The sequence below is a fragment of the Misgurnus anguillicaudatus genome, chromosome 3, assembly GCF_027580225.2.
Source record: "Misgurnus anguillicaudatus chromosome 3, ASM2758022v2, whole genome shotgun sequence".
NCBI lineage: Eukaryota > Metazoa > Chordata > Actinopteri > Cypriniformes > Cobitidae > Misgurnus > Misgurnus anguillicaudatus.
Window position 1 is genome coordinate 3,460,476 of NC_073339.2, and position 234,772 is coordinate 3,695,247.

The following is a 234,772-nucleotide window of genomic DNA, read 5'->3' on the forward strand; positions in this document are numbered from 1 at the left end:
GTAAAACGACATTTTATTGAGATCCGAATTAGTCTCAACTGCAGATGACTGTCAACTTAGACTCAGAATGTTCAGAATTGTCCCAGAAATCATCAATCAGAATCTTCTGGATTGTCCCATATGACGCATTTCATGAGGACTTTGAACTTAAATTGCGCATGCTCGCTTAGTCTACGAGTCCATAGGGTGTCCCATCTGTCATTTTTACGCTCTAAAGTGTGCTCATCAGCGCCCCCTTTGCACCCTTGATGCGGTCTTTGGTTGACCCTGCACTGCTGCAGGCTTCACGCACTTTACCAACCCAGAAGACCTTGTGAAAGAGCAATCAGATCAATCAGACGATGGATGGGAGGAGTTCACACTGACGGGCAACTTCTCTTCCTATTTCCGGCGTGACACTCAAGTCTGTCCCAAAATACGACTCCAGTGCGCCCTCATGGACTCGCGTCAAGGATCCCAAAGATCTGCGCTACATGATGTCATGAAAGTGTGGACTCTTAGGAAGTCCACAAGTCTGGAGTGTGGTATTTGGGACAGGACCTTGTTCTAACAATAGACCTGGAGGCGTTGCAAATATGGCGGCAGAGTGATGCGACTTCCTTAGAAGGACTTTGATATAGTCTATTTCAATGAAGTCACAAAGAGGAGTTCCTAATTCTGGTTGTCCTAATAACAACTACAAACGAGTAAGCGTCCTCTCAGTAAATGATGGACGACGTGAATTCCACTGCTTAACTCTCATTGAAAGTCGCCTATCATAAAAATAAATAAATTAATAGAAGTCGCTTGTCGATTGCATAAAGTTAAACTGTTCTCAACTTTGTCACGTGGCTGTACACGGTGACTTCTTGTCGGAAATGGTTATTGTTGCATGGATGTTGCCAAGCTTCCATTGAAATGAACGAGATGGTGTGGCTCTACTGTTGCTGGCGGCGTGTAAGTCTGCACACATTTACACCAGACCACAAACTTGTTTTGAGTTACTGGGTTGGAATAATGAGTTTGTGGCAGGTCTAGACACTATTATATTATAAATGTTATCTTTTATAGTATATCTGTAAATAATTTGCCCTTATGGAGAGAATGCTTTAAAAATATTACAATACTGGTATTTTAATAAGCCACCCATGAGCATCCTACAGTATGCAAACTAAAGATATTGTAAAGAAATCTAATGAAAGCAGAATCTTTTGAGTTATGCCCATCCTCTTATCATCGCAGGAAATAAAAACAATTTAAAAACAATGAAAATAGAAAGACCCATGTGTGTATGTGTAGGAACCCCTGTGATCTTTCCTTTTAAATACCCCAATTACTGACTGATTTATGCTTCTATTCTTATCGTTCAACACACTGAGCTACATAAACAAATCCCAACATATTCCCATTTCCCTTGTGTTTGCCCAGCGCTTTGTCAATGTTTATACTTACTGTGTTAAATTGATGATAAACAGTTTGCTTGGCCTGTGGCTTCACATAATCATGCAGATGTGTGTATGAGCACACAATTCATATGAACATGATAACATTGTTATGAACAAAGATTTTTAAATCATGCATTGTTTCATTGAAGGTCACAGAAATTAATAAATGTTGCGTATTGACATTGATTCAGAGGTTTTCATTGACAGTAATGTCTGATTATTGCTCAGTGTTAGAGAATTGCATTTGCAGCGCGAAAAGTCATGGGTTTCAATCAAGGGAACATGCATATTGATTATAAATGTATACATTAATGTTTTGGATATTTGAATGGAATGAACAGTCTTTTAGTAATAAGTTGTGTTTTTGAAGGAATACATTGAGTGGATTTATTTTACTGAAGAACAATGAATTCTTGGATTGCATATAAAACATGTAATGTTGCCTTATCTGATAGAACGTATCTTAGAAAACAACACAGTTTTCTACATTTTGCAGTGGGAGCTCACAAATGATGCTTTTGTAGGCAGCACCAGAGGTGGGTAGAGTACCCAAAATCTGTACTCAAGTAAAAGTACAAGTACTTATACAAAAATGTACTCAAGTAAAAGTAAAAGTAACAATCTAATTATTTACTTGAGTAAGAGTAAAAAAGTATTAGATGAAAAAACTAATCAAGTAGTTAGTTACTCGTTACTTCCGATCTGATTGAAAAGAAGCGTAAAATCCCTGAATTTCAGACTACTTGGAGGGCTTTCACAAACCTCTCTTTAAAAGTCTCATTGTTCTGCTTATATACTACTTATAAACCTAGGTTAAAGTAAAGCAGTCTATGTCAGTCCTCCAACATCACATAACGTGTCATTAAAAAAAATCTTAAACACACACTGACTGTTTTCTGACAGTTAACTGTGTATTTATTTTCAAGTTCACAACAAAATTTGGCTGCATCTGCCTTTAAACAAGCTTACAGTAAGAAAAAAAGAATGTGTGTGTCTGTTTGTTATCATGTTTTTATATGAATAGGTTATTTTCATTGCCATTAATGTGCAATTAATGAACATAAGGAGCTTGATAAAATGCTTATTTTAGAATTTCAAATGGAACTTATCTGTTTTTGCAAATCAACTCTACATTTATTATAATATATAAAACATGTTTCTTTAAAAACATACTTTATTCTTTTATTTTTATAAGTATATACTGTAGATTCTTTAGGAAGGAATTAAATAAAATACAATCCAGTTTTTATTCGTATGTATTTTCTACATTTAAGTAAGGTGTCCGGTTATGTGTAGGGGAGAACAGGCGAAAAGTACCATTTTTCAGAATTTTTTTTTTTTTTAAGTTTTTTAAATTTTTAAAGATAATGTTTCAGACAGAGATATATTTTTGCTGTGGTCAGTAACTCACAAGTGTGGTCTATCAATACCAGGTGGAATTTTGAACAAATGTAAAATGACTAGTATTATTTCACTTTGAACATAAGTGGTGAATTGTTACTTTTTTTAACCCAACAAAACAATGTAGATTTTCGTGTTACACTTGTTTTTATTAACTATACATGACTATGACCTCTTTAATATGTAACTGCAAACATATTTTGTAATTTATCTTTGTAAAAAATAATGAAATTATATTTTCATTTTAAATTTCAGTTTTATCAAATGTTTCAAAAGCAACCAACAGTACAAACTTAAATTCAACAGTTTAAACAATATGAAAATTAAATTAAATAAAATTAGAATAATATAAATGGTACAAAAGTAAGTGTTACTTTCGTCCCGACAGGATCTCCTCACATTTAAACCCGATTTACTTTTATTTTGAAAAACTCTTGAGAAGTCAAACTTCAGGATGTGTTAGAGCACTAAATAACCTGAAGATTGATGAAACGAGAAACACAACGCGTTATAAGAAAACAATGACCGCTTTTGGAATTTACTTATGGTTGAAAACACCTTTCTGGATCTACACCCGGAAAATGGTGAGTAAATAACGCGATATTTGTCAGCTCTGTCAAGGGTTGCAAAGATGCTGTCATAGTTTGGGATGCAAATGTTATCAGTCCTCTTAGAAAATCGCTTTGTTACTTTCGTCCAGCGTTACTTTTGCCCCGGTTCTCCCGTATTATTAATGCAAGACTTAACATGCTGTTCAATTTGTTTAGTTTTATGAGGAAATGATATGGAAATGTGCAGATGTGAACGTGTGTTGTTTGTAAGGTTAGAGTAATTTTCATTGCTTGCACAAGAGCGCATATGACAAAAACAGTGCGTGAAATAATATTATAATAAGGCACTGCAGAAAGTGACACCTACCGCCGTGTTGTTTCATGTTGGAGCTTGAATTCCTGTATGCTGAGATGTCAGTTCGTTTTGGTGCACAAAGCATACATTGCATTATGAAACTATTCTTTTTGACCTTTTGTAGTGTAAACATAGACCAAACTTGAGGCCACGCGTGATCTGCCTCCGATAGCTTGCATAGGTCATCCTCCGCTTCAGTCATCTCCTTTCATCTACGCGCGCTAAAGGGTGAAACGTAGCCACCCCTCGCAACGCACGCTGCCTCTCTAACGTCTCGCGAGACTTTCGAAACAAGCCATATAAACTTAATAACAATAAAATATATTCATTAATTATTACCATTTGAAAGTAGCGTAGTAACGCCACCGAATGTAGCGAAGTAAAAGTACAGTTTTTTCATTAGAAATCTACTTGAGTAAGAGTAAAAAGTACCCATCCTTAAATTTACTCTAAAAGTACTAGTTACCCAAAAAATTACTCAAGTAAATGTAACGAAGTAAATGTAATTCGTTACTACCCACCTCTGGGCAGCACACAAGGTTTTGGAGCAGAACCTCTCTCTCTTTTTTTTCTCAGCTTCCTTCTCTTCTCCTCTGAGCTGAGATAAGAGAAGCTTTAGTGTTTATTTGCTCTCAGTGGACGTGTAATGACTGTGATTTAGAGTCATTCACACGCACACTTCATGAGAAAGAGACAAGACTTGAACAGGATGAGAAAGTAAAGACAGATAGATACAGGAGGATGAACTACTTTAACAATCTCTCTTTTTAAACAATTTCAGCAATAAATGCAATGTTGCATTACTTGACAAGAAGCTCTGCACTCACAATACATTTACAGCACTGTGGTGTCCATTAAGAAAATATATGTCAACCAAAGAAAAGAATAAAAAGTAGGAAATAACACTGATATTCAATTCTATTTAATGTTGTCAATGCACTTAAATCAATGCAGTATAGGAGCAACCACAAAATAAGGCCTTTCTGTTTGCTGGTGTGTAATCCTTATATTTTTAAGAGATATACTAACTTTTATTTTGAAATATTCTCCATGTCTTATAATAACTCATTTTGTGTTGCATGGAATATGTAGTAGGAATAATATGTGGGAAGTAATGATTTTAATTTATTAAATTTTTACTTCTTAAAGATTTGATCCATAGAGCTGAAAAGATTTTGCCCATCTGAATCACTGAGTTTAAATTGTAAATACATATATGTGTTATTGATTTAACCACTGACAACCTTTTGTATTACGGTTTATGTACATGTACTGAATATAACTTCAATGTGTCCTTTACACAAAGACTGAAGAATACTAACTTCCAAGTGCATTTTAATACAATTCAGACCTGATGTTTTAAAGATTTTGTTTCAAGGTACGTCAAGAAGATGAAGTGTAAAATAAACACAATTTTGATTTATGTAGTCTAACTTTTTGCCTGGTTATTACGAGACATTAATTCATGAATATTTGAAAATATTTCCCCCCATGGCAGCTCTTGACATTATGGATATATTGCTGCATTTGTGCCATGAGCTTTAACATGATTTATATGTGAGTGTAGGACTGGCTGTCGAGAGCACCACTGCCATTCTTTTTTTATTGTTTTATTCACTGTACGATATTTGGATATATTCATTTATGAAATTGTCATTCAATAATAATTGTTAATCAATTATCTGTTGGTCTGGATTTGCAATACATTCGCCTCCTCCAATTGCATCTTTATGCATTAACAAAAGAAAAATGCACAATGATGATGATACCACCAGAATGCTGTCTTCAATCCCATAACCCACCTTGGTCCTGAAATATTCTTTGAAATATGTTTGCATAAATGTATTTTCACCAATATATTTTTTGTATATTTAACTATATATATATATTTTTTGGGCCGATACCGATTTAAACAGACAACTTCTGGCCTATGCCGATACCGATATTAAACACTTGTATACAATAGGGGAGAGCGGGGTATGTTGTCACACTTTTCACACTGTCTAACATTTACTGAGCACCATACATCAAAATGGTATAAATCTCATACCAAATGAAAGAAGGAAGTCTTGGGCACATATGTTGTATTCATAACATCTTTATATCTTATCTCATTACAGAGTTGTAGACTGTTGAATAGTGACTGTGCACTTGTGACAATTTGCCCCATCGGAGGGTAAGTTGTCACACTAGGGCGGGTAAGTTGTCACACTAGATTATCTAAAAATAAGAACACAACTACTTAATTGTGAATATTGATTTTAATTTTTAAACTCAAACCAAACTGGAAATATAAACATCCGTGCCTGGAAAATCTGGAAAAACAATTATTTCAATCCAAATAATGCACATTTCAATTAAGTGGCAAGACCACTTTACTTTGAACTTTGGTTCAAATGTTCTATGGCTTTCACATAAAACCAGATAACTGAATGGAACGCTGCAGATAACTTGCTTAACTTAACATGTTTAACCTCTGAACAAAACAGATGCCCTGTATGACTAATAGGACTCATCTCCAGAATCACAATTCTGACACACATAAATTGCCTGGCCTGAGGTGCAAGCATCATGGGCCCAATTGTTGCATTTTACACATTTTACCCAGGTCTCCTTTGGACGACTCTTTGAAAATGGCTCTACACAGACGAGGCAGAAGCACTCTTCATCATCTGATGATGACTCTTGCATGATTTTTCTTCTTTTAGCTGCATTGTTTTTCATAGGTCCAGATTTCTGCTTCCCTTTCTTTTGAAACAGCTTTTTGCTAGATTGAGGCTTATTCTTTTCTATATCATGTTTTCTGAGCATGTTCGATGTGTTTGTTTGTACAGGGGCAAGTTGTCAGATGTGACGACTTGCCCCAAAGTCATTGAGACAACTTGCCCCATACTTACTTGTGTGCTAATGTTGTCTAAATCTCAAGTTTAGCTCATCATATCACTTTAGCTAAAGTATCAAAAGACACTTTACGGTCTCCTCTATTTTGTGCAAAATAATCATTTTAAACATTCACACCTAACAAAGTTGTATTGCATAAAATGTAAAGTGATTTTTTTTACTTTTTAAGCAGAAAAATAAGAAAATTGTGCTAACCTCAGATTACAGTGATCTTGACCACATGTGAACAGGAAGTTCACTATAGAAGAAGAAGTCACATAAAGTGGCTATTTGATTTTTGAGATAGAGCCTCTAGTGTTGGAGTTATTAACAGTGTGACAACTTACCCGTGTGACAACTTACCCCGCTCTCCCCTACTATACAGTTGGTCTATTAGCTAGTTTATTTCTGCATCAAATTATTTTTACTAAACATGGATTGCATCTAATTAACATTCAACTGACCAACATAATAAGAGAGGCACAAATTAAGCTAAAACAAATATAACAAGACAACATGACAACCTTCAAAGGTGGTTTTTGATATTCAGCATTTCTTTTATAAACAACATTAACTCATTTTTTTTTTTTTACATATAATGGATTTCTTTAATAAACATAAATAATGCCAGTGCTATTGCTTTAAACAGAGTATAAATATTGCTACTTCAAAAAAGTTGGACTTCTTTTCCCCCACTAAAGTGCAGTCTGTTTCTTTTATTGTCCAAGACATTTGAGCCAGCTCAACAAAGGTTTTCTGTCGGTGCTTAAGTATAGTGCACACCAGAACATTAAATCATTTTAATTGAACAACAGACATGCAACTCATTGCAGTTAATTAATAAACAATCGGTATCGGCCTTTCTCGTGCTATTGCCGATATGCGATGGTTTCAAATATATAAAAATCGGCCGATAAATATCGGTGCATCACTAATATATATATATTAAAAATAAATATATTTTGAAGCATTTATATTCACATGCATTAGAAGATGTTTCAAAAAAGAGTCCAACCAAAACAAATACTGATCCCCATAATTTAGACAGGTTTGATAAAATGATTGAGTTAAGTGAAGTCTTGGTACACCTGCTGACCTTCTCAGAGGAGTCTTATTTACTTCTCTTCTGTGTTTAATGTAATTCTTTGTGTAGTGTTTTTTTCTGTGTTTATTGCATTCCAGTGTATGAGTTAAATAGAGCTAATGACCTCATTTTCTGAGCTGATACTTCAGATGTTCCTTTGGAGAAAAGAATCCACAGTCGTGCTGGCTGTTTAATAGGAGAGGGTGGAGTTTCTGGATGGCGTGTGTATTTGTGTGTGTGTGTTTGTTTGTTTGTGCTCTGTGAATGAGCTGTAAAATATTAATGAGTGCATTTTCTCTCTTGATTAAAGTATTATTTTCTCATTTCACCCTCATAACTGCACCTCACTTATCTTAGTAACACACACACACACATGCACCCACATCTTGTTTTTCTATTATGGTTTGGACTTTCCAATGGCTTATAATTAGCTCATAACTTTATAAATGTGTTAACTCCAGGCCAAAGTTTAATTTTATTGGGGCTTCAGCAGATGAGAATCACCTAAGGGCATATTTATTTGTTAGGTAGCGGTCACTGCTTTCAGCAAAACTATCTTATAATAAATATTTTGCATAACCCATTAACTTGTTCTGTTCTTCAACACCCTCTCTGAGGAGCGAGGCTGAAGGGTCGTATACAGTAGTGTGTTATAGTGGGGAAAAGTTGTGAAGCATATGAACAAAAATAAAATCAGTGACCTGACGTAAGCCCGAAAGAAAGAAGACACTTGTCTATTTTGCTAAATCTACATTTTTAAACTGATATTTGTAAAACATTTGGTTTCAAAATTCCAGTATTTAAAAACGCGTAAAGATTTGATGAAATGAGGCAGTATGTGTGAAAAGATGAAAAGATGGATTGCTGTCTTTGTGAATTTAATAGCTCTTGACTGCTTAATAAAGATTTAATGATTAATGATGCTATTAGAATGAATATAAAGGGTGTTGTGTACAAACGGGAAAAATAAAGAAAGTTAAATATGTGACAAATCTCCTGTCTCTGCCTGTCTGTCAAAACATAAAAGTGTATTTGAAACATCGTACACTCAAGTATATACAAAATAATTATTTTGATATTTGTTTTAATGTTTATCCGTAATTCACGTACATATGGCAACAAATGCTTACAAGGCTAAAACTCTCTGCGTGAGTCCAATGTGGCATTGTTACCCAATGCTAGTTATTATAGTTCATAAAGTTTTAATTATGGATATTTTTCTTACAAAATCGCATTGATTACCCGCAGAAGACCTTTATTAACCCGTTGGAGTCATGTGGAATACTTTTGTGAATGAAGGATACCCTTTCTTGGGGTTAAAAGTCAGAAGTGGTTCCCTGATCCCTGTTTTCTATCTTTATAATGTAATGTAATGTTAAATAATAATTTGCTGTAGTTATGCAGCTTTTTGCCAGTAACTTACTGTAGATTTTGGTTCCCAGAATCATTTGCATGGGGCTGTTATTGCACTGCAAAATCCGGAGATGGTGATAGAGAGTATAAAGTCACAAATTGTAGCTTTTAACTCTCTCCAGAGTTACTTTTTTAACACTCTGGGGAGTGGACCTATATAAACACTGAGCAGTGTTAATTTAACTCCCGGGATTTTGCAGTGTAGTTTTATTCTGAAAGGATAAAGACCTGTTACTGTTCATTTAACTTTGAACATTGTTAACTTTGAACTGTTGCCAGAACATAACAAGTTACTGGGAAACAGCTGCCACTGTATTTTTTTACATAACACATAACATCACATAATAAATACAATACAATACAATACAATATTATATATGATGAAGTGATCTCGGAAAAAAAGTATTGTATTCAAAATGATTATAGTAACTTTATAATAATAATAAAAATAATAATTAATAATATTAATACAATTACAATGTAAAAGTTAATTATTTATTTCTAGCAAATAAGGTATGATGCTACATGTTCTACTCCAGTAGCATAAATGGCTCTTCATATAGCTGATATTTAAGAAATAGGGTACAGTATTATATTGGGTGCTTTTGACATTTAAAAAGTTGACAAGCTTATTTTAAAGTCCCCGACAGATCCAAAATCGAAAATTATTGTTTTCACTGTATTGCAGTGTATCATGTAGCTGTCCATCAATGTAAATGATGCGCAAAATAGTTAAACCAAAAAGTGCATGATTAATAAAGTTATTGGCTTCTAAAGTAGGGAGTCGACTCTAAATCGCTGAAAAGATTTGTCATATAGTTTGAATATTCTGCATGTCTCTATTTACATAGATACAAACACTTTGCATAATAATGTCCGCCTACAGTCTTGCCCAGGAAAAATGAAAAATCTGACCGGCCCACAGCATGTTGCATTACTGTTTACGGTCTTGCTAGTGCCCAGTTAGCTTACATACTTGCTTAATGAGTGTAAAAATGTTAGTGTCTGGTGTCGTTTTTATAACTTGGACTAATGATGAATGATGCATATTGATGTTGGTGTTTAAACTCTTAATATACTGTCAGAGAGTCATGTTAGCAAGCGGCTGACGCATGTTACACTATGGATTGCATTAAATTGCACCTGACTGGCACTTTAATGTGCTTCTTTACAGTTTTTTATATTATACACTGGTTTATACAGTATGATTGATGCTTCTGTCATATACATAGCAAGGTCTGGTGTTGATTTGAAAGTTTATTTTGGTGTAGGTTTTTTGTGTGCCACCCTCCATCTGTCCCCTACTGCGTCCACTGGTCACAGCACACCTTAGTTAATATCACAATGAAGTTAATTTAATTTACTTCTGTAGACTGTACACAATCTTTTAATCCTCTTAGAGTGAACACAGAAATTAAAACACAGCACACAGCATGATTGACACTTGTTTCATTTTTTTCTTCTCAATCCTGCTGGCAGTAATTTAACACACCGACACCCTTTCCGCACCGCCCGTCACCTCAGGGATATTGTACACCCACGCAGCACTGAAATATCTGTGTGCTCAGCTAACATAACTAAGTTTTTTAACATTATGTGAACATATTAAACAACCATTTTTTTAATGCTTTAAACGGGTCATAGTATGAGATTTTTTAAGATGTAAAATATACATCTGTCCCCAGAGTGCGTAAGTAAAGTTTTAGCTCAAAATACCCCACAGATAATTATTTATAGCATGTTAAAATTGCCATTTTGTAGGTCTGAGCAAAAGTGTGCCGTTTTGGGTGTGCCATTTAAAATGCAAATGAGCTGATGAAATGCAAACACTGATCACCATAATGGTGGTTGAAATTTTGCTGTCAATTTTTTTCTTTCTCTTTGCACTAAATGGCAGTGCTGTGGTTGGACAATGCAGATTAAGATGTGGTATTATTTTAATGGCCTTGCTACCTACCTCACAAAACAAAACACAAAACTTCTATTATTTTATTTATTTATTATTTTATTAACTGTTATAAAAACATTATTTCTGAACCTGTATGACTTTCTGTGTTTGTTAACATAGGATTGTGTAGTCCATCTGTTAGGACTTGAAATAATTGTGATACTGTTGAAATATGTCTATGTCTGTTCAACTGTGCAATAATTGCATGACTGATTTAACTTAGATATCGGTTCCCAGCATGCACTGCAGCATAAAAAAGTTTCACTGTTGACTGCATTTTTTTTCTTTTTAAGTTTTATGTGTCAGTAGCTTGTTATGTATCATATCTTTTTTTTAAACTCACTTTTAGTTTCAGTTTGCCTTCCCAGGATTTAAATGAAATGTTTCTTAAGTATTGTATTATTGCATTTTTCTTGGATGAGTGTTAAGAGATTGCAGTAGCCTACATAAGAGAGATCATGTAAAAACTACAGTAAAGTACACTGCTGCCCCCTGTATGCTTTGTTAAGCAACTGCAAGTTAATGTGTACCATGGTTAATTGGAAAATTACAGTAAGAAATTTTGTAGCCTAATGTTAATATACAAGATTCTCATGTCAAGATGACTTAAATCCTTTAAAAAAAATTAAGAGAGACAGAAAAATCTCTGCAGTAGTTCATGTTTGTTACCTGTATTATTCCACTCCAAACATCTGTGCACAAATAAATCATTTGCATACAGTTTAGGGAGACACACATTTCATGCAAATGTCAGTTTGGTGATGCGAGCTGATTGGCTGTACAGTCCTGTCGCACATGCTCAGTGCCTCATGAACTTTCTGAAGGCCCTTTTGATGCAAATGACATTCTGATCACACAAGTAAAGACTCCTTCAGTATTTGAGATTTTTTCCTTGGCTTTTGTGTGACATTGCATACATCTGTATGACTTGCTCTGTACGTTCAAAAAGCAAACAAAACTCAAATCTGGACGTTTTTTGAGATTGACTGGTGGAGTTATCATCTCATTTTAATAGGCAATGGGCTGTGGGTGCAGCAAAACAATATGTGAAAATTGCAATGAAAATTGCAATAGTGACTGCAGATGCCATTGTCATCAAACTATGCATTGGGGCCTGCCGGGGTTGTGTGAGATATGTGGACACTGCATGGACTGTTGTCCCGGATGCTGTGACATTGTGGAAATTCTTATACAATGTTGCACTGATAGGTGAGTGATTTCTTGCCAATAAATAAACAAGTAAATAAAATATGTTTTGAGCATAAACATAACACATATTTAATGTCAATACTGAATCTCTTTTTGTCTCAAGTGTTTAATCTGTACTAAATGAATGGGGAACATGGAAATGGAGAAACTGCAGTGGAGTCTGGACAAACATCATTATATAACTCAAAGGCAATAAGATCACAATGCTACATTATAACATTTCTACAGTAAACATCAAGGCATTCATTGGTGTCAGTGCAATAGATAAAATATAAGTTAAGGTAATGGTTGAGAATACTAAAAATATTTGTATTCATTGTTTTAAAATGTATGATAAATAATGGTAGGCACACAATTGACAATACCCGTTGACTTCCATTGTATTTGTTTTTCATACTATAAGTCACTGGATGCCATCAACTGTGTGCTTTTTATTTTAAACAGTGCAAAATGACTTAACCATAGACTTTCATTAGCAGTTCAGATTTGTGTTAATACAATAGTTTTGTTTTGTAAATAGATATGAATTTGTTATTTTTAATAACTCTATGTACCCTTTCTCACATGTGTGGTTTGTGCTATTTTAAATAATGTACATTTATTTCACTTTGCACATCTCATCATGTAAATACTGATCATTTATAATGAAATCATACTTTATTATGTATGTGAATTATTATTATTAATATTGTTATTTATAATAAAGGATAAGAAAGCACTGTTGGTTATAAATCCGACACTTTGACGTATACAGACACCATAAATGGCATGATGAGATGCAGTGAATTTGACTGCTCAGTAGCTCATGACACACGGCTTGATTTGAATTCTGTTCCAGCTGCTGACCTCGGTTCCTCACTTAACTTATCTGAAATCAGTTTACTAAACTAATTGTAGAACACTGAATTATGGCCCTGTCCCAAATGGCACACTACGTAATTGTGGACTTTCAGCCAAACGCTGCATCCAAATACCCACACTTGCGGTCTTTGCACTTGACCACTTGAATAACTTCCATGAGGTATTTCCTGTATTTGGCCCAAGTGTTCCAGTGGGCGTGTAGATCCCAAGCGTGCATGTTGATTTATTCACACAGATGGGACATACTTAGCAAGTGTAAAAATGTAAATCCAGGTAGTGGAAGCAATTTGCACCTAAACGTATTGTTTTTTATTTAGGCTGCTAGCTCCTTAAAATATAGATTTTCTTTAAATAAAATGAATATTTGCTGAACTTAAAGATTATTATCTTCGCTTATCTGAAACTTTCAGAAGCAGAATTCATTGCATGTGTAAAAATGACTTTATTTTGTGCATGCAGCTTTATTAAAGTTTATTGTTTATTCAGTAGTCCCAGAATAAATGACACCATTAATGTTGTTTCTAATTATGTGATAAAAGCAGTTGCAGGTGTTTTACAAAATAGTTTTTGTTTTACTACCGAAAAACTGTAATATCCATTTATTAAATTTTAAATTAAAAGTTTCTGCCACATCTCCCCAGGTTTGGGCAAGGGTCTCAAGAAAAACATGAATCATGTTTTTACTTCCAAAATTAAAATGATGGGATACTATTAGCCTTGAATACCTCGCTGAATGTTGGTATTAATCAATAAATTGTTGTCAGACATTATATTTAATATTCATGTATAGACCACCAATCTATAATTGATCAGTGATATAAATACATATATTAATTTTACAGGACTTTTAAGAGTGTCTTTATTTTAATGTAGAAGGCTCTAACTCTTAACTCAAGTGTTTGTTTAACTTTTTAAACAAATGTTTTTGTTAAATATTTTGGATTTTTAATGATAATAGAGAATGAACTTTATACAGAGAGGAATGAGGATATGCCATTTCACTTAATACTTCGTCTCCTCCGTCCTCACGTCTTGCTTGCATCCTAGCAGGGTGGAGCAGCTAAGGCGCGGAGAAAGGAAACGAGGATGCACATACTGTATAAGAATTGAGAAAGCACCCATAGCTTATGAGAAAACATGTGATGAGATCATGAGAAAGTCTAGAAAGGGAATCTGATTGGTTGTTGGTTCTCACATATGACTTTTGTCTGCAAAGCTATTAGAAATTTTACAGTTAAATCTTTGAGGCCTACACCTCTCATGTTACGGCATGGAAAACAATATTAGCCTTAGGCAGGGCTTGACATTAACTTTTTTGATCATCACCAGCCAAAGTGGCTAAACAAATATGTAAAATATTTATTAACAACAGCAATAAATACTGTCAAGTATTTTACGGTTAACTTTATGCAGATTATATATTTTTTAAGCTTGATCATGGTTTCTTTTAAAAATGATTTAAGACTTCATTTAAGGTGTTGTTTTATAGACAAATGTCAAGAGGGCATTACTGTTGTCCAAAAATACATTGATGTGCAAGTGTGAACCTCTCCCCATAAGGGTTTCCTTTGCCTTCGCACAAAACTGCACTCAACTTTGTTGATTCCTTTAAATGAGATGAATTTAAGGCAATTAATGTTCTCTGAAGGAACATTTATGCCATTTTACTGGATATTTGAGCCAGTTGTCATAATGTTTGAAAATGGTGGGATATAACATTCACAAAACCAAGAAACACTCTTAAAAAAAACGCAAAAATGTTTTTGTTGGCTTAGCATAATTGGGAACGTTGGCAACTTTCAAGGAACTTATTTCTGTTAGCTGGGAATGCACTTCTCCATTTACTTTTACTGTAAATTAGAATTATACCACAGGCTGAGCCTTTTTGTTTCATTTTTTATGACTTTCAATTCCAAATCCATGAACCTTTTAATATATGCATCTTAATGCAGATTAGGTTTAATCATTTATTAAATGAAGGTATAGTCAACATCACAGTACCCAAAACACTCCACTTACTGTATACAGTATGTATTTTGCTTTAATGTGCACTATGAATCCCAAATGCGTATAATTTTCTTTTTCTCAGATTACACAAAAATGGATAAATCTGCATTAAAGAAATTTACAATTAAAAGGTTTTTTGTGGTTTGTTATGTGTTGCAAACTCCGTCCAATAGCCTGTCCTAGCCTGACACGTTTTCTAATAACATGCCCCAATTTTGGAATTGATACACAAAGTGATTTAATTCAGATGTAGTGCTATATACAATCTTATTCTTTAAATCTTATAGGGTCAGTTTCCTGGACAGGTTTTAGGCGATCCAGGACTAAGCCTTAGTTATATTAGGACATTTTTCACACTACTGGAGTGCATCTTTAGACAAAACAATGGCACTGATATATGTTAAAATATGTCAGGGCTAGATGTTTTTTAAATGAAGGCAGTTCAACCATGCATTTATGTCTGGGACTAGGATAAGCCATGTCTGTGAAACTAGGCCATAGTGTTTAACAGGAAACAGTTGGTAGAGATGCACGAGTGAGTCATCTGTTAACTTGTGAAAAACAAGAAGCAGAAACACTGTTACCTCACAGCAAGAAGGTCCCTGGTTCGAGTAATAATTGAGTGAACAGGTATTCCCCCATGCACAGCTAAATCCACAGTGTTAACACAAATAACAATCATCCATTGAATCAATGTTAAAAACTGTTGATTTCTCAGTGTTTAATGCATTAATGCATTGAATCACTATCACATTTGCACCCTCCATTAATGTTGAAAAAAGATTTACATGTCAACATACCACCATTATGGTGATCAGTGTTTGCTTTAGCTGGGCTCTTAATTTGTCTTTTTAAAGTTAAGTTTTCATTCGCTGTTGAGAAATGTATGAGGACCAGGAAGAGAGATCTCTACACACTACACACTTCTCGATTTAAGTTTCTTGTCTGTCACTGATGTATCAAATGGTCCTGATGGGTTTCGCTACTAAGATCTTCCAAGGACACACTTCTGCTTCTTATACTGTAGCTCTCAGTAATTAACAGAAATCTCCTATTTATTGTAAACACTTCTCTGCCCAGTACCCACTCAATGTTTTCCCAGCACCTACAACATGAATTATGTCACCATGATTGTGATTCATGTGCCGATTTTTGATATCTGGCTGTGTGTTGAAAAAAAATTCCCCAATGTATAAAAAATGAGATTTATATACACCTAATTTTTTTTCATTCTTCATTTTGAAAATTTTTTATTCTTATAGAAAAAACTATAAACAAATAAAGCCTTTTTAATAAAAGACAAAATTAACAAAGGACTTTTCTTTTACATAAGCTATGAAAGCATTTTATTTCTAACTTTCTTTGCAAGATTGAGATGTTTTTACAAAGACAACAATTTGGAACAAAGTGTCAAACTGTCCAATTAGGAAGCGCTGATCACAATAATGGTGACCAAACATTTTCAATAAAACAAAATTATTTTAAAAAAATCTGACAAATGTAGACAGCTGACAGAAATAAGAAGTCTGTTTGGTAATAAGAGAGATTTAATGTCTTTTGAGTTGATTTTATCTAAGGCAGTGACTGGAAGTCAGTTGTAGTTCTTGTGTTTCTCTTTCCTTCGGTGATTCTGCTCATTATCAGGTGTCTTCAATAATCAAAAAATCATCACTTAAATGATCACTTAAGTACCCAAATGACTCTAACACTGCTTTAATGTTACTTTAACACACTGCAGGTGAAATCAATTAATTCAATTAACACAGCGTGATTGATGCGGACTCGAGTCGGACTCGGCTTGGACTCGACTACAACCCTGCTCAAAATGTGCCAAAAAGTTTAGCTAACTATTATTTTTGAGTTCATTCAACATCTATCATAGATTTAAGTTATCAGTAAATTTTTTTTAGTTTTTATAACTACACTAAAGTTAAAGAGTTTAAAATTTAACCCTCCTTATGATGTCATAAGGAGCTCTTATTATAACAATACCGCCCCCTTAATCTGCACTATCCAACCACAGCACCGCCGTTCAGCGCAAAGAGAAAGAGAGAGAAAAAAAATAATTGACAGCACAATTGAGTTTGAATTGCATCAAACCACCATCATTGCGATCAGTGCTTGCATTTCATCTGCTCAATTCCATTTTAAAGGACAAACCCAAAACGACACATTTTTTTTCTCATTTGAGAACAAAAATTAAATTATAGTTTGTTTACTTAAATATTTTGAGTACTCTGAACTTGTCAGGTTTTACAGCGTACTGTTAAATTGTAAAATGTAAGTATTTGAGTACAGGAAACATAAAAAAACAGGCAATCAATTGCCACAAAATATTTAATTAACATTACTACTATAATTTAAGTTACATAAAGTATATAATTTAATTTATATGAGACTTAAGCTTAGTGTAGATAAATACAAAATGTTGATTTGAATTGAAGTTGTCAGTACTCAAAACTATTTGCAAACTTAAAGGGCCCATGGAATCAAAATGTTAGCATTGTTCAAGCTGTTATTTTGTTTTATTCTGTAAACATAACAACTTGTTAATGTTTAATGTTAATTTAACTTTAAGCAAACTGTTGCCAGTAAATAACATAAATTTAAATCTACAAGAAGCTACTTGCAACCAGCTGCCAGTACTGCTGTAATTTCTACAGAATTTTTTTACATTGTTAAATTATTCTAGTTTTTAGACAAAAAGATAATTTGTGCATAAAACAAGCAAAAAATTCTGCCAATGGCAAATTAACAAAAAAATATTAATTTTTGTCTAAAATGAAACTTAAAATGCAACTTGATTTAAGAAATTTAAATATTTGTACTACAAACAAGACAAAAATAGAAAGTAAGAAAGTCTTTTTTTTTGCAGTGTAGATAAAATGTCAAAAGGAAATAGATCTCAAACAAAGGATTAAACAAAAGATAAAAAAATGGGCTGCTGAGCTCCGCTCAGAAAGAAAGTAAAACAGAAAGTATGAAAAGTGTTTAAAACCCTGAGTCTTGAGTCACATCTTGTGAGACTGACTGTGAAGAGACTTTGTGTCCATCATTCCAGTGAAACAAGTGCAAGAAGACGTGGCAGAAAAAACAAAGCCGGTGAGTGCATTACAATACATTGTCTACAAACTTTTTTTAAATGGCACAGTTTTGTTTTTGTTATTGAAGATATGTCAATTTATAATGAGGATTCAGTATAAATTCATGAATTTGTAGGATTAGGAAAAATTAAAAGTAGAGGAATGTGAAGTGAGAAAAAAACTTATTTGACACACCAAAAAAAAAAAAAAAAAAAACGGGAGGGCTTTATGTACTTTTTTTGGTGCAAATGTGTAATTCTGGAAGGATTCTTTTGTCCCAGAAAGGTATGAAGATTTTTTCGTACCTTTCTTCTGAGAGTGTAAAATATCATACAGACAGAGACTAAAGGAAAACCATAATTTTGATGCTGCTTTATTGGCATAATATTTATTTATGTACAAACATTTACAGCAGAGTAGAGATACATACAATAAAATAGTAATCCTGGAAAACAATGCACATAATTTTTGAAAATGGAAAAGAACTGAAACACTGAAAAGAACAGTATTAAATAATAATAATAATAATAATGATGATGATGAAAGTCAAACATAAGGCTAAAACAACATTTGGTCTAATCATAGTCAAAATCCATGAAACCAATCACATTGTAAACACTGACTTTGCTTACATGATGGAGTTATTTAGCCAAAACGACATGTTACCAAATTCAAGTTTACAAGTGTACAAGTTTACTATATCAGGTTTAAAGTTAAAATATAGATGGTAAAATGATGGCTGTTGCTTGGGTCAATTCTGAGACAAACAGACAAACTGTACTTATTTAATAAAAACCACATATTGCACACTGTAATTCATTGTCTGCTGTTCCTTATGCAACAGTGTGAAAAATTAAGATGTCAGGACTCGAAGGCCCCAGTGCTTCAGCTGGAACTTACGTTGATGACGATGAAGCAATGGCTCAGTTTGAATCCAACATCTTCTCAGCCAAAGTTAATGATGATATGAAAGCAGAAGTCAAAGGTCCCAGCGCTTCAGCTGGATTTCAAGCTGATAATGATAGAGCTTCAGTGATGGCTAAATTTGAAACTGCAAGCATGTCGTCCAAATTTCGTTTTCTGGAGGCAGAAGCCAAAGGTCCTGGAGCCTCGGTTGATGTTAAAGCAGGCAAGGATGGAGTTGGGGCCATGGCTCGAGGTCGGGTTGCCAGTGCAGAAGTCAAAGCCGGTCCCGTTGGTTTAAAGGTGGGATTTGGGGCTGATACTGGTGCATGTATTGGTAAGGATGGAGTGGAGGCAAAATTCCTGGGAACAGGATTCACAATTGGTCGAAAAAACAGCGTTTCTCTTTTTGGATTTGAAGTTTCATTGTCACTTTGGTAATCATAAGTGTCATAACACTTTTAATCATAAGGTATCAATCAACATTTGTATGTAACCTGTGTGAAAGCGTGAAAAAGGAAAAAACTAATAAAAAACTTAATTGTGAAATAAAAAGCTAATAAAAAAGCTTAAGTGATTTAACTTTTATAGGTGAATTAAAGTTTCTTTTAGCCAGCATGCTCCGAAAAAATCAGTTTGATGTTGTGTAAATTTTAAGATTTTGTCTTTATTTTAGTTTGTTATAAGTGTTTTTAAGTTAAATTGTTTGATTTGTTTGCTATTTGTATTATCTTTTAAACCTTTCAGATGTGATTTTGAGTACAGTTTGTTCACATTCATAATGCGTGAATGTTTTTTTTTTTTTGCAGTATTTGATTTTGTTTATGAAGCACTTTGAGCTCCATTCCATGTATGACAAGTGTTAAATAAATGTATTATTTTGTTTTAAATTTTCAACAACCAAATTTTTCTCATGCAAGACAAAATTTTAGCTAAAGAATTAACTCTCCTCACTAACAGTTTACTATAAAGTTTACTATGAGGTTTACAGCAGTAAAGTGTTTTTTTATCTTTGATGTATATATCCTGTAAGTTTAAAAACTAAACACTTCCTTGTTATTTCAAAAACTGCTGTTATTTAAACCAAGGTCAGACAACGACTCGTTTTGAAAATTGTGTATTGTACCTACAAAGTGTAAATTTTAACATGTTATAATAAATTATCTGTGGGGTATTTTGAGCTAAAACTCCACATATGTAGTCTGGAGACACCAAAGACTTATTTAACATCTTTAAAAAATCTCATAATAAAATAATTACAATATGCATTCCACACATGCACAGATGGGGGCAGTGTAACCTTTTTACATATGTAACACTGTTCCCGATAAAAGCAGTGGGCGCACTGGGCGGTTACTTCCAAATCTTCCATGTGGCACACTTTTTACATGCACTTCTCCGTTCTGCCTGCTGCTTTCAAACAACAAACTTTTTTCTTTTTTCAGATCTTGAATTGCACTCAGGTCAGTTAGTTTTATGATTTAAGCCCTAAAACCGAATTGCTTTGTATCTGCCAAAGTGGCTGTCATATCAAACTTTAACTTTAATCATTAAAATCCTCCCATCACCACCACAAGAGTATATAAAGCCTAAAGTGAAACTATTTGACAGACGTGGTTATTCTGTATCTTTCCTGCTGACTTTTGTCTATTAAACAAGTAAAATGAGTGCAAAAAGAGTTCATGAACATGGTAAGTCATGCTTTTAGTAGTGTTATAGTACTAAAATTTATTAAATGCTTGAAGTTTTTTTTTTTTTTTTTGAGTTTAATTATAAGAAACATGCATGCTGGTTTCTGTTTAACATTTTTATTTACACTGATTTTTAAAAAGTTGACTGTATAGGATAATTATTGGCATTTTTTTATTCAGGCCATGTCTTCCAATGTCTGTATACATATATGTCTTTTGTGATTGATCCTAATTTTTTAAAAGCATTGCATTAAAGTTGATTTGTCTTTTTTATAGATGAAGACCCTAATATAATTTTCACCAAACGCCTACGGGGAGGAAAACACCCAATAGATTTCAATGTTTCAAGTGACATAAATAGAAACTTATGCAGGAAAGAGACATGGGAATGTAAAATGGAAACCTCCAAAAAACCAAGTGTGCAACTTCTCTCAGCTAATATTGATTTGGTAGACACAATAAATATAATCGACACATTTGACAGAGCAAAAGACACCACAAAAGAGGGCAAATATGCTCGACGTGGAAAATATAAGTCAGGTGGTAAAGACGAACCAGGGAAGAGACTGCCTAAATCTGGTGTTTACGCAGAAGCAGGAGTTGGTCGAGCTCGTGCTGAACTCAGTGTATTAGAAGCAGAAGCCAAAGGACCAAACGTCACAGCCGGTGCCGAAGCAAATGCGACTGGAGTCGCCGCAATGGCTCGGGCTGAAGTTGCCAGTGCATCGGCCAAAGCCGGTCCAGTTGGTGTGAAGGTTGGACTTGGAGTCGATACGGGTGCATCTGTTGGTCTGAATGGTGTGGAGGTAAAAGTCCTGGGAACTGGAATCTCATTTGGTCCAAAAACCAGCGTTTCTCTTTTAGGTTCGGAAGTGTCGTGTTCAGTCATGTAGTCTTACAGATATTATCTTTGACTGTTTGCACGTAACACAGTTTACTGCAGCGACACTAAAACTTTAAAACGGAATTAAAAACAAGAAAAACCCTTAACCTAATTTTTCTGCTAATAAAGTATGATATCATTATACAGCAATCAAGCAATATGCCATAATTTAATGTTTTAGTTCTCTGCATGTTATAACTTTATATTTTAATTTTGTTGATACACTGTGTATTGCATCAGCTACATGGTTAAAATGACAATAAATCTTCTTGAACCTTGTTTGCTTCTGCACAATAAGGTGTGGGGCACTAACAAATCCAGCCCTATTCTCTCTGTATTCTGCTGTTGATCTACTAAAAATAGGATACGTTTAATAATAAAGAGTATGATTAAATATATAAAGTGTATGTCTAAGTCATTATATTATTCAACAGTACTGTTTTTTATAACAAGGGTTATTAAACCATAAAGTTATCAACATGCCACTGGGGGCATCATGATTACGAGCTTTATTCTTCCACTTTATCACACATATCTTTTCTTATGATAATATTATAAAATAATACAGTACATATAAAATATTTTTATATCAACATGAAATATATTTTAAATGTACGGTCCAACAGAAGATAAAAGATGGGCAGATGAGCTCCTCCTACCCCATCAAACAGAAAGTGAAAGTATTTCAAAGCACATGTCACATCTAGAGTCATCTTGTGAGATCGTGAAGAGACTCTGTCTCCATTAAAGCAGTGTTATGAATACAAGACGACGGAGGAGGACTGGTGAGTGCATTACAATAACTGACATTACAGATATTGAGGGAAAAAAATGTTTTTGGTGTTAACCACCTACACAGCAAACCCCCAGAGTTACATCAACTCTGCTGGGTGAACATATTGTCCCAATCTTACAGAGATTTAAAAAATAACTCTGAAGCAGAGTTAAAAGCTGCAATTAGTAATTTTATTCTCTCTATCACCATCTCTGTTTGAAACCTAAAATTGCATTTTACATCTTACTTGTAGAGTTATTTTCTTAACTTAGGTTTAGATGTTGGCTGTTTCATTTAGTCACTATCATTGTGATTAGTGTTTGTTTTAGTTTGACTTGACTCTTGACTCTTAGTTTTTATCTAACTGCTATAACGTAGTGTGTTTAAAACATGTTTGTTAGAGCAAAGAATATACAATAGTAAAGTTTTATAATGGCTAATATGTGAAGTCCAAACAATGTTATCTAGAAATTTGTTGTATTATGTTTGCCCACTTATCAGAAGTGTCATAACTGTTAATAATGTGATATTATAGTATGTGATCCAGCTTTATCAAAACAGTTTGTCATTCTGAACAACTTTGAAATATTGACACTTAAAATTAACCGCTGTATGAGGTAGACACACAAACATCAAGAATCAGAGTATGAATCACAATGATGGTGATATTATAAAGGTTCATGCTGCAATGCATGCTGGGTATCAATAAATTACAAATCTCATCCAGAACTCTCAGAAAGCACTGCGGCATGAATAAATAATGAACTTTTATACCATTTTCTTTGTCACCATTGTTGCAATTCATACTCTGATTTTTGATGATTGTGTGTACAATTTCCAATTTTTATGTGCACAGTCTTTCAAAATCCTTTAGAATGATAAAAACGCTATGAGTTCTGAACATTATACTGTAGTATCACACGATTAACAGAAAATGATGCTTCTGATGAGTGAGAAAACACTAAATTAATTAATTTGATTTTTAGATTATGTTTGACATTAGCCTACGTATACTATCACCATTGATTTGCATGACTTCTTTCTTTCTATGCCATAACAAACATGTCTTAAACACACACTAAATTACAGCAGCTATAAAAAAGTATCAAGGCAATGCTCAAGACTCATGTCCAACTAAAACAAACACTGATCACAATCATGGCGACTTTAAATGAAACAAAACCAACATAATAACTCTACAAGTAAGATGTAAAGTGCAATTTTAGGTTTCAAACAGAGATGGTGATAGAGAGAGTAAAATTACTGATTGCAGCTTTTAACTCTGCTTCAAAGTTACTTTTTAACTCTCTGTAAGATTGGGACACTATGTACACCCAGCAGGGGTTTTGTAGTTCTTTGTAAATGTTGTTTTATAATGAACATTTCAGAAGAAATTCCCAAATCACTAAATGTAATTGAAGAGAAAAAAACACAGCAAATTTAGTAAACCTATTATGGAGTCTAATCTCTGAAGTGCTGTCATGAACTGATATAAAGGATAAACCGTTATCTGCTCAAGGTCTCACCCTGTTTCAGTTTCATTTTGACGGGCACAATATTGGCACACTTGTACTAGCATTTACAGCAGAGCTACATATAACAAAAAAGTAATATTGGAAAACAATGAACACGGTACGAAAAATTGACAAAATATATGATGACATGTATAAGGTGAAAAGCATGGGGTTACATAATAATGATAAAAGCCAAACATAAATAGGGTACAATATTTACTATTAAGAAATTGATCGTTAATCTAAAAAAAAGTGAATTCATGCTCCTTTGTCTCATCTGCAGAATCTACTATTTCAGTCAAGCGTCCAAAAGTTGCAGTTTACGCAGATGGCCCCTATAAACGATCTATAAAATACATCAAACAAGGAAAAATAATTACCTATGAAGACCAAGGAGTGGGCCGTGCTGGTGTCAATGCTGGTGATTTGAAGGCTACAGCCAAAGGGCCCAATATTTCTCATGCTGTTGAAAAAGCTGAGGCCAGCATCAGAGAGAGAAAACAGGTTGATTTAACCAGCGTATCAGGCAGTGTTGGTGCTTTAAAAGTTAAGGCCCAAGGTCCCAACGCATCGCATGTTGTTGAATCAAATGTGTTTGGAGTCAGAGAGAAGATTCATGTTCAAGCTATTAATGTATCAGCCAATGTTGGTTCTTTCCGAGCCAAAGCCAACGGCCCAAGCTTCACATCTGCTGTTGAGGCAAATGATTATGCAGTTACAGGAATGGCTCATGCCGAATCGGTCAGCGTTTCAGCCAAATTTGCTCATGTGGAAGCAGAAGTCAAAGGTCCCAATGCTTCAGCTGCAGTTCAAGCTAATAATGATGGAGCTGCAGTGATGGCTCAGTTCGAATATGGAAGCGCATCAACCAAAGTTGGTGATGTTGAAGCAAAGGTCAAAGGTCCCAGGGCTTCGGCTGGTGCTAAATTAGGCAATGACGGAGTTGCGGTGATGGTTCGTTCTGAGGTATGCAGTGCAGAAGTCAAAGCCGGTTCAATTGGTGCAAAGTTGGCCATCGCAACCGATACTGGTGCATCTGTTGGTCAGAATGGAGTGGAGGCAAAATTCCTAGGAACTGGATTTACAATTGGTAAAAAAACCAGCATATCTGTTGGGGGTTGTGAACTCTCATGGTCAGTTTAAAGTCCCAATAATATTAAAACTGATAACTTATGTAATATTGCAGTATGTATTATAAAAAGTGTTTAAATTCATGGGTCCTCATAAACTTCAATCAAAACCTAAAAATGTACTTATGGCGAACCTTTTTTGAGGACGTCAATTAGATGGCCCTCCAACTGTCAGTCTGCTACCAGTTCCATTTCTGAATGAAACACCTACTTTCTATATCCAATCAAAACACAGTTGAAAACACAAGCCATGCCCACTATTTTTCCATGATACTCCATTTTACTTGAAATTACATATTGCCTAATTTTTCACATGGTATATGCGAGTGAAACGGCTTCTGAAATGAAATAAGGCAAGGCTGGATTTAAATTTGTCCATCGAGATGTGATTGGATCATTTGAAGTAAGGTCATGTTGCTAATCACAGCAATCTTCTCCCGGATCTGCCCACCTGCCATTTAATAGGATAATATTTCATAAAAATTACAGTTTTCATTTTATTTTCATGAACTTTGTTAGTAAAAATTATTAGTGCTTATATTTAGTTTATAAAGAAATCACTTTTTTATTTATAAGGCTTAACACAAGTCAAATGATTGAAATGATGAGTGAAATGTAATAATGGATTAAATAGTTTTATTTTGCTGTTTTGTGTTGCAGAAAGGTAGGCTATAAGTAATATGTATTTTTGTATTTAGAAACATTAATTTGAAAAAATAAAGCAAGTGCTCCAGGGTTGCCAGGGTGAAAGAGAAAGTGAAAAAAAAAAACGTATTTAGAACACAGGACATGTGTTACAATAGTTACAATAATGTTTTTATTCAGAACACGTTGCCAAAATTAAAAAACCTGAATTTAAAATAATTTAACGTGTTTATTATCAATTATTTATCCGTGCAAGTCATTCATTTTGTTTTGTATTTATGTATTTTTTATAATATAATATAATATAATATAATATAATACAATACAATACAATACAATGCAATGCAATGCAATGCAATACAATACAATACAATACAATACAATACAATATAATATAATTGTGATGAACGAGGCGCTCGGCTCGTCCTCCGATCACCACCAGAGGGAGCCATCTCCCAAGTTCTAATGCTCATTTCGGACTTAATTTCCCATGATTCCACATACCGGGGCTGATTACACTTCACCTGCATCCTATCATGAACCCTTTATACTCCACTTGGACATTCATTCACTGCAAAGTCTTGATTTGCCACGGCTGTCTTTACTGAGCAGGTTCCCTGTCTGTTTAAATCCTGGTTTGTGGCTTTGATCTGTTTGTCTATACGATTGTTTGCTGCCTGCCCTAATTTCCTGCCTGTTATACGACTATGAGTTTGCCTGTCCCTTGCATTGTGTTTGTTGGTAAAAATGACAATTGTTTTGCTTGATAAAACCCTTATGCCTCGTTTGGGATTGTTTAGAGCCCTTTGAAGAAGCATATGGCAATTTTAAATTGCATTCAAACTGTGAACTGTTGGGGTCCAATAGTTTATTAAAATGAGAAAAATCTTGGAATGTTTTGCTAAAAAATGAATAATTTCTTCTCGACTAAACAAAGAAAGACATCAACATTGTGGATGACATTGGAGTGAGTAAATTACCTGGATTTTTTTAATCGAGTAATCCTTTAACACACTAACAAGCTGATGAACTTTTTGACATTTCTTTCCCTCATTCTCAGCTGTGCAAGTTGAAATAAAATTAATATTCGATAAATTCATATGCAGGTGAACATATGATTAACATTATCAAAATTAAATGTCACAATAGAAAATAATGCCTTTTTATTTAAAAAGTGTTATACTGATCAGATCCTATCTGTGATATTTTTTGCTCCTTGTATAAAAGTGAAAATCAACCAAAATTATTATTTCAAGAGTTTAAATGTATAAAATGTATTTTAAGCATGAAATTATTTTGCCCTATAGGTCATATGAGGGTCCCATATCATCCCCCATATGGATCACATCCCACATCCCTATATGCCCACATAGTAAAACCCACATGGGACCCATATATATTGCCCATGTTGACCCCATGGAACCCATGCCTGGGCTATTGTGGCATAAGTTTCCCAGACAAATTATATGACTGCTTTGTTTTGGACAGGTTAACTATTGCGACATAAGCATATTTACTAGACAAAATATGAATATGATTTATATATTTTAAAATGATGCGATATTTAACTGGTAACCAGTATAAAGATGCTAAAATTTGGCTTATGAGAACAGTAAGCACTCCTGCTGCTATGATTAATACCGAGCTATCTCTCACCAAAAAACTCGGAGTTGTCGCAAACTGTTTCTAAACTTACCAAGTTTTGTTCCAAAACCAGACAGACTATAGCCCTGCTGGTTGACAGCGAGATTACTTCAACAGCAGCGCCTCCACACGAGAATCTCTGGATCGTCTCATCCTCTCCGTTGCCATGGGGATGACGTCATTATGCAGCACGATCGGCGGAAGGCGGGGCAGACGGGAACGCGCACTAGTCTTGGGCAGACAGTCAACCGGAGAGGCTGCGTGAACAGACAACCGAGAATTTCACTCTTATAACCGTATTTTCACCGTCTTGTTGCTCGACATCTGAAGTAAACATGCGCGAGATCGTGCACCTGCAGGCGGGACAGTGCGGGAATCAGATCGGAGCCAAGGTAAAAACATCAGGGCAAAAACAAAGCCCAGTTTTGTTATATGTTTGGCATATTGTTGTCCTTAGTAAAATGCACAAATGAATGCATAACGCACTTGTTTGTATTCTGCGCCGTTTCGTCGAAAAAAATAAAATAAAAATAAAGGATTGTGTCTATTTTTATCTGATTGCTGTCATTTGCATCGTTTTGTTTTTGTCGTCTGTCAATGACGAATGTATTTCATCTGAAACGGTTGGTTATGTCAATTGTCATATGAATTATTTAGTAATTATTTTATGGCGTCGTTATGTTGAAATAAATGAAATGCGTGCCTCGCGCTGGCTGGCAGAGAGGGGTGTGGCCGCCAGTCATCGATTCCCAGTTTGGATTTATCACTAAAAAAAATGGCAATATCGTTACGAAACAATCGAGTTAAATGCGTTTTTAAATAATAATATTTTGTCTCGTTTAATAAAAAACGAAATGTTTGTGTTTTTATGTTCATTCTTATCCTAGGCTACAATGCCCTTCTACATTGCTATTATTTGTTGGGTGGGGATGTCTGTCTTTCACGTCATTGTTTCTAGCAAACGCAGTGTGTAAAATAAAAATAAAAAAATGTGCCTGGTTTTTTATCTTAATCTATGCCTAAATGCCACTTGGTTGATAATGGAAAGCTTTAGCATCAGATACTGTATAAATGAGACACGCCTTTACTCGCAATGAAGGAAAATGACATCATGACTTCATGTCTCCTGTTTGTCTCTTTCTTTCAGTTTTGGGAGGTGATCAGTGATGAACACGGCATTGACCCGACAGGGAGCTATCATGGAGACAGCGATCTGCAGCTGGACCGCATCAGCGTTTACTACAATGAGGCATCAGGTATGCACATTAACATGGTTACCAAAAGGGATAATCATATGTTCTGATTCCTGGATTGAGTTATGACATTGCATAAATACACACCCCTCCTTTATGCTGCGTAAATACAGAATGCAAAGCATCGCATTACTTGCTCTAGATTACTCTCGTGATTTAACTTTGTGTTATGCGAATGTTTCACTTGAATTTAATATTTTCAACTTAAGTTAAGATTCACTTTTTGGGGCAATCGCGCCACTCGATTTGTGTCACTCGCATCGCTTAGCATGATTTGCGTCTTTGCATTGACTTTGTATGCGCAAATCGTTGAATTCGCATCTTGTGTGTATACCCAGTAGTCTGAATGTGTGTATTTAGATTCAGAATGTTGTAAATAATGCAAAAATTCCACATATTCAGAATTACACTACATTTGCTTCAAGAGAAATGCGATAAAGCAAGATACTTTATATTTGATCTCTGTTTTTTGTGTATGTCTGTGTTTTCAGGGGGAAAGTATGTACCAAGGGCCATCCTTGTGGATCTAGAACCCGGAACCATGGACTCTGTCCGCTCGGGTCCTTTTGGACAGATATTCAGACCTGACAATTTTGTTTTTGGTAAATATTTTTTTTTATACTTTATTTTTAAATAAACACGTGCAGTTTTCAAACACAATTTTAGCAGTTTAGTTTTAAATCTTTGTGTTTTAATGCATTATAATACCTGTGTCTCAGGTCAGAGCGGAGCTGGTAATAACTGGGCTAAAGGTCATTACACGGAGGGAGCAGAGCTGGTGGATTCGGTGCTGGATGTGGTCCGTAAAGAAGCGGAGAGCTGTGATTGCCTGCAGGGCTTCCAGCTCACACACTCCCTGGGTGGAGGAACGGGATCCGGCATGGGCACCCTCCTCATCAGCAAGATCCGCGAGGAGTACCCCGACCGGATCATGAACACTTTCAGCGTGGTGCCCTCACCCAAAGTGTCCGACACAGTGGTGGAGCCCTACAACGCCACGCTGTCCGTCCATCAGCTGGTGGAGAACACGGACGAGACGTACTGCATCGACAACGAAGCCCTGTACGACATCTGCTTCCGCACACTTAAACTCACCACCCCGACCTACGGTGACCTCAACCATCTCGTCTCCGCCACCATGAGCGGGGTCACCACCTGCCTGAGGTTTCCCGGCCAGCTGAACGCAGATCTCCGTAAACTGGCGGTCAACATGGTGCCCTTTCCCCGTCTCCATTTCTTCATGCCCGGTTTTGCCCCGCTCACCAGCAGGGGGAGCCAGCAGTACCGCTCTCTAACCGTGCCCGAGCTCACGCAGCAGATGTTCGATGCCAAGAACATGATGGCCGCATGCGACCCCCGTCACGGACGCTACCTGACCGTGGCCGCCGTGTTCCGTGGACGCATGTCCATGAAAGAGGTGGACGAACAAATGCTCAACGTTCAAAACAAAAACAGCAGCTATTTCGTAGAGTGGATCCCCAACAACGTGAAGACAGCCGTCTGCGACATTCCGCCTCGTGGACTCAAGATGTCCGCCACCTTCATCGGCAACAGCACGGCCATCCAGGAGCTGTTCAAGCGCATCTCCGAGCAGTTCACTGCCATGTTCCGTCGCAAAGCTTTCTTGCACTGGTACACCGGTGAGGGCATGGATGAGATGGAGTTCACAGAGGCTGAGAGCAACATGAACGACCTGGTGTCCGAGTACCAACAGTACCAGGATGCCACTGCCGAGGAGGGAGAGTTTGAGGAGGAGGGTGAAGAGGAGGCGGCCTGATCTCCACCCGTCATCTTTGACCTTCAGCTTCATCCATCTATTGAATCACATTCAAGGTTATCTCCATCTCCACCTTCTCACCTCCCTTTCTACAGCTTCAGTTGTGTTAAAACAGGGAACGTCCAGACAAACGTTTGCCTCGTTCTCACTTGTTCTGAAAGTTACATGCATTTGTTTTTACATCTGTCACATCCATATTCTCTCATTTCTCATCCTCATATAAAATGACTTTGTATTAACAGAATAAACATGACTTAAAATAATGCTCACAGCTGTGCATCTTGAGATTATTATACACTCTTAAAATAAATGTGCTACAAAAAAAAACATTTCTTTCTTGTGATCCATGACAATCAAAGAGTATCAAATTATTAACATAATTAAAAATATCCATTTGAATAAAGCAAAAAAATATCAAGTGTACCTAATTACATAATCACCCATAAGATCATAAAAACATTGTTGTGTTATTTGTGTACCAATGCTCCCTGAGTACGCAGTTGCGTAACTCACAAGGGGTCACCATCCCTGGGGCTCAAAAAAGAAAAACTTTCATTCTTTATATGTGTTTATCAAAATAAAAAATATACGGTGTTAAACAGTATTTCACCCGGCGCTGCGCAGATCGAACCACGTATAACATCAAAGTATCGCGAGACCAATTCGAACGCATGCTTTGCTGTCTGATCACGCGTTAATGAGGCGATCGATTTGCGCAGTGTCATTTAAAGTGGAACACACGTCACAGTTGATGGGCAGCTATGCCAGGAAAGAAACAGGCAGCGGGTTGGCTGGCTCAGAGGCGAAAAAGTCCAACATGAATCCCATGCATTACTTTCAGGTAAGTCAACAAACCTAAAAATCTTTATAGTTTTAGCTACTGACACACCACCAACATGTCATGCTTTAAATAGCAATGCAAGTCATATATTGTTAATTGCTTGCGTTTTGAAGCAGCGGTGATGTACCTGCTTAAGAGATTTGTTTACATCCGTCGTGTGGTGATTTTTAAGGTCTACCCTTCGAAGAACGTTCCTTGAAAGTCCTCAAAAACGTTTCTGGGTTGTCTGAACGTTAAATGAATGTTACACTGCCATTTTTAAACATTTATGACAATGTTTTATTGTTCACACAATGTTTTAAACAACTGTTTTCTATATTTACTTTTTGCTTATATAAATGATAGAGAAACATTGCATTTAACTTTTTTCTGAATGTTCAGTAAAAATATTGCTGTAGAAAACACAATTCACTTATTAGGTTTAGATGTTGATGTTTTGTTTCATTTTAAGTCACAAGTATGGTGATCAGTGTTTGTTTTAGTTTGACTCTTGACATTTTGCTTGCTAGTTTTTCCCTGGTTGCATGAACTTTGTGTATAAAACACATTTGTTATAGTAATGATAAGTTATTAATGATGTTACGTCTAACAGCTGAGATCTAATGCTTGCTTCAAACTCCTAAAGTCCTTGCATTGAACCACTGTTTCAAGGCTTGTACTGTTACGTCATTAGTCATGAGTGTATGTATGAGGCCACCCTTTTTGAACGTTGTCTGAACATTAAAACATGACATTGTCATTCCTTCAACATTCAGACAACCCAGACACGTTCTTAGAACGTCAAGAAAACTGCACACTTTTTATGTTGGCAGAACGTTTTTGGGGACGTTGTGAACTTTCAAGAAACGTTCTTAGAACTTTTTTCTGTTAGCTGGGTTAGCTTGAAGTAACATCATCTGCTAACTGAATCCTTGAGTGTTATTTCATTCAAAACAACTTTATTAAAAAGAGTATAACCATATAACTATTTTATGTAACTGTTTACTTCAAGGTGCAGTAATTCTCAGAAAAATGGTATACTTAAATTTGGATTTAAATGTCACATATTTTGATTTAATTTATTTGACAAAACGTGAAATAAACACATTTGTCAAGGATAACACAATAAAGTTGTGGTAATATGTTATTGTTAAAAATGTATTTTTTTTCCATTGTGGAGCTGTCTGATTGCGGTATTGATGTCATGAGGCGATTGGTTTGCGCAGTGGCAAAACTCTACAAACGTATTTTGTGGTGCTGAAGTAAAAGGACCACACATGCATTATTTTATTTTGATGTTTTTTATTTAATACATGGTCAATGCTGAATGTTGTTACAAAAGCTGCAGTGGCAAAGCTTTAGGAAATAGGCAGTGCCCTAAACACGGACACTATACCCACACTGCCCTGAGTTGGGCAATTAATGCCAACATGCAGTTCCTCCACTGAACACTAGAGGAACTAGAATGATCTCTCTCTCTCTCTCTCTCTCTCTCTCTCTCTCTCTCTCTCTCTCTCTCTCTCTCTCTCTCTCTCTCTCTCTCTCTCTCTCTCTCTCTCTCTCTCTCTCTCTCTCTCTCTCTCTCTCTCTCTCTCTCTCTCTCTCTCTCTCTCTCTCTCTCTCTGACTGCATTTAATCACAACAGTTTAAACAAGAATAAAAAGTAGATTACATGTGGTTGAACCTGTATATGTTCAGCACATTGATGTTAAATCCCTGTAGTGTTAAACTTAAAGCAACACTATGTAGTTTTTTTACCTTTAAATAATGTCTCTAAAATTATTTCAGTGATAGAACAACTTTTAACAGGACAAATTGTACTGTTGCTGCAACCTGAGCAACCTCCTAGCTGCTACAAATACACTCTGAAAGTGGCAGTGGAGGGTAGGAAACACAGCCCCGCCCCTCCCCCTACCTGCAGAAGAGTGTCTGATACCAGGCACTGTTGCGCTTTTCAACCACATGGGGGAGCTGTAAGTCATTTTTACATGGAAACTACATAGTGTTGCTTTAAGAGAAAGAGTTTGAACAGCTAGAATGAAGAATGAGTACAGAATAAAAACAGAAGACATCAGTAATGCACAGAGGAAGTTCATTCATTCCTGTGTTGTTTCTTGCACCTGTTTTATTTTAAACTAATGATAAAGTGAAAGTGTTTACATGTGACAGTTTGAAAATTAAGTTAAATCTATACAATTAATAAAAACGATGCAGGTTCTGGTGTGCACATTACTGATAGTTTAATATATTATTGTAAGTAGAGATGTTATATTGTGAAGGGTAGTGTAGAAATAGGCCACACGCGCACACACACACATGCACAGATCAGGAAGTGCCGTCTTGCTAGTTGGCGGAATTGGTTGCTTGATGTGAGGATGTGTGTGTGTAGTGTAGTGTGTGTTGGTGTGTGTTATTTAAAGATCTGATGACTCTGGTCAGCTGAAACTCTGAACATCACGGATGGACCTCGCCACACAAGTGCAACATGGGATCCAGGATAAAGTAAGATTCACGTTGTCTTCGTCTGCATTCTCTCTGATTCTCTATCTCTCTGTTTGTTCATTTTGTGGTCTCAAGTTTACTTCCTCTTCCTCGCTCTTATTATCGGATGTGAGACTTTTGTACCATATTACCATTTAATAATTATACAACTGTAGTTTATGAAGGTGCCAACACTTAAAAAAGCACTGATGTAGTACCACATGAGAACAGATTGTGAATTTTAAAGAACGACTCACAATTTTATTATGTAAAGAATATTTATTGTCCTATTGTACGGTTTTTAATCATTAACACGTAACATCTTTTTGAGTGGCACCGAATTACGTTACATCAAATATTAAAGCAGGTGCAACGATGGTGCTACGACAACTTTCAGACACATTTTTCTTATGGCTTCTATCCGGTGTCAGGGTTGTTTTAGGATGTATGATGTTCATGCAACAGTGCACCTAACACAATGCACATTTTGGATGTCTCTTATTTAGAAGAAGCATTAATTATAAAAAAAACTCTGACAACCACAAGTGTGCTTTACATTATTGCAACTTGGTTTGGTCTCATGCATTCTGATATGTTTTACATGTACAACAGCCTGCATGTGAGGACCAGAGAGCAGTTTATTTATAAAGTATGAGCATAATTCATATCATTTTAAAAGCTTAAGTTTAGATTTTCTTACTTACCAGCATTTAGTGGTGAGATTATGAATTGTAACCAACAGCTTAGTTCACAGCCCACCCCTCCCTTTTAAAATGCATAGAAAAGCTACGGTAGCCTCCACAGGACAAGCATATCGTTGCCCGAGACAACGTAGTTACAAACGTGCTCTATTAAACAGTTTGCGAAATGGTGATTTCCATATAATGAGACCCACGGTTAAACGTCTCATTCTAAGGTAATAAAAACAAGTTTACATAACATTTTTTATCCAAAGCGGATTCGGAAACAATAAAAGCGATGTGTCATAGGGAGGCATTAGTACAAAAAGGTGCTTATATTTAGCTCATTATGTAAGGTCGTTATACACCACCGATAATATAGTTATATATTGCATTTCTGTCAAGAGATCTTATTAAAATTACACAATGCACCTTTAAATTTCTCTTTTATACCACCAACACACACTGTAAACCTGAACAGTACAATGTACTCAATTGATATTTTATGTGGTTTTCAGTAAAGAGAAAGACTCAATTATGTTAAACATTCATTTATGTTGGAGATTTAGATGAGTTTGCTGTTTTTATTTTTGTGGTTATCATTGTTCAGAAGTGTAGTGCCTTTGCTTAGGCTGTAAGTCAGATGTGTTGCTTTATCATTTAAACAATAATTGTGTGGAGTCAATACCAACACTGAACTCAGTTTCTTCCCACTTACATACACATCGTGTGTTACTGTGACTTGTGCACAAAAAAATAAATTGTAAATCCTACTGAAGGTAAAACAGTGGTTTTAAGAATACTGTACTTAATAATTAAAAACAATGAGATATTAGTTTTTAGGTTGGGATTAATTGTAATTTATAAGTAGTATTTACTTAATTTTTTTTGGTTTACTTAAAAGTTTTGAGTACTCTGAACTTGTTGGGTTTTACAGTGTACTATTTAACCTTAAAATATTTAACCTCTTAAAGAAATTGTTTTTAAGTTCATGAACTTAAACATTAAATTTTTTGAGTTCTACTTACTAATTTGGTTTTACAGAGCACAATAAGATTAACTGTTTGTGTATTTAGACGTGCGACTTAAACTGAACTTGTACCTGGAAGTGCCAGCACAAAAGCTTCTAATCTGAAACGTATTCAACCACATCCTGCTGTATAAATAAAGCACATCTCTCTCATTTAAACTTTACAAGCTATTGAAAACTGATGTCTCATTAAATGTTGACTTGAGTGATGTTGTTATTGTCCTCAGAGATAACCCTGACAAAACCTTCTACTGGTTCTTTCAAGCCTCATCTCCAGTTGCACGAGATCAAGGTGGGTACATACCGACACACGCATGCCTACAGGTCTTTTCTCAGAATGACTTACTTCCTGTCATGTGACTGAAGCAGAAAAACCACACAGCTAATACTCTCATCAAATAGAGAAAGCAAGGGAACTACTGTAGTAGTTAGTGTGCTACAATCTCCTGACAGACTGAAGATAGTTAACACACGTACAGACTAAGAGTCGAGAGAAAGAGAGAGAGAGAGAGAAAGAGAGAGAAATGAGACGAACTCAGGTCTGAGGTCTGGATTTAGAAACCAGGCTGAATTTAACTGGTTAGAATTTGGCCTTCCTTTAACCACATCCTCTCTATGGTTCTGTGTTTGTGTTTTCTCTTTATCTGAATAGACCCTGATGTGTTGTTCCAGTTCCCAGAGGACTTCAGTGATGAGGTTGGTCCTCTAGACACAGTGTGTTCATACTAACAAATCAGACGTTTTTTAAGCATTGCTAATAACAAAATGTATTCCAAAAATTGTAAATAAATAATAGAAAGTGCATGTATATAGAAACATGTCCCAGATGCATTACTGCTGGAGTTGGATTATGTGTCATGCATGCATATATATATATATATATATATATATATATATATATATATATATATATATATATATATATATATATATATATATATATATATATATATATATATATATATATATATATATATATATATATATATATATATGCATGCATATATATATATATATATATATATATGCATGCATGCATGACACATAATCCAACTCCAGCATTAATGCATCTGGGACATGTTTCTGTTAATGAGTATTGCAAAGAAAAATAATTGAGTCTTCATGAAAATCCATCAAAATGCTGCTCTTCCCCTGATCTGAATTTTATTTTTATGACATTTTGTTAATGTTAACCAACAGCTAAATTGCTATTAATCATTTTAAGTGATCATGTAGCAATGTCTTGTTTGGGTCTCGCAAACAGTTAACACATTGATTTAATGCCAGTTCCAACGCTATCTCATGGCAATTTTTACGTATTGTATGAGGTGCCTAATTCGTATGAATTGGTACAACCACATTTGTACATTTTTGTACAATTTGCCTTTACCCCTTTGACGGTGCGGTTTCGTTATTGGTTTTTCTTTTACTTTTGTATGTTTTTGCATAATTAACTTTGTACGAATTCTTATGAATTAGCCAACTTGTAAACTATGTACGAATTTTCGTGAGATCAGGCTGCCAGTTTATGCAATAAAGTTTATAGCAATAATTGTGATTAATAAATTGAATTAAACTACCACTCAGTGTAAGATTTGTGTTACGGCTGCCCTAAACTATAACTATAAGTATTACCAAAATCATTTGTTTATGTTTGTGTAACGGTTAGTGCAGCAGTATGTGTAAGCTCTTTAGTCACACTAGTTTTTCTAATGCTAAAATATAATTGCAGCGGCTATTTCTACTAAGTGAAAATAGCGATATATTTTATTTACCATAATTGACTGTATCAGTATTTTCTTAGTGATATGCTATGTACAGTAGCTTAAAATAATGTATTCTTTTTACACCACGTAAAAGTAGCAGTTATTTGCATTAAATGTACTGGTAAATAGTAATTAGATGATACCTGTATTGTCAGATACTATTGGCACCTTAGTAATTTTGTACATTAACAGGATGCAGGATGACTTTCTCGATGTGTGCCGCGCTTTCAATAAAATCGATAAGAGGCGTTCCTAATTCTGTTTGTCATAAGCAAACGTGTACCATCCACTCCTGTAACTGACGAGAGACGAGAACGTCACCTCTGAGTTGATGTTAACTCTTTCCCTGCTAGCATTAAAAAAAGTTTAGAGCAAGCGTCAGCATTTTTTTATGATTTTCACAAAAGTTTAATGCCTTCCAGAAAATTTTCTTATTTAAATATATAAACAACATAAAATATATCAAATAAAAGAACAGACCCTCTGCTTAAAAAAAAAGAGTTTAATCCTACCTTTATTTGTTCTCTTTTTATCACCTCTCAGGATTCTTCAAAAATACCAATTTTTTTAGAGATAATTGCATTTTTGTAAAGGACTTTTTATAGAGATCAGATTCAGAGCGGTAATCAAAACATACGCAGAGTTTGAACTGTTTGACGTAAGTGGTTGCTTTCGGGTTTTATAAGTTTGGTTCATAATCTGGTGGATAGTAGCGGAAATACGGATGCCGGAAAAACTTGTCATTGGCTGGGAAGCATTTTCTCTTAATTGACGAGTTATCTCATCAATGGACGAGAAAAGGGTTTAAAAGAGTTTGCACAGAAAGAGATTAAATAATGGTTAGTGATATTTTTTTTGATGTTCTCATACAGGAATCTCTGCGGTCCTTGCCACGTTTCTGCTTTCCATATGACATAGAGAGGTGAAATTTATTCTTATTTACACATTCATATGTATATATATTTCTCAGGTGTTTTTATTAAAAGTGCTTTCAAGCTATACATTTTATCTATATATGTGTTGATGTGTCTATGAATCCAACCCATAACCTGCTTAAACAATGCACTACGAAGTGAGTTATAGAGACACCAACTCATTCACTCACTTTACGGTATTTGAATGAAAGTATGATTTATAAAATTGTATTTTAATGATCAATTTATTGATTGATTGACAGGGTGAAGGACACCATTGCCGTGCAGCACTTTACATTTGTCTTGACTGATCTGGAGGGATGTCAACGTTTTGGATTCTGCAGACTCACGTCCAGCTCCCAGACATGCTTGTGTATACTCAGGTCTAAACTCATCACTATTAATGCTATTTTTCACAAAGATAAAGATTCGACATATTCATTACGTCTAGACAGCAGATGACTCTGGGCCGGATCCATGCCAAAGTCAGCAGCTTCCGTGTAGATCTGGCCCGGAGTCGTCTGCTGTCTGAGAGGTCTCTCCTGAATCGATTCTGATATGTCCTTAAATGTTAAGCATTACCAACATCATCAGAACTTAGTTGAAACTCAATAAGTATAAACTTAAAAAGTGTTAGCATGTGCTCTTGAATGCATGATCTTTAAACACATAATTTGTCCACAACAGTTATTTGCCTTGGTTTGAAGTCTTTTACAAACTTCTGAATAACCTAGCAGACTACATGACTAAAGGACAGGTAAGATTTTGACTGATTTCTATATTTAAATCCTTTCCACACTGTTTATGTTGGCATCAAATACATTTGTTTACTACTCTGACAGACCAATGAGATGAAAGAACTTCTGACTCTACTCCACAACCACCCTGTACCGCCTGCTAATGGATCCATCACTTTGCAGATGGTAAGTGCTCATTGGCTGGTGGTAGTTCCATTTATGACATCACATGTAATGTCACAATCAAGTTCATGTGTTCTTTACTGAGGGAGGGAACATACAAATCAGAAGAGAGATGCCTGGCATCTGTGGACACACCCCTAATGGGGAGGAGTCAGAGGGGGTGAGTCCCTGACCAGAGTAAAACCATTTGACCGGACTAAACCTTCACTAAACCCCAAATACTAAACCGATACGTGTTAACCTAGTTTATGTCTTCATACTAAACACAATATTCATTAATGCAATGTTTATATTAAAACTAACCCTCAGTGGACCACAAACCAAACTAAAACACTAACATTAGTGAAAATTGACTTAGGTCTATGTGCTTGGACATCAAGTATTCACCAAGCACGGAATATTTTGTTCATCTAAGTCAATCATATTCCCTCAATTAAAGTCTTCTTTCATGTGCTTCAATATGCAGTCGCCAGTCCATATGTGCCACATTGTTTGGCTTCTATTCATTTTAATTCTAACTGTGGAACGTTGTTTCCTTCCACAAGATCCCATACTTCATTGCTCCAGATCCCAAAGCCCTGCCCTCTATTCCAGAGAGTGTGAGTCAATCCATCCACCCATCTATCTCTGTCTGTCTGTCTGTCTGTCTGTTTGTTTACTCATGTATCCATCCATCCAACTATCTATCCATTCATCCATCCATCTGTCTGTCTTTTTGTCCTGTCATCCACCCATCCATCTGTCTGCCAATCCGTCCAGCTATACGCCCATCCATTCATCCGTCTTTTTGTCCAATCATCCACCCATCTATTTGGGTGATTTTCACGAAAACTTGGTTTTAAAAATGTCAAGCATGAAAATGTAAAAATTGCTTAAATTTACTTTTTTTCCCACCAGACATTGAAAAACAAAGTCTGGAGTAAATGGGAACATTAATTTAAAAACGTTTTCTTATCATTTAACACTTTTTGTAACATAATTTAAAAAATTAGTCCTAAAAATGTCATTACCGCAACAGTCAGAAAACATCAACACTGACATATTTTTCAAAATGACATGACAAACCTGAAAGAACATAATTTGGAGATTCTGCACATGCATTTAAAATCAAATTATAATGCTTCTATTAATTAAATTAACATTTAATAAGCATCTGTTGCGGTAATGATAATCAAAATGTCGTGTAAGCATTCTGACAAGACAATATTTCAAATTAACTGTAAAAAAATGATCTTACCTGGTAGCCATCTTGAAGTAACTGGTCCATGTGCTTGGTCACTCAAAATCAAACTTTAATAAAATTCTGTATGTGTGCTTAAACTGTTCTCAAAAAGTGTTGCGGAGGATGAGAACATCAGGCATGGACACATCATTTTCCTAATTTTTCTTCATTATTATTATTATAATACATGAATATTCAGTAAATATTTTTTCTGTCATCTAAAGTAGTCTAGCAAAACATCCATTTATTTTTTTTCTTAATATTTTTTTGTTAATTTGATTACATTACAACATAACGCATGTTCAAACACAGCCGGACACATTGCGGTAATGAGAATTTCAGCAGAAAATGAGATAAAATTTACAATTATAAATTCTTATGTTGAAATCACACATTGTGCAAGGTAGAACACAGTATTGTGTTAATTCTGATGCTTTTTAATGTTACTATATTACACATTTTAAAGCTAAAATCATTAGTGCCGTGGTGTTTCAATGGTTTCATGAGAATCACCCATTTACCTATCCATCTATTCATCTATATGTTCATCCATCCGTCTGTCTGTTTGTTCACTCATCCATCCATCCGTCCGTCCATCCATCCATCCATCCATCCATCCGTCTGTCTTTTTCTTAATCGTCCACCCATCCATCCATCCATCCATCCATCCGTCTGTCTTTTTTTTAATCGTCCACCCATCCATCCATCCATCCATCCGTCTGTCTTTTTCTTAATCGTCCACCCATCCATCCGTCTGTCTTTTTTTAATCGTCCACCCATCCATCCATCCATCCATCCATCCGTCTGTCTTTTTTTAATCGTCCATCCATCCATCCGTCGGTCTTTTTTTTTAATCGTCCATCCATCCATCCATCTGTCTTTTTTTTAATCATCCATCCATCCGTCCGTCTGTCTTTTTTTATGGTCCACCCATCCATCCATTCATCCGTCTGTCTTCTTTTTAATCGTCCATCCATCCATCTGTCTGTCTTTTTTTTTAATCATCCACCCATCCATCCATCCATCCGTCCGTCTGTCTTTTTTTATGGTCCACCCATCCATCTGTTTGTCCAATTATCCACCTATTCATCTGTCTGTCTGTCAATCTGTCCAGTCATGCACCTATCCATCTCTGTCTGTCTTTTTGTTCACTCATGCATCCAGCCATCCATTTGTTTGCCTATTTGTCCAATCATCCATCTATCCATCCATCTGTCCATCCCTCCTATCAACTATCAACCCATAATATTATTATATTTTAATGTCGATTCCTTTTTTGTAATGTGTGCATGTTTCAGAGGAACCTGACTGAGCTGGTGGTTGCAGTGGACGTAGGAAATCTCCTGCAGCTCTACGCCAGCATGCTGTTTGAGAGACGCATCCTCATCTACTGCAGCAAACTCAGCACTGTGAGTTTTGTCAATTAAACCTCTAAAAAAGTGATTTGATTTCACCCAGAAAACAACCAACCAAAGCCTACCAGCGTTTACACTTGTCGACCATACAAAAATACATCATCAGCAACAGTTCACATCACATTGCATCACGCCGTTGAAGCATTTTTGCGTTTACTGTACTTGTTGTTTTTTATAATGCGTGGTCAGAACCTTACGCAACACTAAAGATGGACAATTCAAATTTGTGCAAAATTGATATTGTGTGTTTTTGTTCAGCTGACGGCCTGTGTACATGCGTGTAATGGGATGCTCTTCCCTATGTACTGGCAACACATCTTCATTCCTGTTCTTCCACCCCATCTGCTGGATTACTGCTGGTGAGAACACACACAATGCATTCACCATGAGCTCATCCTTTGTGAACACCTCTAAATGTGTCTCATGGTCATTACAATTCGTCCTCTTTGATCTCAACAGTGCTCCGATGCCGTACCTCATTGGAGTTCATTCCAGCCTGGCCGAGGTACTAAAACCCTCAGGATGCTTTTTCTCTTATGCAGAAACGTTATAACACAAATGTATTTATTATGGTCTGTTCTGTGTATGATAGAGAGTAAAGAGTCGAGCTTTGGAGGATGTAGTCATTCTAAATGTGGACACAAACACCTTAGAGTCGCCCTATCAGGACCTTAAAAAGATCCCTGCTGACGTGGTGAGACCGGCTTACATTTACATTCATGAATTTGGCTTTTACAGCACATCGTATATTTTTATCAGTATGTATTTTTGAACCCATGGTCTTTTGCGCTACTAATGCAATGCTTTACCACTGAGCTATAAAGGTTTACCATTTAATAGGAAATTCTGGATTTTAAAAAAATGGCTCCGCTTTGATTCATCAGTGTGAATTTGTAGTGAATTGGCCACGCCAGCACAGTATTGAAAGGTCACCCAAAAATGTCCTCTTGCTGTGCTAAACCTGAATGAGATTCTTTATTATGATGAACAGAAAATAAGATATTTTAATAAATGATGGTAGCTGCCGTAACCATTGATTTACATAGTAAGATAAACAAATACTATACTGTCAAATGTGTGCTTACCATCAATTATTAAAATATCTTCTTTTGTGAATAAAGAAAATCATATAGGTTTTGCACAACATGGAGCTAAATAAATTATGTCTGAATTTGAACTGAACTATGCCTTTAAAGGTGCAGTGTGTAAATTTTATCAGCATCTAGTGGTGAAGTTGCAAATTGCAACCAACGACTCAGTTCACTGCACAACCCTCGCTTTTAAAATGCATAAAGAAGCAACGATAGCCACCACCAGACAAACATTTCATCATCAGAGACAACTTAGTGAAAAAGTTTGTCCATTAAGGGCTTCTATAGAAACACCGTGGCACAAAATGGCGACCTCCATGTAAGGGGACCCTCGATGTATGGAGATAAAAATGTCTCATTCTAAGGTTATAAAAACATAACGGTTCATTATAAAAGGTCTTTATACACCACTGATAATATTGTTTAGTATATTATTTTTCATTTCTTTCAAGAGACCCTTCTAAAAATTACACACTGCACCTTTAAATTGGACAGGAAAATAAATTTACTTCATTGCAAGGCAACAGAATTCACTACAGTTTGAGAGAGAGAAAACTTAAAGTCTAAAAAAAATGTTTTGTACGGTTTCTATCACCTTTTTTGAAACGAAACTTTTCAACACACATGTAAAATTAATTGCATATTTTAAACAATAAAATTCAAATATAAATCTACATCTTTTACAGGAATTTCTTTGAATTTCATTTCAATAAAATTCCACTTCCACGATTTATACTTCTACATCCTGTTTGCTACCTCAATTCACGAACTGAATTCTCAATCCTTTTCTGAATGACACCAAACCACAAACCAATCTGCATTAAACGGGATATTCTTCAGGCTAACAAGTTGTTTTTGTGTATACTGTAGGTGGCAGGACTGAAGGTCAGGTTAAAGAAACAGGCTGCGTTGGTGGGTTCAGGGGTCTCTCGTTCTTTTCTCAGATCTCAAGCTCTGCTGTTCGGAGGCTACAGAGATGCTTTACAATATCCGGATGTGAGTAACACACATTACACAAAGAATCTTACCTTCATTTTCTAAAATGTCATGCTCACAAATAATGTCTCCTGTGTGACTTGAAGGAAGGGCCGGTGGTGTTCTGTAAGGAGATATTTCTCAATCACAAGTCTCAAAGTATGAAGGAGTTTTTGGAAAGCGCTGTACACCTGCAGTGTTTTAAAGAGGTATTGCAAACACACATAAGTTAAGATTTATTTGGTGCACTGCTACTAAACAAAGAACGTTTTCGGATATTAAATCGACAAGAAATTTCATCATTTACCCATCTTGCTGAACACAGAGGAAGCAATGTTTTTAACCAAACCGTTTGACTTCCATAGTAGTATTTTTTTCTCTTATGGAAGTCAATGGTGCTTTTGGTTCTTGGTACAGATTTCTTACTTTGTGTTCAGCAGAACAAAGACATTTATACGGGTTTGTAACAACATGAGGGTAAGTAAATGATGACAGGACTTTCATTTTTGGGTGAACTATCCCATTGAGATGAGTACATTTTGGATTAACTATACCTTTATTGTTCAAGTAGCTTGTAACTTGGCACACACTGAAGTAGTTTTCCCAGCATTGCTCTATACTATTACATAAATAAATATATAGAAAGACCATAAATGAAATAAAATCATATTGTCAGTTTATTGATGGACGGCTGGAAATGCTGAACCAGGAAAAAGAGCCCGATGATGTGTTCGAAGAAGAGATTCTGCATTGCGGAGCCTCGCAAGGTGATTCTTTACCTTTACTTTATGTGTGTGTAATAAAACATTTACATATTTCAGCGCTGTATCTAAATCATTAAATTATCCTTACGCCTGCAATCTTTCCCAGGTGGTTCTAAATTATATCGCCAATGGGTTGGAAATTTAAAGGTATGCTATATTCTGACAGTCATGATAAACTATAGCACAATACTTCTCTTTTTATTTACAGTATACAGTATGTTTACTGTTCACAGAATTGTTTAGTATATGACATACTGTAGATATTGTATCCCACAATGCAGTTCCCTACTTTTCTCATTAGGTGTGTTCAACTTTATGTGACACTACAGGCTGATCGGCATATGACACCGAGGCATTGTAAAAATGTATTCAAAAGCATACTGAGCACTAAAGAGCCGTTCACACTTTAACGATAACTATCATGTTAAGTATAACGATTTATATTAGCATTCACACCACTGGACGATAGCAATAACTTTATGCGAATTTGCTCAAGAGGCGCAGTACTTGCGCAAATCATTTACTTTCAATAGCATTAACTAATATTGCATATTTCCTTTCATAAAAGCATTTGTAATTGTTCACGTCATTAAATGTTATAGTGGTGTGAACTCTAATGTTCTCTATAATCTATAAAATGCTATATTTTTTATTATGTGAACAGCCCTTAAATCCCTTTGGTCATGGCGCTTCGATGTCATATCGGTCTGTGCGGTGCCATGTGGAGTCAAACATACATACCGTCTGATTTGACTGATGAAAGATATTTCTAACTCAGAATTTGATAAAAAAAAAAAGCTTAATAAAAAATTCCTATTTTCTACAACATCCGGACACAGTGCCCTTAATTTAACATGCAATGTGGGTAGAGGTCATGTGACAATAATGCATCACTGCATTCTGAACACAGCCTCTTTTGCTCTTCACAGAAAGGGGGTGGAGCCTTGATTGTGACATGCAAGTCTACAGCTAATAAAGCAGTGAGCATTTTTATTAATTTTATTGATTCGTAACATGGCGTTGAGCTATATTTAATATTACCTGAACGTTTTCTGTCGATTTCTTAAAGCGGATTTATTGATTTTTCTCTCTCGTTCAGACCAAATATCACAGCAAATTTGGACTGAGAAACCTTTTGTCGTCAAAGGTAAGTTTATATTATTATTATAATGTGGATGCAGATAATTCTGTATGTTATACACTATATTAATGTGTGTTTGTATTTGATCTCAGGAGCAAACTGAAAATCACATGCTGCAGAGGGGAGGGTCTGTTTGTGGACCGCATACGTATCGCCGCATCCAATCAGATTGCCTTCAGAACCGTCTACCAATCACACAGCACTTTGGAAGGGTGAGTGACATCTGCAAACGTACCCGAAACTGTTGTGATAAAGTCTTTATTGTAATATTGCAAAATTAAAGCTATTTGTGGACATGAATTAAAATCATACAATTCCTCCACCTAGTCAATCTGAGTACTTTTTAATATGATTTGTTACGTTTACATTTCCTTCGTTTTCAGTCTCGACCACGCCGACCCGCGCGCAAGCATACCAGCAATCAAAATGAGCGACAGATGCAGAACATCCACAGCACCTGTGACGACAAGTGAGAATAAAAATCAATCTCATGTATCACTACCATTACATACAACTTTTATTAAAGAGGACATGTCAATTGGGTCCCCAGTACTTCTATCAACCTAGAAAATGTGAAAAAGATCAACCTAGTAACTTAGTTTTGGTAAACCATTCTTTGCAAGCACATGAAAAAAAATAGGTAATTGAAATTTGGCACCCCCTGCGATGTCAAAAGGGGATCTTATTATAATAATACCGCCCCTTAATCTGCACTATCCAACCATGGCACTGCCGTTTAGTGCAGAGAAAAAGAGAGAGAAAACAATAATTGTCAGAACAATTGAGTTTCAATTTCAACAAACCAGCATTATGGCGATCAGTGTTTGCATTTTATCTGCTTAATTTGCATTTTAAAGGATACACCCCAAAACAGCAAATTTTTGCTCACACATACAAAGCGTCAATTTTAACATGTTATAATAAATTATCTGTTGGATATTTTGAGCTAAAACTTCACATATGTATTTTGGGGACACCAAAAAAATATTTTACATCTTAATAAAAGTCTCATAATATGACCCCTTTAAATGTGAAAATGTGTTTGCAGTACAACAGAGGAGCCTGAGCAGTGTTCTGGATCTAGTGAGTTACAAGACGACGATGATCTTTCGCTCATGGCTGACCCAGAAGAGATGGATCTGCTCGGAGAGATCTTCGACACTTTGAGCGCGCAGAGCTCCAGAGAACCGGGCTTACTGTACAGCACTCGCAGTCTGGACCTCTTCAGCTCAGATAGCACTGACTTCATCTCACGTGTAAGACCTGTGCGCCCTTTTACTCCATCTCACACACATTCTCATGCACACACTCTCACCGGTCCCATTTCTTTTTCAGAGGAGTCTGACCACACCCAGTCAGGAGAGTCTAAGTCCTTCTGTTGGAAACAGTGGAAGTCTCATGAGCTGGGAGGAGGAGCTAGAGGAGCGTCCGCACTATCAGAGGGAGGAGCCTGTTGTCCTGATTGACAGAGAGAATGAGCTTAATGAATCAGAGATGAGCTTCAAGGATTTAGGGGAAAGCCTGTGTTCAGATGTACAAAGTTTAGGAGATGCTGAACTGGATTGTAAAGAGGTGCTAGATGATCGCTGCTTGCCACAAGTAAATGGAACGATAGATGAATTTGAGGAAAGTTTAGATACTGGGACAACGACTGGAGAGAGGCCAGAAACAGAGACACAAGTAGACAATGAAGAACGAAGGACAAAAGAAGATGTTGAAGAAAATCAAAATGAGGGTACACCAATAAATGACTTGAGTTCTTCAGAGCACACAGAGGAGCCAATTCAAACAATTCAAGAACCTACTGATGGAGAAATAATTTCCCCCGTGTCTGTCAATATAGATGAGATCTCCGATAAAGCAGCAGATGAAGTAAAGCTTGACTCGTCATCTCATAGCGTGTCGCCCACCGTAGCTCAGCTCTCACAGGCCAAGCCCTTTAATGTTTCCAGTACTAGTTTCAGAGGTCAGGAAAAATCATGGAGGACTCCTCTCAGAAGTCACAACATCTACGCAGCATCCAGCAAGCCAGCAGTGGGCATCCAGACAGATGAACAAAGTTCAAAATACACTCCAAAGCAGTTGCCAGTTGAAGAGGAAGACAAGGTACCCATTAAAGTCTCAGAGCTGAAGAAGAGATTTGAACACATCAAGCCATCATAAAACAAGTGTATCGGTTAAATGTTGCTATAAAGAACTAAATGACTTTTATTGCATTGCAACTTCAAACTAAATGAATCCCATGCTTCCCCCAAATTACCTTTTTACTTTCATAATGTCAAACAAATGGCATTGGATATGACTCCATCATTCAGATATGATAATGCAATAGCAGAGTTTGCAGTGGTATGTTGAGGGCTCCGCCCTTCTTTAGTCACCATCAGCACCGATTGGCTGAAACTTCAGTGGCATTGATGACATCAGCCAAAATGTAAGGTGGAGTAAGTTATGATACATTACAGACATTTATTTCTTATGCACAATATGAACTGATGAATTGTGTACAGTAATGTCAGAGCAATTAATTTAGATTATATGTTTACAAGTAAATGCTACTGAACTCAAACGAATAAAATGCTTCCAACCCAATCTGACCAAATATCTGTAATCATTTATAAAAAGCTTATCAGACAGGGCAAAGACTGAAAACACCAAACAAACATTGACGCAACTAAATCATGAGACAAACCTCCAAATCATCCACAAAATCGAGGTCATTTACATAAAGATGCGTTTTAATGAATCATCCGTGATTACACATTGTTTTGATCAATATAATTTTAAATTAAGTCACAGAAAATTTGTTACAACAAAACAAATTGCAAAAATACAAAGTGCAAAATACAGTGTATACATTTCAGTGTAGTGTTTTAGTTATTTTTTTATATTTACAGTATTTACTAAGACAATTGTAAACGTATACAAGCTGCCATGTATGCAGTGCAGACTCCTTCAAAATCCACCTTAAGTAAGTAAATATGAACAAGTACATGTTAAGCAAACAAAAGTTAAACTTTTACCATATTTATCATATTAGTGTACATAATTTCGCCTTAACTTATAAATACATTTGCAAACAGTTTCAGGTATCTTAAGCGTGTTACCGAAGTCTCACATGAATTCATTTATCAATGGATTTGATCTTTTACAGTTTAAATATACAGTAGTCCTTCAACTCAGTCAAAAGTGTTGAATAAATACCAACCACCGCTTAAAATGTTCTCCAAAAAGACTCTGTGAAAGCATTATCTGAACCCTCACCTGCCAGGAAGACCTTCACAGACAAGCTACATATGATATGATGCTGAACCTGTGTGTCATCTTAACCTAAACCAGACCAGGTTTCAGATCTTGAACGCCATGATCTCACATTAGCATCGTTTCTGTGCTCATATCAGTCTTTCCTCTTTGGGCAGAGGGATGGCAAGTCTGGGTTTCTCCGGGCCGTGGTTTTTGGCTTGTTTTTGCTCCTCGGCACTGGGCTGGTAGCTCCCTTCCATCTGCCTCTTACGGATAACACACGAGAACAGAACCACAACCAGAACCAAAAGGACCGTCACCGCCAGAAGCGAACCCGATGCGCTCTCCAAAGACATGATGCTCTACAGTTACACATAAACAAGCATAGGCCTGTGAATGTCTGTGTGTTCTGAGGGCGTGTTTGTTAAACAGGACACAAGATGTGAGCAAACATGTATGCACGAAAAGTTGGAGTATCCGATTAAATGCGACTTCATCGATCTATGTGGTTCTGCGTGCTCCTCTTGTGCATTTTGGGGAACTTTAACCTAGCGGAAGGAAGGAAGGCGGAAGTCAGACATGCTAAACCTGCACACAGATGAGAAGATAAACTAAAAAGGCTTTAGTGTTTCGGCTGTGGACTAAGGGGGTTAATTATTAGTTTGGGAAAATACCACAGATAAAATGGTCTCTTCTATACAAAAGGGATCATTGTGACAAAACATTGTGTCTTTACAAAAAAGTACAGTAAAAATGCTATTCGAAACGAATATTTGAAAAGATGGATGATAGTTGATTTGATTTAGCTTCAATATTTGACATTGAACTGAATCGACATATAAACCGATTTGAGCTGAATATATTATTGTCAAAAAGGTGTGACCACTGGGTGCATAAACTGGGTTTCAACATTTAACTTATACTTAACCATGTATATTACAAAAAATACAGTTAAGCGAGGCTATACAAATTTTGATTCTCTTACAGAAGTGTAAAGTACTTAAGTATTTTTACTTAAAAAGGGTACTTGCGTTTTTAAGTATCTGTACTTTATGTATCTGTGTTTTTCTTTGGCAAACTTTTACTTATAACATAATATGGTACTTTTCACTCCACTACATTACATACATACAAATGTTTTTACTTAAACTATTATCTGAGTAAAAGTATTTAGGAACTAGATTTTTTATGTCAGAATGTAGTGGTTAAAAGACAGTTAATTAACTTTATTGTAAAGCTGCTTTGAAACAATCTGTATTGTATAATTAAAGATACTACTTTTTAAAGTACACTACAAGGAGAAGGGAGATTATTTGTTTTTCATCAAACTTATAAAACAACATACATTTTCTTGGCCAATAAATGAAACAAATCAACCCTGAACTTTAATTTGACACCCTTCAAAGATCTGCGTGCCTGTTTGACTGATTCCCAGACTTTTTCATCCCATGACCCACCTGAGACAGGTGTAATCCCAAAACCCACAAAAATATAATGGGCAATATTAATTTGTTCTCTTTACAGAGCAGAGTATTTTCTATTTTTCTTGTCATTGTATGTCTAAAATATAATGCCAACATATTTTAAGGTAAGATTAGATATCCAAACCACTGTCATTGTTAATCATCACCTGGACTGTTCTTGTGTAAGTTCACATAACACCCTGCAGTTTGAAGCCCTCTGCCCTGTACCATTTCAATAATACCATTGTACTAATATGGTAAGCATAGATTTGATGATTATCACCTCATATATATTCTTTTAACAATGGTTACTTCATTATTTACAACGCATTTGACTTGTTTAAATCCAGATAAAAGAGTCTTGTTATGATTCCCTTAAAGGCAGAGGTTGAAGAGAGCTCAGGTGAGACATTAAACCCAGGAATGCGGTTTGTGAAGCCGGTTTGGTGAGGTGATATATTTTCTTCAAACAAAGTTAAACCACCCAATTCAACTGTGAAATCGACTTACCTGAGAAACTGTGCTGAGATCCGCGGAAGAAACCGTTTTTATCATTTACAAACGTCCAAACATTTCTCAACCTCGCGGGTTCATGACGGCGGCTCTCGCACCCGAAGCCGGTAGCGCGTGAACTACCCATACCTGCTCCACTCGCCACGCTCACATGACACGCGCCAAAGAATGTCAACGCCCATTTTAAAGCATACATTTCTAAAGGCACCACAGGCGTTTACATGTGAACTTTTTCTTTGTGTGATTTTCTAATTATGGGGTTATGTACGCCTGCGTCACAGCGACGGACGGACGGCTTGCGTTTCTAGTTACAAGGGTTTAAAATCAAAGATATAAATGTTTATTTGATCTGGGAAATAATTTGTATATGTTTGGTGGATTCGTATGTTGGTTTACAGAACCTAAATGGATGCATTTTGTGAATTGTATTTATTTATTTATTTATTTTGATATAAATATATAATATAATAAATACAATTTGTCCACACTAAACAATATCAATAAAGGTTCATACACAGTTTCTTGTAAACAATATTATTATGTTCGAAAAGTGCTTAACTATTTTGCAAATATTAAATAAAGGCCATGGTATCATTAACTAACTAAAACTAACCGAACCTGTCTGTCAATCGAAATTAAATAAAAATATAGGTCTACATACTACTATATATACCATATATATATCTATATATACATTTCATTTATATATAGACATTTTTATTTATATAATTTAAAAAACATTTTTTACATATATGTATTTATATTTTGATATATTCTATATATACACATGTAAAAATACAAATAAAATTAACATTAAAATTAAAAATATAAAAATAAAAGCTAATTCACTATCAAACTATAATAAAAAGCAAAAAACTCCTCATGCAGTGATACTTTTTATGTAAGGTTGGGGAAGGTTGTCCTGTGTGTTTGTGTTATTGATTCTTTATTTGATGGTAATATTTGTTGATATAAAACAACACTGTCACTGTTTTGACTTAAGATGCAGACCAGTATTGTTTTTCTGTAAGGTTTGTTTGCAAAAACTACTTAAATGTCCTAATACTAACTAATGCCTAGTCCTGGATGAATCTAAACCTTGTCTGGGAAACTGCCCAGGAGGCCCAGTTTGCGTAACACAAGAACACCAAAGTTTCTCCAAGGTCTATTTAACTACCTTTTGTGCAACAGGATGTTAAAGGAGCTTCTAAAAACCTTTATTTTAACTATATTGCTTATAGCAAGCATATATAAGTACTGTGAGTTTTGTGTTTAACTGAGTTTTATTTACTTTAAGCTCATCTTGTATAAACCATTGGTACACTGAGACCCAGTTTGCGCAATAGCAGTGTGCGCCAAACCGAAAATGTTGAGCAAAACACATTTGCTGTGAGTGCTGGAAAATACATATAAATGAACATTTTCTGATCAATACTCTCCTGACCCCTAAAAGATAAACAGTGCTACTGCCAATATATCAAAGGTTGAATTTACACAACAGCTCATTTACGGGAAATCTGAAATGGACTTCAGTTAACTTGATACAAGTTTGTACAAAACTGCAACATCAAATCTGTATTTATACCTGCTGGTTCACCTAATACAAAATAGCTGATGTTTCCAATCAACATGTCCAAAACAGATTACGACATGGAAGCTGCATCCTGCAATAGGTGTTTCTATATTTTTTTTTCATTGAAATTTAGATATTTTGTTACATTCCCCTAATATAGTGATCGAGAGAAGTCACAAAAAAAAAAAGTTTATACAATATTGAGTTATCTAACAGACACATTACCGTTGCAGTATCATTGTATTTATTTAAATGAATCAAAGTGTACGAATATTACGCTGTCCTAAGTTTGGAAATTCCTGCCCTTTCTGTATGTGTTACCTAATCACTATGATGGTAAGAGGGCTATCAGACGGGGGTTGGGGGTGGTCTCTGATAAAAGTGAGGCTGAGTATAAATTACATGGTCTGCAGCTTACAGGCGCTTTATAGAAAAACAGACAAACAGACAGGATGAAGGTGCATCTGCTTTGTTTGACTGTCGTTCTTCTCTCCTCACCGCTCCTAACACTATGTGACCCACTGTGAGTATTTAAAACACTATTACCTTAAAGATTCACGTATTTCTGAGTATAACTAAACTTTTTTTCTATTTAGATTTGTCCTGTCGGCTCCTAATTTACTGAGGGTGGGTTCCTCAGAGAACGTGTTTGTGGAGGCTCAAGATTACGCTGGAGGCAACATAAATGTGAAGATCGTAGTGAAGAACCATCCACGCAAAAATCAGGACATCGTTTCTGAAACAGTGACCCTGACTGCGGACAACAACTACCAGCTCCTTACAAAAATAAAGGTGACACACTTTCATACTTGCTCATTATAAGCAAATGTGAAGAAGAAGTGTGATTCATTACAAATCTGTTTCATTTGAATGCAAATTTTAAATGAGAAATTAGCAAGAGGTCTCTGAAAAACATTTGCTGTTTATTATGTTTAGATACCTGATGATAAAAACCATTTCACCGACGATCCTCTGGAGAAGCAATATGTCTATCTACAAGCTCAATTTCCTACCAAAGTTTTGGAGAAAGTAGTCATGGTCTCATTTCAGTCTGGATATATATTTGTACAAACAGACAAACCCATCTACACACCGGGTAGCACAGGTAAGATCACAAGAGTATGAAAACATACAATCAATTTGCATCTCCTTCTCAAGTTGTAAGATGATTTTTATGTTTATAGTTAAATTTAAGATTCTCAAACTTTTTTTTTGCAGTTCAATACCGGATTTTCTCTCTGACTCCAAACCTGCTCACACTTAGTCAATCTGGAATCTCTGTGGATATCATGGTACACATTTAAATAACAATACACAGTAATGCCTTTTTGCACACACATCTACAAAGCGAACTTCTGAGATTTTTCATTGTGTTTTCATGAATCCACAAGAGATCACAGTCTCAACAGAGAAGGTATTTCCAGCGCAAGGGATGAAGTCCGGAAAATATCAAATCCCAGAGGTTGCCAGGTGTGTATTAAATCCTCTTCAGCTTAAGACAATGCTGTATCTAAATGTAGCTCCTCAATTTAACAGTAAACTGAAGCTGTAAACTACAGTAAATATGATCTCAGTTGTTAAATCAACTCTGTTCATGGTTTGTTGTCTTTTGTTTTGATATTATGACATCTGACGTGTTTATGTTTAAAGTTCTGGGATCTGGAAGGTGGTCACACGGTACGCAAACACTCCACAGAAGACGTTCACTGCAGACTTTGAAGTCAAAGAATATGGTGAGATATGACGCAACAAAACCAACATGTTGTGCAACTATGAGATAACAAAAATTGTGTTGATCTATTTGTCTCTGTGTGTTTTGGTTTATGTGCTTCCAACTTTTGAAGTCATTTTAAGCCCCAGGAAGCCGTTCTTCTATGTGGGTGATGAACGTTTAACAGTCGACATAACTGCAGAGTAAGATCGATTATTCTTACCTTGTATGGAAATTGAATTTTTACTCTGTGTAAATGTAAAGTGAAATATGCAAATTAATACTGTAATACGAGCAAAACCCCAAAAAAGTTGCCCTAACATTTCTACTTCTTTCCCAGCAAGCAATGGCCTTCATTTAACTGTCTAGGTTAACTGCACTGTAAAGGAAATTGCAGCATGAAGTTGCAAGCCAATTCCAGCTACTATTTTAAGTTTTGGCTTGTGAAAAGTTGACATAACTAATAAAATCAAGTTGAAAGTTAAGTTAAAATAACAAAAATGCTGCATATTTTTTACAGTGTATAGACCCGGCTTATAGTAACCTATGCTTCTACCCAACATAAACTGGAATTTGGTCGGGTTTTCCAAAATAACTTATGAGCTGTATGATATTCCTTCATGAATGCAAAGTCATCAGTGATTACAAAGTGTTTGGTTTCATTTATGTATTTAATTTATTTTTGGCCTTTGGATAAAATTTTCACTGACAGTCCATATGCCTAGATGTCTGGGGCTATAATATGTCTATTAGAAACGTCTTTTAAACCTAAGACTGTTTGATTGGTTGATATGGGAGCTTTTGAAGTAAAAGAGAAAAAACATTTATTAAAGCCTCCCAAAACTATAAAAAAATTGTATTTAGAGTTGCGGTTTCAATCTAGCCTTGCTTTTAAATATATTCTACAATATCATGTAAACTAATTGTGCATCATATAGTAGCATCCAATTTTGATTAATTTAAAATTGAATCTCAAAGGACTTTTCAAATGTATACAGTACAATGGGCAGGACTTTTCATGTAATATAGTTTGTCACTTGAGGAAAAGTTTAGGAACGATAATATCAATGTTTTTTTAGGTATCTCTTTGGGCAGAAGGTAGATGGACAAGCATTTGTGGTGTTTGGTGTGATGGACGAAGATATCAAAACAAGCATTGCTGCCTCTCTAAATAGAGTCCAGGTGAGCTTTATAGCCAAATGTGACCAAACATGATTTTCATGATTTAAACACATTTAAATTCAAATACATTATGCTGGAAAGACTGTCACCATGAATACATTTTCTTTGTCTCATATATAAATAGATAAGTGATGGAAAGTGTGAAGTAGTTCTGACCAGGGAGATGATCCTTAAGACCTTTCCAAACATGAATCAGCTGGTTGGAAAGTCAATCTTTGTTTCAGTCAGTGTTTTAACAGAGACCGGTAAGAATCGGCGCACACACTGTATATCTGTATGAACATGTGTATGTGTGTGCTGTAGATATAAAGATGGGTGATCGTGTGTGTTTCAGGCAGTGAAATGGTAGAAGCACACAGGAGGGGCATTCAGATTGTGACGTCACCATACACCATCCACTTCAAAAAGACACCTCAGTTCTTCAAACCTGGGATGCCTTTTGATGTCTCGGTACAAAACTAGACTAGAAAGATGATAAACTGAAGGAAGATGTCTTGATAAGCACTTGAACATTGATTATAAATGTGCTCTATAAATGATGTTACCAAGCTTTCAAGTTGTTGAAAGTGTTTTGTCTGGGTTTTTATGAAAGGTTTACGTGACAAATCCTGACCAGACACCTGCTGTAAATGTGCCAGTAGAGGTCAGTCCTGGAGGTGCTGACCCTAAAGACGAAGTGGTCAGAGGTCAAACAAAAGCCAATGGTATTGCAAAAGTCACCATCAATTCAAAGGGAGAATCTTCAACACTGCAGATCACTGTAAGATCTGACTATCATTACTGATCTAGTGCAGAGATTCAATTCATTCTAAAATTAAGTGAACATTGATTGAAAATAGGCATACATATATTCTTTTTATCTATTTATAATTTTCTAGGTAAAGACAATAGACCCAACATTACGACCTGAACAGCAGGCAGTGAAGACAATGACAGCTCAGGCCTATAAACCCCAAACCAACAACTACCTGCACGTTGGCATTGATGCTGCAGAGCTTGAAATTGATGATCAAATGAAAGTCAATCTGAACACAGGAAAAAGTCCAGGAGTCAAAGATCAAGATTACACATACATGGTAAGAGAAATAAGTTGTTATTTATGATGGTGCATAGTGTAACAAAAGTTTGTTTCAACTCTTCCAGTCACGTGGCAAATACGGCAACAAGCAAAAAGCCACAGCTGATTTTGATTTTTAAAAATAAGGATGCATCAGTAATTTCCCCAACTATATCAAACATGCCTTCTGCACTACTAGGACTTTACAACATAATAAAAAGCAAAACTATCGATATCGGCAAATGCCACTCTACGTAATCGAAAATCAATATTGACACAGCAATTTTGTATTAGTGCATCCAAAATTGTATTTTTATTCCAAGTTTTACTTTTACTGATCGTAGGTCAAATCCGAAACATCTCACTACAACCATCTTATGACGATTTATCTTGTGATCCCACATCCCCATCTTGACCTCAAAATAATAAATGGTCATCATCATCTTCGTTGCTATAATTAGATTGTTGGTCGCAAGACCACTGGACCCTTGTTTGAAAAGCAGACTAGCAAACAGTACTAGTGATAATTGTAAACAAATGATGAATGTTAAAAATGTATTGCTGAAACACAAAGACTGTGAACTATGTAGTACAAATTACACTGTTAAACAGTTTCTCCACACTTCTGTGTTCAGGATTATTTGGGTGGGGCTAAAAAAGTGGCTCGATGATGCACTGGAGCCACCAAGCATGCCCCGCCCCTAACACAATCGCAAGCATCCATTCAGGCTGTAGCGGTATTTGAGAGAGACCGGAGCTTTATGTGAGTGGGCGTGGTTTTAGCGTCAACAGCGGCCACGCCCCTAGCGTTTCAGAGCAGATAATCCTGCCTGTTTTTCCAACCGTATTTTATTTACGTCTTTTTAATCATTCAAATTTGTGTGGTTGAGTGGTTAATAATATATTTTTCTGTGGTGTGACAAACTGAGAACAAATTTAATATCGGACTTTTTCAGATTATCAGATTCATTTCTTGTAATAATTTAGACTAGATAAGCTAGGTATACGGTAATGTGGTGCTGTAGTTTTTTTTTTTATATACCATTCAATCTAGAAATCTGGGTCTCAATTCAATCTTCCTGAAAAGTTATTATAATATACCAGAATAATAGCTTCATGTTTAAGACTAAGGGCCCTATTTTAACTATCTAAGCGCATCGTCTAAAGCGTACAGCGCAACGTCTAAATGGCCGTGTCCGAATCCACTTTTGCTAGTTTAACGACGGGAAAAATGGTTTGTGCGCCGAGCACATGGTCGAAAAGGCTAGGTCCTTTTTTTTAATGAGTAAAAAGAGTCATCAAAAAATTATTTACAAGTATGTAAGAAAAGGTTTGTACTCTAAAAATACTTTATTTGTAACAAACAGGAGATAAAGAATTTACAAACGGCTCTCCGCACCTTTCAGCACTTGGACAGTGTCAGTTTTTTTAAGCATTACTTAAAAATGTTTCTCATCTCACCATATCCACATGTACAGAGTCATCATATACAATAAATCCGTGAGGTAGCATTTAAAAAAAAAAAAACATTTAAAAACAGATGCATTTGTTTAAAGCAAAGCATTTATTTACTTACCAGGCTGCAGGTGAAGCAGCTCTTTGTGCCTTTTAATGTCTCATAATCGGTCCAAGAGGCTCAATATAATCTTTTACATTCAATCCTTTAATCTTTCATATTTAAAAGCGTTTTTGTGCTGCTGCACATTTATGTATGTGATAAGCAAACCTGCGTTGTCGTTCCATTTATAGGCGCATATTACTAACGCGCTCTTTAAAAAACAAAAAACATATTGCGCCTATTTTTGTTGCCTCAAAATAGCAACGCGCCAACAATGCGCCTGAACACACCTCGTTTTTACATCAGAACGCTCATGGGCGCAAATGCATTGCTATTTAAACAACGTGGCGCTAAACGTGAAAATGCCCATTGCGCAGGGTGGAAACTAGCAAAAAAAACTGGCAAAAGACACTTGCGTCGCGCTTTGCACTGCATTGCGTCGGGTGTAAGATAGAGCCCTATATGTCTTGATACTAATCTGTCTCTTATTTTCAGATCACCAGTAAAGGGCAGATTGTGAAGGCAGGCAGGTTCAGGAGAAGAGGACAGTCTTTGGTGACTCTGTCTCTGCCTGTAACCAAAGACATGGTGCCGTCCTTTCGCTTTGTGGCTTATTACCATGTGGGTACAAATGAGGTGGTGTCTGATTCAGTCTGGGTTGATGTGAAGGACACGTGCATGGGAAAGGTAAAGTAAACCATAACAAAAAAATGACCAGGAATCATTTTATATTAATGCATTCACATACCTTTTTAAATGAAAAAAAAAAAATAGAGACATAAGTGTGCTTATTCTTGAGGTTTAGTGCCAAAAAAGTTGTTGGCCAATCTAACACAACGATCATTTTCCACATTCTTCATATTTAAGCACTTTTATCCCTTTTCTAAATTATTCTTATGTTCTGCCTTTTTGTCTCACATTCAACAGCTTGAACTTCAGGTAAAGAACAAAGCCAATCATTACAGCCCAGGTGATGAGTTCAGCTTGCAAGTAACTGGAGATCCTGGAGCTAAAGTTGGACTGGTGGTGGTTGACAAGGCTGTGCATGTGCTCAACAAGAACAGATTAACTCAGTCTAAGGTGATGAATCCGGCTACACCGTACAAACAGTGCATGAGTTTTACTGGCGTTAAAAGCTTTCTTAACCTGTCTGTTTGCTGTCTGTAGATCTGGGACATCATTGAGAAACATGACACTGGTTGTACAGCAGGCAGTGGTAGAGACAGTATGGGGGTTTTCTATGACGCTGGGTTGATGTTTGAGTCCAGCACTGCCGGAGGAACCAGCACCAGAACAAGTAATCTCAATTTCATTTTAAAACAAGTCCTTATAAAAACTGTATGTTATTGATTTTGTATGTTATTGTCCTCTAGTGCCTGAATGTCCTGTCAATTCAAGGAGAAGACGGAGATCTGAGAGTATTCTGCAGGTCACCACAACACTTGGTGAGGATCTTGATAATTTTGCATACAGATTTAAATCTGATTGTAATTTTTCCAGACAGGGTTTTCAGGATTTTCACAAAAGTTTAATACCTTACAGAAAATGTTCTTGTTTAAATATATGAACATACAATATATCAAATGAAAGAACAAACCCTCTGCCTTCAAAAAAAAAAAAAAAAACTTTCATTCTACCTTGATTATATATATATATATGGGTAGGTTTCTTTAAAAACACTAAATTTTGAGACTACCCAGCTAACAGAAAAAAGTTCTAAGAACGTTCCCTGAAAGTTTTTAACGTTCCAAAAAACGTTCTGCCAACGTTAAAAGTGTCCAGTTTTCTTGACGTTCTAAGAACGTTTTTGTGTTGTCTCAACGTTAGAGGAATGTTACATTTTACCATTTTTAAACGTTATGACAATGTCATGTTTTAATGTTTACAGTCACACAATGTTTAAAACAACAACTGTTTATTATATTGACTTCTTTGATTGTTATGTAAATGATAGAGAAACATTGCATTTTATTGTATTTGTTTTTTATATTTGTATTATTTTATTATATTTATTATATATTTGTTGTATATTGTATATCTATTGTGTGTGGGTTTGGATGTTGATGTTTTGTTTCATTTTGGGTCGCCATTGTTGTGATTGGTGTTCGTTTTAGTTGGGCTCTTGAGCCTTGTCTTTGGCTTGCTAGTTTTTCCCTGGTTGTGTTAACATTTTGTTAATACACCACATTTGTTGTGAACGTGTTGGGTTGGTGGTGTGGTTCTGTGGTGTGGTGGTTGGTACATGGTGGTAAAAAAACATTCCTAATTGATGAACCAATCAAAAGTTCATTTTCTGTCAACAATGCAAACGAGATCCAGCACTTTCAGAGCAGTTTGTCATTAAGGAGTTTAAGAAACTTTGGACAAAAAATATCTGCTGTATAATTGGGACGCACAAACATCAAGAATCAGACTATGAATCTCAACCATGGTGACAAAGAAAATTGGGAAAAAGAATCATTATTTATCCATGCTGCAGTGCATGCTGGGAGTCCTGAATGAGATTTGTAATTTGTTAATACCCAGCATGCATTGCAGCATGAAGTTTTTCATTTAATTGTCACCATGGTTGAGATTCACAGTCCGACTCTTGATGTTTGTACGTCCCAACCAAACAGCGGATATTTTTTGTCCAAAGTTTCCAAAACTCTTCAATGACAAACTGCTGTGAAAGTGCTGGATCTCATCCACATCACCGACAGAAAATAAACCCCCGATCAGTAAATTAATCAGGAATGACTTTTTACCACTATGTACCAACCACCACACCACAGAACCACACCACCAACTTAACATGTTCATAACAAATGTGGCGTATCAACAAGAAGTTAACACAACCAGGGAAAAAACTAGCAAGCAAAAGACAAGGCTCAAGAGCCCAACTAAAACGAACACTAATCACAATAATGGTGACTTAAAATGAAACAAAACATCAACATCTAAACTTACATATAATAGATATATAATATATAATAAATATATAATATATAATAAATATAATAAAATAATATAAATATAAAATATAAATATAATAAAATGCAATGTTTCTCTATCATTTACATAACAATCAAAGAAGTCAATATAATAAACAGTTGTTGTTTTAAACATTGTGTGAACATTAAAACATGACATTGTCATAACGTTTAAAAATGGTAAAATGTAACATTCCTCTAACGTTGAGACAACACAAAAACGTTCTTAGAACGTCAAGAAAACTGGACACTTTTAACGTTGGCAGAACGTTTTTGGGAACGTTAAAAACTTTCAGGGAACGTTCTTAGAAGTTTTTTCTGTTAGCTGGGTAGAGTGATTCTCAAAACATACACGCAGTTCTTACTCTTTCAAGTGAGGCATTGCTTCTGGATTGCATACGTTTTGGAAGAGCCCCACCTGATGGATAATCCGGATTGCCGGAAATATTCCCCTTTATGTACATTTATGCATTTGAAGTGCTAATGTTTTTTATCAGTACAGTACAGTGCGATCTCTGGGATTAAACCCACGACCTTATACACAATGGACTACCAACCGAGTTGTTGTACAGGAACACTTTTCATTGTTCTACTGTTGTGCTTTTAGCTAGTAAATACACTGGTGAGCATAAGAAGTGCTGTGTGGATGGAATGAAGGAAAATAAACTCGGCTACACCTGTGAACGACGATCCACATACATCATAGATGGACAAGAATGTGTTCAGGCTTTCCTGCACTGCTGCAACCAGATGAAATCCAGCAAAGAGAAAGCTGGAGATGAAGACTTGATTCTGGCTCGTAGTACGTATCCTAATGAATATTGTTAGCTGTTCCAAACTTTTTTGTCTCTAAGAAATTATTGTCTGAATTTAAGTGCACATATTATGCCTGTTTTTACAAGAAGTAATGTTAAAGCCGGTCCACATGGAGATGCTTTTAGCTGTATACAAAATTTTTTATAGAATATGCATTTTCTCCAGTTGGATTCAACGTTTTTGGAGCATGAATCCGCTATTTTATTGAAACTGTGTCTCATAGTGGACAAATCTAAAACCATCACCCTTGCGTCTACGTACAGCCAGTCCGTATATTTAAGCCCCTTTCTCTCACAGATTATGGAAAATACACCAAAAAAATATATAAGTTTGCTTATCGTCTGATATTTCTCTCTGGAAAACCCATGTGCATGCATTTATTTTCCAATCTGATCATGAACTTTATCCAAAAGTCACACACTGCCAACAGACATTGATGTCCAATTTTTTTTGCATAATAGGTGCCCTTTAATATGCCTAGATTATTTTATTTATTTTCCTAAATAATCCCTCATAATATTTTCATCTGTTAAAATAGGTGAAGATGATGATGACTATTATACATCATCTGATGAGATTGTGTCACGGACACAGTTCCCTGAGAGTTGGCTTTGGGAGGAAGTAACTCTCCCCGCTTGCCAAGACAAAAACTGGTAAGTGGAAGTCTTAAGCATGGTTCATATTCAACACGTGGAGCTTGTGGTACCTAATGACCCAAATGACAATCGTGGAGTGGACGGTCGTATGTTTTGAGTAATTTTTCACACGGCGCTGCATTTGAAAATGAACTACTAATGCCGTGGTCCCACTAGACCCCTGAGAAACCAGATATGACATCACTCAGCAATCCGTCTTTGCAAATTAATTGCTAAAATAGAGCTCATTGGAAGTGTACTGCTTTATCACCTGTTAGCAATGTTGAATAAAAGTGGACTGTGGGACACGTCTACTATTATTGATTCCTCCATCTTTCTGATAAGGTCACGTATATGACATGTCGATTTCCTATAAGTCCTCGTGTAATATAAATACCCAGGTCAGAGTTTGCCAGATTTGAACTTTAGAATGAGCGAAATGCGAATTTTTTTTACAGGAGTGTTTCCGGTTTGCCGCATGTGCATGAATAGAAGTCAATGGAACAAAAAGTCTATTGTGACCGTGGCATTAGGGGCAAGCATAGCAGGCACAAGTGTACAGGCATCACTATGACCCATTCCTGTGAAACAAAACATATCCAAAACTTTAATGTTACAACAAAATTAAAGGGACACTTCACCCATTTGCATTAAGCTTTGTATAGTTAGAACCCCAGACATGTTTTTGAATGGTCATGCATAATTTTCTCAGTTGCCGCTGAGACAGGAGAAATACAGATTTCGGTGTTGCACTTCCTTCTTTCAATGATGTAAAAATCATAATTTTGCATCATTGAAAGAAGGAAGTCCAATATCTTTGTTGAGGGAGTGAGACTACAAATACCCCTTTTCTCGGTCAAATAGGCACCAAATTCTAAATGTATGTTACATTTCACCTACAAATATAACACACTTTCAATAAAGATTAATGTTTCTACGGGTGAAATGCTCCTTTAAGAATTAATTTGCATATTTAACGGAGGCAAGCTAATGAATGACTGCTGTGCAGTAAGTAAACCTCACTCCACACCTCAAGAGGTGCTCTAGCAACAAACAATAAAGGTCATGACCTTTAGCGTCCCTGTTAGAGCGCCAGACTGTGTCGACTTATCATTGGTTCAGCGGGTTTACTCTGTGCTATTAATCTCTAAAATGAAAGAAAATCAGCAAATGTGTTGTGTAAGATTAACTTTAAAAATTACTTTAATTGGTAACGCCTAAAAATTTTAATTTTAACCACTTTAAAGTTACCATTAAACGAAAGTAACGATTTTCTTATTTTCCTGTGGTGATATCCAAGTAAAACGGCATATGAAATAAATAAAGGCAGGGCTGGACTTGAATTAGTCCAAGGAGAACAGATTTGATCGTTTGAAGTTGGGTCATGTTGCTATTTTCTAATCGCTGCGATCTTTTCCCGGTCCCTGCCCACCTGCCATACCATATGACTAGAAGTAAAGAGAGGTCATTTTGAGGAGGGGAGGAGGTTTTTGTTTTTGATTAAACTGTTTTGAAATATTGTGGTATTTTTACAATGACTTATCTGTGAGCAAAACATTTGTGTGCCCTAATAACTTTAAATTTTTTTTATTTTGACTAAGTTGAAAATGTTTAAATATTTGTTGTTACTAATTGAGGTATTTTTTTGTTATTTTCTTAAAGTTAGAACATTTTAGTTGAAAAAAACTGACACAACACTTTTTTAGGCGTTACCAATTGAAGTTTTTTTTTTAGTTGAACCCACAGTTCGGACTTCAAATTTTTATTTTCTCATATTCCAGTTTAACAACAACACTCACCAAAGGAAGAATCTATCTGAAAGAATCTATCACTACTTGGCAAATCTTAGGGGTCAGCCTGTCAGACACAAATGGTAAGTTGAAGATGCAGAAAATCTCGAATTTAGGATTTTCAAAGTTTTTGAGCTAAAATACCGCTTTTAACATTTTCATAATTTGTCTTTTTCCTTGAAGGTATCTGTGTGGCAGATCCTCAGGAGATGATAGTTTTTAAGAATTTTTTTATCGATCTCAAGATGCCGTACTCAGTCGTTCGCAATGAGCAACTGGAAATCAAAGCCATTATTCACAATTACACCCCACAGAAGACGAAGGTAAATCTGTCTGTAGTATTTGAAGAATTCAGATGCAAAACCCTCTCAAAGTGCCTTTTTTATCAGACTTTGTGTAGTTTCTATAATTAAATTTTAATTGCAATGAAAAGGTTTTGATAAAATGTCACTTTAGTCATTAGGGCCCAAAGGCCTACATCAGGGATGGGCAACTTCGGTCCAAAAGATTAGCTCCAACTTGCCTCAGCATACCTGCCTAAAGGTTTCTAGTATGCCAGTAAGACCTTAATTGGCTGCTTCAGGTCGGTTTTCATTTATGCTTTTTTTCATTTATACTTTTGCGTCGTCGTCCGCGTTGACGTGCAAACACACAGACCACTGGTAGGCAGTATCCACACGTGGAACCACAGTAGCAGCACGACCATCAATGAAGTTTGTGAGTTAACTTGGAAAGGTAACTCACAAACGAATAAGAAACAGCAATTTGTTTTGTAAGATTTCAGAAGACCAACAATAATGGAAATAAATAAACAGCGACTTTTGTTGCAGTTTGAGTAAAATCACTTAGTTTATGGTGAACCAATCACAGCGCTCGCTGTGTCACCCATTAGCTCCGCTGTACAGGAACTCCTCCTATGACATTCATGCAATTGAAACCAAACTTGGTCAACATTATGCCAAGACATTGGAGATACTAAATTGCGAACAGATTTTTTATATCTCGAATGCTGTTGCCATGGCAACGCATCAAACTTTCCTTTTATAACAGTCATTAACTCTGCCCAACAGGAAGTCGGACATTTTGGATGTAATGCTAATTTTTTGACATTTGCAGGCCCTGAACTCCTCCTAGGGGCTTCATGGGATTGCCACTAACATAATGTCAAGACATTGAAGATGATAAATTGTGAACAGATTTTTTTTATATCTAGAACAATGTCACCATCGCGAGACAAATCAGTGAAACAGGAAGTGTCTCATAACTTTTTAAAAACAATTCACTGGAGAAGATTTAGTGAACATTCGGTTTCTACCATTATCAAATTTTTGACATAGAAAGCATTTAGTGGCTTTTTGCATATGAGCTATAAATTCCCCTCCTTCCTTTTTCTTATTTGCCTTTTTTTGTAACTTGTCAACACGGTGTGTCTTCCGTTGCATTTTATTAGAATGACTTATACAGCAGGCTCTGTAAAAGATTTTGGTCTACATTCAGATATGTCTACTCTCTCATTCTCAATAGGTGCGCGTGGAGTTTATGGAGACAGAAAGCATTTGCAGTTCTGCTAGTAAGAAGCGTAAATACCGTCAAGTGGTTGAAGTCGACCGCTTTTCTACAAGATCTGTTCCATTTGTGATTATTCCAATGGAGCTGGGCAATCACCAGATTGAGGTGAAAGCTGCAGCATTTGATTCTGTCAACACTGATGGAGTGAGGAAGACCCTGAAGGTGGTGGTAAGTCTGATTGGAAAATCTGGACATTCTTCTGTTTTATCTGTTATTTTTTAATGTAATAATACATGTGGATCAGATTACTGGTTGATAACTTTTCCTTTCTCCTTCAGTCTGAGGGTGTATTAAAGGAGCTGATGGAGAAAAATGTGGAGCTTAGTCCTTCTAAGATAGGTAAAATTTAATTTAAATCACAGAAAGATTGTCTAATTTAATTTAGTCAAATAACGAAAATGCAGTGAATATCAGTACTGTACACACTGTAGGGTTGTAATGGTATACATGACGGCCCATACCATAACCATTTGAATGATTTCCATTATTCCAGAGGGAATCTTGGTAAAATCATGAACACATAATCAAAGTCTTTTTAAAGGGATAGTTCACTTGAAAATGAAAATTCTGTCATCGTTTACTCATCCTCATGTTGTTCTAAATCGGCTTGAATTGCTTTTTTCTGATGAACACAAAATAAGATATTTTGAGGTAAAAACACAGCAGTAAGTGACCATAGACTTCCATAGTAGGAATAAAAAAATATAATGGAATTTAATGATTAACGTCAACTGTGTGCTTACCATCATTTATATTTTCTTAGTCATTTATCACAATACTTCCAAAATATTTTTTTCCTACTATGGAAGTCTATGGTCACTTACAGCTGTGTGTTTACCATCATTTCTCAAAATATCTTCTTTTGTGTTCATAAAAAAAAGAAATTCATGCAGGTTTAGAACAACATGAGGATGAGTAATTGATGACAGAATTTTAATTTTAAAGTTAACTATCCCTTTAAGGAAGTTGTATCACTCTGATGCCATGTTTGCATACCGTTAACATGTACTAACACACACTTACACACACTTACACACCAAAGGAAATGTAAAACCGTGAATTGGATAATAAATGCTCTTTAACATTTGCTTTTTGAATGATAAAACTTTTTATATAACATATTTGATTAAACGGCTCATTACAATGCTTGATTCTGATTGGCTGCGACATTTGCAGGTTTGTTATTAACATACGGCTGCAAATAATTGACAGGTACAGTTTAATATTACACAAAAATGAAATTTTTTACTTGTATAACATTTATATTTACAAATGATTAAACCAAATATCGTGTTCGTGTTGTGTTATCCTAAAACCAAAAGTGAACAATTTTCTTCGTCAAAGGTCTGCATTCATTAAAATGAGAAAATAAAATATTTTAAATCAATATTTAATATTCCTTACCTTACTTATGAGGTAAATAGCCGTGTAATAAGTGAGATAATGTACAGGCAGCCATTGACGGGGCTTATTTCTGCGATAACAACCGGCTGCCTACACATATCCCTTACACAACATGTGTCAACACACATATTCCATTTTCTTGTTTCTCTTTGTAGCAGGTGGAGAACAACATGAAGTTATACGAACTGACGCACCACCTGACCGGGTTCCAGACACACCTGCTAGCACTCTCATCAGTGTTACTGGTAATGATCAAACGAAGTAAAATGAACATTTAGTGATTAGCTAGTGGATAAACTATTTGCTTCCGTTGTTTAAGTAAAGGGGCCATGAATTTGTAGATTTTATTGTCTGAGGTCTACATATAATGTTCGCTTGGTTTTTACATTAAAAAACATCAAAAGCAATAAGTAATACGCTATTTTGTAAGATGGATTAGTGGCTCTCTGGAGAAATGGTTCGTTTGAAGGGACGGGCCGCATGAAGACCTGGACGTAAACGCCCACTGCTATGATTGGACAGTTTCCGTCATTACATGTGGGGAAATGTTTTTAAAACATTAATGTGTAAAAATAGCAGCCGAACACATATAACTTTGAGCCACAAAAGATTCTTTAAAAAAACTTTAAACTCGACGTGACTAAATTACCGTATACAACACAGTAAGCGTGCATCGGAATCTAAACTGCAGCTGGTAAGTCCGTATCAATAACTTTGTATATTTCTATTGTGCTTGTGAGGTTTCTCTTACATACATGTAACGTTACATACCACAGATATATAATAAAAAAGCTTTGTTGAGTGTTGGACCATTTAAATGCAACTTGCCTAAAATACCGTATACAACACAGTAAGCGGGCATCAGAATCTAAATTGCGGCTGGTACAGTAAGTCCATCCTTATCACTAACTTTGTATATTTCTACCATTATATTACAGTTGTATTGTTAAGTGTTGCACTTTTATTAATCGTTTAATGTGTTTATTAACTTAAAAAAGTCAAACATACGTGTTTAGAAACAGATGTTGCAACAGGACATCTTCATTTTGGTAACATTTGGCAATCTTTAAAGACATGTTTACCGATTGTTGAGAAACTGCATGGTTTGCTTTGCCCCTGGCCCATATGTGTGTCATGCGAAGCTGTGGGCGGGCCTGAAAAAGTGGTCGTTGTATTTGGGTTTGGGGAGGTGTTTCAATTCTACTCTGACATCAGAGTAAAAAAACTGTTTTCAGTTTTGAAACTTGCAGGATGTTCATTTAAGTATGATGAACTCTTATATAACAAATTATCAAGTTAAAATTGATTGTTTGATTCACCGCTCCTTTAAGTAAAGAGGAAAGCCTACACATCTGACACATTCCCATTTCTTTAGGAAAAATTTTATACTGAATTAGCCTAATTAGCCTGCTTTTTAACCAATTCAGGTGAGGCGATCACTCAAACAGTCGAGCAGGCCATCGGTGGAGATTTCATGGGTCGACTTATTGTCCAGCCACATGGGTGTGGAGAGCAGACCATGATCTACATGACTCTTCCTCTCATTGCCACTCATTATCTGGACAGCACCAATCAGTGGCACACCGTCGGCATGGAGCGCCGTGATGAAGCCGTTAACCATATCAGAACAGGTTATCAGAATATAACCAATTAAAACAATCTGACTTTTTACATCTTTACTGTTTTGATGTAAATGCTGCAAAATAAATCACTTTGATGTTAAGGTTATCAGAGAGAGCTGAGTTACCGCAAAGCAGATGGGTCCTACGCTGCGTGGATAGAGAGACCCAGCAGCACATGGTAAAAATGACAGTTTAGAGAAATTTGGGTTTTATCTTAATGTGTTGTTTTCTGTATTGTGTGTTGAGCCTTGTGGGAACAGTTTTACTGCATACATAACACACTTTTTTTTTGTTAAAGGCTGACAGCATATGTTGCTAAAGTCTTTGCAATGGCCAATCACCTCATTGCTGTCGAAGAAAATGTGCTCTGCAGCGCTCTCAAGTGGTTGGTGCTCAACAAACAATTACCAGACGGGTCTTTCAAAGAGGATGCACCTACGGTTCATGGGGAGATGGTTGTAAGTTAAAGTTGACTTGGATATGTTGGGGACAAAACATTGTTACAGGCACAAAAGTTGAAAGAACGATAGTTTCCCCACGAGCGCTTCCAAGTTTTTTTATTAATCTTTTGATGTTTTTGTGGTTTGAATCAGGGTGATGTACGGGGCAAAGATGCAGAATCTTCTCTGACTGCGTTTGTTCTGATCGCCATGCAAGAGGGCAACGAAATCTGTGCCAAATCAGTCGGTGTACGTGCAGCTCTCATTTTTCAGAGTTGTCTTTTGTTTTGCAACTGTTTATGTTTCTCATCTCCTGATTTTAACGTCTTACGTTTCAATAGAGTCTTCATGACAGTATGAGAAAGGCGGTTGGGTTTTTGGAAAGTAAACTTCAAAAACTGAGTAATCCTTATGCTGTTGCAATGACGTCCTACGCCATGGCCAATGCAGAGAAACTCAACGATGATATGTTGATGAAGCATTCCACTAAACAGGAAGGTCAGTAAGCAGCTCCTGCAGAACATCAAGGTATACGTGTATATGTAATGGATATTAAACTGGTCATTATTGCTACATAACCCTAAAGTCACTGACTACGTTTACATGTATACCAACAATGCGATTTTTTCCAATAATCAGAGTAAGGATTAATCGCAGTAACATTAGGTTACATGACTCATAATAATTGCATTATGAAGGTGCATGTATCGATGGCAAAACGGTAGCATATATGCTTATATCGGCCGATAAAATTGCAAACCGATGAATCGTTCAGGCCCTAATTACTATAGTATACTGTAGTATGTAACATATGAGGGTGGTTTGCCAAACAGGGTTTAGATTAAGCCAGGACTAGGCCTTAGTTATATTAGATCATTAAAGTAGTTCTTGAAACATACTTACTAAAAACATTACTGGTGTGCATCATAAGACAAATATTGTCACTGATATATTTTAAGACATGTCAGTGCAACCTGTTTTCAGTTAAGACATCTCAAACATGCATATTAGTCTGGGACTTAACTTAAGCCCCTGTCCAGGAAACCATGGACAAATATGACATTAAAGGAGTCATAGCATGACAATTTTGCGTGACTTTTTTTTCATTTTGAGACCCCAGTGCTTCCATTAACCTCAAAAACATGAAAAAGAACAACCCAGTAACTTTGTTTTGGTAAAGTATTCTCTGCAACAGAGTTGGTGCCCGACCATAACTAACAGGGGGGGGGCACGCAGCTTCCAACGGGGGGCACGCAATCAGAAACAATAGCGTGCAAAAACAAGGCATAAAACATCAAATACAGTGCAAGCACATAGACTGTCAGCTCATTCCCGTATAAACTGCAGAAGATCACAAGCTAATCAGTATATTACCATAATCATGTCGCAATTGCTACGCTAACTTACCTTTAAAAAAAGCTGAAGGCGGCATGTGCGAACATTAAACTTCCTTAAAACAGTGTCCTATGGTTTGAAAATTCTGCCTCAACTTTGTTGGCCCTAATCTCTGAGTTTGAGCCAACCGGTGTTTGCATGAAGTCAGATGGAGCAGGCGGTGCTGGTTTGTTCCAAATGTTCTATTATCCATATTTTACAAGATCCATAAAATGCCGCAAAAAAACGTATCTAGTATCAAGTCACAATAATTTGCTAAAGACGTAATGACGCACGACAAGCTGCAATGCAACCAATCGGAGAAACTGGTCTATTTTAATTTATAAATATATCAACTATATTACATTAAAAGTCATGAAACATTAAATGTGTAATTTATTTTAATTATTCTTGATATATATATTTAATTGATAAAAAACTCTGTAGGGGCACAACAATCTCTTTAGGAGGGCACGGCCCATGAATGCCCCCTTTGACGCCGGCCCTGCTCTGGAAGCATGTGAAAAATAGGTCATTCAGATATTGCCTATTTTGTGACGTATAGGTTGCGAGTCTTATTACAATAATATCGACCCTTAATCTGCACTATCCAGCCACGGCACTGCCATTTAGTGAAGAGAGAGAGAGAGAGAGAGGGAGAGAGAGAGAGAGAGAGAGAGAGTGAGAGAGAGAAAATAATTGACAGCACAATTGAGTTTTAATTAAAAAAAAAACACCTGGCAATCAGTGTTTGCATTTCATCAGCTCATTTGCATTTTAATGGACACACTAAAAACGTGACAACCTACAAAGTAGCAATTTTAACATGCTATAATAAATTATCTGTGGGGTATTTTAGGCTAAAATTGCAAAAAATGGCAGAGCAAAATGATGCAGTTACCATTTATATGCATGTAATGGAAAAGTAATGTAACTAGTAGTGTAACTACTTAATGTTGGCTGTGAGTAATAATATTACTTTTGAAGAGAGTAACTAGTAGTGAGTTATATATAACATTTTTGAGTAACTAGCCCAACACTAGAAATGAGATTCAACATAATTCTGTAAATGTTTTGCCTTTAAAACAGCCGGAACTGCTTGGATTGTCCCGGGACAACATTATCATTCTCTAGAGGCCACGGCCTATGCTGTGCTCGCTCTCGTAAGAGCAAAACAATACGACAAAGCGGGAGAAGCTGTGCACTGGCTGGCGAGACAACAATCTCACTATGGTGGTTCTGGCACCACACAGGTAAACTAACAACTTTTTATTTAACATTAATATACATTTCTGTTTGTACAGTTCTGACACTACAGGCATAGTCCAGATTTTTTTTATGAATGCATTCTATCATTTGGGTTAATACTTCAAAGTACTATATCCTGCAGAAGATGTTAGTATTAAAACTAAAGCTGCTATTTTCAGATTTAAATTTAAATCATGAGTATAATTTCTCTCACCGTTCTGTTCTAGGCAACCATCATGGTATTCCAGGCAGTAGCTGAATATCGCACACAGGTAAAGAACGATCAAAACTTCAATCTGAACGTGGAGCTGAGTGTGGCAGGAAGACGCAAACCAGTCACATGGTCAATCAGTAAAGATAACGCACACGTCACACGTTCAGACAAGGTGAGAAGTCAGAAAAGAAGAATAAATCCAATAATTCAACAAATACGAAATTTTTGTTTACGCCTATTTGTGCATTATTGTTCGAGTTTTCCTGTTCACATTGTTGTTTTGATCAATATGTACTTACTTTAAATAAGCCACTTTTTCTACTGCACATAGTAATTGATTGGATTATTCTAATAAAACAATGGCAAACCAAACATGTGTTTACTCAACAGATTGACATAAATAAGAACTTCAATGTAACTGCTAAGGGAACTGGAACGGCGACTCTATCTGTGAGTTTACTGTGCATGAGAGCTTATACAGATTAACATTTACACGAGTTTGTGAACTGAGTGTTACTTTCGGTTTTTAGGTGCTTACCCTGTACTACGCCAAACCTGCTGAGAAGAATTCTGACTGCAAACACTTTGATCTAAGTGTTAAAATTGAACGAGAAAGTGTCGGTAAGATTTCTTTTTAAACTGACAATGTTAAACTGAAACCCTGATGTTTTGCATCTCAGTATTTAACAAAAAATATTTTCTATTTAGTGAACTATCCAGGGGCTGAAGAAAGTTACAAGCTTACTATGGAATTCTTGTAAGTCAACAGAATAGAGAATCACATTGAGAATCATTTATTTAATGTTCTGTATAGATCTGTATATAATACACCTGCTGATAAGACAAACATCTTTACAGCTACAAAAACGAATTAAGAGATGCCACCATGAGTATACTGGATGTGGGCTTACTGACAGGGTTTAAAGTGGATGAAAGAGATCTCACAGAGGTACACTGTCATGAACAACTAAAGCAGAGATTAAACTACTTTTTTCTAGAATCAAAACCTTATTAGATGTGTGCATTTGAAATGGTTTTGTACAGATTTTAAACAGGAGATAGATATGAGTGTTTAATTGTGTCACATACTGACGTTTTTCCACTTTCTTTCACAGAGTTGGCCACAGGGAAAGACCGATTTATTCAGAAATTTGAGATGGACAAAGAGCTCTCAGAGCGAGGGTCACTCATCCTCTACGTAGATAAGGTATATAATTGTTTGTGTTATCAGTATTTGTTTTTATGTTTTACACTGGAGATGCATCGATTGCTCTGTCATAAATTAAAATCAAATGGTTTTAATCCTGACACGCCATTGGCAACTAGAAACTGTGTTGAGAATAATCTAATGCTTGAATAAGCACAGTTTAGCCATTTAATGCATGAGTGTTTCCCCAGTCATTATTATCTCGGGTCTTTAGTGACCATATACACTTTTTTACCATAAATTGATAATAAAAAAATTACATTTTGGCATTTTTTCTAAAGTTAAATTGTTGATAAGACAGTGTGTTATGTCAAAATAACCATATAAAGTTGTCATAAACAATATTGTTATGTCATTTTTTAGGGATGCACCGATAACTCTTTATATTTGGGGGCCGATAACCGATATCTATAGGCTGATAAATATTCATATTATTTTCACAATGAAAAACTCGCAGACCGCGGACATCTTGTCTTTGCGCTAGACTAGCATACTCTTCTTAAGCCCACAACACGTGTCATCTTCATGCTATGTCACAGAAAGCACCAATCAAAACTCCACGTGGCCAGGAATGAGCAAGTGAAGTGGTTCAACAAACCAAAATAATCCATCATTTATCGGCTCTCATTTATCAGCCTAATTTTGCGATAAGACCGATAACCGATAATATTAAAAATAAGCAGTTATCGGCCAATAACGATATGTCGGCCAATATATTGTGCATCCCTATCATTTTTAATGCTTTTATTCTCTGCCTCAATAGGTCTCTCGAACAGACAGAGAAAAAATTGCCTTCAGAATGCATAAGATGAATAAAGTGGGTTTGCTTCAACCTGCTGCAGTCACGATATATGAATATTATTCACCAGACGCACGCTGTACAAAGTATTACCATCCTGAAAAGGAAGATGGCGCTCTTAGCAGATTATGTCTTGGAGATTTGTGCCAGTGTGCAGAAGGTAATTGGTTTCTAACTTTATGCAGAGACACACGTGCTATCCTAAAGCCAGAAACAACACAATGTTTACTGTGTACCGATACATCAGTCATAAAATGCCACCTCGTTTCCCCCATTTCCTACCCCATGACTGTATACATCTCAGTACTTCACTGTGACTGGGTGGACCATACTGATTATATTACAGCTTAGTTCTAACAAATGGTGTGTAATCATGAAGTAAAAGATGAAGTATGTCTATATAACTAAAAAATAGCATTGGAAATTCATTCTGCAGGAATCTTAAAAACGAAAACATTTTTGTAAATAAATAGGGAAAATTACTTTGTATATTTAGTATCTACACTTTTAGGATATTTGGAATGTCCTCTGTTAGTAAATATTAATTACAATGAACTGAACATGTTTGTGTATTACAATTCAACATCTCTTTACACAGAAAACTGCAGTTATCAGAATAAAAACAAGGTTAAAGAAGAGGATCGTTTGGAGAAGGCTTGTGAAGCTGGCATGGATTATGGTAAACACATTCAATTCTGTGTGCTCTTTGTTTTTCAGCTGTTGTGCAAATGCAGTAAAAAAATTTACTTTAACCATTTACATTTTTATACCTGGTGTAGATAATGATGTTATGATATATGTTTTAAAGTTTATAAGGTCACAGTGGTGGCTATGAATCTGGCGAAACACTCAGATGTCTATAAAATGAAAGTGGACCAGGTGTTAAAAGAAGGCACAGTTTATTATTTTGCTGTCCAAAGAAATGTGTATCTTCACTAAGCATGAAATGCATTGGAAAATGTGCCATTAAAGTTCCACAGTACATTTGTTTGCTAAGTACTTTACTGTCCTGCAGGCACTGATGAAGGCGTTGAAGGAAAGGTGAGAGACTTCCTGGCTCATCCCAATTGCAGGAAATCTTTGGGATTCCAAGTAGGCAAGTCATATCTCCTCATGGGCAAATCCACTGATCTGCCAAAGCTCGAGGCAAGGTAGGTGTCCACTGAATGTCTGTGTTTCTTTGTAAATATCAAGATTTGCTTGAGGTTTATGCAGGTAATATTATTAAAAGTTTCTTTTTGGAAATTGTAAATAATTAAGGCTGCACGATAAAAATATGAGGTAAAAAAAGCTAGTTAGTTAATCTAAACAGTTAATCTATTAGAAAAAAATCTATTAGAATAATAATGAAATATATTTCAAAAGCCAAAATGATATAAAAACATATATGTTTCACTTTCTTTCTTTCTTTGTCTCACCAATCTCTCTTCCATCTGCATTTACCTAAAACTTTGACTATACTAAATATTATTAAAATTTAAAATGTTATGTAATTGCAAACTACTATGATATGCACATTTGCGCTATTTTGTGTCATTTCGGTATATCTCGCAGCCCTGGAAATAATTATTGTGCTCTCACAATGTCACTTTGTGTTTGTTTTTGTGTTACTTTTGTTGTTTTTAGAATTCAGTACATCTTAGGTGAGCAGACCTGGATCGAGTACTGGCCCACAAGAACAGAGAGTCAAACAGATGAGTATAGAGAAAGATACGTGGGCATCTCTGTACTCGCCAATAAACTCTTTAAAGAAGGATGCAGTACATAATTATGTGTTGTGTTTGGGTTTTTTTTTGTTTTGAAAATTAAACTTGCAATTGCACTCTTACAGTATAAATGTTTAAAAATATTGTTTGTCAAAATACTTTGTTTAATTTCATCACTTTGTTTAAGATTCATTTAATAATAAAATGTTAATGTGTGGCTCTACTTAATTGCAGTGTGGTACACTTCATTGCTTTGCAAAAACATTCAGACTATTAATTTCAGATTTTTAAATTACAAAAATTGTAATTAATAATGACACATTGTTTATGTCAAAACATTGTCTAGATAAAAAACTTAAAAAATATATTTTTAATAAAATAATACTCAGAAGATAGATGTGTAAATAAAGGAAACTATTTTGCAACAAGCTTTTTATAAAATAAATTACATAAAATTATGTAAGCCAGAGAAATAAAGCAACAAAGCTAATTTTATTTTAAGTAAACAACAAGCTAAATATTGCAGCTATGAATTAACCAAATGTGACGTTACAGATGTCAACAGACGAATAAGATTACACATAGTGATGCGATAGCTCCACCCATTAAGACTGAAAGTTTGAAGGTTTTGACAGAATGACGCCCCATTCAGACAGAGAGCGACAAGCAGTAGCAGAGCGACGCAATCTCATTCATTTTAATGGAAGCGTGGCGACTTTCTGTGACACAAATAAAAGTGACTGCTGGTGACCATATGAGCGTTTCCAGTGACACGAGACAGTTAAAGCCTCGTTCAGACTCGTGTATCACCCATCTCTTTCAATGAGGCATTTCTAGATCTGGTTGTCATAAACAAAGCAGTATCATCCACTCCAGTAACTGATGAGAGAAGGATGATGTGAACTCCACTGCTTCACTCTCATTGGTATTCGCTCCCTATTATCGCTCATCATTTGCATAAATATAAACTTTTCTTATGCCTCATTCAGACAGCCACACAGTAAGTTTCCTGGTGTTAATTTAACAATGGTCATATGGGAATCACCGGCAGCGTGTTAAAAGTAACTCTGAAGCAGTGTTAAAGTTAATTAAATAATTAAGTGATAATTTGAGTGATGATTATTTGATTATTGAAGACATCTGATGATAATCAGCAGAATCACTGAAGTACAAAATAAAACGTGTGACTTCAGCCACTGCCTTAGATAAAAAAACTGAAAAATAATTAAATCTTTATTTTTACAAAACAGACTTACTTTATTTCTGTCATTTGTCTACTTTTTTTGAAAAATAACAGATATTTACACTCACCTAAAGGATTATTAGGAACACCTGGTCAAATTCTCATCAATGCAATTATCTAATCAACCAATCACATGGCAGTTGCTTCAGTGCATTTAGGGGTGTGGTCCTGGTCAAAACAATCTCCTGAACTCCAAACTGAATGTCAGATTGGGAAAGAAAGGTGATTTAAGCAATTTTTAGCATGGCAGGGTTGTTTGTGCCAGACGGGCCGGTCTGAGTATTTCACAATCTGCTCAGTTACTGGGATTTTCATGCACAACCATTTTTAGGGTTTACAAAGAATGGTGTGAAAAGGGAAAAACATCCAGTATGCGGCTGTCCTGTGGGTGAAAATGCCTTGTTGATGCTAGAGGACAGAGGCGAATGGGCAGACTGATTCAAGCTGATAGAAGAGCAACTTCTGAAATAACCACTCGTTACAACCGAGGTATGCAGCAAAGCATTTGTGAAGCAACAACACGCACAACCTTGAGGCGGATGGGCTACAACAGCAGAAGACCCCACCGGGTACCACTCATCTCCACTACAAATAGGAAAAGGAGGCTACAATTTGCACAAGCTCAGCAAAACTCGACAGTTGAAGACTGTAAAAATGTTGCATGGTCTGATGAGTCTTGATTTCTGTTGAGACATTCAGATGGTATAGTCAGAATTTGGTGTAAACAGAATGAGAACATGGATCCATCATGCCTTGTTACCAGTGTGCAGGTTGGTGGTGGTGGTGTATTGTTTGTGGGGGATGTTTTGTTGGCACGATTTTGGCCCCTTAGTGCAAATTGGGCATTGTTTAATTGCCAGGGCCTACCTGCGCATTGTTTCTGACCATGTCCGTCCCTTTATGACCACCATGTACCCATCCTCTGATGGCTACTTCCAGCAGGATAATGCACCATGTCACAAAGCTCGAATTATTTCTTCAACATGACCATGAGTTCACTTTAATAAAATGGCCCCCACAGTCAACAGATCTCACCCCAATAGGGCATCTTTGAGATGTTTTTTTTCCTCCTAGGACTTTTTGTCCCTCCCAGGCTAAAAAATAATAGACAAGCATGGTAAGCATTTATGCAGATAAAATATAAAATGTATCAAGCTGGTAAGTTTTGTAAAGAGAAAAGCAAAACAGAATTGTAAGCAAAATAGGTTTTTGGAATTTTAGAAAATACATGGGCAGAAGTTAAATGACTGAACTATAAGCAGGGGTCTAGCTGGGGAAAGCCAGGAGCTGTTCTGTTGTCAGTGGAACCCTTCTTGCCATTAACAGAACAAACTAATGTTATGTAGACCTTGTAATGTTTGACAGTCCCCTAATTCCACTAACTGGCTAGGTTTGTGTGTTACAGGTAAACAGACCTCATACACCTGTGGTGTCCTTGTATACAACAATTTAGCTTGGACCCCATATGCCTGTGAAAAGTCACATAATTTATGTGTACGTTGTGAAAGCCTGTATATTGTTTTGAAGCATGGTTTGTCATTTGTAGGTCAAATGAAAATTTTTCACATGACTTTCATGCTGATAAATGGCTATTAACAGTCAGTAAAAGTTTGATTTTGAGTTTGTTTGTGCCCCCCAAAAATATTTTAGCACCAGCCGCCACTGTCCCAGACTAAAATTCATGTTTGGGCTGCCACGATAAAATATTATTTATACTGTAGCAAGCTCAGTGAGTTTTGTGTTTGACTTTTATTTACTTAAAGCTCATCTTGTATATAGAAAGGTTGATACACTACGACCCAGTTTGCACAATAGCAGTTGGCGCCAAACCGTAAATGTTGAGCAAAACATTTGCTGTGGAGTGCTGGAAATTATACGGGATTTTTTTTTTTTTGATCACTTCTCTCTTGACCCTTTAAAGATAAACAGCGCTTACTGCCAATATATCAAAGGTTGAATTTACACAACAGCTCATTTACGGGAAATCTGAAATGGACAGATAAAAGTGAGGCTGAGTATAAATTACATGGTCTGCAGCTTACAGACGCTGTATAGAAAAACTGACAAACAGACAGGATGAAGGTGCATCTGCTTTGTTTGACTGTCGTTCTTTTCTCCTCACCGCTCCTAACACTATGTGACCCACTGTGAGTATTTAAAACAATATTACCTTAAAGATTCATGTATATCTGAGTATCTTTATTTAAAACAATTCAATTTTCTCTTCTAGATTTGTTCTGTCGGCTCCCAATTTACTGAGGGTGGGTTCCTCAGAGAACGTGTTTGTGGAGGCTCAAGATTACGCTGGAGGCAACATAAATGTGAAGATCGTAGTAAAGAACCATCCACTCAAAAATCTGGACATAGTTTCTGAAACAGTGACCCTGACTGCAGACAACAACTATCAGCTCCTTACAAAAATAAAGGTGACACACGTTGACATACTTGCTCATTATAAGCAAATGTGAAGAATCAGTGATTCATTAAAAATCTGTTTGCATTTGAATGCAAATTTAAAATGAGAAATTAGCAAGAGGTCTCTAAAAAACATTTGCTGTTTATTTTGTTTAGATACCTGATGATAAAAACCATTTCACCGACGATCCTCTGGAGAAGCAGTATGTGTATCTACAAGCTGAATTTCCTAACAAAGTTTTGGAGAAAGTAGTCATGGTCTCGTTTCAGTCTGGATATATATTTGTACAAACAGACAAACCCATCTACACACCGGGTAGCACAGGTACGATCACAAGAGTTTGAAAACATACAATCAATTTGCATCTCCTTCTCAAGTTGTAAGAGGATTTTTATGTTTATAGTTAAAATTAAGATTCTCAAACTTTTTTTGCAGTTCAATACCGGATTTTCTCTCTGACTCCAAACCTGCACCCACTTAGTCAATCTGGAATCTCAGTGGATATCATGGTAAACATTTTAATAACAACACACTGTTGCTTCAGGCACAAATACACTTATTCATCACATTTAACCCTCAAATGGTCCTCGTTTCCTACTGGCCCTTGGGGTCTATATGACCCCACAATTGAAAGCATAATTGTTAGAAAAATATAAATTTTTAATAATACAAATAATATATATTATATAAGAGCCATATGATATTGTACTGATAACGGCACAGTTACCGCTTCACCTTTCGTATCATTCCGCCACTTAGTGAATGGAGGTCCTAAACAGGCTCATCTCTGAATGGAAAAACACAGACGCCCTGTTTTTAAACACTCTCCGTGTGTCTCATTAGTTTACTAGCTCATAAATGTGAATCCCCAATCGGAAGTTATTATTCCGTCAAAGATCAGCGCTCTTGGATGTTACATTAAAGTTAATGGGAGTAATGTCTTGTCACATCGTGTGGACGATTAACACTTGGAAAGAGGACTATAGACACTCGTTTTTTTCTGGAGCTATATCTCTTATCAGAACGCGAAAACACCGTGGAACTGCAGGTAAGCCCCGCAGCTTTTAAATGTGGACATTGATCATTTACTTTATCGTGACGTGACTATTAAAACATGTTATGAGATATCACAACTGATATATTTAAAAGCAGCATGCAAAAACATCTCTCTGACACTTATAAAAAACCGTTTTATATAGTACTGACAAGAACAAAGTTTAATAATAATAATCGAGTGCTCGTATCGCGTTAAGAATAAATGAGAAAGCAATAGTAACGTTATACAAGTATAGTTTTATTAACTTTTACCTCGCGCCAAAACAATAACAACACAAAAGACACTAAATATGAATAAAAAACAAGTGATAGTTTGATCATGACACCAAATACTGCTGATTTGATCTCATTTTGACGATCATAAACAAACAAGGCCAACATGAGAGCCAGGGAATCCCTGTCAGAGATGTAGCCCAGAGAGGGCGGTGGTCAGCGGGGCGAGTGAACACTGACGTCCTCTCATGCTTTGGTTCTCATTCGTACAGAATCTCACTAAGCAAACGTTCAAACAGGCGCTATCTTTACTAATCGACTGCAGATTTAAATATAATACATATACATTCTCGACTGAACTAATCTTAAAACTACACTTTGTGACCAAGAAACGGTAATATAAAGAAACGGCTTTTCCGTCCATTGAGTTAATATGAGATTCAAAGCAGCCGAAAGTGTTACCTGTCATTCTGGCCGCCCTCAAATCCGTGGCAGAAGAAGTAGTTCTCAAATAAAGAGGCTTTTAAAATAACTCCGTTGTTGTTTTCTAGTTTTCGTTTTTCAAACGTGTGCCGTCGAACTGTTGTATAAAAGCAATATCGCTCTCGGAGTCGTGCGACACAGCTCTATATCATCACGGCCGTGACTGCCTCCGGCACGAGGCTGTAATCACAGCCGTGATGATATAGAGCTATATCACACTCCTACTCGAGCGATATTGCTTAAATATATTTAGCACGCACCGCCCCGGCGGCGGGCCCTAGGGGGCGTTTTTACGTGTTTTTGTACTTTGTTTAACATCAAATATTCAATCAACAATCATAAACTTTGCATTATTTGAAAGTTTAAACACTCTAAATTCATGTTCTGAGCTTATTTTTGCAATCAATACACTTGTGTGGAAAGGGTTAAATGAAATGCAGACGGAATGCATATAAAAATGGTTGTGGGTACTCACATATCATATGGTTCTGATAATTTCTGACAATTCCCAAAAACGTCAACGTACATTGCAAGGTAAGGGTTCACTCTTCAAAAAGCATCCCACGTTTTAATCCAAAACAACGAAAAATAGTGAAAAATCCAGCAATATCCTCCTTCGTTTACATCCGCGCGTCCGCTAAGTATGATCGATCATGTTTACTTTCTATCAAATATCGATTTTTATTAGTGAAAATCCATCTCTTCCTGCTTCGCTAGACTGTTCCGATAAATATCCCACCCTATTTTTCTGTTTTGTCCAATCAGAAAAGGTTTGACAACTCAAAATGTCATGCGAGCAATGATTTGCCTAGCTAGATGTCCTTCAGCCAATGTCCAGATGTCCAGCCAATGCATAGCCAGCAAAGCTTTGATTGGCATGGGTACTAACCAATCATGAAACGATTACAAGGATTCAACTTACGTCATTAAAGTGTACTTCTGCGCAAATCTACAGAAGCGCACTGAGAGAAATGCCCACGCCCCCTCCATGCGCGTTTGTTTGTTTGGGTAGCATAGCAGCCGGCTAGGCTCTCCGGAGCCGCTGAGAACCTCTCCAAAGGTTAGAAATATCATCTCCATCGTGGATCGTCGAAAGCAGATGACTTTTTTGTGTTGAGAGTGGTTTGGAGAAGTTGATAAAGAGCACGACCGCGGAGCAACAATGCAAGACTGGATATAAACAAACCGCGTCGTCGAGGAAAGATGGACCGGACTATGAGCTCAGCTGCGCTCGCTTGGAAAAAGTAAGTTTGGATTCTTTTGTTCATTATTTATTTAATGTTACATTTCTTGTTTCTTGTTAGCTGTTTTGATTATAAAGTAACATTGGAAATGACTAAGATACGAGTTTTACATGGTTTCATTTTTCTATGACATGTTATATAAATGCATCATATTTTTAGCTATATGAATCAAATGCACAGAATATACAAACTAAAAACTAGAAAATAAGATATGTGGTGGAAAATATTAGTATTACCAGCTGAGAAATATAGGTTATTTGGCAAACATAAGACATTTGTAATTATAAATAAATATATTCATGTAATGTGTGTGTGTGTGTGTGTGTGTGTGTGTGTGTGTGTGTGTGTGTGTGTGTGTGTGTGTATTATGTTCATGTATATTACATCATAGTTTCTCATACAAATAGTTGTATGTCTCTAACTTTTGACTCAAACTAAAATCCTCTCTTGCTTTGTGTGTGATGTGATGTGATGTAAAACAGGACTTCAGCTGACACAGGAGGACTGGAATCTGGAGTGCATTCATGAGCGACCACATTCAAAATAACAAGTATTTTGTTATAATGTGCAAATGTTTTTTTCTGAAATAGTTTTTTCTATGTGCTTTGGTGGGCAGAGAAGTTCTGAATTGATATACATCATGTAATATGTAGTCCTGACTCATTTTCTTTTGATAATCATGTCATTTTGTTATCATGTGTATATTTGGAGTTTCCAAGTGCACTTTTTCTGAAAGGACGCCTGGACTTTTTTGAAATAAAAGCTCACAGAAACAAAATTTTTTGGAGTATCATTCTCAAATTTGAATCACAGCATGGTCAGACATTCAGTTCACCTATATGGTGTCCCCAGGTGTCTCACATGACCATTTCATACCTTTTTTGCTAAGTGAATGTTATTTAAAGAAAAACGGAAGTCATTTAATGTATATTTTACCTTGTTTTACTCTGTTTCTTTACTACTCTGAGTTGTTATGACTATTAGGCAACAATATGTCAAGTGTCTAGTTTCAAACAAGACCAGAATTATGAATATAGACCATAGGGTTAAAAGCTGCAGATGTTTTAGTTTGGAGTTGTCGTTTTTCAGAAAATGCTCAAAAATAGAAGTGCTAGCTAACAGGATATATATATATATATATATATATAGATTTGTATGAAAAATCACTTAAATGATATATAAATCTAATTTAAATTGTTTCTGGATTTTGATCTTCAACCTTTGTTTAGAAATAAACCTACAGGAATCACCATTTAAGAAAGAAATAGCTTTCACCAGCAGAGGGCCATAGAAAGCTATTCATTTTACTGGATATGGCCAACTGCTCACATTACTACTTTAGTGATACATTTTGTGAATTCATGTATGAACATTAGAAAGTGCATTAAAAATAAATACTGTTTCAAATAGTAGAGTTTTGTAGTTTTCATGCATTTTGAAATTTCTGTTTTTTACAAAATGCCACAGAAATTTGACTGAATATATGTGTGTGTGTGTGTGTGTGTGTGTGTGTGTGTGTGTGTGTGTGTGTGTGTGTGTGTGTGTGTGTGTGTGTCTGTGTGTGTGTGTGTGTGTGTGTGTCTGTGTGTGTGTGTGTGTACATTTGCGTGCATTAGGACAAACCCCTTTATATCTTTTTTTTTTGCATTTGTGGCTGATTTTATTTGCCAAATTCTATACAAATGCTCTCTGTGGCAGTGTGTGTGTTTGTGTGAGCACGTGTCTTTTTACATTACATTTGTCCACAAGTACCAGGCTTTCATTTCTGAATGGAAATCTTTAGATTTATGCTGTAATTATTTTTTTTTTCATTTCCCATTCATTTTCAATTGGGGTCATATTGACCCCAAAGACCAGATGAATATTTTTTTACATACCTTAAGAGCAACCGAATCAAGCCCGGTTTTTTGTTTGTATGTATAGATAGATTATTTGGGAAAAGTCACAACATTTTATACCTCTGAGATGAAGGGAATAATTTTTATTAACAAATGAAATATCTGGGGAAATATACAACCCAAGGACCAATTAAGGGTTAATCACTCAGTACAGTACGTGCCTTTTTAAGCACACACATCCAAAAAGCTAATTTCTGAGAACTTTACTTGTGTTTTCAGAATCCACAAGACATCACAGTCTCAACAGAGAAGGTATTTCCAGCGCAAGGGATGAAGTCCGGAAAATATCAAATCCCAGAGGTTGCCAGGTGTGTATTAAATCCTCTTCAGCTCGAGGCAATGGCTGTATGTAAATGTAGCTTCTTAATTTATCACTAAACTGAAGCTGCAATCCAGTTCTGTTCATGGTGTGTTGTCATTTGTTTTAATATTATGACATCTAACTTGTTTATGTTTAAAGTCCTGGGATCTGGAAGGTGGTCACACGGTACGCAAACACTCCACAGAAGACGTTCACTGCAGACTTTGAAGTCAAAGAATATGGTAAGATATGACGCAACAAAACCAGTAAGTTGTGCAACCATGAGATAACAAAAAGTGTGTTGATTTATTTTCTCTGTGTGTTGTGTTGTTTGGTTTTGGTTTATGTGCTTCCAACTTTTGAAGTCACTTTAATCCCCCAAAAAGTGTTCTTCTATGTGGGTGATGACAGTCTAACAGTCGACATAACTGCAGAGTAAGATCAATTATTCTTACCTTGTATGGAAATTTAATTTTTACTTTGTGTAAACAAAAAGGGAAATATGCAAAATACGAAATCCTGTAATACGAGCAAAACCCCTAAAAATTTGGCCTGACATTCCTACTTCTTTCCCAACAAGCAATAGCCTTCATTTCACTGTCTAGGTTAACTTAAGAAAATTGCAGCATGAAGTTAAAACAACTTGGGTTTCAACCTACTATTTTGGCTAGGTTTTGGCTTGTGAAAAGTTGAAATAACTAATCAAATCTATTTGAAATTTAAGTTAAAGTAATATAAATTATATGCATATTTTTACAGTGTACAGACCCGGTTATGAGTAACTATACTTCTAGCCAACATAAACTTGAATTTGGTTGCTTTTTCCAAAATAACTTATGAGGTGTATGATATTCCTTCATGTATGCAAAGTGGTCAGCGATTACAAGGTGTTTGGTTTCATTTATGTATTTAATTTCATTTATTTTTGGGCTATGGATAAAATTTTCACTCAGAGTCCAAATGTTTTAGACTAGACGTCTGGGGCTATAAGATGTCTATTAGATGTCTTATAAAATAGTTTGATTGGTTGATATGGGAGCTTTTGTAGTAACAAAATGCAGAATTTTTTTTTAAGGCCCTCGCAAAACTAAAAATATTTTGTATTTAGAGTTGTGGTTTCAATCTAGCCTTGCTTTTAAATATTCTTTGAAATCATGTAAACTAATTGTGCATCATAAAGTACCATTTAATTTTGATTTAATTTCAAATTGAATCTCAAGGGACTTTTCAAATGTATACAGTACAACGGGCAGGACTTTTCATGTAATATAGTTTGTCACTTGAGGAAAAGCTTATGAACGATCATTAAGATATCAATGTGTTTAATTAGGTATCTGTTTGGGAAGAAGGTAGATGGACAAGCATTTGTGGTGTTTGGTGTGATGGACGGAGATATCAAAACAAGCATTGCTGCCTCTCTAAATAGAGTTCCGGTGAGCCAAATGTGACCAAACATGTTTTTTTCATGATTTAAAACACATTTAAATTACAATACATTATGTTGTATAAACTGTCATGCATACATTTTCTCTGTCTCATATATACATAGATAATAAATGGAAAGTGTGAAGTAGTTCTGACCAAGGAGATGATCCTTAAGACCTTTCCAAACATCAATCAGCTAGTTGGAAAGTCCATCTTTGTTTCAGTCAGTGTTTTAACAGAGACCGGTAAGAATCAACACACACACTGTATATCTGTATGAACATGTGTATGTGTGTGCTGTAGACATAAAGATGGGTGATCGTGTGTGTTTCAGGCAGTGAAATGGTAGAAGCACACAGGAGAGGCATTCAGATTGTGACGTCACCATACACCATCCACTTCAAGAGGACACCTCAGTTCTTCAAACCTGGGATGCCTTTTGATGTCTCGGTACAAAACTAGACTAGAAAGATGATAAACTGAAGAAATATGTCTTGATAAGTACTTGAACATTGATTATAAATGTGCTCTATAAATAATGTTACCAAGCTTTCAAGTTTTTGAAAGTGTTTTGTCTGGGTTTTTATGAAAGGTTTACGTGACAAATCCTGACCAGACACCTGCTGTAAATGTGCCAGTTGAGGTCAATCCTGGAGGGGTCAGAGGTCAAACAAAAGCCAATGGCATTGCAAAAGTCACAATCAATTCAAAGGGAGAATCTTCAACACTGGAGATAACTGTAAGATCTGATCATTGCTGATCTAGTGCAGAGATTCAATTCATTCTAAAATTGAGTGAAAAATTTATTGAAAATAGGCATGTATACATATATTCTTGTTATCTATTTATAATTTTCTAGGTAAAGACAATAGACCCAACATTACGACCTGAACAGCAGGCAGTGAAGACGATGACAGCTCAGGCCTATAAACCCCAAACCAACAACTACCTGCACGTTGGCATTGATGCTGCAGAGCTTGAAATTGATGATCAAATGAAAGTCAATCTGAACACTGGAAAAAGTCCAGGAGTCAAAGATCAAGATTACACATACATGGTAAGATAAATTAGTTATATATGATGGTGCATAGTTTAATAAACATTTATTTCAACTGTTCCAGTCACGTGGCAAATACGGCAACAAGCAAAAAGCCACAGCTGATTTTAAATAAAATAAGGATGCACGTTTGAGAGCAGAGAATCCTGCCTGTTTTTCCAATATTTTGATAACTTATTTTATTTACTTGGCGTCTTTTTAATCGTTCAAATTTGTGTGGTTGAGTGGTTAATAATTTATTTTTCTGTGGTGTGACAAACTGATAACAAATTTAATGTCAGACTTTATCAGATTATCAGATTCATTTCTTGTAATATTTTAGACTAGATAAGCTATGTATACCGTAATGTGCTGCTGCAGTTTTTTATTAAATATCCCAGCTAGCAGAAAAAAGTTCTAAGAACGTTCCCTGAAAGTTCCCAACGTTCCCAAAACAATCTGCAAACGTAAAAAGTGACCAGTTTTCTTGACGTTCTAGGAACGTTTCTGTGTTGTCCGAACGTTAGAGGAATGTTACATTCTACCATTTTTAAACGTTATGACAATGTCATGTTTTAATGTTCACACAATGTTTAAAACAACAGCTGTTTATTTTATTGACTTGTTTAATTGTTATGTAAATGATAGAGAAACATTGCATTTTATTATTTAATAAAACATTATTTCTGAATGTTCAGTAAACATATTGCTGTAGAAAACACAATTCACTTATTAGGTTTAGATGTTGATGTTTTGTTTCATTTATAGTCACCATTATTGTGATTGGTGTGTGTTTTAGTTGGACTCTTGACACTTGACTTTTTGCTTGCTAGTTATTTTCCTGGTTGTGTTAACTTTTTGTTAATACACCACATTTGTTATGAAAGTTAATAGTGTAATTCTGTGTTGCTTGGTATATAATGGTAAAGATCATCACCTAATTAATTTACAAATCAAAATTTACAAATTTTCTGTCAAAAATGTAAATGAGATCCAGTGCTTTCACAGCAGTTTGTCATTAAGGAGTTTAAGAAACTTTGGACAAAAAATATCCGCTATATAATTGGGACGCACAAACATCAAAAATCAGAGTATGACTATCAACCATGGTGACAATTAAATGAAAAACTTCATGCTGCAATGCATGCTGGGTATTAACAAATTACAAATCTCATTCAGGATTCCCAACATGCACTGCAGCATGGATAAATAAGGATTTTTTAACAATTTTATTTGTCACCATGGTTGAGATTCATACTCTGATTCTTGATGTTTGTGCGTCCCAATTATACAGCAGAATTTTTTTGTCCAAAGTTTCTAAAACTCCTTAATGACAAACTGATGTGAAAGCGCTAGATCTAATATACATTATTGACAGAAAATAAACTTTTGATTAGTAAATGAATTAGGTGATGATCTTTACCATTATGTACCAACAACCACAAAATTACACTATTAACTTTACATGTTCATAACAAATGTGGTGCATTAGCACAAAGTTAACATAACCAGGGAAAAAAATAGCAAGCAAAAGTCAAGGGTCATGAGTCCAACTAAAACAAACACTAATCACAATAATGGCGACTTTAAATGAAACAAAACATCTTCATCTAAACCTAATAAGTGAATTGTGTTTTCCACAGCAATATATTTACTGAACATTCAGAAATAATGTTTTATAAAATAATAAAATGCAATTTTTCTCTATCATTTACAGAAAAATTAAACAAGTCAATATAATAAACAGTTGTTGTTTTAAACATTGTGTGAACATTAAAACGTGACATTGTCATAACGTTTAAAAATGGTAAAATGTAACATTCCTCTAACTTTCAGACAACACAGAAACGTTCTTAGAATTTAAATAAAACTGGACACTTTTAACGTTGGCAGAATGTTTTTGGAAACCTTGGGAACTTTCAGGGAACGTTCTTAGAACTTTTTTCTGCTAGCTGGGATAGCATTTGATCTAGCTATGATCTAGACATTTGGGTCTCAATTAAATCTTTCTGAAAAGTTAACATATTATACCAGAAGAATAGCTTCATGTTTAAGACTGTATGTCTTGATACTAATCTTTCTCTTATTGTCAGATCACCAGTAAAGGGCAGATTGTGAATGCAGGCAGGTTTAAGAGATCAGGTCAATCTCTGGTGACTCTGTCTCTACCTGTAACCAAAGACATGGTGCCGTCCTTTCGCTTCGTGGCTTATTACCACGTGGGTACAAATGAGGTGGTGTCTGATTCAGTCTGGGTTGATGTGAAGGACACGTGCATGGGAAAGGTAAAGTAAACCATTACAAAGAAATGACCAGGAATCATTTTATATTAATGCATTCACATACCTTTCGATGAAAGAAAACCGGACAGAAGTGTGCGTCTTCTTGAGGTTTAGTGCATTTGTATGAACGAAAAAGTTGTTGGCCAATCTAACACAACAATTCATTTTCCGCATTCTTAATATTTGAGCTTTTTTCTGAATTATTCTTATGTTCTGCCTTTTTGTCTCTCATTCAACAGCTTGAACTTCAGGTAAAGAACAAGGCCAATCATTACAGCCCAGGTGATGAGTTTAGCTTGCAAATAACCGGAGACCCTGGAGCTAAAGTTGGACTGGTGGTGGTTGACAAGGCTGTGCATGTGCTCAACAAGAACAGATTAACTCAGTCTAAGGTGATGAATCCGGCTACACCGTACAAACAGTGCATGAGTATTTCTGGCGCTAAAAGCTTTCTTAACCGGTCTGTTTGCTGTCTGTAGATCTGGGACATCATTGAGAAACATGACACTGGTTGTACAGCAGGCAGTGGTAAAGACAGTATGGGGGTTTTCTATGATGCTGGTTTGATGTTTGAGTCCAACACTGCTGGAGGAACCAGCACCAGAACAAGTAATCTCTATTTCATTTTTTAAAACAAGTCCTTATAAAAACAGTTTGTTATTAATTTTGTATGTTATTGTCCTCTAGTGCCTGAATGTCCTGTCCCTTCAAGGAGAAGACGGAGATCTGAGAGTATTCTGCAGGTCACCACGACACTTGGTAAGATAGCTTGATAATTTTGCATACAGATTTAATCTGAAGTTAAAACATTTTGAGGGTTTTTTTCCAGACAGGGTTTAGATTAAACCAGGACTAGGCATTAGTTATATTAGAACATTTAAGTAGTTTTTAAAAACAAAACTTACAAAAAACAATACTGGTGTGCATTTTGAGACAAAACATTGGCATTAATATACAGCCATGGGAAAATCGAGGAAAGGACCACCGTATCTCGGCTGGGGAAAGGGCTAGAGACTCGTGGGTGGCTTGTTGGAAAGGCCTTCTTGGGTAGGATAAGGGACCCGAAGGGCAAACCCCTGGACTTAAGGTGCCTGAGCTAAGGCCAAGGAAAAATCCGTGAAGGGTTGGCCATATCTCGGCCCGGGAAAGGGCTAGAGACTCGCGGGTGGGCTCGTCGGATTAAGATTTTTTCGCTTCTTTGAAACCGACAACACATTAAGCCAGCAAAGAGTTTCAGACACCAGGAAGTTTCTGCTCACGTTCCCTGCTATTTGCAACCTCTCTATCAAGACTAAGACCTTGTTCACGCTGTCAGTCCAAATCTGATTTTGTTGCATGTCTGACAGACTCACTGTCCCCATTGTGTATCACAACTGTTTAGATCCGATCTGTGCGTCCTGTAGGGTTTTGCCATTTTCTGGATTATCTGCATTGTTTCTATGGCAATGACGTGAAATGCTTGATACTCAATTTTGAAAATCAGCTTCTGCTTTAGTTAAATTCGAGGTTTCACAACTTTGCATACTGAAATTAGATTGTTTTATAGTTTGATAATTAAATACAATTAAATACAAACTGTTGTAAAGCAGGATAAAACCTTGTATGTGGTTCATTCACTTCATGTTTTTAGAAATTAAAAGCTTAAACAAGAATCTTCCTGTTACTTTTACTTTTTAATACTAAAGTACAATTAAAATGTTGTACTTTTTTACTTTCTCAAGTATGATTCTGGCCAGATACTTTTACTTTTAATTGAGTAAAATTTAAACTCAGTGCTTGTACTTTCACTTGAGTAACATTTTTGAGTACTTTTTACACCTCTGCACACAATGCACTACCAACCGAGTTGTTGTACAGGAACACATCTCACTGTTCTACTGTTGTGCTTTCAGCTAGTAAATACACTGGTGAGCAGAAGAAGTGCTGTGTGGATGGAATGAAGGAAAATAAACTCGGCTACACCTGTGAACGACGATCCACGTACATCATAGATGGACAAGAATGTGTTCAGGCTTTCCTGCACTGCTGTAACCAGATGAAAACCAGCAAAGAGAAAGCTGGAGAGGAAGAGTTGATTCTGGCTCGTAGTACGTATCCTAACAAATATTGTTAGCTATTCCAAACTTTTTGTCTCTAAGAAATTATTGTCTGAATTTAAGTGCACATAATAAGCCTGTTTTTAGAAGATGAAATGTTAAAGCTGGTCCACACAGAGATGCTTTTAGCTGTATGCATAATTTTTTTTATAGAATCTCCATTTTCTCCAGACGGATTCAATGTTTTGGGAGCCTGAATCCCCTATTTTTTAAAACAGGGTCCCAGAGTGGATAAATCTAAAACCGACACCCTTGCGTCTTCGTGTGTACAGCTAGTCCATATATTTTAGCCCTTTCTCTCACAGATTATGGAAAATACACTGAGAAATTTAAAGTTTGTTTATCGTCTGCTATTTCTCTCTGGAGAAATCATGTGCATGCATTTATTTTCCGATCTGATCGTGAACTTTACCCAAAAGCCATGTGTGGTGCTTTATCAGTCACATTACCAAGAGAATCAAAACAGCATGTCTAATGAGACTGCTTTGGTTTATTGGGGTTTAAAAAAACCTAAAGGTTGGATTTTTTGTATTGTTGGGTTGCAGTATTCACACACTGCCAAAACACATTGATGTCCAAAAAATATTTTGCATAATAGGTGGCCTTTAATATGCTTAGATTATTTTATTTATTTACCTAAACACTCCCTCATATTATTTTAATCTGTTAACATAGGTGAAGATGATGATGACTATTATACATCATCTGATGAGATTGTGTCACGGACACAGTTCCCTGAGAGTTGGCTTTGGGAGGAAATAACACTCCCCGCTTGCAAAGACAAAAACTGGTAAGTGGGAGTCTAAGCATGGTACATAGTCGACATGTGGAGCCTGTGGTACCTAATAAGGGGCTTGCACTAGTGACCATGGAGGTGCAGGCAGCTCGGGAGGAGGCGCTGGAGGCGATGGCCCCCAAAAAATTCTTTGGGACAGAGTTTGTCAAATTTTAACTATTAAACGCAGCGAAATGCGAATTATTTTTTTACAGGAGCTTGCATTTCTGGTTTGCCACATTCACATGCACATGAATGGAAGTCAATGGAACAAAAAGTCTAGTGTGACCGTCGCATTAGGGGCAAGCGTAGCAGGCACAAGTGTACAGGCATCGCTATGACCCATCTCTGTGAAACAAAACATATCCAAAACTTTAATGTTACAACAAAATTAAGAATTAATTTGCATATGTAACGTATGCCAGCTTGTGAGTGAGAGCTGTGCAGTAAGTAAAACTCACTCCAGACCTCAAAAGGTGCTCTAGCAACCGACTATTGAGGTCATGACCTTTAGCATCCCTGTTAGAGCGCCATACTGTAGCCGTTTCTCAATGTCAAGGAAGGATCCTGAGAAGCCAGAATTTCGATGATGCCACTTCATCGACGTCTGTCGATGGACTGTTCCAATGTCGAGGATCCTCGGAATTTCAGCCATATCCCATATACAGGAAAGAATGCATATGTGTATAATTAGCGCTGAAATCACCTACAATCCTATGCGCGCAGCGCAGAAAGCACAACTTTCATTGACGCAATGACGTTCACTTGCTAGCCTGTTCCATTTACGTGTTCTTCGAATGCTTAAGAGGAGCCTCACCTAGCCTCTGAAGAAAGTGACTCGTAAGGATTAGTCCTGCCAAGGAAGTATCCTTGACATTGAGAAACGGCCTGTGTGGACTAATCATCGGCTCAGCAGGTTTACTCAGTACTATTCATCTCTATTTATCTCTACCTTAACTTGAACTTTAACATAAAGGAAAATCAGCAACTGTGTTGAATTTTTTAATTTAGTAACGCCTAAAATAAAGACGCCATTAAACCAAAGTAGCGATTGTCTTATTTTCCTGTGGCGATATCCAAGTGAAACGGCTTCTGAAATAAAAAAAAGGTAGGGCTGGACTTGAATTCCAAGGAGAACAGATTTGATTGTTTGAAGTTGGGTCATGTTGCTATTTGCTAAGCGCTGCAATCTTTTCCCGGACCCCGACCACCAGCCATACCATATGACCAGAAGTAAAGAGTGGTGCATTTTGTGTTTTTGATTCAAGTTATTAGGACACACAAATGACACACAATTGCTTACAGATAAGTAATTTGTAAAAAAAATACCACAATATTTCAAAACAGATTACAGTTTTTCATTTCAATTTCCTTGCGACTTTAAAGCAATATCATGTAAGTCTAGCTCTCTGGATCCCCTACAGTTGGGAAACAGTATTGTCTTCTACTACTTTCATAAAATCTGTCATGGTTACACCAGGGGATACACGTGCGAAACCCACAAACTCTGCATATATATCAGTATGTCATATAATTTAATATATAATATCATTATACAATATATAAACACTATATACAATATAATTTCCATGGGTTTTATTTTTCAAACGCCAAAAGATCATGTCAGCCAGCATTATTATAGTAGTCTATTGTCTACTGTTTCAATTTTTGTGTTGTAAATCAATGTTTGTGTGGTAGGTAATAGCCATATATCGTCAATATTATAATAACAAGCTACCATAGATGAATCTGCAAAGTTGAAAAATCGATTGGCATTATAGCCTGAGGCAAGACACTTTCACCAGAAAAATAAATAAACAAACATGACTATCAGCCTGCAGTCATCAGGCTAGTTAGCCTAAAATATTAATTTGTCCATCTAATAATGTATTATTTACTTGCAAGAATGTAGCCCCTACACGCCATTTAGACATAGGCTAGCTTTACTAGCTTTACTTGATTCATGAAGAGAAATGGAGGACCAGATAGCTTCCGTAACATAGTCAGACAGACAACAAATGACTTACTAGTCCAACAGGATGACGGCCAAGTCAGCATCGGTCGAGCAGCCCTCCGCCTCCTTTAGCTCATGCCAGCGAGCAAACGCTGTACCAATGTTTATCCTCGCCTTTAATTATGTCACTCTCCCTTTTTCTCTTCCTAGACTCCTCCAACAAAACCTTTGCCCTCTTGGGTTTCGTTGCTGCTTCAGCCATGATAAAAACATACTCCCGCGTGACAGCACAAACAAACGCTAGTTTAGGCTCTCACGTCCGAACTTGATGAAATGGGGGTGGGCGGAAGTGAGGTATGCCGTAAGATTTTGTAGTTCTGTTTGTGCTCGGGTTACTACCCGCACCCCGAAGTTCCATAGTGCCAGTAAAAGCGATACAAACCCCGTCAGGCTATTGCATACGTGTCATTCAACCTATTGTAAGTCAATGTACCATCACAAGGGTCTTGGAAATATATTATGAAGGTTGAAAAAATTGCATAGTGTTGCTTTAAGTTAAAAAATGTTTAAATATTTTAGTTGTTACTAATTGAAGTAATTTTGTTTTGTTATTTTCTTAAGGTGAGAAAATTTTAGTTGAAATAAGTTCAGATTTTAGGCGTTACCAATTGAAGTAATATTTTTAATTTGATCCAACAGTTCGAACTTTAAGTTGTTATTTTCTCATATTCCAGTTTAACAACAACACTCACCAAAGAAAGAATCTATCTGAAAGAATCTATCACTACTTGGCAAATCTTAGGGGTCAGCCTGTCAGACACAAATGGTAAGGTAAAGATGCAGAATATGCGCATTTATGAAGTTTTTGAGCTTAAAGTACTGCTTTTTAACATTTTCTGCATCCCACTGTCTTTTTCTTTAATTGGTATCTGTGTGGCAGATCTTCAGGAGATGATCGTTTTTAAGAATTTTTTTATTGACCTCAAGGTGCCGTACTCAGCCATTCGCAATGAGCAACTGGAAATCAAAGCCATTATTCACAATTACACCCCACAAAAGACGAAGGTAAATCTGTCTGTAGTATTTGAAGAATTCAGATGCAAAACCCTCTCAAAGTGCATTTTTTTATAATAGTTATGTTTAGTTTCTATACTTTCACTTTGATTGCAATGAAAATGTTTTATTAGTCAGTATTTGAAATGCGTTTTTTCATAAATGTCACTTTAGTCATTAGGGCCCAGAGCCCTACATCGTAGGTGCGAAGCCCTATTGTATTTCTTTTTATTTATTTTAACACTTTGGGCCATTTTGGGTCCCTGTCCCTTTAACATGTTAAAAAGTCTTGAAACTTGGCACAAACGTCAGAGTCATCAACCACTAGGACCGGGGCAAAGGCTGGCACATAGGCATGGCAAGGGGGTAATGACAAATGCAAAAACAATCTCTGTGCACAGATACGCACATATACACGGGTGTTGGCACATATATAGTTCTCATTGACCCGAACAACTTTCGCTGTGGCACCCATTAACTCTGCCGGACAGGAAGTCGGCCATTTTAGATTTTGTGGAAAGTGCATGCAGTGAACTTTTATATATTCCTCCTAAAGGATTCATGCAATTAACACAAGACATTGGAGATACTAAATTGCGAACAGATTTTTTTTATATCTCGAATGCTGTTACCATGGTAATGCATCAAACTTTAATTTTATATCTGGTATTTATAAAGCTCTTGGCATGCTTAGAATAACATGAAATTTGGCAAACACAAAATTCTTTTCAGCCGTTAAAGGTTCTCTAAGCGAATTATTATATAATTTTAATATAATTATATAATTATGATTTTTGAAATGTGTTTTCAAACAAACTGAGCGTAGTTAAATCCTCCCCCTCCCCCTCCCTTCCGTGCTTTCATGAACGCGCCCAAACCCAACCCCCAAAACCTTCTTGCCGTTTATTGGTTAGAACACTTTGTTATGGTTTCTGGTGTAGGTTTGGCCAGTTTGTTGTTATTGCAGTTTGTGAAGGCTGGGCTGTCTACAGAGATCGCGTTTTTTTACAGTTTGATCAGCGGAGATGTTTGCTGTAACAAAATATGTTTTATGGTCTAAAACGCGTGAATTCGCTTAGAGAACCTTTAAATGTAGGCAAAAGCTCAGACAAGGGTGTGGCAGGGGGCTTTCTAGCACCCCCTTTTATCTAAAATGTGGGGTTAGTTTTGCCTAAAATCTTGGGCCTGTATTCATAAAGAATCTTAATGCAAAAAGTAGCTCCTAGTGACACAATTCTAAGAAAATTCTTAGAAATGTGGGGGCGTTTACTCTTAAAATTAAAGAAAAAAGTAATTCAGAAAGCATCTTAACCCTTAAAAGAGTTCTTAAGGTCAAAATTGTTAGGAGCACGAAAGAGGACTTTTAAGATGCTTAAGAGTTTTTTTAGCAACCTGGAAAGGGGACAAAACACGAAGAGGGAGACAAAAAATGTTGCACACAATGCATGACAGTAAGTAATAACATGCAACACATTAGATTGTACAGGAATCATGTTTGTGACCGATCTTATTAGAGATATAATAATATAATATAGCGCCAGAAATAAAACGAATCACTACATTAACTACAGTAACTGATTCGGTAACTGAAAAAACGCAACTATGCGGCAGAGATGATTTAGGTCTGTTACAGACGTCTATAAGCAAAATAATCACACAAACTTACAGAATCATTGTGTCGCTGTTTATTTACTATCAAATAAGTATGAAATTAACAGCATGTACATAAAAATATATATTAATAAGTATATACTATATACTCAAATTGATGGTCAGGGCCAAACGGAATCCGCGCCCACAGATTTACGCGGAGAACTCTGTGGAATTCCACAGATTTTATGCCCGTGATTGACAAACTTACAGTTTGAGTTAAGCAGATCTTGTCTCTCGTCTATATGATGCGACAGTCAGCACTCAGCACATCATCATTTCAAATCCGTTAACAAGACGAATGCTCTTTTAATATAATGTTTACATTGGGTTGTAAAAATGCTGAAATGCGTGCTTAATTCATAATACAAACTTTTTTATTCTGCTATATAACACTATAAACATTAATATGTCATTTTATATACAAACTATCATTCTATCTTGACATGCACATTATCTGGTTCATGTTGGTCCAGTTTAATTCAGAGAACTCATTGGTTTGGTGTATTCATTTTCATTGTAAGCCTTAAAAAGTAATTATTTTAGATGCAATTTTGTAATATTTATAGCTTTAATTCTCTAATATCTTCTAAAAACATTTAAAATCATTCCGCAGATTTTTCCAAAAAATGGTGTTGATCCTATACCTAAAGCACTCTTTTTCTTCCTTCTTGGACAACCAACCAATCACAGTCTTCAAAGATTGTGTCACACGTAGCAACAGGGTCAACCCCGCCTCCTCACTAAGATAAAAGTTTTTGTCTTTTCCTTACTCAGAGTTGCTCTCAGATCAGTCCTGAATAGCTCTTAAGCTAAGAATCCTAGGTAAAAGCTTTTAAGCTAAATTAAGAGTTTTCTGAGAGGACTCTTAGAATCTTTATGAATATGGGCCTTGAACTTTTAAATACTCCTCCTAGGGGCTTCGTGGGATTTGCCACCAAACGTGATTAACATGATGTCAAGACATGATACACTGTGAACAGATTTTTGATATCCTGAACAATGTCACCATGCGAGGAAATAAATTTATGGCAAAATCAGTGAAACTGGAAGTGTCTCATACACTCTAAAAAATGATGTGTTGGATTTACTTAAAATATATATGCACCATTTTTGCATCACACTTTTTAAGTATTCCCAACTTTGATAGTTTTACTTAAAATTTACAAGAAAACCTGTGTTTTATTTACTTAAATTTTTAAGTAAAGAATGATGATGAACTCAAATATTTAAGTTCATATAACACATATTTTCTTGTTTATTTTAAGTAAAATTATTCCAAGTTGGGATTACTTAAAATATATATGCACCATTTTTGCATCACACTTTTTAAGTAAATCCAACACATATTTTAGAGTGAAGTTGGAGCAATTTAGTATTCACAGAAAGGTATACATAATTTAGTGTACACAGAAAGGTCTCCTGAACAAAGTCTTTGTCTGACTTAGCTCTTGCTTGAATCAGAGACCTTTTTGCTGTGAGGAAACTATAATGCGCGCTAACCCACTGTGTTGCCCTCTACACTGAGCACACACTTCTCAATCATGGTAACAATGAACAAACATATTTTTTTTCAAAATAACTCTAAATACAACATATAACTACATTAACAACATATCAACATAAATAAACCCAGCAAACATTAAAACAGTCATCTTTTTTAGTAAATATTAACCAAAGAAGTGAAAATGTCGCAATGCATGCTGGGAACTATTCAGACCATTGTTTTTTTTTAAATTGCTTGTTCAGATTACTCAATTTGGCAAGTTGGGTAAACAAATTGGACAAAAACTTAAAACTCCAGTCAACCAATGATATTTGTTAGGATGATTATGCTTATTTCATTCAGTGAACACAAATTAATGAACTGATGCCCTTCAACAAGAAAAACTTTGTTTTTTGTTAAAAGAACATTTTGAAGTTGGATTTTTTTACAGGGCATGTGCTTCACAAAATTGCTACGACAGATGTCATAATTTTTGGCTGGAAAGGCATCATGGGAAATCACGTGGCTCTATAGTTACTTACAAAGTTATGCTAGATTTACTTAATTTTGATGCAATTGTTATAGTAGTTAGCATTACTTATGTTTTTTCATTTTATTTTTGGATACATTTAAGTTCACCTGGTAACTTAAATTTTTGTGTTACACATACTAAATATGGTAAGTAAAGGTTGAAAAGTTATAAATACTAAGTTTTTTGTGTTTAATCCAATTACTTTCATAAGTTATGGTTGTTCAGCCAACGAATCGTTTTTTAGAGTGTATCTACTGCATACTCTTGAGTGATTTCAATCACATCTGAGACGTAGGTTTAGTTATGGGGTCTATTGATGTAGTTATCGTTAATCACAGATATAGGGCCACCAACTGGCAACAAACAACAGTGTGTCACTTAAAACAGACTTTAAAATAATCCACTTATATTTACCCACTTAATTGCACGTGCCCACCATGCATTATTTTCTAGGGCCACCATGTAGCATTCTCGACATGGTGAGAGGGCCCTGTGACTGCTGGTTGCAGCTACTGTATAGTTTCATTTGGTATTCCATCTTTTGCTGATAAAAGTGCATATAAGCTTTGTTGGCAAAACCTTCTAAAAGCAATTCACCGGATCGGATTTAGTGAACATTCGGTTTCTTTCATTATCTAATTTTTGACAGAGACAGCGTTATGTTGCTTTTCGCGTATGAGCTATTCATTTCTCTTCTTCCTTTTTCTTATTGCCATTTTCTTTGTAACTGTCAACTTGGTGTGTTTTCCGATTAATTTTATTAGAATGATTTATAAAGCAGACTCAGTTAAAGACTGCTAGTTTGCTCCATATTTTGATCTACATTCAGATATGTCTACTCTCTCATTCTTAATAGGTGCGCGTGGAGTTTATGGAGACAGAAAACGTTTGCAGTTCTGCTAGTAAGAAGCGTAAATACAGACAAGTGGTTGAAGTCGACCGCTTTTCTACAAGATCTGTTCCATTTGTGATTATTCCAATGGAGCTGGGCAATCACCAGATTGAGGTGAAAGCTGCAGCATATGATTCTGTCAACACTGATGGAGTGAGGAAGACCCTGAAGGTGGTGGTAAGTCTGATTTGGAATTCTGGGCATTTTAGCAAAGACATTTTTCTGTTTTATCTGTTATTTTTTAACATTATAATAAATACATGTGGATCAGAGGAACAAATGTTCAGATTACTGGTTGATAACTTTTCCTTTCTCCTTCAGTCTGAGGGTGTATTAATGCAGCTGATGGAGAAAAATGTGGAGCTTAGTCCTTCTAAGATAGGTAAAATTAAATTTAAATCACAGAAAGATTGTCTAATTTAATTTAGTCAAATAACGAAAATGTAGTAAATACACTGTAGGGTTGTAACGGTATGACAGCCCATACCATAACCATTTGAATGATTTCCATTATTCCAGAGGAAGTCTAGGTAGAATCGTGAAAACTGATTTTACAGTATAATCAAAGTTTAATCGCAGTAACACCCTCCCTCTCCCATTATGAGAGTGAGAAGGGGAGCGGACTTTTCAGGCGAGTCGAAGTACTCCCAAAAGTGCTACGCCATAAAATATAGTTCCTCTTTTAAATCCGCTTAGAAAAGCGCTACGTTTTATTTTGTACCACCAAACTTGCTCGTATAACTACTCGTCTTAAATAGGAAAAACGTTGATGCGTTTGGGCATTTCTAACTTTATCTCTAAATGGTACCATTGAATGAATGGGGCTAAGCTAAATGCTATCGAAGCGTCGCAGCGCGCTCCAGCGCTTACGTGCACGCACACAGATGATAGAGGGATGTATCAACAATTCTTAGTTAAGGTAATAACATATTTTAATATTGAAAATGAGTAGACTATTCCTTTAACACATTTAAAAGTATTTATTGAAAGCTGCTACATCACATATTATTTGCATAGCATTATCATAATATGCTGTATATTAATATATTGGGAGAAAGCTGTTATATGTGAAATCAGATAATGTGCACCCATTTACGGCCAAAATTGAATGATCCTCATTTCATAACGCATCTGCGGCGATTCGACTGTGAGATTGGTAGTTGAATCAGGCTTCTCTTATCGATGTATCGAATCTTCGACTATTCGGGGTCACCCCTTCTACAATCCATGTGTTTGTTGTACTCCAAGAAAAGAGATTTAAGTGGGAGACATTAACTCGCATCATTGTTTACTTTGTGATTTGTACCTTTTGCATACCGTTAACATGTACTAACACACACTTACACACCAAAGGAAATGTAAAATCGTAAATCGGATAATGCTTTTAAACATTTGCTTTTTGAATGATAAAACTTTGTATATAACATATTTAATTACACGGCTCATTACTGTGCTTGATTCTGATTGGCTGTGACATTTGCAGGTTCGTTATTTCCAGATAACAACCGCTTAAAACTAATAACACACAGCTGCAAATAATTTTGACAGGTACGGTTTAATATTACACAAAAATTAAATATAAATATGCCCTAATAACTTATATGACATTATATTTACGAATGATTAAACCTAATATTGTGTTTGTGTTATGTTATCTTAAAACCAAAATTAAAAACATTCATTAAAAATAAGCATTAAAAATAAGCAAATAAAATCAACCTGATCTCACAAATTTCAGTGGTATAGTCAGTGGTATAGTTATGGAATATTTTGCCACGGATCTCAGCATTTTTCTGTGACCGTATCACTGACTTTCTTTTTCTTACCATTGTTGCTTCGGTTTAGGGTGAGATTTACATAAAATGACATCCCTACCCAAATACAAGCGACAATGGTTTGAAAATAGAAAAAAAGCAGTTGAGTAACCAATCCGTGACAATGACACGGTAAAGAAAGTCCATGATACGGCCACGGAAAAATGAGGAGATAAATGAGCAAAATATTCCGTGACTATACCACGGAACTTTGTGAGGTCATGTTGAATTAAATATTTCAAATCAATATTTAATGTTCCTTACCTTACTTATAGCTGTTTATTAAGTGAGATAATATACAGGCACCCATTAACGGGGCTAATTTCTGCGATAACAACCGGCTGCCTATACATTATGTCTTATATAACATGTTTCAACACGCATATTCCATTTTCTTGTTACTCTTTGTAGCAGGTGGAGAACAACATGAAGTTATACGAACTGAAGCACCACCTGACCGGGTTCCAGACACACCTGCTAGCACTCTCATCAGTGTAACTGGTAACGAAGAAGCAAAGTAAAATTAACATTTAGTGATTAGCTAGTGGTTGTTTGCTTCCATTGTTTAAGTAATGATGAACACCTACACATCTGACACATTCCCCTTTCTTTGTGAAAAATGTTATATTGAATTGAATAATTAGCCTGCTTTTTAACCCATTCAGGTGAGGCGATCAGTCAAACAGTCGAGCAGGCCATAGGTGGAGATTTCATGGGTCGACTTATTGTTCAGCCAAGTGGGTGTGGAGAGCAGAACATGGTCGGCATGACTCTTCCTCTCATTGCCACTCATTATCTGGACAGGACCAATCAGTGGCACACCGTCGGCATGGAGCGCCGTGGTGAAGCCGTTAACCATATCAGAAAAGGTTATCAGAAAACAACCAATTAAAACAATCTGACACAATACACACGTGTACAGTATACTTTTCTAATCTTTAATGTTTTGATGTAAATAGTGACAAATGTGAATAACAAACAACATTTAAAATCACTTTGATGTTAAGGTTATCAGGGACAGCTGAGCTACCGCAAACCAGATGGGTCCTACGGTGCCTATATACACACACCCAGCAGCACATGGTAAAAATTACAGTTTAGAGAGATTTGGGTTTTACCTTAATGTGTTTTCTGTATTGTTTGTTGAGCCTTGTGGGAACCCAGACTGCAGACGACTCAGACTCTGGTACAGATCCAGTGCAGATCCGGCACAGAGTTGCTGACTTTTGTGCGGCCCGGAGTCATCTGCTGTCTGGGAATAGACAATACATTTTGAACTGAATTTAATTAAATATACAGTTCCCTTTCAGTCGGTCACTACGACGTCACGTCGTGACCGACGAATTGGGAGCTCGCTTAGAGAGACCAATCTGCTTCGAATACTACTAAAACGCCAATGAACTTGGCATTGAGATATTTGCATAATGCTGGCGCCGCCCCGCCAGGTGCGTATATAAGGCGCACGTGCAAATAGGGAAATCAGCTTTTTTCGCTTCGAAAGCCGGCTTTATCTGACTGAGAAGCTACTATCTGCTCTTCTGGGAACGGTTGCTGAAGTTGATTGACAAGCAGTACTAACACAGCGGACGCTCGCAGTATTCCACTGCTCTGCATATTTTTTGTTTTGAGTTTAGTGTGTGCGTTGCCTTTCCCTGTGCGCATCATCAGCTGAGCACCTAAAGAGTGATTTCCCTAAAAGAGTGATACGTGAGAGCTCTGTGTCTTTTTAAAGACAGCCACTCTCTCGTATATTCGGAGATCAGCGTCCTTTTCAGGATTGCTTTTCGTCCGTGCGATCTTGGATGTGAGAGGTATAAGGGTTCCAGTTACGGTCACGAGCGCTGTCTTCATGCTTGGGCATCAAGCACTCTGAGGCTGCGCTCGTGGAGAGTTTTTGTTCTCTCTGTGAGAGCATAACCCTCTTGGATTGCGGAGACGACTGACGTTTCTACGGGAATGCTGTCCGCATCTTTGCAGTGCTGACACCGCCATGGTGCGGCTGTCAAGCGCTCGCATGACGCTCTTCGCATCACTACGCTGAGGAGGACGGAGGATGCGTCCTCCACCTACCGGCCTTTCATCCTCAGCCGGTTGAGGTTCCGGTGGAGACGGCAGAGTCGTGTTCTACGATGTCTGCCGAATCCATCGGACCTCCTTCTGGTCCCGTTCACTTCTGCAGCATCAGAGGGGTGTCCAATTTTCCTCCGAAGTGGAGTCGTTCCGGAGATGGCGGCCATGCCCGCTCGAGCGGCGGTAACGGTAGAGTTGGAGGGGTTAACCCCTCTCCGCCCGAACCGTACCGCCCACGTGATTGGTATTTCGGAGCTGCTCGGGCCTCTCGGTCCTCTGCTCCTGTGCCTTTCTTCCCGACGGCACGAAGAGCTGACGTGATTTGCGGCCATCCGGCCGTTCAGCTTCAGCTTTCACCCCTCACCTCCCTCACCAATGGAGCCGCTAAGGGCAGGGACCCTTCAGTGGAGCGGGGGGTTGCGATGCAGCTGCGTTCCTGGAGGGACCACCCAACCCTTCCCTCCCGTGTTTGTAGATAGTCGTCCGGTTACGGGCGCTGTCCGTCAGGCATGCGGAGAGGCGGCTTCAGCCCTGCACGCCATAACGTTGCTACGGGTTCACCAAGGATTTACGAGGGAGGCCGCGACCTGCAGTCGTGCGATGTTCACGACAGTGGTTCAAGATCGCCACCTTTGGCTGTGTCTGGGTGACGGACGCAGGCGAGAACAACTTCTTGAATGCTCCTGTCTCACAGACCGGCCTCTTCGGCGAGGCCGTGGAGTCGTACAGCTCCGCTGCGCAGACTGAGGCGATCTCTGTGGTCATGCCCCGGCGAAGGAGAGCTGCCCTTGGTAAAAACCACCACGCCGGTTCCTCAGTCTGCCTCTCGCCGTCGGCGTCCTGCGGCAACCACCTCCGTTCCCCTCTTCGGACCCCATCTCGGCAGCGCGGGGGAACCGGTCGTCAGCAGCTCGCCCCGCCCGCTTAGCCGCTTCCCGTGAGATCGGGAGTTTAAGTGGCCAGTAAGCGGGCGACCTGGATTGGCAGAGGATCACTCTTCAGGAGACGGTGATTCGCTCCTTCCCCCGATAGAGGGTCGGGTGGAAAATTCTTGGTTTGCATATGTTCCACCGGCTGTTTAGCCGGTGCCCACTAACCACACACAGAGTGCATTCCTCTCCCCTCTTCAGGTCTCCAGAGGATCGAGAGAGCCGTGAGCGGGCACACACCAGCTCACCCTACCTCTCCTCTATCGCCAGCGGGTGTTCTGAGGAGTCCGAGCCCTCCACTCAGGAGACCGGACCACCAGCAAACCCGTCGGAGTCTGCGTCCTCAGCTGAGGAGACCGGACGACCGTTTCCCTCGGCGGGCTCAGGTCAGTGTCACACACACACATACTGTAGATGCTTATGCTGTCACGGCAGACGCACCGGCAGTCCCGCCTGTCCCGCCTCGCTGCCCCGCCGCGGGTACACCGGTAGTGTCGTTAATTCTCCTCGTACGGTGCCTGGGTGCTTGGCTTCAGTTCCCAGCCCGTTTCGTTGGGTTTTACGCACGATCCCCCTCGGTTACGAAATACAATTACCGGCACAACCCCGAAATTCTCGGGCTTTCGTTTCACTATAGTGAAAGTATCCGATGCACATGTACTGCGTGCATAAGTCGATGTCCTGCTGGCGAAGGATTATCGAGCCGGTCCCTCTTACCGAGATGATGATATGATGATAGGGTTTTTCCAGCCTTTATCTCATAGTACCCGAAATACGCGGTGGGTTACGATCGATTTGATTTACGCCCGGCTCTACGGAGGTGGTCTTTTTTGAATGATAACGCCGAGGCTCGTATTTCAATATTCAGATCGGTTGCAGCTTTAGACCTGTAAGACGTGTACTTTGTGTCCATCTCCCCTCGCCTTAGACCGTTTTTTCGCTCTGCGTCGTGGGGTGGGCATATTAATATTAAGTACACCATTCGAGCTGTCTCTCTCTCTCCGTGTCTCCATGAAAGTGTTAGTCACGGCATTAAAATATCAGAGAGAGAGCGTTGTTCGCATTCTGCTTTATTTACGTTGACTTATAATAGCCCGTTCTTGGCAGACGTGCGCGAACACAGAGAGTTAATGCTTCGGCATCTCGCTCGTTTAAGTCATCAGGTCGACTGGGAAAGAGCAACTTTGCCCCGTGCAGAGGATCCTTTTTCTCAGTATGGAATTAGACTCGATCAACTAATTGGCGTGTTTTACAAGAGCGCGCAACTAGTCAGTTCTGACTTGCCTCGGTTTAATTCGAGGGAAGTACGCGGTCCCTCTGATACAATTTCAGAAGCTCCTGGACATATGACAGCATGCTGCAGCCGTGACACTGTTCGAGCTGCGTCATATGAGACCGCTTCAGCGTTGGCTTTACGATCGAGTCTCGAGGAGAGCGTGGCGCACCGGCATACATTGTGTAAACACTACACCTGCGTGTCATTTAAATTTCCCCGTAGTAGACCCAGCATTTCTGATAGCAAGATATGCCTCTGAGGGGTCTCCTGGCATTCTGTAGCATGCGATGCCCTAAGCACGGGATGTTCAGCCACGTATGACGGGCCTGCAGTCTGGGGTGTGCATAGCACCCCAACTGCCGCGAGCGGTGCGCTGTATATCTGGGACTTGTACGCTCCGCTATGGAGATGCGAGGGAAGGATGTATTTGTCGACACCGATAACTTTGCGACTGTTGCGTTATTTACCGTTAAGGCGGTTTTTGCGCTCTCGTCACCTGTCGCATCTCGCTCGTCATCTCCTCCTTTGGAGTCAGAAGCATCTGAGGTCCCTTCGTGCCATTTACATCCCGGGATCGCTCAATACAGCGGTACGCGCTTCCGAGCTGCGCCCCCGGCGAATGGCGACTCCACCCCCAGACGGTCCAGCTAATTTGGAAGAAGTTCGGTTGTGCGTAGATAGATCTGTTTGCGTCGCCGGACGATACCCACTGTCGTCTATTTTATTCACTAACCGAGGGCAGCCTCGGCGTGGATGCGTTGGCACACAGCTGACCGCGGGGGGTGCGTAAATACGCATTCCTTCCAGTGAGCTTTATTGCGCAGACACTGTGCAAAGTCAGGCAGGACGAGGAGAGCCTTTTATTAATCGTCCGTACTGGACGACCAAGAATTGGTTTTCATAGTTAATGCTCCTCGCGACAGCCCTCCCTGGCGGATTCCCCTGAGGAAGGACTTTCTTTCTTAGGAAGGGGCACATTTGGCACTCGCGCCCCGACCTGTGGATATCCATGTACGGTCGTTGAGCGCGCGCAAGGTTTAGGTGATTTATCGCAAGCGGTATCTAACACCATCGACGCGGTTCGAGCACCGTCCACAGGACGGGCTTACGCGCTTAATGAAACCTTTTCGTCACCCGGTGCTCTTCGCAACGCGAGGACCCAGAGAATGCCCTTTAACATTATGCTTTTATATCTTTAACATGGGTTAGATGGTAGGCTGTCCCTCCGCCATTAAAATTGATATCGCCGCTATTTCTGCTCATCACTCACTTATCTACGGCAGATCAGTTGGCCAGCATGATTTAATTATTACATTTTAAAGAGGCGCTCGCAGGCTAAACCCCTCGCGCCCTCCCTCTTTTTTCCTGAGACCTGTCCATGGTGCTGAAGCCTTCAGGTCTCCGATTTAGCCTTTGCAGTTTGCGAGTCTGAAGTTTTTATCAATGAAAACTCTGACCCTGCTAGCATTGGCCTCCATGAAGAGAGTAGGAGATTTACATGCATTCTCTGTTGACGATTCGTGCCTTTAGTTTGGTCCTGCTGTCTCACTGAAGACCCAGACCAGGCTACGTGCCCAAAGTTCCCACCACTCCCTTAAGAGATAAGGTGGTGAGCTTGCAAGCGTTGCCTTTGGAGCAGGCAAACCCAACCGAGGCTTTGTTGTGCCCCGTACGCGCACTGCGATTCTACGTGGTCCGCACGCAAAGCTTCAGGACCTCAGACCAGCTCTTTGTTTGTTATGGTGGCCAGCAGAAAGGGAAAGCTGTCACTAAGCAGAGGATGTCTCATTGGAAAGTTGATACTATCGCCCTGGTTTATAATTTGCAGGGCATTCCTTGCCCCTTAATTTGAGAGCGCACTCCACTCGGAGTGTTGCCTCATCTTGGGCATTAGCTCGTGGTTCCTCGCTAACAGACATCTGTAGAGCTGCTGGTTGGGCGACACCTAATACGTTCATTAGATTTTACAATGTTCGTATCGAGCCTGTATCCTCTCGTGTTCTGTCCTCACCAGGGAGGACGCGGAGGGCAGACTCGCAAGTCGGCTTGCAGCCTCCGACTGAGGCTCCAAATTGAGTTTCAGTATGGAAGGCTAACAGAGCAAAAATGCGTAATGGTTTGATTTGCTCTCTCCACTGCCTTGACAGCCTTTGTTGCGGAGCATTGGCTGTCAGCCTTTCACTAGCTGTATTCTTACTAACCTACGTGTTTGGCCAGGGCCCCACATTGTGTCCCAACGGGTTCCTTTGTGAGTATTATTCCGTGGGGTTAATCCTACCAGCCCACGTTTCCCTTAGCAGAGCACTGCTTTGCTTACACAGCCACGGCTGTTATTTTTACCTCAACTACGGTTGACTTTCGCCCACCAATAGCCCTTAACGGGGCGGTGGCTTCCGCAGCGTCCCTATACCGCTCAGATAGGGCGCTTCCCAGTCGCTGGCACTACTGTGGGTTAAAGGAACATCTAGTGCCCGGCCTTCTGCCTTAAAACCTAATTCTCCTATCCTTAAGTGGAACCGGAGGGCTTTTTGCAGACACTGGAAGAGGTCAGCCCCTAGTGGCGTTTTAGTAGGGTTTCCCAATTCGTCGGTCACGACGTGACGTCGTAGTGACCGACTGAAAGGGAACGTCTCGGTTACGGATGTAACCCTCGTTCCCTGAAGGAGGGAACGGAGACGTCACGTCCCGTCGCCACAGGTGCTGCCACCTGCTGTTTAGGCCGGTCACCTTCCGGCTTTCTCAGCGAACAGAAGCTGATTTCCCTATTTGCACGTGCGCCTTATATACGCACCTGGCGGGGCGGCGCCAGCATTATGCAAATATCTCAATGCCAAGTTCATTGGCGTTTTAGTAGTATTCGAAGCAGATTGGTCTCTCTAAGCGAGCTCCCAATTCGTCGGTCACGACGTGACGTCTCCGTTCCCTCCTTCAGGGAACGAGGGTTACATCCGTAACCGAGACGTTTTCCTGTAATACATATTTAACAGTTTTTTTTTTTTTTTTTTTTTTTTTAAAGGCTTACAGCATATGTAGCTAAAGTCTTTGCAATGGCCAATCACCTCATTGCTGTAGAAGAAAATGTGCTCTGCAGCGCCCTCAAGTGGTTGGTGCTCAACAAACAATTACCAGACGGGTCTTTCAAAGAGGATGCACCTGCGCTTCAAGGGTCGATGGTTGTAAGTTAAAGTTTGCTTGGATATGTTCGGGACAAAACATAGTTACAGGCACAAAAATGTAAACAAAGATAGTTTTCCCATGAGTGCTTCCAAGTTTTATAGCACCCTGGTAATATTCTGATGTTTTGTGGTTTGAATCAGGGGGGTGTACGGGGCACAGATGCTGAATCTTCTCTGACTGCGTTTGTTCTGATCGCCATTCAGGAGGGCAACGAAATCTGTGCCAAATCAGTCGGTGTACGTGCAGTTCTCATTTTTCAGAGTTGTCTTTTGTTTTGCAACTGTTTATGTTTCTCATCTCCAGATTTTGATGTCTTACACACGTTTCTATAGAGTCTTCATGACAGTATGAGAAAGGCGGTTGGCTTTTTGGAAGGTAAACTTCAAAAACTGACCAATCCTTATGCTGTTGCTATGACGTCCTACGCCATGGCCAATGCAGAGAAACTGAACCATGATATCTTGATGAAGCATTCTACTAGACATGAAGGTCAGTAAGCAACTCCTGCAGAACATCAAGGTATACGTGTATATGTAAGTGTAACCCCTTTTCTCAAATTAGTGTAATTAATAACTAATTTAAGTATTGGTGAATGAGATCTGGGCTAGTATCAGAAGCTCTAGATACGACTACGGAGCCTAAAAGAGTCAAATGTTAGCAGAAAACAGACAACACAAAATAGGTAAATTTAAAATTGTATTATAAAATGTATTATAAAAATAAATAAATTATTTACAATCCCTGCCTACCTAAGCCGGCTTCCTGAGTGCACAGTGCACCATAAACTCAAAATAAATAACTCAATTGAGGAAAGAGTCCATGGAAGTTCTCAGTGTGTTTGTGTGTGTTCCTTGAAGTGTATATATATGTGTTCTCTTCACTACCCGGGTAGGTTTACGTGTTCTTATCTGTTTTTAAAATAGAGGCATATGATGATGATCATAGGTCCAAAGATGCCACAGCTGGCCACACCAGGCTCTTGGTCCGTTCAGTTCTGCGGTTGGCTCGCCACTGACCGCTAGGGTCAGAATCAGATCTATTCCTTTCTAAAAAACCAATCTATACATACAGTACAGAATGCATTAATCACAATTGCCTCATTTCTATTCAAATCTAATCAACTTTTCTCCATTCAAATGTCAACTCAAATATAACCAATTGTAAAGGATATAAATACTCTTATCATTATGCAAATGAATAGTTACACATCACACCACATAAGTCAGTTCCAATAAACAACAATTAATCAATCAATAACTTCCATCTCACAATACAAAAATAAATCATAGGATTTCTGAAATAGATATTGATGCTTGAAACTTTTAAATCTATTTGTGCATCAAAATAACATTTTAAATGTTACATTTTAACATATTTATTCTTTTTATCAGTTAAGATCTTCATATAAATATAAACATGTATATTGACAATTAAATGTACTAAATCACCCTTATAAAGACAAAACAAATACTCAATTAATCAAGTGACTTTTTTAAGTCAATAAAACAGTATTAAGGCACCTTTAACGGTGTACAGCATAACGGATCAAATCAACATGCATTTAAATGTAAACAATTAGCATGCAAGATTAACGATCTTTTATGGGCATCTTAAACAACATAAAACAATATGAATCTGTGTTTATATGGTATTAAACAACAAAAATCATGTTCACAACTCCGATTGGTTTTAAAAGAACTATATTTTGCGCTATAAAGGAGCTTGCGCAATCATCATAACACTCGTTTTAGTATTAACATCCTTACCGGAGGTATCTTGAAAAACTCAATATCAGCAGCTTAACTTTCTCTCTGTCTCACTGCTTTCAACCTAATAAATACACAATATTTCAATAAATGGTAAAAGAATTTTCTTTGAATTTCTATCCTTTAGAGGATATTATTCATACCAGATCTTGATACTTTCTAACAGCGTCTTCACCGGAGGAAAGTCATCAAGTGTTTGTTTTACTGGTATGTTGCCTGGCAACTTGCAGGCAGAGTGATTCCTTTGCGCCACTCGCAGACGATAAAGAGAATTGCACTCAGTAACCTTGTGTGGGTTACACTCTCCCCTCCTAAATTATGCACGTCCCTGTGCATAGCAATCTTTAAACAGTTATCATTGGGAGGGACAAGACAGGGGGATGAGCTGATGCATCAACTCTCACTTATGAGTTCGTCCCACACAGTGGTCAGCCCTTGAAAGAATGACTTCACCACTGTGACTAAGGGGTTTCCCAGTTCAGTGTATTCCAGCCGCCTAGGTGGCTGTCGATTTCTCAGGGACCTCCTGACTAGGTCATCAGTTACTACCTGTTCCTCCGTCCCCTTAATCTCATTTTCTCCTTCATTTTCAGGAACATTTGTCTCATCACATTCTGGCATGTCGGAAGGGACTGGAAGTTGTTTAGTGAAGTCATCATCCGAGCCTTTAACAAGGTTTCCACTGTCAGATAGGTTTGTCTCTCGTTCCACAGGTTCACTTCCAGGTAGGTCTTCTATATCCACAGGTAAGTTTTCAGGTAAGTTTTTTATTTTCACAGGTTTATTTCGTGGTAAGTGTTCTAATTCTCCAGATTCATTTCCAGGTAAGTTTTCTATTTCCACAGGTTCATTTCCAGGTAAGTTTGGATTCAGGGTTACTCGGTTGACTGGAGCAACATCAGGTAGGCTACTCTCATTAGCTGGGACATCATCAATCACCTTGTTGAGGTTTGTCGTCAGATTCTTATTAGAATGGCTTGAACCATGGTGTCTTGGAACACTTCGTGAGACAATATATCTGGTTACTTCTGGAATTGATTCTTTTAGGGACCAAGTAACAGGAGTGATTTCATCTTCATCTGACGACTGATCAACTTCTCTGGTGTCACTGTGAATGTTCTGGCGTGTTTTGCGACGCTCAAGTGGTTTAGGTTGTTCTTCTGGTGTTACATGGAGGAACCCACATGGGAGCAAGAGGTCTCGATGCAGTGTGCGCCAGGGGCCTTCTTCAGTCTCTGGCTTTACTATGTAAACGGGAAGGTCTCCAGCTTTCTTCACTACCACATGGACAGTAGACTCCCATTTATCTGCAAGCTTGTGCTTTCCACGAATGCGTACATTCCTGACAAGTACTCTGTCTCCAATGTCCAGAGCCGAAGGAGCAACACGCTTGTCAAACCTTGTTTTGTTTTTTTTAGCCACCTTGGCAGCACTCCTTGTAGCTATTTTGTAGCTCTCCTCGAGGCGGGATTTGAGGTGTTTTACATATTGGGAGTGTGACTTTTGTTGCTCTTCTTTGACAGGTAAGCCAAATGCAAGGTCGACTGGCAGGCGTGGCTGGCGTCCAAACATTAACTCATAGGGTGTGAACCCAGTCACTTCATTTCTGGTACAATTATACGCATGGACCAAAGGCTTTACAAAGTCCTTCCAGTGTGACTTATCCTGGTTTTCCAGAGTGCCAAGCATGTCCAACAGAGTGCGGTTAAAACGTTCCACCGGGTTGCCCCTTGGGTGGTACGGAGTTGTTCTAATTTTCTGTATGCCTGCAACTTCACACAGTTGTTTGATTAACCGTGACTCAAAATCAGATCCTTGGTCGCTATGCAGTTTCTCTGGAAAGCCATAATGAATGATGAAATTATCCCATAAGCACTTTGCAACTGTTTGAGCCTTTTGGTTTGGTGTTGGGATAGCCACTGCGTATTTTGTAAAATGATCTGTGATCACAAGAATGTCTTTTGTGTTGCTTTGGTCTGGTTCTATTGACAAGAAGTCCATGCAGACCAATTCAAGCGGTCTTGTTGTCCTGATGTTCACTAAAGGTGCTGCCCTCTGAGGTAAGGTTTTCCTGAGCACACACCTGTTACACATCTTAATTTTCTTCTCAATGTCAGAGGACATCTTGGTTCTTTGGGATGGTAGTATTGGCCATTTTTTTCCTTGGACTTTGAGTGCTTTCTTAGAGGTGGGTATCCAGATGTTAAGTCGTTCAAAGGTTTCATTATACTTGAATAGTCTTTTATGAACTTTCTATAGTAGCCACAAAATCCAAGAAAGGCTTTCAACTCTTTCAGATGCTGAGGGACTGGCCAGGTCTTTAGCGCTGCAATCTTTTCTGGGTCTGTCTCCACGCCATGCTCTGAGACCACATGGCCCAAGTACCGGACTGAAGACTGGAAGAATTGACACTTTTCCGGGGACAACTTGAGCCCATACTCCTTCAGGCGGTTTAGAACCTTGGTGAGTCTGGCCTCATGATCTTCTAAAGTTTTCGAGAAAACTATCAAGTCATCCAGGAAAACGACAACTTCCTTCAAATTCATGTCTCCCATGCATTTTTCCATCAGTCTCTGGAAGGTACTTGGGGCATTTGTCACCCCCTGGGGCATACGATTAAATTCCCAGAATCCAAGTGGGCATACAAAGGCGGTCTTTGGCCTGTCAGCCTCCTCGACTTCAATTTGATAGTAGCCAGATTTTAGATCGAGGACGCTGAACCACTTGGAACCAGAGAGTGCTGTAAAGGTGTCATCCATCCTTGGAAGTGCATAGGCATCTTTCACTGTCTGCAGGTTCAGTTTCCTGTAGTCTATACAGAGGCGTACTTGGCCATTCTTCTTCCTGACTACAACGATTGGAGAGGAGAATGGAGACTCACTTTCACGAATCACCCCAGCATCGAGAAGCTCTTGAAGGTGTTGACGAACAGCTTCTACGTCATGTGGGTGTATGGGTCGAGCTCTTAGTTTGAATGGTGTTTCATCGGACAGCTTGATATGATGCTTGACTTTGTCTGTCCTTCCAAAGTCTGTACCGTTCTGGGCAAAGACTTCAGGCATGCTATTTAATTTTTTAATGATTCTGTCTTTCCATTCTGGAGGGACTGGGGACTCACCAAAGTCAAAGGCTAGGTCAGCTGCTTTGGAGGGTTCTGGTTTAGCTGGATTGGTCACGCTCTGCTTATGAGATAAGATGACTTGGATAGCACTGAGTTCAGCAATCACACTCTTAGCTGGGATAATAATGTCATGTTCAGACTCATTTGAGATCACAACTGGTAATTTGCCTGGTAGATCAATGAGACATGGCTTTACTAGCAGCCCTCCAGGTAGAGAAGAGGATGAAGGGTACTCCATGATAACAGACCTCTCAGTATGGAACTCTTTAACTGATGCCACTCCCTCCAAAACAACTGTTCCTCCAGCTGGAATTAGTTTTCTGTCTCTGCCTTGCATTCTCACAAGCCCGATATTACTGTCATGACTTTGTTCTTGTCTCAGTTGAAGTATTTTCAGCACTGTTCTGTAGCCGTTTGGGACAGGGTGGTGACTTGCTGAACTTTTCTCTTTACACATGCCATACACTACATCGAGCGTGTTTGTACCAACAAGTATCTGGTAGCCTGAAGTGCCACTGTCTGGGACAACCAAGGCCAACGTTGGGACTTCATATTCAGCTCCAAGGAACTGTTTTGGGAAGGTGATTGTGACTGCGACATATCCAAGGTAGGGCACAGATTGACCATTGGCCCCTTCAACTTCCAGAAGGTTATACAGTGGTTCGATCTGTTGCTCATGTAGGTGTTCATTATGGAAAGACTTGGTAACTGTGGTTACTTGTGAGCCTGTGTCAAGGAGACAGGTGAACTGTTTGCCTTGGATGGTAACTTGGCCTGTGCTTTTCGTGCCTATAAGTTTTTTTGGAACTCTAAAGGGGTGTTTCCTAACATTAGATTGGTTCAGGGTAGCACTGAACTTGGGTTTGGGTTTGGTATCACTTTTATCTTTAGCAGGGCTTTGGTGAACTGCTTCAGCCTCAGTTTGCCCTGCAACTGAGACTCTATCTAAAAATCCCTATTGTCTGGTGAGTGCTCTTTAGCCTCCCAAAGGCGTCGTTTTTCTTTCAGTTTATCTCTCTTCTCATTGACAAGAGTGGGGTTTGGATCATTACTGCAAGCTGAGGAAATGTGACCGTCTTCGCCGCAGTTGAAACAATACCAAGGTCTCGGCTGGGTGCTTGTCTTTGAGCTGGTAGGTTTCCAGCTTGGTGCTCTGGGGTCAAATTTGGAAACTGGCCCACTTGATTGATACTCAGTGTTCCCCTTGGTCTTTGGGGCTTTCTTGGCTTTTTTAGACATCAGCGTGGTCAGTTGGCTCTGCAGAGATGCCACCTGCTGTTTAAGCTCTGTCAGTGGGTCAGACTCAGGCTGGAATGTTGCTTGTTGACTGCAGATGCATGCACTCTGGGAATTTGCCATAACCCGCTGTCGGTGTGAGCCAAGGTGCTTTTTCATACGTGTAGCTTTAGCTGCCTGCCTATCCTCCTCAGTGCGGATTAATAATAGGAGCTCTGAAAATGCTGGTGGATGACTTTTCTTTCCTTCGAGGTTGAGATCAGAGAGCAAAGGGTTGTCCCAACACCCACGACAAAACTGTTTTAGAATATGTCTATCTGCTTCTCCAGCAGCAGCTCCTCCTCTCTTAACCGCAAGGTTCAGGGCAGCTTGAAGGCGGCAGAGGTAAGTAGAAGCCTTTTCACCAGGATCCTGAAGAGTATTCATAAACTGAGCGAAAAGCTCCTCGCCGTCCTCAACGGTTCCAAAGGCTGCGTCCAGCAGTTGAAGGTAAGTTTCAGGAGTAGCTTCAGGGCTTAGTCTTTTGACAATATCCGCTGCAGGGGAGAGCAGACTTTCAAATATTTTTCGTGATTTCTGAAGATTAGACAAGGTGGGATCTTTTCTGAGAAGCTCAACATGTGAACGCCATGTGTCATAATCTGTCTCACTATTGGATCTGGGAAGCTTGCCTGAGAATGAACGAAGCTTGATGGGAAAGTGTGAATGTGTATTTAATTCATCTCTTCTCACAATGTGCTCAACAATGACCTTTTGAATTTCAGGTGGATTCAAGTCGCTCTCCACTATGGACAGACTTCGCTTCATATCAGCTGGTGGGCATGGATCAGCACCATTATGAATGAAACTTTCTCGAGAAGAATCAGGAAACAGCTGGGGGTGTGAGGGTTCAAATGCGTCAAGCGACGTGCTCAGCTGTTTGGCTCCAAACTCATTATCACCACTGCCATCAGTCTCGATTGTATCACTGATTTCTGACATCATGTCTTTCAGCACCTCTTCGAAGCCTCGTCCACTTAGTTTTGCTAACTTCTTTATTTCATCGAGGTAGGCTTTGGTAACACTGCAGCCAATTTTAGTTGTGTACACACTGGCCAGAGCTTGAACATAGTATTTTACATCTGGATTGTGCTTAAGTTCATGTGTGTAGGGCAGAAGGGGGGCTAAGGTTTCAATAGCAGCACCATCTTGATACTCAATAATCAGGTTTTTATAAAACTCTGAGTTAATGTCAGTAACTGGGACAAGTCTCATGGAGCCGTACTTCTTGAGGATGTCTACGATCTCCTCATCTTCTGGTGATTCAAGCAAACCACTCACTATTACTGCATTGGGGACTTTGATACCTGAGCTCGTAATAAACTCCATGTTTGGTAAAGAGTGATCTATAAATGTAACAAATAGCTTATAAATAAATAGTATTAAATAGTAAAATTAACACTTAAAAAAAACAAAATCTTGATTCACTGCTAACACGTAACTAGGCTCCTGGCTGGCTCGCCACTTGTAAACCCTTTTCTTAAATTAGTGTAATTAATAACTAATTTAAGTATTGGTGAATGAGATATGGGCTAGTATAAGAAGCTCTAGATACGAATACGGAGCCTCAAAGAGTCAAATGTTAGCAGAAAACAGACAACACAAAATAGGTAAATTTAAAAATGTATTATAAAATGTATTATAAAAAATAAATAAATTATTTACAATCCCTGCCTACCTAAGCCTGCTTCCTGAGTGCACAGTGCACCATAAACTCAAAATAAATAACTCAATTGAGGAAAGAGTCCATGGAAGTTCTCAGGGTGTTTGTGTGTGTTTCTTGAAGTATATATATGTGTTCTCTTCACTACCCGGGTAGGTTTACGTGTTCTTATCTGTATTTAAAATGGAGGCATATGATGATGATCATAGGTCCAAAGATGCCACAGCTGGCCACACCAGGCTCTTTGTCCGTTCAGTTCTGCGGTTGGCTCGCCACTGACCGCTAGGGTCAGAATCAGATCTATTCCTTTCTAAAAAAACCAATCTATACATACAGTACAGAATGAATTAATCACAATTGCCTCATTTCTATTCAAATCTAATCAACTTTTCTACATTCAAATGTCAAATCAAATATAACCAATTGTAAAGGATATAAATACTCTAATCATTATGCAAATGAATAGTTACACATCACACCACATAAGTCAGTTCCAATAAACAACAATTAATCAATCAATAACTTCCATCTCACAATACAAAAATAAATCATAGGATTTCTGAAATAGATATTGATGCTTGAAACTTTTAAATCTATTTGTGCATCAAAATAACATTTTAAATGTTACATTTTAACATATTTATTCTTTTTATCAGTTAAGATCTTCATATAAATATAAACATGTATATTGACAATTAAATGTACTAAATCACCCTTATAAAGACAAAACAAATACTCAATTAATCAAGTGACTTTTTTAAGTCAATAAAACAGTATTAAGGCACCTTTAACGGTGTACAGCATACACAGCAAAATCCCCGGTGTTAAATTAACACCGGCTCGGTGTTTATATGGGTACCACCAGCAGAGTGTTAAAAATAACACTGAAGCAGTGTTAGAGTTAATTAGATAATTAAGCAATCATTTGAGTGATTATTTGATTATTGAAGACACCTGTTGATAATGAGCCGAACTACATCTACAACTTTCAGTCACTGCCTTAGATAAAATCAACTGAAAAGACATCTCTCTTATTACAAACCAGACTGACTTTTGTCTACTTTGAAATTGTTTGGTCACCATTATGGTGATCTGTGGTTCCTTTAGTTGGGCACTTTGACTCTTATTTTCCTTTTGATGTTTTTGCAACAGTGTTTACTGAACACATTATTTGTTGTAAAGGTTGTTAAAGCAAAGTTTATAAAGTTTTTATAACAGAGATTGTAGATTTAAGTAAATTACACAATCAAAAAATTCAGTATTCACGGAAAATAAAATGTTGATCCATTATATATTCTCTATTGGTTTTAACTTAGAGCTTTTCAAATTTTATTGTTAAAAATACTTGACGGAAAGTTCATATTGTGCCTCACGGGCAGGTGTCATGAGTCACCCCATTGATCACAACAAGGGTGACATAATTTGTGTTGCAATGCATGATGGGATTCATGAGTTTTATACTATGGTGGATCCCAGCATGCTTTGCAGCATTGTGTTTGTCACCATGATTCCGATTAGTGGGGTGATTCATGATATCTGCACGTGAGGCAAAAAAGAATTTCCAGCAAGTATTTAACAATAAAATTTTAAAAGCTTGAAAATTTGGAAAGCTGTGTTACTGAAATCCAATAGAGAATAATATACATATGATCAACATCTAATTTTCTATGAACACTGAATTTTTTGAATGTGTGGGCAACTTGCTTAAATCTATAATCACCGTTACAAAAACTTTGTAAACTTTGCTTTAACAACCTTTGAAACAAATAATGTGTTTAATAAACACTGTTGCAAAGACCTCAAAGGCAGAAACAAGAGTCAACCCACCCAACTAAAGGAACCACTGATCACCATAATCGTGACCAAACAAAAGTCAGTCTGGTTTGTAATAAGAGTGATGTCTTTTCAGTTGATTTTATGTAAGGCAGTGACTGGAAGTTATAGTTGTAGTTCGGCTCATTATCACCAGGTGTCTTCAATAATCAAATAATCACTCAAATGATTGCTTGATTGTCTGATTGACTCTAGCACTGCTTCGGTGTTTCTTTTGACACCCTGCTGGTGGTACCCATATAAACACCGAGCTGGTGTTAATTTAACACCGGGGATTTTGCTGTGTAACGGATCAAATCAACATGCATTTAAATGTAAACAATTAGCATGCAAGATTAACGATCTTTTATGGGCATCTTAAACAACATAAAACAATATGAATCTGTGTTTATATGGTATTAAACAACAAAAATCATATTCACAACTCCGATTGGTTTTAAAAGAACGATATTTTGCGCTATAAAGGAGCTTGCGCAATCATCATAACACTCGTTTTCGTATTAACATCCTTACCGGAGGTATCTTGAAAAACTCAATATCAGCAGCTTAACTTTCTCTCTGTCTCACTGCTTTCAACCTAATAAATACACAATATTTCAATAAATGGTAAAATAATTTTCTTTTTCCTTTAGAGGATATTATTCATACCAGATCTTGATACTTTCTAACAGCGTCTTCACCGGAGGAAAGTCATCAAGTGTTTGTTTTACTGGTATGTTGCCTGGCAACTTGCAGGCAGAGTGATTCCTTTGCGCCACTCGCAGGCGATAAAGAGAATTGCACTCAGTAACCTTGTGTGGGTTACATAAGGGATATTAAATAGGTCTTTATTGCCACATAACCCAGAAGTCACTGACTGTGCTTACATGTACACCAAAAATGCGATTATTTCCAACAATCAGAGTAACAACTTAAGTCGCAGTAAGATGTTTACTGACTTGAGCTATTTACTCCTGTTTACATGCAGTTTTTATTTTTTTTATTTTACTTACATTAAATGACAAACATGTTCTGACAGTGCCTGAAAACAGTTTTTTATGCTGCGGATGCTCTTAACTTGTCAACTAAGAGAAAAAAGTTTTTTTCCGGCAATCCATATTTCCACTATTATCCACCAAATGTCACTCTTAGCCAACTTATGCAACCTGCACTGAAAAAAATAAAGGCTAGATTTACTTAAAAATATAGTGCATCATTTTGCATCCATTTAAGTTTCACATGGAATTTTAAGCAATTTATGTAATTATAGTTTGATCATCACTCTGAATCCGATTTCTATCAGAAGTCTTTCACAAAAACGCAATTGACTCTTTTTGCTCAAAATTTTGTATTTAAAAAAACCGTACCCTGCGTTATGCATTCAGGAAAAAATTCCTTATTGGTGGCAAAACGGAAGCATATATGCCGATATATCTGCGACAGACTCATATCGGCAAATCGAAAAATCGGTCGGCTCTAATTACTATAGTATACTGTAGTAATAAACATATAGGGGTAATTTTCCAGACAGGGTTTAGATTAAGCCACGACTATATATATATAGTTATATAGTTATATTGTTATATTATGTCATTAAAGTCGTTTTTGAAACATACCTTACCAAAAAACATTACTGGTGTGTAGACAAAATACTGATATAATTTAAGACATGTCAATCTAAGCTGTTTTTAGTTAAGACAGCTCAAACATGCATTTTAGTCTGGATCTTGACATCTGAAACAAATCATGAGTAATATATAAATTTTTTTGAGAAACTAGCCCAACACTGGACATGAGATGCAATACCAGCATTTATAGAGAATTGTATTCAACATAATTACATGTTTCCATTTTGTCTTTTAAACAGCCGGAACTGCTTGGATTGTCCCAGGACAACATCATCATTCTCTAGAGGCCACGGCCTATGCTGTGCTCGCTCTCGTAAAAGCAAAACAATACGACAAAGCGGGAGAAGCTGTGCACTGGCTGGCCAGACAAAAAACTGACTCCTATGGTTCTGGCACCACACAGGTAAACTAACAACTTCTTATTTAACAATAATATGCATTTCTACATACATAATACTTGTGTACATTCTGACACTACAGTCACTAATGGAAAGATTTTTGTAATGAATGCATTCTATCATTGGATTAAAACAACTGTATAAAATACTATATCCTGCAGGAGATGTTAGTATTAAAACTTTGCTATTTTCAAATTAAAATCATGAACAATAAGAATAAAATTTCCTTCACCGTTCTGTTCTAGGCAACCATCATGGTATTCCAGGCAGTAGCTGAATATCGCACACAAGTAAAGAACGAGCAAAACTTCAATTTGGACGTGGAGCTGAGTGTGGCAGGAAGACGCAAACCAGTCAGATGGTCATTCAGTAAAGATAATTCACACGTCACACGCTCAGACAAGGTGAGAAGTCGTTCTCATTGTTTCTGAAGAGAAGAATAAATCTGATAATTCAACACACAATATTTTTTTCACGCCTATTTGTGCTTTATTGTATGAGAGATTATGAGAGTTTTGCTATTTACATGGTTGTTTTGATATCTAGGTATTTTAAATAAACCACTTTTTACTGCACATAGTTATTGATTGGATTATTCTAATAAAACTATGGCAAACCAAACATGTGTTCACTCAACAGATTGACATAAATAAGAACTTCAATGTAACTGCTAAGGGAACTGGAACGGCGACTCTATCTGTGAGTTTATTGTGCATGAGAGCTTATACAGACTAAAATTTACACGAGTTTGTGAACTGACTGTTACTGTCGGTTTTTAGGTGCTTACCCTGTACTACGCCAAACCTGCTGAGAAGATTTCTGACTGCAAACACTTTGATCTAAGTGTTAAAATTGAACGAGAAAGTTTTGGTAGGATTTTTTTTAACTGACAATGTTAAACTGAAACCCTGATGTTTTACTTTATACTATGAATCTCAGTATTTAACAAAAGATATTTTCTATTTAGTGAACTATCCAGGGGCTGAAGAAAGTTACAAGCTTACTATGGAATTCTTGTAAGTTAACAGAATATAGAATAACATTGATTTATTTAATGTTCTGTATAGATCTTTATATAATACACCTGCTGATAAGACAAACATCTTTACAGCTACCAAAGTGAAACAAGAGATGCCACCATGAGTATACTGGATGTGGGCTTACTGACAGGGGTTAAAGTGGATGAAAGAGATCTCACAGAGGTACACTGTCATGAACAACTAAGAGTGTTTTCAGACCTGTAGATCAATCACTTTGTTTCGAAACCGGGGGTCAAATGGCTTCAATGCTGCAACTTCATCTTGGTTCGGTTCGCATTCACAAGGCAATATTTCCAGTTGGACAAGACTTTAATACATTTACATTTATGCATTTGGCAGACGCTTTTATCCAAAGCAACTTAAAGTGCATTACAAGCTATACATTTTTATCAGCATTTGTGTTCCCTGTGTTGAACCCGTGAATTGAAACGCAATGCTCTACCACTGAGCTATACAGGAACGCTATCAGGACACACAGATAGCAACTTTGCAGTATTATTGTGTGGCTTTTTGGTAACTGCGGTTATATTACTTAATTATTTTAATCAGAAGTCAAGACAACATTCTTACATGTACCTTACCAGATAGCAAGCAGCCATTGAAACAATGTTAAAAAATTGTTGATGTGTCAATGTTAATCCCATGGAATCAACATCATGTTTGCACCGTACATTAATATTACAAAAATATTGAAATTTCAACAAACTGCCATTATGGTGATCCGTGTTTGCTTTAGGTTGCTCCCTATCCGGGTATTGCGGAGAAGAGCATTTAGACGACATTTTATAAGGAACAGGTGCATTTTCAGTTTGAATGGTGCTGATGTGCGCACCAGAATTCATCACCAAAGAGCTGTTATGTATGTTCATGGTTATTAAAGCAATAAGAGCCTGTCTGTTAGGTCAGATTGCTTTCACACTGATCTTGAACCGCTCCAGAGTTCATTTTGGTGCGGATCCGAGCCCGATTGCTGTGTTCACACTTCGTTTATGCCTAAACCAACCGTACCAAGGGAGAAAACTCACCAGGTTCTGAAACAAAGGCTCAGGTCTGAAAACACCTAAAGCAGAGATTAAACTACTTTTTCTAGAATCAAAAGCTTATTAGATGTATGCATATAGAATGGTTGTATACAGATTTTAAACAGGAGATAAATATGAGTGTTAAATTGTGTCACATCCTGACATTTTTTCCCATTTTTTCCCCACAGTTGGCAACAGGGAAAGACCAATTCATTCAGAAATTTGAGATGGACAAAGAGCTCTCAGAGCGAGGGTCACTCATCCTCTACACGGATAAGGTTATGATTGTTTGTGTTATCAGTCAAAGGAAAACGTTAATTTTTTTTCATGTTTTATACGGAGATGCATTGATTGCTCTATCATAAATTAAAATCGAATGGTTTAATCCTGACACGCAATTGGCATCTGGAAACTGTGTCGACAAAAAGTCTAATGCTTGAAAAAGCACAGTTTAACTATTTAATGCATGAGTGTTTTTGCAGTCATTATTATCTCGGGTGTTTAGTTTACCATAAATTAATAATAAAAAAACAGATATTGTAAGACAGATTGAGAAAAAACTAAAAAACTGGAAGTCTAATTTAAGAAAATTAAACTAGGAGAGCGTAGTGAATGATGTCCTGGGTCACTACAGACCTGTTTTATGCATCTAAGGGTTAAAAGTGCCCCCAAATGTTTTGTGTTTAAAGAAATAATGAAGTGATTAAAGAAATATGCTACGATTTAACTTTTAGAAGTTTATATATATATATATATATACATACATACGTAATCTACATACACCGCGGGTCTCCTTACTTGGAAGTCACCGTCATGTATCTACGGTAACCCTAAATGGACAATCTGCTCTACAGAGCGCATATTTTTTTGGTTTGTTGCTTGTAAAAAAACGGCAATCGACCATTGTTGCAGTGCATACCAAGATACCAAGTTGAATTCATGATTACGATTGATTGTGACATGTTTAAATGTGTCAATCATGTTATGTGCATAATTGCATGTAACTACGTTTCAAATGTTTCTAAATCAAACACAATGTGTTATGTCAAACTAACCATATAAAGTTGTCACATACAATGTTATTATAAGTATTTTAAATGCTTTTATTGTCTGCCTCAATAGGTCTCTCGATCAGACAGAGAAAGAATTGTCTTCAGAATGCATAAGATGAATAAAGTGGGTTTGCTCCAACCTGCTGGAGTCACTATATATGAATATTATTCACCAGACGCACGCTGTACAAAGTATTACCATCCTGAAAAGGAAGATGGCGCTCTTAGCAGATTATGTCTTGGAGATTTGTGCCAGTGTGCAGAAGGTAATGGACTTTTAACTTTATGCAGAGACACGTGTGCTATCCTAAAGCCAGAAACAACACAATGTTTGGTTTACCGATACATCAGTCATACAGTGCCACGCCTCCACATTGCCCCCATTTCCAGTCCCATGACTGTCTAAACCATCTCAGTACTTCACTGTGACTTGGTGGACCATACTGATTATATTACAGCTTAGTTTTAATAAATGGTGTGTAAGCTCGAAGTAAAAAATAAAGTATGTCTATATAGTTAAAAATAGCATTGGAAATCCATTCTGCAGGAATCTTAAAAACGAAAACATTTTTGTAAATAAATAGGGAAAATTATTTTGCATATTTAGTATCTACACTTTTAGGATATTTGGAATGTCCTCTGTAAGTATATATTAATTACAATGAACTGAACATGTTTGTGTATGACAATTCAACATCTCTTTACACAGAGAACTGCAGTTATCAGAATAAAAACAAAGTTAAAGAAGAGGAACGTTTGGAGAAGGCTTGTGAAGCTGGCATGGATTATGGTAAACACATTCAATTCTGTGTGCTCATTGTTTTTCAGCTGTTGTGTAAATGCAGTAAAATTGTTTTACCAGAACCATTTACATTTCTACAGCTCTGGTGTATAGATAATGATGTTAATATATATGTTTTAAAGTTTATAAAGTCACAGTGGTGGCTATGAATCTGGCGAAACACTCAGACGTCTATAAAATGAAAGTGGACCAGGTGTTAAAAGAAGGCACAGTTTATTATTCTGCTGTCAAAAGAAATGTGTATCTTCACTAAGCATGAAATGCATTGGAAAATGTTCCATTAAAGTTCCACAGTACATTTGTTCGCTAAGTACTTTACCGTCCTGCAGGCACTGATGAAGGCGTTGAAGGAAAGGAGAGAGACTTCCTGGCTCATCCCAATTGCAGGAATTCTTTGGGATTCCAAGTAGGCAAGTCGTATCTTCTCATGGGCAAATCCACTGATCTGCCAAAGCTCGAGGCAAGGTAGGTGTCCACTGAATGTCTGTGTTTGTTTGTAAATATCAAGATTTGCTTGAGGTTTATGCAGGTAATATGAAATGGTTGTTTTTGGAAATAGTAAATAATTAGTGCAGCACAATGATGATAAAAATGTGATATGCGATAACTTGCTAAATGATGCGATGTACAATATGTGATACAATAATGCTTTAAGGTTAGAAAATTTGTTAGAATAATAATGAAATATATTTAAAAAGCCAACAGTAGATATAAATTCTTTCTTTGTCTCACCCATCTCTCTACAATCTGCATTGACCTAAAACTTTGACTTAACTAAATAATATTAAAGGTGTAGCGGAGGATTTTCTCGAATTTTAGAAAATAACAACCTTCTCCACTTTTTTAAATAATGCAATTGCGCAACATTCCTGATTGACAACAGTCTTGATGATCCACCCGGAGAAAGAAAATCCTCCGAAATACCTTTAATACTTAAAAACGTTATGTAATTGCAAACTATTACGATATGCACATTTGTGCTCTTTGGGTCTTTCGGTATATTTTTTTAAAATGGAAAAAACAAGAAAGCATAGTATATCTTACAGCAAGCATAGTATATCTTAAAGCAAAGTATATCTTACAGCTCTGGAAATAATTATTGTGCTTTGTACATGCGCACACGCTTACAATGTCACTTTGTGTTTGTCTTTGTGTTACTTTTGTTTTTTTTAGAATTCAGTACATCTTGGGTGAGCAGACCTGGATCGAGTACTGGCCCACAAGAGAAGAGAGTCAAACAGCAGAACATAGAGACAGATACCTGGGCATCTCTGTACTCGCCAATAAGCTCTTTAAAGAAGGATGCAGTACATAATTATGTATTTTTTTTTCATCCTGCAAAAGCATTCTTACAGGATAAATGTTAAAAAATATTGTTTGTCAAAATACTTTCTTTAATTTCATAATAAAGTTTAACTTAATAAATGTTAATGTGTCGCTCTACTTAATTGTAGTTTGATGCACACTTCATTGCTTTGCAAAAACATTTCAGATTTTTGAATTACAAAAATATTTTTATTCAGATAATGCTCAGAAGATAGATGTGCAAATAAAGGAAACTATTTTGCAACAAGCTTTAAAATAATTTAAAATAAATTATATAAAATTATGTAAGCCAGAGAAATAAAGCAACAAAGCTAATTTTATTTTAAGTAAACAACAAGCTAAATATTGCAGCTATGAATTAACCAAATGTGACGCTGCAGATGTCAACAGACCAATAAGATTACACATAGTGATGCGATAGCTCCACCCATTAAGACTGAAAGTTTGAAGGTTCTGACAGAATGACGCCCCATTCAGACAGAGAGCGACAAGCAGTAGCAGAGAGATACGATCTCATTCATTTTAATGAAAGCTTGGCTACTTTCTGCGACACAAATAAAAGTGACTGCTGGCGACCATATGAGCGTGTCCAGTGATGCGAGACAGTTAAAGTCTCGTTCAGACTCTTGTATCACCCATCTCTTTCAACGAGGCATTTCTAGATCTGGTTGTCAAAACAACGCACTATCATCCACTCCAGTAACTGATGAGAGAAGGATGATGTGAACTCCACTGCTTCGCTCTCATTGGTATTCGCTCCAGATTATCGCTCATCATTTGCATAGAGTTAAACGTTTCTTATGCCTCATTCAGACAGCCACACAGTAAATTTCCTGGTGTTAATTTAACAATGGCCATATGGGAACCACTGGCAGGGTGTTAAAAGCAACTCTGAAGCCGTGTTAAAGTTAATTAAATAATTAAGTGATAATTTGAGTGATGATTATTTGATTCTTGAAGACATCTGAGGATAATCAGCTGAATCACAGAAGTACAAAAAAACCTGTGACTTCCAGACACTGCCTTGGATAAAAATCAACTGAAAAATAATTAAATCTTTCTTTTTACAAAACAGACAGATTTTATTTCTGTCATTTGTCTATATTTGTTTAAAAAAAACAGATATTTATACTCACCTAAAGGATTATAGGAACACCTGTTAAATTTCTCATTAATGCAATTATCTAAGCAACCAATCACATGGCAGTTGTTTCAGTGCATTTAGGGGTGTGGTCCTGGGCAAGACAATCTCCTGAACTCCACACTGAATGTCAGAACGGGAAAGAAAGGTGATTTAAGCAATTTTTAGCATGGCAGGGTTGTTTGTGCAAAGACGTGCCGGTCTGAGTATTTCACAATCTGCTCAGTTACTGGGATTTTCATGCACAACCATTTTTAGGGTTTACAAAGAATGGTGTGAAAAGGGAAAAACATCCAGTATGCGGCTGTCCTGTGGGTGAAAATGCCTTGTTGATGCTAGAGGTCAGAGGAGAATGGGCCGACTGATTCAAGCTGATAAAAGAACAACTTTGACTGAAATAACCACTCGTTATAACCGAGGTATGCCGCAAAGCATTATTGAAGCAACAACACGCACAACCTTGAGGCGGATGGGCTACAACAGCAGAAGACCCCACAGGGTACCACTCATCTCCACTACAAATAAGAAAAGGAGGCTACAATTTGCACAAGCTCACCAAAACTGGACAGTTGAAGACTGTAACAATGTTGCCTGGTCTGATGAGTCTCGATTTCTGTTGAGACATTCAGATGGTAGAGTCAGAATTTGGCGTAAACAGAATGAGAACATGGATCCATCATGCCTTGTTACCACTGTGCAGGCTGGTGTTGGTGGTGTTATGGTGTGGGGGATGTTTTTTTGGCACACTTTAGGCCCCTTAGTGCCAATCTGCCATTGTTTAAATGCCACGGCCTACCTGAGCATTGTTTCTGACCATGTCCGTCCCTTTATGACCACCATGTACCCATCCTCTGATGGCTACTTCCAGCAGGACAATGCACCATGTCACAAAGCTCGAATTATTTCTTCAACATGACAATGAGTTCACTTTAATAAAACGGCCCCCATAGTCAACAGATCTCACCCCAATAGGGCATCTTTGAGATGTTTTTTTTCCTCCTAGGACTTTTTGTTCCTCCCAGGCTAAAAAAGTCAGGAGTTTTTTCTCCTAGGGTTTTTTTCAACCCCGGGAAGTCAGCCGACATTGGCTTAACTTAGCACTCTCTTGTATATGAGACATTATTAATACGCTTGAATGTAAAGCTTATTCAAAGCCGCTGTATTTTGCTACTTATATTGTTTGTCAATTTTTCTGTGTTTCCCCTGCTTCTATTAATGTAAAGCTGCTTTGAAGGCAAAAGGGGGTCAAACACAGTATCAGGAAGGTGTTCCTAATAATCCTTTAGGTGAGTGTAGATGTTAACATTTTATTGAAATTGTTTGATCACTATTATGATGATCAGTGCATTCTTGGGTGATTTTAGCTTTTGCGTCATTGTCCTGTTGGAGGACCCATGACCTGCGACTGAGACAGCTTTCTAACACTGGGCAGTATGTTAAGCTCCAGAATGCCTTGATTGTCTTGAGATTTAATTGTGCCATACGCAGACTCAAGGCACCCTGTGCCAGATGCAGCAAAATAGCCCCAAAACAGAACCAAGCCTCCTCCATGTTTCACTGTACACTGTATGGTGTTTTTTTTCTTTGGAAGCTTGATTTTTTTCATCTGTGAACATAGAGCTGATATGACTTGCCAAAAATCTCCAGTTTGACTCACTGTCCAAATGACATTCTTACAGAAGGATTGTGGCTTGTCAACATGAATTTTAGCAAATTACAGTCTGGTTGTTTTATATTTTTCTTTTAAAAGTCGAGTTCCATGGAGCCCACTTTTGCCCAAAAAGTGATGAATGATGCGACTAGAAACTGATGTACCTTCACCTTGGAGTTCAGCTTGTATCTCTTTAGCAGTTTTCCTTGGTGTTTTTTTTACCATTCGCACTATCATTCTGTTCAATCTGGAGTCAATTTTCATCTTGCAGTCGCGCCCAGGGAGGTTGGCTACAATTTCATGGACCTTAAACTTCTTAATACTTACAACTGTTTTCACGGGAACATTAATCTGCTTGGAGATTGTTTTGTAGCCTTTACCTTTACCATGCTTGTCTATTTTTTTCTTTCTGAGCTCCTTAGACAACTCTCGCCTTTGCTTTCTCTGGTCCATGTTCAGTACCAACAAATGTGTCCATGCCATTTTGGAATAATTAATCTCTTATTACAGCTGCTTTGCTTTATTCTATGACATACCAAAGGCATGCTATAAATTTCATCACTTTTTTCTGGAGAAATAAAGCATTATTTAATAATTAGGTGTAATGGTACCAACAAATTTGACCATGTCTGTATTTGAAACTGGCGCACATAAATAACATACACTGTCAAAAATAAAGGTACGAGGCTGTCACTGGGGCAGTACCCTTTAAAAAAAGTCCTAATATGTACCATTTAGGTACAAATATGTACCTTTAAAGGTACATTTTGGCAGTTCAAAGTACTAATATGCCCTCTTTGGGTACAAAGGTGTACCTTTTTGAAAGGGTACTGTCCCAGTGACAACTTTGGTACCTTTATTTCTGAGATACAGTGTAATGCAATACACAGTAACTGTCACTTAATAAAATGCATGTACTTCATTCTTCTGTTAAATAACAACAATGGAGACAGACAGTCATGTATATGGACAAAATGGTAAGATCAAGTTAGATTTTAATTAGCACCTAAAATATAAAAAATACTATGTTACTCGTTGCTCAATATTGTGAAGATTACTCTAAAATAATCATTCATAAAATAATTATCAAATTTTCCTGCTTCTAAAACATGAAGTTTGAGGACAAGTCAGGGTCATGGGCGGCCAAGGCTCATTGATGCACGTGGGCTGGCCCGTATGGTCCGATCCAACAAACAAAGGTTTTAATGGAGTCCATGCCTCGATGGGTCAGGGTTGTTTTGGTGACAAAATGGGACTTACACAATATTAGGCAGGTGGTCATAATATTATGTCTTATTGGTGTATGAAACCTTACTGAATAAATACTATGCTGGATTGTCAGAAATTGTCAATTGTTAATGGATGTAAATCTCAAGGCTTTAAAAGCAATAATTGATTTATTTCTTATTCAATTTCTTTTTAACTTTTCTCAGCTTCTGAGCAACACACAGCTATTTTGCTTCTAAATAAAAACGCTTAGATCACATGTGTGTGCAACTAGTGTTGTAGTGCTCAAGACTTGTCTTAAGACCATTTTTTGTCTCGTTTGTCTTTGGTCTCAATTTAGCTGGTCTCCACTACAACAATGGCTGTAACAGAAAATGTTAGTATGCTTTAATGATCAAAATGTATTTCACATTATTGTTTAACAGATATTAGCTACAGCATGTGGGCGAGACTGCACAGAGCTAAAGCAGGGCAAAAACTGCAGTGCAGCTATCGTTTAACTGACATAATATGTTTATGCAGATAAAATATAAAATGTATCAAGCTGGTAAGTTTTGTAAAGAGAAAAGCAAAACAGAATTGCAAGCAAAATAGGTTTTTGGAATTTTAGAAAGTACATGGGCAGAAGTTAAATGACTGAACTATAAGCAGGGGTCTAGCTGGGGAAAGCCAGGAGCTGTTCTGTTGTCAGTGGAACCCTTCTTGCCATTAACAGAGCAAACTCATGTTATGTTGTCACGGCCGGGGGCGGACCCGAATATGCTACTGGGCCGCGCCCCTCTTAACTCTCCCACCTCGAGGAGTTTCCCAAGACCACCCCAATGACCAGACAGACGAGTATACTATAATTAAAACAAACTTTATTAAATATTTAAAAGGGGAAAGGGGGAAGGGAAAAAGGGAACTTTAAAACTAATGGCTCTTCTTTGCCTCCAGGGCCACTCGGGGAAAAGACTGGGGGCCGGGGCTCTGACTCAACAACCCGTGGCGCGCTCCGCTTCTCCTGGAGGCAGAATCGAACACAGACAGACCAGGGCACACTCTCCACTGATGTCTGCAGCCCTGGGGGATCCTCGTTCCCACACAGGGCCTCACTGGTTCAGGTAGGTAGTTGCTGCAAGCATAGAACAGATTAGTCCACAGGTTGCGTTACTCACAGTGCCGGGGGATCCTCGTTCCCACACGGAACTCCGCTAGTTCAGGTAGGTGGTTGCTATAAGCACAGAACAGGTTATTACACAGGCTGCGTTACTCACAGTGCCGGGGGATCCTCGTTCCCACACGGAGCTCCACTGGTTCAGGTAGGTTGTTGCTATAAGCACAGAACAGATTATTCCACAGGTTGTGTTACTCACAGTGCCGGGGGATCCTCGTTCCCACACGGAGCTCCACTGGTTCAGGTAAGTTGTTGCTATAGCACAGAACAGATTATTCCACAGGTTGGGTTACTCACAGCGCCGGGGGATCCTCGTTCCCACACGGAGCTCCACTGGTTCAGGTAGGTTGTTGCTATAAGCACAGAACAGGTTATTGCACAGGCTGCGTTACTCACAGTGCCGGGGGATCCTCGTTCCCACACGGAGCTCCACTGGTTCGGGTAGGTTGTAGCTATAAGCACAGAACAGGTTATTGCACAGGCTGCGTTACTCACAGTGCCGGGGGATCCTCGTTCCCACACGGAGCTCCACTGATTCAGGTAGGTTGCTGCTATAAGCACAGAACAGGTTATTGCACAAGCTGCGTTACTCACAGTGCCGGGGGATCCTCGTTCCCACACGGAGCTCCACTGGTTCAGGTAGGTTGCTGCTATAAGCACAGAACAGATTATTCCACAGGTTGGGTTACTCACAGCGCCGGGGGATCCTCGTTCCCACACGGAGCTCCACTGGTTCAGGTAGGTTGTTGCTATAAGCACAGAACAGGTTATTGCACAGGCTGCGTTACTCACAGTGCCGGGGGATCCTCGTTCCCACACGGAGCTCCACTGGTTCAGGTAGGTTGCTGCTATAAGCACAGAACAGGTTATTGCACAGGCTGCGTTACTCACAGTGCCGGGGGATCCTCGCTCCCACACGGAGCTTCACTGGTTCAGGTAGGTAGTAGGCGAAGCTCTCGTTGTCACGCCCCGGGCGCAAAGCTTGATTTTCTCTCTCTCTCTATAGGATTCAGGCCGCAACAGATGTCACCATCTCGCGTCTCGTCGGAGGCTGGGCAGTTCGAACGCTATAAGCACAGCATACGCACAGCAAGTCAAGCGTAAACCCCATCAATCAGTGAAACTCACCCACAGCACTCTTATACCACGTCACGTGAATTCTTTAAATCGTCCTTGCCACCTGACCACGACGACCTCGAGAGATCGGTTGGGCAACAGCTGGATCCCAAGGGAGGGAGAGATGTGTGGTATTCACAAGCCCAGCGTGTCGGTTATCCCTTCCCTGGCTCACCTGCACTTCCTCTTTCCCACAGGGCCACTGGTTTACTGGCGGCCGGTGTTTCGTCCACGCTTCTGGTCAACCACGGCTCACCCACGCTTTCCTCTCCAGTGGGGCCAGGGACCTCACGAAACACAAGAACACACACCAGGGTAATCTTTCAAACAAGACATTTGCAGAGAAGTATCACAGCGGCTACTCACGCTTAGTTGCCAATAACCTCTGTTCACGGTGCTCTCGACGGCTCTGTGTCCACTCTTCCTTACATAAACTCCACGATACCCCTACGTTCGCTGACTGCCTCTCACTCTCTTCCCCAGGAGAGCGATCCGACCAGCGTGATCCGTCTGCAAAGCAGCAACACAACGTACACAACGTATGCCAACGACACCCCGTTTGATGTCTGCAAGGTGTTCTTATACCCTGACTCTTCTCCTTGTCAGCCTATTAACAACCGCTGTGTTAATTTGCCCCACCTGAGCGTGATCAGGCTTAATTTGACTTCGGGGAAACCCCGGAAATGAAATGTGGAAGCCGGGTTCCGCCCGTCGTCCAAATAAAATGTGGAAGCCGGGTTCCGCCCGTTGTTCATTTAGAACGTCACCTGTGACAATGTAGACCTTGTAATGTTTGACAGTCCCCTAATTCCACTAACGGCTAGGTTTGTGTGTTACATGGTAACAAGCCTCATAAATCGGTGGTGTCCTCGTATACAACAATTTAGCTTGGACCCCATATGCCTGTGAAAAGTCACATAATTTATATGTACGTTGTGAAAGCCTGTATATTGTTTTGAAGCATGGTTTGTCATTTATAGGTCAAATGAAAATTTTTCACATGACTTTCATGCTGATAAATGGCTATTAACAGTCAGTAAAAGTTTTATTTTGAGTTTGTTTGTGCCCCCCAAAAATATTTTAGCACCAGCCGCCACTGTCCCAGACTAAAATTCATGTTTGGGCTGCCACGATAAAACATTATTTATACTGTAGCAAGCTCAGTGAGTTTTGTGTTTGACTTTTATTTACTTAAAGCTCATCTTGTATATAGAAAGGTTGACACACTACGACCCAGTTTGCACAATAGCAGTTGGCGCCAAACCGTAAATGTTGAGCAAAACACATTTGCTGTGGAGTGCTGGAAATTATACGGGAACATTTTTTTTGATCACTTCTCTCTTGAACCTTTAAAGATAAGCAGCGCTACTGCCAATATATCAAAGGTTGAATTTACACAACAGTTCATTTAGGGGAAATCTGAAATGGACAGATAAAAGTGAGACTGAGTATAAATTACATGGGCTGCAGCTTACAGACGCTGTATAGAAAAACAGATAAACAGACATGATGAAGGTGCATCTGCTTTGTTTTACTGTCGTTCTTCTCTCCTCACCGCTCCTAACACTATGTGAACCACTGTGAGTATTTAAAACACTATTACCTTAAAGATTCATGTATATCTGAGTATCTGTGTTTAAAACAATTACATTTTCTCTTCTAGATTTGTTCTGTCGGCTCCCAATTTACTGAGGGTGGGTTCCTCAGAGAACGTGTTTGTGGAGGCTCAAGATTACGCTGGAGGCAACATAAATGTGAAGATCGTAGTGAAGAACCATCCACGCAAAAATCTGGACATCATTTCTGAAACAGTGACCCTGACTGCGGACAACAACTATCAGCTCCTTACAAAAATAAAGGTGACACACTTTCACATACTTGCTCATTATAAGCAAATGTGAAGAATCAGTGATTCATTACAAATCTGTTTGCAATGACACATCTCTGAAGTCTTTTGTTAAAAATTTGAATGCAAAATTTAAATGTGAAATTAGCAATGAGGACTCTATAAAACATGCTCTAAATGTACTGTTTATTATGTTTAGATACTTGATGAAAAAAAATTATTCACCGACGATCCTCTGGAGAAGCAGTATGTGTATCTACAAGCTCATTTTCCTTCCGAAGTTTTGGAGAAAGTAGTCATGGTCTCGTTTCAGTCTGGATATATATTTGTACAAACAGACAAACCCATCTACACACCGGGTAGCACAGGTAAGATCACAAGAGTTTGAAAACATACAATCAATTTGCATCTCCTTCTCAAGTTGTAAGAGGATTTTTATGTTTATAGTTAAATTTAAGATTCTCAAACTTTTTTGCAGTTCAATACCGGATTTTCTCTCTGACTCCAAACCTGCACCCACTTAGTCAATCTGGAATCTCAGTGGACATCATGGTACACATTTAAATAACAACACACTGTTTTTGTGATGAAGTTAATTAGATAATGAAGAGATGAATGCAGTGATGATTGACCATTAATGATAAACACCTGCTGTTAATAAACAGAATCACTAAAGAAAGATGAACAAGAAGAGAATAAAGACAAAATACCAGCAGAACAACAACAACTACAAAAAATAAATCAACATTTCTTGGTGGAGCTAATGAAGACAGCAAAATCCCCAGTGTTAAATTAATGCTGCTCAGGGTTTATTTAGGTCAACACAAATTAAATATTGTTTATTTATTTTTTGTAGTTGTTGTGGTTCTGCTGGCGTTTTGTCTTTGTTCGCTTCTTGTTCGTCTTTCTTTGGTGGTTCTGTTTGTTGGCAGCAGGTGTTTGTCATTGGTGGTCAATCATCACTTCATTCATCTCTTCATTATCTATTTAACTTCATCACTTCTTCAACCCAACCACACCCATGTTTGGCTTTGGTTTATGCTGCCTTCACGTGCTATGGAAAAGATGATATTTTCCATTTGTGAACTGGTATTTACCAGTGTGTTGTGTTCAAGTGCTTTTGTTGTCGTACTGTATCACGTGAGTAAATTGCCTGATCGCTCATTACTAGGAGGCTCCTATTGACTGCTAGCTAGCATCTGCTAGCTGGTGGTTAACAGCAGACCATGACGGTATTTTTAAAAGTGACACTGAGTGTTAAAGCATTATATTACAATTGTCAATGACACAACATTGTATAGGCTACAAAAACTATGCACTAACATCAGCAAAAAACGTTTAGTAGTGTACAATGCTTATCATTCACGACTCTTCCGTTGCTCTTCGCCATTTTTAAAAGGTCAAAGGTAATCTCATCTCGGCAACTCGGGCATCAAAATATTTTACGAGTTGGCCAGTGGAAAATACCACATGAGGGGTGTTCATGTGCATTTTCCAAGTGGGATTTTGGTATTTACCATAATTACAATAGCACGTGAAGGCAGCATAAGTCCACATTGGTTTTAGTACCTACAGAAGGTTCATGTGGGCTAAGTCAGATGGGGCCAGCATGGAACCCGGGGGCAAGACCAACTTGGGGCCCATATTGCAAGCCCATATGGGGCCTACATTGGCTCCACCAAGCAATGTTTGCTGGGAATACACTTATTCATCACATTTAATCACTCATCATTTCTATTACAGTAATGCCCTTTTTAAGCACAGACATCTAAAAAGCTCATTTCTGACTTATTTCATTGTGTTTTCAGAATCCACAAGAACTCACAGTCTCAACAAAGAAGGTATTTCCAGCGCAAGGGATGAATTCCGAAGAATATCAAATCCCAGAGGTTGCCAGGTGTGTATTAAATCCTCTTCAGCTCAAGACAATGGCTGTATGCAGTGCTTTAAGTGGGCCGGAACGCCCCGGTACTCAGTACCGCCACTTCTAAAAATAGCTCTTGAGCGTACCACCACCTCTACGTGCGCCCAGAACGTGCTTTTAGCGTACCGGAACGCTCATCTGTTTAAAAATCAGAGGTTTAATTTAATCATTTGGCTGCGCTGCCGCTTTTCAGAGCGCCCTTAATGTACGCTTCCTAATTCGTTCCACCGAGAGCAGAGACTACATTACCCATACACCCTTGCGTTTACAAGTTAAAAGCGCATGCGTCCTTCAGTCAGTGTCAACGTGCTCTGGAGAGGTGTGTGTTTGTGTGTGAAACGCGCAACCATAGCTGCTCGGTTAAAATGAAAATACAATGAACACGTAATATGCCCTCCTTGTTTTAGACTCTGAGTAGTAAAAGAACAAGGTCAGAATCAGAGGACTCGTTGACATCCCACCAAGCCAGAATGATAGCTGCAGGTCAGACGCAAGCCTTGTAGGTACGTGATAATCTCCGCTGTCGCGGCTTTCAGTTTGGTTCCCCTCGACGCAATTTCGGATTTCCTCAGGCGATGTGCAGAAAACATTCTAGAAATTGTAATATACATTTAGTTTAATTGCTAAACTAAAAGTAAACGAAATTTCAATGAATTTGAACGACGTGCACAGTAGTTTTACCACCCGCAAATTGGAAAACAATGGGACAAAATAAATGACTTTAGAGTTTCAAATGGCCAGTATTTTGTTATTATTGACCCCATAGACATTGTCTTGGTGTCATTTTAAAGTTTTTTTTCAAGCTTTTTCTATCTGAACCACTAGTTTTAGCATTTACCATGCTGAAAATTTTACTCACATATCTACCTTTTGCACATTTTATTTATGTTCAAAAACTCTTTCTACAGTAGCTCTTTCTAATGGTATTTTCTCAAAATCCTTTTGCACATTTTATTTATGTTCAGTAGCTATTTCTAGCTCAAGCAAATCCACAAATTTATAAAAGGATTAATTATTTTTTACAAGGTCGTCTGTTGACTGCTAAATATAAAACCCCTTCAATATAGGAGTCGAGTCGGCAAAAGAAATAAAATAAAATAGAGTACCGGCACCTCTTTTGGGCCACTTAAAGCACTGGCTGTATGTAAATGTAACTCCTCAATTCATCATTAAACTGAAGCTGTAAACTACAGTAAATAAGATCTCTGTTGTTCGATCAACTCTGTTCATGGTTTGTTGTCCTTTGTTTTGATATTATGACATCTGACGTGTTTATGTTTAAAGTTCTGGGATCTGGAAGGTGGTCACCCGACACGCAAACACTCCACAGAAGACGTTCACTGCAGACTTTGAAGTCAAAGAATATGGTGAGATATGAAGCAACAAAACCAACGTGTTGTGCAACAATGAGATTAAAAAATGTGTTGATCTATTTGTGTCTGTGTGTTTTGGTTTATGTGCTTCCAACTTTTGAAGTCATTTTAAGCCCCAGGAAGCCGTTCTTCTATGTGGGTGATGAACGTTTAACAGTCGACATAACTGCAGAGTAAGATCGATTATTCTTACCTTGTATGGAAATTTTACTTTTTGTAAACGAAAAGTGAAATATGTGAAATACTGTAATACGAGCAAAACCTCCAAAAAGTTGTCCTGACATTCCTACTTCTTTCCCACCAAGAAATAGCCATCATTTCACTGTCAAGGTTAACTGCACTGTAAAGAAAATTGAAGCATGAAGTTAAAAGCCCTCTCCAAAAAATATTTTGTATTTAGAGTTTTGGTTTCTGTCTAGTTTGCTTTTAAATATACTTCACAATCATGTAAACTAATTGTGCTGCCTTGAAGGCTTCGTTGAGGGCTTAAAACACCAACAAGTCAGGAGCTCACCTCCTCCTGAAAAACTGTGCTAATTAGCAAATCCAGGTGATTGGAACAAAATACTGGAGAGGACTTTTACTCATGGCACATGGATTACCCACTTCTGCATATAATATAGTTTGTCACTTAAAGGGGTCATAGCGTGAAAATCAGACTTTTTCCATGTTTAAGTGCTATAATGGAGTCCCCAGTGCTTCTATCAACCTAGAAAATGTGATAAAGATCAAGCCAGTAACTTTGTTTGGGTAAGCCATTTACTGCAAGCATGTGAAAAATTAGGTCGTTCAGATTTCGCCTGTTTTGTGAGGTAGGTAGCAAGGCGAATTATGATAATACCGCCCCCTTTATCTGCCCTATCCAACCACAGCACTGCAATTTAGTGCAGAGAGAAAGAGAGAGAAAAGAAGGACTTGACAGCACAATTGAGTTTCAATTACAACAAATCACCATCATTGTGATCAGTGTTTGGACTTCATCCGCTCATTTGCATTTTAAATGTCACACCCCAAAATGGCTCACTTTTGCTCAGGCCAACAAATTGGCAATTTTAACATGCTGTAATTAATTATCTGTGGGGTATGTTGAGCTAAAACATCCCTTACGCACTCTGGGGACACCAAAGATTTATCTTACATCTTAAAATATCTCATAATATGACCCCTTTAAGGAAAAGCTTATAAACCCCCCTTCTTCAAATCTTACCCTGGAGGTCCGGAGCACTGCAGAGTTTGGCTCCAACCCTGATCAAACACACCTGTACAAGCTTATCAAGGTCTTCATGATCACTAGGAAATCACAGGTGGGTAAGTTTGATTAGGGTTGGACCTGGACTCTGTAGTGCTCTGGCTCTCCAGGGTAGGATATGGGGAACCCTGTAATAAACGGGCATTAAAAAAATGAATGTGTTTTTTAGGTATCTCTTTGGGCAGAAGGTAAATGGACAAGCATTTGTGGTGTTTGGTGTGATGGACGGAGATATCAAAACAAGCATTGCTGCCTCTCTACAAAGAGTTCTGGTGAGCTTTAAAGCCAAATGTGATCAAACATTATTTTTTCATGATTTAAAACACATTTAAATTCAAATACATTATGCTGGAAACACTGTCATCATGGATACATTTGCTCTGTCTCATATATAAATAGATAAAAAATGGAAAGTGTGAAGTAGTTCTGACCAGGGAGATGATCCTAAAGACCTTTCCAAACATGAATCAGCTGGTTGGAAAGTCAATCTTTGTTTCAGTCAGTGTTTTAACAGAGACCGGTAAGAATCAACACACAGACTGTATATCTGTATGAACATGTGTATGTGTGTGCTGTAGATATAAAGATGGGTGATCGTGTGTGTTTCAGGCAGTGAAATGGTAGAAGCACACAGGAGGGGCATTCAGATTGTGACGTCACCATACACCATCCACTTCAAGAGGACACCTCAGTTCTTCAAACCTGGAATGTCTTTTGATGTCTCGGTACAAAACTAGACTAGAAAGATGATAAACTGAAGGAAGATGTCTTGATAAGCACTTGAACATTGATTATAAATGTGCTCTATAAATGATGTTACCAAACTTTCAATTTTATGTTTTGTCTGGGTTTTTATGAAAGGTTTATGTGACAAATCCTGACCAGACACCTGCTGTAAATGTGCCAGTAGAGGTCAACCCTGGAGGAGTCAGAGGTCAAACAAAAGCTAATGGCATTGCAAAAGTCATCATCAATTCACATGGAGAATCTTCAATACTGCAGATCACCGTAAGATCTGACTATCATTGCTGATCTAGTGCAGAGATTCAATTCATCCTAAAATTAAGTGAAAAAGTGATTGAAAATATGCATGTATACATTATATTTTTTGTTATCTATTTATAATTTTCTAGGTAAAGACAATAGACCCAACATTACGACCTGAACAGCAGGCAGTGAAGACAATGACAGCTCAGGCCTATAAACCCCAAACCAACAACTACCTGCACGTTGGCATTGATGCTGCAGAGCTTGAAATTGATGATCAAATGAAAGTCAATCTGTACACAGGAAAAAGTCCAGGGGTCAAGGATCAGGATTACACATACATGGTAAGAGAAATAAGTTGTTATTTATGATGGTGCATAGTGTAACAACAGTTAGTTTCAACTGTTCCAGTCACGTGGCAAAAATGACAATGAGCAAAAAGCGGCAGCTGATTCTGATTTTAAAAAATAAGGATCGTAGTCATTTTGATATGACCACCAGTTGGGTAGTATGTCATACACAAGACACTAGAGTGTGTTTTTCATGTCAGTGTGTGTGTGTACAGTGCAAAATCCCCTGAGTTAATATAGTTTTTCTTCCCTCATCAGAAGTGTTCTTTTCTGTTAGTAATGAAATAACACAGTGTATGGTCCAGAACTCTCATAGCAGTTTATCATTCTGAAGGATTTTGATAGTGTGCACATAAAACATTAACCACTACACAATGTAGATACACAGACATCCAGAATCAGAGTATGAATCTCAACAATTGTGACAAAGAAGATGTTAAAGAAGTTCATTATTTATTCATGCCCCGGTGCATTCTGGGAGTCCTGGATGAGATTTGTAATTTGTTGGTACCCAGCATGCATTGCAGCATGAAGCTTTTCATTTTATTGTCACCATCATTGTGATTCATACTCTGATTCTTGATGTTTGTGTGTCTACATTATGCAGCAGTTAATTTGTAAGTGTCAGTGTTTCAAAATAGTTCAGAATAAAAAACTGAGATGGCTGGGTCTCATACTATCGTATCATATTATTGACAAAAATAAATACTTCTAGTAAGAAATCATTTTTTAAAGAGAGTGTTATTTGAAAGTATATCCTAACAACCATAAACATCATAGAAATGCACTAGTGTCTTCTCTTTGGCCACAACAAACATGTTTTAAACACATGTAATTACAGCCAAAATAGCTGAAAAGCTAAGACTGAAGGGGATCGCACACCGGCCGCGCAGCTCAGCGCTGCGCCGTTCTAAAAAAATCGAACACATTGTTTTTTATGAGTATTTGCACACTGGCGCCACCAGGTGGTGCCTGTCCGCGCCACCCAGCTTTGACTCTGGAAGTTGCTCAAATCCCTGTCGTGCCACACAGCGCCACTCACATAGTTTAACATTACATAACATCATTTTTGTCCCAAATCATTAACGATTAACATTGGCTGCTAACGTATATTTTGCATTTTGAAGTAGACGCTATCTGACTAGGCTCTGCTATAAGTTCCCAAACTCCCTTTTAGCGATGAAAAACATCCACATGTTGAGAATCAGGAAATAACATTTTTTTCCAGACTTGCAGTTTCTGGTGGAACATTCGCGATGAGCACGTCAGCATTATATATGCTTAAATGCAACTTCAATGAGGCTCAGCGGAGCGCCGTTGGCTGACACCACGGGTCGGGTGTTTATACAGAAACTGTCATGTGAGACAGAGGTAGTGATAAACGTGATGTGCAAACATCTATTTGTGGTGGCCAATTTTAATTTTGTGGCGGACTGAGAAATAAATAAATGTATGGCAGTGTTCTTCACTCCCAACCCTGGAGAGCCGGTGCCCTGCAGAGTTTAGCTCCAACCTTAATCAAACACACCTGCAATCTAATCAATGTCTTCATGATCACTAGAAAATCACAGGTAGGTGTGTTTGATTAAGGTTGGAGCTAAACTCTGCAGGGTACCGGCTCTCCAGGGTTGGGAGTGAAGCACTGATCTAAATAGATCATTCAACAAATAAGAAGATATCTAAGGCTATGTTTACATGTGGGCGGCTATTTTCATAAACGGACATTTCAACATCTCCGGTTTAAAAAAAAATATCGTGCACACATGTCAGTTTTCAGAAAATTGTTAATTTGCACATACCCGTGCATACATGCCGTCAAGAGAAGCTCAAGCCCACGTAAGCCAATCACTGCCAGCGCTGGTGGTGATGCAGACTGGTTCTTCGTATTGGAGGGAGGAGTTGTTGCAGTAGGTGTTCGATGACGTCAAAGTTCCCCCGAGAGCGATTTGAAATTAGACCTCTACGTGTGATTTCTCAACTCGCTCTCGCGGTACGTTGACATCATCCGTCTGTCGGTTCTTGCAGCGGCACATGAAATCGAACACGCGTAAAATTGCTGACCTCCGAGCACTCGTCTCTGCTCCTCGACATAATGGAGCAGCTGTATTTGCAAATACAAACACACGAAACGAGTTTGCACGAACATAAATGTGATCTTGGAAGCGTTCAGAGTAGCAGTCACACGTAAACATAGGTCGCACTTTTAACGTAGGTGCGAGCTCTGGCGCATACTCTGTGACGTTTCCTGCTTAAACATCCGTTTGTCTTAGTTTATATGCAACCGTGCAACTGAAGATTTTCAAGATCTCCACTCTGGCCGGAGTTTTTAGAAACAATCGGTTTCAGAGGCAACTTCTCCGTTTGCTTGTAAACAAGGGGCACAAACAAAGGTAAATCTCTCAGTTTTTAAAAATAACCATGTACGTGTAAACAGGGCCTAAATGGGAGGGAGTTTGTCATCTAATTTATCTGAAGGATTTTGTGAGATTCTGGCCAACTTGTAGAGAACCCTTTCACTGTATTATCAACACAAAGAAGACACAAAAGGTGAACAAGAAAAACTAAAAACACAACTAAATGACAAAAAAATACTAAAGAAAAGAAAAAATGGAAACCAAAATGCAAAGAATAGAAAATAGAAGTGACTGAGTTGACTTTATGGCAGAATGTCTTCTGTTTCTGATAAGATGAAAGCCTTACTTCTCATAAAACAAATAATTAAAGAATTATCTGTTAAATATTTAAAGGGGCCATGTCACAATACTTTTTTAAGATGTCAAATAAATCTTTGGTGTCTCTAGAGTACGTTTCTGAAGTTTTAGCTCAAAATACCCCACAGATAATTTATTATAACAAGTTAAAATTGCCACTTCATAGGTGCGATCAAAAATGTGGCATTCTGTGTGTGTCCATTGTGAAATTTGGCTAAGGATATCTTATTAGAATAATACCGCCCCCTTAATGTGCACTATCCAACCACTGCACTGCCATTTGTGCAGAGCGAAAGAAAGAGAGAAAAAATAATTGACAGCACAATTGAGTTTGAATTGCATCAAACCACCATCATTTTGATCAGTGTTTGCACTTCATCCGCTCATTTGCATTTAAAAGGACACACCCAAAACGACACATTTTTGCTCAAACCTACAAAGTGGCAATGCTAACATTTTCACGATATGACCCCTTTAAACATGGAAAAAGTCTGATTTTCACGCCATGACCCCTTTAAAATGCAATTGAGCTGATGAAATTCAAACACTGATCGCAATGATGGTGGTTTGTTGTAATTGAAACTCTTTTGTAGCTTTTGTAGCCCCGCCCACAGCTTCGCGTGACACACGTGAGGGGCAGAGGCAAAGCAAACCATATGCACTGTCAACAATCAGTAAACATGTCTTTAAAGATTGCCAAATGTAACCAAAATTATTTTTAAATAAATTTTTACTGAGAGACTTTTATTTTGACATGGTGATCTGTTATGAGTACCCATGGAAACGGAGTGTTCGGTTGTGGAAGAACACAGTCGCTGTATATCCTTCCCTCGTAGCGTGATTTTTTTTCCCCAAACCAGTTCAGATAGGAGTTTTACTTAAACATGATCTCAGGGGCAGAAAGAAATATGATTGGTTCACAAAAATGACCAATGAAAGTGCTCGTTGGTGTTTTAAGCGCTCAACCGGAGCCTTCAAGGCAGCTTCTGCAGTGAAGCAGATCGAGCTCACCGTTGGTCAGGTGAGTAGCGCAGATGGTTAGATAGGAATGTGACTGTTTTGAATTCAGCTCGAAATGTTTCAAGCGTTTAAAGGGGTCATGTTATGACATAATTTTACGATGTAAAATAAATCTTTGCTGTCCCCAGAGTGTGTATGTGAAGTTTTAGATCAAAATACTCCACAGCAAATTTTTTATAGCATGTAAAAATTGATAATTTGTAGGCCTGAGCAAAAGTGAGCCGTTTTTGGGTGTGTCGTTTAAAATGCAAATGAGCGGATGAAGTGCAAACACTGATCACAATGATGGTGATTTGTTGTAATTGAAACTTAATTGTGCTGTCAAGTACTCTTCCCTTTCTCTCTTTCTCTCTGCACTATGGCAGTGCTGTGGTTGGATATTGCAGATAAAGGGGGCGGTATTATTGTAATTCGCCTTACTACCTACCTCACAAGAAAATAGGAAAAACAATTGAATAACCAATACGTGAAACTGGCACGAAAAGGAAAGTCGTGCCACGGACACGTGAAAACGCGTCACTTAAATGCTCAAAAGTTTCGAGCTGAATTCAAAGCCAGTCTCGTTCCTATCTTACCATATCTGCGCTACTCATCTGACCAACGGTGAGCTCGAACTACTTCACTGCAGAAGCTGCCTTGGAGGCTCCACCGAGGGCTTAAACCAGTAACGAGCATTTTGATTGGTTCACAAAAACGACCAATCACATTCTTTCTGCCCTCAGAACATGTTTGAGTAAGGAAAACTCCTACGTGCCCGGTTGAGGGTTTAAAGGGGCCATTGTGTGAAAATGTTAGCATAGCCACTTTGTAGGTGTGAGCAAAAATAGGTCATTGAAATTTGGCTTTCCTTATGATGTCATAAGGATATCTTATTAGAATAATACCGCCCCTTAATGTGCACTATCCAACCACAGCACTGCCTTTTAGTGCAGAGACAAAGAAGAGAGAAAAAATATTTCACAGCACAATTGAGTTTAAATTGCATCAAACCACCATCATTGTGATCAGTTTTTGCACTTCATCCGCTCATTTGCATTTTAAAAGACACAACCAAAACAACACATTTTTGCTCGAACCTACGGGGTGGCAATGCTGACATTTTCACGCTATGACCGCTTTAAAACACCAGTGAGCACTTTCATTGGTCATTTTTGTGAACCAATCATATTTCTTTCGGCCCCTGAGATCATGTTTAAGTAAAACTCCTATCGGAACTGGTTTGGGAAAAAATCAAGCTCCCTCGGAGGCTCAGAACCTAACATTAGGAAAACGTGGTTGAAGTTTGTTTTTAAAGAAGTTACAGCTCATGTGGGGAGTGGTTGTTTACTTTGTGTACCGTGGATTCATTTGTAAAGAAGCCATAAGTTGATGCTAGATTTGGAGAGAGGCTGTGATTAAAAGCACCATTAATATTGGATCTGACAGGAATGGCACAGCACCTATAGACAAGTTTCCTGCACTGTAAAAAACAACCTATAGAATTTACTCAAAAAAATTGTTGTAACAATTTGCACTCACTTTGTTTGAGTAAATTATATCCTATATATTTGATTAAAGAGTACCTAAATTTAATTACTATGATAAACAGTAAGGTAAGGTCTACCTATTTTTTCATAACTAATTACTTATAAAAAAATGAATAACATTAACCCTATTGGTATTAAGCCACAGATCTATTAAATTATTATTAATAATGATAAGCCATTAAGAAACATTACATATTACTTATTCAGAGAGGGTTGAATAAGAAAATAGTCATACACAAGATTGCATAAATTGCTTGCTTTATTGACCAAATAACATTCTGTAAACATTTAAAACTAATTAATGGAAGTACAAAATAACCCCAATACATTTCAAGTGAAATACAACATATCATAGTTTTACATAAAGCTTCTTGAACATATTATTTCATAAAAAAATAAACCAAAGTCTTCATGAGATGTTAAAAAACCATTAAAAGCAAGATTCCTAAATACTGTTCTTCACGTTATCATTAGAAAATTAAAGAAGACAATAATATGAGAGGAAAAACTGATCTCATTTACCTCAGTAGACTAGCAAGCTATATCGACACAAACAAACATTTCAACTTCATTTAAAACTTATTAAGTGCAAAAATACAACTTCATATTATGCTATAACTCACAGTACATGTGCATAAAACATTGAACACTAACAAGAAGTACTTACATTCAGTTTTAAGTGATTCAACTTCATATACAAGTCACATATATAACATATGAACTCCGAAATACTTTTTGAACAGACATTAAAAAGCGAAAGGCAACGTTATATCTGTAAATGATAATAATAATAATAAAATGGCTTCATAAATGGATCCCTTCTAAAACAAAACTCAATATGTTAACAGATAAATGCAAGAAAACTTTTACAGTAATTATCTAGCATCGACAGCTTTACCGTTGTTTGTTTGTCTGCTCGAGGCCCTCCTGTCTGTATCGTACATCAACCGTCCGCTGCTCTCCCTCGTCACGTGGCTTGCTCAAGTTCAACCACTCATATTGAGCAGCTCCGCTGTTCACGTGATTCAGACATGTAAATAATAATAATGGAAGTTAATATTTTAATCATAAATATGGATTTTTATTCTTCGCTGGTGCAATAACTGGGCGATGTTTCATTTAAAGCTAACCTGACTGACATATTCTAACCTATCAATCTGTCAAACAACAGAGCCAGAGAAGCACGCAAATGACTAAACTTCTGGTAGATTTTACCGTTAAACAACTTAACATTTCCATTCATGATGATATCAACAAGTTAAATAAAAACGTACCTGTCAACAAACCGCAGTTCTCCCGCCGATATGATATGAAAAATGGTGACTCGAGGCCCGCCTGGATGTTGATTCATGCGCACTAAGGCCAATATTTTGGGGTATATGTTACCTATTTTTTTTTGTATTGCAGTTATTACTGTTAAAAATTGGATAGTGAAGGTAGAATATACCCATTATTTTTTATTTTACTTGCTAGCTTATATACTTAATTAAATTAATTTTCATGGGTTAAATTTAACACCCTCCAGAGTAATTTTTTACAGTGTGGGCACTTCCGGTTTACTTCCTGTTTCTGCCAAGAACTTCCTGCGCAGGCTGAGTAGTGGTGTAAAAATGGCTTTGGAATGGCAACATTCGACCAAAAATCTTGTTAAAAATGGTGTTTTGTCCATTCCGCATCCAAATAAGGTAACTAAAAATAAAAATAAAATAAAAATAAAAAGTAATCCCCTCTAGCCTTCCTGCCTAGTATTTTAAATGCTTGTTGATCGACGCTGATAGGAAGAGAGACACTTTGCATACATTGCGAGTTACTTTTACTTTTAGAGTTACTTTTAAGACAACAGCAAGGTGTTTACAGTGAGCGCAGAATGCAGGGGTGTTTGACAGTCAGAGGTGTAAAATCCATGTGCCATGAGTAAAAGTCCTCTCCAGTATTTTGTTCCAATCACCTGGATTTGCTAATTAGCACAATTTTTCAGCAGGAGGTGACCTCCTGACTCGTTGGTCTTTTAAGCCCTCAACAAAGCCTTCAAGGAAGCACTGCCTGGAAGGCACTCCACGCCCCCGAGCGTTTCAGCCAATCACAGCACTGGTGCTAGATATCGAACCTTCCGCCAGCTTCTGGCAGTTTGAGCTCACTGTTGGTCAGGTGAGTAACGATGATGTGGTAAGATAGGAATGTGACTGAATTTGAATTCAGCTTGAAACGTTTCGAGCGTTTAAGTGACGTGTTTCAGCGTTTTCACATTTCCACAATTTTCAAAAAAAATTTCTTTTTTCAAACCCTTGTTGCTTGGGATTGGTGTTAGATTTGTGGTTTTTGTCTGATTTTCACGTGAGGATAAAGTTGGGTTTGGCATAAATGCGGATGTCATGTTTAGCATTGGTTCATGTTTTTATTTGTCAGAATTTTAAACTGTTTTCGCTAGGGGTTAGAGTTGTGTTAGGATGTCATTTTATGTAACAGAAGGTTGTTTTAACCCCATTCCCAAGCGACAATGGTAAGAAAATAGGAAAAACTGTTGAGTAACCAATACGTGAAACTGGCACGAAAAAGAAACTCGTGCCACAGACACGTGGAAACACGTCACTTAAACCCTCAAAACATTTAGAGCTAAATTCAAATTCAGTCACATTCCTATGTTGCGGTATCTGCGCTGCTCGCCTGGCCAGCGGTGGGCTCGGGCTGCCGGGGGCTGGTGGAGGGCTCAATGTCTGGCACCGGTGCTGTGATTGGCTGAAACGTTTGGGGCACGTGGAGTGCCTTGAAGGCTTTGTTGAGGGCTTAAAACACCAACGAGTCAGGAGCTCACCTCCTGCTGAAAAACTGTGCTAATTAGCAAATCCAGCTGATTGGAACAAAATACTGGAGAGGACTTTTACTCATGGCACATGGAATTACCCGCCTCCGACTCTCATTCACTTGATATGCTGTTTGGCATGAGGCTGTGGTTTGTTGTTGCTCCTTTCAACCAAACATTCAGCAATCGCCACGAGTTGTTGCAACCGCGAACAGCACAATATGTCCTGGAGCCGTGTCGGCATGTAACACCATCCATAGTTTACTTTTTCTGCACGCTAACTAGAGATGCGCGGTTGGCGGTTACAGCCGCGGACTCCGCGGATAAACCGCGAATCGGGCGGATGATGTGACGAAAAATAATATTTTAATTAAATTCGGGCGGGTGGCGGATCGACAGCTTGTTATTAGCTTTGTCCTTCAAAGCATGCGACCTTAAAGGTGAGCACTATGTCTATCAAGGTGGCAGGCTCAGAAGTTCGCGAAGAGAACTGAAATGAGACGGTCTAGCCTTCTGAGGACCCATAATTTGGGTCACCTGTTGCACACACCCCCAGTAGCGCCCATCGCGCCTGTCAGCAATAAACAGCGGAGACATTTCTGACTTATTAAAATAAATATGTAATCAGAAAAATATGAATTTATTTTAGAAAATATGACACATTGATGTAGATTAAACTATTCCACAGTATATCAAATAATCAACCTTAGAAATATACGCAACATAAACCGAATAATATTAACACAAAACATAACTTATAATACTAAAACAGTGACAAGAAAAAGTTTTCTAAATACACTTTTATATAATAAAGGTTTTAATTGTTTGGGATAGAACGAATGGATCCTTAACAGCCGAGGCTATCATTAACAGCGCGGAGAAATGAGGACGCATTTTGACACAGCTCTTATCAACGCCGGCGAAGGAGGTACGTGGCAAACTCAAAAAAAATGAGAATTAAAAACAAAGGAAATAAAAGGTCAGAAAAGGGTTGCCTGGAGTAAGTTTTACAAAGTGGTAAATCAGGATGACACCAGTGCAGACTATGTAATTTGTGCGTTTAATTTAGGCTATTTATTTATTTATTTTTGTCTCATGTCATGTGCGCCGATCGGAGACTGGTCTTTATGATTTAAAAAGAAAGCATTTAAGTGAACAGTAGGCCTACTAAACGAACTTGAAGCAAAAATAAATTTCAGCAAATGCAAACTTCAATCAAACATAGTAAGAGGTGAAGTATAGCTTTAGCCTACAGAAATGCCCTATATGGCGTTTAAAATTACAGTCTATCTTTCGTAATAAGCTAACTAAATTTAAACAAAACATAAACACATTACAACAATATTCAAACCCAACAATACTCAAACATAAATATAAAATAGACATTATCTATGATGATCCATGTTAAAACAATCCGATATAGCGTGTATAATAGCTGGTTGGTAGATGTTTACTATTTTTGTCAAAACCTCCGTTGCAAACCTCCATTTACCTGAATAAAATTACTTTTACTTTGAAAATGATGCGCTGTCACGTTAACATCAGCTGTTCGTTTACATAAGACTCCATCTACATTTACACTCAGCGCAACGTCTGAGTTCTCAAACTAAAACAGGGTCTCCAGCGTTGACGAACGAATCCATTTATGAGGCTCGAAAACGGTGATGTAGTGTAGATGAAAGGCGTAAACGTAGCAAAAGTAACGTGTTTTTAAGGATAAACGCATTAATGTAAACATAGCCTGAGTTCACACACTTCTTATATTCTAGGGCTTTCTAGTCTCGCGGCTGTCATCAGCAGCGGCTGTCATCAGCAGCGCCTTGCATCGCCCAGTCAGCGGATGGCGGGCGGGTGCGGTTTTGAAAACTGGTCAGAAACGTTGGTGCGGATGGATGGCGGACGGATGATGAGTTTTGTGATGCGGTTGCGGATGAAATAATAGCCCATCCGCGCATCTCTAACGCTAACCAAAGACAGTAAAAGATGCTATAACTCGCTAACCGGAAGTGCTTGGCAGACACAACAGGAAGTCGTTGGCAGAGTGAAAGGCTAATGGCGGCCCGCCTATTTCACCTGGGAAACTTGTCTATACAACCTCAATTATGTCTCACTACTCAAGAGAATAGAAGATGATTATAAACGATGGAACAAGCTCCCACTTACACTCATAGGCCGTATGGCAACAGTAAAAATGAAGACTCTCCCACAGATTAATTATCTATTCTCAATGATTCCGACTACTCCGACAGACCTTTGGTTCAAAAAACTAGACTCTCTCACCACTCAATTCTACTGGAAAGATAAAAAACCGAGGATAGCACTTACAACACTCCAAAACTCAAAACAGTTAGGCGAACTTTAAGCACCAAATTTCTTGCACTACTTCCTGGCAAACCAAATACAGCACTTATACAAATGGACTCAACAACATACATACTCCAACTCATGGCTGGATCTTGAGAAATATCTGTGCTCCCCGAACTCAATCGCAGACCTCCCCTTTTACCACAGTCAATCAAAAAAGAGAGTTTTATAATAACATTACAATATCAACAACTCTGGCAGCCTGGTGGAAATCCAATAAAATTACAAAATCACTATTAGCACCATGTAGATACACCCCAATTTGGCACAACCCTGACTTCTGTCTTCACAATGAACCGATACACTTTCCTAAATGGCAGCAAAATGGCATCACCCATCTTCACCAAGTATTTCAAAACCACAAATTTATGCCATTCACCTCAATTATCCAGAAATTTGAGATCGAGACAGACCAATTTCTCCACTATCAACAGCTTAAATCTTTACTCAAAAGCAAAATAACTTTAACTAATACCTTACAGCCTTCTAAAAACAGTTAATTGAAATAGCCAACCACCCAAGAAAACTCATATCTAAACTTTACAGACTCATCACTTCATCTAACCCCACAATTAGCCTGCCTAAAGGGCCCATGACATACAAAGGCTAGCATTGCTACTTTTTAAAAATGTGTCGTTTTGGGTGTGTCCTTTAAAATGCAAATGAGCAAATGAAATGCAACCCCTGATCACAATGATGGTGGTTTGTTGTAATTGAAACTCAATTGTGTTGTCAAGTCCTTCTTGTCTCTCTCTTTCTCTTTGCACTAAATAGCAGTGCTGTGGTTGGATAGTGCACATTAAGGGGGCGGTATTATTATAATAAGAGCCCCTTATGACATCATAAAGAGGGCCAAATTTCAATTACCTATTTTTTGCTCACACCTACAAAAACCTCTGTATGTCATGGACCCTTAACCTCTCGACGCGCACTAGTTCGTGCACGGAAAAACGTCAGTTTTTTTTAATGCTGCTAACACTATATTTATAGCCTCCTGTGTACAAACAAACAATAATAATAACATTGCTATACATCGTTTAAAAGGTCTAAGGGTTTAGCATCAGTGTATGGTGTCCGTTTTGAGATACAATTGCTCTAGCATCATAAATATAGTATTTTGTTACAGAAGTCCAGATGACAACATGCATAAAATAAGCTGACTCCTTACCTTTGTGCTGGTATAAGGAACGCAAATCGAATCCAGTCTGTTTCAGATGTGTGAATAACCCATAAAAACTATCCAACAAAGTACATCCAATGACCGTTTTTGTCCACAAATGCGTATAATCTGTGAAATATTGATATATTGTCCATTGTTTTCATCAGATTTCACATGCACGTCTTGTAATAGATTATAATATACAATCTCATGACTATTTACATCGTAACACTTGTATATGAGATTACACTGGCGTTCAAAACCAGCGCTCAAACTTGATTGTACAAGTAGGCGGGAGTATAATACATAATATCCAAACAGCGCTGTCAAATATCGTGACGTCATCTGACTCACGCGTTCTTCCAATGACTTCATGGAAAATATTGATAGACAGAACGTGTAGCCAATTAGATAACGAATTCAACGATCTTTGTGTGAAGCTTTATTTCCTGGTGTGGATACGGCATTTTATACGCTTATATAAGGATAAACAATAAAAAGAACGAACGTGTATGCATGTAAACAAAAGACTTTTATTTGGTGGCTGACTGGCACTTAGAAAAGGCACTAGTCTTACAAAAACTCTTGCAAGAACCTCATTTTTGGGTCTATTGACTTCAAACTTGAAACATAACTTCTTTAGACTTGTGGCTTTGGCATCATTGCATTTCTAGGTTTCACACATATATTTATCATTAAGATTTTTAGTGTTAAAAAAGATGTTATGCAAAAAAAATTTTATTACAATGTACTTCAGCCTCTCTAACTTTTTTAATTTTTATCTTAAAATTATTTTGAAACATGGAAACGAAGCTCAAAGTGTCTTCTATCTAATGATACCACAGTTATGCTTGTACTCTAAATGGTTTAGTAAAAACAGCCCTTTTAGTGAAAGTAGGTATTTTCATGGTTTGGGGGTGCTTTTCAAGAGGTTAAGGAAAAATGGAATAATGACCTCACCTTCAGACCCGGATTTATGGAAAAAAAACAATCAGCCTATAAAACACAATCATGGTGACAATCAAAAACAAAGCTTCATGCCGCAATGCATGCTGGGTACCAGGATTGTATAAAACTCATTCCTAACTTCCATCATGCATTGCAACATGACAAAAATTGTGCAACTTTCTTACTATTAACTATCACCATTGTTGAGATTTGTAACAGAAGTCATGATGTCTCTCTTAAGCAAAAAAAGTTAAAAACTAAAGCATTACAGCAGTCTTATTCAATACAGTGTTATTTACATACAGCATTTTTGTTATATGTTTTCCTTTCTTCATAAATAATTTGTGATCAAATGTTTCAATGATTTATAGGGTCGAATATAATAAAAAAACAATCTGAGAAGGTCTAGAAGGTTTTCTCTCTACATGAGGCAATGAACAAGTGGTCTTACTAAAACATTGTTGTTATTGCTAAAAGAGTAGAGTTAGATCAGTGAAGGTCAAGAGATAAATGCTAAAGGAAACACTAATCACAATAATGGTGACTTTAAATGAACTTAAAAAAACACAAACTTAAGATTTAATGTGATATATTTTGTGATAAACCACAGCACTGCCATTTAGTGCAGAGAAAAAGAGAGAGAAAAGAAGGACTTGACAGCACAATTTAATTTCAATTACAACAAACCACCATCATTGTGATCAGTGTTTGCACTTCATCTGCTCATTTGCATTTTAAATGACACACCCAAAACGACACATTTTTGCTCAAACCTACAAAGTAGCAATTCTATCCTCTGTTTGCCATGGGCCCTTTAATACGTCATGGGGGGAGCGAAATCCAAATTACCTATATATTCACATGCTTGCAGAGGGAGCCTTACCAAAACATAGTTACAGGGTTGCTATTTTTCATGTTTTCTGGGTTGGTAGAAGCACTGGGGACCCAATTATAGTCAATGTGCTACCATTTAGGTAGAACAATAATTTCCACTACTAAAGATACCCACTGAACAAGGCGTCTCAAAAAAACATCATTTCGACGCCCCATGAGGAGCCAGAATGAAAGTTTTTATGACATCTTTTTATGACGTGTTCTGAACATCCAATATTGATTTCAAGGGGACCTCCACGCAAAGTAACACTATTTACAATGTGGCCATTTTAGACATAATATGTATATATATAATCTCTACCGAATTTATAAGATTCTGATGTTTTATTGAAAATTTTTGTCACCATTTTGATGATCAGTGTTTCCTTTAGTTGGATAGTTTGACTCTTTGTTTTTGTATTGTAGTGTGTGCGCTTGATGATGGTGTTTGTTAAAACACACTACTATTGCACCAAGTGTTTGTTAACAATGCAACTTACTTTTGGTTCACAACATCAGTGAAAAGTGCACATTAATTACATTGATGGTCAGAAGTGGTGGTATAATGTAACTGAACTAACAACACGGATAAAACATTCTAAAATTTATAAAAACTCATGAGTCCCAGAGAGTGTCACCACTGTTGTGATTCATGGGCTGATTCTTGATGTCTGAATATGTGACAAAAAAAATAATAAGTTGAATATGACACCTCAAATCAACTGAGAAATTTAGACAAAACTACATGATTTACAAAATGAATTTACATCCTTTACACATACAGTACATTTACATGCTACAGTTGATAAACTTTCAGTGAAGTTGTGAGATCCACGTGAGTTTTGTTTATGACAAATTTTCTTTGCAACAGATAACATGCTTTAGTAAACACTCTTACAAAGACCAAACACTACTATGAAAAGTCAAAGAGTCAAACTGTCCAACTAAAGTAATCACTGATCGTCATTATGGTGACAAAAGATTTTCAATTAAACGTCAGCATATAAATCTCTGTTAATAAAAGAGAGAGAGAGAGAGAGAGAGAGAGAGAGAGAGAGAGAGATTGTGTAATAATGCCCATAGCTCTGTATGGTTGTGAGGTTTGGGGTCCACAGTGCCTAACAGATTACTCCAAATGGGAAAAACATCCAATGGAATCCCTGCATGCTGAATACTGTAGAAATATTTTAAGAGTTCAGAGAAGAACACCTACTAATGCATGCAGGGCCGAATTAGGTAGATATCCCCTAATAATACACATCCAAAAACGCTCCCTTAAATTCTGGTCACACTTAAACTCAAGTCCCCCAAACACACTTCAGTATGAAACCCTTAAAACCCAAGAGAAGAGACCTAAAACCAGTCCCATCTGTCAACTGGCTCTAAGACTCCAGACCAGCACTAATCAGAGGTGTAAAATCCATGTGCCATGAGTAAAAATCCTCTCCAGTATTTTGTTCCAATCACCTGGATTTGCTAATAGCACAGTTTTTCAGCAGGAGGTGACCTACTGGCTCGTTGGTGTTTTAAGCCCTCATCGAAGCCTTCAAAGGGGCCATTGCGTGAAAATGTTAGCATTGCCACTTTGTAGGTTTGAGCAAAAATGTGTAGTTTTGGGTGTGTCTTTTAAAATGCAAATGAGCTGATGAAGTGCAAACACTGATCACAATGATGGTGGTTTGATGCAATTCAAACTCAATTGTGCTGTCAATTATTTTTTCTCTCTTTCTTTCTCTCTGCACAAAATGGCAGTGCTGTGGTTGGATAGTGCACATTAAGGGGGCGGTATTATTCGAATAAGATATCCTTATGACATCATAAGGAAAGCCAAATTTCAATGACCTATTTTTGCTCACACCTACAAGGTGGCAGTGCAGACATTTTCACGCAATGGCCCCTTTCAAGGCAGCGCTGCCTGGAAGGCACTCCCCATGCCCCGAGTGTTTCAGCCAATCACAGCACTGTTGCTAGATATCGAGTTTTCCGCCAGCTTCTGGCAGTTTGAGCTTAAGGTTTGGTCAGGTGAGAAGCGCAGATATGGTAAGATAGGAATGTGACTGTATTTGAATTCAGCTTGAAAGGTTTCGAGCATTTAAGTGACGTGTTTACGTGTTTTCACGTGTCTGTGGCACGACTTTCTTAATCGTGACAGTTTCACGTATCGGTTATTCGTTTTTTTCCTTTTTTCAAATTATTGTCGCTTGGTTTTGGGGTTAGATTTGTGGTTTTTGTCTGATTTTTAAACTGTTTTTGTGCGAGGATAAAGTTGGGTTTGGCATAAGTGCGGACGTCATTTTAACCAATGGTTTTATGTTTATTTGTCAGAATTTTAAACTGTTTTCGCTTGGGGTTGGGTTAGGATGAGAATGTCATTTTATGTAACAGAAAGTTGTTCTAACCCCAATCCCAAGCAACAACGTTTAGAAAATATGAAAAACAATTGAACAACCAATACGTGAAACTGGCATGAAAAAGAAAGTCGTGCTGCAGACATGTGAAAACACAGAAACACTTTACTTAAACACTCAAATAATTTTGAGTTGAACTCAAACACAATCGCATGCCTATCTTACCATATCTGCTCTACTCACCTGACCAATGGTGAGCTCGAACTGCCAGAAGCTGACTGAAGGCTCGATATCTAGCACCAGTGCTGTGATTGGCTGAAACGCTCGGGGCATGGGGAGTGCCAGGCAGCGCTGCCTTGAAGGCTTCGTTGAGGGCTTAAAACACCAACGAGTCAGGAGGTCACCTCCTGCTGAAAAACTGTGCTAATTAGCAAATCCAGGCGATGGGAACAAATTACTGGAGAGGACTTTTACTCATGGCACATGGATTTTACACCTCTGGCACTAATGAACGCAAACAAACCACAATAAACCAAATCAATAAAGAAAGTCAAACTTTATATTTGGATCATTGGGATAATGAAAGTAAAAACCAAAGTAAACTAGAATGTTATCGGGCACTAAACAGAAAATACAGTCTGTCAGAATATCTCTCCACAGTTAGAGATGTAAAGCAGAGACGAATCCTCACTAAATACAGACTCAGTGATCACAGTCTGGCAATAGAGAAAGGCCGACATAGACAAACATGGCTCCCAAAAGAAGAGCGAATCTGTGTCCATTGTGACAGTGACAAGATCGAGACAGAGACACACTTTCTCCTTTACTGTGGTAAATATAAAGAGCTTAGAGAAAAACACTTTGACAAAATCTCAAAGCTCATACCAGAGTTTCATAGCTCTTCAGATTCAGATCAAATGAAGATGTTACTGGGGGAAGACAGACACCCATCAGCTGCTGCTAAATTCATTTATCAGTTACACACCATCAGAAATAATCTACAGCCCTGATCTTGTACAGTACTTTTATTCTACCTCTCATGTGCCTCCGTACATGTACATTTGTATACTTTAAATGTTTATATTTCAAAGACCGTACTGTAAATATCCTCTGATTCTATTTTATTTTATTTGCAGTAGTACTTCATTCATCACCCAGGACCTTAGCTTAATTGCACCTTAATGTTTGTTTCTATTGTGTTATTGTATGTTTCTTGTTTTGTGTATAATGCTTTGGCAATATTGTAAGTGACACAATCATGCCAATAAAGTTCTTTAAATTGAAAATTGAAATTAAATTGAGAGAGAGAGAGAGGGAGAGAAAGAGAGAGCATTTTAAAGGGGACATATTATGAGATTTTTTTAAAGTCATTTAAAGCTACTACAATAGGAGGATCTTTGTTGACATCTTTGTATGCATGTGCGAGTGGTTGTGTGGCAACAAAACAAACAGTATGGCTGGCTGTAAAGACATAATGAGAGTTAGCGGGCGAAATCACAATATATAAGCACTTTAACATCTGAAGACCGGAGAAGGTTTGGAGAGAAGCTCAAAATTTGTATTGGTGACAAAATCAAAGTTATTCAAAGCTCATATGAGATCTGGGCAGAGGTGTAAAATCCATGTGCCATGAGTAAAAGTCCTTTCCAGTATTTTGTACCCATCGCCTGGATTTGCTAATTAGCACAGTTTTTCAGCAGGAGGTGACCTCCTGACTCGTTGGTGTTTTAAGCCCTCAACGAAGCCTTCAAGGCAGCACTGCCTGGCACTCCCCATGCCCCGAGCGTTTCAGCCAATCACAGCTCTGGTGCTTGATATCAAGCCTTCAGCCAGCTTCTGGCAGTTCGAGCTCACCGTTGGTCAGGTGAGTAGCACAAATATGGTAAGATAGGAATGCGACTGTTTTTGAGTTTAGCTTGAAATGATTTCAGCGTTTAAGTGACGTGTTTCTGCGTTTTCACGTGTCTGTGGCACGACTTTCTTTTTCGTGCCAGTTTCATGTATTGGTTGCTCAAATGTTTTTCCTATTCTCTTAAAGGGGTCATAGTGTGAAAATGAGACTTTTTTCATGTTTAAGTGCTATAATTGTGTCCCCGGTGCTTCTATCAACCTAGAAAATGTGAAAAAAATCAACCCAGTAACTTAGAGTAAGCCAATTTACGCAAGCATGTGAAAAATTAGGTCGTTCAGATTTTGCCTGTTTTGTGAGGTAGGTAGCGAGGCGAATTACAATAATACTGCCCCCTTTATCTGCACTATCCAACCACAGCACTGATATTTAGTGCAGAGAGAAAGGAGAAAAGAAGGACTTGACAGCACAATTGAGTTTCAATTACAACAAACCACCATCATTGTGATCAGTGTTTGCACTTCATCCGCTCATTTGCATTTTAAATGACACACCCAAAACGGCAAACTTTTGCTCAGGCCTACAAATTAGCAATTTTAACATACTATAATAAATTATCTGTGGAGTATCTGTGAGCTAAAACTTCACATACACATTCTGGGGACACCAAAGATTTATTTTACATCTTAAAAATATCTCATAATATGACCCCTTTAACGTTGTCGCTTGGGATTGGGGTTAGAACAACTTTGTTACATAAAATGACATCCTCACCCTAACCCAACCCCAAGCGAAAACAGTTTAAAATTCTGACAAATAAACATAAAACCATTGCTTAAAATAACATCCGCATTTATGCCAAACCCAACTTTATCCTCGCACAAAAACAATTTAAAAATCAGTCGAAAACCACAAATCTAACCGAAAGCCACGATAATTTGAAATAGGGAAAAAAGCGAATAACCGCTTTTATATCGAGCTTGAAACTGGCATGATTAAGAAAGTCGTGCGACAGACACGTGAAAACACGTAAACACGTCACTTAAACGCTCAAAACATTTCGAGCCGAATTCAAAAACAGTAACATTCCTATCTTACCATATCTGTGCTACTCACCTGACCAATGGTGAGCTCAAACTGCCAGAAGCTGGTGGAAAGCTCGATATCTAGCACCAGTGCTGTGATTGGCTGAAACACTTGGGGCACAGGGAGTGCCAGACAGTGCTGCCTTAAAGGCTTCGTTGAGGGCTTAAAACACCAACGAGTCAGGAGGTCACCTCCTGCTGAAAAACTTTGCTAATTAGCAAATCCAGGCGATTGAAACAAAATACTGGAGAGGATTTTTACTCATGGCACATGGATTTTACACCTCTGATAAATACATAGTCACTAAGACTTACCATAAACAAAATGAGCCTCACAAACTCGATTAGAAGCTGCAGGAATCCAGGCTTTCTTCGGAGCGTCCAGGTTCAATCGCCTAATTGCATGCAACCATTTATTTCGTTTTTCGCGATCCTTTTCGGAGGGAAAAAAAGCTTTTTATCAGGCTCCCAACGAGCCGTACAATCGACCACACAGCAAGAGTGAACCATCCTCTTCTCTAAATCCTCCTCCAAATATGCAAAACAATCAAATTACAGGTATCTAGTGGTGTTTCCTGCCACACGATTCCCATGATGCAACACAACAAACATAAACAATGACGTCACAAAAGATCCACCTATATCTCTCTCCTTTACTGCATTGCCCAATCGAAAATCTCCACGTTGATTTTCACACCTGTTACTAATGAAGCCCCATTTGTGTTGCCATAGAGATCCAGGAAGTAAGGGTGTTTGAAAAATTCGGTCCGGGCGGAACCTCTCTTCTCCATTATAGTTCCGCCCTATAAAGTCACCCTGTGACACTAATCTGTCTGTTATTTTCAGATAACCAGTAAAGGGCAGATTGTGAAGGCAGGCAGGTTTAAGAGAAGAGGACAGTCTCTGGTGACTCTGTCTCTACCTGTAACCAAAGACATGGTGCCGTCCTTTCGCTTTGTGGCTTATTATCATGTGGGTACAAATGAGGTGGTGTCTGATTCAGTCTGGGTTGATGTGAAGGACACTTGCATGGGAAAGGTAAAGTAAACCACCACAAAAAAATGTCATCAAATAAAAATAATGAATACAATTATTTTTACATTTTATTTGTACAGTGTGTCTTATTCAGTTTCAGTGCATCTGTATGAACCAAAAAGTTATTGGCCAAACTGACATAAGAATAGTTTAGGAAAGGGATAAATTAATTCTTATGCTTTGCCTTTTTGTCTCTCAATCAACAGCTTGAACTTCAGGTACAGGACAAGGACAATCATTACAGCCCAGGTGATGAGTTCAGCTTGCAAATAACCGGAGACCCTGGAGCTAAAGTTGGACTGGTGGTGGTTGACAAGGCTGTGCATGTGCTCAACAAGAACAGATTAACTCAGTCTAAGGTGATGAATCTGGCTACACCATACAAACAGTGCATGAGTTTTACTGGCGTAAAGCTTTCTTAACCGGTCTGTTTGTTGTCTGTAGATCTGGGACATCATTGAGAAACATGACACTGGTTGTACAGCAGGCAGTGGTAGAGACAGTATGGGGGTTTTCTATGATGCTGGTTTGATGTTTGAGTCAAGCACTGCTGGAGGAACCAGCACCAGAACAAGTAATTATGTTTCATCATGAAAAGTCATCAATCACGAAGTCATTATAAAAACACTATGTTAATTTTGTATATGTTTTTGTCATCTAGTGCCTGAATGTCCTGTCCGTTCAAGGAGAAGACGGAGATCTGAGGGTATTATGCAGGTCACCACGACACCCCTGCAAGTAAGCTTACGATGGGCCTGTATGGGCATAGCCTAAAGGCCCCGCGCAGGTTTGCTCATTGGCGAAACGTTGGCCCCTTAGCGCTGGCCCTTGCATGGGCAGCCCTCACTTATCCCCCAGGAAATCCTCATACAGCAAAATCCCCAGAGTTAAATGAACACTGCTGGATGTATATATTGTCCCAATCTTACAGAGTGTTAAAAAGTAACACTGAAGCAGAATTAAAAGCTCTGTTGTCCTCTCTCTCACCATCTCTGTCTGGAACCTGGAATTGCATTTCACATCTTATTTGTAGAGTCATTTTCTTATTTTAGGTTTAGTTTTTGTTTCATTTAAAGTCACCCTTATTGTGATCAGTGTTTGGTTTAGCTGAACTTGACTCTTGACTCCTGCCTTGTTTAGTTTTTTGACTGTTATAACTTTGTGGGTTAACGACATGTTTGTTACGGCAGGGAAAAGGCTATAGAGTAATTCTTTGATGGTGGTCAATACTGTACATAAGGTCTGAACATCATCTAGAAAATGTATGTATTAATTGAATGTTTGCACACTTATCGGAAGCATCTTTCTGTTACAATAATGTGATGCTACAGTATGAGATCCAGCTCTCTCATAGCAGTTTGTCTTTATGATGAACTTTAAAACACTGACACTTAAAATTAACCACTGTATAATGTAGACACACAAATATCAAGAATCAGAGTATGAATCACAACAATGGTCACAATAAAATGAAAAGCATTATGCTGCAATGCATTCTGGGTATCAACAAATTACAAATCTCATCCAGGACTCCCAAAATGCACTGCAGCATAAATAAATAATGAAAATTTGTACTATTTTCCTTGTCACCATTGTTGAGATTCATGCTCTGATTCTTGATGTTTGGGTGTCTAATTTACACCACAGAGTTTTTTAAGCGCACTAGTTTTTCAAAATCCTTCAGATGGACAAGAGTTCTGGGCCTTCGACTGTAGTATTTTAGTATTAACAAAAAAAAATATTTTTCAGATGAGCATTTAATAAATAATCAAAACAAAGTTAACAAACCATTTCAAATGTGTATATATATATGATGTTTGATATTATGTACAAACAACCACCAAAGAGTTGCAATGTTGTCTTTACTCTGTCATAACAAACATGTCTTAAACACATAAAGTTATAGACAAGTTTCCTGGGCACTTCCGGTTTACTTCCTGTTTCTGCCAAGAACTTCCTGCGCAGGCTGAGTAGTGGTGTAAAAATGGCTTTGGAATGGCAACATTCGACCGAAAATCTTGTTAAAAATGGTGTTTTGTCCATTCCGCATCCAAGCAAGGTAACTAAAAATAAAAATAAAATAAAAATAAAAAGTAATCCCCTCTAGCCTTCCTGCCTAGCATTTTAAATGCTTGTTGATCGACGATGATAGTAAGAGAGACACTTTGCATACATTGCGAGTTACTTTTACTTTTAGAGTTACTTTTAAGACAACAGCAAGGTGTTTACAGTGAGCACAGAATGCGGGGGTGTTTGACAGTCAGAGGTGTAAAATCCATGTGCCATGAGTAAAAGTCCTCTCCAGCACTCTGCTCCAATCACCTGGACCTGCCAACCAGCACAATCCCTCAGCAGGAGGTGACCTCCTGACTCGTTGGTCTTTTAAGCCCTCAACGAAGCCTTCAAGGAACGAAGCGCCCCCGAGCGTTTCAGCCAATCACAGCACTGGTGCTAGATATCGAGCCTTCCGCCAGCTTCTGGCAGTTTGAGCTCACTGTTGGTCAGGTGAGTAACGATGATGTGGTAAGATAGGAATGTGACTGAATTTGAATTCAGCTTGAAACGTTTCGAGCGTTTAAGTGACGTGTTTCAGCATTTTCACGTGTCCACAATGTTCACAATTTTTTTTCTTTTTTCAAACCCTTGTTGCTTGGGATTGGTGTTAGATTTGTGGTTTTTGTCTGATTTTGAAACGGTTTTCACGTGAGGATAAAGTTGGGTTTGGCATAAATGCGGATGTCATGTTTAGCATTGGTTCATATTTTTATTTGTCAGAGTTTTAAACTGTTTTCGCTAGGGGTTAGAGTTGTGTTAGGATGTCATTTTATGTAACAGAAGGTTGTTTTAACCCCAATCCCAAGCGACAATGGTAAGAAAATAGGAAAAACTGTTGAGTAACCAATACGTGAAACTGGCACGAAAAAGAAACTCGTGCCACAGACACGTGGAAACACGTCACTTAAATGCTCGAAACATTTCGAGCTAAATTCAAATTCAGTCACATTCCTATCTTACCATATCTGCGCTACTCACCTGACCAACGGAGAGCTCAAACTTTGTTGAGGGCTTAAAACACCAACGAGTCAGGAGCTCACCTCCTGCTGAAAAACTGTGCTAATTAGCAAATCCAGGTGATTGGACCAAAATACTGGAGAGGACTTTTACTCATGGCACATGGAATTACCCACCTCTGACTCTCATTCACTTGATATGCTGTTTGGCATGAGGCTGTGGTTTGTTGTTGCTCCTTTTAACCAAACATTCAGCAATCGCCATGAGTTGTTGCAACCGCGAACAGCACAATATGTCCTGGAGCCATGTCGGCATGTAACACCATCCATAGTTTACTTTTTCTGCACGCTAACCAAAGACAGTAAAAGATGCTATAACTCGCTAACCGGAAGTGCTTGGCAGACACAACAGGAAGTCGTTGGCAGAGTGAAAGGCTAATGGCGGCCCGCCTATTTCACCTGGGAAACTTGTCTATAGCAGTCAAAAAGACTGAACAAGGTAGGAGTCAAGAGTCAAGTTCAACTAAAACAAACACTGATCACAATAGTGGTGACTTTAAATGAAAAAATAAACCTTGAGTAAGAAAATGACTACAAGTAAGATGTAAAAAGCAGTTTTATGTTTCAGACAGAGATGGTGAGAAAGAGGATAACAGAGCTTTTAATTCTGCTTTAGTGTTACTTTTTAACACTATGTAAGATTGGGACAATATATACATCCAGCAGTGTTCATTTAACTCTCTTTCTCTATGTGAGGGCTTCCTGGGGGCTAAGTGAGGACTGCCCGTGCAGGGCCAGCGCTAAGGGGCCAACGTTTCGCCAGTGAGCAAACCTGCGCGGGGCCCTTAGGTTGGCCCTAAGTGGGCCTATAAAGGACCATCGTAGGCTTGCTTGCAGGGACTGTACCATGAAAATGGTTAAACAAACTCAGGGTTACAGGATAAGTTTCAAGTTGACAAAACCAAGCCAATGTGCATGCCTTGTTGGTACAAGCTATTTTCATGGTACCCAAAACCCAGGATTTGCACAAACTAATCCTAAACAAACCTGGCTAACCAACTAAACCGGCTTCATGGTATAGGCCCTTGGTGAGGGGATAATCTGATTTTAGATCTGAAGTTAAAATATTTTATTGTCATATTCCCTGATTTACCTTGCAGTGTAAATAAGAATGGATGTTCTGGGCATAGGCACTTTTTGCCTCATGTGCTTTACAACTTTCAAATCCCTCTTATATCCAAATTACAATGCCACTGTTTATTTCTCAAACCCAGAATTTCATGTTTCCCAGTATGCGATGTTAATCTTTCTCACCATTCGATCCCCAATGTACATTTATGCATTTGCAGTGCATCCAAGCTAATCTTTTTATCAGTACAGTGGAGTGCGATCTCTGGAATTGAACCCACAACCTTATACACAATGCTCTACAAAGTTAGTTACTGTACAGGAAAACTTCTCACTGTTCTACTGTTGTGCTTTCAGGTTGTGTCAGCTCACTTCACTTTGGCTTGGTAATCTTTTCCATTGAGTTTAGTACCACTTCAGAGTGGGCGGGATTATAGGCGTGTTGTTATATTTGCACTGCCTACTGCTGTGACATCATACAAAAAGTGGGAGCAAGAATCGTTGGAATGCAGTGTTTCCCATACAATAATTTATTTGTCAGTCTTCCACAAAATCAAAATTGACCACCACAAATAGATGTTTGCACATCCCGTTTATCACTATACCTCTGTCTTACATGACAGTTTCTTTACAAACACCCGTGGTGTCAGTCGACGCACTCCACTGAGCCTCATTTAAAGGATAATTCCGGTATTTAACACTTTGAGTCTCATTTCTGGCTTGTTTTGGATGAACTACAGTGATGGACACTGAAATTTTGACAATAGGTCGTGTCTTGACTTTTTGACTCGTTTAGAAGCGTCTCTTGACTGCTTCAGAATGGAAGTCAAGGGCCATGCAAAAACATTCACTTCATTAAAACAACACTTAACGTTCATTTTTAAAACTGTGCTACTCACAGAGTGGTTTGTGGTGTTCGTTGATGATTAAAAACAAATATATCGGCGCAATGTATGATTTCAATCTGTGTTATTTGCTATAGTGGAACTATTTTTTCAGATACCTCACAACCGCGTATATACTTCCGCTCTATATTTGAGTCTGAAGCGTTAGCACACTCCCGACCACTTGATGGCGACAACCACTTTGCCGTACAAGGACGCTGAACGGAACGCGGAGTGATATATCAGCGAGCAATGAGTCTTCCAAGAGAAGTCAATGGAATTTTACAAAATGCCAAATAAAACATGACGGAAACTGTATTTCGCTACACTACTTTTTTTTAATCATCAACGAACACCACAAACCACTCGGTGAGTAGCACAGTTTTAAAAATGAACGTTAAGTGTTGTTTTAATGACATGTTTGTGCATGGCCCTTGACTTCCATTCTGAAGCAGTCAAGAGGCGCTTCTAAACGAGTCAAAGAGTCAAGACACGACCCATTGTCAAAATTTCAGTGTCCATCACTGTAGTTCATCCAAAACAAAGCATAAATGAGACTCAAAGTGTTAAAAAACGGAATTATCCTTTAAGTTTCAAAAATGCAGTGCATACATGCGGATGTGCGCTTCAGTAATGTGCCCCCACAAACTGCATGGAAAACATTGGTATGGTGTTCCTGATTCTCAGCCTATGCATGTTTTTCACTGCTAAAATGGAGTTTGGGAACTAACAAACAGTCTGAGACAATAGTATCTTTAGCCGCATTAGCATTACAACATGCTTAACAAACACATTTAAAAAAGCTTTTGGATAAAGTTAGCCTGTCAGCCAGTGGCCGTGGGGGGGGGCTTTAGCAAGGTGACATCACATTAACAAGAGAATCAAAACAGCATGTCTAATGAGACTGCTTTGGTTTATTGGGGATTAAAATGAATTAAAATGCTGGATTTTTTCCCATTGTAGCCCAGTGGGCATTTGATGTCCAAATTACTTCACAAAATAGGTCAAAAATGAAAGTCATTTTGACGTCAAAGTGTCAATGTTAATTTGATGTCAAGATTTTGACCTCTGCTGATGTCATTTTGATGCTATTTTGATGTCAATTCTACATCTATTTGAAATCAGGATGTCATAATATTGATGTCATTTTAATGCTATTTGACATCAAAATTACTAATATTTTTGACCTATTTTGTGAAGTAATTTTGACATCAGATGCCCGCTGGGAGGGTTGTTGTGTTCACACATTGATGTTCAAAAAATATTTTGCATAATATGTGCCCTTTAATTAGCTTAAATTAGTTGATTTATTTTCTATATATTCTCTCTCATTATTTTCGTCTGTTTACGTTGGTGAAGAAGATGATGACAAGTATACATCATCTGATGAGATTGTGTCACGGACACAGTTCCCTGAGAGTTGGCTTTGGGAGGAAGTAACACTCCCCGCTTGCAAAGAGAAAAACTGGTAAGTGGAAGTCTTAACCCAGCTAATAGAGAAAGTTCAGTTACTTGAAAGTTCCCAACATTCCCAAAAACATAAAGTGTCAATTTTTTTTAAACGTTCTAAGAATGTTTCTAGGTTGTCTGAGGAAAGTCATAACGTTTGAAAATGGTAGAATGTAACAATGTTATGTTTTAAAGGGGCCATTGCGTGAAAATGTTAGCATTGCCACTTTGTAGGTTTGAGCAAAAATGTGTAGTTTTGGGTGTGTCTTTTAAAATGCAAATGAGCTGATGAAGTGCAAACACTGATCACAATGATGGTGGTTTGATGCAATTCAAACTCAATTGTGCTGTCAATTATTTTTTCTCTCTTTCTTTCTCTCTGCACAAAATGGCAGTGCTGTGGTTGGATAGTGCACATTAAGGGGGCGGTATTATTCGAATAAGATATCCTTATGACATCATAAGGAAAGCCAAATTTCAATGCCCTTTTTTTGCTCACACCTACAAAGTGGCAATGCTAACATTTTCACGATATGACCCCTTTAAAACGTTTAAACACTTTCCTGGTTCACAAAAATGACCAATCAAAGTGCTCATTACTGGTTTAAACCCTCCACGTAGCCTTCAAGGCAGCTTCTGCAGTGAAACCATTTGAGCACACCGTTGGTCAGCACAGATATGGTAAGATAGGAATGAGACTGTATTTGAACTCAGCTTGAAATGTTTCAAGCATTTAAGTGACGTGTTTCTGCGTTTTAACATGTCCGTGACACGATTTTCTTTTTTGTGCCAGGTCCACGTATTGGTTATTCAGTTACCATATCTGCGCTACTCACCTGACCAACGGTGAGCTCAAACTGCTTCAGTGCAGAAGCTGCCTTGAAGGCTCGTTGAAGGCTTAAAACAGTAACGAGCGTTTTGATTGGTCGTTTTTGTGGACCAATCATATTTCTTTCTGCCCTCAGAACATGTTTGAATAGCTTGATTTTTTTCCCAAACCAGTTCAGATTTTACTTTACTTAAACTCTGATCTCAGGGGCAGAAAGAAATATGATTGGTTTTATTCCAAAACCCCTAAATTTGATACAGTTTATTTTGTTTCAAGTCAACATTATGGTGATCAGTGTTTGTTTTGGACTCTTGACCCTTGACATTTTGTTAGGTAGTTTATTTCTGGTTGAATTAACGTTGTGTTTATGAAATACGTTTGTTATGATAATGTAAAGTTAATAGTGCAGTTCTGTTGTGGTTGATACATGATGGTAAAGTTCATCATCTAATTAATTGACATACTCATAAAAATATTATTTTCTGTCAAACTAAGACGCAGCAGGATTCTTAGAAACTATGGACAAAAATTAACAGTGGCGTATTTAGGACGCACAAACATCAAGAATCAGAGTTTGAATCTCAATAATGGTGACAATTAAATTAAAAACTTCATGCTGCAATGCCTCCCATCATGCATTGTAAATGGACAAAATTGTGCAATTTCTTACCATTTACCTTCACCTTTATTGAGATTTGTATCAGAAATCATGATATCTCTCTTAAGCAAAAAACCCTTAAAGCATTACAGCAGTTTTTTTTTCAGAGCAGTGCCATATTAGTAGCATTTTTATGTGCTTTATTTTATTAACAATTTGGCACAAGATAATATTTATAAAAAACCCAGATGATCTGACAGGCTTATCTCCAACATCAAGCAATGAACAAGTGGTCTTATTAAAATACTGTTGCAATTGCTAAAAGAGGAAAGTTAGTTCACTGAAAGTCAAGGGACAAATGTCTAAATAAAGGCAACAGTAATCACGAAAATGGTGACTTCAAATAAACCAATAACAAACACAAACTGGAGATTTAATGTGATACATTTTGTGGTAAATGTCCATTTGACTTGTGATTACATCATGTCTATAGGAGGATCTTTGTTGACATCTTTGTACGCATGCGCGAGTGGTTGTGTGGCAACAAAACAAACCTTATGGCTGGCTGTAAAGACACGATGATCACTTTCAAGAGAGTTAGCGGGCGAAATCCACAATATATAAGCACTTTAACATCTGAAGACCGGAGAAGGTTTGGAGAGAAGCTCAAAATTTGTATTGGTGACAAAATCAAAGTTATTCAAAGCTCATATGAGATCTGGGCAGAGGTGTAAAATCCATGTGCCATGAGTAAAAATCCTCTCCAGTATTTTGTTCCCATCGCCTGGATTTGCTAATTAGCACAGTTTTTCAGCAGGAGGTGACCTCCTGACTCGTTGGTGTTTAAAACCCTCAACGAAGCCTTCAAGGCAGCACTGCCTGGCACTCCCCATGCCCCGAGCGTTTCAGCCAATCACAGCTCTGGTGCTTGATATCAAGCCTTCAGCCAGCTTCTGGCAGTTCGAGCTCACCGTTGGTCAGGTGAGTAGCACAAATATGGTAAGATAGGAACGCGACTATTTTTGAGTTCAGCTCGAAATGATTTCAGCGTTTAAGTGACATGTTTCTGCGTTTTCACGTGTCTGTGGCACGACTTTCTTTTTCGTGCCAGTTTCATGTATTGGTTGCTCAAATGTTTTTCCTATTCTCTTAACGTTGTCGCTTGGGATTGGGGTTAGAACAACTTTGTTACATAAAATGACATCCTCACCCTAACCCAACCCCAAGCGAAAACAGTTGAAAATTCTGACAAATAAACATAAAACCATTGCTTAAAATAACATCCGCATTTATGCCAAACCCAACTTTATCCTCGCACAAAAACAATTTAAAAATCAGTCGAGAACCACAAATCTAACCGAAAGCCACAATAATTTGAAATGAGAAAAAAAGCGAATAACCGGTACGTGAAACTGGCACGATTAAGAAAGTCGTGCGACAGACACGTGAAAACACGTAAACACATCACTTAAACGCTCAAAACATTTCGAGCTGAACTCACAAACAGTCACATTCCTATCTAACCATATCTGCGCTACTCACCTGACCAATGGTGAGCTCAAACTGCCAGAAGCTGGTGGAAAGCTCGATATCTAGCACCAGTGCTGTGATTGGCTGAAACACTCGGGGCACAGGGAGTGCCAGACAGTGCTGCCTTGAAGGCTTCGTTGATGGCTTAAAACACCAACGAGCCAGGAGGTCACCTCCTGCTGAAAAACGTAGCTAATTAGCAAATCCAGGCGATTGAAACAAAATACTGGAGAGGAGTTTTACTCATGGCACATGGATTTTACACCTCTGATAAATGCACAGTCACTAAGACTTACCATGAACAAAATGAGCCTCACAAACTCGATTAGAAGCTGCAGGAATCCAGGCTTTCTTCGGAGCGTCCAGGTTCAATCGCTTAATTGCATGCAACCATTTCTTTCGTTTTTCACAATCCTTTTCGGAAGGAATTCGAATTTTTTTTTTATCAGGCTCCCAACGAGCCGTACAATCGACCACACAGCAAGAGGGAACCATCCTTTTCTCTAAATCCTCCTCCAAACGTGCAAAACAATCAAATGACAGGTATCTAGCAGTGTTTCCTGCCACACGATTCCCATGATGCAATGCGACAAACATAAACAATGACATCACAAAAGATCCACCTATAGATGTACAGATAAGGTCCTGGACCAACCGACCTAATATAGACATGATCTGCACGTCGGGAAGACGTCTCATGTTTGGTGGGAAATTTTCTCATTGGAGTTTTTTATTTCACCTTAAACTTTCAATTAAAGTGATAAAATATTACTTGACAAAACTTCAGATTTTAGGTGATACCAATTTAAGTAGTTTCAAAAGTTGATCCAACGTTTACTTTTTACAGTGTACAGTACTACTGGTTTTATTGAAACATGTATAGTTTTTCACTGTGCAAGAGCCAGGTTAGGCAGATCAGTGATTAATTTTACTAACAAATAAGTCTTTAGTAGTGATGGTCAACCCGGATCTTTTTCTAAGGATTCGGGTTATTCTGAGTCACTCACTAATATGATCCGGGTTGTGCGAGTCACTCGAGTCACTTGAGTCATTTGGTCAAAATCTCCCAATTCCAATCGCTAAGTCATACTTATTCCAACCAAGCAACTCGGATCACGCATGCAGCTACGAGTCTACGACTCCTCTGCTTGCAAAAAAGGGCTCATGTGATCTGAGGAACTCGTAAAAAAACATGCATGTCTGTGGTAACATTATCAATAACATAATTGTAAAAGTTCGGTGTGTTTAGTTTCATTTCATAACGACAAATATATCAACACCACGTTTAGGAGATGTCAGGCTTTGTTGACTTGGACGTGAGAGGAACGTGTCCTGTTTCAGATTGACTTAAAAGATCCACGATAGGCTTCGGTTAATCTTGTGAGTGAGTCCCAGTCAGAGCCGCCGGCTCCTGCACGGGTCCTGTGAGTGAACCACTCACGTCAGTCCGAGTGACTCAGTCAACAAGAGGAGCCGTGTACGTCCGTCGGTGGTGGATCTTTCCAGCAGCACTGCTGCAGTAGTCCTCGTATTTAACATTTTTAATCATTTGCAGCTTCTACCCAAAACATTGTGTCAGTCAAATATTGCAACAGATTAGCCTACATGAGTCAGTGGGTTAATAACACGAGCAAGGCTCGTTTCTCCTAGTCCAGGATTCAAGCTCTATGAGTTGAGTCACTCTCTGTGTGAATCCCCGAGCCGCCGACCAACTCATTGTCGCGCGCACGCATCCCTTTGTACTCGGACTCGGAGCTGCAGGAAATTATGATCCGGAATAGCAGCTTTTGGTTCACTCGGTACCCCCAGTCGACATTTGGTGATGTAAATTAACTCGTTGATGCAAGTTATAGAACCTTTGGCAGCTTATAGTTATTATTACCTCTAGTTATTTGATGTAATTATATTGTAAACATTTAAAGAGCTTTGTGTTTGATTCAATTTCTCATTTTTAATGCAAAATCTGAGAGGACTCAACTGACTCGGGTTAATGGTCACTAAGGACTCATGGTTCTTGAGTCATTTTAGGGATCGGGTTAAATGATCCGAGTTTCGAGTGACTCGCTCATCACTAGTCTTTAGAAATGAACATTGTAGCACTGTTGCCTCACAGCAAGAAGGTCCCCGGTTTGAGCCCCGGCTAGGGCAGGTGGCCTTTCTGTGTGGAGTTTCTGCATGTTTTCCCTGTGTCAGCGTGGGTTTACTCCGGTACTCCAGTTTCCTCCCACAGGCCAAAAACATGCAAGTTAGGCAAATTGGAGATACCAAATTGTCCCTCCCCCAACCTGTGTATGGATCAAATTGTCTGAATATAAACTTGTGTATGAATTAACTGGTTCTCGCCATGAATATAGCCGTAGATGCTGGAATGCCGTTAAGAAATAAAGGAAGAAGAAGAAGAAATGAACATTAACTTGTTATTTTCTCATATTCTAGTTTAACAACATCATTCACCAAAGAAATAATCTACCTGAAAGAATCTATCACTACTTGGCAAATCTTAGCGGTCAGCCTGTCAGACACGAATGGTAAGTTGAAGATGCTCGAATATATGGTGTCCTATAAAATGTTTTTGAGCCAAAATACCTGCCACTTTTTAACATTTTCTCCTTCCAACTGTCTTTTCCTTAATGGTATCTGTGTGGCAGATCTTCAGGAGATGATCGTTTTAAAGAATTTTTTTATCGACCTCAAGATGCCGTACTCAGCCGTTCGCAATGAGCAACTGGAAATCAAAGCCATTATTCACAATTACACCCCACAGAAGACAAAGGTAAATCTCTCTGTAGTATTTAAAGGGGACATATTATGAGATTTTTTTACAGATGAAAACTAAGTCTAAAATAGGTCTGAGAAAAAGTGTGCCGTTTTGGGTGTGTCATTTAAAATGCAAATGAGCGGATGAAGTGCAACCACTGATCACAATGATGGTGGTTTGTTGCAATTGAAACTCAATTGTGCTGTGAAATATTTTATCTCTCTCTTTCTCTCCATACTAAATGGTTGTGCTTTGGTTGGATAGTGCAGATAAAGGGGGCGGTATTACCTTATTCTGACATCACAATAAGGGCCAAATTACAATGACCTATTTTTCACATGCTTGCAGAAAATGGTTTACCAAAACTAAGTTATTGGGTTGATCTTTTTAACATTTTCTAGGTTGATAGAAGCACTGGGGACACAATTATAGCACTTAAACATGGAAAAAGTCAGATTTTCATAATATGTCCCCTTTAAATAGTTCAGATGCAAAACCCCTTTCAAAAACTCTTAAAACTTGGCACACACGCCATCGGCCATTAGGACCAAGCAAAGGCTGGCACACAGATGTGGCAGGGAGGCTCTGTAGCAGGGTTGTAGTTGAGTCCAAGCCGAGTCCGACTCGAGTCCGAGTTTAAGATGTTGATGTTTTATTGAAAATGTTTGGTCACCATTATTGTGATCAGTGTTTCCTTTAGTTGGACAGTTTGACTCTTTGTTCTAAGTTGTTGTCTTTGTAAAAACACATACATTTTTGCAAAGAAAGTTAGAAACAAAAAGTTAACATAGCTTATGTGGAAGAAAAATCCTTTTATTAATTTTGTTTCTTATTAAAATGATTTATTTGTTTTTATTTTTTCCACTACAATGAATAAAATCATCAAAATGGAGAGTAAAAAAAACCTGCTGTGTTTATCAATCTTTTTTTGTTGAAAAAAATTTCCCCGAATGCTCATTCTTCATTTTGAGAATTTTTTTATTCTTTTTAATAAAAGACAAAATTAACAAAGGATTTTTCTTTTACATAAGCTATGAAAACGTTTTATGTCTAACTTTCTTTGCAATGATTGATTTGTTTTTACAAAGACAACAACTTAGAATAAAGAGTCAAACTGTCCAACTAAAGGAAACGCTGATCACAATAATGGTGACCAAACATTTTCAATAAAACATCAACATCTTAAACTCTGTTACTTTTAATCAGACAAATGTAGACAGCTGACAGAAATAAGAACAGTCTGTTTGGTAATAAGAGAGATTTAATGTCTTTTGAGTTGATTTTATCTAAGGCAGTGACTGGAAGTCAGTTGTAGTTCTTGTGTTTCTATTTCATTCAGTGATTCTGCTCATTATCAGGTGTCTTCAATAATCAAAAAATCATCACTTAAATGTTCACTTAAGTATCCAATTGACTCTAACACTGCTTCAATGTTACTTTAACACACTGCAGGTGAAATCAATTAATTCAATTAGCACAGCGTGATTGATGCGGACTCGAGTCGGACTCGGCTTGGACTCGACTACAACCCTGCTCTGTAGTGCTCCCATCTTGGTGCACAGACCGTGCATACATCTACGAAAGTTGGTACATATATAGACAAGTTTCCTGGGCACTTCCGGTTTACTTCCTGTTTCTGCCAAAAACTTCCAGGCTGAGTAGTGGTGTAAAAATGGCTTTGGAATGGCAACATTTGACCGAAAATCTTGTTAAAAATGATGTTTTGACCATCACACATCCAAGTAAGGTAACATCATAGGCGGACAACATCCAAGATCTTTTCTTATTTTGTTGATTCCATGGTGGTGGATGGGAATGCAATTAATAACCTGAAAAGCTCAGAGGCGTTTCAGTCCCTCCATTCCGACAAAGTGGGCTGTGTAGTTTTACACAATATGGGCAGTTTAATTTAGCCAATCTTATGCTTCTAATTAAGATGTTTGTATGTATCCGTGTGTTAATCTGTAACAGAAAATGAAGAGTAATAAAAATAAAAATAAAAAGTAATCCCCTCTAGCCTTCCTGTCTAGCATTTTAAATGCTTGTTGATCTGCGCTGATAGGAAGAGAGACACTGTGCATACATTGCGAGTTACTTTTACTTTTAGAGTTACTTTTAATATAAAAGCAAGGTGTTTACAGTGAGCACAGAATGCGGGGGTGTTTGACAGTGCTTTAATTAATTCCCCAACTAACAGAAAAAAGTTCTAAGAACGTTCCCTGAAAGTTCCCAACGTTCCCAAAAACATTCTGCCAACGTAAAATGTGTCCACTTTTCTTGACATTCTAAGAACGTTTCTGGCTTGTCTGAACATTAGAGGAATGTTACATTCTACCATTTTTAAACGTTATGACAATGTCATGTTTTAATGTTCACACAATGTTTAAAACAACAACTGTTTATTATATTGACTTGTTTGATTGTTATGTAAATGATAGAGAAAGATTTATTATACTTATTTTTTATATTTATATTATTTTATTTTATTATATTTGTTATATATTTTATAAAACATTATTTCTGAATGTTCAGTAAATAAATTGCTGTAGAAAACACAATTCACTTATTAGGTTTAGATGTTGATGTTTTGTTTAATTTTAAGTCATCATTATTGTGATTAGTGTTTGTTTTAGTTGGACTCTTGACCCTTGACTTTTGCTTGTTAGTTTTTTTCTCTGGTTCTGTTAACTTTGTCTTAATGCACCACATGTGTTATGAGCATGTAAAGTTAATAGTGTAATTCTGAAGTGGTTGGTTTAATTGTAAAGATCATCACCTAATTCATTTACTAATCAAAAGTTTATTTTCTGTCAATAATGTATATGAGATCCAGCACTTTCACAGCAGTTTGTCATTAAGGAGTTTAAGAAACTTTGGACAAAAATATCCGTTGCATAATCGGGATGCACAAACATCAAGAATCGGAGTATGAATCTCAACCATAGTGACAATTAAATTGTAAAAAAAATCATTATTATCCATGCTGCAGTGCATGCTGGGAGTCCTGAATGAGATTTGTAATTTGTTGATACCCAGCATGCATTGCAGCATGAAGTTTTTCATTTATTTGTCACCATGGTTCAGATTCGTACTCTGATTCTTGATGTTTGTGCATCCCAATAATACAGCGGATATTTTTTTTGTGCACAGTTTCTTAAACTCCTTAATGACAAACTGCTGTGAAAGTGCTGAATCTCATACACATTATTGACAGAAAATAAACTTTTGATTAGTAAATTAATTAGGTGATGATCTTTACAATTAAACCAACCACTACAGAATTATACTATTAACTTTACATATTCATAACAAATGTGGTGCATTAACACAAAGTTAACACAACCAGGGAAAAACTAGCAAGCAAAAAGTCAAGAGTCAATAGTCCAACTAAAACAAACACTAATCACAATAAGGGTGACTTAAAATAAAACAAAACATCAACATCTAAACCTAATAAGTGAATTGTGTTTTCTACAGCAATATATTTACTGAACATTCAGAAATAATGTTTTATAAAATAATAAAATGCATCATTTCTCTATCATTTACATAACAGTTAAACAAGTCAATATAATAAACAGTTGTTGTTTTAAACATTGTGTGAACATTAGAACATGACATTGTCATAACGTTTAAAAATTGTAAAATGTAACATTACTCTAACATTCAGACAACCCAGAAACGTTCTTAGAACGTTAAGAAAACTGGACACTTGTAACACCATCCATAGTTTACTTTTTCTGCACGCTAACCAAAGACAGTAAAAGATGTTAACTCGCTAACCGGAAGTGCTTGGCAGACACAACAGGAAGTTGTTGGCAGAGTGAAAGGCTAATGTCGGCCCGCCTATTTTTGTCTATAGTTCTCATCGACCCAAACAACTTTCACACTGACACCCATTAGCTCCACCCAACAGGAAATCGGCCATTTTTGATTTTGCGAAAGTGCATGCAGTAAACTTTTAAATACTCCTCCTAAGGTGTTCATGTCTTTAATATGCTGAAAAACTATTGAAAATTGGCACACATGTCAGAGATGTCAGTCATTAGGCCCAGGCAAAGGCTGGCACCTGGGCATGGCAGGGGGCTCTGTAGCGCCCCCCTATTAATCAAAAAGTAAAGTTGATGCACTGATCACGCATACATGTACGTGCATGTACGAAACTTGTGACGTGTACAGTGCTCATCAACAACTTTTGCACTGACGTCCATTAGCACCACCCAACAGGAAGTCAGCTATTTTAGATTTTGTGGAAAGGGCACTCCTCCTTAAGATTAAGTAAACCTTTGGTTTCTATCATAATCTCATTTTTGACAGACCGTGTGTAGCAGCTTTTTGCTTATGAGTTATTAATTTCTCTCCTTTCTTTTTCTTATCTGCCACTTTTCTTTGTAACTTGTCAACAAGGTGTGTCTTCTGATGCATTTTATTAGAATGATTTATAAAGCAGACTCCGTTAAAGACTGCTACTAAGTTTGCTCCAGGTTTTGGTCTAAATTCAGATCTGCCCACTCTCTCATTCTCAATAGGTGCGCGTGGAGTTTATGGAGACAGAAAGCGTTTGCAGTTCTGCTAGTAAGAAGCGTAAATACAGACAAGTGGTTGAAGTCGACCGTCTTTCTACAAGATCTGTTCCATTTGTGATTATTCCAATGGAGCTGGGCAATCACCAGATTGAGGTGAAAGCTGCAGCATATGATTCTGTCAACACTGATGGAGTGAGGAAGACCCTGAAGGTGGTGGTAAGTCTGATTGGGGCATTATAGCAAAGACATTTTTCTGTTTTATCTGTTATTTTTTAACGTTATAATATGTGGATCAGAGGAACAAATGTTCAGATTACTGATTGATAACTTTTCCTTTCTCCTTCAGTCTGAGGGTGTATTAAAGGAGCTGATGGAGAGAAATGTGGAGCTTAGTCCTTTTACGAAGGGTAAGGTTTTTTTAAAGGGGCCATGGCATGAAAATGTTAGCATTGCCACTTTGTAGGTGTGAGCAAATATAGGTCATTAAAGGGGACATATTATGATATTTTTTTAAGATGTAAACTAAATCTTAATCTAGGTCTAAGCAAAAGTGTGCCGTTTTGGGTGTGTCATTTAAAATGCAAATGAGCGGATGAACTGCAAACACTGATCACAATGATAGTGGTTTGGCTTTCCTTATGATGTCATAAGGAGCTCTTATTATAATAATACCACCCCTTAATCTGCACTATCCAATCACAGCACAGTCATTTAGTGCAGAGAGAAAGAAAGAGAGAAAAAATCATTCACAGCACAAGTGAGTTTGAATTGCATCACACCACCATCATTGTGATCGGTGTTTGCACTTCATCTGCTCATTTGCATTTTAAAGGACACCCAAAACGACACATTTTTGCTAACACCTACAAAGTGGCAATGCTAACATTTTCATGCCATGGGCCCTTTAAACCAGTGGTTCTCATCTCCAGTCCTCGGGACCCACTGCTCTACACATTTTGGATGTCTCTCATATCTGACACACTCAGTTCAGTTCATGGAATCTATCCTAACGAGCTGATGATCTGAATCAGGTGTGTTAAATAAAGGAGACATGCACAATATGCAGAGCAGTGGGTCCCGAGGACTGGAGTTGAGAAGCATTGCTTTAAAACATTGTTCAGCCTAATTTAACTTAGTCAATAATAAAAATGCAGTAAATATTCATACATGGGGGTGGTGATGGCGCAGTGGATAACACACATGCCTTTGGTGTGAGAGACCTGTGTTCGAATCCACTGTGACACACCATTGTGTCCCTGAGCAAGACACTCAACCCCTAGTTGCTCCAGAGGTGTGTGACCTCTGACATATATAGCAATTGTAAGTCGCTTTGGATAAAAGCAGCGGCCAAATGAATAAATGTATATACCCAGTACGGTTTTATTGGTATAGGTCTGGTATGACGACAGGGAATCCAGGTACCCTCCTGAACACTCATTTCACAGTATAAACAAAGTATTTTTAAGCAGTGGTGGTAAGTAACAAAGTAAAAATACTTTGTTACTGTACTCAAAGGGGACATATTATGAAAATCTGACTTTTTCCATGTTTATCTGCTATAATTGTATACCCAGTGCTTCTATCAACCTAGAAAATGTGAAAAAGATCAACCCAGTAACTTAGTTTTGGTAAACTATTCTCTGCAAGCATGTGAAAAAATAGGTAATTGTAATTTGGCTCCTATTGTGATGTCAGAATAAGGTAATACCACCCCCTTTATCTGCACTTTTTTTGCCCAGCCCTATTTAGATGTTAATGTTTTGTTTCATTTTAAGTCACCATTATTGTGATTAGTATTTGTTTTAGTTGGACTCTTCACCCTTTATGTTTGCTTGCTAGAGCCAATAAAAAGAAGAAGAAGAAGAAGAAGAAGAAGAAGTTTGCTTGCTAGTTTTTCCCTGAATATGTTAACTTTGTGTTTATAAAGCACATTTGATATGAACATGTAAAGTTAATAGTGTAATTCTGTGGTGGTTAGTACATAATGTTGAAAATCATCACCTAAAAGCTGCTGTGTAACAAGGTGTACAGCTAACAAGCAAAAAAAAAAAAAAAACAGTTTTTTGTAAGCTGTTGATCCCAAAAAACAATTGTTTAAAGACACAAAAGTGGAAAACAGGCAGCTATTCATATTAATACTATTAGTAGAATGTAGTTGGCGATCCACTTTTTTGTCCTTAAAGGCTTGGTTTTACGTCTCGACAGCTTATAAAAACTTATTTCTGGGTTTTTTGACTTGTTAGCTGTACACCTTGTCACACAGCAGCTTTTAGGCATTATTTTGTTTTTGTTATAAGCCAGAAATGACAAGGAGGCAGCCTCTCGCAATACAAAATCAATGAAGACAGATGGATTGTTTATCACCCAGTGGGCGTCGTTTTTTAAGTTATGACGCGTTGTGCTCTGTCTTTATAGACAAGTTTCCTAGGCACTTCCCGTTTACTTCCTGTTTCTGCCAAGAACTTCCTGCGCAGGCTGAGTAGTGGTGTAAAAATGGCTTTGGAATGGCAACATTCGACCGAAAATCTTGTTAAATGGTGTTTTGTCCATTCCGCATCCAAGTAAGGTAACTAAAAAAAAACAAAAAAAAAAAAAAAAAAAAAAAGTAATCCCCTCTAGCCTTCCTGCCTAGCATTTTAAATGCTTGTTGATCGACGCTGATAGAAAGAGAGACACTTTGCATACATTGTGAGTTACTTTTACTTTTAGAGTTACTTTTAAGACAACAGCAAGGTGTTTACAGTGAGCGCAGAATGCGGGGGTGTTTGACAGTCAGAGGTGTGTAATCCATGTGCCATGAGTAAAAGTCCTCTCCAGTATTTTGTTCCAATCACCTGGATTTGCTAATTAGCAGAGTTTTTCAGCAGGAGGTGACCTCCTGGCTTGTTGGTGTTTTAAGCCCTCAACGAAGCCCCCAAGGAAGCGCTGCCTGGAAGGCACTCCACGCCCCCGAGCGCTTCAGCCAATCACAGCACCGGTGCTAGACATCGAGCCCTCCGCCAGCTTCTGGCAGTTTGAGCTCACCGTTGGTCAGGTGAGTAGCGCAGATGTGGTAAGATAGGAATGTGACTGTATTTGAATTCAACTCGAAATGTTTCGAGCATTTAAGTGACGTGTTTCAGCGTTTTCACGTGTCCACAATTTTCACAATTTTTTTCTTTTTTCAAACCCTTGTTGCTTGGGGTTGGCATTAGATTTGTGGTTTTTGTCTGATTTTGAAACGGTTTTCACGTGAGGATAAAGTTGGGTTCGGCATAAATGCGGATGTCATGTTTAGCATTGGTTCATATTTTTATTTGTCAGAATTTTAAACTGTTTTCGCTAGGGGTTAGAGTTGGGTTAGGATGTCATTTTATGTAACGGAAGGTTGTTTTAACCCCAATCCCAAGCAACAATGGTGAGAAAATAGGAAAAACTGTTGACTAACCAATACATGAAACTGGCACAAAAAAGAAACTCGTGCCACAGACACGTGGAAACATGTCACTTAAATGCTTAAAACATTTGGAGCTAAATTTAAATTCAGTCACATTCCTATCCTACCACATCTGCGCCACTCACCCGACCAACGGCGAGCCCGAACCGCCAGAAGCTAGCAGAAGGCTCGATATCCAGCACCAGAAACACTCGGGGCACGGGGAGTGCCTTGGGGGCTTCGTTGGGGGCTTAAAACACCAACGAGTCAGGAGGTCACCTCCTGCTGAAAAACTCTGCTAATTAGCAAATCCAGGTGATTGAAACAAAATACTGGAGAGGACTTTTGCTCCTGGCGCATGGAATTGCCCACCTCTGACTCTCATTCACTTGATATGCTGTTTGGCATGAGGCTGTGGTTTGTTGTTGCTCCTTTCAACCAAACATTCAGCAATCGCCACGAGTTGTTGCAACCGCGAACAGCACAATATGTCCTGGAGCCGTGTCGGCATGTAACACCATCCATAGTTTACTTTTTCTGCACGCTAACCAAAGAAAGTAAAAGATGCTATAACTCGCTAACCGGAAGTGCTTGGCAGACACAACAGGAAGTCGTTGGCAGAGTGAAAGGCTAATGGCGGCCCGCCTATTTCACCTGGGAAACTTGTCTATAACGCACCAGCGCCCCAACACTTTTGTCACCCTAGGCAACCGCCTAGTCTGTCTATAGCAATCGCCGGCCCTGACAGAACCCAAGGATGTCATGTATATAGAAAAGATCAGTAACAAGGAAGAGCAGAGAAGGTTTTAAAGAGAGCACGACCATCACGTGAGCTGCTGATTTTAGAGTGATAATACTGAGTTTTAGCAGAGGAGACATCCAAGGCCAGAAGAGACTGATAGAGGTAAATGGGATCTTTCGATCTGAGCCGCTTCCTCTCCACAGCCCTGAGCTTGGATCGATGCTCACGGAGAACATCGGATATTCAAGGGGCGGAAGGGTTATGCTGGGTTGGTGCAGATGTCAGAGGGCATAAACTGTCTAAGCAGGATGTAAGTGTGGAGCATATAGTGTTAGTGGCGTTGTTTGTATTTAATAGTAGAATTGGTTAGGGGGAGGGAGCGTGGAGGAGACCACAGAAGATAAGCAGAGAGGGAAAGCGTATGTAGGTTGCGCCAGAACGTGACCAGTGGGGGATTGTGTGCAGTGATGGGGTATAAGTTGAGATCAAGAGTGATGAGGAAGTGATCAGATGTGTGTAGCAGGGTGACCTGGATGTGATGACATTAGATCTAAAAGAATACCAGACCTGTGTGTAGGCAAAGTGGGGACTTGCTTGAAATCAAATGATGCAGTCAAGGTGCTGAAGTTGGCTGACTGTGATTTCTGAAGGTGGATGTTGAAGTCACCAAGTACTACTAGAGGAGTACCATCCTCTGGAAAGGAAGACAGAACTACATCCAACTCCTCCGAGAAATGTCCAAGCTGACCTGGGGGGTGATAGATAACTAGAAAATAGATTTTTGTAGGGTGGATGATAGTAACAGCACGTCCCTCAAAATCTGTTAGAATTTCCAGTCGCTTGGAATGAGTAGGCCGGTCCCTAAACTCCTCCCTGTAAGTGCTAGAACAGAAAGACCAGAATGTGAAGCAATAGCTGTAATGATTATGCTTTGTTTACAATGTGTGGCAGTTCTATAAGCCAATGGGAACATGTTTCAACACACATATTCAATTTTTCTGTTTTATTTGTAGAAGGTGTAGAACAACATGAAGTTATACGAACGGACGCACCACCTGACCGGGTTCCAGACACACCAGCTAGCACTCTCATCACTGTAACTGGTAATGATCAAACAAAGTAAACATTTTTTAAATGTAAGCCTTTTACCTCCATTGTTTAAGATATGAGGAACATCTATACATCTGACACATTCCCCTTTTCTTGGTGAAAATGTTATACTGAATTGAATAATTAGCCTGCTTTTTAACCCATTCAGGTGAGGCGATCAGCCAAACAGTCGAGCAGGCAATCAGTGGAGATTTCATGGATCGACTTATTATTCAGCCACATGGGTGTGGAGAGCAGAACATGATCCACATGACTCTTCCTCTCATTGCCACTCATTATCTGGACAGGACCAATCAGTGGCACACCGTCGGCATGGAGCGCCGTAATGAAGCTATTAACCATATCAACACAGGTCTGCAGAATACAACCAATTAAAACAACCTGACTTTTTACATCTTTACTGTTTTGATGTAAATGCTGCAAAATAAATCACTTTGATGTTAAGGTTATCAGAGAGAGCTGAGTTACCGCAAACCAGATGGTTCCTACGGTGCCTATATAGACAGAGCCAGCAGCACATGGTAAAAATGACAGTTTAGAGAGATTTGGGTTTTGCCTTAATGTTTTTTTTCTGTATTGTGTGTTGAGCCTTGTGGGAACCCAGACAGCAGATGACTCTGGTACAGATCCAGTGCAGATCCGGCACAGAGTTGTCTGCTGTCTGGGAATAGACAATACACTTTGAACTGAATTTAATTAAATAATTTTTACATACATATTTAACACGGCTTTTTTGCATTTCTGTATTTTGTTAAAGGCTGACAGCATACGTAGCTAAAACTTTTGCAATGGCCAATCAACTCATTGCTGTCGAAGAAAATGTGGTTTGCAGCGCCCTCAAGTGGTTGGTGCTCAACAAACAATTACCAGACGGGTCTTTCAAAGAGGATGCACCTACGGTTCATGGGGAGATGGTTGTAAGTTAAAGTTTACTTGAATATGTTTGGGACAAAACGTTGTTAAAGGCACAAAATTTTTTAAAAAACAATAGTTTCCCCACTAGTGCTTCCAAGTTTTCACAGCAAAATCCCCAGAGTTAAATCAACTCTGCTTGGGTGTACATATTGTCCCAATTTTACAGAGAGTTAAAAAAGTAACTCTGAAGCAGAGTTAAAAGCTGCAATCTGTAACTTTATCCTCTCTATCACCATCTGTGTTTGAAACCTAAAATTGCATTTTACATCAAGTTATTTTCTTAACTTAGGCTTAGACGTTGGCTGTTTCATTTAAAGTCACCATTATTGTGATCAGTGTTTGTTTTAGTATGACTTGACTCTTAGCACGTTAGCTCTTTTCAACTGCTATAACTTTGTGTGTTTAAAACATGTTATAGCAAAGAAATGACAGCACTGCAAATCCACAGTGGTGTTTTGTACATGAAGGCTAAACATCATCAGCATTTATAAAACTTATGTGCAAGTGTTGTGTTTGCACACTTATCAGAACTATTCTTTTCTGGTAATTATGTGAGAATGTAGTATACAATCCAACACTCTCATAACAGTTTGTCATTCTGAATGATTTTGATGGACTTAAAAGTTAACCGCAGTCAAGGCCGCCTTAATGCACGGGCTTACCTGGGCTGAAGCCCAGGGGCCTCCCAAGTTCAAGGGCCTCCCAAGTTTGCGTTCATGACGAGCTGAAAATGTCATATTGTTTTGTAACTTGTCGGGTTCTGTCAATCACTGTAATTGCACGTTACATGGCTGCTGATTGGTACCGTGGCCTCAGGGTGCAAAAATAAATTACAATGGTAAATTACTTATTTACAATATTAATAACAAATTTACAAGTTTTTTAACAAATTTACACGTTTTTTAACAACTTTACAAGTTTTTAAACAAATTTACAAGTTTTTTTAATGAGTGAATACATTTACAATGAGTGAATAAATTTTAAAGTTTTTTTTAACAAATTTACAATGACCGAACAAAAGTAAAAGTTTTTTAACAAATTTACAACGAGTGAACAAATGTACAAGTTTTTTTTAACAAATTTACAATTGTTTAAACAAATTTACAATGAGCGAACAAAATTACAAGTTTTAAAACAAATTTACGTTTATTACGGAAAGGGTAGGTACAACACGCTGACGTCACGCATCTGAGCCTCCGGTGAGAAACCCGGAAGTATCCCCGTGAATCACATGAGAGTTGTGAATGCGATGTTATGTATTAGGCTGTACATAATATTAACGAAAGAGAGTGATAATATATAACCTTTCATCGCTTCCGAAGTGACTAAAAGGGATATTGGACCTTATTTTCAGGTAAGTGAAATTGTTTTAGTTTGCTAACGCTAGCTTTCCAAGTTGAACACGTTTTGGATGGCAATTATCAAAATAATTCACTGACTTTCTCATTAGATTACAGACAACACGAGAGGGTGCTCCAAACTTTTTAATCAGGACTGCATTGTTTGTTCGCTCCCGGGGTTACATAGACTGAAACGGGGAAGCGTGACGAGTTTGTTTACATGGTGCTATAAACTCCAACCCAGGAGGACACTTCAGAGGAATCACAGGGATAACATGGTGTGATTTTTTTTTTGTCAAAACCAGAACTGACTTCCGAATCCACCTGGAACGCATTTACTTTGATGGAGATTTGGGCGGAGGCTAAACCCTCCAAATAGTATATTTAGAGAAATGGAAGTCAGTAAAAATTAAGTTGGACTCATTGTTTTTAACAACTGGCTACCTAACACATGCTTATAAACCCAGGAATAGCACACACACACACACACACACACACACACACACACTTCTAACAGACATGCAATGCACACATTAGATACGTGTTAAGAAAAATAACTGTACAGTTTTAGAACAACTCATTTATACATTAAATAAACTTAATTTCACTCATTGTTCAAAATATAGTTTTATTTATAAATGAACTTCAATGTATATTGTCTCAAGTATGAAAAAATATATATGTACATTTTTAGAACCAATCATATTTACATTAAAAGCCAGTGGGTACTAACACACTTTTTTACACAGGGCCATGTAGTTTTGACTTTTTTCCTTTAATATTAAAAACCTTCATTTAAAAACTGCATGTTGTGTTCACTTGGGTTTTATTCTTTGACTAATATTTTAATTTGTTTGATGATCTGAAACATTAAAGTGTGACAAATATGCAATAATAGCATGGGAAATCTGGATGGGGGCTAACACTTTTTCACACCACTGTATATAAAGTTGTTCCAATGTATATTTTCTATCTACTGTACAAATTGTAACAATAAAGCAAAGTAAAAACATTTAAATGAAAAACGTTTGTTTTTGGGATTAAAGGAATTTTTTACCCAAGATATAGATGGTTTGTTTTTTCATTGGAAAAGATTTGGAGAAATTAAGCATTACATTGCTTACAATGGGATCCTCTGCAGTGAATGGGTGCTGTGAGAATGAGAGTATTTAACACAAACTATGATTGTGTTTATGGTGTGCAATATAGCGTGTGTTCATGTTTTGTGACAATATTTTTCACATAATTACTCTCTATAGCGCTGTTTTCACTTTCCTAAAAATGAGCTGATGTTTTCTTTGTTCTATAAAGTCAGAAATACCTATAGAGTTCTGATTGTGTAGTTTGTTTAGTGTGCTGTGATTCAACAGCAGCTTAGCTTAGTAGAGCCACTTGAGCTTAGCTGGTGACTGACGTATTCCAGTGGGCGGAGGTAAGTAAAAAAAACCTCTTCTTTGGATGTCATTCAAACGGGAAGTAGAGGGCTGTAGTCCAAACTGGCCGTTTGCTATAGGCTTTGAAAGGGAAATTCTATTAAAGAAAATATATTGTTGGTATAGAATTTTGAGCTTTATAATTTTACAGATATTTATGCTCTAACAGCAACATTGCACACCAACTAAAGTTTAAATAATGGAATCAGGATAAACGGGACCTTTAAACCTTACAGCTAAATCTGCGGAAAGAAGACCCTGCCTCATATGGCAGAGAAACAAGAAAAACTGATCCAAGACACAAATGTTGCGATAATCTTCCATAATAGGAGATGTTTTCAGGTAATCATAGTGTTGCAATGCCCCAGAATCACTGTTAGATCTGTGTATTGAGAAAGAGGAGAAAATTGCATGAAAAAAGGAAAGATCAATGAGGACATAAGATTTATTTGTTCTAATTTTCATCAATGAATTACATGCTTAATTTTTTTTCTCTAATCTATCTATCTATCTATCTATCTATCTATCTATCTATCTATCTATCTATCTATCTATCTATCTATCTATCTATCTATCTATCTATCTATCTATCTATCTATCTATCTATCTATCTATCTATCTATCTATCTATCTATCTATCTATCTATCTATCTATCTATCTATCTATCTATCTATCTATCTATCTATCTATCTATCTATCTATCTTAAATGTCAGTTTGCTTAGGCAACATTAGAGTATTTGTAATTTGATAAAACATTACAGTACTGTCACACTCAGAGAGGTTTAAATGATTAAATGAAAACATAATTTATAGTATAAATTTAGCTAATTTTAACAAATCGTCTCATTACATAAAATCCTAATCTTTTAAAGATTATTCAGATTATATCATCGAACAAGTTAACGCACCCTTGATTCCTCTGAAGTGTCCTCCTGGGTTGGAGTTTACAGCACCATGTAAACAAACTCGTCACACTTCCTCTTTTCAGTCTTGTAACACCGGGAGCGAACGAACAATGCAGTCCTGATTAAAACGTTCTAAGAACCCTCTCGTGTTGTCTGTAATCTAATGAGAAAGTCAGTGAATTATTTTGATAACTGCCATCCAAAACGTGTGCAACTTGGACAGCTAGCGTTAGCTAACTAAAACTATTTCACTTACCTGAAAATAAGGTCCAATATCCCTTTTAGTCACTTCGGAAGCGATGAAAGGTTATATATTATCACTCTCTTTCCGTTAATATTATGTACAGCCTAATAGACAACATCGCATTCACAACTCTCATGTGATTCACGGCGATACTTCCGGGTTTCTCACCGGAGGCTCGGATGCGTGACGTCAGGGTATTGTACCTACCCTTTCCGTAATAAATGTAAATTTGTTTCAAAACTTGTAATTTTGTTCGCTCATTGTAAATGAGTTAAAAATCTTGTAAATTTGTTCACTCATTGTAAATTTGTTTAAAAACATGTAAATTTGTTTAAAAACTTGTAAATTTGTTCACTCATTGTAAATTTGTTAAAAACCATATAAATTTGTTCACTCATTGTAAATTTGTTAAAAAACATGTAAATTTGTTAAAAAAACATGTAAATTTGTTTTTAAAAAAATTGTAAATTTGTTAAAAAAATTGTAAATTTGTTTTTAATCTTGTAAATAAGTAATTTACCATTGTAATTTATTTTTGCACCCTGAGGCCACCGTAGATTGGTCCGTTGTAACTTAATGTGAAATAAAATGTCAGACGTAACATATTTTTTATTCCACGTAATCAGGGCCGGATTAACAAATTCTGGGCCCCTGGGCACAAAGGCATCATGGGCCCCTCCCACCCCTCTTCCTATCAACTCAACCTCAGCTAGTTATATATTTAAAACTTTGTCGGTTACAAAATGCAATTGATTGTTCAGTAGGCTACAGCAGCCAGTGAAAAATGAACACCACACCATCTATAAATGTAATTAAAGGGATAGTTCACCCAAAAATGAAAATTCTGTCACCATTTACTCACCCTTATGTTGTTACAAACCTGTATAAATTTCTTTGTTCTGATGAACACAACATACAAGATATTGTGAGAAATGTTTGTAACCAAACAGTTTGTGGACCCCATTTACTTCCATAGTATTCTTTTTTCCTATTATGGAAGTGAATAGGGTCCACTAATGGTTTGGTTACAAACATTTCTCAAAATATCTTCTTTTGTGTTCATCAGAACAAAGAAATTTATACAGGTTTGTAACAACATGAGAGTGAGTAAATGATGACAGAATTTTCATTTTGGGGTGAACTATCCCTTTAAATCATACACACCAGTAGCAAGCATAATAGCATGTAATAATAAATAAACTGCCTCTACCTTAGACGATTGGCCTCTTTCTTGATTTCTTCCTCGAGAATTCAGTCACCACATCATCAAAGTCCAGTTCTCTGACAAGTTCAGACTCAATAGCCATCAATGAAAGCACACTAAGGCGTTTCTGACACATACTTGTTCTGAGTTCGTTTTTAATTCTTGCCATTTGCGAAAAGGACCGTTCACCCTCACAATTAGTTACAGGTAGAGTCAAAAAAAGTCTTAGGGCAACAAACACGTTTGGAAAGGTTGATTGTAGGCCATTTCTTAACACAATCTGCAAAAGTTTTGAGGGTGAATTATCCTGCTCATCTCTTACAAAAAATTTAAATTGAATGAGCTCGTCTGCAAAGCTCTGATCCAAATCAGTTGGGTAAGCAGAGGAAAGTGTATTGGCACGCTTACGAATATCACTAGTGTCAGATTCTTTGCCATCAAACAGAACTCCAAAGCAATCATTTAGAGGCCTGTATGCATCCAGTCGTTGATTGAGACAGCTAAGTAACTGATCAATAATCACGTTGAAAGTCTCAACTTGAAATTTGTGGCTCCCCTCAATTGTGACTTCATGCTCCTTAGTTTCATCTGCAAATGCTTTCCGTTTCCTTAACCGATGAAGGTCGTGCTGATAGGTCTGGCACACATCTCTTACACCCATGGCAGTCTTTTCAAAGTCTGAAAACTGATCCCTAAGTGATGCCACAAATGACAGCAAAGACTCCAGTAGTCGCACAGCAGTCTTTAAATCAATGTCACTTTTCTGCAACAGCTCACTTGTCATTTTAAACCTGTGTAGGACGGCATCCCAGAAATGGGCCATGAAGGCTGTTTCCAAGCGTTCCATTTTGTCACACAACGAAGCTGCCTCACGTCGTGTAGCAAAAGCTTCATGCATGTCACCTGACAAACTGATCAAAGCATCCCTTATTGAGCTGTAGTTCTTCCAAAGTGCTGATGTTGAGTCAGCACGACAGCTCCATCGCGTGCTTGATAGGGATTTCAGAGTCATATTTACTGTGATGTCAGCATTGTGAAAAACTTTATTCCACCGGTGAGTTGACGCAGCGCAAAAACTGTACATGGACTGCAGTATACCAAAAAAATTTCTAGCCTCTTGACAGCTGCTTTCAATGGTATTGACACCAACCAAATTCAAAGAATGTGCAGCGCACGGTATGTAATGAATTAGGGGATTTTGCTTTTTTAAATGGGCCTGAAGACCATTGTATCGGCCGGACATGTTACTGGCGTTATCATATGATTGGCCACGACAATTAGACAGATCCAAGCCCAGGTCATTGATCATTGCAAGTACACTTTCAGCCAGGCTCACTCCAGTATGGCTTTCAATAGGCTCGAATCCAATAAATCGTTCAACAACTTTCCCCTCATTATTGACAAACCTGAAAATAAAAGTAAGCTGGTCCACATGAGATAGGTCCGGGGTTGAATCAACAATCACTGAAAAATATTTGGCATGCTGCAGCTCGGCTGCAATGACCCGCTTTATTTTCTCCCCCATTAGCACAATGAATTCCTCGCATATTGTAGAAGACAAATAAGAGGTACTGCCTCTACCCTTCTGACCATATTTCTGAATGTGATCAGCCAAAAAGGGATCAAACTGTGAAATCAGCTCCAAAATCCCCAAATAGTTTCCATTGTGCGCTGACCCTAGAAGCTCATCGTCGCCACGGAATGGTAGGCCTCTCTCACTTAAAAACTTTATCACGGCAACAACGCGCCTCAGCACCTCTTTCCAATACTTGCTCTCTCCCTCCACTTGCCGCACAAGTGATGCATCAACAGTACCAGTTGCATTACATCGCTGTGATAATGCAATCATGTTGGTTCTATGCTGTAAGCTCTTCTCATGTTCAGTTATACGATCAGAGTGTTTCCAATCGCTAAATCCTGTTGTAAACACATTTGTTTTTGTAGACAAAACCTTGCAGGCAAAGCAGAACACATGTCCAGTACTCGGTGAGTAAATTAGCCAATCCCTTGAAACTGTTTCTCCATTTTGTAAGCGGCAAGAAAATAAATCATTAGTTAGTGAACGTGTCCTACCGCCAGCAACGTCCCGTGTTGACGCTGGATATTTGGCCGCTCGGTTTTGGAAGGCAGACACCCCGCTTTCAATTAACGCTGTTCGAAGTCGCTCGTCCATCGTGCCCCACAAAGACGGGTCATTTATATTTCCACGGGTTGTGCTTGAGCTGGTTGCACAAACCTCCGTGTCGCGTGTAGCACTGCTTGCTCCAGGTGGTGGCGAGAGCGTCTCCTGCGGTGGCGAGAGACTCTCCGGCGGCTCGGGCTCGCAAGCGGGGCTGGTGGTCTCCGTCTCACAATCAGCCTCATTGCTATCGTTAGCAACAGGTGCCTTGTCTAACGAGCCACTAGCAACCTCCTTTTTAAAAAAGCTGTCGATAGACGGCACACTTTGTAAAAGAGCTGCTCCTCTTGCGTCTTTCTCTTTTTTTTGCTTTCTCTTAATATATCCGCTAGGAGTGCGTCGATCCATTTTTTCTGGTTTTGTGGTCTAGCTACGTTTGTTTCTTAATTTAGTCAAGAATTGACATTAAACCCGCCCTCCCTTACGATTGTACCAATCGTAAAGGGCATGTCTTCTGGTAGAAAATATTCACACTATTTAATTGGTCAATTTGTCACGCTTATACAGTGACTCACTGTCAGTGAGTGTGTTAACATTAGACTGTTGACATGCACATTTTAATTTATTTTAGTGACATAAATGCACATTACATCAAAATATGTTTTATGTACAAAATGTGTTTTTTGTATTTGATGTCGTTGTGCAAAAAAAAAAAAAAAAAAAAATGCACGTTACATGACATGTCGTCGGGGGCCCCCTGGTGGCCAGAGGCCCTGGGGCAACTGCCCCAGTTGCCCGTATGGTAATCCGGCCATGCACGTAATGTAATTAAGTGCGCTTTGTCAACTTGACATTCCTGCACATTAGACTGAGTGTGACAGAGAAACGGGAAATAATCCACCAACGAATGAAAGAGTCATTTCTGAAATTTCATAAGCACCAGTGAGGTGCAGCTCTCTCTCTCTCTCTCTCTTTCGTGCACGCGCTCGCTCGTTCGCTCTCTGTGCTCGTTCAGCTGAGTCTCTGGCATGCAGAAGTCTCTGACCCGTGCACAAGAAACTGTGCCGCTAAATTAAGAAAGGAGTTCCCGCACATAATGCTGTTAGTTGTTATAAAGTTTACTCGCGTTTATATCAGTGACGCGTGCGCAGCTGGAACAATGTAGTTTGACGCGACGTCAGCTCACAGTACACACATCTGTTGGTAGAAAGACGAGAAAGAGACGCAATGGTAAAGGTGCAAGTGATAGTAAAGAGCGACAAAACCATCTCAAATGATCATCCCCTGATAGCACCATTATAATCTCATTATATAAAGATCTTATATACAGGTATGTTCCCTGTCTGTCTTGTGGATATTCATACTTGGTCGTTTTACATGCTTATGTATGCATAAATACTAAATGCAATGCATATATATCTTCAATAGCCTACAAAATAAACAACTGATTAAAAAACAAGATTCTGTCTATAAAGACTTAGCTTTTGTTATCATTAATGCATTTTCACTTTAAAACTAACTTTAAATTATTATATTTTTAAAACTGTGGTGAGCATTTAGTTAGTGAGTGGCAATTTTCTGCAAATTATATTCCAAAAACTATATAAACATGAAGCTTATAAACATATAAACTTTCACACATTTTGGTTTTATTATCATCACAAGTTGCGGTGTGTGGTTGTTAAATAAAGTGTCTTGAGTTTATGCTTACGTGGGCTCAGTGATATGTTAAAGGGGTCATATTATGACATATTTTTAAGATGTAAAATAAATCTTTGCTGTCCCCAGAGTGTGTATGTGAAGTTTTAGCTCAAAATACTCCACAGCTAATTTATTATAGCATGTAAAAATTGATAATTTGTAGGCCTGAGCAAAAGTGAGCCGTTTTTGGGTGTGTCGTCTAAAATGCAAATGAGCGGATGAAGTGCAAACACCGATCACAACGATGGTGACCCGCTGCAACTGAAACTCAATTGTGCTGTCAAGTACTTTTTCCTTTCTCTCTTTCTCTCTGCACTATGGCAGTGCTGTGGTTGGATATTGCAGATAAAGGGGGCGGTAATATTGTAATTTGCCATGCTACCTACCTCACAAAACAGGCAAAATCTGAACGACCTAATTTTTCACACGCTTGCAGAAAATGGCTTACCCAAACAAAGTTACTGGGTTAATCTTGATTACATTTTCTAGGTTGATAGAACCACTGGGGACCCAATTATAGCACTTAAAAATGGAAAAAGTCTGATTTTCACGCTATGACCCCTTTAATAATGATATTATGGTGTTTTCTGGCTCAAAGAGGGAAAACTCACTGTTGTATGTCTCGAAAGAAACTAATGCATTTTGTGATGTAGATAACCTAGATAATACACTTAAAAAAGAGACTATAAATCGAGGGGAAGGGGGGGCCTCACATTAGGTTAAGGCAGCCCTGACCGCAGTACAATGTAGACACACAAACATCAAGAATCAGAGTATGAATCACAATGATGGTGATAAAGAAAATGGTAAAAATGTTAATTATTTATTCATGCCATAGTGCATTCTGGGAGTTTTGGATAAGATTTGTAATTTGTTAATACCCAGCATGCATTGCAGTATGAAGCTTTTCATTTTATTGTCACCATCATTGTGATTCATACTCTGATTCTTGATGTTTGTGTGTCTACATTATACAGTGGTCAATTTTTAAGTATTAGTGTTTTAAAATCGTTCAGAATGACAAACTGCTATGAGAGTGCTGGATTTTGTACTACAGTCTCACATAATTAACAGAAAAGATTACTTCTGATAAGTGTGCAACACTTAGACTTTATGTACTAAACATCTCTATGGAACTGCAGTATTAAATTTTCTTTGCTATAACAAAACATGTTTTAAACACACAAAGTCATAGCAGTTGAAAAGAGCTGACGTGCTAAGAGTCAAGTCCTACTACTTGATTGACTTGATTTTAAGAAGGAAGTTGTTGTTATGGGTGATTTTAATTTAAATTGGGAAGACACATCTATAAGGAAGAAGTTTAAGCAAGTTGTTGATGGTTTTAATTTAGTCCAACTGATCAAAGGCCCAACACGAATAACAAATAGTACTAGTACTCAGATTGACCTAATATTTAGTAACAGACCGGAGAGAATTATAAAGTCATATAATATGATAACAGGGTTGTCAGACCATAATATGGTGCTTATTTCTAGAAAACTAACGAGCAAAAGATTTACAACACGTGCCAGTAATAAGGAATTCGTCGGTATTCCAAAAAATAAGCAAAATGAGTTTAAATCAGCAATTGAAAATATGAATTGGGAAGATTTTGTATCATCTAATATAGACTCAGAAATATCTAGTCAGATCTTTACAGAAAAGCTACAATCTACAATTAGTGATTTTTCTATTAAGAAGAAATATAAGTATAAGAAACAGTCCCTCCCCTGGGTTAACGACAACAGTAAAAAACTAATGAAGGAACGGGATAATGCGTTAAAATTAGCGATAAGATCAAAGATGGCTCATGACAGACAGAAATTTGTAATGTTAAGAAATAGGGTAGTTTGCACATTAAGGAAAGCAAAGGCAGATTTTTTTATTACAATAATTGAAAAATCTCATGGTAATTCAAAAACAATATGGAGTCAGATTAAAAAACTGACTGGTAAAAATAATACTAAAACTAAAAGTCCATCTGAATTAAAGATCAATGATATAGTGCTACGGAACCCAGTTGATGTGGCACAGGCTTTTAATCAACATTTTGTTGAGTCAGTGGATAAAATAGCTCAAAGTTTTACTATACAACAACCGTATTCACAAACAATTAATTCAAGTGATACAGCTTTTGTATTAAGACCAGTAACTACGTTAGAGGTTAAAAGAGTGGTAATGTCTCTGAGGTCATCAAGGGCTAAGGATATTTATGGTATGGACACCCTCTTATTGAAACAAATTAGTTCTTCAATAGTTAACCCTTTAACTCATATTATTAATTGTTCATTAGATCAAGGGATATTCCCTAGTTCTTGGAAACCAGCGGTCGTGACTCCCATATTTAAGGGAGGCGACACTTGTTTACCCTGTAATTATAGGCCTATCAGTGTCCTACCTATATTATCAAAGGTTTTTGAAAAACTAGTGGCCAAACAAATTATTGATTACCTTAATAATAGTTCCTTCCAATTACATCCAATGCAATTTGGTTTTAGGGCAAATTACTCAACAGAAAGTGCCATATGTTACTTTACAGAAAAGGTAAAATCATTAATTGATAAAGGTGGTGTGGTAGGGGCTGTATTTCTTGATTTACAGAAAGCATTTGACACTATAAACCATAATAATTTATTGCATAAATTAAATGATTTTAATTTCTCAACACATTCTGTAAATTTGATCAAATCTTATCTTTCTTCTCGTTCTCAAATAGTAAAAATTGATAATTGTACTTCTAATTTAGTAGGTCTATCAACTGGAGTACCGCAAGGGTCAATATTGGGCCCAATTCTCTTTAGCTTGTACATTAATGATTTACCCAAAGAGTGTGAACAATGTAATATCTTAATGTATGCTGACGATACAGTCATCTTTACACACGGAAAAAATTCAGAAGAGGTAATAAAAAAGTTGACAGATGTTATGGTAAAAGTTACATCCTGGCTTAATCAGAGTTTTTTGAGGTTAAATGTGTCAAAAACAGTTGGTATGTTTTTTTCTAAAGGACATAACCCTAATATAAACCAGGACATTTTTATTTCAGGAGAGAGATTACAGGTTGTATCAGAATATAAATATCTAGGGGTACATTTGTATTCCTGTCTTAGTTTTAAAATTCACATAAAAAAAGTTTGCAAACAGATTAAGTTTAACCTGGTCAATTTTAGGTTTATTAGAAATTGCTTGTCAAATGAGGCAGCAAAGATATATTTCCACTCAATGATTCTTTCTCAGGTCACATATTGTTTGACAATTTGGTCGAATACACATCTGACAGTCTTAAAACCTTTAGAATCCCTATACAAACAAGCACTTAAAATTTTAGATAAAAAACAATTTAGCTTTCATCATTGTAACATTTTAAATAAGTATAATTTGTTTAATTGGGAAAATCTAATCAATTTTAAAAATTGTTGTTTAGTTTATAAGATTATGCATGGTATGGCTCCTCCTTCTTTGGCTGATTTTATAATATTTAAATCTGCTGAAAACAGAATTACAAGAGGTGCAATTAGAGCAGATTGTATAATTCCACGTAGGAGAACAAAATTTGGTCAAACTGTTTTTTCATTCAGAGCTTCACATCAGTGGAATGCTGTACCTCACTCAATTAGAGAGTGCTCATCATTTATCTCTTTTAAGTTTAATCTTAAGAAATGGCTTCTTCATAACCAACAATGTGAACATTAATGTTGCTACGTTTATTATTATTTTTATTAGGATTACTTATAATATTAAATTTAGTATTGTATTTAATTGTGTTTAATAGAGGTGTTCATGAATTTTAACTGTTGATTGCTGTAATGTATTGATGTATTGTTGTAATGTTTAACCATTTTTGTTTTAGCTTGGAGCCTAATAACATCTGGCAAAGGGACTACCAATGAAAACTAGCCCTAGGGCTAATTTGGGTACATTTACATATACAAATGTTAATTAATGTACACTGTCCCTTTTCTAAATAAATAAATAAATAAAATAAATAAATACTAAAACAAACACAGATCACAATAATTGTGACTTAAAATGAAACAGCCAACATCTAGAAAATAATTCTACGATTTAGATGTAAATGCAATTTTAGGTTTCAAACACAGATGGTGATAGAGAGGATAAAGTTACAGATTGCAGCTTTTAATTCTGCTTCAGAGTTACTTTTTAACTCTCTGTAAGATTGGGACAATATGTACACCCAGCAGAGTTTATTTAACTCTGCGGATTTTGCTGTGTAGCACCCAGGTAATATTCTCATGTTTTTGTGGTTTGAATCAGGGTGATGTACGGGGCAAAGATGCTGATGCTTCTCTGACTGCGTTTGTTCTGATCGCCATGCAAGAGGGCAACGAAATCTGTGCCAAATCAGTCGGTTTACATGCAGCTCTTTCACTACACTTTTCAGAGTTGTCTTTTGTTTTTCAACTGTTTATGTTTCTCATCTCCTAACGTCTTATACACGTCTTCATAGAGTCTTCATGACAGTATGAGAAAGGCGGTTGGCTTTTTGGAAGGTAAACTTCAAAAACTGAGCAATCCTTACGCTGTTGCTATGACGTCCTACGCCATGGCCAATGCAGAGAAACTCAACGATGATATGTTGATGAAGCATTCCACTAAACAGGAAGGTCAGTAAGCAGCTCCTGCAGAACATCAAGGTATACGTGTATATGTAAGGGATATTAAATAGGTCATTTAAGCTACATAACCCTGGAGTCACTGACTGTGTTTACATGTACACCAGTAATGCGATTATTTCCAATAATCAGAGTAACAACTTAATAAGTCACAGTAAGATGTTGACATGACTGGAGCTAACCTCTTCACTCCTGTTTACATGCAGTTTTTATTTTCGGATTATTCACACAAAGCCCAATGCAGAGCACAAATGATGAACTCACACATACTGTCCACTGTTTTAATTTATTTACATTAAATGACAAACATGTTCTTATGGACGTGTTTCATTATTCAGTGCCATATTATTATGACAGTGCCTGTAACGGTTTTATAAGCTGCTGTGGCGTTATTTGAGGATGCTCTTAACGAGTCAGTTAACTCGTCAATTAAGAGAAAACCCTTCCCTGCCAATGACAAGTTTTTCCGGCAATCCGTATTTCCGCTATTATCCACCAGATGGCGCTCTTACCCAACTTATACAACCTGGAAGCAACCCCTCACGTCAAACAGTACAAACTCTGTGTATGTTTTGATCATTGTTCTGAATCTTATCTCTATCAGAAGTCTTTCACAAAAACGCAATTTGGTATTTTTGAAGAAACCTACCCATTTTTGAGAGGTGATAAAAAGAGAACAAATTAAGTAGGATAAAAGCTTTTTTGAAAGGTCTGTTCTCTCATTTGATATATTGTATTTTTATATATTTAAAGGGGACATATTATGAAAATCAGACTTTTTCCATGTTTAAGTGCTATAATTGCGTCCCCAGTGCTTCTATCAACCTAGAAAATGTTAAGAAGATCAACCCAATAACTTAGTTTTGGTAAACCATTTTTTGCAAGCATGTGAAAAATAGGTCATTGTAATTTGGCCCTTATTGTGATGTCAGAATAAGGTAATACCGCCCCCTTTATCTGCACTATCCAACCACAGCACAACCATTTAGTATGGAGAGAAAGATAGAGATAAAATATTTCACAGCACAATTGGGTTTCAATTGCAACAAACCACCATCATTGTGATCAGTGGTTGCGCTTCATCCGCTCATTTGCATTTTGAGTGACACACCCGGGGCGGCACACTTTTGCTCAGACCTATTTTAGACTTAGTTTTCATCTTAAAAAAAATCTCATAATATGTCCCCTTTAAAGAAGAACATTTTCTGGAAGGCATTAAACTTTTGTGAAAATCATAAAAATTGCTGTCGCTGACTGGCAAAAACGCTGGTGGGGAACGAGTTAAGGTGTGTTACAAAAATACATGCGCACTTCAATTAATAGGGTATAGATGTGATTAAAGTGTTTACATGGTCACATACTGTGATATAAAAATGCATACGCCACTTGTTTTAATATGATTATACTTGCTGCGATTATGAGCTTCATCTGAGTATTTTTATCAAAGTATTGTGTTTACATGAGGTAAAATATAATCGCAATATTGCCAAAATCCCATTATAATCGCCTTATGAGGGTGCATGTAAACATGGTCATTATAATGATCTGGGTTTCCAGTTGTAAACAATGGACAATCTGGACAGACTAAGTAATTACACAATGTGCAAACCCTTTTCTACGTTATGCATTTAGAAAAAAATGTCCTTATCGATAGCAAAATGGTATCCTCTCCTCAAAACGATCTCTCTTTACTTCCGGTCATATGGTATGGCAGGTGGGAGGGGTCCAGGAGAAGATCGCTGTGATTAGCAATTAGCAACACGACTCAACTTCAAATGATCCAATCAGATCTCGATGGACAAATTTAAACCCAGCCCTGCCTTATTTCATTTCAGAAGCGGGTTTCACTGAAATATACATCACCACAGTGAAAATAAGGCAATCGTTACTTCCGTTTCATGGCAACTTTAACATAATTGTAATTAATTATCTGTGTGATACTTTGAGCTAGAACTTCAATTACACACTCTGGGATCACCAAAGATTTAGTTTCTTAAAAAAATCTCATAATGTCCCCTTTAAGACCCAAGTACCCAACTAAAGGAAACACTAATCGGCACAATGGTGACTAACGTTATTAACCAGATTTACAGCAGTTCTTTAGAAGTTAAAACTTATCATCCATGTAACTCTGCAAGCAGGTTGTGGTTTTGTTTTTCAAACAGAGATGATGATAGTGTTCATTGAACTCTGGGGATTTCATTTATTTAATTTGATATTTTGGCTTCATTATTTTAGTATTACTTTCAGCATTAATGACTCAATCAATTCATTGTCTTATTAACTTTAACACAGCTTCAGTGTTTTTTAACACCAATCTTGGTGTGGATTTATAAACACCAAGCAGTGTTAGGATTTTACTGTGTAGTGTTTGGAAGTAACTAGTTACTGTACACTGAAAAAAATGATAAATTGGATCAACTTAAAAAAATGCTATAATTTGTTACAGCTAAATTTATTAGTTTTTCCCAAACTATATTTTTGATTTGGTTGAAATGAAACATTTTTTAATTTAATATCAATCAAAATAGTTCTTCAGCCCAAGATAAAAAAATACATTGAAACAAAGTTAAAATATTGTTTTTCATAGAGACCAAATCATTATTTTTTTTTCTTTTTGGTAAAAAATTCCTTTCTCTAATTTCTTATAGACTGGCTCTTTTTCTGGAAAAAGTAATAATAAAATGTCACAATATTAAATGCAATAGATAAATAAACTCTGCTGTGTGTTTAAAAAGCGTTAAAAGCTGCAATCTTTCACTTTGGCCTCTCTATCAGCATCTCTGTTTGAAAACTAAAATTGCAACTTGCGGAGTTGCAGGGATGGTAAGTTTAACTTCTGAAGAGCGGCTGTGGATCTGGTTGGAGGGCCCATGGCGGGCAGAGGTTGGCATTGCTACTTTGTATGTGTGAGCAAAAAATAGGTCGTTGAAATTTGGCCCTCTTTATGATGTCATAAGGAGCTTATATTATAATAATACCGCCCCCTTAATGTGCACTATCCAATCATAGCACTGCCATTTAGTGCAGAGAGAAAGAGACAGAAAAGAAGGACTTGACAGCACAATTGAGTTTCAATTACAACAAACCACCGGCATTGTGGTCGGTGTTTGCACTTCGTCTACTCATTTGCATTTTGGGGGACACACCCAAAACGACACATTTTTGCTCGGACCTGCGGAGTGGCGGTGCTGGCCTCTGTGTGCCATGGGCCCTTTGATAGGCTGAGTCGCCATTGTGTCGATTGGTGTTTCCTTTGGTTTGGTACTTGGGTCTTGAAGTTTTGCGTTATCTTCTTCTGTTGGTTATGACAGTGTGTTTGGCAAGGCAAGGCAAGGCAAGGCAAATTTATTTGTATAGCACATTTCATACACAGAGGTCATTCAAAGTTCTTTACATAGAAATGAGAAAAAAATATAAAAGAGAAAAAAAAGAAAATTTAAAAATAAAAGATACACGATAAAATCACAAAGATACATGAGAATTAAAAAAAAAACAATTAAAGAAAATAAATACATGTGATTTTAATAAAAAAAGTTTAAAATGTTAAAAAGAGTAAAACAGGAGTAAAAGTGACTTGAGTTAAAAGTGCAGTCAGTGTGAAGCAGCACAGTGCTCATTCAGTAAATGCAGAGTTAAACAGATCCGGATCCTAATGATCTGAGTAATCTGTTAGGTTTATATTCAGTTAGCATATCTGTAATGTATGTCCTAAAGTGATTTATAAACGAGTAATAATACTTTAAAATCTATTCTATATGTAACAGGAAGCCAGTGTAAGGACCTGAGGACTGGAGTAATGTGCTCAGATTTTTTGGTTCTGGTCAGAATTCTGGCAGCAGTGTTTTGTATAAGCTGCAGCTGTCTAATGGTCTTTTTGGGGATCCCAGTAAGAAGTCCATTGCAGTAATCCACCCTGCTTGTGATAAAAGCATGGACAAGTTTCTCTGAGTCCTGTCTTGAGACAAAACAACTAATTCTGGCAATATTTCTGAGATGGTAGTAATCTGATTTGCTTATCGCTTTCACGTGACTACTGAAATTAAGGACTCTAAAATTACACCAAGATTTCTGACTTTATTTTGTGTCTTTAGACCCCTAGAGTCAAGGTATGTGTTAACCTTGAAAGTTTCATCTTTATTTCCAAATACAATGACTTCAGTTTTGTCTTTGTTTAACTGGAGGAAGTTTTGACGCATCCAACAGTTAATTTCATCAATGCATTTACATAGAGAGTCAATGGGGCTGTAGTCATTGGGTGACAGGGCTAAGTATAGGAGGATCTTTGTTGACATCTTTGTACGCATGCGCGAGTGGTTGTGTGTCAACAAAACAAACAGTATGGCTGGCTGTAAAGACGCAACGAGCACTTTCAAGAGAGTTAGCAGGCGAAATCCACAATATATAAGCACTTAAACATCTGATGACCGGAGAAGGTTTGGAGAGAAGCTCAAAATTTGTATTGGTGACAAAATCAAAGTTATTCAAAGCTCATATGAGATCAAATGACAATAATTTGAAAAAAGGAAAAAAGCGAATGACTGATATGTGAAACTGCCACGATTAGGAAAGTCGTGCCACAGACACGTGAAGACGCGTAAATACATAATTTAAACGCTCAAATCATTTTGAGCTGAATTCAAAAACGGCTAGGCGTACTGTATCGACCGGCAGTGGTTTCCAAGATAGCGCCGGGGACCAAGCCCTCTCGGCTGACTTGTTGATTCTACAGAGGGGCGGAAGTGTCACGCCGTCACACCCGGGTCGAGCGCTGCCCTTTCCTCGACGCCTGTTGGCAACCGACAACCGGACCGGGGCGCCCCTTTGTAGAGACCTCGGGGCAGCGGATCTCCTTCGCCTCTGACTCTGTGATAATAGACAACACACAGGTAAAGTAGCAATGTAACTGGTAATACTCACACCGCCAGCCGTACAGATCTTCACCGCCACTCCTAACACAAGTCCGCCAAGCGTCTGGCTACGAAAATACTTCAGGAACTACTCCGAAATTTCCAATGCTGAAACACACTCACAGCATAATCATACACAGGGTTATTCTAGGATCCGTCTTCCTCTTCAGCGCCCCTAGCGAGTGACTGGAGGCGGGGTACGTCTGACACGACACAGCAATCTCACTGCAATATACACGGCACCACTTCAAAGTGAAATTTCTACATCCAAGACTCACCCACCACGCTCAGTGCACACAATAGACGCCCGTCTTCCCTCGCCTCGCTCTGGGCAAGAATGTGGAGATGGTAACATGGCCTAGCAGTTGGTTTCCGTCGCTGCGGCTGTCTCACACAAAGATCCTGTGGCTCACCCACCACGCTGACTCAGGGGCGGGGCCACTCACTCTCGCTGGAAAGCACTTAAAAGATATCCAGGTAAAATACATGCAAGGTATATTCAATGAATGAGTTCGTTTACTCACAACTGCGGTGCTTCTGTTATCTCACGCTTCCTTTGGTTAACTTCTCCTGTGATAATTCCAACTACACAGATGGGTACTCACAATAGCACGTTCCTTCTTCCTTCACTTCGTTTATACACAGTCGGTCTCCACTTACTTTCCAACCCGTAAGGTCTTTAATAGCTGCCTCCGCCGAAATCCCACGATGCACAAAGAGAGAGAGAGAGTCCAATAATCCAACTGGCGTACCCGGTGAGTTTAACTCAGCGCTACAGCACACACCAACACTGGTCATAACAACCACACAAACTGTGATTTAAGCTGCTCTTAAGTATTCGCCCGGGTGTTGCCTTCGTCCAATCACCCGGCGTTCTTGTTAATTACCCGCAGCTGTCCGTAGTTTGGCTGATTACAGCCCTCGCGGTGCTACCGGATGTCCGGTGTTTTCTCTTCTCGGTCCGGGCGGAAACATCCGGGCGGAACCAAACTTTCCCAACTTTTGGTTCCGCCCAAAAGATCGTCACTCCTGTGACACAAGCAAGTTGTAATTTTAGTTTTCAAACAGAGATGCTGATAGAGAGGCAAAAGTGAAAGATTGCAGCTTTTAACTCTTTTTAAAACTGTAAGATGGAGTCATATATACACACGGCACTGTTCATTTATCTATTATTGTGACTTTCTTCCAGAGGTGTCAAATCCATGTGCCAGGAGTAAAAGTCCTCTCCAGTATTTTGTTCCAATCACCTGGATTTGATTAGCAGTTTTTCAGCAGGAGCTGACCTCCTGGCTCGTTGGTGTTTTGGGCCCTCGGCGAGGCCTTCGGGGCGGCGCTGCCTGGAGGGCGCTCCCTGTGCCCCGGGCGTTTCGGCCGGTCGCGGCATTGGTGCTGGGTGTTGGGCCTTCCGCCAGCTTCTGGCAGTTTGGGCTCGCCGTTGGTTAGGTGAGTGGTGCAGATGTGGTGGGATTGGGGTGTGGCTGTGTTTGAGTTCAGCTCGAGGTGTTTTGAGTGTTTGGGGGCTGTGTTGCTGCGTTTTCACATGTCCGTGGCGCGGTTTTTTTCGTGCCGGTTTCATGTGTTGGTTGCGCAATTGTTTTTCCTATTTTTTTACCATTGTTGCTTGGGGCTTAGATTTGTGGCTTTCGTCTAATTTTTAGAATGTTTTCATGCGAGGATAAAGTTGCGTTTGGCATAAATGCGGATGTCATTTTAAGCATTGGTTTATATGTTTATTTAACAGAATAACCCAGGAGTTGGGGTTAAGGTGAGAATGTCATTTTATGTAACAAAGTTGTTCTAACCCCAATCACAAGCAACAATGGCAAGCAAATAGGAAAAAGAATTTAGCAACCAATACGTGAAACTGCCACAAAAAAACTTGTGCCATAGACACGCGACAACGCAAAAACACGTCACCCAAACGCTCGAAACATTTCGAGCTGGATTCAAACACAGTCACATTCCTATCTTAGCATATCTGCGCTACTCACCTGACCAACGGTGAGCTCATACTGCCAGAAGCTGGCGGAAGGCTCAATATCTAGCACCAGTGCTGTGATTGGCTGAAACGCTCGGGGCGCGGGGGGTGCCTTCCGGGCGGCGCTGCCTTGGGGGCTTCGTTGGGGGCTTAAAACACCAACGAGTCAGGAGGTCAGCTCCTGCTGAAAAACTGCTAATTAAATCCAGGTGATTGGAACAAAATACTGGAGAGGACTTTTGCTCCTGGCGCGTGGATTTGACACCTCTGCTTTCTTCATCCTTGTATTATTACTTTTCCCAGAAAAAGAGCCAGTCTATAAGAAATTAGAGACAGGAATTTTTACCAAAGTAAAAATAATGATTTGGCCTCCATGAAAAACAATATTTTAACTTTGTTTCAATGTAATTTTTTATCTTGGGCTGAAGAATTTTGATTGATATTAAATAAAAATTTTTAAGTTTCAACCAAATCAAAAATATAGTTTGGGAAAAACTAATAAATTTTGCTGTATCAAAAAACCAGACTGACTTTTGTCTAAATGAGATGCTGTATCAGCATAAATGGAGAATTGTATTCAACCTAATTCTGTACATGTTTCTATTTTGTCTTTAAAACAGCTGGAGCCGCTTGGATTGTCCCAGGACAACATTATCATTCTCTAGAGGCCACGGCCTATGCTGTGCTCGCTCTCGTAAAAGCAAAACAATATGACAAAGCGGGAGAAGCTGTGCACTGGATGGCGAGACAACAATCTCACTATGGTGGTTCTGGCACCACACAGGTAAACTAACAACTTAAAAACATATAAAAAAATAATGTACATTTCTATTTGTACAGTTCTGACACTATGGAAAGATTTTGTAATGAATGCATTCTATCATTGGGTTAAAACTGCTAAATACTTTATCCTGCAGGGGATGTTAATATTGAAACTAATTTTGCTATTTTCAAATTAAAATCATGAAAAATAAGAATATAATTTCTATCACCGTTCTGTTCTAGGCAACCATCATGGTATTCCAGGCAGTAGCTGAATATCGCACACAAGTGAAGAACGAGCAAAACTTTAATTTGGACGTGGAGCTGAGTGTGGCAGGAAGACGCAAACCAGTCAGATGGTCAATCAGTAAAGATAACGCACACGTCACACGTTCAGAAAAGGTGAGAAGTCGTTCTCATTGTTTCCGAAGAGTAGAGTAAATCTGATAATTCAACACACAATAATTTTTAGTTCACGCCCCAGATAGCATACCACCATTGAAACAATGTTGATAAAATTGTTGATTTGTCAATGTTAATACCATTGAATCAATATCAGGTTTGCATCCTCTATTAAAGGGGACATATTATGAGTTTTTTTTAAGATGTAAATTAAATCTTTGGTGTCCCCAGATTGCGTAATTGAAGTTCTAGCTCAAAATACCCCACAGATAATTAATTACAGCATGTTAAAATTGCCACTTTGTAGGTTTGAGCAAAAATGTGTAGTTTTGGGTGTGTTTTTAAAATGCAAATGAGCGGATGAAGTTCAAACACTGATCACAATGATGGTGGTTTGTTGTAATTCAAACTCAATTGTGCTGTCAAGTCCTTCTTTTCTCTCTCTTTCTCTCTGCACTAAATAGCAGTGCAGTGGTTGGATAGTGCAGATTAAGGGGGCGGTATTATTCTAATAAGATATCCTTATGACATCATAATGAAAGCCAAATCTAAATGACCTATTTTTGCTCAAACCTACAAAGTGGCAATGCTAACATTTTCACGCTATGACCGCTTTAACATTGACAAATCAAAATTTTTTACATTGTTTCAATGGTTGCATGTTGTCTGGGGCCTATTTGTGCTTTATTGTGTGAGAGATTGTGAGATTTTTGCTGTTCACATGGTTGTTTTGATCACTAGGTACTTTAAATAAGCCACTTTTTCTACTGCACATAGTAATTGATTGGATTATTCTAATAAAACAATGGCAAACCAAACATGTGTTCACTCAACAGATTGACATAAATAAGAACTTCAATGTAACTGCTAAGGGAACTGGAACGGCGACTCTATCTGTGAGTTTATTGTGCATGAGAGCTTAAACAGACAAAAATTTACACAAGTTTGTGAATTGAGTGTTACTGTCGGTTTTTAGGTGCTTACCCTGTACTACGCCAAACCTGCTGAGAAGATTTCTGACTGCAAACACTTTGATCTAAGTGTTAAAATTGAAAGAAAACTTGTTGGTAGGATTTTTTTAACTGACAATGTTAAACTGAAACCCTGATGTTTTACTTTATACTATGCATTTCAGTATTTCACAAAAAAGATATTTTCTATTTAGTGAACTATCCAGGGGCTGAAGAAAGTTACGTGTTTACTATGGAGTTCTAGTAAGTTAACATAATAGAGAATAACATTGATTTATTTAATGTTCTGTATAGATCTGTATATAATACACCTGCTGATAAGACAAACATCTTTACAGCTACAAAAATGAAGCAAGAGATGCCACCATGAGTATACTGGATGTGGGCTTACTGACAGGGTTTAAAGTGGATGAAAGAGATCTCACAGAGGTACACTGTCATGAACAACTAAGAGTGTTTTCAGACCTGTAAATCAACTGCTTTGTAGCCGTTTAACCCCTGGTTTCGAAACAATGTTTCAACTTCATCTTGGTTTGGTTCGAATTCACAAAGCAATCTTTTCAAATGGACAAAACTTTGTTAATACAAGTCATGTGTGAGTAAACTCTTCTTTATTTGGTCAGAGTGCATCTGTTTATTTTCCGTGATTCCCCTCAAAGTTGTCCATCAGGATGGACAGACAGCAGCTTTGTGGGGTTATTGTGTGGCTTTTTTGGTAACTGTGGTTCCCTTTCAGTCGGTCACTACGACGTCACGTTGTGACCGACGAATTGGAAACCACTTTGCGGAGACCAATCGAGAAGCTAACAAAAAGCAAATTAACTTGGCATGCAGGTATTTGCTTCTGTCGGCGCCACCCGAGTATTTAACGAGAGGCAGGTGCATTTACCAAATCAGCTTTATTTGCTTTGAAAACCGGCAGATCATCTGCTCATGAGAAGCTCTCTCCTGCTCGGAATTTCACAGCTTACCTAAAGTTGGTTGGACAGACAGCACTGCAGCGGAGGCTCACAGTTTTTCCACCTTTTTGTTTTTTCAGTTTGAACTTGAGTTTGTGTGTGTTGCCTCTCTCCTCTGTGCTTCATCAACTCAGCATAGTACAAATAGTGATTTCCACTAAAAGAGCAGCATGGGTTGAATTTGTGTCACGGCGAGTGCGAGTAGGGTTGTGGAGCCCGTGTTTAACTGCAAGATGGCGGCCATGCTCGCTCGGATGGCGGTCAGCATGGTGTGGCCTCTACCTCCCCCTACCCGTACCATCCAGCCTCGACAACTGGTACTTCGAGGTGATCTGATCGGTGTTCGGGAGCTGGTGAAGGCAGCCCTTACTTCATGCTACCTAAAGAAAATTGCAGAGGTTGGTAATCCATGTGCCATGAGTAAAAGTCCTCTCCAGTATTTTGTTCCAATCACCTGGATTTGCTAATTAGCACAGTTTTTCAGCAGGAGGTGACCTCCTGGCTCGTTGGTGTTTTAAGCCCGGTGCACACTGTGAGATTTCAGCCACGATTTAGCTGTCTGGGACATGTTTGACATGTTCACAGACAGCCGATTAATGACCGTTGCGATCAAAATTATCCTCCGACAAAAATCTGGCAGTGTCAAAAATTTTGAGACACAATCCTGCTGTGTGACATCTTCCTACGACAACCGGCAGATCAAGAACCAATAGAAGCACAGAACCCGATGATGCAATTAGTACGGCGACAACAACAAATCAACGCAGACAAATGTCAAAAAGAGACAGGTGGACTATACAGCAGGAGGAGAAACTTGAGGAGTTATTGAAAGATAAAGAGTGTTTGTACAACGTGTCATCACCACTGTACCATGACAGGATATAAATGAAGCAGCCTGGAGAGAAACCGCGCTGGAAATTCAAATGCCAGGTACTCGTCTCCTTCTTCTTTTTATGCTTATTATTAAAATGAACGGTAAATGTTGTTTCGGTTTGCTAGCCTTCGCTTCAGCGTGTGTTCGCCCAACCATCGCTGATTGATGACGTAAAACTACGTACGTGTTTGTTTGCGTGCATCCGATTTTAAAAAGTCTTTAAACTCGTACAGTCTGACATTGATGGAAACTGAGATCTTGTACGATCTTGTTTGCACAGTGTGGCGAGCAACAATCCTCAAGGACTATTTAAAATCGCACAGTGTATACCGGGCTTTAAGCCCTCAACGAAGCCTTCAAGGAAGCGCTGCCTGGAAGGCACTTCACGCCCCCAAGCGTTTCAGCCAATCACAGCACTGGTGCTTGATATCGAGCCTTCCGCCAGCTTCTGGCAGCTTCAGCTCACCGTTGGTCAAGTGAGTAGCGCAGATATGGTAAGATAGGAATGTGACTGTATTTGAAATAAAGCTCAAAGTGTTTTGAGCGTTTAATTGACGTGTTTCTGCATTTTCATGTGTCTGTGTCATGACTGTCTTTTTCGTGCTAGTTTCAAGTATTGGTTGCTCAATTGTGTTTCTTTTTAAACCCTTGTTGCTTGGGATTGGTGTTAGACTTGTGGTTTTTGTCAGATTTTTAAACAGTTTTCACGCGAGGATAACGTTGGGTTTGGCATAAATGCGGATGTCATTTTAAGCATTGGTTTATATTTTTGTTAGAAATTTAAACTGTTTTCGCTTGGGGTTAGAGTTGAGTTAGGATGTCATTTTATGTAACAGAAAGTTGTTTTAACCCCAATCCCAAGTTACAATGGTGAGAGGATTGGGAGAACAATTGAGTAACCAATACGTGAAACTGGCACGAAAAAGAAAGTCGCGCCACGAAAACGTAAAAACACGTCTCTTGGACACTCAAGACATTCGAGCTGAGTATAGATACAGTCACATTCCTATCTTACCATATCTGCGCTACTCACCTGACCAAGTGAGCTCAAACTGCCAGAAGCTGGCGGAAGGCTCGATATCTAGCACTAGTGCTGTGATTGGCTGAAACGCTCGGGGCATGGGGATTACCCTCCAGGCAGTGCTGCGTTGAAGGCTTCATTGAGGGCTTAAAACACCGAGTCAGGAGGTCACTTCCTGCTGAAAAACTGTGCTAATTAGCAAATTCAGGTGATTGGAACAAAATAATGGAGAGGACTTTTACTCATTGCACATGGATAACCCACCTCTGGAAAAGTGGTCGGTTGCGACCGATCTTGTACCTTCCTATGCTGAACCGTGCACTTCACAGAATGCCATTCAAACTGCTGATGCCCAAACGCATTTTCCATGCATTCGTCCAAACGATTGGTTCGCATCCATCAACCTGAAGAACACATACTTTGATGTATTGATTCTTCCCTGACACAGGCCATTTCTCCGCTTTGTGTTCAAGGGGCAATCATACCAGTACAAAGTCCTCCCATTCAGGCTCTCTCTCTCGCCCTGTGTATTCACCGAAGTAGTTGAGGGGGCTTTAAAACCCTTGAGAGAGAAAGGTGTGCGCATTCTCACATATCTTTACGATTGGCTCATACCCACATAGCAATGTTGTTCCGGCCCAGCTCCGGCCCACACAACCAGTTTTCCTTGGCCCACATACAACAAAGAATGACGGCCCTTCAATGGCCCAGTTCTGGATTACAGACAATAGCACATAACTGGCCCAGACCTGGGCCAGAACAGGCCCTACAAACAAGCCTACGATGGCCCTTGCAGCCCTTACTTAGCCCCCAGGAAGCCCTCATGCAGCAAAATCCCCAGAGTTAAATAAACACTGCTGGATGCATATATTGTCCCAATCTTACAGAGTGTTAAAAAAGTAACACTGAAGCAGAATTAAACGCTCTGTTATCCTCTCTCTCACCATCTCTGTCTGAAACCTAAAATTGCATTTTACATCTTACTTACATTTTCTTACTTTAGGTTTAGATTTTGTTCCATTTAAAGTCACCCTTATTGTGATTAGTGTTTGTTTTAGTTGAACTTGACTCTTGACTCTTCCCTTATTTAGTTTTTTGACTGCTTTAACTCTGTGTTTTAAGACATGTTGTTTACAGCAGGGAAAAGACAATAGAGCAATTCTTTTATGGTGACTAGCACTGTTAATAAAGTCTAAACATCATCATTTAGAAAACGTATGTATTAATTTAATGTTTGAACACTTATCAGAAGCATCTTTCTCTGACAATAATGTGATACTACAGTAAGAGATCCAGCTCTCTCATAGCAGTTTGTTATTCTGAAGAATCTAGAGTTTGTTTGCAATCCGATTGAGACCTCCTTGTTCAGGCGTTCTTGGAGCGGTTGTTTTAGTGCGGATCCATGTTCACATATGCCTAAACAAATCAAACCAAAAGTAGAATATGCACCAAGTTCCGAAAAAAAGGCTCAGGTCTGAAAACACCATAAAGCAGAGATTAAACTACTTTATTCTTGAATCAAAACCATATGAGATGTGTGCATATGGAATAGTTTTATACAAGTCAACATGATATAGAAATGAGCAGTTTAATTGTGTCATATACTGACATTATTCTGACTTTCTTCCCCAGAGTTGGCAACAGGGAAAGACCAATTCATTCAGAAATTTGAGATGGACAAAGAGCTCTCAGAGCGAGGGTCACTCATCCTCTACATAGATAAGGTTATAATTTCACTTGTTTGTGTTATCAGTCAAAGGCAAACTTTAATTCATTTTCATGTTTTATATTAGAGATGCATCGATTGCTCGGCCATAAATTAGAATCGAATGGTTTTAATCCTGACAAGTGATCGGCAACTGGAAACTGTGTCATGAAAAGTCTTATGCCTGAAAAAAAACAGTTTAACCCTTAAATGCATAAGTGTTTCCATTAGTACAGTGGTTCTCAACTCCAGTCCTCGGGGCCCACTGCTCTGCACGTTTTGGATGTCTCTCATATCTGACACACTCAGTTCAGTTCATGGAATCTATCCTAACGAGCTGATGATCTGAAGCAGGTGTGTTAAATAAGTGAGACATCCAAAATGTGCAGAGCAGTGGGTCCCGAGGACTGGTGTTGAGAACCACTGCATTAGTACATACAGTATATCAGGTCTTTAGTGACCCTATACACCCTTGACCCTTAAATAATAATGAAACAGATATTATTTTACATTTTTGTGTTTTTTTCTCCAGTTAAAGGGACACAAGGCAAGTCTGAGTATTATTTCTCTACTAGCTCCCCCTAGTGTCTGGGAGTAAATGATTTCTATATCTGAGACTTTACGAGACTGAAGGACACCGGGTCGGATACAGCGAACTTGCAAGTGGGGTATTCTTCCTACAGACGGTAGGGGCGGCGAGAGAGTCTTCATTCGTCATGTAATGAGTCATTTAACCATTCACTGTAAAAAATAATCTGTAGTTTTTACGGTGAAATACTGGCAGCTGTGGTTACCAGAACATTTCTGTAAAGAATACAACTTAAAACCGTAAAAACAACACCACCACAGTTGGATGCATTACAGCGAACTTTTGTAAATTTTACAAATCTTACCTGTATACAGAATTTCTTTGATTTATTAACTGTTTAAAAACTCTTATTTTTAATGGTAAAATGCAGATGAGATTGCCAGAAAACTTCCTTAAAAATATATGAACATGTAAACAACTTTTTGTATTTCATTAATTAATATAATTTTATTCATATTTTAATATATGCAAAAAAAAAAAACTATAATCTAGGTGATGGAAAAGACGGCTGCACAAAGAAACAAAGTTTGTTGTGAAATTGCACAAATTGTTTTCTAATTATTTGCCAACAACTTGAACAGAGACTGTGGACATACACAAAGATTGTATCATACAAACAAATACAAAACAACATCAGGGTAAGTTATTAAATCGCTCAGTGTCTACATGAGTCCATTTTACAGAGTTAAAAAGTGACACTTAAATAATGACATGATGAATGAACATTAATGATGAAATAGAGAGCAGTCAAAACACAGGTACAACTGAACTACAGACAAAATGAGACAAGATCTCAAGATAGGAGAATTAAACACAAATACCATTAACATCTACACTTATTACAAACCAGTTTGACTTATTTCAGTCATACACTTACATAATCTCTTATTGAGAATTAACAGAGGGTTAGATGATGATTTATCAAAAATGTTGTTTGAAGTCACCATTATGGTGATCAGTGGTTGTTTTAGTTGGGGTCTTGAGCCTCAATGGTTACTTAATTCCTTTTTGTCAATTGTGTTAGTGGGTGACACAGAGCACTTATTGATGATGAAAGGGGTTGTAAAAACAAGTCTCCAACATTTCTTTACTGTTAAGTGGTTTGATTTATCCACATGAAGGTTGTGATTGACTGGTAGTTATAGTAAGAGAGAAATTGGTTTAATGTCTGGTGTTTGTAGGTTCTGCAAATATAGCTGTTGGGCTAGAAAGAGTTTTTTAAAGTAATGGTTTTGGGACTGGTTATAAAGTTTTTCTGACACTTCATATTCATATCAAGATTCAACCTACAAACCTCAATAGTGGTGACCATCAAAAAACTAATTCGGATTAACTGCAATGCATGCCAGATAAGTTTGTAAGTTTGTAATACCCAGCATGCATTGCGGCATGCAGCTCTCATGTTTTGGGTCACCGTTGTTGTGATTTGTATGCTGATTCTTGATGTCTGGACTGATTTTGTTTAGTCACGGAATTGCCTGACATTATTTTTACTGGTTTTAAGTTTAATTGTCAATGTATTGCCACTCTGTAACATCGTCCCACAAGAAAACATTTGCATAGGGGAACAGAAAAAACTTAATGTTCACGTTTAGAGTTTATTTGAAAATGCCTGCTTGGTAAACTTTAAGATGACTAGACCATCATTAAAATCTACCATCATCACTTGATTTAATTTACTTCAGCTTCTTAGACCAGAGCTTATGTGGATTGACACTTTATTTTAACAGTCAGAGAAAGCTTAACCCAAAGACCTACGAGCCAAGTGCCCCATTTAAGGAAACAATGATCACCATAATGGTGACTTCAAACAAACCAAATAAACTCAAACTGGTTTGTAATAAGTGAAGATGTTAATGGTGTTTGTGTTTAATTCTTCTATGGTGAGATATTGATCGATTGAATGTGTTTATATGTTATATTTATACAGTTAATGTTCATCTAAGATTTTGTCTGTAGTTTAGTTGTACTTGTGTTTTGACTGCTCTCTATTTCATCATTAATGTTCATTCATCATGTCATTATTTAAGTGTCACTTTTTAACTCATGTAGACACTGAGCGATTTAATAACTTACCCTGATGTTGTTTTGTGTTTGTTTGTATGATACAATCTTTGTGTGTGACCACTGTCTCTTTTTGAGTTGTTGGTAAATAATTAGAGGACAATTTGTAATAATTTCACGGCAAACTTTGTTTCTTTGTGCAGCTGTCTGCATCACCTGGATTATAGTGGTTTTCTGCATATTTTGAGAAATGAATGAAATTATATTAGTTAATGAAATACAAAAAGTTGTTTACATGTTCATATATTTTTGGGGTGGTTTTCTGGCGATCACATCTGCATTTTACCATTAAAAAAATAAGAGTTTCTAAACAGTTAATAAATCAAAGAAATTCTGTATACAGGTAAGATTTGTAAAATTTACAAAAGTTCGCTGTAATGCATACAACTGTGGTGGTGTTGTTTTTACGGTTTTAAGATGTATTTTTTACAGAATTGTTCTGGTAACCACAGCTGCAAGTATTTCTCCGTGAAAACTATGGATTTTTTTACAGTGCCGACTTACGAAGATGATTTATTAACATAAAAATGCTGCCTTGTGTCCCTTTAAATTGTTAATATGACATTGATTGAGGAATACTAAAAAGCTGAAGGTCTAATAAAAAAATGAAACTATAAGGGTAGTGAATGATGCGCTGGGTCACTAAAGACCCATTGTATGCATGTAGGGGTTATAAGGGCACAAAGTAGGGCTGTGCAATAAATAGTTTTTTTTATTTTTAATTTCGATTTTTGCATATTTAGATGGCAAAAACAAGACAATCGAGGTAATTCGATTAGTGTTCCCCAATCAGTTTCTGTCATTTCATCTTGTGTTACAAATCCAGCACGTCATAAGCAGCTACGCCTCTCACATCTGTTCGAAGTCCAAAAACAAAGTAGTAATCCTTATGTATTTGTTAGGTTTAATGCATTTCAATCGAGCTGAGGCAAACTATCCCTCTTGTTTAAAATATAATCAGTTGCATCTTGGCGCCTCTGTCTCTCTGTCTCTCTCTCTCTCTCTCTCTCTCTCTATCTCTCTCTCTCTCTCTCTCTTGCACATGCAGAGAGCTGAGCTCGAGTTCTAGTGACTCTTACTTCAGCAAATAAAAAATAACATGGTCTGACAAACAATATTTTTGAATAATATGTTTCTCTGGCATTCTAAGTAAACTGTTACATATTAAAACAATCATCTGCATTGTATCCCGTGTTCTCTGCTCTCTGTGATGCCTCTTTTATTTGCAATATTTGCCGCCATTTCAAACGCAAAGTAATTTAAGACATGCTTTTTTGGCGTTAAATAATGGCACAAATACCGGTCATAAAATGCACATGCAAACATGAGTAAATCGTGTTGCGTGAATCATTTAAATAATCTCCTCACAAAAATGTTGCATCTGAAAGGGAAACTCCTAGAAATGCATATGCAATAAGGTCAGTCACAAAAATAACTAGAACACACCACTGCACGTCTTTATTCACTCTAACGGAAAAAAATAAATAAACCATTTTAATAAAAATCAAAATTAACAAAGGATTTTTCTTTTACATAAGCTATGAAAGCATTTTATTTCTAACTTTCTTTGCAATGATTGATGTGTTTTTACAAAAACAACAACTTGGAACAGAGAGTCAAACTCTCCAACTAAAAGAAACACTGATCACAATAATGGTGACCAAACATTTTCAATAAAACATCAACATCTTAAACTCTTTTATTTTTTAATCAGACAAATACAGACAGCTGACAGAAATAAGAACAGTCTGTTTGGAAATAAGAGAGATTTAATGTCTTTTGAGTTGATTTTATCTAAGGCAGTGGCTGGAAGTCAGTTTTAGTTCTTGCGTTTCTATTTCATTCAGTGATTCTGCTCATTATCAGGTATCTTCAATAATCAAAAAATCATCACTTAAATGTTTACTTAAGTATCCAATTGACTCTAACACTGCTTCAATGTTACTTTAACACACTGCAGGTGAAATCAATTAATTCAATTAACACTACAATCCTGCTGAGCAGTGTTAATTTAACTCCGGGGATTTTACAGTGTACGTTGTCTCAGACAATGATATGTTTGTCAATGTGGGGGCTACCATAGCTTCTCGTTGCGTTTCGAAATTGAGGTTGGTTGCAATTCGTGCTTTACATTTAAGTTGCCTGTAATTTCAAGTAGTTTCAGATATTTTGATGTTAGGGTCAGTTCGACCTGTTATCAAGCTAGTGAACATCTTGTACTTTTTCATTTAATTTTTTGGTCCGTTGCTTGTAAAAAAATCGGCAACCGACCATGAAAATCACGATCCTTGCAGTAGTTTATACCAAGATATTAAGTTGAATTCTTGATTGCTATTGACCGTGAGATGTTTAAAAGCATCAATCATGTTATGTGCATAATTGTCAAAAGTTTCTAAATCAGACACAGTGTGTTATGTCAAAATAACCATATAAAGTTGTCATAAACAATATTATTATAAGTAATTTTTAATGCTTTTATTGTCTGCCTCAATAGGTCTCTCGAACAGACAGAGAAAGAATTGCCTTCAGAATGCATAAGATGTATAAAGTGGGTTGGCTTCAACCGGCTGGAGTCACCATATATGAATATTATTCACCAGGTAAGATTTTAGGCTTGTTTGAGATGAGCTAATTCTGCGCAGAATCGATCACCGGTGATCAGCGCATGATGCATGTCGGTTAGAAAAGTGTCCGACTTCCGTCCGACTTGCTCTTATGTCACGCTGACGTGTGCAAAATAACTCTCGCGATGGAGAGGCGGGCTCGTCGGATTCTACAGCCGAGCGCAGTTGCTCTCCACCGACTGTGTTGACAAAAAGCATGATGGGAAAAGACTTGCTGACGACACAGCTGCATGCTAATTGGCCTGGGGATGTCATCTGATGACTTCTTAATTCTAAAAACTCTAATTCCTGTAGTAGTTTTTACATTAATTCAATTGTTCTTTACTATGTAATTTTTATTTTTTATGAATTCCTGTAAACTTTTGTATTGGTGTTGAATTATTTGTAATGTGAGCTGTTTATATTTCACACAACAGAAACGAATTTGTATAACCACTAGACTTAGATTTATTCATCCCAACATTTACTAAGTAACCTTTTCCAGTAACGAACAGTTCACCTTCGTTGATTCTCCTTATAAACATCTTTATGTAAATGCATTTATTGGTATTTAAGTTGCACTATTTAATCCGCGATAAAATACGCGAACGTGATTTCTGCCTCTGCTGACGTTTGTAGTCAACTGGACGGCGAGATTGGTGAAGTGTCTGACTTAAAAGCTCTTTTTTCACTCCTCCCCTCACTGCAGCCGTCTGCTCTCGTCTGAATTTCAGACAAGGCAAGCTTTATCTCAAACAAGCCTATTGACACTGTAACAGATGGCTCGGAGTCAGATTGAGGCCATTTGGCGTCTGGATCGTAAACAGCCCTAAAATTGTGACTTTAGATAACCCTGTGTCCTGATAACACAATCACCCAGATATCTACCACCTATCAAGGCTGTAAAGTGGGCGACAATTAAAACAAGTGCAGTCTTCAAAGGAGCTTCAAAGGAAACCCACCAGAGAAACCTGAGAGCCGTTCGTTCGACGATCGCCAGAGACACAGCTGGGGTCACAGACTATACGTCTGTGATGAAACCACATTCAAAGATCACAATGAGCTGTTTAAATGTATATATATGTTATATCCCTTTACTGCATGATCATGTATGTGTGATGTAACTGTGTGTTAACACTTTAGTTAGATTTTATTCACTGTAGCATGGTTCATATCTTAGGTATGAAATTATTATTCAACGTGATCTTAAACCCATGTCTTGTCTAGTATCAAATTAATCTACTCTTAATTTCCCAATCATTTCTATGTATCATATTACCATAAGCCGCATCAACGTCATTTAATATCGATTTGAAGAGTTATGGGAACAAACTTGTATCATTATGCAATTACGCAAATGTGTTGTCTGAAAGAACAAAGGCTTGTTTCCCCGCGCAATCGAACACCTCACACATTGGCCGTACACCCAAAATGGGCTGGGCGTGTGAAAGGTCAAAACGGCCTATCGCCCAAGCCATCATAGCTCAATTGCTCAGTTCGCTCAATCTCTCAATCGCTGATTCGCTCAGTATCTCAGTCAGTGGCTTAGTTCACTCATGAGCGCCCAGTCGCCTGGTTACCCAGGTAACCCGTCAGCGCAGTTTGGAAACTCGCTGAGACTCACCCAGAGTCCCTCGGATTCATCATCTTTTCTCTGAGCCCTGTCTCTTCAGGACAGTCTTTCCTGGCTTTGCGCTAGAGTTCGGAAAACCCCGCGGACCAATCCGCCCTACGAAACAACTTAACGGACTTCCATCTTAAACGAACACACCTGGATTCTCTCTCTCTCTCCTTGCTCGCACCGCGAGCATAAGAAACTTCGCACCGCATCACAAAGAGCCATACGCAAGTATAAACTCGTTTAACTCGCTGATGTTCAAGCTTTACCCCTTATGAAAATTAAGGCGATCCTTAGAGATTATCCGATGGTTTGTGCAGATGTTAAGCAATAGTGCTATTGCCAATCTTTTATTCTCTCTAGCTATTTTCAATCTTTTCTTTCTCATCTATGTTTTATGTTATTGTATGTGTGTATGTTTAGTTAGTCGTTATGTGTACTTCATTTTATAGTTAATAAACCGGTTTGCATTTTCACAATTGAATTGTTTCTGTGTTCAATGCTCATGAAATTAAAGTCACTATTTCTGCCTTTTGATCCAGCTACACGCTGCAAGTAGCACTGTATATCAGTGAGAAGGTTAATTTTAAAGGCCATGAAATTAACATTTCTTAGACGTTAATATACGATTATGGATATATGTCTTCGGTGGACGAACATATTAATTAATTGTTATTATTAATTCTGCTACGCCAGGTAAAACCTGATAAACTTGTATAATTAATTACAGTTAATTATACATAATATTCCCTTTGAGCTAAAATCTAAGATTCCCTTGGGAATCCCCGTAGTGTTTCGGTCGGAGGTTCATAGTGTTTCAAATAACGTTATTTCCCTCCTCCCGCAAATTCGCTACATATAATGGTGGAGAACGCGCGGGCAGATTTAAACATTATTTTCTGAGCAAACCAGTTACAAATCAAATGTGTTTTTGCATTGTGTGAATGAAAAAGAACTATCAGCTATAACTGATTTCGTTCTTTATTTGTATGAATGAAAATGTATTTTCCTGTATCATTTTCAGGACGTAACAGACTCGCGCCCCTGTTATGTATAGTTAACTGCAGTCTTTAAGGTAACCGTATTAAAAAACCCTTTAATACGCTGCATTACCGTCTGATTCCGCCTAATAAAGAGTAGAATTCCTTTATTTAGAGCGAAGCGGTGGTCGAGTGAGTACTCCCATCTGATAAGGCCTTTTTGTTAAATCTCCAGGAAATGATTTACAATTAGAGAAGCTGTCTATTGTATTTTTCCATTTTCTTCACGTACGTGGATTTTTAAAATTGTAAGCACCGAGGGTAAGACTTTTCAATTTTAACTGTTAAAGGAGATGAAAACTTGATCAAGTATTTATAGTCACAACGTATGATAAAGCACGTTGGACTCTCGTTAATTGCGTGTCCCGGTAACATTAAGCCCAAAAGAGGCACCGGCCGAACACGAGCGAATTACATCCGTCGTCTTAGCAACGCAGCGGCCGCCGATGTAATTACTGTATAGAAGCGAATCTTTGTCAGTTTAAAGTGTACTACCTAGTTCTAACACTAGATGTCAGTCTTGAGTGTCTAACACTTCTCCTTCTCCATTACTTTACGCCTGACTTCCGCTTTCTTTGTGTGTTGGGCTAAATATCGCCATCTAGTGGGAAAAGCTCGTTTGGTCCTCTCACAAACTCTTTTGGGAGTGTATGACAGGAATCAAACTTGGATTTTTGACCTTACTTCAATAACTAGGTTATTCTACTACGTTGTAGTTTTATTTCCTACATATTGAATGTTATGGTCTTAAATTATAAATAATAATTAATATTGCTGTGGCTTTATTAATTTATTATTTCTTTATTTAATTTTTATTTTATTTTGATTTATTTTATTTTTATTTTATTTCATTTTTTTTGCTGGTTTCTCTCACTCCTTACTCTCCTGTTCTCTTTTCTATTGTAGAGATTGTATTTTAATTAAGTTTAAATTTAAATTCAATGCAGTTTGATTTATTTTAAATTTTAATTGAATCAATTCTTTACTGTGAATAGAATTCAGCCCCATAAGTCCCATTCTCAGTGAATTCATTTATGTTTTAACTGGTGCAATAGGATAAGCCCCTGTGCATCTCTTGAAAGCTAACACTTGATAGATGAATCAGAGGCTTCGCCAGCGGTGAGTTCTACAAGAGACCGGTCCCGCTGAACTGACTCGAGTGTGTACAGTCGGGGTGCTGCGGTAGCTCCCTCCTTAGCACCTTAGGCAGCAAGACACAGTGCAACCTCTGCCACCGGGCACTCCAATCGCTAACCTTGCCAGCTGACACACAAAAGCCCTAGCGGCAGTGCCAGTTGGTGGGTGACACCATTGAGTGCGGCCCGGCGGTGTGAAGGGTGTGACTGTTGAGCAGTCGAGGTGGGGAGGGCAGAAGGCCCGGCACTCTTGGCTGCGTGCTCAGGGAAGCGCCTTGTCTCTGTGTTCCACCCTGGGTTTCCTTAAATAGTCAACAAGTGTTGGTGTAAAAGAGATGCACTTTTCTCCCCTCTGTAGCCACTAGAGGCACCAGATCCCTATCAGGTTGGGTCTAGCCCAGCCAATCTAGCTAAGCCACTCCCCTAACTCGCATGACTCCATAGTGCCCTCTCCCTGTAAGGCCCTGTCATCAAATTTAGGGTAGAGAACCTGCTAAGCTGAAACAGGAAACCCCTTTTTCCCACCTCCTTCCTCTTCATTTTCCCAGCCTTAGGACTTCGTCTGTTGGCGGTCTCAATTCCCATTTTCAGTTTATTTTATTATTTTTATTTATTTCTTTTATTTTTTTTATTATTTATTTGTTTTCTTTCCTCTCCTTTTGCCCTTTCCTGTTTCATTTCATTTCCAGCAACCTATCCTCCTCATTCTTTATTTTGTGTGTTTTATTTTATTTTTATCATTATAATTAATTAATTTTAATTATTTTGATTCATTTTAATTTGGGCTGAAAGAGCAAAACTGCACAAACCATTAGGAGAATTCATTAGTAATACGCTCGAATAACCAAATGTCCAAGGCGACCTATAGGTTTTAACAAAGCGACAAATTACTAAAATTTTTCCCTTATTTCCCCACACTGATTATCTGTGCCGCTGGAGAAAGGCCCTGATAATAAGCTCATAGCCCCTATATATATATATATATATATATTATTGCCGTAGCTCGCTGAACTGTGCGGACTCGCATTGGCTCTTTGTGTTTTCTCTTCTATCAGTGCGTCAACATGTCCAGATCACCAAGCCCTGTCAACCACTGGGACCAGCTAGAGGCCTGGCTCAGCGCTGTGACATCTGAACTCCTGCCCAACCTCGCCAATGAACTGCAACACTTGGAAAGAGAGCAACTCGACGGCACCCTGGACAAGTTCATAGCCCACGACCCAATGAGGAGCTACAGTCACAAGGATATAGCCAAGATCACAGGTGCCATCGCTCACAACCTCATCATCCAGCTTAAACTGGGCGAAAGGAACATCGCCCAACTGGAACAGGATGCAGCAGCTCTACAGCTCCAAGCAGCAGAGGCACGGAGGAATCAGGAGGACGCGCAGAATCGTCTAGATCAGCTGACACAGGGATTAGAGGATCAACACCCATCGACGGAGGAGGAACACTGGAGGCTAAAGGACGAGATTGGACAACTCCAAGAGGCCTTGTCAAAACTCCGCACAGACACAGAGCACAAGGAGCAACAGGAAAAGACAGCCAGAGAAGAGCTGTCTGGAAAGCTCCAGCAGGCTGAACATCTTCTGGTAAGAGCAAAGGCAGAACTGAAGGAACGTGATGCCAAGCTGAAGGCCTGTGAGAATCACCTGCGAGCGGCTCGAGATGAAGGTCGAGCTCTGGCTCAGCAACGAGACCAGGCGAGGGACGACCTTGACTCCGCCCAAAGAGAACTCATTTATGCATATAAACTGCAAGCTGAACAAGTACGGGAAAAAGCAACCTTTCCCTTTCATTCAACCAGTGAGCCTGCACCCCCCCACCAAAGCTTTTCTGTTGAAAAGGGGGGCGGGAGCCCACTGTTAAAGACATCAGCCAGCATCCCCGAACCTCTCACTACCACAGGGGGGTGGGGACAGACAAATTTCCCGAGGTCACCTGCAGACATGCCCGGCGTGGCACCCAAAGACCTCGACAAGCTGGCTAGAAATATCCCAACATTTACCCCAGAGCCTGCAGGTGGCCATGATATCCACTCTTACCTGCAGGACATTGACTTTTATTTGCAAACACTGCCAAATGTAACCACAAGAGACAAACTGTATCTGCTACGGGTTACTTCCAGTCGTGAGGTGAGGAGTTTCCTTGACCGGCAGCCAGAAAACGTCAAGATGGATTACGAGCAGCTGCAAAAGGCCTTAATAGAAGAGTTTTCGGATCCAGAGTCAGAACAAGGACTTGTTACGGCGATGGACCTCAAACAGAGCCGAAACGAAACTCCACAGGCCTACTACAACAGACTCAGGCGAGCTTACTTTGGCTCACGGAATGAGCCAGGAATGGAGGAGGACTTCAACTTCAGGACCCTTTTCCTGCGAAATCTTCACTTCACAGTAAGCCAACACTTAGGGGTTATGGCCTGCCCTCGCACGATGACAACCAGGCAGCTGCGGGACTTGGCCCATAAAGCTTATAGTAAACAAAGAGCGGCCTCTGAAAAGACTGTTAAAAACCCTGTCATTCTCCCTGTCTCTGAACTGTACCCTGAACTACCACTGGAGGGCGCACGACAACGCCACAGTGAAAGACCTTTCAACAGAGGGCCAAGAGGGTCAAGAGACTTTACAGCCAGCCAGGAATGGTACGGCCATGAAGGGGCTCGTCCCAAGCACCAAATGGGACGCGCCGAGAGGTCATGGAGCCGGCCAAACTCATCAGACAACCAGAAGGGTGGCGGCTCGTGGGAACCTGGCCGACGACCTAGAGGTAACCGTCCTGCACCTGGCAGATCAAATACTGGTAACAGTCAACAGAGAGATCAGTCTCGATACACACAGAGCAAGGTTAAGCCTGAACTACCCCAGAAACAGAGTGACACAGACACGTCTGAGTCAGCAGAGATTCTGAGAATATTGAAGGAGTTAATCCAAAAAAGGCCTCACAAGGAGGACCACAAAGAAAAACCCGACTCCTTATTCAAAGACTTTGGCATACAAACAATATCTCAAACACCAACCAACCAAAGCCTGCAAGTACCAGAGAGTGCTGTGTTAAGTGTCTCTTTCCCTACAGAGTCACAGGAAACCAGCCTTGACTGCCTTCCCATTAACACCACAGCCCCAGTACCAAGCCTCCTGGGAAACCTGATCGAAAGAGGAGAAGCTAAAAAGCTATATCTATCCATCACCTTGGAAAATGAGGTTGAACTAGAAGCCCTCGTCGACACCGGAGCTGACCTAACGCTGATGTCATCCCAGCTTTTCACCAGACTCCAGAACAGAGCTAAGGCCCAAAATTTGACCCTTAAACCCCAAAGGTGTATGCTGAATGTGCAGTCTTACAGCCAGACTGAAGTTCAACTGCAACAGGTGATTCCCATCCACCTGACAGTCGGTCCTATGAGCATCATACACCCTGTGTACATCTCACCAATGGACTCATACCCTCTCCTCATTGGCAAAGACCTGCTAGACCGCTTTGAACCCTTAATGGACTTTAAACAGTTAAAAATTTGGGCTCAAGTGCGAGAACCTTTACCCTTTCAATCAGCCAGATCATCTGAGGTAAACTGCCAGGTCACACAGGTCATGGACGACCCCCCAGCCAGCCGCGGGAACTTCGTCTCAGACCTAAACTCCAAAAGTTCACTGCTCTGCACTCTGCATCCAGCCAAAGACTCAGAGCCATACCCAGGACTTGACGCACAAGTTCAACAAAATTTAAAAGATGCAGATGCCATGCAGGATGATGCAGATCATCAGAAACTACAAGCCTTTAACATCGCTACCCAAGCTATGTTAAACCACCTCTCAGACCCCTCCACCTACCCTATCACAAACTCTGACCTGTCTGCTGCTCCAACCTGCAAACGTCTCAACGATGTCAGGCACCTGCTGCGCATACAACACAACATCCTCGGGTATGTCCCTGATGACCGCACTACACCTGCGCTTGTGGTTCCTCAGGCCCATAGGGGGGTCATACTGATGTATGCGCATGACACAGCATGTGCCGCACACCACCGCACAAAAGCCACGTATGAAACACCGAAACAGGTGGCATACTGGCCTGGAATGCAGCACGATGTAGCAGAACACATCAAGAAATGTCTGGTTTGCTGCCAGTTCCAACCGGCTAAGCCAAACCATGGAGCACCACTTCAAAAAAGAGGTGTCAACTTTCCAGTGTCAGACCTCCAGATAGACTGGGTTGGACCATTACCCAGGCCAACGAGGGGCAACAAACACTTTCTCACGGTCATCTGCCAATTCACAAAGTTGGCAGAATGCTTTCCAGCACCCAATGACACCACTCACCAGTATCTGGATGAACTTCATCTGGGAATGACCTTCGCTTTTCAAACGACTAGGATCTGGTACTGCAGTTTCGCTCAGCCAATTCAGACAGCTCACCGACAGCTGTCAAAGAAATTTCTGCCACACTGGACAGGACCTCATGAGATTGTGGACAAACTCTCCCCCATTGCATACCAGATCAGGATGGGCAGGAGTCAGAAGGAACCAATTTCCAGATGGGTCCACCAGAACCAAGTCAAGAGACACTCAACATTATGGCATGATAGTAAAGGGGGGACGAACCAAACTTCTCCACACTGCCTCATCACTAGAACTCTGCCACCTAGGGAACAGCCGCCAATGAAAAGAAAGAGAACTGTCCTGACCAAACAAGGACCCGTAGCGCTCACCTATTGTTCCTTCTTTCTCTCTCTCTCTGTCACCAGGATGCTGCTGTGGATCACTGTTCTGTACATCAGCCTACAGGGGGGATGGTCGCAACCTGAAATCGTGTCGCCGGGTCCCACCTCAGGCATCGTCCTTAAAGAGCAACCTGGACTCCTGATCACGAACTGCAGAACACATAGCCGAAAAGTCTATGTCCGACTCAACCCCCGTGATGTCTACAGAGCACACTACACAGCATCAGCACCAGAAACCAGTTGGGCAGGAGAACGATGGGCGCAGAACGCTATGATTCACGCAGAGGCTGACATCAAACACATGCTGTACCAACTTCAGAAGGTGACTGTCACACAGGCAGGTCTTGGCGGACAAACCAAGCGTCCCAAGCGGTTCCTGGGAGCCCTACTCGGAGCTGCCGCAGCAGCCATTCCACCCTGCCTGGTACCCCTAAGCCTGGTACAGACCATTTTATCCTCTGCCACTGCAGGCCCAACAAACACCCTGCAGGCACATCTGGCCTACTCCCTAGGTAGCACAATTCCACTAAGCATAGCCCCTGAACAAGGCGAACTTGCTTTTCTGATAAACCTGCCAATCATCGAGTCACACAACATCTACAGACTCAAAGACATTGTCAATGTTGGCTTCTGGCAGGGAAACACCCACATCAGAATACGCACCCCCACTGTGGTGGCTTACCATGACGGCAATGAACAGCTGTACCTTGCACCAAACCTGCACATGTGCAGCCTCACTAAAGACATTAATTATCTCTGCCCCAGCAAACCTTTCCTTCAGGACAACACTGACGGCATCTGTGGGCTGCGGCCCATGAAGATTGACTCTCGTTGTCCGGCCTCAGCTAAACCACGAGCCGAGGTCACTAACACCCAAGCTGAAATCGTAGGTGACCGATGGCTGGTCAACACCCCAGCCAGCACGGCCACTTTGACCTACGACCAACACGACACAGCCACCCGCATCAGTGTACCAAACCAGACGATGTGGATCCAAGTTCCAAAAGGTGTGATTCTTCACATCGATGAACTCGCACTCTATCACCTTCCCAGTGAGGAGTACCACACCGAACTGGAATTTTCAACTTTCTTCAGGGACCACAACTTCACTTTAGACCCTGAACTGGAGATGAGGATTGCAGAAGGGGGGACCCAACTAATTGATGTCACGCCCATCGACACTGCCCTCCAGGCACTTGCTCGCATGCCAGCTCTGCACAGCCTCCCTGTTTTCAGAGCCTGGACCGCCGCTGACACGGTACTGTGCCTCTCCACAGGAGTAGGATACGCCCTTACTCTTGGCCTCACTTTCATCCTGTACCGAAGAGTCAGCGGGATGCAGGAAACGGTGAACAAGTGCACAGCTGCCGTCCCTCGAGCCTTCAAGCGGAACCGTGGGAAGCAAGACACACAAGCCGAGCAAGAGCCCAACCTCATCGAAATCACCCCTCTGCAGGCACGCCGAAGCGCTGCAGAAAATTAAGATACACCTGCCATCCAGACCAAATGACCTGTCCAACCATCGCCTATTGAACCATCGCCCACCAAAGTCTCTCAAGACCCTGGTGGCCATGAAGGGGGGATATGTAACAGATGGCTCGGAGTCAGATTGAGGCCATTTGGCGTCTGGATCGTAAACAGCCCTAAAATTGTGACTTTAGATAACCCTGTGTCCTGATAACACAATCACCCAGATATCTACCACCTATCAAGGCTGTAAAGTGGGCGACAATTAAAACAAGTGCAGTCTTCAAAGGAGCTTCAAAGGAAACCCACCAGAGAAACCTGAGAGCCGTTCGTTCGACGATCGCCAGAGACACAGCTGGGGTCACAGACTATACGTCTGTGATGAAACCACATTCAAAGATCACAATGAGCTGTTTAAATGTATATATATGTTATATCCCTTTACTGCATGATCATGTATGTGTGATGTAACTGTGTGTTAACACTTTAGTTAGATTTTATTCACTGTAGCATGGTTCATATCTTAGGTATGAAATTATTATTCAACGTGATCTTAAACCCATGTCTTGTCTAGTATCAAATTAATCTACTCTTTATTTCCCAATCATTTCTATGTATCATATTACCATAAGCCGCATCAACGTCATTTAATATCGATTTGAAGAGTTATGGGAACAAACTTGTATCATTATGCAATTACGCAAATGTGTTGTCTGAAAGAACAAAGGCTTGTTTCCCCGCGCAATCGAACACCTCACACATTGGCCGAACACCCAAAATGGGCTGGGCGTGTGAAAGGTCAAAACGGCCTATCGCCCAAGCCATCATAGCTCAATTGCTCAGTTCGCTCAATCTCTCAATCGCTGATTCGCTCAGTATCTCAGTCAGTGGCTTAGTTCACTCATGAGCGCCCAGTCGCCTGGTTACCCAGGTAACCCGTCAGCGCAGTTTGGAAACTCGCTGAGACTCACCCAGAGTCCCTCGGATTCATCATCTTTTCTCTGAGCCCTGTCTCTTCAGGACAGTCTTTCCTGGCTTTGCGCTAGAGTTCGGAAAACCCCGCGGACCAATCCGCCCTACGAAACAACTTAACGGACTTCCATCTTAAACGAACACACCTGGATTCTCTCTCTCTCTCCTTGCTCGCACCGCGAGCATAAGAAACTTCGCACCGCATCACAAAGAGCCATACGCAAGTATAAACTCGTTTAACTCGCTGATGTTCAAGCTTTACCCCTTATGAAAATTAAGGCGATCCTTAGAGATTATCCGATGGTTTGTGCAGATGTTAAGCAATAGTGCTATTGCCAATCTTTTATTCTCTCTAGCTATTTTCATTCTTTTCTTTCTCATCTATGTTTTATGTTATTGTATGTGTGTATGTTTAGTTAGTCGTTATGTGTACTTCATTTTATAGTTAATAAACCGGTTTGCATTTTCACAATTGAATTGTTTCTGTGTTCAATGCTCATGAAATTAAAGTCACTATTTCTGCCTTTTGATCCAGCTACACGCTGCAAGTAGCACTGTATATCAGTGAGAAGGTTAATTTTAAAGGCCATGAAATTAACATTTCTTAGACGTTAATATACGATTATGGATATATGTCTTCGGTGGACGAACATATTAATTAATTGTTATTATTAATTCTGCTACGCCAGGTAAAACCTGATAAACTTGTATAATTAATTACAGTTAATTATACATAATATTCCCTTTGAGCTAAAATCTAAGATTCCCTTGGGAATCCCCGTAGTGTTTCGGTCGGAGGTTCATAGTGTTTCAAATAACGTTATTTCCCTCCTCCCGCAAATTCGCTACAACACACACACACACACACACACACACACACACACACACACACACAGACACATATACACACACAGACAAACTCAAACACACATACACACACACACACACATACACACAGACACAAACATACACACAGACACACAGACACACACAGACACACAAAGACACACAGACACACACAGACACACACACAGTCTTCTCTTTAACTAAACCCATGTGTTTTTTTAGACTCACGCTGTACAAAGTATTACCATCCTGAAAAGGAAGATGGCACTCTCAGCAGATTATGTCATGGAGATTTGTGCCAGTGTGCAGAAGGTAATTGGTTTCTTACTTTATGCAGACATATATGTGCTACCCTCTTTCTTTTGGCATTTAGAAATATCAAAACTTTTATGTATGACAATTCAACATCTCTTTACACAGAAAACTGCAGTTATCAGAATAAAAACAAGGTTGAAGAAGAGGAACGTTTGGATAAGGCTTGTGAAGCTGGCATGGATTATGGTAAACACATTCAATTCTGTTTGTTCATTTTTTTGCAATCCTACAAATGCATTGAAAATGTTTTAAAAGAACAATTTACATTTCTGCAGCTCTGGTGTATAGATACTGATGTTATGATGTATGTTTTTAAGTTTATAAAGTCACAGTGGTGGCTATGAATCTGGCGAAACACTCAGATGTCTATAAAATGAAAGTGGAGCAGGTGTTAAGAGAAGGTACAGTTTATTATTCTGCTGTCCAAAGAAATGTGTACTTCTTCACTGAGCAATGCTAAAATGCATTGGAAATGTTGGCTAAATTTCACAGTACATTTGTTTGCTAAAGGACCTTTCTGTTTTCCAGGCACTGATAAAGAAATTGTAGGAAAGGTGAGAGACTTCCTGGCTCATCCCAATTGCAGAAATTCTTTGGGATTCCAAGTAGGCAAGTCATATCTCCTCATGGGCAAATCCACTGACCTGCCCAAGCCCGAGGCAAGGTAGGTGTTCACTTAATGTCTGTGTTTCTTTGTAAATATCAGGATTTGCTTGAGGTTTATGCAGTTAATGATATTTAATGTTTCTCTTGCTTTTTGGAAATTGAAAGTAATTAGGGTGGCATGATATTGAATAAAAATGTGGTATGTCATAACTTGCTAAATGATGCGATGTTCAATATGTGATACAATAATGCTTTAAGTTTAAGTTAACAATGAACTATATTTTTAAAAGTTTAACAAAATTATATAATAATATGTAGTTGCAAGCCATTGCGATACTGTATGTGTACTGCGGTATGCACATTTTACACCATTTGTGTAATATCGATTTATTTAGCAGCACTGGAAATAATTATTGTGCTTTGTACATGCGCACATGCTCACAATGTCTCTTTGTGTTTGTCTTTGTGTTACTTTTGTTGTTTTTAGAATTGAGTACATCTTGGGTGAGCAGACCTGGATCGAGTACTGGCCCACAAGAACAGAGAGTGAAACAGCAGAACATAGAGACAGATACCTGGGCATCATTGTACTCGCCTATAAACTCTTTACAGAAGGATGCAGTATATAATTATATATTATGTTTTTTATTTGTTTCTTTGTTTTTTCAGAAAATTAAACATCTTCCAATTACATTCTTATAGTATACATGTTAGAAAGTATTGTTTGTCAAAATACTTTGTTTAATTTCACAATAAAGGTTAATTTAATAGAAAATGTTCAGCTCTAATAAATCATAGTTTGACGTACACTACCTTGCTTTGCAAAAGCATTCAGACTGTTAACCTTTTATTTCTATTATAATTAATAGTGAGACACTTGTTATTTCAGAACATTATTTTAATCGGGTAATACTCAAAAGATAGATTTGTAAAAAAGGCAACAATTTTGCAACAAACTTGAAAAGAAGTTATATCTAGCCACAGAAATAAAGCTGCAGAGAGAGCGAACAGTGAAACTAAACAGGCAAATTTTATTGTAAGCAAACAATGAGCTAAATATGGCATGAATTTGAATTCATTTATTAATAATACATTAATAACAATGCCATCTTCTACTCACACAATCTGCAATGTACCCATGGCAACAAACACTCACTGATTTGCTTGAGTCGAAGATGGCGTCGTTACTGGAAGCTAGTTGTTACACAGTAAAATCCCCGGTGTTAAAGGGGACATATTATGAAAATCTGACTTTTTCCATGTTTAAGTGCTATAATTGTGTCCCCAGTGCTTCTATCAACCTAGAAAATGTTAAAAATGTCAACCCAATAACTTAGTTTTGGTAAACCATTTTCTGCAAGCATGTGAAAAAATAGGTCATTGTAATTTGGCCCTTATTGTGATGTCAGAATAAGGTAATACCGCCCCCTTTATCTGCACTATCCAACCACAGTGGTTGCACTTCATCCTCTCATTTGCATTTTAAATGACATACCCAAAACGGCACACTTTTGCTCAGACCTATTTTGAGATGGGTCTGTTTGCGGACCGCGGGACAGGGGCTTGCCTTTGGGGGACGTGGCTTTTGGCGGGGGGCGTTACTTTGGGTTGTCCAGGTTACACAGAACCACGCGAGACGTCAGGACGAGATGTTGTCATTCTGTCTTCTCTTCTGCCCGCATAGAGATACGGCGGCTAAAGGCGTTATTAAAGTTGCTCATCCAAGCGCCCTCATGTTTGTTCGTACCAATTTTAATGGACGGGAAGCCGACTGACGAACATCCTTTTCCCGAGAAATGGTTCGGCTACGACACATGTTAAGAAGTCACGCCAGGGGCTGAATTAAGGTCGACCGTTTCAGGTAAGCTCGCTAACATTAGCTATGTGTTGTTAGCCTAATGTTAGATTTGTGAAGTCTGTTCTATGATTACACTTATGATCAGTAACGAGTAGTTAACAAAATGCAACAAATCTTGCATGAGTTTCATTGCACACCTATATATTTTCCTGTTTACGATAGTAACGTTAGATATTAGTACATTAGAATCTTACAGTTATAAGTTGTCGACATTTCAAATGACAGTTAATTAATTAATGACCTATTAAACGTCATAATAACACTGGAGTTAAAGGATGTGTGTACTACTGTCTCGTTTTTAATGTATCTCTCTCAAACCCTATTCTGTTTAAGTATGGGTGCCATTGTATATTTTCATAATGTAAGCTTATTTTAAGTACAAATGTAAAATATGTTTGTTTATGGTTATTATTTTCACAGCTGCATTGATGTGAAGTGATGCAGTGGACAACTTGTGAGGGTGATACCATCCACATGCACCTTAACTGTGATGCAGAAATACAATAGGATGATCCATCTGTCTACACTTCAAAATCACAACTCAACCTTAAACAACCCATATCTGTTATGGTAAAACAATGTGGCGGTTTTCCAGACAGGGCTTATACTGTTCCCGGGCTAAAATGCATGTTTGAGCTACTGTAATTAAGAAAACACCTTGTACTGACACATCTCAACATATATCAGTGCCATTGTTTTGTTTCAAGATGCACACCAGTCTTGTTTTTGTAAGGTTTGTTTGTAAAAACTAAAATGTCCTAATATAAGTGCCCAGTCCTGGTTTAATCTAAACCATTGGTGACCAAACCTGTGTCTTGAGATCTACTGTCCTGCAGAGTTCAGCTCCAACCCCAATCAAACACACCTGAACCTGCCAATCAAGCATTTCAGGGCAACCTTAAAATTATAGTCAGGTGTGTTTGTTAAAGCTGGGTTGGAGCTGGAATATGCAGGAGGGTGGATCTCCAGGAACAGGGTTGGTCACCCCTGATCTAAACAAAGGGTTTCCAAACTGTGTCCTGCAAAGTTTAGCTCTAACCCTAATCAAACACACCTGAAGCAGCCAAATAAGGTCTTACTAAGCATACTAGAAACTTACTGGCAGGTGCTCTGATGCTGAGAAACCACATTTCTCAGCTTTACACAGGGTTGACATTGGATGCATTGTTATTATAAAATGCATTTATGTGCACTTTACCAATACTGTACATACATCAACAGCTTCCAGCTATACACTTGGGATCAGCTCCTGATGCCTCTCATAATGCTGTGTTATAATTTATTGCAGGGTGATCTTGCTGAAAGGATATTTTTATAAACCTTTACAATGTCACCAGATGTTACCTGTTGTGAATAATTATTTTATAAACCTTTACAATCTCACCAGTTGTTACATGTTGTGGATAGTTATTTTTATAAACCTTTACAATGTCACCAGATGTTACATGTTGTGCATAGTTATTTTTATAAGCCTTTACAATGTCACTAGATGTTACCTGTTGTGAAAAGTTATTTTTATACACCTTTACAATGTTACCTGTTGTGAATGGTTATTTTTATACACCTTTACAATGTTACCTGTTGTGAATAGTTATTTTTATAAACCTTTACAATATCACCAGATGTTATCTGTTAGCCATTTCTTATAAAACCACGTGAGCTCTGTAGATTCCTCTTAAAACTTAAAGGGGCGGTTTCCCGGACAAGGATTAAGACTAGTCCTAGACTAAGAAAAATGTAAGAGCTGTCAAACTGGACACAACTTGCACTAACATATCTTAAAATACATCAGTGCCCTTTGTTTTGTCTCAAAATGCACACAAGTAATGTTTTTAGTAAGGCATGTTTGTTAAAACTAGTTATATTTCCTAATTAAACTAAGGCCTAGTCCTGGCTTAAGCTAATTCCTGTCCGGGAAACCACCCCAAAAAGAATTAAGTCTTTGCAAGTTTGCAAATGAATTTCATCTTGGTTTAATACATATTAAACTGTCTGAGGAGCACATTTACTTAAAAAAAGACGAAATCACCCTCACTGTGTAACAGTTCACGATTTAAATATTGGTATGCCTCGGTACTTTAATAATTTTAGGTTGGTAAATATGTCCATATATGCCGTATATGGCCATATTGTCTACCCACGTTAACAATGACGATGGATGAGACAATATAAGACCATCCAAGCGTCTTATGAAGCTTCCTCCGTGCCCTCAATTTAAAACAGTAACGTTATTTGTCATTACGCTAAAGTTGAAAGAGAGCTATAAACAATCGTCTTACTATTAAACTAGCTATCGGATGTGCCGTGTCAGTTTAGCGGAAGTCGGACGTCTCGCGGGATTCTGTGTGACTTGGACAACTTGGATTTCCGCCCCCTGCTGGATGTTGCGCCGCTTAACGGCACGCCCTTCTCTTGCACTCCGCAGACAGACACTATTGCCTATTTTAGACTTAGTTTACATCTTAAAAAAAATCTCATAATATGTCCCCTTTAATACTGGGGATTTTGCTGTATTCATCTATTGCATTTTGTCTTTCTTCATAATTTTAGTATTACTTTCTCCAGAAAAATTCCAGGAAAATGTAGTTGATTTAACACAGAATGACCAGCAGGTGTTCACCATTAATGTCTTAATTATCACTTCATTATCTCATTAACTTTAACACTGCTTCAGTGTTAAATTTTAACACCAGTCTTTTTACACACCCATCTGGGAGTGGATTATATATACACCAAGCAGTGTTTATTTAACACCAGGGATTTTGCTGTGTATAGTTTAAAAAGTTTAAAATATGGATATTTTCGTACAAAATTGCATCGATTATTCACAAAAGACCTTTACTAACGCTTTGTAGTGGGAGGGATTACTTCTGTGAAAGATGGATGCATTTTATTGGCTTCAAAATCAGAAGTTGTTCCCTGATCCCTATTTTCTACCATTATAAGCTTGGAAAAGCAAGGACATTTATTAAAATAACTCCAAATGTGTTCGTCTGAAAGATGATGGACATATCTCGGATGGCTTGAAAGTTCTAAGAAAGTTCCCTGTAAGTTTTCAACGTTCCCAAAAACGTTCTGCCAACATAAAAAGTGTCCAGTTTTCTTGACGTTCTAAGAACGTTTTTGTGTTGTCTGAACGTTAGAGGAATGTTACATTTTACCATTTTTAAACGTTATGACAATGTCATGTTTTAGTGTTCACACAATGTTTAAAACAACAACTGTTTATTATATTGACTTGTTTGATTGTTATGTAAATGATAGAGGAACATTGCATTTTATTATTTTATAAAACATTATTTCTAAATGTTCAGTTAATATATTGCTGTAGAAACACAATTCACTTAATAGGTTTAGATGTTGATGTTTTGTTTAATTTTAAGTCACAATGATGGTGATCAGTGTTTGTTTTAGTTGGACTCTTGGCTTTTTGTTTAATAGTTTTTCCTTTGATGCATTGTGTGTATGAAGCACGTTTCTTATAGTATTGTAAAGTTACTGCAACTCTGTAGTGGTTGGTATATAATAGTAAAGATCATCATTTAATTAATTTATTTACTCATCAAGTTTATTTTCTGTCAATAATGTAAATGAGATCCAGGGTCGGATTAATACATTCTGGGCCCCTGGGCACAAAGGCATCATGGGCCCCTCCCACCCCTCTTCCTATTAACTCAACCTCAGCTAGTTATATATGTAAAACTATGTCGGTTACAAAATTCAATTGATTGTTCAGTAGGCTACAGCAGCCAATGAAAAATGAACAGCACACCATCTATAAATGTAATTAAATCATACAAACCAGCAGCAAGCATAATAGCATGTAATAATAAATAAACATGCCTCTTACCTTAGAAGACCGGCCTCTTTCTTGATTTCTTCCTTGACAATTCAGTCCCCATGTTATGATCAAAGTCATTATTTAGGGAACGTGTCCTACCCCCTGCAACCTCCCGTGTTGAAGCTGGATATTTGGCTGCTCGGTTTTGGAAGACAGACACCCCGCTTTCAATTAACGCTGTCAGAAAACACTCATCCATCGTGCCCCACAAAGACGGGTCATTCATTTTTCCAAGGGCTGTGCTTGAGCTGGTGGCACTAACCTCTGGGACAGTGTCACATGTAGCAGTGCTTGCTCTAGGTGGTGGTGAGAGAGTCTCCGGTAGCGAGAGATTCTCCGGCGGCTCAGGCTCGCAAGCGGGACTGGTGGTCTCACAATCAGCCTCATTGCTAACATTAGCAACAGGTGCCACCTCTAACAAGCAACTAGCAACCTCCTTTTTTAAAAAAGCTGTCGATTGCACACTTTGTAAAAAGAGATGCTCCTCTCGTGTCTTTCTATTTTTTTTGCTTTCGATTAATTTATCTGCTAGAAGTGCGTCGATCCATTCTTTTTTCTGATTTTGCAGTCTAGCTACGTTTTTTCTTAATTTTATCAAAAACTGACATAAACCCGCCCTCCCTTACTATTGTACCAATCGTAAAGGGCATGTCTTCTGGTAGAAAATATTCACACTATTTAATTGGTCAGTGTGTAAACATTGGACAGTTGACTTGCTAATTTTAATTTATTTCAGTGGCATAAATGCACATTAAATTAAAATATGTTTTTTTTTACAAAATGTGTTTTTTGTATTTGATGTCATTGTGCAAAAAAAAAAAAATGCACGTTACATGACATGTCGTTGGGGGCCCCCTGGTGGCCGGAGGCCCGGGGCAACTGCCCCAGTGAGATACAGTGAGGAAAATAAGTATTTGAACACCCTACTATTTTGCAAGTTCTCCCACTTAGAAATCATGGAGGGGTCTGAAAATGTCATCGTAGGTGCATGTCCACTGTGAGAGACATAATCTAAAAAAAAAAATCCGGAAATCACAATATTTGATTTTTTTTACTATTTATTTGTATGATAAAGCTGGAAATAAGTATTTGAGCACCTGCCTATCAGCTAGATTCTGACCCTCAAAGACCTGTTAGTCTGCCTTTAAAATGTTCACCTTCACTCCATTTATTATCCTAAATTAGATGCATCTGTTTGAGGTCGTTAGCTGCATAAAGACACCTGTCCACCCCATACAATCATTAGATATGATCATAATAGGCGTGACACCTCCGACTGCAATTACATACAAATAGTTATGAGGAGAATCAATGAAGGTATACTGCTCGTTACTGAAAAAAGCTAATTACT

At 38.1% G+C, this 234,772-nt stretch overlaps 8 protein-coding genes and 2 long non-coding RNA genes across 20 annotated transcripts; 7 read left to right on the top strand and 3 right to left on the bottom strand.

The window, feature by feature from the left end:
• Window positions 1–20,501: 20,501 nt before the first annotated feature.
• On the top strand, window positions 20,502–22,069 carry LOC129445427 (uncharacterized). The gene is made up of 2 exons (XM_055206633.2): window positions 20,502–20,810; window positions 21,087–22,069. Exons 1-2 carry the CDS (start codon window positions 20,783–20,785, stop codon window positions 21,701–21,703), a joined length of 645 nt encoding a protein of 214 aa, XP_055062608.1. The 5' UTR covers window positions 20,502–20,782; the 3' UTR covers window positions 21,704–22,069.
• A 298-nt stretch (window positions 22,070–22,367) lies between these two features.
• Window positions 22,368–26,005, top strand: LOC141353234 (uncharacterized). The gene is made up of 2 exons (XM_073859713.1): window positions 22,368–22,478; window positions 24,266–26,005. Exons 1-2 carry the CDS (start codon window positions 22,451–22,453, stop codon window positions 25,123–25,125), a joined length of 888 nt encoding a protein of 295 aa, XP_073715814.1. The 5' UTR covers window positions 22,368–22,450; the 3' UTR covers window positions 25,126–26,005.
• Window positions 26,006–27,597: 1,592 nt separating this feature from the next.
• On the top strand, window positions 27,598–30,696 carry LOC129443862 (tubulin beta-4B chain). Its single transcript, XM_055204109.2, has 4 exons — window positions 27,598–27,793; window positions 28,549–28,657; window positions 29,146–29,256; window positions 29,374–30,696. The coding sequence occupies exons 1-4, from the start codon at window positions 27,737–27,739 to the stop codon at window positions 30,429–30,431; spliced, it is 1,335 nt and encodes a 444-aa protein (XP_055060084.1). The 5' UTR covers window positions 27,598–27,736; the 3' UTR covers window positions 30,432–30,696.
• Window positions 30,697–30,830: 134 nt separating this feature from the next.
• dennd1c (DENN domain containing 1C) lies at window positions 30,831–48,239 on the top strand. Of its 6 annotated transcripts, none has more exons than XM_055204104.2 (24): window positions 30,831–31,272; window positions 33,672–33,753; window positions 35,670–35,734; window positions 36,095–36,138; window positions 38,081–38,130; window positions 38,386–38,505; window positions 38,810–38,879; window positions 38,965–39,045; window positions 39,128–39,202; window positions 39,588–39,641; window positions 41,563–41,673; window positions 41,938–42,038; window positions 42,139–42,184; window positions 42,272–42,373; window positions 43,641–43,766; window positions 43,853–43,954; window positions 44,422–44,512; window positions 44,616–44,656; window positions 45,439–45,489; window positions 45,609–45,656; window positions 45,743–45,862; window positions 46,034–46,119; window positions 46,699–46,906; window positions 46,986–48,239. In XM_055204104.2, the coding sequence occupies exons 2-24, from the start codon at window positions 33,737–33,739 to the stop codon at window positions 47,811–47,813; spliced, it is 2,637 nt and encodes an 878-aa protein (XP_055060079.2). In that variant the 5' UTR covers window positions 30,831–31,272; window positions 33,672–33,736; the 3' UTR covers window positions 47,814–48,239. The 6 variants fall into 6 exon arrangements, with proteins under 6 accessions (XP_055060079.2, XP_055060078.2, XP_073716224.1 ...); XM_055204103.2 differs by having other exon boundaries at window positions 30,983–31,272; window positions 33,641–33,753; XM_073860123.1 differs by lacking the exon at window positions 30,831–31,272 and having other exon boundaries at window positions 33,265–33,753.
• A 4,564-nt stretch (window positions 48,240–52,803) lies between these two features.
• Window positions 52,804–126,048, top strand: LOC129443864 (complement C3). Of its 4 annotated transcripts, none has more exons than XM_073860126.1 (40): window positions 52,804–52,962; window positions 53,036–53,231; window positions 79,558–79,726; window positions 79,838–79,911; window positions 84,516–84,604; window positions 84,757–84,835; window positions 84,941–85,032; window positions 85,928–86,030; window positions 86,147–86,267; window positions 86,357–86,472; window positions 86,615–86,761; window positions 86,882–87,079; window positions 89,152–89,343; window positions 89,580–89,732; window positions 89,820–89,949; window positions 90,028–90,099; window positions 91,233–91,427; window positions 92,112–92,226; window positions 94,900–94,989; window positions 95,089–95,230; window positions 99,743–99,955; window positions 100,100–100,160; window positions 102,007–102,093; window positions 102,258–102,461; window positions 102,600–102,675; window positions 108,884–109,043; window positions 109,185–109,280; window positions 109,377–109,533; window positions 120,549–120,712; window positions 120,953–121,111; window positions 121,347–121,406; window positions 121,487–121,577; window positions 121,675–121,723; window positions 121,819–121,909; window positions 122,958–123,047; window positions 123,892–124,087; window positions 124,531–124,611; window positions 124,746–124,829; window positions 124,953–125,088; window positions 125,797–126,048. In XM_073860126.1, the coding sequence occupies exons 1-40, from the start codon at window positions 52,892–52,894 to the stop codon at window positions 125,936–125,938; spliced, it is 4,941 nt and encodes a 1,646-aa protein (XP_073716227.1). In that variant the 5' UTR covers window positions 52,804–52,891; the 3' UTR covers window positions 125,939–126,048. The 4 variants fall into 4 exon arrangements, with proteins under 4 accessions (XP_073716227.1, XP_073716229.1, XP_073716226.1 ...); XM_073860128.1 differs by lacking the exons at window positions 79,558–79,726; window positions 79,838–79,911; window positions 84,516–84,604; ... (33 more) ...; window positions 124,953–125,088; window positions 125,797–126,048 and adding exons at window positions 53,376–53,544; window positions 53,658–53,731; window positions 53,800–53,909; ... (33 more) ...; window positions 75,053–75,188; window positions 75,664–75,971; XM_073860125.1 differs by lacking the exons at window positions 52,804–52,962; window positions 53,036–53,231 and adding exons at window positions 78,978–79,133; window positions 79,217–79,412 and having other exon boundaries at window positions 102,004–102,093.
• On the top strand, window positions 82,034–83,174 carry LOC141356467 (uncharacterized). Its single transcript, XR_012362934.1, has 2 exons — window positions 82,034–82,398; window positions 82,881–83,174. It is a non-coding gene; the product is annotated as an uncharacterized lncRNA (long non-coding RNA).
• On the bottom strand, window positions 109,579–112,615 carry LOC129454316 (uncharacterized). 2 transcript variants are annotated; one of them, XM_073860132.1, is made up of 2 exons: window positions 110,954–112,615; window positions 109,579–110,874 (listed from the first exon to the last, which is right to left on the bottom strand). In XM_073860132.1, exon 1 carries the CDS (start codon window positions 112,497–112,499, stop codon window positions 111,204–111,206), a length of 1,296 nt encoding a protein of 431 aa, XP_073716233.1. In that variant the 5' UTR covers window positions 112,500–112,615; the 3' UTR covers window positions 109,579–110,874; window positions 110,954–111,203. The 2 variants fall into 2 exon arrangements, with proteins under 2 accessions (XP_073716233.1, XP_073716234.1); XM_073860133.1 differs by having other exon boundaries at window positions 109,579–110,103; window positions 110,811–112,615.
• LOC129454070 (paraneoplastic antigen Ma3 homolog) lies at window positions 114,870–119,279 on the bottom strand. The gene is made up of 2 exons (XM_073860131.1): window positions 119,216–119,279; window positions 114,870–117,193 (listed from the first exon to the last, which is right to left on the bottom strand). The coding sequence occupies exon 2, from the start codon at window positions 116,533–116,535 to the stop codon at window positions 114,877–114,879; it is 1,659 nt and encodes a 552-aa protein (XP_073716232.1). The 5' UTR covers window positions 116,536–117,193; window positions 119,216–119,279; the 3' UTR covers window positions 114,870–114,876.
• Window positions 126,049–133,660: 7,612 nt separating the features above from the next.
• LOC129443875 (complement C3) lies at window positions 133,661–181,695 on the top strand. 2 transcript variants are annotated; one of them, XM_073860129.1, is made up of 22 exons: window positions 133,661–133,820; window positions 133,904–134,099; window positions 134,286–134,454; window positions 134,565–134,638; window positions 135,895–135,983; window positions 137,295–137,373; window positions 137,465–137,556; window positions 138,802–138,904; window positions 139,032–139,152; window positions 139,242–139,357; window positions 139,494–139,640; window positions 139,766–139,963; window positions 159,499–159,690; window positions 159,894–160,046; window positions 160,132–160,261; window positions 160,349–160,393; window positions 166,070–166,178; window positions 171,553–171,640; window positions 171,746–171,889; window positions 176,404–176,616; window positions 176,747–176,807; window positions 181,571–181,695. In XM_073860129.1, exons 1-22 carry the CDS (start codon window positions 133,747–133,749, stop codon window positions 181,678–181,680), a joined length of 2,703 nt encoding a protein of 900 aa, XP_073716230.1. In that variant the 5' UTR covers window positions 133,661–133,746; the 3' UTR covers window positions 181,681–181,695. The 2 variants fall into 2 exon arrangements, with proteins under 2 accessions (XP_073716230.1, XP_073716231.1); XM_073860130.1 differs by having other exon boundaries at window positions 166,073–166,178.
• A 2,835-nt stretch (window positions 181,696–184,530) lies between these two features.
• Window positions 184,531–186,877, bottom strand: LOC129418648 (uncharacterized). Its single transcript, XR_012362923.1, has 3 exons — window positions 186,519–186,877; window positions 186,266–186,422; window positions 184,531–185,737 (listed from the first exon to the last, which is right to left on the bottom strand). It is a non-coding gene; the product is annotated as an uncharacterized lncRNA (long non-coding RNA).
• Between the last annotated feature and the right edge of the window lie 47,895 nt (window positions 186,878–234,772).

What these genes read in the sequence shown, in the direction of transcription:
- LOC129445427 (XM_055206633.2), top strand. Translation starts at nt 20,783, where the DNA reads ATGAGTGCAAAAAGAGTTCATGAACATG. An exon ending in AAAAAGAGTTCATGAACATG is followed by an intron (nt 20,811 to 21,086) that starts GTAAGTCATGCT and finishes TCTTTTTTATAG; the next exon opens with ATGAAGACCCTAATATAATT.
- LOC141353234 (XM_073859713.1), top strand. Translation starts at nt 22,451, where the DNA reads ATGAATACAAGACGACGGAGGAGGACTG. An exon ending in AAGACGACGGAGGAGGACTG is followed by an intron (nt 22,479 to 24,265) that starts GTGAGTGCATTA and finishes TCTCATCTGCAG; the next exon opens with AATCTACTATTTCAGTCAAG.
- LOC129443862 (XM_055204109.2), top strand. Translation starts at nt 27,737, where the DNA reads ATGCGCGAGATCGTGCACCTGCAGGCGGGACAGTGCGGGAATCAGATC. An exon ending in GGAATCAGATCGGAGCCAAG is followed by an intron (nt 27,794 to 28,548) that starts GTAAAAACATCA and finishes TCTTTCTTTCAG; the next exon opens with TTTTGGGAGGTGATCAGTGA. An exon ending in TTACTACAATGAGGCATCAG is followed by an intron (nt 28,658 to 29,145) that starts GTATGCACATTA and finishes CTGTGTTTTCAG; the next exon opens with GGGGAAAGTATGTACCAAGG.
- dennd1c (XM_055204104.2), top strand. An exon ending in ATGCTTTACAATATCCGGAT is followed by an intron (nt 43,767 to 43,852) that starts GTGAGTAACACA and finishes TGTGACTTGAAG; the next exon opens with GAAGGGCCGGTGGTGTTCTG. An exon ending in GAAACCTTTTGTCGTCAAAG is followed by an intron (nt 45,657 to 45,742) that starts GTAAGTTTATAT and finishes ATTTGATCTCAG; the next exon opens with GAGCAAACTGAAAATCACAT.
- LOC129443864 (XM_073860128.1), top strand. Translation starts at nt 52,892, where the DNA reads ATGAAGGTGCATCTGCTTTGTTTGACTGTCGTTCTTCTCTCCTCACCG. An exon ending in CTAACACTATGTGACCCACT is followed by an intron (nt 52,963 to 53,035) that starts GTGAGTATTTAA and finishes TTTTCTATTTAG; the next exon opens with ATTTGTCCTGTCGGCTCCTA. An exon ending in ACAGTCGACATAACTGCAGA is followed by an intron (nt 54,354 to 55,229) that starts GTAAGATCGATT and finishes ATGTTTTTTTAG; the next exon opens with GTATCTCTTTGGGCAGAAGG.
- LOC129454316 (XM_073860132.1), bottom strand. Translation starts at nt 112,499, where the DNA reads ATGCTTGGCACTCTGGAAAACCAGGATAAGTCACACTGGAAGGACTTT.
- LOC129454070 (XM_073860131.1), bottom strand. Translation starts at nt 116,535, where the DNA reads ATGGAGTTTATTACGAGCTCAGGTATCAAAGTCCCCAATGCAGTAATA.
- LOC129443875 (XM_073860129.1), top strand. Translation starts at nt 133,747, where the DNA reads ATGATGAAGGTGCATCTGCTTTGTTTTACTGTCGTTCTTCTCTCCTCA. An exon ending in CAAATCCCAGAGGTTGCCAG is followed by an intron (nt 135,984 to 137,294) that starts GTGTGTATTAAA and finishes TTATGTTTAAAG; the next exon opens with TTCTGGGATCTGGAAGGTGG. An exon ending in CTTCAATACTGCAGATCACC is followed by an intron (nt 139,641 to 139,765) that starts GTAAGATCTGAC and finishes ATAATTTTCTAG; the next exon opens with GTAAAGACAATAGACCCAAC.